Consider the following 288,358-nt stretch of genomic DNA (forward strand, 5'->3'; position numbering starts at 1 on the left):
CCATTTATATTTAAGCAAGAAAGAAGTAAAGCAGCCCCAGTAAAATGCACAGCAAACACTTTTTCCCCCGCATTCTGAACTCAAGACCCAGTTCATGTGTATAGTGGTGTAGTGTTAGCCAGCTGCTATGTAGCCTCTTACACTGTCACTTAGTGCCTTAGCTAGCACTGAGAGAAGCTCCCATTGACTGGCACAGCCTGCAGGTTAGACTGATTAAGGCAGCCAGTATCAGAAATCAAGGCTGGTTCTATGATTACTGTAGCCCAGGGCAGAAAGGGAAAGCCACTTTTGGGTGGTTCTTGGGTGCATCTCAGGAAGCAAGAAGGGTGTAGTGAGAAGAAACAAATTCAGCTCTCCCTGTGAGTAACCTAAAGCACTTCCTTGGAAGATAGGAAACACCTTTTTGCGTAGTTTGGTGTGAAATTCACTGCTGGTTTGTGTAGAGATCCAGTGATTCTCGGCCATGCTTAAAGAGCCAGAAGCTGAATAACAGAACTCACATAGGAGACTGGAGTGTGAAAGAGATTGAGGCTGGATTCTTCATACTCAACGAGTGTGCAGGGTGCAAAAACGCATGGCAGACAGGTTGTTAGGGGCTTATAGGGAATCGGTGGACTTATGGTAGAGGGCATTTAGAAAACAACAAGGTTTCCATACTAACATGCCAGCATAAGTCCTGTGTGTGTTCTTGTTGTCCAATGCAATCGTATTCCCTATCCATGGTAACATCTTACCTCAATAGGGTGAGAACAATGTCATCTTATGAGGCAATTCAGGTAGAATGAGTATATAAGATATAGGAATACTTTTACAGTGAAACAATGCCTGGCAACATCATGTGTTGGTGGGTTTTTTCAGTTCCTGTGAGTTAGTTACCCAGGCCCTCCCCTCAGTGTACCTTCCATGTTTTCATTGAATTCCCAACCATTAATACTTGCAGACTTTTTTATTGCTTTTGCATTTGTGCCTTACTGGCATTCATTATACCTTCCTTTGGAACCAGACTTCAGCTTCTCATCCTCTCAGTCAGCCGACCCCCAAGCCTCCTAGAGAGTGAGTGTAATTTGATATTTCAATATTGACAGACACATCTGCTTTTTCTTCATACTATATTACCTGATGCTTCTTAAGCTAGAGTGTTCCCTGATGACTAGAGTTTGTGCTTGATCCTCTTCCACCCCTTCTCCTGTTTGCGTGGTTTCTCCAGAGCCTAGGCCACTGGGTTTTCTATTTATTTGCAGAAAGCTGTGGATTAAACGCTAAACCAGGAGGTTGGTGGTCAGCCTTCGTTATCCTGGATTCCTTGCATTTACGACACTGGCAAAGCAGAAAACATAAGCTAAGGTGTCAAGTGTAAACCTCTTTAGTGTAAAACAGAATACACAGTGATAAATTTCACGTTGTTTGTCCTGTATTTTGAATCCATAAATAAACACCAATTAAAACCGGTGCTGATCTGTCTTGGGTCTCCCTCACATGGCTCATCTAGTCTCAAAATCCCACATCGGCCTGCTGAATCTTGTCTCTTGTCAAAGTGAATTACTGCAGGCAGCTTTTCTTCACCTCCTTTACAGTCCACTATCCTCGCCTCACTCCTCTCTACTGCTTTGCATTTGTCATAACCTGAGATGCCCGGCATCACAAGTTCACACCTCTCAGCTGCGTGAATGTGAGTTTAAAAAAACAACCTCATGACAAGGATCTGTCATCCTTTGCATCCTGGCTGTAGTATATTTTAATATTGAATAGTTTATTTGCTTGGTGTAGAGAAGAGTGGCACCCAAACCTCATCATGTGAGGCTCTTTTATCATCCTAAACAGAAAAGGTGGCTTCATACAGAAAGCAGCAGTCTTACAAAACTGTTGTTGTAAGAAGAGCTATCAATAGCCACCCCAGTCAAAATTGTATTTAGGTAGGCATTTCTGTATAGAATTTGCTGTTGGGCCTATGAAGCAATATAGTATATTGAGTGTCACTAAGGATAGACGCAAACTAATAAGCATATCTGTTAGAAATGGGTTCTCTAGTTGACAGTCGGTTTGCACCCTGTCCAAGTAGGGATCCTCACTCTAGTAAGGATAAGGGAGATACCCAGCTCAGATAACCCCTGCTCACCCCCATGGTAGGTTGGCACGAGCAGTCAGGCTTATCTCAGAAGCATTGGAACATAACACACAGTATAATACAGTGAAAACGCTACAAAAGGACACCACACCAGTTTTAGAAAAATAACCTTTATTTATATGCGTAAAACAAGACCAAAACGAGAAAAATCCAACATACAATAATAAAGATATGAATGTTGAAAGAATTACTTAAAACAGTTCAGGCCGGCTGTGGTGTCGCGGGCCAGTTACGGTGTCGGGAAGACTCTCAAACAGGACCTTGGAATTGCAGGGCATCGTGATCCTCCCAATGAGATCAGAAGTGTGGCATCGCTGGCGTCGCTGACGTCATTTCCAGAGGTCAGTGTGCGGGTCGTCCGGCCCTTGAAGTCACACGCGTTAGAGATCGAACTCCGGGCTGATGACGAAGTCAGGAGCGCTGGCGGGGATGGCGTTGGTGCTGTGGTGCAAAGCAGGATGGTGCGACGTGCTTTGCTTACAGGTCACAGTGCAGGCAGCGGCTTGGTGACGGCATCCTGTGGCTTCAGTGAGATCAGGGCTGCGGTGTGAAGCTGGGCTGTGCGACGCATGGTGTCTCCAGGTGACGTTGCAGGCACTTGCTGAAGTGCTGTTGTCAGTAGGCCAAAGGCGGCGGTGAGGCGCGAGCCTGGCTCAATGTAGCACCCACGGCTCGTGGTGCAGACAGGAGTGATGGTGGACTCGGGCTGCGGTGTGGGATGAGACAGTGCATTGTCTACCTCACAAGCGTTGTCCTCAGGGCACGGTGCAGGGAGCAGGTTTGCGGTGCAATGTGGAGTGCGACTCCGTGTGGTGTCATCAGGTCACAGTGCAGTCAGCTGCGTCATACGCGGCATCACAAAAAACTCAGATTCCAGTGCTGTAGGCAGATGAAACCGAAGTCTTTGATACCCCTGAGACCTTCCAACAGAAGGCAAGTTTTACTCCAAGCTCTTGGAGGAACTTTGCCAGCAGGATATGCAACAAAGTCCACTCTTTGCCCTCTTTAAGGCAGAAGCAGCAACTGCAGGCCAACCCAACAAAGCACACACAGCAAAGGGGCAGTACTCCTCCTCCAGCTCTTCAGTTCTTCTCCTTTGCAGAGGTTCCTCTTGATCCTGAAGTGTTCTACTAATCTGGGGTTTTGGTCCCACTACTTATACCCCTTTCTGCCTATGAAGTTGGCAAACTTCAAAGGAAAGTCTCTGCTGTTCACCAGATCCTGACTCCAGACTCACACCAGGGGGTTGGAAACTGCATTGTGTGAGGGCAGGCACAGTCCATTCAGGTGTAAGTGACCACTCCTCCCTGCTCTCTAGCCTAGATCACCCATCAGGTTATGCAGGCTACACCCCATCTGCCTTTCTGTCACTGTCTACAGGGAATTCACAACAGCCCAACTGTCAGTCTGACTCAAACGTGGAATACACAAGTAGGCAAAGGCACAGAATGGTTAAGCAAGAAAATGCCCACTCTCTAAAAGTGGCATTTTCAAACTGACAATCTAAAAACATTACCAAAAGATGTATTTTAAAATCATGAGTTCAGAGACCCCAAACTCCACATCTCTATCTGCTCTCAAAGGGAAACTACACTTTAAGGATATTTAAAGGCAGCCCCCATGTTAACTTATGAGAGAGATAGGCCTTGCAATATTGAAAAACGAATTTGGCAGTATTTCACTGTTAGGGCATATAAAACACATCTGAACATATCCCACTTTTAACATACACTGCACCATGCCTATGGGGCTGCCTAGAGCCTAAATTAGGGGTGTCTTACATGTATAAAAAGGGAAGGCAAGTGGGTGCAATTGCCAGGTCAAATTGGCAGGTCACAACTGCACACACAGACACTGCAGTGGCAGGTCTGAGCCATGTTTACAGGGCTACTCATGTGGGTGGCACAATCAGTGCTACATGCCTTCTAGTAGCATTTGATTTACATACCCTGGGCACTTATAGTGCACTTTACTAGGGACTTACTAGTAAATCAAATATAAACCAAACACCAATACAATGTACACAGAGAGCATATGCACTTGAGCACTGGTTAGCAGTGGTATAGTGCCAGGAGTCCTAAAGCCAACAACAACTGGTCAGAAAAAGTAGGAGGAAGGAGGCACAAAGTTTGGGGGTGACCTTGCCAAAAGAGCCAGGTCCAGCAGGGCACTTGCACTTGAGCACTGATCAGCAGTGTTAAAGGCGCAGAGACAATAAACCAGCAAAAACAGGAGGTCAGAAGGGAAAAAGACAGTGGAAATGTGCCAGAAGATGCCTGGTCTAACAATATCTATTTTGTATTCTGGGACTAGAAGCACTCCTTTACCTACATGAAGGGATCTGATCTTATATAGACAGACTACCTCATGTTTGGACTCCCCATATGTAGGTCATTTGCAAGCATCCTTAAGAAGGAGACTATGAAAGCACCGCTGTGGGACTGTGACTGAGAGCAATATTGTTCTGCCACCAATGCAAATCATACTTGTATATCACCGTAGGACACCACCAAGGGTCACAACTGCTCAACACTGCTGACCTCAACTACATGTAAAAAATCTCTAATGCAGTCAGCACATGCAGTGCTCCTCATACATCTCCACTTACTCTTGATTGTATTCAAACATCCCCCTTTCCTCTCCACATCTGTTATCCCTTCCACATCTCCTCCTTTAATTCTCCCTCCAGAGAAAACTCACAAAGACTCCACTGTCTTGTCCGTCATGTCTCTATATCCTAATTACGTTTCTGTCATATACTCTTTAATCAGACATACTAACGCTGATCAACCTCTCACAATTCCAACGGAAGAAATGTATCCCCGCCTTTATGTTACACTCACCTTGAGCCCAAGAATTAAGACTCTCTTAAAAAGACTCATCTACCACATCCCTTTCTCTTAGATTTAACTCTCAAGACTTAGCCCAAAATGATTTGCCCTCCTATTGATGAAGTGGAATCCTCTTCTATTTCACTTTCCAATCCTAGCTGGTCTTCCCAAATCAGTAATGCACGGCCTTGCCATTCTGACTCACCTTGCTAAGGAAACACTCTTTTGAATACCTATAAACAGACCTTCCTTGTTGACAAGATAGACTAATAGTTAATTTTCTCTTAAATGAACTATTTTTCTCATCCATTCTGCTTTAACCCAATGTATGAAGTCCATTGTTTTTAAGCTATCCTCTCACATGTGCTCTCATCTCTCTCCATTTCTCACAGATCTCAAGTATTCCTTTCTCAATCCAGAAAAATAAATGACTCAAAATGCCTCAAAACACTATTGAGAATGGTGGCATCAACTCCCTGAAACAGTCAGGCACCTCCCAGCCCCACCCATTTATCATCTTTCCCAGGGTCCAATTGACTAAGTGAATAATCACAATCTTTCCTTGAAAGTTTCTCTCTCTTGATGCTACTAGACACACTACCCCTTTCAGGTAATAACAGCAATCATCAGTCTTCCATATCTCCCACTCCCTGTGATGAAACAACTGCCCACTTTTTTACTCCAGTCATCAAGATGGACGATATACTATTCACTCTGACAGAACCAAAGTGAGCTCCCAAAATCTTTTTTCAGCACCCTATCATCATCACTCTTATCTATAAATATTGTCACAAATGTAAATAAGCAGCTAGTCAAGTCATTACATTGGAATTGCAGACTTGATCAAGTCCCAAAACCTCAACCTTCTATTCCTGGTAGAACTCCACATGTGATTGGCTTTCTTATTCCACAGGTACTTAATCATCCTTCAAGACTGAACTGGAATGCAAGGCAGAGGGGCTGGATTATCCACAGTTCTTCCCTATAGTGTTAACACTTGAAGACAACTCAGGTCCATAGTTTCAAATGCATCTCTATTGGGTGGAATACATTCAAGGAAAATCCCACAATATTCCACATCACCTAAGTTGTTCCTGGGGATAATATAGTCTGAGTTAAACATCTTACTGAGGTAATTATAAGAAGACCAATGAACAGCTCTGATAACATATTCTTGCAGGACTTCAACTTTTACTGGAAAGATGTGTCCGTTTTGGAGGTATCTGAACTAACACATTTTCTACTTAGTAATGACCTCAAACAATTTTGTTGGACCACTACCCAAGACAAGTAATCAATCCTCAATGTAGGAAGCTGGCCTGGTGTGTGGTGGGTACCCGAGGTATTTACACCTTATACCAGGTCCAGGTATCCCCTCTTAGTGAAGTGTAGGCAGTGTCAAGAAGCCACGCTCTCTAGAGGTAGCTGTGGATGAGCAGCCAAGACTTATCTAGGAGACATGCAAAGCTCATGCAATACTACTGTAGTCACACAGCACTTACACACATGAAAGAAACCACACAGTTACAAAATAAAGGTGCTTTATTTTAGTGACACAATAGCACAATTACTAAAGAGGCAATACTGCATTAGGAGGTAAATATGTACACTAGTCTAGTAATCAGAAACAGGCATAGAAAGGTTAAAAAACAGAGCAAATAGCAAAAAGCAACAGTGACCTTGGGGGGAGCCCAAACCATAAACTAAAAAATGGAATGGGAAAACAGGACCCCCATCTAGGTAAATGGAATGTGTAGAGGGGAGCTAGGGTTACTAGGAAACCACAGGTGGTAGGTAGCACAATACTCCCCAGCAACCAGGAAAACAGGAGTCAATCACTGGAATTTCCCCAAGCCATCAAAAAGGAAGAACATTGAGGAAAAGAAGACACCCATACAAACGACAAAATAAAACAGTGGTGGATTCCCGAAGAGGAAGACCTGTGGAGAGAGGGGACCAAGTCCAAAGTCACAGTGTTGTCCAGAATGAGTAGGAGCTGTAAGTCAGTACTTCAGCCCTGGAGCCAGAAAAGAGTTCCTGATGGGTGCAGAAGATGTCCCATGCTGTAGTAAAGATTGCAGATGGGTGTGGGTGCAGGAATTCTACCAGCAAGCCATGGGAAAGGCAAACTTGCGGTTAGTGGAAAAGTGGTGCTGCAGGGGACCTGAGAGGACTAAACTGAGGAGTGAGAGTCACAAGGGACCCTCAGCGTTGCGCAGGAGCAGAGGCAGCACATACAGGAGTGCCACAGGACAGGGACACAGAAGTTGCAGTAGGAGCCCATCCAGCACTACAGAAAGGGATCCCACGCCGAAGGAGAGCCACACAGAGGGCTGAGCATCGCAGGAGAGGGTGCTGGGGACCGGAGCTACACGTCCCCTAAAGATCCGTTGGAGAAGATACAAACAAGCCTTGGCAGCTGCAAGAGATGCGGTGCACGGGGTACTCTTCTGTGTGGGAAGGCAAATGCTTACCGCCACCAAAGTTGGACTGCTGGCAGAGAGAACCAAGAGGACTAATCCAGACTACCACCTGTGATGCAGGATATATGCGGCTCATGATGAGAGGGGATCCACGCAGCCGTTCGTTGTTGCAGCAGGTGCCTGCAGATGCAGGGGAGGACTCCTTCACTCCAAGGGAGATTCCTTCTTCTTGTGCAGGCTGAAGAGCTGCTGTCTTCTGAGGATGCACAGCCGGGGACATGTTGTAAAGCTGGCAGGAGTCATGGAAACAGAGCTGCAGAACAGTCTTCTTCATTGATTGTAGCATTCTCAGTTCTTGGGGGGTCCATTTGCATTTCCAGTGGCTAGAAGTCAAAGTGGAGGTTGCAGAGGAATCCTACTGCAGTATTGCAAGCTGAATCTGAGGACCCATCCAAGAGAGAAACCCTAAATAGCCCTGAAAAGGGGGATTGGTCACCTAGCCAGGTAAGCACCTATCAGGAGGCGGCTCTGACGTCACCTGCCTGGCCACTCAGATGCTCCCAAAGTTCCTTGCCAACCTTGGAAACAAGATGGCATAATCCAGGGACCCTCTGGAGGAGCTCTGAGCATCACCCCTGGGATGGTGATGGACATGGGAGTGGCTACCCCTCCCAAGCCAGTCACACCTATTTCCAAAGGGAGAGGATGGTACCTCCCTCTCCCAAAGGAAATCCTTTGTTCTGCCTTCCTGGGATTGATCAGATTAAGCAGCAGGAGGGCAGAAACCTGTCTGAGGGATGGCAGCAGCTTGGGCTACCCGGAGAACCCTGTAAGACTGGTGCTAGCAATGCTGGGGTCCTCTAAGGAGCACCCAGAGTGCATGGAATCATACTTCCCAAACTTGCAACTGTATTGAGGTATGATTCTAACATGTTTTGCCCTCACACCCAGATACCTGCACCCTGCCCTCTGGGCTGAGAGGGCCTACCATAGGGGTGAGTTATAGTGACCTGGTGCAGTGACCTGTAGTGAAAACGGGTGCATGCTCCTGTTTCATGCACACTGCAATGGCAGGCCTGTAGAACACTTTGCATTGGCTCCCTATGGGTGGCAGAATAACTGCTGCAGCCCATAGGGTTCCCCCTGGTATCCCAATGCCCAGGGTACCTAGTGACCATATAAAATGGCCTTTTATGGGGGGACCAGTATGCTAATTGTGGGAAGAAAAAGGTACAGTTACCAAGTTAGAAGGGAGAGAGCATAATCACTGGGGTCCTGGTTAGCAGGATCCCAGTGAACAGAGTCAAACCCACTGACAACAGGCAGAAAACTGGGGTAACCAGGCCATAAAAGAGGGTTATTCCTACGCTCACCCTCATGAGTAGTAAAACAAGACCTCTTTGAGTGCAACCCCTGATAACAGTAGATTGGTCTGACCACTTTCTCAGTCCTTTCTCCCTGCTCTGTACCAGAACATCAATATATGGTCAAATTCTGAAACATAGAACATGGTTCAAGGAGTACAACAGTATCATCAATTTCCTACTAAGTTCTAAACTAACCTTAAAGCTTATGTCCTCTGTTGGACATGGCCCTATCCCCCAAATATCTTGCCTTATTCCCTCCTTTTTTTGCCGAATTTGTTTTTGTTTGCCTTAACACTCAACCAGTGCTAAAGTGCTTGAGCTCCATTTCTTCAACATGGTTTCATTGGCATAATCCTAATTGACATATTTAATTTACTCAAAAATCCCTTGTAGAGTGGCCTGCCAATTAAATGCGACCAGTGGACCTGTAGCATTTATTATGCCACCCACTTAAGTGGCACTTTGAAACATGCCCAAGACCTGCCCCTGCAGCCTGAATTCAGTTTCAAACTGTCATGTTGACTTGGCATTTGAACTCCCTTCCCAAGCCTTAAGCTCCCCTTATATTACATATAGGTCACTCCTAAGGTATATTCTTGGTAGCCCATTGGGCAGGGTGCTGTATATTTAAAAGGTTGAACATGTGCTTTTAGGTTGTGCATGTCCTAATAGTGAAAAACTCCTAAATTAATTTTCACTGTTGTGAAGCCTACCCCTGCTATAGGATATGTTGGGTATCCTCTATTACATTTAATAAGCTGCAATTCCTTATTGGAAGCAGGTAGTTCTGTCACATTTGGCATCTATGAAATTGTAATGATAAACCCTCTTTATTGGTGAAGTCGGATGTTTCATAACAGTATTGAAAATTTCACTTTTTTATAAAGTTGTCATTTTCCTACCTTTAGCCCCTTGTGCCTGCGGCCTGTCTTGGGTCACATGACTGGGTTTAGGAGACAGGGGGACTTTGTGAGTTACTCGCAGCCCAACACACAATAAAGGGTTTAGGTGTGTCTCAATGTACAAGCTGCTGGCAGGATAAGGGGGCACACACAAAGGGCCTATCAACCCTGCATTGTCACTGTAGCCAGCTTGGAGCCAGGGCAGTGAAGTTAGGAAATTCCATGCACTTCAAAGAACCTTTCCAGAAGCGTCTCCCTTAGCCCAAAATGATTTGCCCTCCTATTGATGAAGTGGACTCCTCTTCTATTTCACTTTCCAATCCCAGCTGGTCTTCCCAAATCAGTAATGCACGGCCTTGCCATTCTGACTCACCTTGCTAAGGAAACACTCTTTTGAATACCTATAAACAGACCTTCCTTGTTGACAAGATAGACTAATAGTTAATTTTCTCTTAAATGAACTATTTTTCTCATCCATTCTGCTTTAACCCAATGTATGAAGTCCATTGTTTTTAAGCTATCCTCTCACATGTGCTCTCATCTCTCTCCATTTCTCACAGATCTCAAGTATTCCTTTCCCAATCCAGAAAAATAAATGACTCAAAATGCCTCAAAACACTATTGAGAATGGTGGCATCAACTCCCTGAAACAGTCAGGCACCTCCCAGCCCCACCCATTTATCATCTTTCCCAGGGTCCAATTGACTAAGTGAATAATCACAATCTGTCCTTGAAAGTTTCTCTCTCTTGATGCTACTAGACACACTACCCCTTTCAGGTAATAACAGCAATCATCAGTCTTCCATATCTCCCACTCCCTGTGATGAAACAACTGCCCACTTTTTTACTCCAGTCATCAAGATGGACGATATACTATTCACTCTGACAGAACCAAAGTGAGCTCCCAAAATCTTTTTTCAGCACCCTATCATCATCACTCTTATCTATAAATATTGTCACAAATGTAAATAAGCAGCTAGTCAAGTCATTACATTGGAATTGCAGACTTGATCAAGTCCCAAAACCTCAACCTTCTATTCCTGGTAGAACTCCACATGTGATTGGCTTTCTTATTCCACAGGTACCTTAATCATCCTTCAAGACCGAACTGGAATGCAAGGCAGAGGGGCTGGATTATCCACAGTTCTTCCCTATAGTGTTAACACTTGAAGACAACTCAGGTCCATAGTTTCAAATGCATCTCTATTGGGTGGAATACATTCAAGGAAAATCCCACAATATTCCACATCTCCTAAGTTGTTCCTGGGGTTAATATAGTCTGAGTTAAACATCTTACTGAGGTAATTATAAGAAGACCAATGAACAGCTCTGATAACATATTCTTGCAGGACTTCAACTTTTACTGGAAAGATGTGTCCGTTTTGGAGGTATCTGAACTAACACATTTTCTACTTAGTAATGACCTCAAACAATTTTGTTGGACCACTACCCAAGACAAGTAATCAATCCTCAATGTAGGAAGCTGGCCTGGTGTGTGGTGGGTACCCGAGGTATTTACACCTTATACCAGGTCCAGGTATCCCCTCTTAGTGAAGTGTAGGCAGTGTTTAGAAGCCACGCTCTCTAGAGGTAGCTGTGGATGAGCAGCCAAGACTTATCTAGGAGACATGCAAAGCTCATGCAATACTACTGTAGTCACACAGCACTTACACACATGAAAGAAACCACACAGTTACAAAATAAAGGTGCTTTATTTTAGTGACACAATAGCACAATTACTAAAGAGGCAATACTGCGTTAGGAGGTAAATATGTATACTAGTCTAGTAATCAGAAACAGGCATAGAAAGGTTAAAAAACAGAGCAAATAGCAAAAAGCAACAGTGACCTTGGGGGGAGCCCAAACCATAAACTAAAAAATGGAATGGGAAAACAGGACCCCCATCTAGGTAAATGGAATGTGTAGAGGGGAGCTAGGGTTACTAGGAAACCACAGGAGGTAGGTAGCACAATACTCCCCAGCAACCAGGAAAACAGGAGTCAATCACTGGAATTTCCCCAAGACATCAAAAAGGAAGAACATTGAGGAAAAGAAGACACCCATACAGACGACAAAATAAAACAGTGGTGGATTCCCGAAGAGGAAGACCTGTGGAGAGAGGGGACCAAGTCCAAAGTCACAGTGTTGTCCAGAATGAGTAGGAGCTGTAAGTCAGCACTTCAGCCCTGGAGCCAGAAAAGAGTTCCTGATGGGTGCAGAAGATGTCCCATGCTGTAGTAAAGATTGCAGATGGGTGTGGGTGCAGGAATTCTACCAGCAAGCCTTGGGAAAGGCAAACTTGCGGTTAGTGGAAAAGTGGTGCTGCAGGGGACCTGAGAGGACTAAACTGAGGAGTGAGAGTCACAAGGGACCCTCAGCGTTGCGCAGGAGCAGAGGCAGCACATACAGGAGTGCCACAGGACAGGGACACAGAAGTTGCAGTAGGAGCCCATCCAGCACTACAGAAAGGGATCCCACGCCGAAGGAGAGCCACACAGAGGGCTGAGCATCGCAGGAGAGGGTGCTGGGGACCGGAGCTACACGTCCCCTAAAGATCCGTTGGAGAAGATACAAACAAGCCTTGGCAGCTGCAAGAGATGCAGTGCACGGGGTACTGTTCTGTGTGGGAAGGCAAATGCTTACCGCCACCAAAGTTGGACTGCTGGCAGAGAGAACCAAGAGGACTAATCCAGACTACCACCTGTGATGCAGGAACTATGCGGCTCATGATGAGAGGGGATCCACGCAGCCGTTCGTTGTTGCAGCAGGTGCCTGCAGATGCAGGGGAGGACTCCTTCACTCCAAGGGAGATTCCTTCTTCTTGTGCAGGCTGAAGAGCTGCTGTCTTCTGAGGATGCACAGCCGGGGACATGTTGTAAAGCTGGCAGGAGTCATGGAAACAGAGCTGCAGAACAGTCTTCTTCATTGATTGTAGCATTCTCAGTTCTTGGGGGGGTCCATTTGCATTTCCAGTGGCTAGAAGTCAAAGTGGAGGTTGCAGAGGAATCCTACTGCAGTATTGCAAGCTGAATCTGAGGACCCATCCAAGAGAGAAACCCTAAATAGCCCTGAAAAGGGGGATTGGTCACCTAGCCAGGTAAGCACCTATCAGGAGGCGGCTCTGACGTCACCTGCCTGGCCTGGCCACTCAGATGCTCCCAGAGTTCCTTGCCAACCTTTGAAACAAGATGGCATAATCCAGGGACCCTCTGGAGGAGCTCTGAGCATCACCCCTGGGGTGGTGATGGACATGGGAGTGGCTACCCCTCCCAAGCCAGTCACAACTATTTCCAAAGGGAGAGGATGGTACCTCCCTCTCCCAAAGGAAATCCTTTGTTCTGCCTTCCTGGGATTGATCAGATTAAGCAGCAGGAGGGCAGAAACCTGTCTGAGGGATGGCAGCAGCTTGGGCTGCCCGGAGAACCCTGTAAGACTGGTGGTAGCAATGCTGGGGTCCTCTAAGGAGCACCCAGAGTGCATGGAATCATACTTCCCAAACTTGCAACTGTATTGAGGTATGATTCTAACATGTTTTGCCCTCACACCCAGATACCTGCACCCTGCCCTCTGGGCTGAGAGGGCCTACCATAGGGGTGAGTTATAGTGACCTGGTGCAGTGACCTGTAGTGAAAACGGGTGCATGCTCCTGTTTCATGCACGCTGCAATGGCAGGCCTGTAGAACACTTTGCATTGGCTCCCTATGGGTGGCAGAATAACTGCTGCAGCCCATAGGGTTCCCCCTGGTATCCCAATGCCCAGGGTACCTAGTGACCATATAAAATGGCCTTTTATGGGGGGACCAGTATGCTAATTGTGGGAAGAAAAAGGTACAGTTACCAAGTTAGAAGGGAGAGAGCATAATCACTTGGGTCCTGGTTAGCAGGATCCCAGTGAACAGAGTCAAACCCACTGACAACAGGCAGAAAACTGGGGTAACCAGGCCACAAAAGAGGGTTATTCCTACGCTCACCCTCATGAGTAGTAAAACAAGACCTCTTTGAGTGCAACCCCTGATAACAGTAGATTGGTCTGACCACTTTCTCAGTCCTTTCTCCCTGCTCTGTACCAGAACATCAATATATGGTGAAATTCTGAAACATAGAACATGGTTCAAGGAGTACAACAGTATCAACAATTTCCTACTAAGTTCTAAACTAACCTTAAAGCTTATGTCCTCTGTTGGACATGGCCCTATCCCCCAAATATCTTGCCTTTTTCCCTCCTTTTTTTGCCGAATTTGTTTTTGTTTGCCTTAACACTCTACCAGTGCTAAAGTGCTTGAGCTCCATTCCTTAAACATGGTTTCATTGGCATAATCCTAATTGACATATTTAATTTACTCAAAAATCCCTTGTAGAGTGGCCTGCCAATTAAATGCGACCAGTGGACCTGTAGCATTTATTATGCCACCCACTTAAGTGGCACTTTGAAACATGCCAAAGACCTGCCCCTGCAGCCTGAATTCAGTTTCAAACTGTCATGTTGACTTGGCATTTGAACTCCCTTCCCAAGCCTTAAGCTCCCCTTATATTACATATAGGTCACTCCTAAGGTAAATTCTTGGTAGCCCATTGGGCAGGGTGCTGTATATTTAAAAGGTTGAACATGTGCTTTTAGGTTGTGCATGTCCTAATTGTGAAAAACTCCTAAATTAATTTTCACTGTTGTGAAGCCTACCCCTGCTGTAGGATATGTTGGGTATCCTCTATTACATTTAATAAGCTGCAATTCCTTATTGGAAGCAGGTAGTTCTGTCACATTTGGCATCTATGAAATTGTAATGATAAACCCTCTTTATTGGTGAAGTTGGATGTTTCATTACAGTATTGAAAATTTCACTTTTTTATAAAGTTGTCATTTTCCTACCTTTAGCCCCTTGTGCCTGCGGCCTGTCTTGGGTCACATGACTGGGTTTAGGAGACAGGGGGACTTTGTGAGTTACTCGCAGCCCAACACACAATAAAGGGTTTAGGTGTGTCTCAATGTACAAGCTGCTGGCAGGATAAGGGGGCACACACAAAGGGTCTATCAACCCTGCATTGTCACTGTAGCCAGCTTGGAGCCAGGGCAGTGAAGTTAGGAAATTCCATGCACTTCAAAGAACCTTTCCAGAAGCGTCTCCCGCCTTCCAGGAGAAGGGTACTAGTGTATAAATATATGAACTTCAAACCCACTCTTCAGTTCACTACTAGACCTGCATAAGGTCTCTCAGAAGGCTGCCTGCTGCTGTGACCTGCAGTCAACTCTCCTAGACTGCTGCTGCACCTGGAATGTCTACTTTGCTGCCTGGAACCTGCCTTCCACCCTCATAGGCTAACCCTTCCATTGACCCTACATCTTCACCTGCATCAACAACTACCAGAGTTACTTCAAGGGCTAGCTTTCTGACCTCCTGCTCATAGCTACATTGACATAAAAGGCTTCCACCATCTTTAACCCACACCTGGACCCAGCTTGTGTTAGTCCTGAACCCCATCAGGTGTCTTACCAGTCCTGGGCCCTTGGCTCTGGTGCTAAGTGTGCCCAGATGGCCACATCCAAAACTAAGGGCTTAGAAACATTTTGGACAAAAACTGCTCTGAGAACCAGGAGGAGACTGGGACCAAGATGCTTGCCAGTTCACAAAGGTGGATCGCCAGTCAGAATGACTTTGCAGCTTCTTCCTCTCTGTTCATTTCTGTCACAGCAAATCCTTTTTAGCAGTCCTTACCAAAGGGGTATCTGACCTTGTGGAACAGTCTTCGGCTACAGTCATCCGCTTTGTCCGAGGTGACGATTTTCTAACTTCCTTTTCGGCAACTAATTGTGAATGTAGGAATCTTTACTGCGGCTTTGAACCAAGGACATCCAAAGTTAATGCTCCCTTCTCAGACACCTCCTACAGATTTGCCCTGTTGGACTTTACCTTTTCAGACACTTTTTTTCAGAATTTCTTCCAAGTCTGAAGGTAAGTGCTGGCTGGGTCAAATCCACTTCTTGTACCTGAACCACTCTTCATTGCGGTCAGCCATATTTTTCCGACTTTCACTCTGTCCCGCCGGACTCAGCGTCCGCAGTTGGTGCTTTGATCTTTTAGCACTAGTTTTTGACAAGAAATTCATAACTCTGCTTCTACTGATTAAATGTTTGTCATTTTGGTGTAAAATAACTTTTTTATTAAAATGTACTCTCTTTTTCTAAAATGGTTTGGGAGTTTTCTTGTTTTGTATTTTTACTTTGCTACTATTTGTATGTTGCATAAATACTTTACACATTGACTCTAAGTCAAGCTTGACTGCTTTGGTTGCCAAGCTACTCAGGACAAAGCACAGGTTAATTTAGTGACTTTTTGTGGTTCACCATGAAAGATTGTAGTTGTTGCTGGACCAGGACTAACACCCCAGTCAACCACCAACTTAATTATTCTTCTAACAGCTTCTAGAGGTAAAGAAAGTCCTATGAGCCATAGAATAGAACTGAAGCAAACCCACCAAAAGAAATTCTAAACAAAAGGTGACGCTTTTTTAAAGAAATTTAAGTTCAAAGAGAAATTAGTATGGTTAAAAATAAACCCAAGATGTTCATTGACATTGTCAAGAAGCCCACCAAACATCTACACTCACCCAATCTCCCAAACAGCAAAATAAGAATGTAATCTCAGCAGATACTTCTCGGACAACAAAAATTAAAAAAGCTACATATCTCAAGCTATATTTCCATTCTTCCACTGGAGCCAAGGTGTTGTGTACAAATGCTTTGAAAATGACCAGGTCATCTCTCTTAATAAACCTAAATGCAGATCCCATCAACCTCAACATTGTCTGCCCAGTCTCCCAAAAAATACAAGAAACCTGTGTCTAGTCAGTCTAACAAATACATAAAACAAACAACCTCCTTGATGACTACCAGTCAGGGTTTACATCTGACTGCAGAAATGAGACCATAATTCTACAAATAGTTAGTGAAACTCTACATATCATGCAGAAAGGAGATTCCTTTTGTCTCCTGGACCTCTCTGTGGCATATAACACAGACAGTCACTCTTTCTTTATCAAAATCTTTGAAAATCAGATTTAGCTATTTAATACCCTATCCAGAAACCCCTTCTGTGCATCAAAGTAGCACAAAGCCCATACAATTCCCTGCACCATTCAAACTTTATATGAAACCACTCTGTTATCTCCTTCAATTCAAAAATGTATTTTCATCTCTATACGTATGACCCTCCACTGTACATAAAAGTCATCTTCTTGAAAGATATACCTTTGATCCTAGAAGTCACCCCAGCACTTTAATATGACCATACAGAAAACAAAGATCCTTCTCCTCTGTCTTCTGCACTGCAACTCACCTGAAAAAAAGCTGCTTAGACTTCTCAATCCTACTTGACTGCAACTAATCAATTGTAAATAATGTAAAATAGTTGGATTTAAACTTGATAAAAACCTCAGTCTACATGCCAGTATTAATGTAGTAACTAAGCGTGCCCAATACCAATTCAGGTCCAAAGAAGGATTAAGCCTATGACTCTTGCAGATGAATTACAACCGTAGCACCATATATGGTCCTCTCCATATTAGACTCTGGCAATTTGCTACTATCTAGCATTCCCAGACCACCTAGTCCCTCAGAAAATAACAGTCAACCCTGCAGCCAGCTCATTCGCAGGTGCAATAATATCTAATCAAGCATTTCTCCTAAGAAAGGGCTTTGGATTAAATATGCGTGTTGCACAAAATTATTGTTTGAATCCATATTGGGGTTCCTAAACACCCCGGCAGTGTGGCCCATTGCAGCAGACCTGTTTGCTCCATCAAGTTCCTATCTATATTTTCAGCCCACATAGCTATATAGACTCGCCTTGATCTTGTCATTTATCATTAAATAAACCAAGCAAATCCGTCCCACTGGTTCCCTCGGCGTCGGTGGACTCCACCTCCAGGGTCCGGTAGGATACAGCTCCCTCTGTCACCAGTGCCCCTGCTCCTCTGCCAGATAATGCTAATGCACACAAGTACAGGATGGCAAAACAAAAAAGGGAGGAGAGAGACAAAGGATGCACTGGGTCAATGACTGCATCAACACCACCATTGGTGTACACAGCACCCTCACATACAGGGAACAGGCCTACACAATATACATTGCACTACCAGTGATATGGCTAGTCACCAAGGCATGATAAGGAGCACATACCGCCAACTGCAGCACACCAGGGTCCCACGCAGCCCTGCCTAAAAGTGACTACTAACAAGCTAGGTTGACTGTATTTGCCATGCAACTATTATCCTTCAAAGCACCCACGCTGCAATGTCTGACCTGGCCTTAGGAACACCCACTAACACACAACTACCACCCGGATACCACCCCACCAGAAAACATTTGTAATGATACCCACTGTGCTCACCCCCCTGTGGCTGTTGTGATTCCCTCAAGTGCCTATACAGCTCAGGTTGCACCACTGCCAGTATGCGGAACATCAGGAGGGTCAGGGTCCGACGGGCACCTCTTCCTCATTAGGAGGCCATCCCCAGTTGGGCCTCCACAGACTTCCATGCCCAGCATCTCAGGTCCTCCCCTATGTTTCCAACAGTGGGTGCTCTGCCTGCCATACACCCAGGGTCCGAACCTCCTTGGCGATGGCACGCCATAATCCCTTCTTTTGATGGTTTCTGCTTCTTTTGATGGGCACTGACCTGCAGGGGCATAAAGACAGGAGTATACCATTAAACTAACAGTCCAGGCTGTCACACACATGGCCCACAATACCTGTTTCCATCACCATTGGCACACACACATTGCCCAGCGCACAACATGTACACCACCAACAGATAATCCCCCCTTACACAATGCCTTCCCACACATCTCCATGCATCCATGCCACATGCATCGTGTCCACAGTGTACTCACCTGTTGGTCTGGAGGCCCATACAGTTGTCTGTACTGGGGTAGGACCCCATCGACCAGTCACTGCAACTCCTGTGAAGTGGAGGCTGGGGCCCTTTCCCTTGTCACACGGGCCATGGTAGGTTCCAGACATAGGTCACAGCAGCAAATGCAGTGTAAGTTTTTTTCTGTTGAAGGTCAGGAATGATTTGAAAAATGGCGGTCACGTCCACAGCGGGGTACACCGTCACCACCGGCGTATATCCCCATTGACCACTGTACTCCATAGGGCCCAATATTATCAAATGAGGAATCGCACGGCAGTTCACAGCCGTCTACCGTCATGACGCCCAACGTCGGTGGAAGTACCTCACTTCCACCTGTCCCCCACACAGGGCAGGCGGTCGCCATTTTGAGAGGGGAGGACAGGCCTATCGATAATTGCTGTGTCACAGGATAAATAGGCACATACTTTCAAATTTACATTGTCCCAATACATAATTGCACGATGTGGACTACTGTTGTGGTTTAGTTGTTCAAATTGTGACAGCCTACTCACTCTTGTGTCCCTTAGATACCCACCGCTGTGGATGAATAGGAGATGGCCCCCCGTGTACAGACCCCCGGTGAACTTAGCTACACTGGAGGACAGGAATATAATACTCACCTATAGACTGGACAGGGCCACAATCACAGAGCTGTGTGCCCAGTTGTAGCAATGGCTAATGGCATTCTGAAGTATTATGATTTTACCCATTGTTCTTGTTCTATGATTCAGAGAAGGGTCACGCCCTATTCCATAAGGGTCATCGGGGATGAAGAGGCAGAGGACGATGATGTGGACAACAGAACATCAGTTGTCCATCAGTACTTCCAATGAGCTAAAGGTGAGACAGTGCAACTTCACATTTCTATGACTATTGGTGTTTTCTGTGTGGCAGTGGCATGCTGGCATTACCCACTTGGTACCTCTACCTACTGTCACTTATGGATTATCATTTTACATCAGTTGGTGATATGAAAACAATGACCTGATGTGATCACTACAGCCAGATACAGGTCATTCTTTCTATGTACAGTTAATTTGAAATGGATGTAGCTGTTTCCATCAGTACAAATTTTCAATACATGAAAGACTAGTAGTCAAGTTTTTTCCAAGGGTGTTTATTGTACTACTAAGAAATAAAGGGGAAAGTGCAATGGAATGGGGGTGATGATGAAGGAAAGTCCAGGGTATTGTTCCAGTCTGTTTGTAGCACAGGAGCAGTGTCCAAGAGGCCATAGGAAGGGGAGCAGTAGCAGTTCAAGGTGGACAAGGTGACTGAGTGGGACGCAAAGGGGGAAAATCATGAGAGTCCCATTTCCTGGCGGTGGTCTTGGCAAGTGTCTCTGACTTTTGTCTGGGTTGCAGGGAACGTTTGCAGGGTGGTTCACCTTCTGCAGGGGGAAGGATGCTGGTGGCATGTGGGTCCTGTGGTGGGGCCTCCTGATCACTAGCGGCAGCGGAAGTGGAGGGCTGTTCAGTTGACTGGCTAGTGGAAGGGGCCCGCTGGTGTGCTGTTGCCTCCCTCATGATGTTGGCCATGTCTGCCAGCACCCCTGCTATGGATATCAGGGTATTGTTAATGGCCTGCAAGTCCTCCCTGATCCCCTGGTAGTGTCCCTCTTGCAGCCGCCTGTTCTCCTGAACATTGTCTAGGATCTGGAGCCACCGTAACCTGGAAATGTTGGTAGGCTCCCAGGATCTCAGAGACTGTCTCCTGGTGAGTCGGTTCCCTGGTCCTGTCCTCCCCCTGGCACACAGCAGTCCTCCCAGTTTCCCTTTTGGCCTGTGCCCCATCCCCTGAATGGTGTGCCCACTGGTGTGCTCAGGGACCCCAGGTCCCTGATTGTTTTGGATATGAGGTGTGGCCTGGGGTCCCTGTACAGGTGTGCATACTGCTGATTGACGTGTCCTGTTGACAGAGGTTTGGGTACGCTGGGAGGGTGCTGTGGTGTTGGTTCCTGATAGGGGAGGCTCTGTGATGGTCTGTGAATGGGTTTGGGTGACCGGCTGTCCGGTGGTCCCTGATGAGCCAAGTAGGTCATCTAGATCCAGAAGTCCACAGTTACTGTCATTACTGGGGACCTCTTCTATTGGGGAAACAGGATGGTGGTGGCACCTCCTTTCCACTGACATTGGCTGGGGTACCTGTGGGGATGTACATGATGTGTTATGCTTCAAGTGTATGACATTTGTACTTCCCTAGCTTCCCCTCTATGGTTGGTGTTGCCCTGCTAGCTTTTGCTTGTGTGTGGTGATGTATTGTGGGATTGTTAGTTTCCCTAAGCTGTGCATGCTTTAGTGATGGGTGTCCATGCAGGGCTGGGAGGGGTGTCCATGCATTGGTATGGCATGCAGGGCTTGGCATTGGGGTTAGTAAGATGTGTAGGTGCAATGTGTGGGATGGAATGGAGTGATGGGAGTGAGGGTGTGGGTGTGAGATGGCATGCAGGTATTGGGAGGGTGATAGGTAGTAAATATTGACTTACCAGTGTCCAGTCCTCTGGCTACTCCAGCGAGTCCCTCAGGATGCAGTGTTGCCAGTACTTGCTCCTCCCATGCTCTGAGCTGTGGGGTATAAAATGGGGGTCCAATACCAGTCCTGTGTATGGCTAGCTGGTATCGTGCTGCTATGGAACGTTCCTTCCCCTGTAGGTCGTTCCACCTCTTCCTGATGTTGTCCCTTGTTCTTGGCTGCTGTCCCATGGCGTTGACTCTGTCCACGATTCTCTGCCATAGCTCCATTTTCCTTGTTCTAGATATTCTCTGTACCTGTGCTCCAAAGAGCTGTGGCTCAACCCTGACAATTTCCTCCACCATGACCCTTAACTCCTCCTCAGTGAAATAGGGTTCCTTTGTGGTGACATGGGTGTTGTGTGATGTGTGTTGGTGAAGGTGTGTTGGATAGTGTGATGGGTGTGTGATGCAGAGTGGGTGAGGGTTGTATGGGTGTAAGTGGTGTGTGTTACCTAGTTGTCTCCATGCTCTTCTTCTCAGTCTCATGGTGGCAATTGTTGTTCATAATGGGTTGTGGGTAATGTGGAAGTGTGTTTTATAGAGGTGTGGGTGTGTGGGTGGGGTGTATGTTTGAGTGTCAGGTGTGTTTATTTGGTATAGGCCAATGTTGTGTTGTTTTGTATGTGGGTTTCTATTCTGTGCGCGGCTGTATGTTCCGCCAATGGTTTACCGCCGTTAAACATCCGCCATGGTGATTCGTGGATCATAATGTGGTGGGCGTTGTTTTGCTTGTGTAACAGTATGGGTTTTTTTTGGACCGCCACTTTATCACTGACCTTTGGGCTGGTGGATTTGTGTATGTGACTGTATTCTGTCAGATTTGTGTGTGTGTGTGTCATAATATGGTGAATGGATATCAACAACCGCGGCAGTATGTCGGTGGCCGTCTGCGTGGCGGTAAGCGGGATTTACCGGCAATGTCATAATGAGGGCCATAGGCTAGGAGCAGTACTTTTACAATTACATCAGGGTAAAGAAAGAGTCATTGCATTTGCCTCCAGAACCTTGAGGGGAACTGAGGAGAATTACTCTGTCATCGAAAAAGGGGCTTTAGCCTGTTGGTGGGCGGTTCAACATTATAGAACATATTTATGGGGAACCAAATTTGAGATCAGAACAGATCACAAACCTCTAGTGAATGCTTTCACAACAAAAGGAGAAGGGAGAGCCACTCCTCGAATAGCAAAATGGCTATTTAGACTTCAAGAGTTTTCCTTTAAGATGAACTATGTCCCTGGTTCAAGAAATATTAAGGCAGATTGCCTATCACGGTTACCAATTGAACCTAGTAAAGATGATCACATGGAGCAACAGGAGGTAGATGATTGGATGGTGGCCACTGTAGGAGTATTAATGGAATGGGCTGTTACCGAAAATAAATGGAAGTATGCTCTTGTTAATGACACGGAATTGGATAAAGTAAGGAACAATTTATCCAGTGTTTGGAGAAAGAAGTGGAAGAATTATGAATTACTTAGAAAATAGAAACTGGTGTGGACAGAATTGTCTGTGATGGACAATACTTGCGTAGAGGTGAGAAACTGGTGGCGCCTGATTCAAATTGAGGAAAATGGATTGCATTACTGCATGAAGGTCATGGGGTATAACCTCAGTGAAGCGCAAAGTGTGCATGGATTTCTGGTGGCCTGGTATGAACAGGGACATATTAAGGTATGTGAGAGAGTGCGATGCGTGTATGAATAGTGATACATCATTTGTGCTCAGAGAGTCACCAATTGTGACAAAAAAAAAGAACTGATGATGCATGGAGAAAACTTGGCTTGGATGTCTGTGGCCCTTTTGGTCAGCGTAAACTGAGAGGCAAATTCGCTATAGTCATGGTTGACTATTACTCGAAGTGGCCAGTAGTGCAGATTGTCAATAAAGTATAATCTGATGTGGTATTTGGATTTTGGTGTGAGGTATTTTCTAGAGAGGGAATCCCTCAGGAAATTGTCACAGAAAATGGTCCACAATATGTTTCGGAGAAAATGTCTGAATTTCTGAAATCCCACAACATTCTTCATCATAAAACTGCCCAGAACCATCCTAGAGAATATGGTTTAATTGAGAGTTTTAGTAGAGTATTGGGAGAGTGCTAGCATTTGGCCCCTAAGAATGGATTGCAGTGGAAGGATGAATTGAGGAGCATGTTGTGGAATTATATATCCACAGCACATTCGGCAACAGGAGAATCTCCTTTCATGTTCCTAAGAGGGAGGAAACAGGCAACTACTGCTTGTGCTGCATGGAGAAGGGATACGATGCAGGAGAAATTGCAAGAAGAATGAGAGAAAAACAGTATGAGTATTGTTACAGACATAATAGAAATCGAAAGCAAGCCTTCATACATTTATGAAGGGGCAATATGTGTGTGTGAAGTTGGGAACCATGGTAAGGAAGGGAGAATCAAAGTTTCCAGATGCTAAGAAAATAGAAGAAGGTTTCAGCAACACTGTGATTCTTGAGGGTGGTGAGTGATGGAATGTTAGGAGACTAGTCTCTTGTGGTACAGAACATAAACATAGAAGGAATGATAATAATACAAGTTCTTCTTCATGGAAGACAACTGTCAGACTTTACCCAGAAAGGAAAAGAGGAATCCATACATGGCTTACTGATTATGTAAGGTAGTCATTTATCTGCCTTATGATGTATAATTATAATAATGTTCAAATGTGCTATTGATCTGCTTTTGTGTTATATGTATTTTACATAGTCACATTAGGAAATTTTAGAGGCAGCAAACAAAAAAGGAAGGAAATGGAGGACACACAGTTTATGTGGATCTGAACATTATGTTTTTTCTATTGTGTTGTTAAGGTTCTAATGGATACGTTTAATGGTTTAGCTGCTCAGAGGAAGTACATAAAAGGATAATGCATAATGCTAGCCTCCTGTCTTGACCTAAAACCAGTTGCTGATGTCACACTATAGGGCTCAGTTGTAGATGGCTTATCTGGAAATAATAAATCTCAATATATGTACAATACCCAATTGTGGATGGATTCTTTCACATTTCAGTAGGCAAAGGAGTCTGTTCATGCTTATTATGAGAGACTGCTGAAAGCATTCAGACAATACAGTGGCACAGAAATTATTGAGCTAAGAGACATGATTAATTTTTAGTTTAGATTTGTTCAAGGATTAAAGCCCTGAAGTCAGCAATATGATTAAGAATCATTTGATTTGCTGGTAAGGAAACATGACTGATGAAGTGCTGCAATACACAAAATACTGTAATCATGAGACTGAAATGAACAAAAAAAGGTTGAAAGAAAAAGGCAATAGTGATGCAGATAAACTCTGCTCAGGTAGGATGAATGCGAGGAATGCAACAGCAGGGCAATATGGTGCATCGGTTCAGAGGCAGAGGTTGAGGAATTCGAGTAGATTCAAATTCAAATCTGGCTGATGTTGAGAACATGAAGAAAATGTTTCCTTGTCATGCGTGCGGCAATGTCGGACATTGGAAACTGGAGTGTCCCTTTAATAGCATAAATAATTTGGTGCAAGGTGGTGGTGTTGCGCAGATGGTTGACAGCAGTCAATTTCAAAATGCAAAGGTCCCGAAATCAAAGCATGAATGTCCCTAACAGAGCAGTCCAAATGCAGGTTCCCCAGCAACAAGTACAATTTCCCCAACAGCAAATTCATGTCCCACAGCAGATACCACAAGCTCCAATGGCACAGCAACAGGTGATTGTTCCTCAGCAGAATGTGAACCAAAGAGTAAGTGCATATGCAAATCAGTTAATCACACAATACTCATTGATTGAGGTCAGTGATTATGAAATGGGTGAGAGTTCAGAAGAGAAAGAATGTGTGTTGGCTACCTCAGTGGAGGTAGATCAGCATGGTCCTTATGTGAATGCAAGTGTCATGGGTCATGATATTTCATTTCTGGTTGACACTGGAGCAACTTGTTCCACTGTCAGATCTGCAGAAGTCCCAAATGTGCCCCTTTCAGGAAGCACAGTTTAGATTATAGGAGTAGCAAACCAGCAATTGGTAAATCCCCTTACAGAGACGATTCCTGTTAAAATTGGAACGTTTGAGGGTCTGCACCAATTGGTAGTTTGCCATTTGAGTCCTGTGAGTCTGTTAGGAAGAGACTTGCTATGCCAATTAAAATGTGCCATTACTTGTACACAAGAAGGAATAGAAATTCAGACTAATAGTGATGATGAACCTTTCAGTCAAACTGATCAGATGTATCCTCATTATATTGTTTCCCACCACATCAGTTAAAGATTTGCCTGATGAATTGCAAGAGACAGTAACAATGAGAATTTGGGATCTCTCTGCAAAAGATATTGGATTTGAGATGTTGATCCAGACTACTTATGTAGGTGGCACACTCAGTGCTGCAGGCCCACCAGTAGCATTTAACTTACAGACCCTGGGCACATGTAGTACACTTTACTAGGGACATTACATATGCCAATTGGTTATGAGCCAATGTTAGCTTGTTTTTAAGGAGAGAGAACATGCATTTTAGCACTGGTTAACAGTGATAAAGTGCACAGAGTCCTAAAACCAGCAAAAATGAGGTCAGAAAAAGAAGAGGAGAAAGACAAGCAGTAAGGGGGTGACCCTGCAGAGAGGTCATCTCCAACAGTGCAGAGCACTAGCTTTAGGAATGCCTGATTATAAGAAAGGTTTTGTACTGTCTTGTCATGAAGGTGATGGTTGTGCTCTTCCTGTTTTGATGCAGTCACACGGAGTAATGAACAGCCCAGTGGCATATGTTTCTGTCACATTGGTCCTATCGCTGCTGCTTTGCCCGGCCGTTTGAAGGCTGTGGCCAGTGCTGGTGTTAGCATTAGTCAATGAGAAGGCATTGTGATGAGACATCCTTCAACTGCTCTTGTCCCACACTGGGTCAAAGTACTTTTGACTAAGTCGAAGACCCAGTATTTGACCAATGCCAGTCTTACCCGTCATGAGTTATTAATTCTCGGATCCCCAAATGTTGTGATCAAGAGATGTTCCATTTTGAATCTCACCACATTAATGCCTGTAAATGTTGATGACTCAATTGATGTTAATGAAATGGAACATGCCTGTCTCAATGTCACTGAACTGTGCACTAAACCCAGACCTAATATTTAGGAAACTCCTTCAGAGGAAAATTACCAAGTTGTTTTTGGTGATGGCTCCTGTTTAAGAAACAGTGAAGGTACCCTGGGAGCAGGTTTTGCAGTTTGCACCCTCTCAGGAGTTGTTGAAGCCTGAGGGCTTCAGGGAGTCATTTCTGCCCAAGTAGCCAAATTGGTTGGTCTTAAAAGAGCATGCTACATATCAGAGCAGCTCAAATTGAGAATATTCACTGATAGTCAATACGGATTTGGTATTATCCATGATTTCAGGCAGTTATGGCACCAGAGAGGTTTCATGACCTCATCTAGGTCACCCATTCAAAATGGTGAAAGAATTCATGATTTGTTAAATGCTTTACAGTTACCCAAGAAGATTGCGGATGCAAAATGTGCTGCACATGTAAGATCAAATGACTATGTAAAATTGGGTAATGCCTATGGTGACCAAATTGCCAGGCAGTGTGCACTCCATTACGTTACCTTCTATGAAGAGTGGAGTAATGAAAGTGACACCAGTGAGATCAAATCAAAATTTCTTGACGTCAGTGGTTGATACCTGGGATGAAATTAAGAGGTTGCAGGAAGAGGCAACAGATGAAGAACACAGAGGTTGGATAAAAGCAGGTTGTGCGCAAAGAGAGAGTGATGATGTCTGGATTTCAAATCAAGGAAAAGTTGTGTTGGCAGATTGTTTGCTAAACTCAATGGCTAGGTATTATCATGGTAAGGTTCATCTCGGCAGAGATGCAATGATTCGCACTTTCAAACAGACATGGTACAATCCCATTGGTTGCAGAACAGGTTTGTCACATATGTATTACAAATGAAGGTAGGGAAATGCACACTGGTTAATTTGAGCCACATAAACAGATCAGGAGGTCCATTTAAAAGATTGCAACTTGATTTTATTTAAATGCCTTCCTGTAATGGATTGAGGTATGTACTGATCATCGTCTGTGTGTCTTCTAAGTGGATTGAAGCTTATCTAACACGTAGGAATGATAGTTTCACTGTAGCTAAGCTGCTGCTCCAGGAACTAATACCTAGGTGTGGATTCCCAAGTTCTTTGGCATCAGATCGAGGAACTCACTTTAGCAATGAGATCATAATGTTGTTGTGTACAGCACTGAACCTTGAGCAGAAATTGAACTGCAGTTACAGACCGGAGGCACCTGGATTGATGGAGCAAATGAATGGAACACTGAGGGCCTCATTTTGAGTTTGGCAGGCGGCAAAGGCCACCAGCGAAACACTTTTGAATGGAAAACTGCCACTCCGGTTTTCCACCCGCTGGCCCAATTCTGAGTTTTCCACTGGGACAGCGGGAGGAAACATCTCACCACAACACTGACGCCGGCTCGATTACGAGCCGGCTGCCTTGTTGTGGTGCATCAGGTACAACATGCACCCATCGTGCTTTTCACTGCCCGTAATTCGGGAAGTGAAAATCACAACTGGGCTGTTCATGGGGGCCCCTGCACAGCCCATGCCAAGCTCATGGGCACTGCAGGAGCCCTCATGGAGCCACAAGCACCCTGTCTCCACCAGCCTTTGCATGGTGGTGGGACCGCCATGCAAAATCCGGTGGAGAAGGGACTCGTAATCCCCAGGGAAGCTCTGCTTGCAGCGCTGCCCTGGTAAGTTAAGACCACCAGCACCGCCAGGCTGTCGACTGGCGGCAACCAGCCAGTGCCAGCAGTCGTACCATGGCGGCTCCACCATGGTCATAATGTAGAGGCCAGCGGTCTCCCCTCCACCGCGAGTCTGGCGGTCCCAGGACCGCCAGACTCGTAATGAGGGCCTGAATGTTTGATTGACAAAGGTTTGCGCCTCTACAGTGTTGAAATGACCTGATGCATTGCCACTTGTCCTGATGAGCATGTGTAGCACCCTTGACTGGAAGACAGTACTGTTTCCCGAAGAAATCTTGATGGGTCCTCCAATGAGACTACCAGCAGTACCTGCAAATGCACTTGTGAACATAATGGCTGACTTAGTGCTGGATTATTGCGAAGGTCTAGCTGAGGTGGTTCGCTCTTTGTCTCATAAGGTTGAAGCAGCATGAGTTCAACCAGCTCAAGAACAGTGCCACAGCCTGAAGGCTGGGAAGTGGGTTCTGGTTAAGAAAAATGTACAGAAGATTTGTCTGGAGTCAAGATGAAAAGCTGCAGTCCAAGTCAACTTGTGGACAACAGCTTTGAAGTGTGCTGGTCTTCCAACATGGATACATGCACGCTACATGCAAAAGCTCTGTGTCCTCTTGAAAACACAGAGTCTGATCCTGCAAGAACAAATGCAGATGAAGCAGGAGTTTGACTTGACGAAGCTGTGAACACATAACCAGTGGTTGAAGCAGAAAATGTGCAAAGTGGTGAAGGCACAAGTGGTCTGCATGGAGATAAAGGTGCAGATAAAGGTGCAGACAAAGGTACAATCAGCCTGCAAACCAACAATAGTGCAGGAGAGCAAAGTCAAAGTCAAAGTCAAAATCAACTGATTCCTGCCAGTGCAGCAAATGTTGTGAAATCATTTGCACCCAGAAAGAAAACTGTGAAAGGAGACAAATGGCCTGCAACTGCACATGAACTAGTCGCTAATAAACTCCCATCAGTAACCAAAGCACTCAAAGAGTCAAATCAGAGTGAAGATGAAAATGGTGTTGTAAGGAGAAGGAAAAGAAAAGAGTGCCAAGTCGCAGATACTCTTCATCTGAATGGATCTATTTTGCACATATGAATGGGAGAACAAGCTGATGACCTTTTGTTTTGCCAGTGAGAATTCAGCTGACCATTCTGGAACTTGAAATTGCAGTTGAACCGAGCTTTGAAATAACCTTATCAATTAATCAACAGAGATATTACACTCTAGAAATAACAATAAGTGATCAACAGACTTTGTTCCATTGAAAGTGCACATTTGAACTGATTTTTGATGACTTTTTGCTGAGCTCCAGAAGTTTCTTGAAGATCGAGAAATGCTGTAAATAGTGCAATGAAACGTTAAAAAGAAAATTATATTTGTGCTCACTCTTGTCTTTTTTATTTCTATTTTTCTCGTTTCTCCTCTGATTCTACAGAAGCCATGAATCCTAGACAGGGCAAACAGTAGGTGTAAAAATGTGTGCATTGGTTTGATAATAGTATGTATGATTGCGAGCATTTTATTAATTGCAGGAATGAGTGTTTCAATGAAAGGAGAGGTGCAAAGTACTGCAACTCCATTGCTGAGAATGACAACATCCGAGCAGGATAAGTTCTATAAAGGTGAGGGATTGTTTCACTTAGATGACACAAAGTGAGGTTTGCCTTCCAATGTATATTATAGCTTGCTGTATGAGTATGTGGAAACAATGAATCTGCATGATTGTTATGTGTGTACACAAATTCCTTTATCAGTGCAGGAAAGAATTACTTATCACAGTTTAGCACTAAATGATGGGATTAGTTCCAGTCTATTATTAACACATTTGTACAACCAAGAATACATTCAGTATAGTAGATTTAGTTTTCTCTTTTGTTCCCATTAATCAGCCTTTGAGCAGCATTGTAAAGGCTAGAAACATAGACATAGTGGGAGGATTCTTTGAGCCTACACTGACATTTGGCACAGCACATGAACACAGGAATAACCTGACAGGTATTCCCACACAGGTAGAAAAGCAGTTCATTAATCAGGTAGATGATGGAAGAAAAGCAATGAAAGAAAGGATAGACAAGGGAATAGTTTCTAGAAAGAAATAATTTCACAACACACCTGATACACAAGGACGCTTAGCTTGGACTGGCAAATTTACCAAGTGGACAACACTGACAACCCTGAAGGGATTGATAGACCTAAAATTAGATTTAGAAGAGGGGCAAGTGGTTCATAGATTACAGGAGATATTTATGGAGCTATTACTCCATCAGCGGGTGTGATCTTGAATGACATAATGATACGGAAGTTATCAATGATTGAAGATAAGACGCCAACTGATTTTACAGATGCAATGGTCCTAATGGGCACATAAATGGTTGCAGCAAGGTCTATGATTCATCAGAATTGCCTTGTGGTAGACATTCTCTTATCAAAAGAGGGCAGAGTCTGCAGAGTTTTGAAATCGCAACACTGATGCTAGTACATACCGAATAACAGCTAAGACATAAGGAGATACTTATCCAATCTAACAAGTTTGAAAAAAGACTTATGTGACCTAGATAAATGTTTGGGAAACAATAGGTGAAGGACTCTTGAAGGTAGGATCCTGGTTTGGTAGTTTTAGAAATGGTTTTGTGAAGATGATCCTGAATCCTTTACTGATTGTGACAGTGCATAGTATATGCACTTGGATTTTACAAATTCTGGAGAAAACAAAGAGCAAAGAATAAACAGAGGAGGGAAGAAATGGAAAAGGAAAATATGAAAGACAAATTTTATCAGACAATGAAGAGAAGTGACAATTATCGCACACCTAGACCAATGAGTTATCAAACAGCAAGGTTTTGACTTGTCTCATTTTAAATGAGAATAGTTCTTTTGTGATGGCGTTGATTGCCATCAGAGGAGAGATTGAGAGAGATCAAGTTTTATTAATAAATTAGTGGCATAGAAGTAGCATATGGCAGCTACTAAATCTCTAGTTCTAAAGGCCTAAAAGAAAAAATAATGCAGAAATGAAAATGTGCAAGTTTAAATAGTGGTGGACATTTGTGCCTACCAATCGTATTTTGACACCATGTTCAACATAAAATCATTTTGAATTTGTAAATGAATGAATTATTAATACATATTACCCTGAAAGTATTATTTCCAAGTAAAAACAGTAGAAATAAAATATAATATGAGTATTTACTGAATATGAATATAACACACTTATATTGAAATGAATGGATTTCATAATGAATGATGTGCTTAGAAATAATACATCCACATTTAAAATGGTTTGACATAATATGAATGATGTTTAAGACAAATAATTTGCTTTCCATATTTGATTTGAATTTTAAGGTGTGCAATAGGTTTTATTTAATGTATTAAATGTTTCAATGTGCATTTATGTTTCTCAACTTGACTAGGCCTTAAGATTCATTGTGCAAGCAGTCACTGAAAATCACATGTTTATTCTGCCCCCTCTGACCTGAATTCTTTTCATAGGCTGCTAATGTAATGTTGAATGTCTTATTGTATTGTAGTCAGGAGACATGTTTCAGATGTAATGTAACAATATTTGTTCTAGCTGTTGAATGGAACAGGAAATCATAGTGTTCCTGTGAAAGAATATTAGTTTCATTTATTGTGGATCGTGTGAAAAGAACTTCAAGTAGCAAATTATTAGAACATGTAATATTTCTGTGGAACTGTATTGAATCACACAGCAAATAACATACTTTTGCTGAGAAGATTTCTAAAAGTATCAGAACTTGGTGGTGCCATCGCTTTCCATTGGATGCTGAAATCAACACCCAGAGGGTGCCCACCTGAAGAACCAATGAATGAATTGTGCATATTTTAATTAGTGAAGAATTTTGGAATTGAAGTCAGATTCCTTCAGAACCTTCTTGAAGTTACTTTGTCTGGAGACTCTCTCACAGTTAGTCACCCTCCTGCCTAGAAGCTATCCTGAACACTGTTTAAATCTGCTGTCACACTTTGTTTCTTTAAGTTTCCTGATGAGTGTTCTCATCATTGTGCTAACTGCCCTATTCTCTCATGATGTTCAGTACTAATAAGGCCAACCAATTCTGAACTGCTGATCTGTCCTATGTGCCGCCTATGTTCTGCACCATCCTAATGCTGCTATCAACTGACCCTGAAAGAAGGTGACCATTCCTGTGAATCATCATGTATGCTGTCCCATGAGGAGAGGTATAACTAAATGTGGCTTCTTGCTTCATTTTAGTTTTGTCACTTACAGCAGCATATTTTTATAGTTAGTCGTCCTAGTTAAATATTTTCTAAATTATCTTTGTCTTCCTTTATTTTTGCTTTTGCCCGCGTGCATTAGCCTGTTCCCACACAAGCCTGTCCCAATTCTCGTTAGTGTTAGGAATGACCCAGTTCTGAAATTAATTGCTAAAATTGTATTTTGATGATTTACTTATATCACCATCGTCTGTTTTGAAATCTTTTAATAATGTGCATATTGTGCTTTTTAGTGTCTAACAGTGTTGATGTTTAGTTGGTTAAATGTTTTCAGACATTTTGGTCAGCCTATGATTTTCATGTATGTTTATAATTTAGCCTTGTGCACCATTTATGTGACATTGATTTTGGGATTGTAATAAAGCTTTGAAACTTTATTCAGTTTGAAGTCTGATTTGGAGTTACATTGTTTATGGTGTCCAGAATTGTTATGGTATAATGGTATTGATTTGTGATTCTGACTACTACACTCTTCACCAAGTCCAAAGATCCAGGTGACTTCAGGGGATTAGATTGGTCTAGATGGCGTCTCACTACCCCTGAGGGCTGGGTTGAGTTGAGCCCGGAACTGAAGAGTAGAAATGTTCTAAGGCCTCAGCGCTCCACCAAAGACCAAAATGAAAACTGGTCTGAGAAATCATAAACAGGGAAATGCTTGCTAGATAACCCCTGGAGTATCTAATTCGGGTTGACACACAAACCATGACCTTCACACAACTCTCCTATTAATGAAAGTGTGTTCGGTCACACTTTTTTCATAACTCCCCGCTACAATGATCTCATTTTCACATTTGTAGAGGTATTGTCGCCACATTAAATGGCCATGTTTGTTAAAATGTGTTAAGAGGTTTGAGATGTAATATGCAAAAGAAGTAAAAAGGATGACACTCAATAAACATGTTTAAAAAATGTGAGTTACTTTCTACAGCTCTAGCTACATTGGGCTATGAGAGGGATTGTGAAAACAACACACCTGAAAATAGTACCTCAGCCACCAAATATGAACTTGCCCCATAAGTCTGACACTATCAACAAATCAGGATATGGATTTAAGAGGGTATGGTGTCCTGATCAGCTGAAACTACAATGGCCACCACATAAAGGAAACTTCCCAGAAAGACTCCCATCAATGACAACCGCAACTAACAAATGAAAAGACCGGCAACAAGGGGGTGTCAAAACTTCCATCCAGTGGGTGTGCTAGGGATGATATTTCTGCAGATCTTTGCACGCTGCCTATCAAACGTGACATTTAGCTGCTGCTGCAACAGTTTAAAAGGGATATTCAAGATCTGAGCACTGATTGTTTAAATGCCTTGTCTGACTTTGACCATTTATTCCAAAGGAAGAAACATAATTACATCAGATAAAACCAATCTGGTGCAGCAGGGTTATGAACATGATAAGCTAGCAAACAGAGTGTCCCTACTCGAGACACAAAATAACAATAAGTCAGCAAGCAAAATAACATAATAAACAATTAAGGTGGAGGACGACAACAACCGCTCATGTCACAATACTGTAAGGATCAGGGTCATAAGTACTAGAGAGAGTTATTCTCCCTAAGTAAAACATGTCCAGCCCCTGTTGCAACATGGTATCAGGGCTTCAGAAATCATTTTGGATTGCACCCACTGAGTTTTTCTACCTTTCAGCTATGCAAATAGCTCACAATAGATGTCTTGGCTAGGATGCATTTTTATTCTGGTGCCATAAAAGCTGAATCAATTGATTTTAGGGGGAGAGGGTGGCACTGTCACTCTCTTTCAGGACGTCACCTATTTCTTTAGCTAAACGGAGGGAGTATAAGACAAGAAAATGTACCATATGACTGGGGGATTCTAGTTTGCCTGATATTCATGTTGGCTAATGTAAACTTTTTTTGATTAATCAGCAATCTGAAAAATTGTTTTAAATAATTAGCAATTAATGCTTAATTCAGATCTGTTTAAATTAGCATAAATAGGCCACAGCTGACATGACAAAGCCATAGCCAGCTACATTTGCACCCATTCAGAAAGAAATGTGCACTTTCATTTTACATGAACGAGCCTTTCCATGTTCATGTCTCTCTGTGTTTCTTTCATTTTAGAAAAATAAGCAAAAAAGAAGGTGTCTTCATGCTGTCTGTGTGGTGATAAACTACATTTGTATAAATTTGCCTTTTTACGGAAGCTGTGCCCAGGATGTTCCTGTATGTTGCAATATTCAAAGTCCTTTGCCTAGGCTCAAACAAGAGAACCATTCATGCTCTGAATGTGTTATTGCTTGTTAAGCTACTTATGCACACTCACATTTTTCTTCATATCCTATGCAGGTAAAACATGTTAAAATGAACTATAGTAGGTGTTTCCTTGGTGTAACCCTTTTGATGTTTGTTTGAGAGACTGACCTTTATTAGTCCTCTAGCATATTTTGGCTTTGACCATTCTGATTTGAGCTAATTTGACTAATGATCTTTTTGCTTTCTGTAATGATCCTAATTTTTAATAAACCTTTATTGTTTTGATTTGAATTCTTGTCTCGCAATGGTTTTAATATTTGCTACAAGGCCTCAGTCTTAAAAAGAGGTGCTAGGTCTTAGAGAGACTCAGAGAGTCCTTATCCTACACATCAACCCAATAATCCTTTAATAAGAGTATTGACAGATTTTTGGTGGAGAATGGCGGGCAAATAAAGGACAGATTTTTGTGAATGCTTGGCAAAACAGAAGATGACAATTATCACAATTAACAGAAATTAATGAACCTAATTGGTGAAAAAAATTGTGTCAGAAAGTAGAGAATCTTGCTATGGTGTGGACATTTATTGCTGGATTACACGTGTTGCATGAATTCCATGAACTGGCGAAGGTATAAAATCTGCAATCTGAAGAAGGATTTCATTTTGATGAAGAGATGTTGTGCTTTCAAATTGTTTTGTAGGTTTTTGGATTTATATTTAAATGTTTTTGGATGTACGATTTTAATGAAAACATGAGTGTTAGACTTTTCATCCTTGGCGTGGTCTCCCTTAACTTTTTGTCTCTGTTCCCCAGGTTGTTGATGTGTGCTGGACTCTGATTTTACTGTTTTTGTTACTCTGGGCACTTTACTGCTGCTAACCAGTGCTAAAGTGCAAGTGCTCCTGTTTAAAATATGTACGTAATTGGTTCTCCATGATTGGCATATTTGTTTTACTATTAAGTCCCTAGTAAAGTGCACTAGAGGTGCCCAGGGCCTGTAAATCAAATGTTACTAGTGGGCCTGCAGCACTGGTTGTGCCACCCACACAAGTAACCCTGTAATCATGTCTCAGACCTGCCACTGCAGTGTCTGTGTGTGTATTTTTACTCTGTAAATTCGACTTGGCAAGTGTACCCACTTGCCAGGCCTAAACCTTCCCTTTTCTTGCATGTAAGGCACCCCTAAGGTAGGCAATAGGTAGCCCCAAGGGCGGGGTGCAGTGTATGGTTAAGGTAGGACATATAGTAATGTGGTTTATATGTCCTGACAGTGAAATATTGTTAAATTATTTTTTTACTGTTGGAAGGACTGTCTCTCTCATAGGATAATATGGGGGCTACCTTTAAATATGATTAAAGCGTAGATTCCCCTAGAGAGTAGATGGACATGTGGAGTTTGGGGTCCCTGAACTCACAATTTAAAAATACATCTTTTAGTAAAGTTGATTTTGAGATTGTGCGTTTGAAAATGCCACTTTTAGAAAGGGAGCATTTTCTTGCTTAAACCATTTTGTGACTCTGCCTTGTTTGTGGATTCCCTGTCTGGGTCAGTTTGACAGTTGAGTTGTTTTTCACCTCGCACTAGACAGTGACACAAAGGGGGCTGGGGTGTAACCTGCATTTCCTGATTAGCCATCTCTGCTAGGAGGGAGGGGTGGAGTGGTCCCTCTCATCTGAAAGGACTGTGCCTGCCTCTGACAATGCCGGCTCTAACCCCCTGCTTTGTGTCTGATGCCTTGCCTGGGCAAGGCAGGATATCACAAGTAGGTGTGAGTCCCCTTTGAAGAAAGGTGACTTCAAAGACTAAAATGGGTATAAGAAGGGCACCCAAATCTACAGACTTTAGAAACACTTCTGGAACCAAGAGGAACCTCTGCCTGGAGAAGAGCTGATTGCTGATGAAGGAGTGCTGCCCTGCCTGTGACTGTGCTTTGTGGAGCTTTCCTGCAGTGCTGCTTCTGCCAGAGTAAGAGGGCAAAGACTGGACTTTGTGTGCCTTCCATCTTGTGAATAAATATCCAAGGGCTTGAGTTAGAGCTTGCCTCCTGTTGTTTGAAGTCTCAGGGACAGCAAAGACTTCTCTCTGCCAGCACCTGGAGTCTCTGGAGAGACTCCTGCTCTGACAAGTAGTGCCCTATCCAGTCCCTGGGCCCTTGAAAGGAAAGCTGGTGGAATCCAAGGAAATCGACTTCGGACGACTTCGGACCGACGCCGCTGCTGAATCCGGTAACGCTGCCTGCACCTGACGCCGTGACCTTTGCTGGAACGCGACGCTCTTCGCAGGCCCGACACTGCAGCAGCCCCGCTGAAGTCAGCGACTCCGTGGAAGTCGCCGCACCACGTCGTGACCGACGCCGCTCGAAGTGCACGGATTCAATGTTTCGCACAGACGCCGCGATTCTCGACTTCGCGCATCAGCTTGTTTTCACCCTTCACCAAAGGTACTGTACTTGGGGGTCTACACGACTCCGTGTCCGGCGCCGCTGGTGTTGGCTTGTTGGGAACGACTCCATCACGACGCCGTGTTAATATCTCATCGAAGCATTTTTGTTTCTAAGCGCTATTTTTGAGTTTAAATCTCAAAAAATTTATAACTTGACTTGTGTATGTCGGATTTTTGTCGTTTTGGTCTTGTTTTGTTTAGATAAATATTTCCTATTTCTCTAAACCGGTGTTGTGTCATTTTGTAGTGTTTTCATTAAGTTACTGTGTGTGTTGGTACAAATACTTTACACCTAGCTCTCTGAAGTTAAGCCTACTGCTCTGCCAAGCTACCAAGGGGGTAAGCAGGAGTTAGCTGAGGGTGATTCTCTTTTACCCTGACTAGAGTGAGGGTCCTTGCTTGAACGGGGGTAACCTGACTGTCAACCAAAGACCCCATTTCTAACATTGGTGATCAGCGGTTGGGATTTGGACTTGTATTTGTACTTGACATACAGTAATTAAGTGTACACTACTGTTTGAGTTCAGACCGCTACGTGACCACATACTACTAGTCTGGTGATTTTTGATTTTTTCTATTTGGACTGTTTTTGCTCTGCATTCAGTTTCTTTTTTCGCTGATCCTGTGATTGACTTTTCTGAAACTTCATTTGGGAACTTGTTTCTGCATTTGGAACTTTGCACTCTTTTTACCTTTCATCATGTCTCTACTTGGAGATGCATCAGTTGGAGCTGACTTTGAACTTGAGAAATTGGAGAGTTATACCAAAGCTCAGTTGAAGCAGTTCTGTAAAAGTTTTGACTGTCCCATTAAGAGCTCATCCAGGAAGGAGGAGCTGCAAAAAGCGCTGAGGGCCTGGGTGACAGCCAAGAGCACTGAAGGGCACACAGAGGATGAGGGAGATGAGGAGGATGAGGAAGAGAGTTCAGTACACAATGGTATTGTGGGTGGGCCTGTTATGTCCAGGGAGAAGGTCTCCAGTTCAGGTAGCAGTGTCTCATCCAAGGGTCTGACACCTGAGGAGTTACAGGACAGACAGGCAGAAAGGGAGTACCAATTGGAGCAGAGGAGGCTAGCCCTTGAGGAGAGGAAGTTAGCAATGGCTCATGAGCTTAGCTTGAGAGAGATGGATCATAGAAGCCAGTCCAGTAGAGATGGTGGCAGCAATCCTACAGTGCAGCCTGAGAGAAGGGTACACATTCCAAAAGACCTTGTGAGGGATTATAAGAGGGAGGATGATATCTACTTGTGGTTCAAGGGTTATGAGTCAGCTCTCCACATGAACCTGGTCCCTGAAGCTCATTGGGGGGCAGCCCTGTGGAAGCATTTTGAGGCAGAGGGGAGGGACACACTGACAGCCTTAGGGGATGCTCAGGATCTCACCTACCCTGTCATGAAGGAGGCCTTACTCACCCGATATGGTTTCACCCCTGAGCAGTACAAGGAGAAGTTTAGATCCTACAAGAGAAAGGAATCCCAAACATGGTTGGAATGTGTTGATTCGTTTTGCAGGTCACTGGATGGTTGGGTGAAGGGCAGTAAGGTAAACACGTATGAGGGGCTTTACAATTTAATTGCTTGGGAGCACTTGTACAGTTTATGTTTTCCAGAGCTGCGCCAGCACCTCATTGACAGCAAGCTGACTGACCCCAGGAAGCTTGCACAGGAAGCGGACCGCTGGGAGAGCACCAGGGTCCAAAAGAGGTATGGGGGAGACCACGCCAAGGGTGGGCAGGTTCCCTCTCAGAAGAAAGGGGGGAGTAAGGGCAAACAGGGGGAGTTCTCTAAAGGGCCCCAAACTGATTCCCAGGGTAAGGATTCCCAACCCCCCAGTGAAAAGAAGCCATGGTTGTCCAAAGGGAAGCCAGTGGCAGGTGGTCCCCCACATAAGTGCTATGCATGTGCCCAGGTGGGTCATGTGAGGGGGGACCCCAAATGCCCCAAAAGTACACCGGCACCCACTGGTGCACCGTCCCAGGGTTTGGCCAGTGTAGCGCTTGGGGAGGAGTTGGTTTCAGGTGGGTGGGAACCAGCAGAAATGACCCTTGTCTCACTAGGGGACAGTGAGATGGTCCAGAGAAACCTAGTGCCTGATAACACTAAGAAGTACAGGCAATGGTTGACCATCAATGGACAGAAGGTGGAGGCTCTGAGAGACACAGGAGCCAGAGTGACTACAGTGAGGAGTCACCTGGTGTCTGAAGAGCAGATTGATCCCCGGGTACTTCACCAAGTAGTTGCGGTAGACAACTCTGAGCGCCTCTGCAGAGTGGCGCAGGTTCCCTTAGAATGGGAGGGGGTCTCAGGTTCCTGGAAAGTAGCTGTGAGTCCAACCATGCCTGTTGATTGTTTGCTAGGTAACGACCTGGAGGATTCCCCTTGGAAGGAGGTGGAACACAGGTCTCACTTGGAGATGTTGGGTAGCCTGGGTGGGTATGCGTATCCACCCGGTCTATGGCAGCCAATCAGGGTAGTCAAGAGCCCCTGGAGCCTGAAACAGTGGCCCAGGGGACCGCCAAGAAGAGGAAGGGCAGGGGGCGCGGGAAACTGGCCCGAGGTTCCCACGGTCCGGGAGGAGGCAGAGCCTGAGGGTGACGTCCAGGAACCTACAGGGGAGCAGGTGGCTGAACTGGGGGAGGTCCCTGAGCTGTCACAATGGCAGCAGGAAGGGGGACCCACCAGGGAAGCATTCTGCACAGCGCAGAAGGAGTGCCCTACTCTTGAGGGGCTGCGGCAGCAGGCTGCAGCCCAGGCGGCTGGCGAGGCGCCAGGTACTCACCTGATATATTGGGAGGATGGCCTCCTGTATAGTGAGTCTAAGGTTCCTGAGCCTGGGTCAGCTCGTATGCAGGTGGTACCCCAGTGCTTCAGGGCCTTCCTACTGGGTTTGGCTCATGATGTGCCTTTGGCAGGACATCTAGGGCAGGACAAGACCTATAAGAGGCTTGTCTCCCACTTTTACTGGCCCTTGATGCACAAGCACTCAGCTGCTTATTGTAGGTCTTGTCAGACTTGTCAGGCAAGTGGCAAGAGTGGGGGGAAATGCAAAGCTCCCCTCCAACCTTTACCTGTAGTCAGTACTCCCTTTGAAAGGGTAGGAATTGACATTGCGGGGCCTCTGGATCCCAAGACAGCCATGGGCAACAGGTTCATCCTGGTCTTGGTGGACCATGCCACTAGGTACCCAGAAGCCATTCCTCTAAGGACGGTCACTGCCCCCGTGGTGGGACGTGCCTTGATGGGAGTTTTTACCCGCATGGGGTTCCCCAAGGAAGTGGTATCGAATAGAGGTACAAACTTCATATCCACTTATATGAAGTCTCTGTGGAAGGTGTGTGGGGTAACGTACAAGTTCACCACACCTTACCACCCCCAAAGTAATGGTCTGGTTGAGAGATTCAACCGCACCTTGAAAGGCATGATTCAGGGCCTGTCAGAGCCCTTGAGGCGTAAATGGGACGTCCTCTTGCCATGCCTTCTGTTCGCTTACAGGGAGGTGCCTCAAAAGGGACTTGGCTTTAGCCCATTTGAGCTCATCTATGGCTACCCTGTGAGGGGACCGCTCAGTCTGGTGAAGGAGGCTTTGGAGAAAGCTCCTAGTAAACCACCCCAGGATGTATTTAGCTACATGCTGGCACTAAGAAACCAGACTGCCCGCTTCAGGAGTCTTGCTCAGGAGAACCTGGAAGCAAGCCAGGAGGATATGAAACGGTGGTACGACCAGAATGCCACTCTGGTTGAGTTTCAGCCTGGACAAAAAGTGTGGGTCATGGAACCAGTGGAGCCTAGGGCTCTCCAAGATAAGTGGACTGGGCCTTTTGAGGTGGTGGAAAGAAAGAGCGAGGTCACCTATCTGGTAGATTTGCAATCCCCCAGGAACCCTTTGCGGGTCCTACATGTCAACCGCCTCAAACCACACTTTGAGCGAACTGAGCTCTCCATGCTCCTAGCGACAGATGACGGGGTGGAGGAAGAGAGTGAGCCTCTTCCTGACCTCCTGTCTGCAGGAGAGAAAGATGGGTCTGTGGAGGGAGTGATCCTCTCCCCCTCCCTGACTGAGGAACAGCAGAGGGACTGTCGCCACGTGTTGGGACAGTTCGCCTCGCTGTTTTCCCTGATCCCAGGAGTCACACACCTGTGCACACATGATGTGGACACTGGGGACAGTACACCTGTTAAACATAAGGTTTACAGAGTGACTGACAGGGTCAGGGCTTGCATTAAGGAGGAAGTCTCCAAAATGTTAACCCTAGGGGTTATTGAGCACTCCAGCAGTCCTTGGGCCAGCCCAGTGGTATTGGTCACAAAGGCTGCTGCTCCTGGTGCCACTCCAGAACTTAGGTTCTGTGTGGACTACTGGGGTCTCAATGCGGTCAGCAAGACTGACGCACACCCCATCCCCCGAGCTGATGAGCTCATTGATCGGTTAGGAGCTGCCAAGTACCTCAGTACGTTTGATTTAACATCTGGGTACTGGCAGATTGCCTTAACTGAGGGGGCAAAGGAGAGGTCAGCATTCTCTACCCCAGATGGGCACTTCCACTTCAACGTGATGCCCTTTGGGATGAAGAATGCCCCTGCCACCTTTCAGTGGTTGGTCAACCAGGTGTTGGCAGGACTGGATGAGTTCAGTGCCGCCTACCTGGATGACATTGCTGTGTTTAGTTCCACATGGGAGGAACACCTGCAACACCTCTGGAAAGTGTTAGAGGCCCTGCAGAAGGCAGGCCTCACTATTAAGGCAAGCAAGTGCCAAATAGGGCAAGGTTCTGTGGTGTACTTAGGACACCAGGTGGGGAGTGGCCAGGTGGCACCCCTACAGCCTAAGATTGACACGATTCTGGCTTGGGAGCCTCCCAAGACCCAGACTGAAGTGAGAGCCTTTTTAGGTCTCACAGGATATTACAGGAGGTTTGTTAAGGGATATGGTACCATTGTTACTCCCTTAACTGAGTTGACTTCTAAGAAGCAACCCAAGAAAGTGATCTGGACAGAGGCTTGCCAGAGCGCTTTTGATGCCCTGAAGGCTGCCATGTGAACAGCACCTGTGCTGAAGGCACCTGACTACTCCAAGGAGTTTGTTGTGGAAACAGACGCCTCAGAGCATGGTATTGGAGCAGTACTCTCACAGCTTAATGAAGAGGGCCTAGATCAACCCGTAGCCTTCATTAGCAGGAGGTTACTACCCAGGGAACGTAGGTGGAGTGCCATAGAACGTGAAGCGTTTGCTGTGGTCTGGGCACTGAAGAAGCTAAGACCCTACTTGTTTGGGACTCACTTCCGAGTTCAGACCGACCACAGGCCCCTCAGATGGTTAATGCAGATGAGGGGTGAGAATCCAAAACTGTTGAGGTGGTCCATTTCCCTACAGGGGATGGACTTTACGGTGGAACACCGTCCTGGTACAGAGCACGCCCATGCTGATGGTCTGTCCAGGTTCTTCCGCCTTAGTGATGAGATCTCCCATGAGGTTGGGTAGTTGCTCCCCACTTTTAGCTGGGGGGGACACATGTTAGACTTTTCATCCTTGGCGTGGTCTCCCTTAACTTTTTGCCTCTGTTCCCCAGGTTGTTGATGTGTGCTGGACTCTGATTTTACTGTTTTTGTTACTCTGGGCACTTTACTGCTGATAACCAGTGCTAAAGTGCAAGGGCTCCTGTTTAAAATATGTACGTAATTGGTTCTCCATGATTGGCATATTTGTTTTACTGTTAAGTCCCTAGTAAAGTGCACTAGAGGTGCCCAGGGCCTGTAAATCAAATGTTACTAGTGGGCCTGCAGCACTGGTTGTGCCACCCACACAAGTAACCCTGTAATCATGTCTCAGACCTGCCACTGCAGTGTCTGTGTGTGTATTTTTACTCTGTAAATTCGACTTGGCAAGTGTACCCACTTGCCAGGCCTAAACCTTCCCTTTTCTTACATGTAAGGCACCCCTAAGGTAGGCCCTAGGTAGCCCCAAGGGCAGGGTGCAATGTATGGTTAAGGTAGGACATATAGTAATGTGGTTTATATGTCCTGACAGTGAAATATTGTTAAATTAATTTTTCACTGTTGCAAGGACTGTCTCTCTCATAGGATAATATGGGGGCTACCTTTAAATATGATTAAAGCGCAGATTCCCCTAGAGAGTAGATGGACATGTGGAGTTTGGGGTCCCTGAACTCACAATTTAAAAATACATCTTTTAGTAAAGTTGATTTTGAGATTGTGCGTTTGAAAATGCCACTTTTAGAAAGAGAGCATTTTCTTGCTTAAACCATTTTGTGACTCTGCCTTGTTTGTAGATTCCCTGTCTGGGTCAGTTTGACAGTTGGGTTGTTTTTCACCTCGCACTAGACAGTGACACAAAGGGGGCTGGGGTGTAACCTGCATTTCCTGATTAGCCATCTCTGCTAGGAGGGAGGGGTGGAGTGGTCACTCTCATCTGAAAGGACTGTGCCTGCCTCTGACAATGCCGGCTCCAACCCCCTGCTGTGTGTCTGATGCCTTGCCTTGGCAAGGCAGGATTTCACAAGTAGGTGTGAGTCCCCTTTGAAGAAAGATCCCTTCAAAGACTAAAATGGGTATAAGAAGGGCACCCAAATCTACAGACTTTAGAAACACTTCTGGAACCAAGAGGAACCTCTGCCTGGAGAAGAGCTGATAGCTGATGAAGAAGTGCTGCCCTGCCTGTGACTGTGCTTTGTGGAGCTTTCCTGCAGTGCTGCTTCTGCCAGAGTAAGAGGGCAAAGACTGGACTTTGTGTGCCTTCCATCTTGTGAGTAAATCTCCAAGGGCTTGAGTTAGAGCTTGCCTCCTGTTGTTTGAAGTCTCAGGGACAGCAAATACTTCTCTCTGCCAGCACCTGGAGTCTCTGGAGAGAATCCTGCTCTGACAAGTAGTGCTCTATCCAGTCCCTGGGCCCTTGAAAGGAAAGCTGGTGGAATCCAAGGAAATCGACTTCGGACGACTTCGAACCAATGCCGCTGCTGAATCCGGTAACGCCGCCTGCACCTGACGCCGTGACCTTCGCTGGAACACGACGCTCTTCGCAGGCCCGACGCCGCAGAAGCCCTGCTGAAGTCCGCGACTCCGTGGAAGTCGCCGCACCACGTCGTGACCGACGCCGCTCGAAGTGCACGGATTCAACGTTTCGCACAGACGCCGCGATTCCCGACTTCGCGCATCGGCTTGTTTTCACCCTTCACCAAAGGTACTGTACTTGGGGGTCTACACGACTCCGTGTCCGGCGCCGCTGGTGTCGGCTTGTTGGGAACGACTCCATCACGACGCCGTGTTAACATCTCATCGAAGCATTTTTGTTTCTAAGCGCTATTTTTTAGTTTAAATCTCTAAAAATGTGTAACTTGACTTGTGTATGTCGGATTTTTGTCGTTTTGGTCTTGTTTTGTTTAGATAAATATTTCCTATTTTTCTAAACCGGTGTTGTGTCATTTTGTAGTGTTTTCATTAAGTTACTGTGTGTGTTGGTACAAATCCTTTACACCTAGCGCTCTGAAGTTAAGCCTACTGCTCTGCCAAGCTACCAAGGGGGTAAGCAGGGGTTAGCTGAGGGTGATTCTCTTTTACCCTGACTAGAGTGAGGGTCCTTGCCTGAACGGGGGTAACCTGACTGTCAACCAAAGACCCCATTTCTAACAATGAGCTAAATATAAAGTTGGCTACTGAATAAGGGCATGTGGCATCACGGCTGGTCATAAGATGAATTTTATACGATCTCTAATATTCTAGTTGAATATGAGAATAATCCTGTTTGTGCTGCTTCTTTTGTGCATGAGTACAGTTACTCCGACTCTAAGGATAGGTTGCCACTGGTTAAAAGCCTGTCTTGGTGTGATGGGTAATGCAAAAGGTACTTTTCAATTCAATTCAATTATCTTTATTCGGTCAAAATTTGGACCATTAGGGTACAATCAACCATACATCAGTACATAGAAAGACAAAAAAAAATATGTAAAAATGAATGATAAAAACTCTAAATATATACTAAAAGCAGGGACAACCATTGACTTCTTTATGATCTGCGAAAGATAACAAAAAACCTTCTTTCCTGCTTAAAAACCAATCAACTGCAGATTATAGCGAACTCCTACTCGAGGCTATTGAATTCCCACTCACAGCTATTAAAATGGGATGTACTTTGAACCATTAATACATATATAAAAACATAATAGAATCAGGGCTTCAATATAAGAATAATTTCGGGTCTACTAATCTAGGATTCAATATACAATTATCCTAAAGAGAGACACATTTTTTAACCAAAACCATTCATATTAATAAATTCTAGTACTAACAGTCTATGGTACAGTGTGCTATCATACAATAAATACATTTATAGATAAATACTATATCTTAGCCATGAATCATAGGAACTAATCTAGTTATAACAGTCCAAAGTGCAATGTGCTGTTATACAGTAAATAGATTGATAAATAAGTGCTTTATCTCAACCACTGACCAGAAAAGCTAAAAATAATAAGAACAGGTACTTTTGTTATCATAATATTATCACTGTCAATTATAATACAATTAGATAAAAGAGTTTCATCTCTAAAACCATTGAATAAAAACAGGAAAAAGGGGAAGAACCATTTGAAAGTCATAACCAACTATTGTTCCCCACTATTCCTGCTATGTGGCTCAACATTAAAAATCAGGCACTAAGAGTGGCCCTGTAACAAATGGACCAAGCTGTTGTCAAAAATTTAGTGACCGCACTTACAACCAATGTAGATGAATCATATTTACAAATTCTATAGGCGTTAGCTTGATCATATAATAGCAAAACTTTGCACAGTGAGATGATCAATTTTTCCTTGAACTCTTATATGGAGGGCAAACAAACAAAACATGTTCAATTGATTCCTCCAATGTATTGCATTTTAAACACTTATTTGCCTCAGAACTATTCTTCGACTATCGAGCAATAAAACTGTTGACTGGTAAAGTTCCATATCTGAACTGAAGGAATAAAACACGGGCATAAGCAGGTATTGGGAGATCAAAAAATTGCTCAGGTCATGGTTCTTGTTTTACAAGCAGGAACTCAGAAGGTAATCAACCCACCCCATTACTATGGAGGATCTCCGCATTGGCCTTCTCCCAGTATCTTTGTTTAACTAATGAAATAGCATTAGAGGGAATTGATTCAGGTCTCTCCCAAAAGTGGGAGAAAGACAATTCGTCCCAGGCCAGTTTCATCTCCCTCAACCAGCTGATCTTATTCCAGCTGTACTGGGTCTTTATATTGCCTCTCAAAAAGGTTCCAGTTCTTCCATTTTCCAAAAGCGGATCCAATATAAGAGGGATCTCAGACCCACTCCATCTTTAATGCTGTTTGTTCCAAGATCAAGTCTTAGAGGGATCATCGGTGTAGCCTTCCCCAATCTAGTTATATACCTAAAATAGTGATTCTCTTTAATTTGGAGGACATCCAACTGCCTTTGAGAACACCATAACTCTGCTCCATACAGTGCAGCACCTCGAATTTGAACTTTATATATTTCAAGAATAGGATTTAAAGGTGGACTAGCTACAGTCCTAGCTTTGCGTCCTAGGGCCCCCCTCTTTGGCAAATGATATGGGCCCTTTTCTGATTGCTGCAACCCAGCTACCCGAATCCGTTAATCTGATCCTCAAGTAATCATACTCGGTGACCCTTTCCAAAGGAATGGAATTCATTAAAATGGTCGTTTTTGCTTTTATTTTCCAAGAACTACATATCATAAGCTTGGTTTTCTTAACGTTAACTTCCAAACCGAAGTCTTTGCAGAACAAGCAGAATTGATCAGCCAAATTGTGCAATCTCATGGGAGTTTTGGTTAATAGGATGGTATCATCTGCATAAAGTAGACCTGGGATTTTCTTGCCTGCCAACATGGGTGAATCATTATTGCAATTGGTTAGATATTTGATACAGTTGTTTATGTAGAGAAGAAATAGGGTAGGTGCTAAGACACAGCCTTGCCTAACTCCTCTTTCAATAGCAACTGGGTCAGATCATTCGCCATCCTTGCCACTCCTGATTTGGGCAAAAGTTTCATGAAGTTGGACTATAAGGTTTAGAAGACCTTGAGGGACACCCATATTAGTTAGTGTCAACCAAAGTTTATTCCTGGGTACCAGGTCAAAAGCCGCTCTAAGATCGACAAAGGCCACATATAGGTTCCCACCTCCAACATCCTGTGTCTTCCATTTGATTACTATAAACCTCAGGACCTGGTCTTTGTGCTGACCGCAGGTCTGAACCCTGCCTGTAAATCAGAGAGGGCTCCATTCACTATTATCCACTCATCTAGGTGAAACAAAATCTGCTTTGCAAAGAGTTTCTGGCGATTATCGAGTAGGCATATTGGGCGATAATTAGAAGGAACGCTAGGGCTGCCTTTTTTTAAAAGGGGAACTATCTTGGCTCCCCTCCATGTCCAAGTAATGGATGCTCCTGCGGCAACTGCATCGCAAACCAGGTTCAGATAGGGAGCCCAGATTTCGGGGTTCGATTTATGAAGATCACCGGGGATTTTGTCGAGACCAGGAGCCTTCCCCCACTTCAAAGAGGTTATGGCTGCCTTGGTTTTTGCCAAGGTAAATTTAATTGGGGGTACATCAGATTTCCTGGTTTTGACCACTTCCCTGAGATTTGGTGCATCTGCCTCTGTGTAAAGAGACCCAAAATGTTTTATTAAAATGTTTTACCCATGTTACAGTGAGGATTGAAGTACCAGGCAGAGGCCGGGAGTCACCACTGTCGCTTGAAATCAACTTCCAGAACTTGGAGGTGTCATTAGCTCTTGCGGAATCCAGAAGGACAGCCCACCTTGCTTCCTCCCAGCTCCTACGTGCCTTGATAAGTTCCAGATTGTCTTATGGGCTCTCTAACCCCCCTTCTCAAATCCCTCAATAACTTGAGCTTTGCTTCCCTACATGAATGGTTGCACCACCTCTCACTGCACTTATTCCTTGTTTTGGCAGCCGTCTCTTTGAAAAATATTTTTTCAGAGAGTTAAATAATTCTAAATGTGCTGCCATGAGCCTATCCCCATCCTCAGGTAGACAGAGCATATAGGCTATATATCAATGTAAGGGAACCCAATGAGGAACTAACAGCATTCCACTTAATATTATGTTTGTTATTGGTCATGGCAAGCTGCTGTACATAATCCTTTGGGTCAGAGGCTTCCAATATAAACAACAGACCCCTAGTGCATAAAACTAGTTGTTTGTGGTCACTTTTGTCGTCTTCCGTTACCACCATATCGACCATATGTCCCCACAAACAAATGTCCAATAAAAAATAGTCGACATGGCTCCTATAAGCTCCTCGCCTAAAAGTGGGGCGGGGTTTAGCGTCTGAACAGGAACAGCTGTTACAGGCACAAAGACCGTATGCAAGTGTGATGTCGACAATTTGGTAGGCTGTTCTGCTCTTTCTGATACTTTTATTCGATGTTAAGTGAGGAATACCCCAGTGAATGTCCTCTTCTTCGTAGAGTTCTTGGGCAACTGAATAGGGTTCGAAAGTCGCATTAATATCCCCTTCAATTATAATATGGTGAGTGGTTGATTTACTGGCTAAAATATTGTCTAGTATAATCAAAGCATCAGACTCGCAATTGTTGCCCACACTCCTGTTATATATGTTTACTAATAGTAGGGTTTTTTCCTTATGGGTCGATAATAAACCTTGCAGGTCAACGCTGCCCATATCCATTTCTTCAACCCGGCACTTAAGGGAACAACTAACCCATATAAGTAAACCACCCAAAGGTCTCCCAGAAGTCACCTTGCAGGCTGGGACCCAATACATTTTGAAACCACATCTGTACTTGGCCTCCAAAGCCCATGTCTCTTGGAATAGGCATATCTTGGGCTTGTCTATGAAATGACACCAATCAGGGATTCGCATTGTATGCTCAAGCCTGGCTATATTCCAGCAAATAATTTTTGCTGAAGTATCATCTTGAACTTTTAGTATGTCAGTCAAAGTTTGAGAAGTAATACAGTTACTCGTAGGAGTCGTGGTACATATTGCGACTATCGATGGACTACTCTCAATAAGTCCCCCAGCTTCTTTGTCTCCAATAGTATCGCTCACCCCAGTAAGTTCAAGATCGATTGTATTCCGTCTAGTTACTGGAGACCTTATGTTGTTCTGGGTTACCATTATGGTTTGGGTGGGGCCCCTAGAATCCGCATTTAGGATCGGAGTTCTGTCTAGGCTGCCTACAAAAGGTACTATTCCTTTTTGGTGGTGTGTTTGATTTCCTTCCTGTGTCCCGGAAGGCAAACAAAGGTTTATGTGTTTTGGTAAGTAGTATTATGGATATTACAAATGTAATTTGTTTTGAGGTCTGTAAAAAACAGGCTTTTTGCTGGTTTCTGCCAACCCTTTGCCCCATTTTGGACTACTAGCTGCTGGCTTTCAACTTTGAAAGAGCACTGAGGCCTGCTGCCCAGACCTCAGTGACAGTGTTCTTTTTCCTTTCACAGTGGTATATTTAATTGGGTAACCCCAGTTGGCATGTGCTGACTTCCTTATAAGTTCATTGTATATGGTACCCAGGTACCAAGGGCATGAAGGGCTGGCTGTCCACACAAGAGCGGCAGCACTGATTGTGCCACTCTGTGTGTGCTAAAGTGAAAACAAGACTTTCAGCCTCTATTGTAGACTGAAGAGGCTGTGCATGCACTGCACACATGACTTTGCTATTACCACTAAAGTCAAAGTCAACTTGTCCCTGAACTATATATATATATATATATATATATATATATATATATATATATATATATATATATATATATATATATATATATGTCTCCTCTAAGGCAGTCCTATGAAGCCCTATGGCATAGAGATGTGTATTGTTAAGATAGACATGCTATTGATATGTCTATACAGCAAAGCCCTAAAGTGTTGGTGTGTGCTGAGGAAAGTTTATTAGCCTTATAAGGTCATTGCGGAGTTAACTGTTGACACTCCAATGTGTCTAACGTCTGACAGAGGCTACCTAAGTATGCCAATGAAGGTATCGAATTATAGGGGGCATCAAATGCGACCCAATGGTGCAATTGATATTTATGTCCAATTTAATGCTGGCCACTTTTGCAGGAGTTGCCACTCTTTCACCCAGCTAGTCACAGGGACAGAGATAGGGTTCTGCCTACTTGGGGAGACTTGTGAATGACTCCCAGGCTGGGGACAAAGGTAGCTGTCATACTGTAGGTGTGACCCACACCCACAGGATGTGCTGCAAAGAGTGTTAGTCCAAAAGGCAAGCATCAAATGGTGATGCCGCCTTTGAAGGGCCGCTGTGGCAATACTCTCATGGAGGAAGCCTTTTGTTTGCTCTAGAAAGGGTAGAGCCAGGGCCAAGAAAGGGAAAACCAGTTTCAGAACCAGTTTTCTGTGGGCATGCTGCCCATGGTAGCCACACCCCCAGGAGTGGATTACTAAGGTCCTCACACTCAAGAAAGATTTCAGCCATGTTGGTTGTGGCATGCAAGATACACTCTGGAATAGCTAGATGCCACACATCACTGGAACTGTGTCACCAGATAGGAGGGGACCAGCTAATCCATTGGCTAGTGACTGTGTTGTCCCTTTGGCGCACTTTACTGGGATATAATGGGCACCCCTGGCACCCAAGACTTCAGTAGTCACTGGATTTGGACAAAGGGCAAGAGGAAGACCACATTGCACTCATTGGAAGCACACAAAGAGAGGCTGCAACATTGGAGTGACTGTACATGCTGCGCTTTGTGCTAACAGAGTGTGCACCGTGTTCTGGATGCCTTAATCAGGGGAAAGTTGATTGCCAGCTCAAAACCAAATCAGAGTCTCCAAAGGTGACTTGGCTGTCCCTCAGAATTGCTCTAGGGACATTCAAGCTGGAAAAGCCTAAACCACATTTCTGGTAGGCACTGCAGCTATTTTGCTGCTAGCTGGCATCAGGCACTTCCACTGGCAAACTAGAAATAGCCACAAGGTGCTCCAAAGTCTGCTGGATCCATGGGTGTTAGTTGTGACTGGATTCATCCACTTCAAGGGACAGTAGCCCCCATCAAATGTCTGCACCGGAACTGCTGTGTTGCAAGAACGAAAGGTCTGCATCAACTGCCTTTTAACCCCTGCATAGAGGACTTCATGGGGCTCCGTGATTCATGGCTGGAGTCACACCCACTCACCTGCGGACCTAGGACTAGACCAGAGTTCACCCCCATGGACCGCACAGCATTTGGAGCATCCATTGAGTATCCTTAAGCCCACATCCCTCAGCATCAGGACCACTCGTAGTAGTCAATTGTGGTTGTTCTGTAAAGTCTGGAACTCACTTTAAAAATGCTCTGGTGGCCAGGTAACTGTCCAACGTTTACTTTTAAGACTCCTAGACCCTTATCCTATCAGCTTTGATTGCCCAGCCCGGTCAGAGTCTCTGAATTCAGTTTTTCAAACTTTTACAAGTTTCAAAAGTTTGCAAAATTCTGACTGCTCAATGCTTGTTTGCACTTGATGTTAAAAGGTTTTAAATGCTTCAAAAATTAATATCTCAGGAACCCTCTGGTGAATTTTAGTCATCAAGGACTCTAAAAATTAATTAAAAAATGCTTTATATCTATAAATTGTTGTTGTATGTCTTTCTTGTTTGGTAACTTTCTTATTTCACTGTTTGGTGCTGTTAAATGCTTCACACATTGTTCATTTGCTAAACCTTGATGCTCTGTGCCATTTCTACCAAAGGATTGAGCTCAAGAGTAAGTAAATAACTCTGACTGGACCCAAGAAGACAAATGTGAGTGTATTGCACAATAAGGCCCCAACATTACCACATTATACAGCCATTTTCTTACAAAGGTATATTGTGATTGTGTGTATTACATTGTTGTGAAGCTTGGCTGAGTTTTGATGGATGCACTCCTCGATGAATCAAAGATTCCTGCTAATGTAGGAGAGGCTCCGTCCCCAGTTGGTACATCCAGATATGAGGTGTTGCTTAATCATGATTTACATATGTGTCTGCGGCTTAAAGAATGGCGTAATGCTACAAAAGGCAACAAAAAGCTGCAATTCCTAGGAATTAAGGACAACCGAGACCTGCACAGATTTAGACTATGAATGAACAGGATATTGTGGCTAATGAAAAGAGGCATCAGAAAATGCTAAAGTGTCAGATCAGAAAATCTGGTAACCATTGGCTGCATGCAAGATTGCATGAAAGGAAAAGGACTAGCTGAGTGCATACTGGAAACTGTTGTATGTTTTCTGCAGTTGCTACTGACTGAGACAAAAATGAAATAAGAGTGTAAAACTGAAAGTAAAATAGAGAAAAGGGAATGGAAAAGAAAGCAAAGGGAAGTAATTCTGAGGGAGATGAAGAATTCACTAATAATGTGTTTATTGAGAAAAGACCATCCCATTATAATGAGGATCATGCACAATAGTGAGAATTAGGAGTAGGGAATCCGAGTGCAGGAAAATATGTTTTGGAAGCAATACCGTTATCCTGGAGTAGGACGAAGGCTGTAGAAATTGACATAATAAACCTTAAAAGGATTTAAATCAAATTGAAGATTAAAATGTTCACAGAGATAAAATTGTCTTGTGGAATTGGCTGAACAAATTGAGGTAAATTTATCAAAAAGAGAATTTGTACACCATATAGACGATTGGAATGGACAGAACATGATATAAAGAACAAGAATATTGTACTGTTGAGAATGAATCTCAGAGAATTAATTGACTTGATTAGCTAATGGGAAAGCATGAAAAAATATAATGACGACTGGTCTCAAAGGTTTGAGAAATCACAAAAGAAGAAATTGGAAAAGGATGGAATGTGAGTAATAGTGAATGCAATGTAATGGCTGAAAAAGAGTTTCGATTGAGGAACGTTCCTGCAGGAGCTTATGTGCATGTACTTTAGTGAAGGAGTGATGTGGACTTTTACAAATAGTTTTCCATAGCTCAGAAGTGAGGTGCCAGAAAAGTGGTATACTGGGATTGTAACTACTTAAAAGGTACTCTGAGAAGATCTATTTGTGGTGTTTGCAATTGTGGTACCTAAGGAATAGTAGGAGAAATTAGCCTTCTCCAACTGTTAGGAATAAATATAAACAGGTAATTGAGCATTTTAAATGAAAGGTTCCTCAGAAACATCAGTTAGGTCAAAATCATCAAAGCAACACAAAATTCAGATTAATCAGTACATACATATTATGAGAGACTGATGCAGATTTACAAGCAACATAGTGGAGTTGATGATCCAGCAAAAGAAGGCATGTTGGGATTTGCTTCTGCTTTTGTTTCAGGACTGCAGCTGAGTGAATTGTGCTGGCAAGCAAAGTTGTTAGACGAGATCCTTACCTATGCAAAGTATTGTCGTGATTGCTGCACTACGAAAAATAAATTGACTCAGACCATGTTCTATCAAAAAGGTGGTCAAGAAACTTTCCAAGTGCTGATGTTGAGGGGGAACGAGGTGCTGGTGCACATGGTCATGGCATGCAATTTGTGCAAGAATGAAATGGTGGTCCTCACGGGAGAGATAGAGAATTTCCGAACAATTTTATCATGAATAATGCAAATACTAAACAAATTAGAAATGGTCCATGCCACATTTATTGTAAGAATAGCCATTGGAAATGAGAATGCAGATTTAATCCAAATAGATTTCAATATGAGTCTCAAATGGTTCCTCAAATACAGCAAAATATGAGTCAGGTGGCAAGGAATGGGATGAGGCAGTTATTGGTCCCAGTCATACAGGTGTTTGTGCAGAACATGCAGAATGTAAGCCAGTTCAATGGAATATGCCCTCAGCCCCATTCATACAACAATCTAACTAGAAAAATATGAAAGGATTTCAGGCAAATCTTGGATTTTAGCAGAAGAATCCAGTAATAAACGTAAATTGTCCACAATCTGCAGCCACTCTTAGAGTTCCTACAGGACAGAATTTGGCACAATAAAAGTGCTTGAGAGGAAAAAAGAATTGCATACAATATGTAGCACTAATGGTATACCAGGATGTCCCCTTCATGGAAAGGAAAGTAAATGGCCATCCAGTATAATTTTTGGTCAATACAGGTGATACTAAATCCATGGTTGACTTGTGGAGGTTCCCAACCTACCCCGCTCGGTAAAAGAAATCCAAGTTGTAGGCATTTCAAATGAGCAAGTTACCAGCAAAAGTGTCCGTTAAATTTGGTTGGTGTTAATAATCATACGTTTCTAATTACGTAGACATGTCCATTGAATTTGGTGGGTCAAGATCTTTTGTGCAAGTTAAATTTAGTGATTTGCTGCAGACTGGATGCGGTTGGTATTCAAACTAAATTATTGAATTTAAATTAAAATCATAAAATGCAAAGATTAAATTAGTGCCAGTTCTCACCAAAGAGAACCTACCTCCAGATTTAAGATGTACTGCGAAATAGGAGGTCTGGGAGTTTACAGAAATACAAATTCGACAGATCAAAAGTGCACATTCTTTGTAGATCATTGTAAATCCAAAGGCAGTGTATCCCCACAGTCCTCAATCTAGGTTTGTTCATGAAGCTGAGAAAGAAATCACTCCTGTCATCGATAAAACAATTAGGTGGGGCAGTCTAAAGGATTTCCTTGGAAGTCACCCATAAAGGGCTTGAAGAAATAAAGTGGTAAATGGGGAAAAGTACAGGACCTTTGTCTGTACAAGAACCTGAAAAATGAGAAGTCAAAGAGATCAACAAGAGTAAGAGTGCCAAACAAGAAATAAGCAGCTCCTAAATGGGCATATCTGGCAAACATTATGCCACAAGAAAGAGACATAGGGCCTGATTACAACTTTGGCGGAGGGGGTTAATCCGTCCAAAGTGTGATGGATATCCCGCCCACCGTATTATGAGTTCCATAGGATATAATGGACTCGTAATACGGTGGGCGGGATATGTGTCACATTTGGGATGGTTTAACCACCTCCGCCAAAGTTTTAATCAGGCCCATAATCCTCAGATATTATCCAGTTCTGTTTGAAGAACCTCCATGATTTGCCATATGAGCTGAAGATGAGAGTCAACAACATTGAATTATTTTGGAGAAATGGAACTGAACTTTTGAGGAATTTTGGTGTGCCAGTATAATTCTCTTAGAATAGAAGTTGAAATTTTGCCTTTATTTTAGAATATACCCACGTCCGAAGTAAACTGATTTTGTACCTATTTAGATTTTTAGATGAAGATAACATTTTTAAGCCTGCCTCGCTTGTCTTGAACATTTGAAATGAACTATATGAACTGTGTTTCTGTCAGCCCTCATAATTTTGGCAAACATCTGAACTGACAGATGTATTTGCCTGCATCTATAATTTTAGGTCGGCATCAATGTCTTTGAAGAATATTTTTGCCTACATTTTTCTTGAGTTGACATATTATTTTACTAAAGTCAGTAAGATGTGTGCAAATTCATTGCTTTAAGGACTATTTTCTTAAATGCCTGCATTATTTTGATTTTAATATTTTTGGAGAATATTTGAGTTTTGCATATTATTGTTTTCAAGATTGTTTTTATTGAAAGAAAATGCCGTCATGTAATAAGGATTTTGTTTGGCTCTAATAATAGTTTTTATAATCTTTATTTTAATAGTACTAATTTCAGTCTTGGCGGTTTTATACTTCCCTGTTGGGCATGTTTTAATCCTTATAAATATTACACAACAAATAACATTATTAGATATAGTAAGTGATGTTATAGTAATAGTTTTATTGAAATGTGCTAGACTTGACATCCTTGGCGTAGTCTCCCGTGTCTTTTTTGCCTCTGCTTCCTATGTTTTGACTGTGTACTGGACTTTGTTTTTGATGGTTTTGGTACTCTGGGCACTTTCCAACTGCTGACCAGTGCTAAAGTGCAAGTACGCCCTAGGTAAATTGCATGTGTAATTGGCTTTTCCATGATTGGCCTATTTGATTTACTAGTAAGTCCCTAGTAAAGTGCACTAAAGGTGCTTAAGGCCTGTAAATCAAATGCTGCTAGAAGGCCTACAGCACTGATTGTGCTACCCACCTGAATAGCCCTGTAAACGTGGCTCAAACCTGTCACTGCAGTGTCTTTGTGTGCAGTTTTAAACCGCCAATTCGACCTGGCAAGTATAGCAACTTGCCAGGCCCAAACCTTCCCTTTTTATAAATGTAAGGCACCCCTAAGGTAGGCCCTAAGGATCCCCATGGTTTTTTACATGTCCTGACAGTGAAATACTGCCAAATTTGGTTTTCACTGTTGCAAGACCTATCTCTCTAATAGGTTAACATGGGCGCTGCCTTTAAATAACTTTTAAGTGCAGTTTCCCTTTGGAAGCAGATCGAGATGTGGAGTTTGGAGTCTCTGAACTCACAATTTAAAAATACAACTTTTGGTAAAGTTGTTTTTTAAATTGTCAGTTTGAAAATGCCACTTTTAGAAATTGGGCTTTCTATTGCTTAAACCATTCTGTGACTCTGCCTGCTTGTATATTCCCTGTCTGGGTCAGACTGAGAGTTGGGCTGTTTGTGAATCTCCACTAGACAATGACACAAAGGGAGCTGGGGTGTAGCCTGCATATTCTGAGGGGTAATCTGGGCTAGAAGGAGAAGCTGGAACTTACACCTAAATCGGCTGTGCCTGCCCTCACACAATGCAGTCTCCAACCCCCTGCTCTGCATATGGGGCCAGGCTTGGGCAATACAGAATCTTGTGAACAACAGAGACTTTCCTTTGAAGTTGAGCAACTTCAAAGACAGAAAGGATATAAGTATTGGACCTGAAACCCCAGATTTGTAGATTACTTCTGGATTCAATAGGAACCTGTTCCAAGCAGAAGAGCTGAAGAGCTGAAGAGCTGGAGGAGGAGTACTGCCCCTTTGCCTGTGCTTTGCTGGGTTGGCCTGCAGTTTCTGCTTCTGCCTGAAAGAGGACAAAGACTGGACTTTATCGTATATTTCTGCTTGTGAAGTGTCTCCAAGTGCTTGAACTGAGCTTGCCTCCTGTTTTGAAGTCTCAGGGCCATCAAAGACTTCCTCTGCCAGAAACTGGATTCTCTACTGAGAATACTACCCTGAAAAGCGGTGCCCTATCCAGTCCCTGGGCCCTTGAAAGGTTAAGCTGGTGGAACCAAGGTGGAAATCTACGCACAGGAGCCATGTGGGGAAAATTTTGACTCACCACCTGCAACATGGCTGTAAAAACGACGTGCCACCTGCATAGTGGCTGAAATCGATGCACCACCTGCATCCCAGCTGGGAAATTGATGCATCACCTGCATCACAGCTAGAGAAATGATGCAATACCCACTTGCATTACTGAAAGCACACAAACCCCACACAGCGTGGATTCTTGTCCTTGTGCAGCCGAATGTCGCAAGAAACATTGCTGGGCATCAAAATCGACGTGAACCTGCCCAGACCCGAGGTCCCTGTCCAGAAATCGATGCATCGCTGCCTTGCAAGCCAGAAAAATGATGCATCGCCTACCCGAACGGAGAAGAAACAACGCATGGCCTCACTTGCGAGTAAGGAATTGACACATCGCTGACTTTTCTGATGCACGCTCACCAGTGCCGCTTTATTTTTAACACAAACCAGGTACTTTGTGTAACATCAAAGCATTCATCGTTATTTATGGCGTAAGAGTCTTTTTATTATAAAAATTCATAACTTTACTTGTGAATGTTGGATTTTTGTTGTTTGGGTCTCGTTTGATTTAGATAAATATTGGGTATTTTTTCAAAACTGGTGTGGTGTCCATTTTGTAGTGTTTTCACTGTATTACTTTGTGTGTTGGTACAAATGCTTTACACATTGCTTTTGAGATAAGTCTGACTGCTTGTGGCAAGCTACCAAGGGGGGTGAGCAGAGGTTATCTTAAGTGAGTATTTCCCTTGGCCTGGGTCCCTGGTTGTTGCATACTGACTGCAAATCAGAAACTCAATTTCTAACAATATGTTTGGTGATATTACTTATACATGTCTTTATAATGAGTATCCTAAAAGTAATTTTGAAACTTTTGAAAGTTATTTGTTTTAGGGAGGAGTGTAATGTGGAGGTGAACAGAAGATGACTTGAAAAAGAAAGAACGAGGAATTCGACCTCAAAGCCGTGATGTATGAAGAAATGAAGGCCTTACAGAAGACAAAATTGAAGGAGCAGATAATGGCTAATGAAGATCTGTAGTGTTGTCTAATGTAGTATCAGTCAAGCAATATTTTTTTCAATGTTAAATAAAAATCATAAAGGTACAAACTAAAATAAAAACATAGGCAAAAATGAAAAGTAAAAGCATAAGCAATAGAATGGTTTTGTAAACGAGTCTTAAAATACTTATTGCAAAGAAGAGGGTAGCAGCACAGTGTGATTCGCAACATTGCTCGCTGGTTACAAAAACACAACCATTAACAGAAACCTCAATAAGCCCGCTGTGATGCAGAATGTGATTATGAGCAATCGAACATTAAAAGAAAACATCATAATGTATGGGTGAAAAAGTATTGTTGTTTCTAAAAACCCTAGTTAACATCCTCAAATTATTTCATTTCCAATGAGCCATTAGCTATAACAATAAAATACAATGATAGCACACAAGTATGAACCGATCGTTAACATCCATTATCATATAAAATCAGAAGGGGTTTGAAACAGGAGCGTGGGACGCAAGCAGAAAGTGTGCAATTTCATGGGGCAAGTGTTCAGCGTTAACGTATGGCCTGCTGTACAAAACCTGCAATCGAGTGACATTGCCTCACAGTAGGCAACTTCTGCAAAAACTCCATGGCATCCTTGTTCTGCCTTAGGTTTGCCAGCTTCAGGAGTGGTAGAGAGTGTAGAATAGTGTTTACAGAAGAGGATAAACTGCAGGGTGCTCTGTGTGGGCAATCCGTCACAAGGACAGACAGGGAGATTTTTGGAGAAGGTGCCTTATCTAGGGTATTTAACAAGAAAATGGACATTTAAGGTGTAATCTCACTAACAAAAACCTATGATGTAAATTGTTAACCCATGAGAAGTACAGCTCAAGGGTGGGGTAGGTACTGATTTGGGCATAGGCAACAAATGTGGGCAGTCCTGAGCTTTTTAACATTCTTTCATCTGCACATTTTGATAGGAAGAGTTTCTTCAGAGATTAATGGAAGCAGGCCCTGAAGTTAGTAGGGCTCGAAAACAGGTTGCCTAATCCAATCAATTACAGGTCTCAGATATATCTGACAGCCAAGCTATTTTGAAGCTATTTTCCAGTTTCAAACAGCTGGCCAAATGTGTGTGGTTTAATGTGGTCTCCTCCTTCGTCCATATTCTCAGCCATAGCAGGAGGGGCTGCAGTCTCACAAAATCACTGACATATCCTAGTCCTATTTCTGAGTGACATACAGAGATACTAATGGTCTTTGGTACGACAAGCAGTCTTTTTATGAACCCATCTTCTACCTTCTCCATCCCTGGTTGGTTGCAGAAGACCCATACTCTGGCTCCATATGTTGCATCTGAGCAGCACTTGGCCCTGTAAATTTCTAGCATCTCTTTAGTTGGTTTGCTGCTTAACCCAGGATGACTTCTATGCTCCTACAGCAGCTTTCCTGCCAGCCTTAAGGGCGCTCCAGGTCAACCTGTCATTAAATAGTATTCCCAAATAGGGACACAAGGGGACCTTACTGATTTTTATTCCATTAACCAAAAATGTTCTACTATCCCTGTCATGGCATCCAAAGACCATGGCATGAGTTTATGACTGGTTAACCAGCAAGTCTAAACTGGGCATAAAGGTGCAGAATTGGTCTAGTAGTTGTTGCAGTCCATTAGCGGTCCAAGCCATTAAGAAAATGTCACAGGCATAGACCAGGGCTGGAATGCTGCGCATGCCTACCATGGAACAATCAGTTATGGAATTTAATAAATGACACTCTAGATCATTAATATACAAGGAGATAAGAAACAGGCCTAGTATGTACCCCTGAAGTAAAGTAGTAATTTATTGACAATTTCAGAAATCTTCTGAGGCAGGAATTGTAAAAGTGATTTTAATAATTAGAAATTAATGTTTAATTTAGTTGGGTTTAAGCTACCGTAACTAGGCTGCAATCCACATGACAAGGCTGCTGCCAGCTTGCATTGTCAGACAACAATGTTCAATTTTATTTTACATGAATGAACCGTTCCATTATGTTGCAATATTCAAGGTTGTTTGCCGAGGCTCGAACGAGATAGCCACTCCTTGTTCTCAACTAATTATTGTTTGTAAGATACATAAATACACAAGGATTTCCTTAATTTCCTATTCATGCAAAACATAATAAGTAGGTGTTTACTAGATGTGACTTATTTGTTGTATCTTGTGTACTTTAGCAGTCACTGGTTAATTCACCTGTCCTTGTTACTCTAACCCTGTATTGTCATTTTACACAATGTTGTGTGTGGTTTTTCTATCCAAAATGCTAGTTTAGTTTAGTTTAGTGTACGGGATTTATAGAGCGCATGGCTACCAGGAAGCTTCCCAGCACTGATGGAGGACCACACAGAGATAAGACCAGAACTAAACTGAGAACAGTGAAGTTTTAAATTTTCTACAAGAAGAGAGTTTGTAAGTATCTTGACGAAGCTCTAAGGGGAAGGAGTTCCAAAGGTTAGCGGCTCTGCAAGCAAAAGATCTGCCTCCCCATCTGGTTTTTATTAGCTCAGAAAGAGTTCATTAGAAAAGCTGATGACGATCTAAGTGTTTTCCAAGGGGTGTAAGGTGTATCAATTCATCTAAGAAAGACTGGACCTTTACTTTGAAGGGCTCGGTGCACAAAACATATGGCTTTAAGGATGGTACGTTGTTCGATAGGAAGCCAGTTAAGAGAAACTAAGGCTGGCTTGGCAGACGGATGTCTGGGAGTGTCTGTAAGTAGGCGTGCAGCAGCATTCTGCACCACCTTTAGTCTCTTTAGGACCTAAGAGGGAGAGCTCAGGAACAAAAAATTCCTGTAGTCGAGATGTGACAATATAAGGGCCTAGATGAGGAGTCTTTTGGCAGGGAAACGGAAGAATTCTGAAAAAGCTAAAGCAGGTGGCTGCAAGTGTATTGGAATGGCTTTCTATCGTGAGAAGTGGGACTAGCCAGACACCTAGACTCTTTATAGTTTCTTTTGGCGGGGGAAGGTCTTTAAACCATTCCATAGCTGGAAGAGGGGACTTGAGTAAGGAAGGATTTCCAACCATCATTACCTTTGTTTCTCGTAATTAAGCTTGAGTTTGCTATCTGCCATCCATCTAGCAACATCTAGAAGACAGGAAGATAAGGTGGCCTGTTCTGAGTTAACTCAGAAAAAAAACAGCTGAGTGTCATCAGCACAAGACACCAGGAATAGACCGTGGGGTTCAAAGATTTTTGCCAAAGGGGACATATAGATGTTAAAAAGAGTGGAGCTCAGAAAGGAGCACAGTGGCACCCCACAACTGAGGGGCAGAGAATTGGAGAAAGAAGACTGATCCAAGACTTGAAAGGTCCTTTCCTTCAGGAAGGAGAAAGCCACTTAAAGGAGGTCCCTACAAATCCCATCTAAGATGTTCTATGTAGTAATATCTTGTGATCCACAGTATGATTATTGCGTATCTGCCTAAATCCAGGCATTGATGAGTATTTTCTGTGATGGCCAAAAGGGCGGTTTCAGTACTGTGTAAAGTTCGAAAACCCACTTAGGTATGATGAAGAAGATTATGGCCCTCATTCTGACCCTGGCGGTTCTCTACCGCCAGGGCCAACGGGGGCGGGAGCACCGCCGACAGGCCAGCGGTGCTCCCTTGGTCATTCTGACCGCGGCGCTTTGGCCGCGGTCAGAACGGGAAAACCGGCGGTCTCCCGCCGGTTTTCCACTGCCCCTTAGAATCCTCCAAGGCGGCGCAGCTCGCTGCGCCGCCGAGGGGATTCTGACCCCCCCTACCGCCATCCTGTTCATGGCGGGAAAGCCACCATGAACAGGATGGCGGTAGGGGGGGGTCGCGGGCCCCTGGGGGCCCCTGCCGTGCCCATGCCAATGGCATGGGCACGGCAGGGGCCCCCGTAAGAGGGCCCCGCAAAGTATTTCAGTGTCTGCCTTGCAGACACTGAAATACGCGACGGGTGCCACTGCACCCGTCGCACCTTCCCACTCCGCCGGCTCGATTACGAGCCGGCATCCTCGTGGGAAGGGAGTTTTTCCCTGGGCTGGCGGGCGGTCTTTTGGAGACCGCCCGCCAGCCCAGGGAAAAACTCATAATACCCTACCTTCTGACCGCGGAGCGGTATAATGGAGGGCGGGATCCTGGCGGGCGGCCTCCGCCGCCCGCCAGGGTCATAATGAGGCCCTATATTTCTTACGGAAGCCTGTAACTTGAATGATGACATGTTTTTCAATGATTTTGGATTCTATCTAAAGAAGAGTGATTGGTCTATAATTACTCAATAGAGTTGGATCAAGCCTAGGTTTCTTTAGTAGAGGTTTAATAACAGCATGTTTCCAATGTTGCGGGAGCTGACCAGATGTAAGAGAGTTATTAAGAACCTTGGTTAGGACAGGCACTATGGTGTCCGAACCAAAGGCTAATATATGCGGGGGGCAGGGTCCAGGAGAGAGCCTGATTTTATAGAACACAGATAGTTCCCTGCTAGATCTTCCGTCAGAGGCTGAAAGATTGGAAAAGTGGCTCTCGGAGGCTGAAATTCATCTTCAGGTGCCTATTTGGCCTCTTGGGCAAGGTTATGAGGGAACGTTCCTTGGATATTGAGAATTTTCTCTTGGAAGAAACCTGCTAGGTTGTTGCTGTGCTCTGTAGAGGCAGGAATTTAACTTCTAGGAGAGGGATCTTGAGTTAGTTTTTAAAATTTAAAAAGATCTCTTTAGGGGAGTTGTAAGATTGTTCTACTCTAGAGGAATAGAAAGTTCCCTGTGCAGCTTTAATTTCCGCACAGTAAGATCCTATTGCTCATGTTTGGAGGCATCATTATAGGTTTTCCTCCATTTCTTTTCTAGCTGCTTACATTCCTTTTTTAGCTGCCGCAACCGGGGAGAGAACCAGGGAGATTTCTTAGTGCGGTTGATTTTATGGACAGTCTTAGTCTGTAGTATGGTGTTGAGGGAGTTAGAAAACCATTTGTTAAATATATCTGCTGACCAAAGCTCATTGGTAGAAAGAGAAAGGCGATAGTGTTCTAAAGTGTTGGTCCAGTCTTTACGACTGAACTTGGGCCAGTGGCACAGAGTTGAATTGCTAGATGATGGTTGTGTAGGTGCAGAGATTGTGGAAGCGTGAGCGAAATTACAAAATGATCAGACCAGAGCAAGGGGAGCTGGGCCAGGGCTGATAGATTTAAAAGGTTACTGAACACCAAATCAATAGTGTGGCCTTTAATGAGAGTGGGGCCACAAATCAACTGTGTCAAGTCTAAGGCTGCTAGATCCATGAGCAGGGTTTCGCAGAATTCTTGTATTCATCGTCTACATGAATATTAAAGTCACCCAGAATGGTGAAATTAGAATTCCTACAAGCAAAATCTGCTATCACTTCTTGTAAATCCTGAAGGAACTTCTTATCAGGACCAGGAGGGGGAGAAATCAATATTTCAAAGAAGGTAAAGGTAGCATTAATTGCTAAAGAGAAGGACAGACTTTCACAGTCGGGAATAGACAGAGTTTGAGTGAGACAGTTGATGGATTTTTTATGAATGATTGCAATTCCCCCTTTCTTGGAATGGGGTCTATCTAGTTGATGGATAATCTAAAATGCTATAAACAATGTCAACCTTGTGCTTCATCGATAGACTGACATTATCTATTTTTTTTTTTATTTGATCAGATGCAGCAACTTCAAACAATATATAAATAGCAGTTCATTAGTGTTATAAATTAGGTCTCTAGTTGGCAGAGGTACACACCCTTCTCAGAGTAGGGAACCACAATCCTACTCAGGGTAAGTCACTACACAACCTAAATTATCCTTTGCTCACCCCCTGGTAGCTTGGCACAGAGCAGGCAGACTTAACTTAGAAGGCAATGTGTAAAGTGTTTGTGCAATTACTCATGCAGTAACACAGTGAAAACACCACAAACAGTACTCTCCACCAGCTGAGGAAAATAGACAAACAAACATCCAATAAGCACATGTCAAGATAATGCTTTTTAAAGGTTTGAATGAGTCTCAATCTTTAAGATTGTATCCTTATAACACACAGTACCTGGGATGCATCAAAAATAACGATGCATGGGTGCTGCAGGGGAGGAGATGCATTGAAAAATAAAGTACTGCATCAGATTTTCCAGCATGGCACGGTTGATACATCATTTCTTTCCACGCTGCAAGGTAATGCGTTGATTTCCAGGAGTGCAGCCTTGGTTCCTCACTGTGCTGTGGTGATATTTTGACACTCAAGGATGATGCATTGAAAATCCATGATGTGCTGGTGAGAAGGAGCCGGCGCTGCATCGATCCAGAAGCAATGCGATGATTTTTCAGCCGCGAGGCAAGCGCTGAATCAATTTCTGCAGGCGTTGCATCAATTTTCTGATGCAGGGAGATTTTCTTCTCTTTGGTGAAGTCTTTGTGGCCCTGAGACTTCAGAATAGGAGGCAAGCTCAAACCAAGCCCTTGGAGGCCACTTGTGGGGAAGACAGAGTCCTTCCAGCAGAGTCAGGGGCCAGCAGGCTGCAGGGCAACAAGTAGGGCAGCAGTCCTTCCAGCAAAGCAGTCCAGACGAGTCCTCTGGGCAGCCAGGCAGCCCCTCTGACAGAGTCCAATTGTAGATCCAGACGTGTTTGATTTGGTGGGGTAAGGGACCCAGTATATATACCCAAAAGTGCCTTTGAAGTGGAGGAATCTTCAAAGAGTGGTTTTGAAGTGCACATGTTCTCATTTCAACCCAGCCCTGTCTGCCAGGAGCCCTTTGGGGGTTATCAGTCCTTAGTGTGAGAGCCCCTCCACCCTTCCTGCCCAGGGAAACCCATCTGTATGCAGATGAATGCAGATGCAGCTGAGTGTCCTATGTTTATGGCTGTCTGGGTGGAATGCATAAGGGAAGCATGGATTGGAGACAGACTGTAAAGTACAGATGGCAGTAAGTGCAGGGAAATGCCTACTTTCTAAAAGTGGCATTTCTGAAATAACAATTTGAAATCCAACTTCACTAGTGAGTAGGATTTCTTGATTCCATTCCAACCATACCAGATATGACAAGTCCACTCCACTCAGATCAGAATTTACCACTTGAAAGTATATAAGGGAATTTCCAATGCTAGCCTATGAGAGGAGCAGACTTCACAGAAGGAAAACCAACTTTCAGAGTTTTCACTACCACGACGTATAAGTACATACCCTGGCTTTTACCTATATAGCACCCTGCCCAATGAGTTACCTAAGGCCTACCTTAGGGTGGACATATGTAAGAAAAGGGGAATTTAATGTTTGTCAAGTAGTTTTAAATGACAAGTTGAAGTGGCCGTAAAACTGCACACACAGGCCTTGCAATGGCAAGCCTGAGACCCACTAGTAGCATTTAAGTTACATGCCCTGGGCACATCTAATGCACTTTATTAGGGACTTATAGGTAAATTAAATATGCCAATTGGGTATGAGTCAATGTTACCATGTTTAGGGGAGAGAGCACAAGCAATTTAGCAGTGGTCAGAAGTGTTAAAGTGTGCAGAGTTCTACAAACCAGCAAAATTGAGATCAGAAAAATGGAGGAGGCAGGCAAAATGTTGGGGGAAGGCTACCTTAAGGCTGTCTGGTCTAGCAATAAGATACAACACATTTCTCAATTTGTGAAGAGACGAATTGTGTTACCATGACCACAATTCACATAAAACAAAATGAAATTTGTAAAATCATAATAGATACATAAAAAACCCACACTTAATTCAATACAGTTAATCCTCATTTTGTCCAGATATTAGACACTTTGCATTTGGATCATGTGTGTGTTGCATACATTATTTCACCCATATGGACTGTTTGCATCTTAATAAACCACTGAGATAATGATGGGACTGGATAGGATTTCCAGTTTACAAAAATCAATGACCTAGCAACCAGCATGGAAATGAATTCTAGCTTCTGCTGTCTAACTGAAACTTCACCCAAATATACTAAAATTCTGAACAGCGCCCCATAATCATCTGGATGAATGGTAAGCTTGAGTCTTGAGCTAATTGCCGCAAAAATGTTGTGCCAAAACTCTGTTAAATTAGCGCAGTGAAACAAAATATGAAGCCAATTCCCATTTGCGTTATTGCATCTAAAGCAATTGGATTTAGCCCATTGGTAGAATGTATTCATTTTAGCTGGAGTGAGGTACATCTCTTGCTAAAAAAAGAGATTCTTTATAAGTTAGCTGCTGGCACTGCCTTAAAGCTGGTTCTGTTGAAAATGTTTCACTGAGCTAAATCAGTTTACACCCTCTTGAGGATTCGATACGCTGCAGAATGTTAGATACCACTGCCTCACTTTGTTTAGAGTGCAGGAGTCTGTATCAGTTCCCGGTGCTCTGTAGTTTGAAGGCAAAATAAGCTTAACTTAGGAAGACTGGCAAAGTTCCATTCTTGGGTGCAAACTCTGCCCTAAAATGCCTAATTTGGATGCAGCTCAAAAAAGTGAGGAGTTGAAATTAAGGTATATATTAGCCAAACACTGTCAAAACACATTGTTATAATAAAATATCCTGTAGCCTCCAAAACCCCAAATGACCCCAACTAATCCATGTGGGAGAGGACAAGCATAAACCCAATGGTGTACAGTCTATTAGTTTCATTCAGGGATGGAGTTGTGGGATCTCCCATTCTGCCCATATTCTAGCAAAATGATCCATGATAATACAAGGTGTCTTGTATCTGGATTTCTTGGGAAGTCGTGGGATTTTTAAGAAGGGGAAATACCAATGTCTGATGGTTTCTTCGCCACTTGGGACAAATGAAAATTTGCGCCACTGGAAGAGTTGTAAGAAGACCTTACCAACCAGTCTAAAAAAGACACCTGATAGTAATGATTCGCATTAGCCAACAACAGCACTCCTTCCTATGGATCTAACTGAAAGGCATCAAGTTTTAATCTGAGTTTCTTCTCTTGCCAAATAAAATGATGGATTGCTGAATCTCCTGACTTAAAGAAAGACTGAGGAATTTTAATCAAAATGTTCAAAAACACAAAGAGCAGTAGTTGCAGGATGCATATTTTTACCAAAGCAACCCACCCCATAATTGTCATTGAAAAGTCCTGCCATTGAATTAATATCGTAAGGATTGTAACTAAAGTAGTTTTAAAATTTAGCTGATACAAATGCACTAGATCGGAAGTTACCATAATCCCTAAATACATTATGGGTGAAGATGGGGAATAGTGAGCTTCCATTGCTATGGGTAAAACATCTGGAGCATAGGTAAACAGAAGAGCCTCTGACTTGGCACGGTTAATCTTATACCCTCCCATATTTGGAGAATTTGCCTATTTTCTTAAAAGCATTTAATAGGTTGATTTTATCTGCCGCTAAATAAAGGACTATATTGTTGTTGAACAATTTTAACTTAGCAGCCCTTCTTATCAGGTCTTTGATATTAGTATCTTGGTGAATAGTGCACGCTAGTGGTCCAATAAAAAGCTAAAACAGATTAGGGGAAAGCGGGCAGCCCTGGAGAGCCCCCCAGCTTATAGTAATATCACCTGCCATACTGCTATTGATATTTATGCGGGCCTTGGCTTTGAGGTACGCATTTTTTAGCACTTGAACCAATCGAGCCAAGAAATCGAATATAGCTGAAAATAGTAAACAAAACATTCCAATGAACACAGTCAAATGCCTTCTCCGCATCTGGAATTATGATGGCTGCCTTTGTACTCTGAACTGAAAAACAAATAGATTGCTTGAATTAGGTAATGTGTATTATCAGCCATCTGCTGGCCCAAAAGAAACCCATTTTGAACCCCATGAATAATCGATGGGACCACCATGGCAAGACGGTTTGCTAAAAGTTTAGAAAATAATTTATAATCACAATTAAGGAGACTAATCGGGCGATAAGAGTTCACATCCCCCTCTGGTTTGCCTTTTTTCAAGAAGCTGATGGAGACAGATTCTGTAACTGAAGTCGGAATTTCGGATCCCGCCAGAATGTGGTTAAATAATCTAACTAGAAATCTGTTTAACTGGGGAACTAAGAGTTTATATACTTCAGCCACAATCCCATTGTTACCGCAGGCTTTTGCGTTCTGGGCCAATCAGTCCATCAAGCCACTCACTCACTACTGCCGGGCGTGTATTATAAGTGTCAGATAAAGTGTGGTATAATGACACAAAAAGACATCTGCTATATCTTGTGAGTGGGTCATTATTCAATCTGAATTAACACAGTCACAAAGATTTGGGTATAATCCATCGTTTTTTTGCCCATCATTCCACCCCAATTTGGACCCAGCCATATGAAAATCAGTCTTGAACCTGTTCCTGAACAGTCCAACCCGAACTGCCAAGCCAGGTCCTCCCTGGACCGAAAAGAAGCATCCTGGGACAAGTTTCAGGGTATCACCCCTGATCAGCCAGGCTAGCCTGAATCCAGTGGTGCAGTGAGCATGGGACCTATGTCTGGGCATACCCTTCCCTCTTAGGAAGACAAAAGCAAAAAGAATAGATGATAGACAGAATTCTGAGCAATGCGAACATTCACACCAAGTCACAAATATCTGGGTTTAATCCATCTTTTTTTGCCCACCACACCATCCCGGTTTGGACCCAGCCATATGGAAATCAGTCTTGACCCTGTTCCTCATGGGAACAGTCCAGCCTGAACTGCCAAGCCAGGTCCTCATTCGGCTGAAAACAAGCATCCTGGGACGAGTTTCAAGGTATCACCCCTCATCAGCCAGGGTAGCTTAAATCCAGTGGCGCAGTGGGCACTGGACCCACATCTGGGCACACCCTTTCCACTTAAGGCAACACAAAGATCTGGGTTTAATCCTTAATGCCCATCACCATGGGTCCAAATTGTGGGACTTTCCAATGATCTAATAAGCTTCTGGACCTTCCCCTGCATGCATATCCTGACTTCCAGCCAGTTGGACACTATTTGTGAATTACCATCCATTCCCAATCCATGCCAGGTTTTATGGAACTCCAATACCTAGAATTCCCTCTCACTGCTTTATCTACGCCCCTGCAGGCAAAGGATGGGTGGAGGAATTCAGCACACCTGTGGTTGGATGCTGCTAGCCTGCTCACACCTGATGTATGTGATTACTGTGAACCCATTAAAGCATTAGCTTCCTTCAGCTTAGAGTTGGTCATTGTAGCTATTTTTCCAGTAAGACTGATCCTTGTTTCCTGAGTTCCTGAACCATAGTTACTTCTTGTTCTTGGGCTGTAGTTGTTCCTTGTTCTTGAGCTGTAGTTATTGCTTGCTCCTGAGATATAGTTATCCTTTGTTCCTGACCTGTGTTTCTTCCTTGTTTCTATTCCTGAGCTGTAGCTATCCTTGTTACTGAGCTGTAGCTAATCCTTTTTTTCTGAACTAACATTCCCTTCAGTGTTAACTTGTCTTTTGAACCTTAGCAGATCCTTGTCCTTGAACTAGCACTCCCTGCAGTGCTACTTGACTCCTCAGCCACAGCTATTCCTTGAACTATTTCTGCCTGCTGTGTTTCATTGTTTCCTTCATTCCTGCTCCAGCACTTCTTGTGCTCCCTTGAGGACTCTTCTTCTGTGTTTCCCTTTTTCAAGTCATTGCCTTTCTTTCCATTTCTTTGATCCAGTTCCTAGTTTGCTATTTTCATGCTGTCTTGCTTCTAGATTATTTGTATTGTTTGTTTCTTGCTTCCTATCACCCTAAATTGACTGAATCAAGGAATGCAGGTTTGTTGAACCGAGACAAATATCTCTAAGAACTATCCAAAAATTACATTATTTTACTTGATGCCGAAGGTCCATACAAATCCCCTCAAGCCACCAGGGAGACCTATAATATCAGCTTGAGACAGCATATTTGAAAACACTTCTAAATATATAGATTTTTTTTCTTCAAGATCATGTCAGTAACTTGCCTTCCCATATCAAAGATACAAGAGACTTTTCAGATGCATGATATTCTTTTCACTGATGACATCTCAAATGATATCACCCAAGCTTAGTTTTCCTGCATATTGCTGTATAAATAGATAGAGGACTATTTGTTGATGACTCTTGATGTCACTCCCTTGTAAATGCATATTTGTCATGATAACGGTTTACATGCAGTCAAACATTTCCTGAGGGGAGGAACATGGAATTGTATAAGCATACCCTAATGCTGTTATCAATGATTAAGTGGTGCTTGTAAAATAACTTCTTTATATTCAATAAGCGAATATTTATTTTGAGAAGAGGCACGTCAATGGGCACCTGTTTTGCTCCCAGCTATGCATGTTTGTACATGGGCTGGTGGGAGGAACTGATGATGCTCGATAAACAGATGTTTGCATGGAGTGCTCATATGGTATTATGGGAAAAGTTTATCCATGATCTGACTATCATTTGGAAAAGCTCACTAGATAGTGTGCCTTTGTAGAAGAGATCAATAATAACAATTTAAACTTGCATTTTACAAGTTCAATAAGTTCAATAAGCATATCTAAAGTAAATTTCTTAGATTTGGAAGTATTCATCAAGGATGGCATAAGTGAAACAAGATTATTCAGGAAAGCAATCGGTGGCAACACAACATTGCATGCTACCTATTTCCACCCCAAACATTCAAATGTTAGTGTCCCTTATGGAGAAATGTTGCAGATAAGAAGAAAGTGTTGCAATATGGAAGGCATGAAAGTTTGTCACTGAGAGACAATAGTCAGATTTAGAGAGTGGGGATATTCAAGAGAGAAAATCAGCCATGAAAGCTGGTCAGAGAGCCAGATAATCCTTGTTATTCTGCAAGAGTACTACCAAATCTGTGAAGAAAACTGATTCAGCCTTCAGACTAATTACAACAAATAACAATCAAGATGAGACCCTGAGAAGTATCATTTGCATGCATTAGCATTTAGTGAAAGGATATCACGTCATAGGCACATTAATACCGAAGAACTCTTCTATTACTGACAGAAGAGTTTACTCCATGTGAGATGCTTTAGTAAAATGTAACCTTGAAATGACAATGCAGTACATGTGGCACCAACAAACTAAAGGGCTCCTAAAGAGCATCAAATGTAAAGCTTGCCAATTTGGAACAAACACCACCAAGAATGTGATTCCTTTGCATGATAGACCCTTCAAAATTTGGGGGGTATATCATTGCAAAACAAACTACGTAGTATATGTGTTAACCTACAAATGTAATTTTGGATATGTGGAGAGTATGACCCTCCAGGTACATAAAAGAATGCTGCAGCACATAAGCACCATTAAGAATACCAATCACTTTAACTCAGTGGCCAGGCGCTTTGATGAGTAGCATAGCAATGATGCAACACACTTGCAGAATTTTATGATTGATGCAGTGAGTAAGCAGCATAGGGGTGGCAACAGGGAGTGAGCCCTAAAACAACTTGAATCAAACTACATCATTAATCTTGACAGTAAATTTCCCCGGCCATGCACTATTCATGACCTCACATATGGCATCACTCATGACATGTTCTATGACATACTTTAATGACATCACTGATGACATCTAAAATGACATCCTTGATGACACCTCGACCACTTTGTCACTTTCTAGCTCAGCCTGAATGGCACTGTGCCAATTCTATGCTTAAAAATTTGCTAGAAAAACAGACATTTGAGGTGAGCAAATCTAGAGTGTCACTGATGTTGCGGGTGCTCCTTACTGGAGCTGCTCTCCACCTAAATTTGGGAACTACCCAGAGTTCTCTCTTCTGTTTTGCATAATGTATGTGTCACTCTAAACCTGAAAGGGTTTTATTTTGATAATTATTTATGATGGTCACCAGTAGGTATTTATTGTCAGGACCTAGTTTCCAGAGGAAAAATGTATTTTTTATTTGCCTGTATCTTTGGCGACATTTGAGAAATATGCCTGAAAGTTTCCAAAAACGGGCACAGCTGATTCTAGTTGTGCATGGAAACTTTCAGTGTGATCCATCAAGCGGGGGCTGAGAAAAGGGGGGGTCAAAAGAAATTATTTTCCCATGTTAATTCCCATTGGAATTTTTAGACACAACTTCAGCCCAACTTCAGCCCAAACCGCTGGATGGAATTACACCAAATTTGGTAGAAAGATGGCCCTTGGTCCAGAAAGCGCATTTGTTATTGGTTTAAATCGGTTAAGTCGTTTTTTGAGAAGATGAAGGAAAAACAAGTTTGTGTATCTAAGTGCTCAAATAATTTGCCAATTCTCCTAATCTCATGCAGAGATCTGATTTGCAACCAGAAAGTGTAGGCAGCCATATTGGGATTCAAATGCAGCCAAATCCCCCCCAAAAAAGATAAAAAATAAAGAAAAGGGGGCAGGGTATAAATACTCTTACCCCCTAGCCTTGGTGCTGGGGTCACGGCACATTCATGAATTTGTGGAAATTTGTTTTTTTAAAAGCACTGTCTCATATGCTTGTGTTAAAAGAGGCCATGCTGTATATAAAAAAAAAAAATAGGAGCACACTGGGCCCCCCTCCTGAGGCTCTTATGAGCCCCAGTGACCGCCACCTCTCCGGGGCTAAACGTTGAAGCGGGGGGCCACGCAGACTCCCCGGAACCCTGGTACCACTACCTCCACAGGGCCAGTTGAATTATTTAAAGAGTTAGAAGGGCCACACAGCTCCCCAACTGGGCCATATTCAGCCCCGGAAACCACCGCCTCCCCGGACCAGCCTGTGCCCCCCCTCCTGCAGCCATTAATGGCCCTTGGGGCTGCCACCCCCCAGGACTGGCTCCTGCTATTTACTGAAGTGCCCACCCTCGGGAGATAGCTGTTTGCTTTGACTTGGCAGGAGCTGTGCTCCCACCAAGCAAGAGCAAACATTAACTGTGCTTGCAGCAAGTGAGAGCTGTCAAAACTGAGGTGGGATGAGACAGGGCACCCAGGCACTAGAAGCTGGGCCCTGGGGGGTGAGGGCCGAATTCCCCAAAGAAACACATACTTCTGTAAGGTACACTTCTTGCGCATGGCCAAGACAAAGCAAGTGTGTTTTCCCTGCTGTTCCACCTTGAAAAGTGAAATGAAATTCTTGATGGAGGTGCTTACATCATTGCTCCTTCAAGCACAATATCTTATATAGTGGTCCTACGAGCGTGCAAAGTGATCTAGAAACCCTGCTTCATATACATTAATGGTATGCAATATCTTCCAGCTCTTTTCCCAGGGTGATGGACAGCTAACTAAAAGGTCCCTCAAGGGCATTTCCCACCACTTTTGGAGACACGTTCTTGATGCTCAGGAATATATTCACATCTCTACTAAACACAGAAGTACTTAATTTGTGGTGTGAGGCTGGGTGGTTAAGGAGGGTAGCTGCAGGGCCTGGCCTCAGGCCAGGCCCTGCGGCCATCCCCTCCATGCACGGCTGAAGGCTGTGCATGGTGCGGGGTTTGGTGCTTATAGGGGTTGGCTGCAGGGCTGGCTGCATTCCAGGCCCTGTGGCCAACCCCTTGCGATGCACAGCCAAAGGCTGTGCTTGGTGCAGGGTTTGGGGTTTGGTACACATGCCAGGCCCTGCTTCCAACCCCAGCTGTGCACAACCAAAGGCCACACGTGGCGGTGGTTGGATTAACGTAAAGTAATTAAAATTACTTAATGTTAAAAAAAACATAGAAATTAACTGATAAAAACAAAGGTTACAGTGACGTTCTAGTTAGGAAATAGTATTAAAAAACGAACATCGAAATTCACTGAAAAAATAAAGGTTACATGGACGTTATAGTTAGGCTCAGATTTCACTCCTACAAAACCAAAGAAACTCAGCAATTATAGTTACCTAAACTAACTATAATTAGCATCCACTGATCATGACCTAACATATTACATCACTCATGACATGGTCTGTTACATCACTGATGATATAACTAATGACATCTCAAATGACACCACTGATGACTTCATCCACATAACCACTCACAAACCTACTCAAACCCTCATGTGAAAACACTACACAAGGAAACTCTCACACCAATTAAGAAAAATAGAGTCAAATGTAATAATTTATTTGACACCAACACAGTAAAAATCTAATCTGTAGAACCAGAGATATGCAACTTCAAGGATGTAGGGTAAGTATAGCGCCTAAAAACAGAGAGCATCCCTCGCAGTTATTTGTTCACGTGAGACCGGGTGAAAGTCACCAGTTAAGGCCGAGCACGATTGAGCACTGGCTGGATACAGGGACCAGGTTAGTCCAGCTGTAAAAGTTACCTTCTAAATTACAGAGCAAAGAGGTCAGTTCACGGTGGAGTATGCAGCCAGAAGTGATGAAGTGTGAGCGTGTGTACATGTTAATCCTGCTCTGCGACTGAATAAGATCTGCCATTTGGGTGTTTATGAGGCAAGCTTGAACTGCCACCGCTGAACCCACCAAAGCCTGCCTGAAGTTCCCTTGTCACTACTATTTGTCAACCAGGCCAGCAACATGGATCAGACTTTGGAGTTAGGTTCAGCTGCGGAAGCAGGTGACCAGACTTCCGGTGTGGAAGAGCCCCAGCACTGTCCACCACATTAAAAGTTACCTGACCCTCCGGTGTGGCATGTTCTCTGAGAACTTTTTGTTATTCGTGAATGGCAGTGGTTTAAAGCAAAATTATAGGAAACTCATTAGAATGTGGTCAGTTTCCTGGCAGATCTCACAACTATTCTTAGGCTAGGGCTGAATCGAAGGTTTACATGCCATATAATTTATCATCTGCAGATTTTAACAAAAAAAGTTTCTAGCTCAAATGAATCATCAGTTTTAAGAAAATAAGCACCTGTTGCTGAAAAGTGAAAGTCCCTTCGTAAAAGTTGACTGGTCACCTTTCTGTTGCTTATTGCTCTATTTTGGTACCAATAAGGCGAAAATTTCTCCCAGACGGTGTTAGTATGTGTAAACATTACGACATTATAAAATAATTCTTTCATTAAAAAAACTGCCGCATAATTTGCCTTTTCTTGTCACTTAATTTAGCCAGTTCTACCTAATAATCTAGTCCTCACCTGCCGCATAATTCCAGTGGACATACATATAAGGTGGATATTATCCACGTTACGTGACAAACCTTCACTATGAAGCACACAGTGAATTATTTTACCACGTTTGTTTGTCTTCTGTTCATTTGGTAGAGCTCGAGCACCTGTTCTTGCATATTCAGACCTCGAGCGGTGCTGACTCACATGCTCGGAGATGGCTTTGGGAATGAAGACATAAGGACAATAAATAGGGCCTTCTCTCGCTTTGACCGTCAGAGCACCTCTGGGAGTTCAAGTGTGTGCGGCCTCTTGCGTCACCAGGTGTTCTACAGGCTGCGCGGGGTCTACAGGGTGTCGCTGGAGGTAAGTGTGTGATCGGCGGAGCAAGGGAGTGTCTCGTGATTTCTTTACCAATTCGAGTTTTATCTTAAAATTTAAAAACAAGTGACATTCGTTATTAATTTGGCTCTGCCATACCTTCCATCTATCTGCACCTCAGTAGGAGGCGCGTGCTCAATTCTGAGATCAAGAAACCTCTATATTCTCTGCATTTTATTTGCTCTTTATCTTGTTACCTAAAACCCACCATGGGTCCCACTAAATTCAGCAGTCAGTCTCGTGTGCTTTTATATCGCTTGTACTCAAAGTGAAGCTACTTATGTGTTACATGTTTTATAGCGCCCACGTTTAACTGAACTGCCTTCAGTGAGGTATGGTCCAGTGAAATCGCGTTGAAGTATAAACTGGGTAAACATACCTTCTAAAACTACAAAATTGAATCTCAAAATTGTTGCTTGGTTCGTACTATTTAAAATTGATGTGACGAATTTGATTGAAAAAAAAGTCGCCGAATCCTACAAAACAGAGCACTTCAAGCAGGTGGCTTACGATGTGCCTAAAATTCCACGCCCCTCGATAATAACCCCGTTTACCTGCGAAACGCTGGACTACCAGGAAGTGTGCGTGTTGTGAGGAACCTGTACCTTCTCTCAAGCATAATAAAATAGCACAAGATGTTTAGAAGATGAATGCAGTTTATCTGATGGTAAACATCAGCAGGTCCCTGTAAGAACTATCTATCCTGAGTGCACGTTGCAGATTCTAGTCGGCCTCCTTCTCACCATGAGCAGACTGTGCACAGAAGAGCGGCACGCGGCCAGAGCCCGAGGAAGCTAAGTCCCAGATTTGTAGTGGCTTGGCGCCGTTCCAATGCCACATCAGCATTATTTATTTGAGCTAATGTGGCTTTGGAAGGGCAAAAACGCTGCGCCATTTTTACAAAGTGGCGCAATGCTTGTATTGCGCCACTTTCTAACCCCTTGCACCTCATTATGCCTGCGCCAGACATGATATATATGCAAGGGGGGCATTCCGGCACTTGGGAGAGCCATAAGATGGCGCAAACTAATCTATGAGATTCCTTTGAGACATTTTTATCAGCATTTTTTAACGCCTGCTAAGTGCAGGCATTTAAAAGAGGCTCACATTGTGTTCAATGGGCCTCTAGGTGCTTTGCATGATTAGCGTCATCATTTTTTACGCTAGTCCTGCAAAGCGCCGGACTAGAGTAAAAAAGTATGACGGTAGTCCACCTGACTACCGCCATGGTGTGCTGTCTTTTAAATACGGCACACTCATGGTGACGTTAGGGGAGTGCTCTTTTCATAAATCTGGGCCTAAGGCTGGTGTTTTATGTGAGAAATTTGCGTCATTTAGTTTACTGTGTCCACAAAATGCCCACAAAAATAAACAAAAATTCACAGTATTACTTGAAATGCCAGCTTCAGCATTTTGCATGATTGTTTGACATGAAATCTGCCCTCATGTAGACAGGGTTGGACTGGGAACCTAAAGAAGCCCTGGGAAATGTTGTCAGACCTGCACCCATAGGGTGCACAGAAAGCGATCCTGGCCTCCTCACTGGGGTTTATGGGGGTTTTCCCCCGCAAGAAAAATTGGGAGAAAATGGCAAATACGATGCATTCTACAACACGTTTTACATTAAATATTCAAGTGTATTCGTTTTTAAAACATAGTAAACAAAGAGGTTACACTGCACCAGGAGACAGCAAGCTTTATTGGAGTTCTTCAGTGATTCCCTCACTGTCACCCTCTGTGTCTCTTATCTCTCCATAGCCCCTCTCTCACTTGTATTTTATGTGTTTTATAGCGCCTCGCTTACCAATGCAGTGTTGGAGCACTTTACATTGCACACATCATATCATTATACATGTGTAAATTAGTGTATAAAAAATGGTGACAAAGGGGACTGGGAGGGGTTGGATTCACCTGTCTTCCATACTGTTAGGCATTTTTAAGAGTGCTTGGGTTGGGGCAGCATAAACTCAGGATTCAGAAAATAACACAGTACTTAGGGTTGACTTTACTCATAACGCACAATATTCTAACCTGTATCATGCAGTTTGCCTGCAGTTCTTTGATGGCAGTTCATAGCTCAATGTGTTAGATTATGACTATAATTGATGAACCACACAGTAACAAAAGGAGCTCTGTGACAAAAGCAGTATCCCAGTGAGCTATGCACATTAAGTATTGTTCTGTGATCTGCATAGTACATGTTCTTTGCAGCAGGCATATTCACGCTCTGTGCTACCTAAAATGAGTCAAAACTGTAGTACATGAATCATCAGAGTTATCTTGGCACTTTTTTGTTGTCTGAAAACTGTTAGATATACTAGGAACTCTGCAGGACTTTTAAAACTGCTGCAGTGCTGTAAAACCGGCCTCAGTAACAAAAGCAGTCCCCACCCTTCCAGCCTCCCAGAAAAAAACTCCTGATACCCAGCCTTGAACCTGGCCCTTAGTTACTTTCCATTCCTACTCATCTGCCCTGAGATACCCTCTACCACAGGTTACAATTGGTGCCCGTATTTTAGGTGCAGTCCTTGTCCCGACTGAGCTGTGTCTCACCGGAATTCTGGAATCGCTTATCAGGCTGCAGGACAGTCCATCGTCTGACACATTTCTTTGCAGAGGTAAATAAGGATTGTTTTTTTGTATTTATTTCTGTTTCAAACCAACATTTTATCCATTTCAAAATACCAAATTAAAACATCATGGCACATTTTGCCAGTAGTTGACATTGATCTCTGAATTATGGCGAATAGTAACAGAAAATAGACAATACCTTTGTTATATGATACCTGGGCAGGATATAGTAAATTATTTTGTAAACAGACAAAAAATATTTGAGATAAATAGTCATGGTAATATTATCAATCTGGAAACCAAGCAGCTGCTCAATAGTAATATTCATATTACTTTATGATTGTACCATCATTCATCGGCTACTTTGAAAAATAGTTTATTTTATACAGAAAAATAAAGAGAGATCAACAAAAGTAGAAAAAAGGGAGATAGGAAAATGTAGCATGTCTACAATGTATTAAACATGGTTGCAGCGATGTCCAATTAAAAAAGCTTCTTAGGTTTATTGGGATTGTCAACAAATAAAATGGTGTTATAGTGGTTTATTTATCCAGAGGTAACTGTCCAGAGCATCCTATAACTTTCTAGTTGAAGGCAAACAATGTGACTTCCTAAAATAAATATTGTCTGCACTTCTAATAAAACAGATCCAAACCCACCAGTATAAAATGAGACATTAGTAGAACTCTTCCATTCAGAGAGGATCAGTTTGGTGCCTACTGCACTAAATTAGTTAGTTGAATATTTTCATTAGCGAGATTATCAAATTATTGGGAGGCATATGTACATGGTATTGCTCTGGATGTATTAATTGTGAAATGTATTTTGAAAATCTTCTGGATTGTTTCCTGTATTTGGTGCCACAGCAGCCGGTATATACTTACAGTCGAAAAGCATATGTGTGATGTCTCCTAGATCCGGACTAGCTCCAGCACAGATTTAAGTCTGAGATCTCCAATCTGTGGATTTTCATGGGGTTAGAGGAAACATTGTGTATAATCCACAATCTCATTTGTGAAAAAGCTGAAGTAATTTTCCCTGTAAAAGGGAAATCCCAGATCTTTGGCCAAGCTAGTGGCAAGAATTATTCTCCACATTGTGATTTAATAACTGTGGTCTGTGAATTAATATTCTTCTTTGCCACTTGTGTATTATGAGCCAAGAGAAGGTTATATATTTTTAGAAAAGACATCTTCAACGAGAAGCTTGTGAGCTACTGGTGAAAATGTGTGTATTCCTGTAACTCATTACATGATGTTTGGAGAAAAATTATTGAAATTCAATATATTTAAAGCTGATATCTTAGTGATAAATAATAAGGCATTGGGACAATGTATTTGGGAATGTTATTACCTTAATGTCAGGGGCATTGCAACTATGGCTGTCATGTATTAACCATGTAGCCGGATACCAAATTGCTGAAGCCGTTAGCATTACTTCTGTTAAACCTGCCTTTCTTTTTTTGCAAAACTTTGTCCTCATGATGACTCTGGTCAAGCTTACCTCTGGGCTAAAACGTTGACCTGTACTTATTTACAATGGACTGCCGAATTGATTGATTCATTGTTTGATTTTTGTAATCAAATTCAATTTGTTGCCAGATGTAATCATTGGTTGTCTTTTTCTGAATTAATAGCAACCTATTACTCTGTATAACTTATATCAGTCCTTTTGTGTTGCTCTTCAACTGTGTTTGATTAAATTCGTTCCTTGAACAACAATGAACAATTTTTAATATTTATTCAGTTTTTTGGTGGTCATTGGAGTCATATTAGGGACTTATTAGTTATTTCGTTTGGGTGTATATATGTTTCTATGGGGTGAGTTTGGGTGTTAGGCTTACTGCAATACTGTACATCATTCAGCTATATAGCATCAGTCCTTGTGGTAGATGTTATTCCAAGTAAGCCACAGTCATTTGAATAAATATTCTTATTTAAGGGCTTTTCAGTTTAGGTAGAGCTAAGGAACCTTTACTAGATCTTTAATTCTTTAAAGCTGAATGGTCCTTTATGTTTTGGCAATCATATGATTAATCATACAGCTCTTAATTATGCCTTTTAGGCTCTAACTCTGTGTGCAGTTGACAGTTTTTAACTTGTGACCAGTTATGTTCCACACAAGTTTTTTTGGTTCCGCAGAAAACATTTCTAACCGGGCAAAAATTCTATGCAGTAGATACTAAGGGGCATATTGACAACACCCCTGCTGCACAATAATGCTGCAGGAGCATCAATTTTCGGACACTCCTGCAAAGCAGTGTGCCCACACATACTTCCAAGGCCACGTGAAGCCAACATGCGTGGTTTTTCATGGCATTGTAAATAAGGCCATCTTTCACGCATAACTGTGTGAAAGGGGCATTCCATGGGTGTTGCTGTGGGTGTTCTCACGCAACACCCATGGCATCTGACGCATTTCCAGATTTGTTAGGTTTCATAAACCTGGGAATGCGTCAGATTCCTACACCACCCCAGGGGTGGCATTAAAGTGGCACAACAAGGAGAAATACCTTTATTTCTCCTCATTTTTTGCTCTTTGTATGTGTGCACAAAACAACCATCCCTGCAATGTAGGGACCCTTGTACCATGGTAAGGGTGCCTGCGTAGGTTATAGGCCGCCAATTGTGCCCCAGCACAGGGGAAAATACAGGAATGCATCATATTGCTGCAAATATGGTGCATAAATGCACTTTCCTAATGGTGCAGTGCAGCAAGCTGGCTTGTGGTGCCAAACTGCATCATTTTCTTGCAAATATGGGCCTAAGTATTGCAAGGCTGGGAACAGAGTTTTGCCAAAGACCAAGTGTGAGAAAACAGGGCTGATTGCAGAGGCCCCCTAACTTTTTGCCCCCATTTTCCACTTTATGCTGGTTTTTTCCTGACTCTGATGGTGCCCTGGGTACTGCTAAGCAGTCCCAGGGCCAGTGCTCTGTGTAAAATGGATTTGCAAATTAGGCTAATTATAATTGGCTAAGTTAACCTACCTATAAGTCCCTAGTATATGGTAGGGCATGTAGGTTTAGGGACCACAGCATAGGTGGTGCACACCTAGGTGCACTGCTGAGGTGCCCAGTGTCATTTTAAAGGCAGGCCTGCCTTGCTGGCTGCTTTTAAATTAAAGTTATATGCAAATTCGACTTTGCTATTAAAAGTAGTTCCAAAGTCTTAAACTACCTTATTTTTACATATAAGTCACCCCTAAAGTGTGCCCTATGTGCCCCTAGGGCTGGTTGCCATGTAACTATAAGCAGGGACTTTATAAAAATAGTTTTATAAGCCCTGGTGAGGTAAAAACAGCCAAATTCGTTTTTCCATCATTGTAGTAAATGGCCTTCATAGGCTGTATTTGGGAATGTTATTACCTTAATGTCAGGGGCATTGCAACTATGGCTATCATGTATTAACCATGTAGCCGGATACCAAATTGCTGAAGCCTTTAGCATTACTTCTGTTAAACCTGCCTTTCTTGTTTTGCAAAACTTTGTCCTCATGATGACTCTGGTGAAGCTTACCTCTGGGCTAAAACGTTGACCTGTACTTATTTACAATGGACTGCCGAATTGATTGATTCATTGTTTGATTTTTGTAATCAAATTCAATTTGTTGCCAGATGTAATCATTGGTTGTCTTTTTCTGAATTAATAGCAACCTATTACTCTGTATAACTTATATCAGTCCTTTTGTGTTGCTCTTCAACTGTGTTTGATTAAATTCGTTCCTTGAACAACAATGAACAATTTTTAATATTTATTCAGTTTTTTGGTGGTCATTGGAGTCATATTAGGGACTTATTAGTTATTTCGTTTGGGTGTATATATGTTTCTATGGGGTGAGTTTGGGTGTTAGGTTTACTGCAATACTGTACATCATTCAGCTATATAGCATCAGTCCTTGTGGTAGATGTTATTCCAAGTAAGCCACAGTCATTTGAATAAATATTCTTATTTAAGGGCTTTTCAGTTTAGGTAGAGCTAAGGAACCTTTACTAGATCTTTAATTCTTTAAAGCTGAATGGTCCTTTATGTTTTGGCAATCATATGATTAATCATACAGCTCTTAATTATGCCTTTTAGGCTCTAACTCTGTGTGCAGTTGACAGTTTTTAACTTGTGACCAGTTATGTTCCACACAAGTTTTTTTTGTTCTGCAGAAAACATTTCTAACCGGGCAAAAATTCTATGCAGTAGATACTAAGGGGCATATTGACAACACCCCTGCTGCACAATAATGCTGCAGGAGCATCAATTTTCGGACACTCCTGCAAAGCAGTGTGCCCACACATACTTCCAAGGCCACGTGAAGCCACCATGCGTGGTTTTTCATGGCATTGTAAATAAGGCCATCTTTCACGCATAACTGTGTGAAAGGGGCATTCCATGGGTGTTGCTGTGGGTGTTCTCACGCAACACCCATGGCATCTGACGCATTTCCAGATTTGTTAGGTTTCATCAACCTGGGAATGCGTCAGATTCCTACACCACCCCAGGGGTGGCATTAAAGTGGCACAACAAGGAGAAATACCTTTATTTCTCCTCATATTTTGCTCTTTGTATGTGTGCACAAAACAACCATCCCTGCAATGTAGGGACCCTTGTACCATGGTAAGGGTGCCTGCGTAGGTTATAGGCCGCCAATTGTGCCCCAGCACAGGGGAAAATACAGGAATGCATCATATTGCTGCAAATATGGTGCATAAATGCACTTTCCTAATGGTGCAGTGCAGCAAGCTGGCTTGTGGTGCCAAACTGCATCATTTTCTTGTAAATATGGGCCTAAGTATTGCAAGGCTGGGAACAGAGTTTTGCCAAAGACCAAGTGTGAGAAAACAGGGCTGATTGCAGAGGCCCCCTAACTTTTTGCCCCCATTTTCCAATTTATGCTGTTTTTTTCCTGACTCTGATGGTGCCCTGGGTACTGCTAAGCAGTCCCAGGGCCAGTGCTCTGTGTAAAATGGATATGCAAATTAGGCTAATTATAATTGGCTAAGTTAACCTACCTATAAGTCCCTAGTATATGGTAGGGCATGTAGGTTTAGGGACCACAGCATAGGTGGTGCACACCTAGGTGCACTGCTGAGGTGCCCAGTGTCATTTTAAAGGCAGGCCTGCCTTGCTGGCTGCTTTTAAATTAAAGTTATATGCAAATTCGACTTTGGAATTAAAAGTAGTTCCAAAGTCTTAAACTACCTTATTTGTACATATAAGTCACCCCTAAAGTGTGCCCTATGTGCCCCTAGGGCTGGGTGCCATGTAACTATAAGCAGGGACTTTATACAAATAGTTTTATAAGCCATGGTGAGGTAAAAACAGCCAAATTCGTTTTTCCATCATTGTAGTAAATGGCCTTCATAGGCTGTATTTGGGAATGTTATTACCTTAATGTCAGGGGCATTGCAACTATGGCTATCATGTATTAACCATGTAGCCGGATACCAAATTGCTGAAGCCTTTAGCATTACTTCTGTTAAACCTGCCTTTCTTGTTTTGCAAAACTTTGTCCTCATGATGACTCTGGTCAAGCTTACCTCTGGGCTAAAACGTTGACCTGTACTTATTTACAATGGACTGCCGAATTGATTGATTCATTGTTTGATTTTTGTAATCAAATTCAATTTGTTGCCAGATGTAATCATTGGTTGTCTTTTTCTGAATTAATAGCAACCTATTACTCTGTATAACTTATATCAGTCCTTTTGTGTTGCTCTTCAACTGTGTTTGATTAAATTAGTTCCTTGAACAACAATGAACAATTTTTAATATTTATTCAGTTTTTTGGTGGTCATTGGAGTCATATTAGGGACTTATTAGTTATTTCGTTTGGGTGTATATATGTTTCTATGGGGTGAGTTTGGGTGTTAGGCTTACTGCAATACTGTACATCATTCAGCTATATAGCATCAGTCCTTGTGGTAGATGTTATTCCAAGTAAGCCACAGTCATTTGAATAAATATTCTTATTTAAGGGCTTTTCAGTTTAGGTAGAGCTAAGGAACCTTTACTAGATCTTTAATTCTTTAAAGCTGAATGGTCCTTTATGTTTTGGCAATCATATGATTAATCATACAGCTCTTAATTATGCCTTTTAGGCTCTAACTCTGTGTGCAGTTGACAGTTTTTAACTTGTGACCAGTTATGTTCCACACAAGTTTTTTTGGTTCTGCAGAAAACATTTCTAACCGGGCAAAAATTCTATGCAGTAGATACTAATGGGCATATTGACAACACCCCTGCTGCACAATAATGCTGTAGGAGCATCAATTTTCGGACACTCCTGCAAAGCAGTGTGCCCACACATACTTCCAAGGCCACGTGAAGCCACCATGCGTGGTTTTTCATGGCATTGTAAATAAGGCCATCTTTCACGCATAACTGTGTGAAAGGGGCATTCCATGGGTGTTGCTGTGGGTGTTCTCACGCAACACCCATGGCATCTGACGCATTTCCAGATTTGTTAGGTTTCATCAACCTGGGAATGCGTCAGATTCCTACACCACCCCAGGGGTGGCATTAAAGTGGCACAACAAGGAGAAATACCTTTATTTCTCCTCATTTTTTGCTCTTTGTATGTGTGCACAAAACAACCATCCCTGCAATGTAGGGACCCTTGTACCATGGTAAGGGTGCCTGCGTAGGTTATAGGCCGCCAATTGTGCCCCAGCACAGGGGAAAATACAGGAATGCATCATATTGCTGCAAATATGGTGCATAAATGCACTTTCCTAATGGTGCAGTGCAGCAAGCTGGCTTGTGGTGCCAAACTGCATCATTTTCTTGCAAATATGGGCCTAAGTATTGCAAGGCTGGGAACAGAGTTTTGCCAAAGACCAAGTGTGAGAAAACAGGGCTGATTGCAGAGGCCCCCTAACTTTTTGCCCCCATTTTCCACTTTATGCTGTTTTTTTCCTGACTCTGATGGTGCCCTGGGTACTGCTAAGCAGTCCCAGGGCCAGTGCTCTGTGTAAAATGGATATGCAAATTAGGCTAATTATAATTGGCTAAGTTAACCTACCTATAAGTCCCTAGTATATGGTAGGGCATGTAGGTTTAGGGACCACAGCATAGGTGGTGCACACCTAGGTGCACTGCTGAGGTGCCCAGTGTCATTTTAAAGGCAGGCCTGCCTTGCTGGCTGCTTTTAAATTAAAGTTATATGCAAATTCGACTTTGGAATTAAAAGTAGTTCCAAAGTCTTAAACTACCTTATTTTTACATATAAGTCACCCCTAAAGTGTGCCCTATGTGCCCCTAGGGCTGGGTGCCATGTAACTATAAGCAGGGACTTTATAAAAATAGTTTTATAAGCCCTGGTGAGGTAAAAACAGCCAAATTCGTTTTTCCCTCATTGTAGTAAATGGCCTTCATAGGCTGTATTTGGGAATGTTATTACCTTAATGTCAGGGGCATTGCAACTATGGCTATCATGTATTAACCATGTAGCCGGATACCAAATTGCTGAAGCCTTTAGCATTACTTCTGTTAAACCTGCCTTTCTTGTTTTGCAAAACTTTGTCCTCATGATGACTCTGGTCAAGCTTACCTCTGGGCTAAAACGTTGACCTGTACTTATTTACAATGGACTGCCGAAATGATTGATTCATTGTTTGATTTTTGTAATCAAATGTAATTTGTTGCCAGATGTAATCATTGGTTGTCTTTTTCTGAATTAATAGCAACCTATTACTCTGTATAACTTATATCAGTCCTTTTGTGTTGCTCTTCAACTGTGTTTGATTAAATTCGTTCCTTGAACAACAATGAACAATTTTTAATATTTATTCAGTTTTTTGGTGGTCATTGGAGTCATATTAGGGACTTATTAGTTATTTCGTTTGGGTGTATATATGTTTCTATGGGGTGAGTTTGGGTGTTAGGTTTACTGCAATACTGTACATCATTCAGCTATATAGCATCAGTCCTTGTGGTAGATGTTATTCCAAGTAAGCCACAGTCATTTGAATAAATATTCTTATTTAAGGGCTTTTCAGTTTAGGTAGAGCTAAGGAACCTTTACTAGATCTTTAATTCTTTAAAGCTGAATGGTCCTTTATGTTTTGGCAATCATATGATTAATCATACAGCTCTTAATTATGCCTTTTAGGCTCTAACTCTGTGTGCAGTTGACAGTTTTTAACTTGTGACCAGTTATGTTCCACACAAGTTTTTTTGGTTCTGCAGAAAACATTTCTAACCGGGCAAAAATTCTATGCAGTAGATACTAAGGGGCATATTGACAACACCCCTGCTGCACAATAATGCTGCAGGAGCATCAATTTTCGGACACTCCTGCAAAGCAGTGTGCCCACACATACTTCCAAGGCCACGTGAAGCCACCATGCGTGGTTTTTCATGGCATTGTAAATAAGGCCATCTTTCACGCATAACTGTGTGAAAGGGGCATTCCATGGGTGTTGCTGTGGGTGTTCTCACGCAACACCCATGGCATCTGACGCATTTCCAGATTTGTTAGGTTTCATCAACCTGGGAATGCGTCAGATTCCTACACCACCCCAGGGGTGGCATTAAAGTGGCACAACAAGGAGAAATACCTTTATTTCTCCTCATTTTTTGCTCTTTGTATGTGTGCACAAAACAACCATCCCTGCAATGTAGGGACCCTTGTACCATGGTAAGGGTGCCTGCGTAGGTTATAGGCCGCCAATTGTGCCCCAGCACAGGGGAAAATACAGGAATGCATCATATTGCTGCAAATATGGTGCATAAATGCACTTTCCTAATGGTGCAGTGCAGCAAGCTGGCTTGTGGTGCCAAACTGCATCATTTTCTTGCAAATATGGGCCTAAGTATTGCAAGGCTGGGAACAGAGTTTTGCCAAAGACCAAGTGTGAGAAAACAGGGCTGATTGCAGAGGCCCCCTAACTTTTTGCCCCCATTTTCCAATTTATGCTGTTTTTTTCCTGACTCTGATGGTGCCCTGGGTACTGCTAAGCAGTCCCAGGGCCAGTGCTCTGTGTAAAATGGATATGCAAATTAGGCTAATTATAATTGGCTAAGTTAACCTACCTATAAGTCCCTAGTATATGGTAGGGCATGTAGGTTTAGGGACCACAGCATAGGTGGTGCACACCTAGGTGCACTGCTGAGGTGCCCAGTGTCATTTTAAAGGCAGGCCTGCCTTGCTGGCTGCTTTTAAATTAAAGTTATATGCAAATTCGACTTTGGAATTAAAAGTAGTTCCAAAGTCTTAAACTACCTTATTTTTACATATAAGTCACCCCTAAAGTGTGCCCTATGTGCCCCTAGGGCTGGGTGCCATGTAACTATAAGCAGGGACTTTATAAAAATAGTTTTATAAGCCCTGGTGAGGTAAAAACAGCCAAATTCGTTTTTCCCTCATTGTAGTAAATGGCCTTCATAGGCTAGAATGGGGAGACTTTATTTTAAATTTTAAAGTCTCCTTAAATGTTGCATACCAAAAATTTGGTATCAAATTAATTGTTGTAATAAATCCCACAACTTCCAGTTGTGGGATTTAATATAACTTGTTCAGGTAAAAAGTTTTAGACTTTACCTAAAAAGTTGCCAATTTCAGCCCTGCATTGTTTTTGCTGCTGTGCTCTGATTGGCCAGCCTGCAGCAGCTTAGCCAAGCTGCCTTGATGAGGTGTGAAGTGGCCTGGCTTCACACAAAGGAATGTGCTTGTGGGAGAGAATCTCCCCTCAGCAGATGGTGAGGCAGGAAGGGGGAGGGCTGCCAAACTGGTCTTCAAAGGCAGAGAAGGACATTTGGAGCAACCAGCAACACCCCCACATCCTGCAACCCCAGACAACTAGGTGCCCCCTTGATTAGATTAGGAGAGGGCAGGAGAGGGATGTGTTTATGATTTTTAGCCACACCAGTGGGTGGGCTCAGCCAGATGTAACCTCCAAAAATCAGATTCAGCCATGTTGGATTTTTAGAGAATGTTGCCTTCTGGGATGGATTTTTGCCACACTTCCCAGGAAGTGGTCATCACAGGGGGACGACCCTGTACCTGATTGGAGAACCAGGACCCCCCTGCTTTTCACCCAGGAGCAAGGATAAAACTGGCAGACCTGCACCCACACCTCAGATCCCCACCAGATTTCAACAAGAAAAGAACTAAAGGAGAAGAAGGACTGCCCTGCTGGACCCCTGGCCTGCACCTGGAACCTGCACTCAGAAGGACTGCACCAGCTGCACACTTGGGCTTCACCACAAGAAGGACTTTGCCTGGCTTCAACTGGTTCAAGGAGGGACTCCCTGTTTGCTACAGGTGAAAAATTGCTATCCAGATTCCCCTGCACCAACTCCTGAAGAAAGTGACCAGCTGACCACTGTCCAGTGGCCAAAAAGGAGTTTGCGCCAGGTGCATTCTGGGAGTGGTAGTCCGCACCCCCCAAGGACCATCTCAGAACTTCTGGACCCTTGGGGTGAGCTGTGGACCCCAAAAGAACCTTAAAAGAACATCTGGGTGAAGCCCCAGAAGTTTGGAGAAGATTTGAGAATTTTTGTAAAAAAGCTCCATAGAGGTACCGACCCGCCGCGGAAATTCTAGCCGGCTTGCCTCAACCGCGACCCGGCCTGATTTGGTGGTTCGTCCCAGTAAAGAAAAATCGCCGAAAAAGAGACTAAGTCCGAAGGTAAAAAGTTGACCGGGACCTCCCAGCCATCGTATCCGAGAAGGGCTCCATGGACGTCGGATCAAGATCCAGGTTTACCCCGGTCGAAGGATTTTCACCTCGAAAAAAACAACTAAGTCCGAAGGTAAAAATCTCCACCGAGGAATCCAGCATCGCGTATCCGGAGAAGGGCTCCAGGAGGTCGGATAGGACTGGCAGGTTCGTCCCGCTGAAGAAAATCTTCAAAATAAAGACTAAGTCAGAAGGTAACTTTTTAACCGAGGCCTCTCGCGACCTGTAGCCGAGCAGGGCTCCATCGCGGTCGGCCTGAAAGTTTGACTTTGCCCCGGTCGAAGTGCAACCAGATGACCCGATTGGCGCTAGAAAAATAATAATTCTTTAAAAATTCAGATCTCCGGTTCCCTTTATCCGATTTTATTCGTTTTGGTGTCATTTTAAAGATAAAAATATAAACTATGTTTATAAATTGGTTTTGGATTTTTAAACTGTTTCCTGTGTTTTATTTAATTACTGTTTTGTGATATTTGAATGCTTTACACACTGTCTCCTAAGTTAAGCCATGACGCTCGTTGCCAAGCTACCAAGGGTTGAGCTGGGGTTAATTTACTGAGACCTAACTGGACCTAAGTGGAGGTTAGTGGCTTGTTGCTAGCTGTAGGTACCTACCTGCCCTTACCAATAACCCATTTTCCAACACCAAGTCCTGCATTAAAGTCCTGCAATCAACCCAGCTGCACATGCTCAAAGAGTGTGCACTGTGGAGGTTTTGATGTCTGTGTGGGGTTGTGTGCAGGGGCTGGCTAAAGGCCAGTACCCTGAGCCAACTGCCTACTATCAGAGGCCGAAGGCTGTGCTCAGCTTGGAGTTGTGTGGCCGCAGGGTTTTGGGCCCAGTGTCTGGGTGAGGGTCAAGCCTTACTGGTAACCCCTATGCTGCGCTCTACCAGAGAATGTGCAAAGTGGTAGTGTTGGCCAATTATCGCCCAGTGGGTTTGGTTTTGCTAAAATTTGTGTGTGATAAAAAGCACTGAAAACAACTAAGGTTAAAAGTGACCTGTAGTTTTAGATGTTAAATTGAGATAAAAGTTGATGTTTACATACAACAAAAATGAATATGTTATAGTTTACTGAGCTAACTATAATTGAGCCCCGGTCATGTGTTGCTTATGACCTCAGATATGACCTCACTAATGCCATGTTAAATAATATAATTGATGACATCCTTGATTACATCTCAAATGACATCATTGATGTCATCACTCATGAGGTCAGTGATAACATTATGGTCATACTGAGTGTACATGTGAGGACTGATGGCATAGAAATAGAGCACACCCTGGAGTGTAATTGTTCATTTCAAAAGTTATTTAATGCACTGTTTAGAAATCACAAATGTTTGGGGTGGAAGAAGTAAGTTCCACCCAAGAACTCCATGTTTAAAAAGGTAAAGGAAGATTGCACCTGATGGGGTTGCACATGTATGTTTTAACTACCTAACTATACTGTCACTTTAAGCTCTGTTTGTTTAAGTGAACAGATGTTAACAGCCTGCTCATAGTCCAAAATGTCATGTGTTTAATTAGAAATTGTATATATCGATGTAAAGACAATGTATTTTAGCTGAACGATCAGCCTTGCCCACAGTGGTCCACATGTTTTTTTACCAGCATCTTATGCAGGATGTTCTCTTGTCAAGACCAGCAGGAACGCTCCACTCATTGACAAGTCATAGGTTTTACAATTAAATTCAAGTAGCCATGTTGGATTTGTGTGTATCGTCGGAGCACTTCAACTAATTTCATGCAAACATATACTTAATGTTAGATGCTATTGTTCACAGTAGATCCTAGTATTCATATTTAAGCAATATAGCAGCATCATCCATCATAAATATGCATAAAATATTCACAAATTCTATTTCCATTTTCTTTTTGAAAATCAAACATTTCACAACTCATTATGGTAGCCATCTTTGGTCATTGTATATATCATAGGAACATCTACATGTCCACGTTGTTTTCTGCCATTACATGATAATTTTTAAAAATCAAATGAAAAGAATGCCCCAGAATGAGGTGGTACAATAAGTCATGAAGATATAATGATCAAACACTAAAAGGCAAAAGAAATAGATGAACAATAAGGGCATTCTTTTTGTTTGCTTTCACATCCACCCACCCACCCCCATTTGTGGTTCGTGCCGGTCCTAATGATTGCTTGCATCTTCATTCAAGTGAAGTGCACTTTCATGATAATCTTAGGATAGAAGTCGACTGCAGATGTGGCTTTTTGATCTCTTACTAAATTTGTGTCCATTAATACAGACTCCTCAGAGTTTAAGAACTTTGGTCTTTGATCATTCATAATCTTTCATCCGTACAGGATAAGCTATCTGCAGCAGGGGGGTAGGTTATGCCACATCAAACCTCAGGAGATGAAAATCATGTATTGGCCTGGTGAGATAGCATACATCAAAAGAAAAGATCTCTTCATTTTAGATGAACCATTAACAAGCAGTAGCCATATGAAACTCACTGATCAGCATTCAGTAAAATTCAGTGTGGGGTGGATCAATTCTCTGTATTAGGCCTACTGTTTAACATATGCCCTGCTGTCAACCTAGCTCTACTTTAATACTTTTTAATTTTATTTGTAATCCATCTTTAAGGTGGGCAGAATGCTCCCTTAGGAAAGCCTGAGTAACTTCATATACAGAGTACATTTCATTTTCTATAAAGTTTACTATTGAAGTATTGCAGTCTCCACACACTGTATGTAGGAGATGATGATAGGAGCGAAGTATCTTTCCTCAACATGCTATCAGATATCAACTGTTTAAGGCAAATATTGCAAAATTAATATTTCATTTTGGTATGCATAATTATAGAATGACAGTACTGCAATAAAATAGAAGCATAACATGTTCAAGAATGGAAGTCAGACATCATAAAGTGTATAAGGTCCATCCCTGATCCTTTGTATAATTCATATTGGAAATGTAAAAAAATATATAAATGTTTTCTTTTTAGCTATTAGCAGGTTGATAAACCCCCCTGTCCAGGTGTTCCCCGCACAGTTATTTACCTCCAGCTGCAAGTTGCTTTCCTAACACTCCTGATCCCTCCATACTCTGACATAAAAAAGAAGGATTAGCAACGCCAAAGATTATCATCTCTAAAATGCTGAGCTATGGAGTTTCCAATGCTTTTCACTGAGATGATGTGAATGCTTGTGTGAAGACACATGCGCACACATGGCTGCCAATATTGTAGTGGTTTGAAAATCCATTTTGAGTTGGTCTCCTTGCATCGTAAGCCATGCACACATTTGCGTAATGACTCGTGTCATGACTAGTGCATCATAATGCATGGAGGCAATTTTTAGTTTACTGTTCTAACATAGTAGCCAGCCATGTTGGAACAGTAAGCTAAAATTCAAACAAGGTGACTCAGAAGTGAGCATTAAGCACACAAAAGTATCTGTGTGTCCTGGGAGCACTTTGCAGCTGCTGGGCCTCTTTTAAAAAAAAAAAAAAAAATGAACAAATAACTTGGGGAGCGGGGAAGGCAAAGATCACATGGGGTGGAGAAAAACCAGAGAGAGTGAGGAAGGAAACACATACACTCCCATGGAAAGCTCCATAGAAAATAAAAGAGCCCCATAAAGTATGCTGCAGAATGATACTACTCATCCAGTTAGAGCACTGCAAGATTGAAACACTTCTCAGTGGAACAGACACAAAATTAGGGAGGAAAGCCATCGAATGAGGAGCGGGGAAGTGAGGTAGACAACAAAATCATACAATCATGAATGAAGGGCTGGTCCAACGCCTACAATTTGTGATGCAGTGCTCTTCAAACTGTGGGGTGCAGCCCCCTGGTATTCCATGGATGTGTTCTCAGGGGATCAGAAATGACTGTGCAAATACCTTTAAATGGAGATGGCCTGGAAGCTTGACCTTAAAAAAAGCATGGGAACTGTGATCCTGAGTGCCGTGGGGGCAGGGTCGGTGTGGTGGCACAGTCAAAGACATTCTGTGACTATTTCATTGTTTTTAAGGTAAGTACACATAACTTAATGCTCACATCCTTAAAGGAAGCCTAAAGGCAAACTTAAACTAATCAGTGGAAAATGTACTCTTTTAAGTCATGAAATCTCATTAGGCAAATGTGATCACGCCGATGTGTGTGTGAGTGTGACAAGAGAGTCACAGAGTTGAATCCTCCTTGGTGCAATGAGGAATAGTGACTGTGTATTTATAGCACAATTAATTTATTTATATTTATAGTGCTACACGATCCCAGCCTGTGACAGAAGACACTAGAGACATGTCATTGTATTAAAAGTGTATAGCCTGCAGCAAAAGTATTGTTTAAATGAACCACTTTTAAACAATATATTTCAGTAATATATAATCAGATTATATCTAGTGCCAACATGTTTATAAGTGTCTATTAAAAGGAGGACTAGCAGACCTCCGCTGATAAGACCCTTACATTACCTCTCAAAAATAATAAATCTTTGTCACTGAGAAACTTGGAGTGATTCCTTCAATTAAAATATATACTGGCTCCTAAGCAGCCTCTATATTTGAGGATTAACTAATTGCACCCATTTACCTTTCTTTCAGGAGCAGGTACTCTGGTGAGAAGGGCTGTTCCGCCTTTAGCTTTCTTTCCCTCCCTTGGCTTCACTGCACAGATGGCCTTCCCTTGACTTTCAGCCAGAGATGTCACTACCTCCCCCATTTTAACAAAACATTTGGGGACTGTTTTAGTAAAATGAATAAGCATGGGCATGTCATTCTCATACATTCTGCCTACTTTGCCCTCTGGTTACATGTGGATTTTTCTTGTTAGCATTACGGACCACATCTCCCATGCTGTGAAGGGCTAAAGGTCTGTGCAATAGGAGAGAAAAAGGGGGGGCAGAGAGACATGGGTCTTTTTTCTTTTTTTTATACCACAGAGGGTCAGGCAGCCTGCCTTGGGCCTCAGACCTAGGTTTGATGAACCAGTGGAGTGGGCAGAGTGGTAAATGTGCTTTGCAGGGCTGTATGTCTTCTTGGTGCAGCAGGTGCTGTGGCACCAGAGTCCACCAATGTGAGGGGCCAACTAAACCCCAATTATGGCTATTTTTCTACCTTTCCTTGTTTGCATTAGGTTACATTGTACTCTTAGAGTACCAGTGTTGTTTTGGGCCGTGGCGCAATGGCCTAAGAGAGGGGAAAATAAAGCAGAGGAGACAGACACCTTTGTTTGGGCTGAAGAGATATGGGGGGATGGGATAATTTGGGCGTGTTTTTAACAAAGGGCAGAGTAGATGGCCTACTTGCAAGTCGGTAGCTGTTGTTAGTGAGGCAGGTACATTGACACTGGGAACTGGGATGTGAAGGGCCCACTGCACCACAGTTTACAAAAAGGCCTGGGGCACATTTTAATTCTAGGCATTACAGCTGAGGGCACTCTTGATGGAAAGAGGGAACACCACCTTGAAGCTATTTTTATTCTGAAAGGAAGCCTCAGGTCCTCTTAAGCCCGCCACAGTCGCGATTGCAGTCAGACCACAGCAGACAGGGCGATACGACTGCCCTATTATGACCGTGGCAGATGGGCCACAGTCCGACTGCCTTCACTGCCAGGTAGGTAGTATTTGTGGGACAGGCAGCAGGTTATAGGTATAAAAAATTGAAGCTGCACCTTTGTTCAAGTCTTTTTCACCCCACCTGCACTCCAGTATGATTTCTATTACTAGCAGCATTGAGTCCTCGTGCTCCCTGGGGAAGTCACTCTGTATGGCTTTGCTCTCCCCCCTCCCCCAAATGCAGCAGCACCAGGGCTTGCAGCTTCTTGGATGACTGGTCAAAAATGGGTCTCCACCTAGGGATCCAGTTTCTGGGTGCCTCCAGCAGATGGGGCTGCCAGGGAGCAATGCCTCTATAGGTGGGTACCGGCATAAAGAGCGGGTGGATGCTGAACTAAAGAATCGCAGAAATTGCTTTATATACTTGAAGATGGCTGCCCACGTTGCATTACCCAACATGGCATTATGTTGTTACATTTACGGCCATCTTCAAAAGCAAAGTAAACAGTATTTAGAAACAGTGGGCCAGATTTATTAAGGTTTTTCATCGCCCTTGCACCACTCAAGGGGGCGCAAAGGTGACACAAAACCTAAGTGAGATTTATCAAGCCACTTTGCATGGCCCTGTGTGGCTTGATAAATCTGGAGTAACGCTAGGCTCTGCAAATCACTGCCTTGCGTTACTCTGCTCCAGGAAGACATTCCATGGATAGAGTGTGGATGTTCCCACTCATCCACCCATGGATTTTAGAGTATTCCCAGATCTACGATCACCTCCCCATGTGAGGCATCAACAAGGAGAAATATCTTTATTTCTCCTCTTTTTTCCAATTTCTATGAGCACTGCATTCTGCATCACACATAGATGAAAATGCGTCTGAGGATTGTTGTTGTGCACAAAAATAATCCTTCCTACAACACAGGCACACTTGAACCATGGTGAAAGGGTGTCTGAGCTGGTGCTAGGCAGCCAAAAGTGTGCTCGTACTAGGAAAGGACATGAATACACTGTATATTGTTAAATATGGGCATTGATGCCCTTTTCCTTTCAGGCAGGGCAAAATAGCAAGGTATGGGCCAGTATTTGGAAAGCTGCCTCATTGTGTCTGCAAGTTTCATGGTGCAAAATGAAAGCTATCGGAATGGTACAGAGAACAATGTTTTCTATACTTTTGAGATGGCTGCCATGTTATGACATGGCCCTGCATCTGCACTCAATTTTCTATATTTTCAGCTTGGCTAATCGATGCCTTTGTCTTTGCCAGTGCCAGCATATTGTAAAAACATCAGCATTGCAAAACCAATAGTGACAGCAACAGTAGGTTAGGAGAGGAGGAGGAGAAGGGTTAGAAGGCAAGGATGTGCTCCATTTGACACACAGCAGTCTTTAGATTTCAAAAACATGCTGCAAATCTGTAAAACTACTGTTGACTGATACCTAATAACACAGTGATCTATTCCTTTACATAGTGTTGCAACCTATGTTTCTTAACAAACACATATATGTGCTTTCCCCAGTGCTTCAGAAACGTAATGACATTTCTAGCAGCAACTTCACTAGCCTTTTTACTCAACAACCACTGAAAACAGTAGTCCTCTGACACCAACAAAAGCATGCCAATGATTTCCAGTTTTTTTACAATGTTCCATTGTAGGTAACAAAGTCACCAAAAGCTTTGTAACACTGTCCCCCCAACAGCCATTGTGAACAATCATTACTATCTAATTAAGTATTCCAGCGTGTTTAACAATTTCATAGCCGTCAAATATTTTCCACTGTCAGCTTCATCCTCACCAAAACTTTTTCTGGCAGAACATCCATGAGCGGCTCCTTCCTCATATGGCTTTATCAAAACAAACTTCATAACTTCCTGCATACCCTGATCTTTCTTGAAAATGTCCTATAATACTTCCTCTCATAAGGCACCCTAATGCATATTGAATAAATGAGCCATACTCATAAACATAAACCTTCTCTCTAGTTTTTTTGCCTAGCAACATACCAGCTCTTTCTTTGACCACTGACTCTTGCACATTTGTGTACCCTTCACATAAAGACAATGATCACCTGATGACCATATTTCAATTCCGAGAAACTGGTACCCAAATCCTATGCACTCAGCATCCTCGCTTAATTGATAATTCACCCACATGGCTTTAAGATACTCATCGTCAGCCTTAGCATTCTTTGAAGACACTGAAGGTTTCTTTTAAAAAAAAACTCCACACAGGTCACAGGATATCAAGTGCGTATAAACCCTTGGGTAATGGCTACTACATATGCATAGTAGTAGAAGTAGAAAAAGAACTTTAGGGTAAGCAGCGGTCACTACTACCACCCTACAATCTGCTTATCATCTAGGCTGCTAAGAATCCAGTATGTGTGCCACCAGACCCTCGTTGGCCACCATAGATGCAGCCACCACTAGAACAATCAATTGGGTGGTGGGAGGGATGTAGTGGTGGAACATGTGGAGAAGTACTGTATTCCAGTATTTCCATCCCAAGGTCTCTGCTGGGATAGTTCTGCTGCTGAGAATAGTTAATGAAGGGAATGTGAAAGTAACATGTTTTTCCATTTTTCCAGGTGGAGAAGTGCTTCAAAAATGGAAACTCGGCTATTCGAAAAAGAGGAACATGCTGCTCTTTACCAGAAATGTCGGATCTTGATACCTCCAGAGATAAAGAATCTGGTCCTATCCTACCTGGAAGAAAAAGTAAGAAAGGAGCTCACTGTCTAGAATTGACCATGGGTACCTTGCAATATTTCCCCTGCAAATAAGTCTACTCATACTATTCACATCTAAAAATTAAACCAATGTGGTAGTAAATGTGTGTGTCAGATTAGCAATTAGCACTGTTTTGTAATGCCTATTTCTTTTTTTGAAATCTTTCTTTATTGTTTTTTAATATAACAGGACAGACTTAACTGTCTGATCTAATAAGTCTAGGTGTAAATTTGGCAGGTTCAAATATACAAATCATGTCAAGTGTTATCACTGTACTAAAAAATAAAGCAATAAATTAACACATACATTAACACATTAACAGAGAGGAGCAGTGACAAAAGTTCACTACAAAAAATATTCCCCCACCACAATTTACAAGAGCCTTTCTCATCCGCCAATTTAGACCTACTTCAAGTATGCATAAAATGTGATCAGGGCTAACAATTTATTATTGTCTGATTGAGACTATGTCACACTACACCTTTCTGGTTTGTCCCTCCCAGTGGGCATTCCTTACGAGTGAGTGGTCTATGAACAGTATCATATTAGGCAGCTACTTAGTGATATCAGTTATAAGAGAAGGCTTTTAGGAGTCAACCAATCATATGAATGGACCCAGCACATCATCAAACTGAGAGAGTTTCTCCTGAACGTTATAAATCTCCTCTCATGCGTAGTCAGTCAAAAGAGTTTTGTCGACCATTCTTGTTGTTTAGGTGCATTCAATGAATGTCAACACCTTAATATACAGATTTCTCTCAACATCCATTGTCTTCAATGAACGGTAGTGTTATCTATCTCTGAAATGTAATATAAAATTACTAATTTGGCCGATTCAGAAAAAACATAAAGGCATGGTGTTGTGTAGTGTGAGCCAAAGCACCTCCAGTACTGAGTCAAACTCGTGCAGCACAATAGGATATGAATCAAGTCTCACTCAGGTTCCACATATCTCCAACACCTGGCATGTGACAGAAAACAGACTTTTCTCATTTTGTATGAGGTCGAATATCAATTAAGCGAAACCTTAAAATAAGAGAACTTCAACCGGGACTCCCTTAAATTTTGATCAGGTCAGTCTTTGTCCTCACAGTCAACCATCAATCGGACCTGCCTGTGTATCCTGATCTCCTGTCTAGTGTTATTCAAGTATAGTGAATCGATGAGCATCTGGTAGAGGTTGGGGATCACACACCTAAAAGTCCCCCGCAAGTGTGTGTATTTGTGCAAGGGCAACTCAGAGAGGAGAGGGAGGTCCAGACCTAGTTTGCTCACCATGCAGTGTGTCAGTTGATGATAATGGCGATATGGCAGAATTGTCAAAGGCAATTTTGCAAACAAAGTTTCAAAGGACTTGAGCACAGTACAATTATATAGGTCACCTATCACATTGATTCCATCTTCTGCTCTGGTACTCCCCATTCAACCATATTGGGGCTGTAGGATGACTGAATCCGTTCAAACCTAGAAGTTTATGAGCATCCCTTCAAACCGAACACATTGCTGTCAGTGTGGGAGAATACTTGGCAGAGGAGAAAGCTTCAGCACTATATAGTGTGCCTAGGCCAGGTGGGACTTGTGCTTCAGCTAGCTCTACCAACACCTATTCAGGTCTTTCACCACCAGAGGTCGGGAAATATCACAACTGTGGTATTAGATGAGCGAGGTACTCTGTGTACATGTCTCGCAATTGCAGTCCACCTGGTCTTGTGTCTGAATAATGTTTCATAGGCTTAATCCTGGTCTTCCTACCTGTATAGATAATGTTTTTGATGTGTTTGTTTCGTGTTTGAAGAGGATTTTTGGGGATCACAAGCAGTACCATGGCGAAGATATAATTAATCCTTGGAGCTGTTGCCATTTTCACAAACTGGACTTTACCCCATAGGGAGAGATGTAACGAGTACCAACGGAGGAAGTCTCTGTCCATTTGAACTATTAGTGGATTCAGATTAGCTGATACCATACCCTTTAGCTCTTTGTTAACCAGGATGCCCAGGTATTTGAGCTGAGAGGATTTCCAACAGAAGCCATGATTGTAAGGTGGATGTCGAGTAGGACACCTTGTGATAGGGAGAGCTGCGCTTTTCGAGCAGTTGATGCATCAGGAGAAAAATGAAAAGGCATTGATAAGGGGCATTAAATATGGAACTGAATTGCCTGATCACTAAGAAAGAGAAGAGTATCATCCCCATAGAGGAGGAGCTTGATTTGACCAGCCGCCATCCCTATGCCTTTTCTCTGCTCACATTGGCAAATGGCAGTCTGGCAAATTGCAGCTGTAAGCCTTTCCAAGGCTTACAGAAAAAGGAGGGGGAGAGAGAGGGTATCCTTGTCTTGTCCCTCTTCATATGGCAAAGGTCTGGGACTTGTGTCCCCCTGGGACTTGTGTCTCCCTCAGTCAGTCTGTAGGGTGGGGCTGGAGTAAAGCCATTTGAACTTAACAGGAAAATCCGTGCCTATGCCATCTCATTGCAGGGTTCAAAACAAATACCCCCTTCAACCTGGTTGAAAGCCTTTTCGTCATCTAGGGCTAACAGTATTTTCTTGTCCATGTCATCCTTCACCTTTCAAAGCAGCCTCATGTAGTTTCTGGTTGAACATCCAGAGATAAAGCCAACCTGAGAGTCATGAATGAGGCTATTTCCAGAAATTCTTATATTTGAGGTACACAAGTAGTGCAATTAGCTTTAATGCCAAATTCTAAATCAGGCCATCAAATAACAGAGTGGTGGATTGAATGATTGAATTAATCTCAGCCACAGGTGATCGCTTGGTCTGCTTCCTAATCCACCGTTTTTCAACGCCATGCCACCTCATTGACTGGAACACAAGCAACCCAGGACCTGTAGGGCGAAATCAGTCCTAGGTGTCTTGTGTTCCAGTTCAGAGAGGAAGTGACCTTACAGTACAGACTGGACTGCTCCCATTGGAGCAGGGTCAAGAGTGAATTTTAAAACAGGTGGCATGGTGTGCAAAATAGCGATGGCCTGTGATGTGGACCAAGTAGCTATCAGTGGCTGAGATTATTTCAAGCATTCCATCCATCATTTTTTTTATACTTCAAGTGGGACGGGTATGCCCAGACCTGGGTCCTGTGCACATTGTATACCTGGAACCAAGCTACACCTAGATGATGAGCCGAAACATGGGTATAACTGGTTCTTGTTTGCCTTTGTTCCTGTTCATGGAGGACCTGGTCTGGCACTTCAGACTTGACTGATCCCATTGGAGCAGGGTCAAGATTGATTTGCATATGGCTGGGTCCAAACTAAATTGTGCAAAATAAGTATGGACTGCGGCCCTTTGTAATTACCAGTGGCTGACATTGATTCAAGCATTCCATCCATCACTTTTTGTATACTTCAGCATATCCCAAATCTGAGTTTACAGTGGAAACCACATCTGGAGAAAAATCATAGGAGCTGAAAAACAGCCATGTAACACAGCTGGGCAGGCCCGGGTGTTGAAAACGAAAACTACATTTTTAGGTCTGGAATTAGTGAAATCTTTTTGAATTTCCTACCATTGTATGTATAATATGCTTACTTAACAGGTTATCAGCCAGCTTTCTTTATCCTTTGTTCTGTCATTCACATCTTAGTTCTGTCATTCACATTTTGCTTCCAATCACTGCTGCATACAGCATAGGACAGTGTGTCAGCCTACTTCAGCCACTAGCTACCTTCACTTTGAGTGACTGCATTTTGCACTTTCACAAGCGCTTTGTTACATCATTATTACTTAAGTATTGCCTTTGTGTTTAGAGCCTGATGTGACAGCAGGCCACTTTTTTTTCTACAAGCTTTTCATTTTGCTTTTGATGTCATCACAGGGCACGTTCTAGCTTTATCAGTTCCTGTCTCCTGCTAATGCTGTTATAAATTACTTTTGGAATGGCCTTTGTTTATCATGCTGAATTTCACAGCATACTCAATTATGTCCATGTGAATCTGTTCTTTAGAAAGGTACCCTCTTTTTAGTATGCACAAAATGAGGTCCATTTGTAATTGCACTCCTGTAAGTCCTTCTGAATTGAGAGCTACAGTTATAAAGTCATAATTGTGTCTATATCCTGCTGGCGTGGCTTCATAGTTTGTTTTTAGTGTTCTTGTATGCCATGCTCATGTAGACACATAGGGCCCGGTTCACACAGGTAAACTTAGACCAAAAGTCTAAGTTTAGACCAGAAGTCTAAGTTTAGACCAAAATTCTCACTTTACTCGTAGTAAAGTTACACTTTTGGTATAAACTTACACCAGAAGTCTAACTTTACTACGTGTAAAGTTACACTTTAGGTCTAAACTTAGACTTTTGGTGTAAATTTAGACTTTTGGACTAAGATTACCTTTGTGAATCAAGCCCACATATTATACTACTACTTAAACCTGTGCTGTTTATTCCAATAAAGTAATCTAATCTATTTAAAAGGCTTATAGCCAACAACAGACCTATTTTTCAATTCTTGTTTTCTACATCTTACTTTAATTGTTTTGTGTAACTTTATGATCATTAAGTTGTATTAATTGAAGACATTTGTTTAGGAATTTTAACTTGCTAGAATGTTGTTTTGGTGTTGCGCTTTTTCTCAGATGCCATTGCTATCAGGGACAAGGTTGGGATTCCATACAGCAACCTGCTTTCCTTTTAGGTAGGTAGTACATTGGTTTGATTTGGTGGGAATTCAGACACAGCTCGTACGAAGAATCAAGCCTCGCACCCACAGTCTAATAATCTAGCCACCTAGTCTATAAATAATCAGAACAATTTCAGCAAAATTAAAACTGGATGTTGTTACATTGCAAGAGCAAGGACACAAGTACTGAGACTGACAATTGTTTTAGCTAATGAATATTGACATTACATCTTCTGTATCACACAGGAGAGGATCTCAAGGGCAGCAGTAGCAGATATTTACTCAACACACACAACTAATACTCCACTGATTGTGCACATATTTAAAATGTTCAGTGTTTGTTTGTGTAAGCATACACACATGAAACATGTTCTTTGTGTAAGGAAAATTTTAACTAAGGCTGTCCATATGTCAATGTCTTATCCAGGTGACTGATTGACACCTGCTCTGTTCAACATAAGTCAATAAGGATGCTCAATGATTAATACAATTTAGCTTTACTAGAATTTCAGGGAAATTTATGCATTTGGCACATCAACGGAGTAGAATAAAAATAGCGATAAAGAGCATCTATTTATATATGAGCACACTACAAAGAGCATCAATATATATATAAATATATATATATATATATAAAAGCAAAGAGTTCATTGACAGATATAAGCTTTGATTGACTGTATACGAAAATGCGTCACACTACGATGTTCAGGAAGCAAAATATAAACAAGTTGAATACTTCAGATAAGCTTTGATTACCTGCATACCAAAATGCATGTTTCAATTACTGCAGCAAGCTCACACTATGATGTTCAGGAAGCAAAATATAAACAAGCTGAATACTTCAGATTATAAACACAGTGCAAGCATAATAATCAACCGCCCGCTTGGATCTCTCTTCCCCTCAAGGGTCATGGTCTCTGAACAGCCAACATGGAGGCAGCGCTGTGGGCTTGGCGATGGCAGTTTTCACCACCCCATCTGCGAGCTTCAAATCCCTCACCCGCACTTCAGTGCTTAAATAACTTGAAGCTTGGATTCTATCCCTTTCTGACATTTTCTAGCTATGTTATGAGCACTTGTCTCTTGGCTGCTCTGCCATTCCCTAGCCATTGTTTTCATTCCATCTTCTCCCTGTACTCTCGTTCTCAAGGTTGAGACGGAGTCTCCTACACAAACAAACTTGAAAATAACATAGTGAACTTTTCCACGTTGTTCGGGTTTCAGCAGGCATCACGCTCAGCTACACTGCTCAAGCTAATTAACCCTTAGCGTCACAATGTCTTCCGCACCTTTCCCTATACTGGTCAGTCACAAATTTTGTATGATTTATAACTACAGAAGATGTAGCGGTCAAACAATCACAAATCCTCCAGAACATTTTACAAAACCGCAAAGATGCAATGGTGCATATAATAATGTGATGGCCCAGCAAAAATCTGGTCACATAAGTTATGTAGTTTATACTGTATATGCTGGATGAGGAAGCCTCAACCACATTTTTATGGCATACTTTATCATAGGCAACCCCATACCACCCTTAAAGGAAGGCACTTTGATGGTGGACTTGTCCTCAGTGCAAAGAATGTCTTTATATGTGATTCTGGATTCTGACAGGATTCCAAATATTATATAAGCAAGGCGCTTTAACGATTATTTTATAAATACACCTGGAGGAAAATCCACAGTAAATCCAATTAGTAGCGAGTGCCTTCGGTGTGACTGAAAGAAGAAAATGGAGAATGAAACTGGGTAAAATGGCCCATTCATCCTCAGTGATGCCAACATGTTCAAGTGCCAGTACTTGGTCAAGTTTCTTCATAAAGGCAAGGTGGATCCCTTCTCCCAGTTCTACTTAGAACCTTCACTCAGGGGAAAAGGGATTTCCTTCCTCTACAAAGAATATTATTGAATTCAATAAAGCATCCTGATCTGGGCAGAGGGGGCACCCTCTGTAGTCACATATTGTTCAAGAGGTGTCCAAAGTAATTTCACCCAATTTGCCTTATATTAGCCATTATGGTGACACCAGCATGTCAGTAACGCTTCCTAAATTCCTCTTCACTATTCAAAAGCATATTGAGGGGTAATTGTACAAATGGGAGAGTGAATTTCCTCTATTATTTTTTAACTTGGCCCAGTCTGCATGGTCATTCCCAAAGGTTTTACCTTCACCCTCCTGTTTCTGAACCCAAGACAGCGCACTTTACCACTGCTAATCAGTGCTGAAGTGCTTGTGCTCGGTCCTAAAACATTGGCCTACACCCAACTGGCACATTCAATTTATTCCCTAATAAAGTGGTGCTTCATGTACACATTGCCTACATTTTAAATGCTACTAGTTGGCCTGCAGCACTAATTCTCCCACCCCCATCAGTAGCCATTTAAACATGTCCCAGACCTGCCATTGCAGCCTGTGTGTGCAGTCTGAACTGCCATTTCAACCTGATAAAATACACCTTTAGCTAGGCCTAAACCTTCCTTTTTAATACAAATAAGTCTCCCCTAGGGTAGGCACTAAACAGCCCATAGGGCAGGGTGCAATGTATTTGAAAAGGTGGCCATGTACTTTTAACTTATACATGTCCTGGCAGAGGGAAACTCTTTCACTACTGCAAAAACCTGCCTCCACAAAGGATAACATTAGGTTAACTTAGTACCCTTAATTAGTGATTGGGAGTGAGTTGGAATGTCAATCTCAGTGTCTAAAGAATTCTAATTTTAAAGCCATTTTAAAAGGTGAAGTTGGATTTTAAGTCACAGTTCTGACAATTCCACTTTTAGAAAGTTCATGGTGCCATCTGCCAAATGCTTGGAACACTACACCTTCCTGAACGCCTCTCAATTTGGATTTCAGAGCCAACCACAGCACAGAGACAGCCTTGATCACTGCCACCGACGACATCTGGGCCCTCCTATACCATGGCAAAACAGCAGCCCTCATCCTCCTAGACCTGTCAGCCACCTTCAGCACCGTCTCCCCCCACATCTTGACCGATAGACTCCACCAAATCGGAATCAAGGGAGATGCCCTCAAATGGATCACCTTCTACCTCACCAGAAAAACCCAGAGAATCTGTCTTCCACCATTCAACTCAGAACCCAAGGAGATCATCTGTACTGTTCCACAAGGATCATCCCTCATCCCACCCTCTTCAAAATGTACATGACCCCACCCGCCAATGTTGTCAGATCGCATGGACTTAACATCATTTCCTATGCCAATGACACCCAGCTCATCCTCTCACTGTCAGAAGACACTTCCTCCACCAGAACTAATTTCCACAGATGTATGGTGAACATCACTGACTAGATGAAGGACAACTGTCTCAAGCTCAGTGTGGTCAAGACGGAAGTCCTCATCTTTGGGAACAACACCTCACCATGGAACAACACTTGGCAGACTGCTGAACTCAGCCATTCTCTAGCTCTTATAGACCACACCTACAACCTTGGCATCATCTTGGAAAGCAAGATTTCTATGCAGAAACAGGTAAACAAAGTCTTGTCATCTCCTTCCACACCCTACGCATGCTCTCTAAGATCAGCAGGTGGCTCCCAATCAACACCAGAAGGACTGTCACTCAAGTCCCAAGTCCTCTTCACCAGCAGGCTGGACTACGGTAACACTCCTTACGTGGGAATCACTTCATGCCTCCTGAAGAGACTACACACAATACAAAGCTCAGCAACAAGACTTATCCTTGACCTCCGCAGACGGACTCACATCACCCTGCAGTGTACTAGTCATTATCGGTCTTTTGATACTAAAATCGTACTGCTGTGGCAAAGTAAATTACATGGGTCCAGAAGTTTTAGAACCACAAACCCTCCTTTTGCCCTTACATAGGCAATAAACCTATTCTCATGCTAATCTGAGTCCAGGTCTATGTTTATAAGGCCATGGAGATGTTGCTGGAGCAAAATTCTAGTACTTGGTAACTCTCTCTGGACAGGTCTCCTCGAACATGAAGTAGCACAAAAGGCCACATATGGCAGGACAAAATAAGGAATACCTCTATCTGCAGTAGGTGGCATAAGATCACACACCCAACAATTAGTGATGTTCACTACTAACTAGTGTTGATGCAGAAGCTGTACAATAGAATTGCTTACAAATTCTGATCTTCTAACCTGCTCATGTTCAGGAAAAGGGTGAAAAGAGTGCAAAGAAACAATAGTAGGAAAAGACATAGGTTGGGAAGTGGGTGCAGAAGTCAATTGAGTAGAGAAAAACAATCCCACCCATAAATGACAACGTCATGTTTAAAAGACACTAGAAAACACGTTATTAAGAACATATAGACAACGGGAGAAAGTAGTGACCACTATTTACAAATGAAATAATAATTTTTCACAACCCTAACCAAAAAGCAAATCCTAAAATTATCTAGTAACATTTTTAGGGCTCCTCTGCATTTCAGTAATTTTTGTATGTTCAGGTGGAACAGTGGTGACTCTCATCAATGCTCTAAGGTGAAAAGGGGGTACTCTTTCCACAGAAAATTGACTTTATTCTGCTTTTACTAAACAGAATAGTACTTTAAAACAATGCCAGCAAAACAATCAGTCTCCTAACACCTAGTCTATACAATCACACGGAAACCTCTTGTGAAACCAACTATGCCCAGAGTCCGTTCAAAAAGCCTCTCTGGCAGGCTTCTATTGTCCATCAAATTTTCTTTTGTTGTTTTCTTTCGCATGGGCCTCTCAATTCAGGCCTCTTCGTGAGAAAAGTACTGCTTAGTTGGAGTGCCCTCCTGGCAAACACCCACAGCTCACTCGAAAGTCTCAATGTCTTAAAGCAATGCACCAGTGTCTCTCCTCTGTGGCAGATACTACAAACAATGTGCTCTTCATTGATCAAGGGCACAAATCATCTTGTGCAGACCCATGCACCATTAATTGGGAAATAGCTCAAGCTCAGCAGCACTTTCAGACTCCAACACTCATTATTTAGTGTCAGAGGACGCTCAAGCTGCTCTTTCATGGGCACCAAAATATAGTGCCTTTTTCCAAACTTGAAATCTCCGGTGCACTGCCCTTCTTCCGTTGGAGCAAAGAAAAGGGGGTGTGTGGCCAAAACTCAGGCCAAGGGGCTCAAGGGATTGCACACTGTCAGAGGTTACCAGCACATGACAGGTAGAGAAATGAAACCTCAAAACAGCTCTGCCATCAACAACAGGAATCCTTCTCTTTAGCTCTTTTACACTGAAACTTTGGTTTTGTGATGTCCAACGCCGTCTGATGGAGCAAGTACGATACCATGCGCTGGCGATCGCTGTCCAGCTTTGCTACTTCCTGGGTGCTGAGACTGTAGGGCCAAGACGTCCGTCTTTCATCTGTAGCTGTCACTGATGGGAATTAGGCTTAAATCAATGTCCTGCAGGTTATTATGACTTGATACCCGCAGAATCTAGTGACGTAGGAAGTGTGCCACAGCTGTTAGTTTCCTTCAATTTAGTACAAAAACAGTTCATGGTTTTTACAAGGGGACTGCAAGCAGGTGGTCTGCAATCTTCAAAGGAGTAGCCATACACCATGGGCATAAAATACAAAGAAAAAGGCAGAAGGGCAAAACAGGGTCTGTAGCATCTTTAATTCAGTTCTCTCCATTATTCTCTGCCATCTATAGCTACATGAGAATTCTATCTGAATGGATTTCCTCACACAGTGGCATTGTCTAATGGGGTAAACACATATTTGCCTCAATGATTAACTCCTTACCTTAGAACATCTCAATAGAGAAATCACATGATACCGATTATCAGGGACATGTAGAAACCTTCCTTTAAAAACTGTGCATCAGGTGCACTATGCAATACACAGGCTAATAGTCAAATGTGCAAACAAAAAGACAAGAACTAGAGGGTCCTGATATTTGCATGATTAGGACACATCTGATCCCACAAAAAATTAAAGTAGCAGGAACAGAAGGGAACCGAAAACCAAATTAAAATAGACATTGAAAATTCGTCATGTTCAAAAAGGTAAACATAAGATATCTCCTATTGAGATGGAAAACTTGTCTTACTATAATATTGAGTCAGTTAACCAGTCTATCGCTACCCTGACAGTCAGGCTGGAAAACATTGAAGCAGGCAAATTCTTGAAAACCAGTCTGGTTATACCAAAGGGAATTATACATAACATGGGGGTCCCTGGTACATCACTGCAGTCTGGAAATGTGAACCTGAACAATACATCAATAATAATAAAAGGGCTGACTGGTGAAAGGAATTCGAAAAAGAGAAACGGGACTAGGACATAGCTAAAATCTCAATAACTAAGCATGGTGCGACATTGGTCAGGGGAAGTAACCAAAGAAAAAATCTATAGAAAGAACAAAAAAAAATATTTGGGTGATAGTCAGGCATGTGACACAACACCAAGAGTACGGGTGATACACAAAGGCCAAAGTTACACAAATTTTAACTCTACCGTTGGCGACTACACCATATACGGTACTCCTAGCTAATGTTTCAGTTCCTTCTTCAGGAAAAAATGAAAACCTGGTTTTCTTTTAAGGAACGAAAGCCATATGCTACTTAGGAAACAGAACATCATTAACTAATGTAATATAGAAATTAGGCCACCTTGAGTCACAGATCTATAATTTCATCCTTAGGTCCAATCAAGGATACATAAATGTAGGGCTGCCTGTTCCTTTAAGGGAAGGGGCAGTAACGTGACTAACTGCAGGTGACACACTTTGATCCTGTATATCTCTTTTTATTTTCCTTCAATACCATTATAGCCAAATAGACATTCACTGGTGAAGTGTTGTCTTTTATGTTCACAGCATGAAATATCATTATCTGTGGAATTTAGTAACCAGAACAAGTTCAACCAACTGTTGCGTAGCGATGGGCATCGTCATGACCATCCCCTCACAACACAGGGGAGCTTGTAATAGTACCAAAAGCAGCAACAAACATGCAAAAAACAAATTAAAAAAATAATAAAAACGCACAAAACGTCAAGCCATCAGATATACTTGCTGTGTATCAAGCACAAAAAGCATAGACAAAACAATAGCATGTGTGAATAAGCAGTGACACACAACACCATGTCATGTACTTTATGCACTGTAAACCTGCAGCCCAAAACCCAATATTTGGGACTGTTTAATTTGTCAGGTTTAAAATCCTTACCCTCCTTTTGACAGTAGATCACCAGGCAATGGAAATCTGCTGTCAAATATAACTTTACTGTTTCTCTTCTAACATACAGGACCAGCAAGAACAATTCATGATAGGACCAAATACATGAAAATAAATTTCCATTACTTAACTGTTACCCTCTTGTCAGTTACTTCGCAACATCAAGCCACCTTAGTTTTACCTTTCTAAAAGTAAAAATTGTTACACTGACACTCCATATTAATTTGGCACCTACAATTTCCACTGTGAAAAATAAGTCTTAATTGGCAAATCATTCTCATTAAGGCATGTAGCCTTCAAAATTTTAGAAAAGGGCTGCATCTTATTTTCTGTCTAAGACTTAATGCAACACTTCGTTTTCTGTCAAATAAAAGCAACTAGCAGGCATAATTTTATTTTTTTAGAGCGGAGACGCAAATGTATCAGTTCTGCAGAGCATTTAATCATGATGTTGGGACTTTCGAAGAAACCCCTTTTTTTATATTTTCCCTTTGGAATTAAGTTCTTTAATTGTATTGATGTTCTTCTGGAGAAACCAGAAATCCCACTTTTAGAGGCCCGGTAGGGTCATTCTGCATTTCACAGAGACAAGGCCCTAATTTAAAAGGTCACAAGTGTCAACATGACAGCCTCCTCCATTGTTTATGGGAAAACTAAAGATAGCATCTCAGCAGCATGACTTGAGCCAGCCTCTATAGCTCTCCTAGCTTCTGCCACTCTGAATCTGTCAAAGACAGTAGGCCTTTCTATTTTCCTTCTAACCTGCAATAATTCACTCTATTTAAAAAAAAAAAAATTCCTTTTTAGGCGCTAAAAAAATGTATCTCTATTTCCAGATTATTAAACTACATTTACTGTGAATAATTCACAAACCTTAATAACACACATACCAGTTGTTAGAATAAATGCTTGTTGCAATCCCATGCAATGGTACATATTTCATCAACCTCGAATGAATGAACGTCTCAGTAGGCCCAGCTGAAGTTAGAACCTTCAACCTTGATATTAAAACAAGCCTTTGTACTGGCACATTGACTCATTGAATCATAAGAAGGCACAACCTGCAAATATATATCAAACCTAAATGTATGCATTTACTGAAGCCTGAGACACTTTAAAAAGTACTCTGAATGAAAGAAAATGCAGTTTAAACAGTGCTTTTGCCCAAAATCGACTTTGATATTTTAGGCATTAAAAAATCAATATCCTACAATTTTCTTGCATAATATGCATTACCAGAATGTCTATTACACAATCCATGAGTCAGCCATTGAAAATATTAACTTATACTTTATAGAAATGAGCTTGTTTGCTCCTGCGCCAAGGGAAAATTGCACATACAAATGTCATTTTAGCGGTGCAACATAACTTAAATTAAATTTTAATGTTAGGAGGTCATAGTATAGGTATTAAGCTTTATAAATATTAAAAAACGATGAGGCACTTATTTTTTAAATAATTTTTCCATAATTAATAATTTTCTTTAAAAAAAAAAAAACAAAAAAAAAATTATTCTTTTTTTTGTGATAATTCCACATATAAAAGCAAGCTGCATCCCTTGCCTATTATTTGGGATACATTAACTCACAAGCCTAAGCGCAGCATAAGCCTAACTTGAAATGCGTCACATTTTTGCGCCACTTTCATTTAAAAGGAAGGTTATGCAAAATTCCACCCATGTTTAACTGGGAAAGTGCTGGCTGAATTGAAAATAGATAATTTTTTTTTTTTTTGGGGGGGCCCTATTTATATCTATTGAATGTGTTTTCTAATTTATTAAGCATTTAACGGCAGTTTTGTATATGTGCACAATTGCTCATTCTATAAATTAAAGAGCAACATATAGCTATGTTAGCACATCACATGGTTCATTTCTGGATGTTTTCTAAGTTTCTACTTAATATTAATTAACCAACATTTTACTTAACAAACTGTAAACATCAAGAAGACCCACAAACACACATTGAGCTCATTTCAGATATAAACAGAAAACACTCAGTACACACAATACAGCGCGCTTTAGCCATTTTTCATAAATAGCGCCGTCGCAATTTACTTACAGAACCGTTTGCAGATCCTAGTTGTAAGTCATATTTACAAGAAAAAAAAAAAAAACTTTTCTCAATTATTTCCAAGAATAGCGGACCCATACTTTATTAAACGTGATGGGGCCCACTCCGTGCTTCACATATAGTTCATAGGTTGGAGTTCCAATCGGAGGAACCGGACATGAGTCCTCCAACCGGGAGTCCCTTTTACAACCAAGACAAAACAAATTTCCAAGTCTGCTAAGACCAGGCATCTTCGCTCACTAGTCTAGCTTCAAACTTCAAAGGATTATCGTTTACGATAGTCTCGTGAATACACAAGTCCTTCGGCTTTGGTACTTGCAAGTTCCAAATCAAAGTGATCCCAAAGGGATACCAAACCAAATGTCCAATTAAGGACCAAACCAAGTGTCCAACTAAGGACCAAACCAAGTGTCCAACTAAGGACTGGGAGACGCTCCACTTATACTTAACTGAAAATATCAATGACGTCACCAGAAGACTCGTCTTATCGTTTCGCTCTACCAAAAATCAAGGGTCCAAATCAGGGCGATAGCCAGGGCAGCAGTCCTTCATAGCCGTCGGGAAGCGGGGAACCTCGCAACAAAGACTTTCGGACCACGTCGACATGCAGGGGTCGATGAAGTGGCGGCCTTCCTCCAGAATTTTCACACGAAGCTCCCCACGGACCTCAGGCTTGGACCGGTACCGCTGGTATCGCCCCACGTTTGGGCGCCAACTGCAGGTACTGGGTTTTTCAGAACCGGTACTGATCCGGTAACCCAGCGGTGCCAGGGTACACCCAAAGACCTCGGGTACTTTCCTGATTCAGACTACAGAAACTCAGAGTCTTCTAGGTGAAGTCAAAGATCGAATTTATTGGCTGCAACCAATTGACAAGTGTCCTAGAAGTACAACAGCACGATTTGTATGTTCTCAGGAGACTGTGTGTCAATGCAAAGTCAGGTTTCCTTATATACAGTTTTTTAAGCTTCAGGCAAACATTCTTGACATTTTGGTTGGTCATTCACATGTTTTCACTACAAAGGAAAAAACAGTGTCATGATGAAACCTCATATTTCATGTCATCCAACCCATAATAAATTACCCGGCAAGGCCTAGTATTTTACATCAGATAAGTGTGGACCCCCAATAAAAACGGGCACCTCCCCCTCGTAAAGTAAGAAGAAGAAAAGAGCAGGTGCAGGTGTGAGCAAGATTAGGCAGGGTGTGTGAGCGATAATAAGGGTTTTATGGCATGGTGTGCCTTGATGCTATCTGATTCGGCCACTGGGAGAGGGACTGACCAAACAGGTTTGGCCTGAGGCAATGGTTCCAGCTTGCCCAGGTCAGAGAAAAGTCAATCAAGGTGTACGTGTCCTTGGAATCAAATCTGACTGTATTATAAGCCTATGTGAGGGCAACTTTTAAAATGGCTGCCGTGTATAAAATGGGAGCCACGAGTGCAGGACGAAAATGGCGATTTCGAGGTGAAAACGCTGCTGGAATTGAGCGAAAATGCTCATGCTTAGTGTACTAGTCATTATCGGTCTTTTGATACTAAAATCGTACTGCTGTGGCAAAGTAAATTACATGGGTCCAGAATTTTTAGAACCACACTGCACCTCAAGAACTTACACTGGCTCCTGATCCAGAAGAGATGCCAGTTCAAGATGCTGACCCATGCATACAAAGCCCTGCATAACAAAGGGCTAGCATACATCAACAAACAAATGACCTTCTACCCAACTGACTAGACACATGTGATCCGCCTCCCTTTTCCTCGCAGACAACCCTCGAATCCGCCGATCCAACAGGACGCTCCTCTCACCTGGCAGCCAAAGCTGAGATCAACCTTCTCTTGCACCTCAGGAAAGACCACATCGCTCCAGGAAATCAGGAAAGGCCTCAAGACATGGCTGTTCGAATGAACAGAGCACCGCGAAGCAGCTAGCAAATCCAGCACCTTGAGACCCTCACAGGTGATTTGCTGTGTTTTATAAATCCTGACTGATTGATTGATTTGGTGCCTGCAGCCTGTATCCTGGGTCCATGACTAGGTGTAGCTGGCATTTGGTCTTTATGTATTGCTACCAGACAGCCCCACCCATTTGGTGCCTGCAGCGTGTGTCCTGGGTCACATGATTAGGTGTAGCTGGCAGTTGCTCTTTGTGTATTGCAGTGAGAAAAAGGGGAATAGGTGTTGGCAGGATGGGCTATCTCAGACTTGAGGAGAGGGAGGAGCTTCACCTACAGTTCTTGCACATCACAAAGCCTCTTCCTGAGAACACTCACAAAGGGTTTGACACTAGTCAACTGTGACCCCAGCAAGCTGAGGTCAGGGCAGGGAGACAGGAAATTCCAAATTTCCATAGGGGTGGAAGCCTCCAGAACCTTCTACTACTTCAAAGTGGGCATCAGGTATCAAATAATGGATCATCAGACCCAGTTCTTCAGTACACCTTTGGACGTGTGGAAGACTCAACAGGACTGCTGTACTGCTCTGCAAGAAGAACTGATACTCTGTTGCCCTGCTACCCTGCTGCCCTGCTGCCTGAGTGAAAGGACTGGACCTGCATCTTGATCACAGGGCCACCAGAGTGACTCAAAGGGCCAGTTGCCTAGCCTCCTGATTAGAGCCTCTGACAGAGAAAGCTCCAGCAACCTTGAACCCAACACCTTAAATCTGTCTGCTGTGGGTCCTACCCCCAAAGTGATGCAACCCTAGTCCTGGACCCCTGAAAGTGGGCCTCAAAGGGATCAGCTAGTCCAACTGGTGTCCGCTTCAAAACTGCAGCAGTATGATGTATCTCAGTCGGCATGCCTCACATTGTAGCCTGCAGCCTCCCTAGAACTGTTGCTGCAGACTCATCCTCGATGCAGATCTTCGCATCGCAAGCCCTTTGTCAATGGCATCCTCAATGACGATGCTGGACCTTGGGATAATCCTCAGGATTATCTTTGACTGCAAACTAGACAAGTCAACATTAACTCTTCTTCATGCTTCCACACCTTGAAAATACTACAGAAGATTTTCCAGTGGCTCGCAGCCCTCACCTGGGAAACCATTACCCATGCCCTCGGTCCCAGCAAGCTGGTCTATGAGAACACCCTCAATGCCGGAATCAACAACGACTCACCAGGATGCTGCAGACCTTTCAGACATTAAACTCCAGAATCTCTCCCATCTTCCCACACAGCACACACATATCTCACCTCACCTCAAGGAGCTGCACAGGCTACCCATACACAAGTGAGCACAATTTAAACTTCTTACACACACTTTCAAAATGCTACATAACTCTGGTCTAGCTTCAACAATCCTATCTGCTTTCACAAATCCTTCAGACACCTCCACTCAGCCAGACTTCAGACACCTCGGCTCAGCAGACTTACACACATCCCACACATTTGGAAAACCAGATCTCCATTCAAGCTTTCTCCCACAAATTTGGAAAACCAGATCTCCATTCAAGCTTTCTCCCACATCACTCCTAAAGTCTTGTATAACCTGTCCCTACACAGCTTAGCCTTCCTCTCACTTCTAGAATTCCATATGAAGCTTAAACCTGGCTTTTCAAGTAATCACTTTAGTCCCTAGGTTTGGCTAGATTCACACCTGGTAAGCACCAGGATACCCTCCTTTGTGAGAATGCACTTTACAAATCTACATACCATAACTTGGCAAAACATAACATAACATAAAATAACAAAGTTTGACAAAGCATTTGGATTTGATATTAATATTGATAAAACACAGATCATGCCTCATAATTTTAATTGCTCACTTTTAAATGGTGATTGGGTGAAATACCTAACTGATGGATTGCATCACCTAATTGATGTACTTGCCAGATTTCTGACTGAACCAACATTGTGATTACCGAGTGCTCATAAAAATGAATGACAATTCTGTTCTAGTTCCAAGTGTCTTCAGGGTAATAATCGGCTGCATCAAAATTAACATTCTTCCATTATTGCTTTTTAAATTTGTTCACACCCTAACACTAAAGCCACTTGAAATTTAAAACTGCCTAATACTGCAACTAATAAATTTGAAAGGCAAAATTCACCAAATGCACGTAAATGGATATTCTTATTCTGCCTCTTAAACTATAGGGACCTCTGGCTACTCAATATTGAGAAATACTGGGTGCTGTCGCAGACTGCAAACATCGTTCTTTTACATTAATGAATTTTCCCTTACACCAGTAATATCTTTGGCATCATTTTATATGACTCAAGTCATAATGGCATCATAAATTAAATCAATTATTACAGAGAGAACATTGCTACACTAAAACCTGGTGGATTTTAGTGGGTAGTATAGAACAACTGCAAATAGAGATTATTGCATTATCTCATCTGCCACATGAATTTGTGGGATGGGAAGAAAAATATTAGCCTCAGACTTGGTTCTGAAATGATGACTTTTATTACAAATGCACAAAATAGTCTTAAATGAATGCATTTCAGTTCAACTAATTTTATATAGTTTTTTTCAATGTTCCTAATAATTGCCAACTACAATATTGTTAGATTATGAATCTCACTTTGTTATTTCTAAGAATTATAGAAAGACAATTTGCTAGCACTTAACAACTATGAATCCTCACAGGTAACTCCAGAATTAGAAGTTATGTAGACACAATGGCTCCTGGACATTGCTAAAGAATAATCAGAAAAATTTAGACTGTCATTTGACTTATAGGCCTCCAAATTATTTTATGTAGTATGATAAACTTTAATTACAAATAAAATATAACATTAGTATATGTTCTCATCAATGTAACTTAAAGGGATTACTACAACCTGATTAGCTCTTTGCTCTTAATGCCAGCAGGTTTTGTAGGACCTTGCACATCTTTTAAGCATTACACAAAGACATCTAAATTGGTTACGCAAGTGTGCATGCTAAACACATTTGAACCCTTATTCATACCTGCCTCTGCCAATATATGAAAGCACCTATGTCTGAAGCTCTCCCACATCCCTTTCACATCTGCACTTATTATTAAATGCATTCAGTTTCACAAGCTTTAATCTCTTCCCTCTATAGGCATTCATGACAACTATCCCAGATGCTTCATGACCCACATTCAAAGCTCATGACTTTGCAGTCTTCTTGTCAACAATATCCAAGTAATGTTCAAGACTCTGACTTTCTCACCCACTCTCCTCATTGTGCATTTACAACTTTACTGAACCATCATCCATTAGGCACCCACTGTCTTTCTTTCCCTCTCCTGTAGCCTATCCTAACTTCTTGCACCCCGTGATACTAGGGAAATCCTTGCTGCCTCACTCATTTAAATCGCCACCTCATCTTCCTATCAAGTCCATCTGCCTTTAGCAGCAATTCACCTTTCAAACTTGCAATTTCCTAAATATAACCATATGTTTAAGAATCCCTCAGAGAACTCATTCAACACATTCATCCACAGCCTGTGGAGCATCATCTTCATTAAGCATCACCACCAGCCATTAACACTATGCCTCCATGAGTACATAATATCGGCCCTGAGTCTCATGTCGTTCTTAAACTGTGCAACCACTGATCACCAAAACAACCTTTCTCCACTCATCATACCACTGGATCTATCATTCTTGTTACTATGATGGCTTTTTCCTATCCACTATGCCTGAATTGGTATCACAGATCTTCTTACTCCTCTTGGATTCCAACTCTATATGATGGTTGTCCTTGACCTCTACTAATCTGTCAATATCATCAAAGGTTCTATACCTCCTATTAACACTATTCACCATATTCCTCATTGACAACTCACTTTAATTATTACATTGCTTCCATGCCAATGATATTCATATTGTATCCTTCCATATCTTCCAAATTATTTCTTCACCAATCAGCAGGGGATGATACTGCATGGTGCTCAATCCAATCAAACTGAAATGTTCTTGCTTTTCAGCAGCCAATCCCCTATCATCTGTCATCACCCTTGTTAGAAATTGGTTCTCTAGTTGGCAGAGCTATATGCCCTATCCAGTTAGGGACCACAATCCTAGTCAGGTACACGACCGAAAGGAACTTGCGCTCGCTTTCTGGTAGCTTGGCACCGAACAGGGAGGCTTCATTTAAAAGGCAATGTGTAAAGTATTTGTGCAACATATGCAGCAATCACATTGGAAACACCACAAAAAGACTCCAGGTTTATGAAAATAGAGATTATTTATCTGTGTAAATCAAGGCCAAATCAACAAAAATCCAATCAATAGATCAGGAGTTATGTAATTCAGAAGGACTTATGTCAAGAAACAGTACTATACCAAAATACTGGGAATCCAATTATTAACTAAGAAATAGTGTCTGTACAATCCTCAAGATAACTGAGGAGTGATTAGTTTTGTGATATCCCATCTAGCAGCACTATTGCATGAGAGAGCGTCTTTGATGAGTTTTACGTTGTCTAGAGATATGGAAATATATTGCGATAGAATGGACATCTGTAGAAAAACAGTGTGGGCGCTCCATTTACAGGAATTACAGTAATCCCCCTAGCTACCATGCCAGCCGCCTCCCAAGTAAAAGTGGGGAGGCCAGAATGATGGAGAACTTTCATCAGGCAGTGCTCAGGATCCGGGGAGTGACCGCGGTGTTGGAAGTGTATGCAGAGTTTTATGGTGGGCGGGCTCCCTTACTGAGCTTGCGTCTCAGGATTGAATCACCTTGCTGCACGGCTCCCTGGGCTGGGGGCGAGGCTGACGGCTGGAGTCCTGGATGCCAGCGGACATAGGCGGGCCGCATGGCACAGCGATGTTGGGCCGGTCCGACAGTCCCTCAACTCTTGGGGCGAGGACCTGGCAAGTGCGTGCTTGGCACGCTGTTAGAGTGAAAGCAGTTGAGAGATGCCCTCGCGCTGCCTTAACCCACAGCGAAGTGGTACAGCGTCAGTGCAGAATGCCTGACCCCGGTAATAGACACTCAGTTGCAGGGGGCCACAGTAGGAGCACCACGCTCAGCCTCTCATCAGTGTGAGAACCAGAGGATGACTTACTGGGCAATAGGGCAGTTGATTTCCCGGAGACTCTCAGTACAACCGGAGGCAAGTCAACAAGCCCTTAGAGTCACTGGGGGGATATTTCTTGGTTCCTTGTTGCAGGGCAGAGGTCAGCAGGCAACTGGGCAGTGCAGCAAAGCAAGATAGTAGATCCTTGAAAGCGTCAGGCACAGCAAAGTGGCAATCCTCCAGCACAGCAGCCTTTACTCCAGTAGGGTTCTGTTTCAGGTCCAGAATTGTGCTGATTGTAGGGGGTCAGAGACCCAGTATCTATACCAAAAAGTACCTTTGATGTGAGGGGATGACTTCAAAAGGTTTCTCTGAAGTGCACAGGTCCCCCATCTATCCCATCTCCAGCTCCAAACTATCAGTGGAAGGTAATCAGCCCCTTTATGTGGGCTCAAGCCACACCCCTTTGAAGTGTAAATGGGAACCCTTCCCAACCTAAACCCCAGGAATACCCATCAGTATGCAGATGAATGCAGATGCAGTTTAGTATCCTGTGTTATGGGTGTCTGAAGTGACAAGTGTAGCTGTCACCTAGCCCAGGCCAGATGTGTATTGGAGACAGGCTGTAGTTACACAGGGCAGTGAGGGCAGAGAAAAGCCCACTTTCTAAAAGTGCCATTTCTAAAATAGTAATAATAAATCCGACTTTTACCATTAAAGATGATTTATCATTACCATTCCAATTATACTAAACATAATGCAGCTACTCCTCTTTGATCAGGAATTACAGCTTTGAATTATTTTAAGGAATTCCCCATGCCGGCCTATAAGAGGGGCAGGCCTCACAGTAATGAAAAACAACTTTGGGATTTTTTAATTACTAGGACATGTTAAAACTAAAAAAGTGTGTGTCATGCCTTTTACTTACATGGCACCCTGTCCTATGGGCTTCCCAGGGCCTACCTTAGGGGTGACTTATATGCAAGAAAAGGGGAGTTTAAGGCTTGGCAATGGGTTTTAAACGCCAAGTCTAAGTTATAGTGAAACTGCACATACAGGCTCTGCAATGGCAGGCCTGAGATATGTTTACAAGGGCTACTTAAGCGGATGGCACAACCAGTGCTGCAGGCTCTCTAGAAGCATTTAATTTACAGGCCTTGGGAATATGGTATACTACAATGGATTTACAGGTCAAATAAAAATGCCAATTGTGGCTACACCAATGTTACAATGTGTAAATGAGAAGCACATACACTTTAGCACTGGTTAGCAGTGGTAAAGTTCTCAGAGTCATAAGGCCAACAAAAAGATAGAGCAACAAAACAGGAGGTAAAAGGCCAAATGTTTGGTGTAAGTAAGACAACCCTAAGTATGCCAGGTCTAACAACCCTACAAATAGCACAGGATCTAAACTCTTTTATTGAGTGTTGTTGTCTCACACATGTTATTTAATTAGTGAGGGATTTACAGTATATTCTCACCGGAGATGGAGCTTCCCACTTGAACCTGGATTTAGTGGGCTCCCGTTTTTCTGTTAGTTGCCCACGTTTCAAAGGCAGCATTGTAGCCTCATTTTGGCCACATCCTGCTAGCATAGTGGACTGTTTACTCAACACTGCTTTGCATCTATTTTGGATGTGATTGTTAAAAGGTGACTCAGGTGCAAGTCTTCTGCCTTGCCACGTTTTTCTCTTTTTTCACTAAAGCATCCTAAAGTACTTGCCTCACATTTGTAGGTCTAGCGTTAGCCAAGACCTTTTGATTTTACTAAACCTATATGTATAATATGCTTACTTATAGGGGCTTTCAGACACTTCTCCACATCCATTGGTCTTTTGATATGTGAGTCATATTTTGCTTTCACCCACTACAGCATAAAACAGGGGACAATGGTTCAGCCAACGTCAGCCACTAGTAAATGCACTTTGAGTGATTGCATTTTGCTGTTTCACAAGGAGCAAATCCACACACAAGGGAGTTCCATTCAGTGGCATTGTTTCTGTTTTTACTTTATAATTATTTTAGTGTTGCCTTTGTGTTCAGAAAATGAGGTGAAAGCAGGACCTACCAGTGAGCATAGGCCACATTCCACGCTTTATCAGTTCCTGTCTCCTGCCAGTGCTGTGGTAAATGTCTTTGGAATTGTCCTCTGTTTATCTGACTGCTGGTATTTCAGAGCATTGTGTTCATTTGAAACTGTTCAGTATTATGTTATTCTCTATTTACAATGCATGCAGTACACAAATCGAAAGCTTTAATTTTATACATATGAAATCATAAGCAGACAATTATTCAGAATATGTCTATTTTGGCTCAATATCACCAATGATTTTTAATAAACTGAAATATTAGCCTTTATCGTTTTTAACTTGCAGCACCTGTAACACTTTTGTTTTAATGTATTTCCTTTGTTTTCTTCTTCCTTCTTTTGTTTTATCTTTCTTTCCTTATTTCTTGCTATCTCTTGCCTTCGTTCTGTCTTTCGTTGCTTTCTTTTTCTTTTTTCTTTTTTACTTTTTTCTTTCTTTCTTTCCTTCCTTCTTTCTAATTTTTTTCTTTTCTTCCTTCCTTCCTTCGCTCTCACTTTAGTTCTTTCTTTCATTATTTCCTGTGTTTTTCCTGCATTTTCTTTTGTATTTCTTTTTCTTTCTTGTTTCCCTTCCTTTGTTCATTATTTCTCGCATTTTTCTTCCTCTCTTCCTTTCTTTCTTTCTTTCTTTCTTTCTTTCTTTCTTTCTTTCTTTCTTTCTTTCTTTCTTTCTTTCTTTCTTTCTTTCTTTCTTTCTTTCTTTCCTTCCTTCCTTCCTTCCTTCCTTTTACAGCATTACAAAACATGAGTTCTACTGTGATTTCATACATTGGACAGCATCATATTAGCAACTCAGCAAACAACACTTATGCATCATGTTACAAACTCAGAATTCAAGGACTCCATAACAGTTTAAAAACACAGTAACAAAGAAACAACAACATTGAGCCTATGTCCCTGGTGTGGTTTAATGCAGCGTGGGAGTTTAGTGTGGCTTGTGGCAACCCGGGTGGGCTCACTACATCATCAAAAAAGTTGTTGAATTAAAGCCTAGAGGAAACATCTGACTTGCACTATGCTCTAGTATAGACCATGCAAGTGGCCTCATCAGCAGTTATGGTGGTCGGGTATCATTGTTCGGGTCAGCCTGTAGAGCAGAAATGAGTTTACCCCAAGAGGGCACTATGGGACGTCTGAGTAAATCCCGCATTTCCTCTTCTCTCAATGCCACAAATTCTACCTCTGCACATTTAGTAAAGACAGCCTGCCATTGCAAAGCTACAGGAAGAATCCTCATTGCAATGACATGCAGTGGCGTAACAAAACGTGAGTGAGCCCCCACGCAGAGTACCTTGAGGGCATCCCCCCGCCAGCACAATTAGGGACCTGCTGCCAATGCACAGTGTACTGTGCTGAGTGGGCTCTGGGGGCTGTGGGGCCCTTTGTTACACCTCTGATGACGTGCCGAGCGAACAACAGCACTAAATTGATTAATCGAGTGGTGGCTCTTCCTGCTCACCGCTGCTTGTGAAGAGCTCGTACAGAACGGTCTATATTGTAGAGGTCCTGATAACCCGTCTCTCGTAGGAGTTTCAACGAATCAGCATCCCAAAATGCTCTTGCAAGGGGTCAAACCCAAATCATGTGCAAAATGCCAGCGTGAGGAGTTGGGCAATGAGGGCAACGGAGGCAGGTGGGCGATACCGCAGGGTAAATCCAGTGGAGTCTGGACAGGGTCAAATACGGTTTATGGAGGATGTTATGTTGGATATATTAAAAGCGGGCATTCCGAGAGAACTTTCGTGGATGTATAAGTGGGTTTTTGCGACTACTTAGGAGTCAGCAGATGCACTAGGCCCTGACCCTTTTTGTGCCGCAAGTCAACCAGGGGATCAGTGGTCCAGTATGAAATGTCTCCTACTAACCAGGATATATCACTTTCCGGTGCATAGAGACAATAGTGTTTGTGTTAGCAGGTGTACTGAAGTGATCACTTGCTGTGATTCCCCAAATTCATTCTTGCCCTTGAGCTAGCTTTTACAGTAGTCTGTGACCTGAATATCCATCTAGACAATTGCTTACTTATCAACTAAGCACTCCTTTGGGAAACTCTGTTTGCCTTGGATTTCTTTCAATAAGTCAGTACTGTCATCCTCCTAGGTGGTTATACCCTTCATACCATATTTACTAACTTGAATGTGCCTATTTCTGTAGATCCACGTCCATCACCTGGGTGGGTAACTCTACAGTGACATTCTCCTTTTTAATTGGACCCCGTCAAATTGGCTCATCCCTCCCAGCAGAGCCCCAAATACTGCTGGTTGCGGAAAAATTACCACATGTAACTTTGATAAAACTCTTCGCTTCTCCACTTTTCCTAATACATCAGACATTATTACTGCTGCTGCCATTTTTAATATATGGCTTAATGAAGAAGCTGTCAGTTTTACCCCTCACCCCCACAGAGTTGACAGACGTAATGTCCTCTCTGCAGCTTGCTATATGTTGAAACTCTGATACCAAGAACAAATGTAAGACTCTAGAAAGAACTTGGTGGAAATTATACAATCTTGATTACAAAAGCCCCCACAAAATCTGTATCCTGTGCACAGCTTACTTTGTCAAAAAAAGGAATCTTCAAATGACACTTCCAGAGAATTTATTTCCATTGTTCAGGGTTTCCTTAATCCTTAATACCAAACTTCTCTGTGTCTCTCTGTCTCACCATCGCAGAAGGTCCCCCATGACACTCTTTGTTCCTCTTATACCAATGATCTGATCAACATGCTTCAAGCCTGTTAGAAATGGGGTCTTTGGTTGACAGTCAGGTTACCCACTGAAAGATTAAACTCAAAAATAGCGCTTAGAAACACAAAATGCTTTGATGAGGTGTTAACACGGTGTAGTGAGGGAGTCGTTCCCAACAAGCCGACACCAGCGGCGCCAGACACGAAGTCGCGTAGACCCCCAAGTACAGTACCTTTGGTGAAAAGTCGTGGATCGCGGCGTCTGTGCGAAACGGGGAATCCGCGCACTTTGAGTGGCGTCGGTCACGACATGGTACAGCGACTTCCCCGGAATCTGGGACTTCGGCGGGGCTGCGGCGGCGTCAGGCCTGCGAAGGTCGGCGCATTCCAGCGAAGATCAGGGAGTCGGTTGCAGGCGGTGTCACCGGATTCAGCAGCAGCGTCGGTTCGAAGTCGTCCAAAGTTGTTTTTTCTTGGATTTCCACTAGCTTTTCTTTCTAGGGCCCAGGGACTGGATAGGGCACCACTTGTCAGAGCAGGAGTCTCTCCGGAGACTGCAGGTGCTGGCAGAGAGAAGTCTTTGCTGTCCCTGAGACTTCAAACAACAGGAGGCAAGCTCTAAATCAAGCCCTTGGAGATTTCCTCACAAGATGGAAGGCACACAAAGTCCAGTCTTTGCCCTCTTACTCTGGCAGAAGCAGTAACTGCAGGATAGCTCCACAAAGCATAGTCACAGGCAGGGCAGCACTTCTCCTCAGCTCTTCTCCAGGCAGAGGTTCCTCTTGTTTCCAGAAGTGTTCTAAAGTCTGTGGTTTTGGGTGCCCTACTTATACCCAATTTCTCCTTTGAAGTATGCCTACTTCAAAGTAAAGTCTCTTTTGAATGCGACATCCTGCCTTGCCCAGGCCAGGCCCCAGACACTCACCAGGGGGTCAGAGACTGCATTGTGTGAGGACAGGCACAGCCCTTTCATGTGTAAGTGACCCTCCTAGAACAGATGGCTCATCAGGAAATGCAGACTACACCCCAGCTCCTTTTGTGTCACTGTCTAGTGTGAGGTGCAACCAGCCCAACTGTCAAACTGACCCAGACAGGGAATCCACAAACAGGCAGAGTCACAAATATGGTATAAGCAAGAAAATGCCCTAAAAGTGCCATTTTTATAGCAGAATCTTAAAATCAGCTTTACTAAAAGATGTATTTTTAAATTGTGAGCTCAGAGACCACAAACTCTACATGTCCATCCGCTCCCAAAGGGAATCTACACTTTAATCAGATTTAAAGGCAGCCCACATGTTAACCTATGAGAGGGACAGGCCTTGCAACAGTGAAAAACTAATTTAGCAATATTTCACTGTCAGGACATATAAAACACATTACTATATGTCCTACCTTAACCATACACTGCACCCTGCCCTTGGGGCTACCTAGGGCCTACCTTAGGGGTGCCTTACATGTAAGAAAAGGGAAGGTTTGGGCCTGGCAAGTGAGTACACTTGCCAGCTCGAATTTACAGTTAAAACTGCACATACAGACACTGCAGTGGCAGGTCTGCGACATGATTACAGAGCTACTTGTGTGGGTGGCACAACCAGTGCTGCAGGCCCACTAGTAGCATTTGATTTACAGGCCCTGGCACCTCTAGTGCACCTTACTAGGGACTTACTTGTAAATCAAAGATGCCAATCATGGATAAACCAATCAACATTACAATTTACACAGAGAGCATATGCACTTTAGCACTGGTTAGCAGTGGTAAAGTGCTCAGAATTCAAAAGCCAACAGCAACAGGTCAGACAAAAATAGGAGGCAGGAGGCAAAATGATTGGGGATGACCGTGCATAAGCAAAAAAGTCCAACAAAGCCCTTAAATCAAACTTATTTAATGATTTTACTCAATGTGTCCATCATTAAATATCTCATCACACTGGAATCTAACCATTCACCCTGAAATTGGTCAGATGATGCTGCTCCTGCTGAAATTCAATATTGATCGCCATTGTCATACAAGCTAATGCCCCATCACCAACCTTCCTTTCCTGGGTAAGGGTCATGTAAAGCATTTGAGTTGTAACTTTTGAACCATACAGGCCAATGCACACTACATTATGGTTATTGATTGTATTATGTCCCTGCTCCACCCTGTAAGTCATCAACAATGCCCTCTGAGGGTGACTCCTACCATCAATACCATCTTGCTCTCTTGCTTTGCAACAATCTTTCCACTTTCAGCACAAAATAAAAACAATACAAGCTGGCTTTGATGAATAACCATTACTGGACCAGTTAACCTTTTTTAATTTGCCTTCCCGCTCCCCTAACAGTGCTTCTCTCATGAACTTTCTTCCGTGCTCATTGGAAAAAATTCCTTCCACGGCTTCCTACACGAGAAACAGCACCCCCTGGATGCTTACTCTGTGTTTATTTACTCTTGTGTATTGGATACCATCTATCTGATGCTTCCTACTCTACTCAAACTGTTACTCGTTTTTGCCATTGTTCCAGATATTTGAAAACGAGGTGCTGGTGATTCATTTCCTTAGAAAACTTTCAGCAGATCATGCTGTCCTCTGCAATAGTTGTTCCATCTCTTTCTATATGATGGACTATCTCAAGCAAAATATATTGCTAGACCCAATTATTGTGGGTTTCTTCCCTGCCTGTAGCACAGAAACCACCCTTCCCTCTGTGGTGGATGATCTCAGACAAATTTCTGACTAAGGAGGATCCACCACACTGGTCCTTCTAGATATGTCAGCAGTGTTCAACACTTTCTCCTGTTCTCTTCTTCTTTTCAATTACCACCAAATTGGCATCTGCAACTCTGGGGTGCCACCAGATTAGTTCTGCAGTCCTACACTATTTAATTGCTGCATTGCTGGAAGCTCTAACTCATGGCGTCTCCAGTCAGAAAAATGTTGTCGACACTCAATGCTTGCATGTCCCAAATAGTTATTTGGGTGCAAAAAAAAAAATACCTTATACTAAATTGGGAAAAATAGGAAGTCCTAATTTGTGACAAAGACACTTCTGTTTGCCCATCTGTCTGGTCTGGTGGCCAGCAGCAAACAAGTTCATGTCAGGTAAACCAAGCTGTTAATATTTGTTTCACTACGCTGAACATGCTTCGGAAAGTCATTCCCTTCTTCTCTGAGACCTTTCAGTACAGGCTGTCATAAAAACACACCTCACCTATTGAAACTCCCAATGACTTAACATCTTGGGCTGTGTGCTCCAAAGGTTAGAGGTTGTCTAAAACTTTGCCAATCAACTAATACTCAAGCTCCCCCACCATTCCTCTGTGAATCCTGCTATTATTGTCCTACCATGTCCCGCCACTCCTCTTCTTCAAACTTGAACTTGGTTCCTTTTATAACCCAAAGACACTCTGGCAGTTGCACATCCTATCTTCTGGTATCCAAGCTGTGGAAATTCATCTAAGCTCATCTTAGGCTCACTCCTTTCCACTCCCGGTTCCGGGAGATCCTGAAAGCATGACTCTTAAGCACCAACTACACTCCCCAGCTTCCAGAAACTTCCTTTCAGCACCAGGGTGCACTTTCAAGAGTAACAGTGTGCTTCAGAATTCTCTGTCAGTTCATCCACTACAGAGGTCCTAATGCTGGTTTTCAAATGTCTCCTCAGAGATGGCTGTACGCATCTTGTGGTGCCAAGACATGTGGTTAGGTGGTGCACTTTACATAGATGCTGTGAATCAATCAATCACTAATCTTGTTCCTACACACCTCTCTCCATTCCTCGTATTACTGCCAAGGAACGAAGGTAGGGCCAAGTGATTCCAGAGGTAACACTTAGCAAGGAGACAAGGCAAGGTAATACCAGGCTACTCAAAGTATAACTGAGGCTACTAAACAACTAAGGACAGGAGATAGACAAGAACAAAGTATGATCAAAGTAAGGGGTGTACTGGTTTCTGAACAAAAGGTCTCTTGGTGGCTTAGAGAAAGCCCTTTGGACTGACACCAGAAGATTACTCTTAACAACAGGCATACAGCAAAGTCATAGAGGGTGTGCTGTATAGAGACTGTCGCACTCAGTGCAAGTAGGACCGCTGACTGAGAAAAACACAGAACAACACTCAGACAGGTAAGACTCCCTTACCTATTGGAACGTAGATCAAACCAAAGGTCACACTTTAAATAGAAAAGCACTGCAGCATACAGTGACAAATTTTGCAGAGTGGAAAAATAACCAGAATACAGGACAGGCAAGACAGCAATCAGACAAGGAGAGAAACAGGACAAGGATTTATGAACAGGGCTTCAGAAATAAAGAACAGGAATCAAGGGCAGGCTGTACCCTGCAGACACAGGAACAAAAAATGCCTTGTTGGTACAGGGGAACTGGAAGTAGGATTCAGAGCAAGGAATGTGAGGCTGTACCCAACAGGCACTGGAATAAAAATGCTCTGTTGGTACAGGAAAACTGGAACTAGGATTCAGAGCAAGGAACTCAAGGCTGTACCCAACAGGCAATGGAAAGGAATGCCCCATTTTATCATGGGAAAAGCACAGAAATTCAGAACATGGACAGAACAGATATTCAGAACAAGAAAACAAAGGGGACCACTGCCAAATCAATGAATACGAGGTTAGAAGATCATCAGAGAAAACAGAGAAATCAGAATATCAGGCTAGAAATGAAGGTGGGACTGAGATACAGGGAAACACAATGCTGCTCAGAACCGAAACAGGAAAACAGGATGCTGGAAAAAGCAGCAGCTGTAATCAGTAATGCCTCTCAGGGTTTCAGGAGTGCAGGTAACTTGAGAGGTAAGTGAGAGCATCCAACAACAGCAGTAGAAGCACAAGTTCTGAGTCTTAAATCTCTCCACTTTGCACATAGCCACACAGGGTTATTGGAATTCAAAACAGGTATGAGCATGCTGCAGCACAGTGCAGGTGAGAGCAGTCAAAGTCTCTCCTTCAGCTCTCTGTCTAAAGGAGTACACAGGGGTTCCAGGAAGCAACCAGTGGACAGAACAAAAAACTGGAGTGGAACATGGGTTGAATTTTTTTTCAAAATATGACAGGGATTCGTGCAAGTGGTGAGCTATGTTTCCAAGTATAATGAGATTCACCCAGAGCCTCCTCGCCAGCACTCATGATCGGGAATACAGGTACCATAATGCATTAGAGACTGAAAAGTAAACCTTGGAATGGAATCTGGAGTGGATCTGATTTTCATGAGGTTTTCAATACTGAGGTTCAGCACACGTTCCAAACTAGTGTTCATAAAGGCAGCAGGCATGCAGAAGGTCCTCATGTAGTGTCACCTGATGGCATAATCGCAGGATTACTCATATCCACTAATTTCAGAGCATCAACATGTTCTCATGGGTAGCAACACCGTCATAACTACCCTATACTGAGAAACAATCTTCATCATCAAAATCAAACCAGTGAATGGTAACATATTTCGCCCAAAGCTACCCCTAGCTTCAGACCTTGGAAACATCTATATACATTATACTATACCATCTCACACTCACTCATCATCATGCTGTTTCAGCTTGGAGCTATTAGTTGCATTGTATCATTTTGAAGTACAAAGTCCTGTATCCTATGTGCAGAAATATGCAGGCACAAATACCTACTCTGCTGCAGCCAACACTCTGAAATTTCTGTTAAGATTTCTTACCAAACGTCTCTGCATGTTTTTCTGCTTCCACTTAAAAGACTAGCCAACATTTTTTAACACTGTATCTTTTGTTTATCAGAAGGGAAAGCCATTTATGCTGGCAGTGGATGTTGGCTGTGGGACTGGACAGAGCACACGTGTATTGGCACCTCACTTCCAGAAAGTGGTTGGTGTAGACATTAGCGAAGCTCAGATCAAAGAGGCTAAGAAGGTTGTTGGTCCCACAAATATTTCCTACTGGTAAGCCATGTGTAATATATGTAATATGATAAGAGTTGCAATGATAATATAAAACTTCAGTCAAGCCAGAAATGGCCTAAGGAGGCTTTGACGATGTGTATCATAAGAGGGTCAAAAAGAGAGATGCTTTCTGAGGTGGATAACAAACATCTCTGTGTCACTCTCTCACCTTCGTAGAATATCCCCCATAACACTTTCTTCCTCTTGTACCACTGATCTGATCAACATCCTTCAATCCCTTAAAGCAAACTCATATAATGATTGTACTCAAAATTCAGTCTTGATCCCCATTGTCATACAAGCTAATGCCCATCACCTATCTTCCTTTCCTGGGTAAGGGCCATGTAAAGCATTTGAATTGTAACTTTTGACCCATATAGGCCAATGCACGCTATCTCATGGTTATTGATTGTACCCTGCAAGTCATTAACAATGCCCTCTGGATTACAGATGCAGGCAACTCATGCTTCATAGTGCTTCTCTAGCAGTGGCCTTTAAATCGTAAACCATGATCTTCACAGGTGATAAGCTGAGCTACATAAATCTACATTTCATTTTATAAGTCACCATGATTGGGGACCTCTGGCACCGTCCTCAAATGCAGAGTTCTAAATGCCTCTAAATTGGCATACTATACAAACATATTGTGTCTCCTTATTGTGACATATTTGATAAGAATGTTAGTTTTATGCTTCTGAAAGTTGTATAGTTACATGGACAAGAGAGGAGACCCCTATCTTTACATTTTGAAACACTAATTTGTGGTGATTGTGTGTTTTCCATTTCTGAATTACGAAATTCAATGCTATATACACTTTTGCAATAAATGAATAATGTTTGCTAATTCCATGTCTCGATAAAAAGCCTTAGCAGTGTTATCTATGGTTCTTTACTTCTTTAAATATTGTCTTCTTCCCATCCTAATTAATGTTAGGTAGCATTGTGAATCAAAGAAGCTAAATCATTCTAAAATGCCAGTTTCTTGAATGTGGCGTAACTCAATCAATCAAACATTTATAAGCTGATTCTAGAAATACTGCAGCACTCCCAAGAAGTCCATAGTGACAAATCCAGGCAACTGAGTTTGGTTGTAGTAAGATCTATTTGTTGTTTGTATGGACGTCAATGTGGCAAGATGAACATGGTTCCACATTCACAGGCAACACGTGTTTTGTCACGTTTGTGCCTTTTTCAAGGCTATCTAAGTAAGAGAAGTAAATATCACGAAAGCAGCATTGAGCCCATAGGTAAGAGCATTCCAATGACTCACTGGTAATTAAAATGTCTATAGGTTAGTATGAAACTGGTCACAACTTAATGTAGCAAGAGCAAGTAACAGTCCATAGTAAAGTAGCGACCATGATAAGTCTGAGCCTGATGTTTCCGTAAGGCGACACACTCGTATTGGCTGTGATTGTGGAACCATGTTAATCTTGCCACATTGACGTGCCACATACTCAGTTGCCTGACTTTGTCACTATGGACTTCTTGGGAGTGCTGCAATATTTCTAGAATCAGATGTTTGGTGTCACCTTGTGGACACCTATGTATGTTTCTGGGCAGTAAAGCATAAACTACTCTTCAGCACCGCGCTTCAACCCATTTGGACTGTTCCTGACTGTAATTGCAAGTGTTAAGTAGCTTGGATTTGCTTTAGGAAGTGCACCCATTGGACCATTACTACCAGTTTTCTTTTGTGTAAACATTTATAGAGAGAAGAAAATCTTGAGGCGCTGACTACTTAAGTTATGATAGTATAGTGTTTATTTCTCGAACCATCCAGATATCTCATTCATATTCATCTGAGGAGTTCTGTCTTATCTTTCATTTAAACATAAGTCTTTCACTGATGACAGCTCTCCCATTTTACAGGACTGTTCTTCAGGGGCAGCTGCCGCAAATCTAAAGCGGAGGAGCAGGGCGAGGGGATGGGGGAAACAATAATAAAATTTAAAAAACGTACCTTGTGGACGTTGCCTGCCCCATTGCTCCTAATCTCTCTGGTGTTCCAGAAGTCCTTGGGACACCAGCACAAGATCCCCATTCAATTCTGGCGCTGCTATCATGCTAGATGTAACACAGCCAGGTTGAAGAAACACACCAGCCACACATGGGCACTTAAGTGCACAGATTCCACTCCCTCTCATGGCCCAGCCCTGCCCACCAGCTGAAAAAAAGAAAACAATAGTGAAATATTATTTTATTTTTTCAGCTGCTGCCTTTGCCAGGAGGGCGACACTGTGAAGGAGCCGCCCCTGCTGTTCTCTAGTTTTAAGTTGGGTGGCACTTTCCAGTTTTATTTACATGGTAGCCTGTGCAAGCTCCTCCAGTTTCCCAAGTCTCCTGATTCTCAATATGACTCACTGGACTCAGTGCTCATCTCTGACTTCAGGCATGACCTCCAGTTCACTAGGCTGAATTCTGGCAGGGCAAATTTACCATTTTACGCTATGGAGGTTAACAAATGGTGTACAGTTAAGATGCAAAAAAGTAATACCCATTATCTGAAGTTCTTTAAAACCGTAGTTCTAAAGACTCTATGAAAACACATTTTTTAACAGCAAAATATTTTGTTTCTTAGTGTATTTCGGTAAAAGGCAAACCACTGTAATTTCAGTTTTTCAAAGGTTTTTCTAGTGTTACGTCAATGTTGTCAAAGCTTTTCCACCATGACGTTACAACATGTTGGCCACAAGTACTTGTATCATTTCTTCTCATCTGCAGCTCCATCATCTATCATTTTCCATTTGCGTTCCCTTACCTTGTAGATTGATAATGTACATGAAAAACCTCAGGCATATATTTTGAAGCCACAATATATCCTTCATGTTGAGGTTTATTTATAGAAAAGACTGTTCAGCATCATGGTATGTTCTAGGGTCCAGTTCCTGTCAGCTGGACATCTGTCTGAAACCTCTACGTGCTCTGGTTGAATGCCCTTATGTATACTTTCATTGCTTCTTTGCCTTTGTTTTCATGATATAAATAACTCTTGTACTTTCCTGTTGTCAAATTCTCTGTTATTACTTAGCTAAGTAATATAGAGATGCTTTCACAATTAATGTGTTTCTTGAATGATTTCTCTGACAGCCAAATAATGATCAGAATATAATTTGAACATTACATTACACTAAAGTAACAGGCAGGATCTAAAAAAAATCATTCTTTATTTGTCCTCAGCTGTTCCATTATCACTTTTCTTGTTATAATTATACTGACTGACTGTAATGTACAGCTGGATTTTACTGCAGCGGCTGCACTGCTTCCATCCTCCAAAGTTTGGCATTGTTCAGGATGTGCCTTGGCATCCTGACATGTTGTATATGTACAAAAAACTAAATAAACATATATACATTTTTAAAAACAATGCACAATATTTCACACATTGGACCCAAGGACAGGAAACATTGGAAATCTCTGCTAGGGATCCCACAATCCCGTCCATCAGTCATCATCCAGCAGCCTATCCAGTCGAGCTACAATGCCGGAAACAGGTGATGAGCTTTGCGGCCAGGTACAGCAAAGCATACACAGTCCATCTAATTGATAAATGGTGGAAAGAACTTGTCAACATGCACAATTAAACCTCTAAGAAAGAGCATGTGGAACAAGGAGCAAGGAAAGTGAATCTCCCCTTTCATATGTTCCCCTGTCACTTCCTTCATCAGTGGTACCAGTCGTATCAAACAAAACTAAAAAGGCATTACTTTGAACTCAATAAATGAGACTGGCAAAAAGAAACAAATGAAACAAATGAGTTCATGTGCATCCCATGTAGGGAGGCTTTCGACTGTGCCCATAACCACCATAACTCATCACCCTACAAGGCAGGTTAGTTTGCAAAAGCTTCGCCTAATCTGCTGGACCCGCATGAGAGAAACCAAAACTGGAAAAAAGCTTGTAGCTAGCATATCATTGCAATATAGATTCAATTGAAAACAATGCCCACATTTTGTTCCAATGCATATGATATTGAAAATGCAGAAAGTCATGTCTAGAAGCCCTGATAAGACAAAAATATGTGGAAGACCAACAAAGTGCATTGGTATTGCAGTGGGGGTATTATAACCTCAAACATTACCCAGAAGCATGGTGTTTTTTTCAAGGTAGCTGGGAAAATCAGAAAGAACAAAGTCTGGCTGGCAGCGCATTTAACAAAGGAAAAATCAGAGGGTACAAAATCCATACTTTTATAAGTATATAGGCAGGGGGGGCTCCTCTGCAATGGTGGATTAGCGTCGCCCGACTGGCTAAGAGCCAGCAGCAGAAAAATAAAACAATACTTCGATATTGTGTCATAATTCTACTGCTGGCTCAGCCAGCATGTGAAGGGAGGGGCAGGGCTGGGCCTCAGGAGGTGGGTGGGGGGATGAGGAATTGAGTGCACTAAGTGCACATGTGTGTTTGGACAGCCTAAGACGGCCGGCATGTGTACACCACCGGGCTGGAGAAACTGCACAGGCCCCAGTGTTGTGTCTGAGCATCAGTCTGAGCCACTCAGACCAATCCTGACACTGCTTTCATGCTAGCTTTATCATGAAAGCAGCACCAGGATTGCTGGGGAGCCTGTTCTCGTGTCCCAGTGAATGCTGGGACACCAAAACAGGAAAGGAGGACGAGCGAGGCGGAAGGAGAGGACAGCAGCAAACTATAAGTCTTTTTTTTTACATTTATTGGTCCCCCCCATCCCCGTCGTCCCCCCGTCCCTCCCCTTGATATTTGCAGCAGCCACCGCTGTATATAGGCCATGAACACTGCTGCAATCATTACCCTACAGCATGGTCAAGATATCAAGCCAACAATTTTGTTGCATTCAAGTATTGCCAGTTCCTTTTGCTGAACCATCCCTAACGCCTAAAGTCAATACTATGAAAAGCGATTTTTTTTCTCGATTACAGGGTAATAATATTTTATAGTTGGTGGACATCCTAGTGTCCCTTGAGAACTCACATGGATCTCGTCTGACTTTTGGATTCCATTTTTCATGATATCACTAAGGGGCCAGACTTTGTTCATTAGGTGAGCATTCTTCCTAACGGAATAGGTACGGTGGTGTCTCTCACATTACAGTGAGTCTCTTCTCTTTCTTAACCTTGGTTTAACAAACTCCTTTAAAGGGACATTGAAGCTGCTTTTCTCTAAATTCCTGTTCTAAACTCAGAGTATAAATGGCACTTTTTGATCAACATATTTACAGAATTCTTCTGAACATCTACTGACCTACGGCCCATATGTATATGAAATTTCTATTTTGCAATTCCCAAATAGCGAATCTATAGAAATCGCTGTTTGTGAATCGCAAAACAGAATGTATGAAATTTGTGCTTTCCTAGCAGTTCCTATTGAATCGCAATCGCTAATAGGAAATTGCATTTTAAGAATCGCTAAATTGTGATTTTCTCATAGGAAATTGTACATATTACACATATGGGCCCGTCTTTCCACATTACATAAAGGTGCACAGAAAACCATTGCATGCAGCCATACATCCAGACACATGCATACACTGAGGCCAAGGTCACATGTACACAGATGCACAATTTCACAGTTTTCACTCATATAAATGCACAAACGGATTCACACTTACATAGAGTAAAAAAACGTACATTTCCAGAGATACACACCGCACAAATACACGTGTGAATGTATATACATGCACACATATGCACAGATGAAGCAAAGCACACCTAATTTCTGTTTTTATAGCATCAGAATGTCACTTTTATCCACGTCAGATTACTTGAGGCACTACACAATTACAAATACAGAAGGTACTGGCAAGATTGAGAAAAAGGGTGGCAGCAAACACAATGTATGCACGCACTCCTGATATGTGGGTGGGAAGGTTGATATTCCATAACCTGGTTACATACAGGGAAAATACTTATTTCATGTGAGTTTCTAATCTTTGCTGGTTATAGGTCATCTGTTGATTCCTGACTTCTCGTGATGAACTGACCTGAGGATGTGTTGTTTTTTTCTGCCTTATTTGTGGAGGGGTCTGTCCATAAAGGCTCTGTACAAGAGTCAGCAGGTCTTGAAGACCAGGCTTACTGAAGTGGCTGCCAGTGTAGGTCCTTCAGAGTGGGTAATTGGTGGTTGACTGGTGACTAGGTGCTGGTAGGAGCTGCACAGTGCAGGGTTTCTGAAGTACGCTCTCAGTAACCTTACGCAGGAGAGATGGTGCCCCTCTCCTGCATTCTTTGTGTAGGTACATGCACATGCACACACACACACACACACACACACACACACACATGCAACCACAAATATACGTAATATGCAGCTGTACTTTCATATCAACACAAAGTACAGAGATAGAAATCACATAAGCACACACAGATCACATGTGTGACTCAGTAAGAAATACATGTACACACACGAAGAGACAGATAAACAAGCAGTCGCAAGGCAATCGGTCTTGCATTTGCTCCAGTTAGAGCAATGGGAGATGTAAATTCCAAACTGGACTTTTCATGCCAAATGAATTGAAAATGAAAAGTAAAACATTAGTTGACAAAAGCGAACCGATTCAAAGTGCCATAGCCACCATGAGCGTGAAGGAGAGACACAAAAGGAAAAAGAAGTTCAGTCACAGTCAAACATATTGGCAATCATGCAATTATCCATGTAACAGGGGAAGTCTGCAAGGCGGTAACAAAACCTCCCCAAGGAGGTATAAACGTAAAGCATTTACCTGTGATGACAAAGTATTTTTGAAAGGCAAGCCCACAAACGAGTGAAAGTGATGGGCGTGAGGTGGGCGTCATTAAAAGCCCATAATACAACAGGTCAAAGTGCTTGAGCGCTCAACCTAAAAATGGAGAAAGACTTCAGCAACAAGGTTGTAGGGGTCAGAAAATGACCGACGGAGAAAGGAGCAGAGAGAAGTGGACAGAGACACAGAAAGAAAAGGCTGATTGTAGGGAGAGAGGAAAAGAGCTACAAAATAGACACACTGGGGAAAAAGATGAGGTGCAGCAGAGAAATAAAAGTAACTGTTTAAGCAGGGAGAGGGGTGGAGAAAGACTGGAGTTGCTATCCAGAAGGGAAAGGCATAGGAGAAGAAGATGGAGAACTATTGGTAGTGGAAATTCAGTATGAGAAAGGAGAATGATAGAGCAGAGGGAGGCGAGTGAGAGTGGTGGGGAGGGTAAGAAAACAGAGTTGGTTGAGTCTAGGGTCTCCAAACAGGTACTCCATGTACCCAGGATCTAAAACCATGTTACAAGTTTCTTCTTGATACATAACATTCAGTACTTCTCAGTGAGAGATGCGTGTCACATGCAGTGCATGAGTGTCTGCCCACATGTTACAAACAGACCAATCTCTCCTGTCTGCCTACACTATGCACAAGGTAAAACATTAGTCTCATATAAATGCAGTCAAAAGCACTCAGCACAGTGCACTATTTTCTTCTAGTGTGCCTGTCTGACTAAGCCCAGGGTGCAACCTATGCACTGCCTTCTTCAGTCCATTATATCTGCAGATAAAAGCTATGTGCACACAGTGCAGTGTCTCCTCCCTGTGTGCCTGTCTGACTAAGCCCATGGTGTAACCTGTGCACTGCCTCCTTTGGTTCATTTTACCTGTCAATAATAACATAGTGCACTTAGTACAGTGTTTCCTCCTGATGTGCCTGTCCACACTAAGCAAATTGGTGCAAGCTGTTCAGCCTATGCTGCTTTTCACTGCTCCGGTCCACTTTAAGGACATTGTGCAAAAAGTGCAGTGCCTCATCCATTTCTGCATGTCTGCCTTTACTAAGCACACAATGCAAGCAGTGAAGAGCTTGTGGTCAGTACTTTTCCCTCTCTGTCTTCCCAGGGTTTACAATCTCTGTCTGCCTACACTAAGCACCATACAATAGACCAGTGTCTCTGCCTGTGATGTGGCTTCCCACACTAAACACACTGTACAAACAGGCAGCATTTCCCCTCGTGCTGTCTTGCATCACTAACCATGAGACAGACAGAGCACTATGTACAACATGCTTGACTACACTATGCACATGAAACATATGCAGTGTTCACTGTTTTAGCGAGGCAATCAAATGTGAATAACTTAATGAAAAATACACAAAAAGCACAATGTTTACAGTCTGCCAACTCTAAAAGGCACACAAAAGGAAAAATTAAAAATAAAACAGTTGACATAAGCGAGCCGATTCAAAGCGCCATGGTCGCCATGAGCATGTTCGTGAAGGAGACACAGAAAAGGAAAAAGAAGTTTGATTGCAGTCAGACGTATCAGCAAACTTGCAATTATCCTTGGAACAGGGTCTTTCTCCAAGGCGGTAACAAAACCGCCCCAAAGAGGGACAAACATAAAGCATTTACAAACAATAACAAAGGTTTTTTGAAAGGCAAGCCCATGAATGAGTGATATGGATGGATGTGAGGTGGGCGTGGTTGAAACGTACCAAGTTGTCGGAAAAGGGGCGCTTGGGCGCTACTATGTTCAACCTAAAAATTAATTAGTGTGCCACTGATATATACACAAATAGCACAGTTACACGCTTGTGCCACTGAACAATCACCACCCGGCAGACCCCGAGAACTGAGGTTAATTCTACACAGTAACATTGCCTCTTTCTCAGCACTTATACTCCCAAAATACCACATGTGTAATATTTTGTCCACACTGCAGAGTGGTAATTGGAAGGTGTCGTAATTGTTACTACACATTTCTGCAAATAAATAAAAATAAAAACAAATTGAAGTCCATATTGCGACTTAATTACAAGTAAGTATAAACAGTTTGTATTATGTGTGTGTATATCCACGGAAGAGAAGTGTGTAATATATATATATATATATATATATATATATATATATATATATATATATATTTGTATATACTTTTTTCGTGGTAATGGCATGCGTTAGTGTGCCTTTGGAAATGATCCTGATGCATTTTGGGTGCCTTTTTTTTTTTAACCCCTTCGCTACCAGGCCTTTTCCCCCTTAGGTGAGAGGCCTTTTTTTGCCTATTTGGGGCAGGGCACGCTTAGGCCTTCATAACCTTTTGTCCACATAAGCTACCCACGCCAAATTTGCGTCCTTTTTTTCCAACATCCTAGGGAGTCTAGAGGTACCTAGACTTTGTGGGTTCCCCTGAAGGAGACCAAGAAATTAGCCAAAATACAGTGTTTTTTTTGTTGTTTTTTTTAAATTGGAATAAAGGGCTGCAGAAGAAGGCTTGTGTTTTTTTTTCCCCTGTAATTGGCATCAACAAAGGGTTTGCAGTGCTAAAATCACCAGCTTCCCAGCTTTCAGGAACAGGCAGACTTGAATCAGAAAACCCAATTTTTCAACACACTTTTGGCATTTTACTGGGACATACCCCATTTTTTCGTTTTTTTGTGCTTTCAGCCTCGTTCCAACTGAAATAAAAAAATATTGAAATTGAGGTGAAAAAAAACAGCCATTTTTGTCTACGTTTTACTCTGTAACTTTTTCCTGCAATGTCAGTTTTTTAAACGCAATATACAGTTATGTCTGCTGGACTCTTCTGGTTGTGGGGATATATAGGGCTTGTAGGTTTTTCAAGAACCCTAGGTACCCAGAGCCAATAAATGAGCTGCACCTTGCAGTGGGTTTTCATTCTATACTGGGTATATAACAATTCATTTGCTGAAATATAAAGAGTGAAAAATAGGTATCAAGAAAACCTTTGTATTTCCAAAATGGGCACAAGATAAGTTGTTGAGGAGCAGTAGTTATTTGCACATCTCTGAATTCTGTGGTGCCCATACTAGCATGTGAATTACAGGGCAGTTCTCAAATATACGTCTTTTTTACACACTGTCTTATATTTGGAAGGAAAAAATGTAGAGAAAGACAAGGGGCAATAACACTTGTTTTGCTATTCTATGGTCCCCCATGTCTCCCAAAAAAATTGTACCTCACTTGTCTGGGTAGGCCTAGCGCCCACAACAGGATATGCCCCAAAACACAACGTGGACACATCAAATTTTTCCACAGAAAACAGAGGTGTTTTTTGCATAGTGACTACCTGTGGATTTTGGCCTGTAGCTCAGCCGGCACCTAGGGAAACCTACCAAACCTGTGCATTTTTTAAAACTAGAGACCTAGGGGAGCCGCAGATGGGGTGACTTGTGGGGCTCTCACCAGGTTCTGTTACCCAGAATCCTTTGCAAACCTCAAAATGTGGCTAAAAAAACACCTTTTCCTCACATTTTGGTGACAGAAAGTTCTGGAATCTGGGAGGAGCCACAAATGTACTTCCGCCCAGCGTTCCCCCAAGTCTCCCGATAAAAATGATACCTCACTTGTGTGGTTAGGCCTAGTGCCTGCAACAGGAAATGCCTCAAAACACAACGTGGACACATCACATTTTTCCACAGAAAACAGAGGTGTTTTTTGCAAAGTGCATACCTGTGGATTTTGGCCTCTAGCTCAGCCGGCACCTAGGGAAACCTACCAAACCTATGTATTTTTTAAAACTAGAGACCTAGGGGAATCCAAGATGGGGTGACTTGTGGGGCTCACAGCAGGTTCTGTTACCCAGAATTCTTTGCAAACCTTACAATTTGGCTAAAAAAACACTTTTTCCTCACATTTCGGTGACAGAAAGTTCTGGAATCTGAGAGGTGCCACAAATTTCCTTCCACCCAGCATTCCTCCAAGTCTCCCAATAAAAATGGTACCTCACTTGTGTGGGTAAGCCTAGTGCCCACGGCAGGAAATGCCCCAAAACACAAAGTGGACACATCTCATTTTCTCAAAGAAAACAGAGGTGTTTTTTGCAAAGTGCATACCTGTGGATTTTGGCCTCTAGCTCAGCCGGCACCTAGGGAAACCTACCCAACCTGTGCATTTTTTAAAACTAGAGACCTAGGGGAATCCAAGATGGGGTGACTTGTGGGGCTCTCACCAGGTTCTGTTACCCAGAATCCTTTGCAAACCTCAACATTTGGCTAAAAAAAACACCTTTTCCTCACATTTCGGTGACAGAAAGTTCTGGAATCTGAGAGGAGGCACAAATTTCCTTCCACCCAGCGTTCCTCGAAGTCTCCTGATAAAAATGGTACCTCAGTTTTGTGGGTAAGCCTAGTGCCCACGACAGGAAATGCCCCAAAACACAAAGTGGACACAACACATTTTCTCACAGAAAACAGAGGTTTTTTTTGCAGAGTGCATACCTGTGGATTTTGGCCACTAGCTCAGCCGGCACCTAGGGAAACCTACCAAACCTGTGCATTTTTTAAAACTAGAGACCTAGAGGAATCCAGGATGGGGTGACTTGTGGGGCTCTCACCAGGTTCTGTTACCCAGAAACCTTTGCAAACCTCAAAATATGGCCAAAAAAACACTTTTTCTTCACATTTCGGTGACAGAAAGTTCTGGAATCTGAGAGGAGCCACAAATTTCCACCCAGCGTTTCCCCAAATCTTCCGATAAAAATGATACCTCACTTGTATGGGTAAGCCTAGTGCCCACGGCAGGAAATGCCCCAAAACACAATGTAGACACATCACATTTTATCAAAGAAAACAGGTGTTTTTTGCAAAGTGCATACCTGTGGATTTTGGCCTCTAGCTCAGCCGGGACCTAGGGAAACCTACCAAACCTATGTATTTTTGAAAACTAGAGACCTAAGGGAATCCAAGATGGGGTAATGTGTGGGGCTCTCACCAGGTTCTGTTACCCAGAATCCTTTGCAAACCTTAAAATTTGGCTAAAAAAAAACACTTTGTCCTCTTATTTCTGTGACAGAAAGTTCAGGAATCTGAGAGGAGCCTCAAATTTCCACCCAGCGTTCCCCCAAATCTCCCGATAAAAATGGTACCTCACTTGTGTGGGTAGGCCTTGTGCTCGCAACAGCAAATGCCCCAAAACACTATCTGGACACATCAAAATGATCAAATAGAAAACTACCTGTTTTTGCGGGGGCATCTGCGTTTTTGGTCCTGGGCTCAGCAGCCATCTAGGGAAACCTACCAACCCCAGACATTTCTGAAAACTAGACATCCGAGGGAGTCTAGGGAGGTGTGACTTGCATGGATTCCCCAATGTTTTCTTACCCTGAAATCTCAGCAAACCTCAAATTTAGCTAAAAAATCAAATTTTTCCCACATTTCTATGTGGGATCACCACAACGGGACATATTTCCTACCACCCAATGTGACCCTCAGTCTCCTGGTAAAAATGATACCTCACTTGTGTAGATGGGCCAAGTGTTTGTGACAGGGAAGAGCTAAAAACAAGTCAAAATTGAGGGGAACCAAAGTGAGTCCAAAGGGGCCATTTGAAAAAATCATTTTTAGGCTGACAAGTGCAGCAGATACTTTATCGGTATAGATGAGACAATGCTGGGTGGTAGGGATTTTGTGGATTCCTGCAGATTCTGGAAGGTTCCATCACAAAAATGTGGGACAAATGTGTGCTTTCCAGCAAAGTTACAGGTTTGCAGGGCATTGTGAGTAAGGAAATGGTGCGGGTGCATGTGAAGCACACCACCCTGGAATCAACTAGATTTTTAGTTTTCAAATGTGTCTAAGTCTTGTGGATTTTTCTACATGGCAGCGTCCCAAAGCAAAAAAAATGTGCAGCCCTCACCATTCCAAGTGGGACGATTTTGAGAGTTACCAAGCTCTCATGGCCCAAATGTAAAACAAAAAACAAAAATAATCAAGTGTCCTCTTGCTTGCCATGGGATAAGATGTTTTAGTGTGCGGGGGAAAGCTGAAAGACTGTTACCCCCTTCAGTTCGGGTGGGGGCATAACCAGGCCTATACTGGTTGGTAACCACCACCCCACTATTTTCTTTTATTTTTTTTATTCTCTGGCATCTAGTAGACTTTCTGTGCCCCCCAGAGTGTGGATCGGGGGTAATTGCCCAATCTGCCCACTGGTGGGCAGAACAACTTTGACCCCATTTATTTGGGGTGGGGGTATGGCCATAACCCCAACCTCTTATTTTGAAAAACAAATCTTCCCTGGTATCTGGTGGCCTTTCTGCCCCCCTTGGGGGCCGATAGGCCTTAAAAAAATAGGCCAATCTGCCCCCAAGGGGGGCAGTTATGGCCAACAGTAATGTGCCCCCATGGGAAGCGACCCTTGCCCAAGGGGCTGCCCCCCCCCAAACAAAACACAAACATACACACACACACCAATCCATTGTGTCTAGAGGTTTCTGCCCCCTTTGGGGGCAAATTGACCTAACAAAAATAGGCCAATCTGCCCCCAAGGGGGGCAGAAATGGCCTAAATACAATTTGCCCCCCAGGGGAGCGACCCTTGTCTAAGGGGTCGCTCCCCATACATAAAAAACATAAATGAAATATATATATATATATATATCCCTGGTGTCTAGAGGTTTCGGCCCCCTTGGGGGCAGATCCGCCTAATTATATTAGGCCGATCTGCCTCGGGGGGGCAGAAAAGGCCTAAAAATATTTCCCCCCCCCGGGGGATTGGCCCTTGCCGCTCCCCTTATGCTCAAATATGAATAAAATAAATAATCCCTGGTGTACAGTGGTTTCTGCACCCAGGGGAGGCAGAAATGGCCTAAAAATATTTTGCCCCCCTGGGAGCGACCCTTGCCTAAGGGTTCGCTCCCCAAACATGAAAAAAAAAAAATTATCCCTGGTGTCTAGTGGTTTTCTGCTCCCAGGCCTAAAAATAATTTGACCCCCCTGGGGAGCGGCCTTTGCCCAAGGGCCTGCTCCCCTTATGAGCAAGTATGAAAAACAAAATAATCCCTGGTGTCTAGTGGTTTCTGCCCCCCTTGTAGGCAGATCGCAAGACCGATCTGCCCCAGCGGGGGCAGAAATGGCCTAATAATAATTTGCCCCCCGGGAGTGACCCTTGCCTAAGGGGTCAGTCCCCAAACATAAAAAAAAAAAAAAAAAATTATCCATGGTGTCTAATAATTTTAGGCCGATCTGCCCCGGGGGGGGGGGAGGCGTTGTCAGAAATGGCCTAGAAATAATTTGCCCCCCTAGGGAGCAGCACTTGCCTAAGGGGCCGCTTCCCTTATTTGAAATACAAAAAATAAATAATTCCTTTGCATTGCGATCGGGCAGCAGAAATGCTCAGAGAGACATGAAAGGAGAGGAAAGGCCTTTCCTCTCCTTTCATACCTCTCTGCCCCCTCCACGTGATCGGAGGAGAAATGCTTTTTGGCAGCGTGGGAGGGGGCGGGGTGGAAGGGGAAGCGATTCACCTTCCATCTCTGCCCAGGGGAGGTGGGTGCTCGGCCATCTGGGGGAGCACTAGTGCTCCTCCCGGGGGCCCATAGCAGGACGAGCTGGTCTCGTCTAAGGCGAGACCAGCTCGTCCGCGACACCCTAGGGGTTAAGTTTGCACCTGGTTACCATCAGATCCAAGTCGATGGTAATAGCATTTCCTACTTGCACTTTAAAAAAAATGCTATGTACATGTGGTTAGATAATCGCAAACAGGATTTTCGATTTCCTATTTTGATAATAGCAAAATGCAATGTCTACTCGGTAGAAATTGCATTTTGTGACGCTGCATAGGCCTTTGGAAATTAGAAAAGACAGTTTTTTATTTCTTAACTTCCTGAAATTGCGATTTGGTCCGTTAAGAAATGCAAAATCCTTTCCTACATATAAGTGCAAGGGCCAGATTTACAGGGCCCTGGCGCCTCCTTGCACCATATTAGCATCATTATTTTTTACACTAATGTGGCTCAACGAGGCAAAAATCACCGCACCACATTTACAAAGTAACACAACGGATGCATTGCACCACTTTGTGACACATTGCGCTACATTATGCCTGCACCAGGCATAATGTATGCAAGGGGGGCTTCTGGCGTTAGGAGGCCCGCAATCTACAAGATTTCATTGCACCATTTTAGGTGTCATTTTTAACTCCTGCTCAAAGCAGGCATTGAAAGGACCCACCCATTTAAATCAATGGGCCTACTTGCACTTTTTCTACACTAGCATCAAAATTTGTGATGCTAGTGGAGCAAAGCGCCACAATAGCGTCAATAAGTTTGACACTATTGGCCTAACATGCGCCATGGTGCGCTGTATTATAAATACTGCACACCAGTGGTGTCATAAGGTGGCAGAGTAGTGATGCACCAGACTCTTGTAAATCTGGGCCTAAGTATCTATATATAGCACTGGTAGCTCTAAATTGCTTAGAAAATCTGTTATCTGTTTTGTGTCCCCCATCAGCTGTTTCTGCAGTTTGGCATAATGATCGTTAAGTTGCCTATATGCCATTTCTTCTATTTCGTTTTGTACCAAATTCATCTCTGAGAAAGATTATCTATTTTTTTGTTGCTTTTGTTATAAGAAAAGGTAACAGCCTGCAATTTTCTCACTAGTGTTCCAAAATGTTTGCTTCACTTTAAACTTCTCTTATTCTATCCTTGCTGTCCTTTGTCTATTTTCATCCTATTTCACTCTACATTCATGTGGTATTGTTGTGTTTTAATTTGCCATATTTATTTAATCAGGTATCGAATCTCCCATTGTACATGCTCATTTTTTCCTCTGGCTCTAAGCATAAGTATATTGAATTATTAGCTCTTCAAATAGGCTTTCAGCAGTTTATTATTGGTTTTACAGCTTTACTACAAAAAATTACTTTACTAAAGCTCCTGAGCTTACAAAAGGTTTCTCAGAGTACAACAAGTTTGGCATGTCATGGTGTTGTGCCATGTTCTAATCTCCACATGTTCCACCTCATAGTGTCTGCCCTGCAGAGGAACTCCCCTTTGAAGATGGCTCTGTGGATCTGGTCTTATCTTCAGCGGCTGTGCACTATTTCAATATTGATAAGTTCATTACAGAAGTTAACCGAGTCCTTAAACCTTGCGGTTGTATGGCCTTCCTGACCTACACCCAGTATTTGGAAGTCCATGCAAAGGATTGTTCTGACCAGCTGACTGCCATCTATAATGAGGTGAGAAGTCAACACACACAAAAGGAGGAAGTCTTGATGTATTTCAAGTTGTCCAAGCATTGAGAAAGTGTGCCATTATCACTTCTGCAAACTCCATGTAGTGGATTGCTAATATGAAAGAGTGTATAGATAAAGACAATGGAAGGAATTAACTGGGCATAAAGCAAAACAAAAAAAAATACTTTCTATTGTTAACGTCAATAATTCCTTCAAACAATAGCTAACTATTTTATCTGCCCTCAATCTTTCCATTTCATTTTTTTGCTATTTTTGACAGTTCATGTGCCGTCCCATTCTCATTGCTTCCTAACCAACAATCACTAAGTATAACCTTTGTAAGAAAGTGCTTTCTGTGCAATCTCCTCATTTATTGCGTACTGGTGTTGCTGCCTTTTTAAAGCTGCACACAATAGCACTGCTGTCGAGGCCTCAGTCTCTGTTGTCTGGCCACTAAATCATGGTATATTTGGCTAATTCTCAACTGACTTTATATTAATGTCATGGTATATGGTGCAGGAAAATACATCCATAGCATGGGAAGCATGTTCCCTGTGGACATGCAGTTCCTATTCTGCCATCCCCTAAAGTGACAAAAAAAAAACATAGCGGCAGGCATACTTCTGCAGCTCACTAAACCTGCGGGAAAACCTTTTAAAATAACCTCTTTTTAGAAAAAGTCCTAGTCAATGGTGAACTGTAATTCCTGATTAAGGGTTTATATTTTCTTGGCTCTTGTTCCCTTAAATTGTTTATGATATATATCTGTACTTCCCTTTTCTGAATCTTTGTCATTTGGTGTCATTTTGCTGATTAATTTTTTTTCTACCTTTACAAATTGGTTGTAGGATGTGTATTGTGTCCTGACATTTCAATTTTTTTGTTACTGATAAATACATGCTAGCTTCTGTCTGTCATAGCTACCATGGGGTGAGCCTAACTTTAAAATATTGAAACTGATTTTTACCTCACCTCATTTGTGGTCCTATTTTTTGTGGTCGACTCCTATCCACCCAAATCAATAATTCACTTGCTTACAACCACTCATTTGTTCTGCATAATGTCACAATACAGGGGATGGCTTCTCTGCACTCTTCTTATGTGGATGGTGTCAATGTTTTTCCTCATCTCTCCTTCTATGAAGGGACATTTATTGCGAATATTTTATGTTCCTATTATGCAAAAAAACAAATTGTTGTCTCTTGCTTCTACTTCATGCCGTTTATGAAGTGTTTCAAACAATGTATCAAGCGTGGCAGGCAATTCTTTATGGATGACCATCACAATGTACGTATTCCATTCTGAAAAGCTGCAGTTGGGTGATGTCTGTCACTTTCTAGGCTGCAGTTTAAAAATTAATTAGAAGGCACTGAAACAGAAGTGTTACGGAAGGTGGCCTGTCTCTTCATTGTAAGGTGGAAACTAGTGGACATTATTGGGAAGGGTTTGAGACTGGGAGCACCCTTTAATTTCACATTCACATACCCCTATGATTCCTATGTGAGGGCTGCCATCCCCATTCTGGAGTCCTCAACTTCCGGTTCAGTAGATATACACTCATGCATTCCTAATTTGAAATAATCTTTTTTGGGTAAGAATACATTTGTCAGGTCACAAAACTGGGCCTCTGTAAGAAATTGGGTTGTTAGTTGAGGGGTTGACTATGAACTGGGAACAATCATAATATTTTCTAGAGTGAACAACTAAATTTACTGAATTAAACTCGACCTCTAACCATTGGTAGCGCAGGCACAGAGCAGACAGGCTTAATTTAGAGGCAATGTGCAAAATATTTATTCAGTACCAAATCACTAATAATGAAAGAACACATCATAATAACAATCTGAAACCAATTTAGAAAGATAGAGTAAAATGTATTTAATAAAATGACACTAAAATGAGAAAAATCCAATAGGGGAACCAGAGATATGAATTTTTAAAGTCTAAATAAAAGTAATGCTAAAAAGTGTGAAGGGCCAGCTGTGGTCAACTGGCTGTTGTAGTCTGGGACTCAGAGATGATTTCAGGCTGACCAGCATGGAGTGTGGCTTAGATGCAGGGCCCACATTTGACTCGGTCGAAGGACATGCCGTAAGCCTTAGTCTCAAAAATGGAAGTACAAAATCTTCAGTGGGGCAAGGCAGCAGGCTATAACTAATGAGGGCTCCACTAAGTCAGATGGCTGTTGGGCAAGGTCCCAGTGAAGTTACTGGTCTGTGGAGGTAAAGTTCAGAGCAGGAAAAAATTTAGTTTTGCACCCTGGTAAGGTGCCTCACTGGTCAGATACTTTTGGGGTCTTTGCCTAGGCAACATTTCTTAGCTTGCATTAGTGGCCTTTTGGAGCATGGATCTTTCCAGCAGTCAAGGCTGTAGACTGTAGCCAAAGATGGCTCCACAAAGACTGATACCCTCTCCACAAGATCCAGCGGCAAAGGATTTGTGGTTGCAAAAAAGTTCCTGTGAGAAATTGGGTTGTTGGTTGAATAGAGTAGTCAGGCATAACTTAGAGGTATGTGTAAAGTATTTATGCAGCACACAAACAGTAATAAGGTAAAAACACCACACAAGAGAAACATCACACCAATTTAGAAAAATGTAGTACATTTTAATAAATGATTTCACACAAAATCAACAAAAATCCAAATAGTACAATTGGAGTTCTGCATTTTAAATGTTTAAGGAAAAAATAGCACATATCAATCAAAGTGCCAACCATGGCCAGCTATTTTCATGAGATCAGGTTAATGTAAAAAAAATACAGCCAACTATGATGGAGCATGAGTCGGATACAGAAAGTGAATTAGGCCCAGTCAGTGCTTACTTTCAGACATAGAAGAAATTTTGTGGAAACATGTTGTAAGGCGCTAAAGTTCTGAGGGACAAAGCTGCAGGCAGTGTCCAAAGAGGAGACGTCATCGCCGAAGAGCCACTGGATGAAGTTTTGGTAAAGATTTCTACGTTCAAAGGTAATGTCTTTTCTGGAAGGAAAAAATATTCAGAGTGAGGGGGCAGAAAGCAGTAGCCGGCAAGAGTTCAAAGACCCCGGATGTGCCCTTGGTGAAGGTTTTGCTACTGCTGAGAAGAATGTAGTGGGAGCTGCTGTGTCTGGTCACCTTGAGCAAATAGACAAGCAGGTTGTTCCTGATCTTCCCTCAGATCTCAGAACAGTTTTTAGCTAAACAATTTAAAAGAAGTCCCAAGATATAGGAATGGAGGGGCAGCACTTGGGGGTTCAGGACTCATTCAGGGTGGGCCTAGGTATGGGTTCAAGATGGCTGGAGACTTTTCTGTCCCTATGGCTCTGATCAAGAGGCTGGACAACTAGCCCTTAGAGTCACTCTGGTGGTCCAAGATTCAAGCGATGAAACAGGGCTCAATCAGCATAACAGACCTCTTAGAGATCAAGGCAGGCTCTAGGCAGCCAAGCAGTCCAGAACGTGAACTAAAGAGTGGGTCTGAGGGTCCTATTTTTATATCTGGGGCCTTCTTTAAAGTAGAGAATTCCCTTTGATGTGCTTGAAGATTCCTGGCTCCCCTGCATGGCTCCAGGCTGGCTACAGAAACAATGCAAGAGTGACAAGTCCTTTATGTGAAGGCAGAGAACAAACAATTCATTTGCACCTGTCCAGCTCTCCGTCTCATACTGACAGTTGTTGGCTCATCCAGGCACACATAATCCCTTGATTGAGTAGCTAGACTCAGTCATGTGGCCTAAGGCAGGCAACAGGTACCAAATAGTTAGTACAGGAAAATGCCAACTTTCTAAAACCAGAATTTTAAAAATTGAAACTTAATATCTGACTTTACCATTAAAAATGATTTTTTATTACAATTTCTCAGACACCAAACATTAAATGTTGTTAGCACATAGTTAATGTAATAACGAAATCCTATTGTTATCCTAAGGGAGTGTTCAGCATTTAAAGCCAAGGGTCTCATGACCTCAGGAACAGCACTTAGAGGTCAGGACTCACTCTATCAGAGGCCACCAGCATGGACCAACTCAGGTCCAGTTGGAGGTGGTCAGCTGAGAATCTTCAGGAAAGAACTCTTCTATGACATTGTGTCCAAATGGCTTGAACAGGAGGTTAGTGGTATGACCCTTGGAGTACATTTCTTTGTCCTGGGTACAAGAGGGAGCAGGCGCAGTCCTTCAGAACTACTCTCAATTCTCAGACAGCAGGTTCAGTCCCCTTCTGATGTTCCTCACATCCAGTGGTGTTTTGAGTAGGGTACTGCGGATGACACATTTACATCTGGCACCAACTTGTAGGTTGAGGTAAATCCTGGCTCCTCCCTAACCAAACGCAGAAATATTCCCAGACCCTACCCACTTTGCAGCAATTCCTGTGTGCCCTACTGGAAAAATCCCTCAGTGGCACACTTAACTTTAATGCAAGAGGGGGCAACCCTTCTCTCCTTTGCACCGCCTGTGTGCCTACACCAATGGTGTGGCTTGAAGAAAGAGTAGCTCCTCCTCTTCAGTTTTCTTCAAACCATTCATGGGGGAAGCTCCATCCTCACTGGGATTGGTGCCTGGCACACTGTAGGAACAAAAGATTGGGCCTCTGCAGGTGTCACCTGACATCGCCCTGTAACAGGGGAAGTCTCTTTGAATTAAAATAGGTCCCAGGGCACTGCACAAATGGGCATACAGTCAGAGGTACAGAAAACATCTCTTCACACACGTCTTTGCCTCTGCTCTGGGTGCAGTCTTCACACCTCACTCAGGCCTTGAGCACTCTGAGGGCTGCAGTAGGAGGGTAATACAAATTAACCTCCAGACACTGTAAGCAGGAAATAGTTAACTTTCTAAAAGTACCTCTTCCTTAGTATTTATTTATTTATTCAATATCTGGTTTCACTAGCGAATTTGGGCTTTTGATATTATTCTAAACATTTCTTTCATGATGTTTATCTCTGCTTCCTAGACGAAGATAGCAGCATTATTCAATTCAATATTGCACCGCAATGTATCTCTGTGGAACAGCCAGTCTTTCTGGAGTGAAAATAGCTTTTGGTTGATAGTCATTGTAAGGACATGTTTACCATTACATTTCTACATGTCCTACTTTTTAATTACCACGCACCCTGCATTATGTGCTTCAAGGTCTACTTTGGGGTGACTTAATATTAATTAAAAGAAATGTTTAGATCTATCAAAAGGGTTTATATTCAGAGGCTGAATTGTGGCTTTTAAACTGTACAGCCAGGCTATATTGGAAGGCCCGAAGCCATGTTTGCACTGCCACTGTAGTGGATGGAACGATAGTTGCTGCAACCCACTAGTGGCGTTTAACTTACAAGGCCTTCAACACGGTGTACCATATACTAGAGACTTATTTGTCAGTTAAATATGGTAGTTAGGGTTGTGCTAAGTCAACCATGTTTAAAGGGGTAGCACAGTCACCTTATATCGTTTAGCAAGGAGACAGTGCACAGAGTTCTAAAAACCGGCATACACAAATAGGGAAAAGATCTGGGGGTACACCATACAAACAATGACTGTTTACTAGAGCTTTCTACATACTTTTGAAGTCATTGAACACCAAGAAGGTTGTCAATGTATCATAAAGGGTACGATTAGGAACAGGCTTAAAGTACTTTGAGATTAATCATGCTTTCAAATCCAGATACATCGGGATTGTTGATAGGCATGGTATCAAATCGTTGGTGCCAGTGTTTCCTAGATGCTGGATCTGCTGTGACATGATTCAAACTCTTTATCCACACTTTCAAGGCACTATATAACACTGACCCAGCATACCACAACAATCACATCTGCTTTCACAAATCTTGCAGACACCTCGGCTCATCCGGACTGCTAGTTGCACACATCCCACGCATATGGAAAACCAGATTCGACAGTCAAGACTTCTCCTACATAATTCCTAAAGCATGGAATCACCTGCTGCCATGCATAATGACCTGGTGCTGCACATGAGCCTTGTTTGACCTGAAATGCCTTAGGGTGGTCAACCCTAACTTTTTGCCTGCCTCCCTCCACTTTTTGGACCCTGTTTTGCTGGCTTTTGGACTCTGCGCACTTTACCACTGCTAACCAGTGCTAAAGTGCATATGCTCTCTCCCTTTTTAAACATGGTAACTTTGGATTATACCTGATTGGACTATTTAATTTACTTATAAGTCCCTAGTAATGTGCACTATATGTGCCTAGGGCCTGTACATTAAATGCTACTAGTGGGCCGGCAGCACTGGTTGTGCCACCCACTTAAGTAGCCCCCTTAACCTTGTCTCAGGCTTGCCATTGCAAGGCCTGTGTGTGTAGTTTCACTGCCACTTCGACTTGGCATTTAAAAGTACTTGCCAAGCCTAGAACTCCCCTTTTTCTACATATAAGTCACCCCTAATGTGTGCCCTAGGTAACTCCACGAGCAGGGTGCTGTGTAGGTAAAAGGCAGGACATGTACCTGTGTAGTTATATGTCCTGGTAGTGTAAAACTCCTAAATTTGTTTTTACACTACTGTGAGGCCTGCTCCCTTCATAGGCTAACATTGGGGCTGCCCTCATACATTGTTGAAGTGGCAGCTGCTGATCTGAAATGAGCAGGAAGGTCATTTTTAGTATGGCAAGAATGGTAATACAAAATCCTGCTGACTGGTGAAGTCAGATTTAATATTACTATTCTAGAAATGCCACTTTTAGAAAGTGAGCATTTCTTTGCACTTAAATCTTTCTTTGCCTTACAATCCACGCCTGGCTGGGCTTGGTTGACAGCTCCTTGTGCATTCACTCACACACACCCCAAACACAGGGTACTCAGCCTCACTTGCATACATCTGCATTTTGAACGGGTCTTCCTGGGATGGGAGGGTGGAGGGCCTGCTCTCACACAAAGGACTGCCACACCCCCTACTGGGAGCCTGGCAGGCAGGATTGAACTGAAAGGGGACCTGGTGCACTTCTTAGCCACTCTTTGAAGTCTCCCCCACTTCAAAGGCACAGTTGGAAATAAAACAGGGCCTCTGCCCTACCTCATCAGACACTTGCTGGAGAAGAAACCTGAACCAGAAACTAAATCCTGCCAAGAAGAACTGCCTGGCTGCTCAAAGGACTCACCTGTCTGCTTTCTACAAAGGACTGCTGCCTTGCTGTTGGCCTGCTGCCTTGCTGAGCTCTTGTCTGGCTGTGAAAGTGCTCTCCAAGGGCTTGGATAGAGCTTGCCTCCTGTTCCCTGAAGTCTCAGGACCAAAAAGACTTCTCTTTTTCACTTGGACGCTCCGTGCGCCGAACTTTTAGACGCACAGCTTGTTCCACGGCGAGAATACGCCGCACACCGACGCTGATCGACGCAACGCCTTCGGGACGACCGGAACTTCAACGCACGGCCTCGCAAGGACAACGCCGCCCGACCTCCAGAGGAGAAATCGACGCAACACCTGCCGTGAGAGCGAAACTTCGCCGCGCAGCCCCGCAGAACGACGCGCAGCCGGAAAACAAGCAGGAGCATCCACGCACAGACCAGGGACATCTGGTAATCCCCGCGATCCACAGAAAGAGAATGTCAGCGCGCCGGAAAACGACGCACAACTTCCCCGCGTGAAAAATAACAACGCAAGTCCGTGTGTGCTGGGGAGAAATCGACGCACACACCATTTTTCCACGTATCTCTTCTTCTGTGGCCCTCTGAGGAGATTTTCCACTCTAAACCAGGTACTTTGTGCTTGAAAGAGACTTTGTTTGCTTTTTACAGACTTAAGACACTTTATATCACTTTTCAGTGATAGCTCTACAAATTCACATTGCAACTTTATTCGTTTTGACCTACAATTATCCTGATAAATATTATATATTTTTCTAAACACTGTGTGGTGTATTTTTGTGGTGCTATATGGTGGTATTGTATGATTCATTGCACAAATACTTTACACATTGCCTTCTAAGTTAATCCTGACTGCTCGTGCCAAGCTACCAGAGGGTGGACACAGGCTAATTTTGGATTGTGTGTGACTTACCCTGACTAGAGTGAGGGTTCTTGCTTGGGCAGAGGGTAACCTGACTGCCAACCAAAAACCCCATTTCTAACAAGCCTCCTCTTCAGTTCTTGAATTCTGCAAGAAGCTGAAGACCTGGCTTTTGGAGGAGCCCCACTAGGTTTTAGGTGTGCTTAGCCTCACAACTGCTCAGCACCAGGACACCTTTGCAGGTCATACTAGGCTCTACAAGCATAACATAACATTTTGGTTAAAGGCCCTATCAGTTTAGCACCAACATTCACATGCACAGATTAGTTAAACTCAATGCAAACTACAACACTGTACATGTATCACTTTCTCTTGTCACCTTTCCTAAAATCCTATTCCCTATCACAAGGGTTCAGCTACTTCACCAGTGTCAATAGTGGGAGGCATTAGACTGGATCCTGTGGTTCTCTCAGATACAGAAACACAGATGCCCCACTATCTGAGGCCGTTGAGAAGTATTAGTAAACCAAAACATATAAATATAAATATGTTTTCTAAGATTTTTTTCTAAGATTAATTAATTGTTTAACATGCATGGGTTGTTAACCGTATGCACATTGTTAATTAATGTTGGCCTTTATAAATGAGGCTACTTTCTTGGGTGAGATTGCAACCACTTTTTTGTCTATAACACAAGCAGTTTCAGTACTATAATGACAATGTCTTAACTAACCTAATTCACTTCTCTATTTAGTTCTACATTCACTTAGTTTTTAGACCAGCCCCAAGGTATAAAAACACACCATAGTTTAAAATATTTACAAAAATTGAATCCACAGTTTAAATTATTTATTGAAAATGTAAGACAAACTTGCTAGTTAACCAACTATAAACATCATATGATTATTATATACTCCAATGGCTAACTTTTCAAAGTTTAGAAAACACAATACACCCATTAAACAATTTACTCTCACAAAGTTGATACCACTTCCTATAAAAACCTTAATCCAAAAATTCTTTTGATTTAGCAAATCAATTCTATGTTGCTGCACATCACCATTAATCCCCTCTAAAACAACGCCAGGTGGAGACACGTGTGCTACTGTCTTTGATATAGAAAGAAGGCTTTTTTCTTCCCTGTAACTAAGCATTATCAGTTGCCCTTGACTTCAAGCTCAGTAACACATTTAGTAACTTTTCTCATGAATCTCGTTACTAATCAATAAAATCGTTTTTGAATCCTTGCACATCTTTGGAATTAAAAGGTAAAATAGGTTCATTCATTTATAAAACAGATGGCCGAATTCAAGAAAAGTGGTGCGACATCCAATGCAGTGCCACATTTGTTGTGCCCCATAACACCACCATGTATGTACCATATTTAAGATACAGCGCACCGTGGCTGTGTTAGGAACAACAGAGTCAACATTTTTTACGTAATTGTGGTGCTTTGCTCCACTAGCGTCCAAAATTCTGACGCCAGTGGAGCAAAGTGCAAGGAGGCCCATTGATTCCAATGAGTGCGTCCTTTTAACTTGTAGATTTCATTGCACCATTTTTGCGGGCCTCCTTGCGCTGGAACACCCCCTTCACATACATTATGCATGGAGCATGCATAATGTGGTGAAAATGGTTACAAACTGGCGCGGCACAGCATTTTTGGCAATCCAATGCCACATAAGAGTCAGAAAAATTACACTAATTTGGTGTTAGATGGCGCAAGGCCATCCTTGAATTTGGGCCAGAGTGAGTAATGTGTTCTTTAAAACAGTGTAGGCAGTTTAGTTTTTATATGTGGGCAATGAAAGAAACAACTTAATGGTATTTGATTATTTGCCAGGCCTCTATAAAACATGTGTGACTAACAGTAAGGGGAGTTTTACCTGGGCATTTGAATTGCTCTGGCTTTAGACATTAAGGCCCATATTTATGGAGAACTGACGTAGGGCAGTGCCGCAAGACTTCTTGCACTATGATAATGTGAAACAGCAAGAATGCACTGTAATTATGAAATATGGTAATTCCTGACCTCTACCCCTCCAGTGGGCACGATTGGCTGCTTAGCACCAATGCAGGCAGCCTTGCTCCATGGTGCAAGGGTGTCTGCATTGCATGCAGGATTGTTTTTGTGCAGGAAGGTGTCATAGGTGGATTCTTGCTCTAGGCAAGACTGCTGGTTTAACGGTGACAGAACTTATGTTTGTAGGCGACTATGCCAATCCTACAACAAGTCACAACTGTCGTCCCAACCCTTCCGGCTCACAAGCAGCACCTTACCAAAAACTCAAACAGTAAAAGGTGATTTACGCATGGACTCTAGAGTGTGACATCTCAGGGAGTGTCGTGGTTAAACAGAAATTACCCCTTTCTCATAATAACAACATTTCTCAATCAAACACAGGCAACGAAGAAGATGCAGTAAAGTTTCAATAGGTTTTATTTAGCAAAACTGCATTCTGCGATAAGTTGCATGGGCTGCAATGATTAGGATAATGAACAGTGCAAGAAACAGAATGGTAAAGACAAGAGTCATTAATGCAAAGACCCCCACCATCTTGCAATAACATGAAAAGACATGAAGTGTGAAATATGTCCTAATGCCCTAGCATGATAGGCCTAACTTCTAATCTAAAAGAGAGCTAGGTATGTTAAACGTAATCTGCCAATGCCATGTCCATGAGAAGAGCCCCCAACCCTCGTTACCTAGGAATAAGGTCTCTTGCTCAGACTCCGTAGGGACTCTAAGACTGGGTCAGCGTCAAGGCGACATGCTGCATCGATAGCAGCAATGGCACCTGGTCAGAATCCCTCTGGCTATCTGTTTAAGTGAGGAGTATTTATACAGCTCTGCTAGGACCCCTGACGTAGGTCTGTTCCTCAACAATAGATAACAAGACACGCTTGGGTCAGTAATTTATATAAACAATTCCCTCGAAAACGTGAAAGGGAAAGTACCTAAAGTGAACACCTACAGTTTGTTTATCTTTGTTGCTTGATATTGACGCCTTAGCGCAGTGGCACCGATAACACAAACTAAAATATGGGCCTAACTAAAAACAAGGAAGCCATCTTAAAAGATTTAATTAAATAAATGCGCTAAAACAGAGCACGCTAAGTAGGGTAAAAGTGACTAGGTGACTGGGGCACGAGTCTGCAAGCCAAAGGCAGAGCTAACTCCTGTAACCCATTAAAACAAACTAGGATTCACTACAAAGGGACACCTTCCTGCACAAAGCAATCCTGAGAGGCATTTTCCTCTTTCCATGTGTGCTGCTAATGCAGCGCACATTGAAAGATGAAAAAACAAGGAGAAATGTGAAGATTTCTTCTTGTTACGCCTGCTCTGGGGAGGCGTAAGGTTTTGGTGCTGCTGCAGGTTTACCTGATTAAATAAATTTGGGGCAGTGTCAAAATCCATGGGTGTTGCATGGGGAAACCCACTGCAACACCCATGTAACTCCTCCTTGGCACAGGGTAAGGCAATTTGGCGACTTGTGCTGGTTTGTCATACTCATTATGTATGAGGCCATGCAAAGGTATGCAAAGTGGCTTTGCGTGGCCTCATGGATGTGGCTGAAAGACTTGCCCCATCGGAGTGTTAAAAAAATTGAAGTTCCTGCGGCGCAAGCCTCTCATAAAAATATCCCTAAATTTTTACATAGTTCTGACATGGAAATAAGGAAAACTGGGACACTGTTCCTTTTTGATTAATTTGTGGCCTCTCCTCCCTTGCATTACTCATATGCAATCTGTTTTCAACACAGCAGAGCTCTTAAAGAATCTCTCCCTAAGGATGATTTGTTTTTTTTGGATTAGAGTTTCATACCAAAGTAGATAGTGTGGGAAACTACATTAGGCTGTTTCTTTCATGAAAATTAATTCTAACAAAGATTTGCTATGCTAACCTTAAGGCTTCTATGCAATGTATGGATAATCAACATGCAAGATCTGCACAAAAACAAACCTCAGGGTATTTTCAAGTAATTACTTGGGCTCTTTTGATGTTTCAGAGAACAAAGGCAAATCCAGTTAACTATGGCTCACCTAGCAGCTGAGCTAATGAGGGGTCAGGGGGATTACTGCAACCTCTGATTTGTAGTGCTGTTCCCAGGTGCCCCTTATCCAGTGTCCAATAAAATCAAGCTAATTGCATACATACGCTTATACTTTTATGTAATTTTATGATTGTTTGCTATCCATAAGGATATTTGACTAGTAGTGTCTTTACGGATGCCGAGTCTCAGAATATAAAAAAGATAGGCTAGGACTGTCCTTTCTTTTTATGTGCAGAGATTCTGCAGTCGTCAAGATTTTGCTGGTAAAATATATTTTTGAATAGCAAACAATCAAAAACTTACAAAAAGGTTTACGTTTACCTTTGTGAGTCAGGCCGTTAGTATTTTATTCCATCTCATTTTGTGGCATCTCGTGGATGGCATGATAGATAATCAGCTGGGTTTCCTCGTGTTGGTGTGTATGTGATGTCAAAAAGATGTTAATGTAGTTGGAGAATTCATTTTTCAATTCATGGGGGTCGTTACATAAGGCACTTTTGAAAAGCTGAATGAGAGGTTTGTGGTCAGCCATACTCAGGAGTGGCCTCAGTGGAAATACATATGGTCTGTTGTAGCTTCACAGCACTGCAATGACTGTTTTCTCTGTATGAGAACATCTCTGCTGTAATTTGGTTGCATATGTCACCTGAACCCCCTGTTGATTGTTTTGTTGCTAAAGCAAGACTACTTTCAGTTCCGTGGGGCTATCATCAATAGGCAGAAGTTTATCGTAATTATAAAATGTCATGGTTGTCTCAGATGATAAGGCATTCTTGGCTCTCTTGAAAGTCACCACTTGTTCATCTAGCCATGCCCATGGAGTGTCTGCTTTCAAGAGATTCCACAGAGATTTTGTGAGTGTTGTCACATTCTAAATAAATCTTCAACAGTACCTTCCCCCGAAAACTCCTAAAATATTCTGAGGTGGCACAGGTATTTTGATGTCTCATACCTTTAATCTGGATATGAGCACTACTGCTCCCAAGAATAATCAAATAAGAGCAAATTCATATTTCTGCCTGTTGCTTGTTGACAATGACATTCTTCAATGTTAGCCTTGTGTACCAGGATGTCATCACTAATATCTAGCACTTCAAGTCCTGACAGTACATTTTGAATGTTTTGCTGAAAATCCCCCTGCCATACTAAGATGCCAAAACTGAGCCATTTATATCTTCTCAAAGTGACATGGATTGAAAATGTTGTGATATACTTACAATCCTTATGCAGCCTCAGCTAATGATACCCTGCATCCACATCAATATTTGAAAACCATTAAACTGCATTGACTTCTGTGACAATGTCATGGTTGGTGTAAGATGATCCTTTCTTTTTATCGCTTTGTTTGATATGTACATATTTATGTATATCCTCACCTTGCCAGGTTGTTTTAGTTTTCTTTCTACGACTGGGTGAATCCCATGGTGTGGATCCTTCCACCTTCTCAATAATGCCCACATTTTCATGTACTTTTAGTGTTTTTGACTAGTTCTATTACTGTTATTTTACGTTAGGACTTCCTTTCCTCTTGAACACATCAGTATACTCAGCACGCGTTCCACGTCAACTCTGTGTACATCAAGCCAAAGGGGATTAGATAGAGGGACAGATATGAGATAAATATTCTCATCTCTCACCAATATCTAAATGAGACACAGAGACTTTTCCATGTCATCTACCTGGAACATTTTTTGGACTGGACACTATGCATTGACCTCTTTCTTAAAGATCCTTTTTACTGCTGGGCAAATGGCACACTGTAGGAGGCTAGTCTGGTTTCTAGTAGGCACCTAAGTTACTTACACCTTATACCAGGTCCAGTTATCCCTTATTAGTGAAATGTGGACAGCGTCTAGAAGGCAGGCTCTCTAGGGTAGTGTGGAGGAGCAGCTAAGGCCTAACTAGGAGACATGCAAAGCTCTTGCAACCCCAGTGTAGTCACACAGTACTCACACACATGAAAGAAAATACTCAGTGTTACAAATATAAAAATACTTTATTTTGGTGACACAAATGCCAAAAGTACCATAGAGACTATACTCCCTTAGGAGGTTAGTTATTCACAAATTATGTACACTAGTATTCAGAAATAGCTGTGAAAACAGCTAGAAAACAGTGCAAATCGTGAAAATCACAATAGTTAAAAATGGGCCTAGGGGCACACAAACCATTTACTAAGAAAGTGGAATGTGAAAGCGGTTTCCCACCTAGGCAAGTGTAGTGTGTATAGGGGTGCTGGGAGTATTAGAAAGTATTAGAAAGCACCAAAGGTAAGTAATAGAACCCACTCCAGAGCCCAGGAAAGCAAGAGTAAATCACAGTAGCTTTCCTAGAACACACAAGAACACGAGAAAGAAGATTATGCAAGAACCAGAAGAGACTGTAAGACACCAACAATAGATTCTTGGACCTGAAGACCTGTGGAAGAAGGGGACCAAGTCCAAGAAGCACAGAAGAGTACAGGAGCCCCTGCTAACCCGGATGAAGGTGCAAAAGAAGACCCACCGTTGAAGAATAGTCAGTACTGCACCCAAGAAGACAGATGCAGGTTCCTGGTTAGTGCAGATGATGTCCCACGCCGGATGGATGATTGTATTCTGGTTTGTGTCGCTGTATTTCACTAACAATCCTTAGCACATGCAAAGCTCGTGGTGAGCAGAAAATGGTGCTGCCCGGGACCAGGAGGGACCTGGTAGACTCTACCCAGGAGGGGGAGTCAGAGGGGACTCTCAGCAGCTCAGAGAGCCCTCAGAAGACTAGCAGCACACACAGGAGTCCCACAGCATAGGGACAAAGAAGGTGCAAAAAGAGGCCCATGCAGCACTACAACAAAGGGTCCACACTGCCAAAGAACCACACAGGAAGCTGTGCATTGCAGCACAGAGTGCTGGGGCTGGAGCTGCATGGTGCATGAAGAACTTTGTGGAAGGATGCCAACAAGCCTTGGCAACTGCATAACACAGTGCATGGGGGTACTATCTTGCTTAGGGAGGCAAGCTCTTACCTCCACCAAAGTTGGACAGTAGGACATCAGGACCATCGGGACCACTTCAATCCACCACCTGTGATGCTGGACCCATGCACCTTGTCAGGAGAGGGGACTGACGCCACTGGGTGTCACTGCAGAGAGTTGACTGCTGAAGCAGGGGAGTGACTCCTTCACTCCAAAGGAGATTTCTTCGTTCTTCTTGTGCAGGCTGAAGACAGGCTGTCCTCTGAGGATGCACAACCGGGAAACAATTGTAGGTGCAGGCAGGAGCTGAAGATACAATGTTGCAAAAGTTGGCTTTGCTTCTTTGTTGCAGTTTGTTGAGTTCCTGGAGGGTCCAGATGCAGTTTCTTTGGTAAGAAGGTGAAGTAAAGGATGCAGAGGATTCCTGCTGGAGTCTTGCAATCCCAATTTGAAGAACCACCCAAGAGAGAGACCATGAATAGCCTTGAAAGGGGGATTGGTCAGCTAAACAGGTAAGCACCTATCATGGGAGGGCCCTGACGTCACCTGCTGGCATTGGCCACTCAGATGCTCCCAGAGTTCCTTGCCAACTTGAAATCCAAGATGGCAAAACCCAGGTACCCTCTGGAGGAGCTCTGAGCACCATCCCTCGGGTGGTGATGGACAGGGGACTGGTCACTCCCCTTTTCCTTGTCTAGTTTTGTGCCAGAGCAGGGACAAGCGGTCCCTTAACCGCTGTAGACTGGATTCTGCAAGGAGGGCACCAAATGTGCCCTTCAAAGCATTTACAGTGGTTTGGGGAGGCTCCCAAGCCTGTAACACCTATTTCCAAAGGGAGAGGGTGTAAATCCTATGTTCTGCCTTCCTGGTCTTGAGCTCCTCGAGCAACAGGAGGGCAGAAACCTCCCTGAGAGGAGGCAGCAGCTAGAGCTGCCTGGAAAACCTCAGAAGCTTTCCAGAAGGCTGGAATGGCAGGCAGTATTGGGGGTCCTCTAAGGAGCCACTAGAGTACATGGAATCATACAAGAAATGTTGGCAAAAGCTTTGGGGTATGATTCCAACATGTTTGATACCAAACATGCCTATGTTCAGAGTTACCATGATGTAGCTGGACAAGTGACCTATGTCCAGTACACGCGTAAAATGGCATTCAAGCAGTCACGAAGTTGGGGAAAATGGTCCTGGAGGCTGTGGGGGCACCTCTGCTAGTTCAGAAGTGCCCGTATACACAGGTACTATGCACCCTGCCCTCAGGGCTGGAGGGCCTGCTATAGGGGTGAGTTATAAGTGATCTGGTGCAGTGCAAATGGCAGTGAAAGGGTGCATGCACCTTTTCACGCAGGGTGCAATGGCAGTCCTGCAGAAGCCTTTGCAGGGGTTCCCTATGGGTGGCAAAAGAAATGCTGCAGCCCATAGGGATCCCCTGGGACCCCAATGCCCTGAGTATCCAGGTACCATAAACTAGGGACTTCTAAAGGGGCACCAGTATGCCACTTTTGGGTGAAATAATGGGTTACCAGTATGCAGTGACAACATTTAGAGGAGAGAGCATAATCAATGGGGTCCTGGTTAGCAGGATCCCAGTGAACCCAGTCAAACACACTGACATCAGGCAGAAAATGGGGGTAACCAAGGCAAAAAGAGGGTACGTTCCTACACACACCATAGCCAATCGGGTCTTTCTTTCTGTTGGGCTGGTGTTGGCTGTATTGGGTGGGTACTTTCTGCCTGGGGGGCATGTCTTGCTTGCATATTTTCTTTCTGGATGTTAATCTCATTTTACCTTGTCACCGTATAGTAGGATTTCTCTTTTCAGTTGCAGTGAATGTTATTTTGCCTAACTCACAGGCTTTTCAGGCAGCTCTTAGGGGTCCCTGTTGTGCTGGGCATATAATACGTTTTTCGTAAACAGGGTTTGATTGAGCACTAAAATCTCCATTCAATGCAGTCACAGAAGCCTTATAATACTTTTCTTGGCCTGTGTTGAGCAGCGTGAGAATCATTTGTGAACTTCTTCCACTGACAGAATTAATAGTTGAGACCTTTTTGTGGTGGGGCCTATCTCTGTAGTAGTCTCAAGTAATTTGCAATCTAGAATTTCAGCATGAGGCCACTGAATACAGGACTGACAACATCTTCAGTGTTGGAATGGTCATGGTGGAATTTAGAAGCATGCCTGCAGGGCTGTGTTATGCCTGGCTGAGGAAAAATTGCAAAACAATCCATCATGGTGCTTACATGTCTGGTTTCTTGATGTGCAATGTCCCAAAAATACAGCAAATAATTATTGCACTTTCCATACTTTTTATTTTTCACATATATGCAGTTTTTCCTATTTGCTTTGATATTTTTTGTTTACATATAGATGTTCAATGAAAGAAAATAAAGGTTACAGGGATGCTACAGTTAAGAAATAGAATTAAAAGAGCCATAGAACTTGACTTAAAAAAACAAACGTTACATGGATGTTATAGTTAGGCTCACATTTTAAACGTACCAAACCATAGAAATTCACCAGTTATAGTTAGAGTTATCTCAAGTAACTTGAACTCTTGCACTGTTTCTCCCTCAAAAATGTAGTGCAAATATTAGATTGATATTATCAAGGATGTTATCAAAGGTATAATGAGTACTGCAATTTGTGGTGTAGTTAGCAGTGCAATGCGGAGCACAAGTTATAGTTACCTTTTTAATTTTCACCAGATCCACTGCGAATCGCAGCAACATTTTTTTGTAATTCTTTTTTTGTGGAACTTGGCTGAAGCCAAGTCCCAACATGGCTGCCAAAACTTCCTTGTTGAAGTGTTGGCAGCCAATCATATCTCAGCACGAGATTGGGAGGGGTTGCAAATCCTTTGCGTCCCTATATATACAAAATATGCAAAATTGGATTTCCCAAAAATTACTGAACAGATTTACACCAAATAACATAAAGGACTCTTTCTGGACCAAAAGCTACCTTTCTGCCAAATTTGGTGTATTTCCGTCCAGTGGTTTGGGCACTATCTCTGATCAAAATCCTCATGGATAAATGAATGGGGAAAATGCGTTTTGGGGACCCCCCCTTTTTCCTTTTTCTCAACCCATGCTTAATGGATTACCCTGAAACTTTACAGACAGCAGTTGAAGTGAAGTGAATGTCATATTTTCTTAGAAAATTTAGTGAGGATTATTATATTTCTATATATATCTATGTATATATACATATCTATATATATCTATATATATACACATATATATATAGATATATATAGATATATAAATAAGTAAATAAAGACTCTGGTCCAGGTTCACCACACCAGATTGCCAGGGTCATATATACATTTTTATTTGTAATAGTTTAAAATGAGCCTTGTTTCAATATTTCCCCATGTACACTACGTACAAGAAGCATTTTACTACTTTTTTTCCTGCCCAGTGCAAAGTAATGGAAAGCATCCACAGTCGTAGTACTAAACAGCTCCTCCTGCTGGTACCATTGTCTTACTGCACCCAGACTACAGCAGACTTGTTACTCTGTGTCTAGGCAGGTGCTGGCCAGCTGATCAGAACTCCCCACATTCAACACATGGGGTGATATCGTCTGGCAACTGTGTCGAACTACTAATCACATGCCGGGCCCATTTATTTACAGATAGTCCTGATATAGACAGGCTTGACCTATTAGAAAGATGAAAACATTTGATACATGCACAACTCCAAGATCACATTAATGCTCCTGTACAACTGTCATTCTGGATTCAGATCATGCTGCAGCAGAGATATAGCTATCTTACACATCATAAATAATGCCTTTGTGCCCACAGGTGAAGCTAACCCTGCATTCTGATATTGCTGGACATTTTATCTGCCTCTGACACAGGCAACCATACCACTCCCACCCACCTATTTGATACATGTGCGAGGCTACATGGATCTCCCCCCGCTTTTACCCTCCACCCCTGTGTCTCTTTAGACTTAATACTGCTGCAGTGTTAATTAAATGATATATTTTATGAAATATATTGCTTCCAAATATTCTATGGGAAGCATTGTCTCCTGCAGGCAACATCATCACTACACCAGCATGCAGGAGGAGTCGCCCCACAATACTGTGAATGAGGCTGAGTGAGCCGACATGTGCTAGCGGGGAGGAAAACAAGATGGTTACCAAGAGCACTTTGGTATGCTGAAAAAGAATACAAAGACGTGGGTAGGAGCTTGTGGGAAAGAAATGCCGTGTACGAAGCCACACTCAGTCACAGAAAAAAGGTAAGGGAAGAACCCTTACACTATGACACACACATCATATTCTCACAATACATAGATCCAACCTCATACATAGCCAGGGCCACTTAAATTATGTGAATGTGCAACTACAGTGTTTTTGCATAATTATATATTTGCTGCATTTGCCATATATAATCCATCATCTGCTGTATCAGCTGAAGATTTTAACACAAAAATGGTTTCTAGCTGTAAATGCTCAAAGGTTTCTAAAAACAAAGCAACATGTTCATGCACAGTAGGAGTTCCTTTGCAAGGGTTAACTGGTCACATTTCTATTGCTTAGTCCTATATTTGGGTGTTAAACTGTTACTAATGAGGTGCACCCAATGCTCGGTATTAACCAAACAATGTTGACAAAACAATGAACTCATATTATCACAAATTGTGCATGCCAAATAATTTGTCTTCTCATAATGCATAATTTACTCAATCCTGCCTTATAATTTGGCCCGCCTCTGCTGCGTAATTCCAATGGCCCTGTACATAGCCCACCAACAACCACACAACCTCAAGAACATATGTTCAACATCATGCTTATTAAATCTCGCTCTGGGGTGCTCCATACCAATCATCAAAGACGACATTACCTATCACAAGCTTCACGTTCTCTTCACTGCAGAAATATGATTCACCCTGACTCCTCCCACATCCTACACCTTCTTCCAACAGACGCAGCATCCATCATACAGACTGTGCACATAAGAAAGGAGGAGACCTACACCCTACGAAAGCAAGTAGCACTCAACTCTATAGACCTGCTAGCATGCCATTCCCCTCTCTCTGCAAATCATATGTTACATCACACCTACAGGCCTCAGGAGCACAACAAGGACTTCATTGATGAATTTTCAAATCTCTTCTACAACTCATCCATCCAATACACCCACACCAACTACTTGGGTGACTTCAACCTTCCAGATAACATAATTTTCAAAACAAATAAGAACCTCATCAACACATTCAATGTTTTACTGCATGTCAGCAATCCAAACACTTCAAAGGCCACATCCTTTACCTTAAATTCTCAAAATCATGAATTATCCAATGCAAGCTACCCATAACCTTAGACTGAAACAACCTCTTTGTCATCATTGTCTCACTGCTCAGCATCCAACCAACAAACTGAGATCAACTCAAAAGAGAACAACAAACCTTTACATTCTTCAAAGACTCCATAGACAACTTTGTGTTCAAACTCGTCTCTCACCAATACCAACTCTACATCTAACACCAACACCCTTATAAAAAAGTTTAATACCTAATTACAACCCATATTTGAACATCCTTACTCCAACTAAAACAACTAAGTGCAAGCCAAAACCTTCAGAAGCCTGTTACTCAAAGACAATGGTGAAACAAAATGCTCCATCCACAGACAGGAAACAAAATGGTATAGAACCAGAACATTAATGCTGAAGTCCCTCCATGCAACATGCAGATAGCTCATCACACCAGTCAAAGCAGAGTACTATACTAACACTGTAAATGAAGCCACCAACAGGAGCATTACACTATTCAAGAGCATCAAGCACGGGATCAAACCCTTGCTAGACCAATCTATACCACACTCCACAGACAAGTGCAATGTCATCAACCTTTTCTTCAGTAAAAGAATACAGAACATCCAACAGAACATCAACAATTTCTGCTTCTCCTCGTAAGCCTACCCCTTCTTGTAAAAGACTTGCTCACAACTTTCAGCAAAGCTCCCTCCAGGTAAGATCTGCCACCCCTACTCACCATTGTCAATGTCTCCCTCACTCAAGGTATATTCCCAGAAGCTCTCAACGCACGCCAGAACCCAAAACGTTTAAAGAAACCTACATTATACCATGACAACCTTCCCCACTACTGGTGCAATCACTCACCTACCAGTCATCAGTAAGATCATTGAAAAAGCATTACACTCTCAACTCCAAGATCACATTAATGCTCCTGTACAACTGCCATTCTGGATTCAGATTATGCTGCAGCAGAGATATAGCTATATTACACATCATAAATAATGCCTTTGTGACCACAGGTGAAGCTAACCCTGCATTCTGATATTGCTGGACATTTTATCTGCCTCTGGCACAGGCAACCATACCACTCCCACCCACCTATGCAGCCTGGAGTCTTGAATATGATTAATCAGTAATGCAATTCATTGGTCTCTTCCTATATTTGCAACCAATGCCAGTTTGTGCACACGGCCATCTCCAGATTACAGAAAATCCCTATACCCTGTGGAGTCCCCTTCTCCTTCCACCCTGGCTTTCACACTCTTACCTCCTATCTTCAAACTCTATTTGGAGCCCCTCTGGGATCTACTCACATAACAGAATCAAGATAAGTTAATATGCCAATGATACACACCTCTACTTGAAAGTCTCCTCTTCCATTCACTGAGAGCTAAGTCACTTGTTTTTCCCTGGCACCGACCTCACACTGTAGGAACATATTGCTGTAAAGACAGTCTGGTACTAGCTCTCTTCTAAAGAAAGTGAAACTATTTCTTCAGGGAAGTGAATTCTGAACTACTGTTCAAGCCTTTATGCTCTCACCACTGGATGGTGGTAACATTCTGCTCCATGGCTTAATTGACTCCACACTCGCATCCCTAAAGGGCATCTACACATTGCAACATGTCTCATCCCTGACCTGAAGAAACATCCACCCCTATGCTGATTGACACTTCTTTCTAGCCTGCACTGTCCTCAAAAACTAGCTTCATAATTTATGAAGCCATTATGACCAATAAGCCTCAGCCAGCACCCCGGCTTATCTTGCAAAGATACTCACCATCTCTGGTCGCTCTCAGCACACCCACATCCAGGATACCATCAGATTGCACGCTTAGTATAGGAAAGAAAACATAAGACAGCAGGCCTTTTTCATTTAAGCATCCAGGATCTCGAACAACATCTCCATATCCATCAGGACTGGCTTACCTCTGCTCAACCTCTTTAAAGAACACCACATCACAACACACTGACAATCCACAAACCAGCTACCTCTCCTTTCACTTAAAAACTATGTACTTGCCTTTGACTGTACAGAGCTCTGCTGTGTTTCAGCTATGTTTAGGAAATTCTCCATACCTACTTACATAGCTCTCTTTCTAAGAATGTCCATGCAGCAATTTGATGGGCAAATGTATGACTGGATGTACTAACACTTTTGTGGCACAGCCACAACACAAAATGATATCACAAAGCCACACAAGGCAATGTGTGCCACCCTCTGTGGATTTGTAGAGAAATATAACGCAAAGCAGCAACTCGGGCTGCCTTGCTTGACATTATGTTCTAGGAGGTAATGCATGGGTGGAGCATGGGCATTCCAGTGCAATCACCCATGGATTTCACGCAATCCCAGATTTACAGAGGATGGGATAACAAGGAGAAAAGAAAAGTATTTTTGGCTTCTTGTTATTTCTTCTTTCTATGTGTGCTTCTTTCTGCAGCATACATTGTTGCTTTCTACACATTGAGGAAAATGCTGTGAGAGCTTGTTTTTGGGTAGGAAGGTGTCTCTTTATGCAGTTAAACAGTTTTTTCTTGTAATGCAGGCACCATGCACCATGATACAATGGTGCCTGCACTGGTGATAGGCTGCCTGAAATGCTCCAGTACTATTGGAGAGCAGACTTGCTCCATATCTTAGTAGTAATGGCACTCTTCCTTTGCTGCACTGCATTGTGTGAAAGATTAGAAAATCTGGTTCTTAGTTTGAGATTGATGACATGCCCCAAGCAATCAAACTAAAGTTTGCACAGTCACTCCGACTAATATTTACAACATGGTACTCAGTTCCTGTTTCTTTTTTAGGTCTTTGCTCTAGACGGCGTGCATGCGCGTCTCAAAAAAAAACTGCTGTTATCTACATTGTGGGCTTCAGTAGGCCCACATGCTCACCATTTGCTGGCACCATCATTGTTGTATTTTGCATGGTTCGCTATTCGCGAAGGGAATGCTTATGTCATGCTTTTCCCGGTGTTTAGCCCTCGGCAAGAGCACCGGCCAAGTACAGTGAAGGTCCGCAGCGTCCATGATTTTATCCATTGTTTTGGACTACTTTTTCAATTTGTTTTCAATGGTTGACTGGTCTGCTACACTTTAGGAGAATTAGGAGCACTTTGGGAGCATAGCATGACATAGCAATGCATAACAATTAAAGGTACAGATTTTCCACGCAGGTGTTTTCATTGGGGTATTACAGAGAGTGTTGCTCAGTGCAAATAAGGACCACAGCTCTGTCAGACATCGTAGATATTCCTTAGTGTGTACGCCAGAAGATTAAAGTGATGCACAGGTGGTAAAACTTGCTTAATCTCTTAGCTGTTCACCCATTGGCTCCCTAGAATCCTCGTCAAAGTTGAATCAGGATCAGTGACATCTCTAGAAAAGTTTATTTTTGGTTGGAGGGCACCTATGCGGTGCATTCAAGAAAAGCGTGCGCACATGCATGTGCAAAGTTGAATAAGTACATGAATTTGATATAACACTGTATTTACTCTTATGTCGCTTGTCCTTTCATTTGCTACATCGCAGGAGAGTCACCTTCTTTCTGCCCATAATGGACTTGTTCTGTATGAAGATAGCGCTGAGTTACCGAATGTGTGAGATAAGTGAGTGACCAGGGCACACCTCACTCTGAATCACTTTAAGGTGCTCAGCGTTTTAGCTAAATGCTCACATTTTTTCAGATGAGTGGAATGAAGCATCAACCAAATTATAAAGCGGTGTATTTCGCCAAGATCACACATCTTTGTTAAACGAGCATGCTATGATTAGAACTTTTGGCTTCTGTTTTACAGTCACCGTTACTTTGGTACTAGGACAAACACCTTCCGGGAACACTCAAGGCCATTGCAGTCACCCAGATGTCGCCAGTCTGCCTCATATGACACAATATAGCCAGTGTTATGGCCCTGCAATAATGTCCAGGGCTTGCAGGGTTCCAGTTGCCATTGTCATCAAATGAAAACATCATCAGGTTGGCTACCTCCTACCCAGTAAACCATAATAGTTTCTGAATTGCACATTCTATATACTCCCTTCCTAGGTCTGTACGCTACACGAAGGACTCCACAAATAAAGGCATATTGACTCTTTCATGTTCGACAGTAACATCAGCAAATTTGCCTTTACCTCCATCCTGATCACACCTTTATTATGTTTGCATCACATGTGTAGCACTTTGAGTCTCTCACAAACACACGTGCAATGTTGCACTGAATGTAACAATTGTGCATCAAGTTAGGAGAATTAGATGATTTTCCCCAAATAGAAATTGTGACTCACAAAAACATGTTTTATCTCTTATTCGCTTTTTTCTCCATTCTTACTACAATTTATTTTCTCTTTTTTGAGCTTTCTGTTTTTTGTTTTTAATTATTGTTAAATAGCTGCTTAATTATGATATGCTCTCCAATAATACTTTGATTTCTTAAACAAATATAGTAGTGCCTTAAAAAAGTCCCAGGCCTAGGTGTCATGGTATCGGGCAAAACATATGTTAGCTGGCATTTGGAACAAGAAATAATAATCAACAATGAAGACATTCACAACACTACTAGAAACTTCCAATAATAACTATTTTGATATATCTATACATTAATAACGCAGAAAGGAGTTAGCTTTCGGTATAAGCATCCACCAAAGGATCAGCTATTGAGCGAACTAGGTTTAGGGCTCATACCTAGATTGGATGCACAATCGAACACAGATTACTGGATATCTACTCTGGTCTCCTGGTTTTAATGATGACATAGATGTAACCACATTACTACCTGTCCTGGTGATGCTTGTACTAGGTGCTCTCACGTATGCTTGAAATAACCCTGCAGTGGTATCTAGTGACGACTGTCCCCCATCGCCTACTGGTATGATGGAGCAACTACCTAAAACTACCTACAGGATCCAGGGAATCCCCCAGAACATGTCATGCCTGTGTCACAGGCCACACTAAGGCCACAGAACAAACTGAATTACCTGTAGGTATTCAGACTTCTTCTGAATATTGTCAATGCAGATGAAGTACGGCCAGAAGAGTCAGTAATTTGCCCAAAATTACCCAGTTGCATTGTGTTAGGACGTCACCAGGACTGGATCTCTGGTCTCCAGGTTCCATGATCTGGAAGTAGAAAACCACTCAACCCAATTTCTCTTTAAAACACTGTGAGAAAACAGGGCTGACTGCAGAGGCCGCCTTACTTTTTGCCCCCATTTTTCACTTTTTGCTGGTGTTTTCCTGACTCTGATGGTGCCCTGGGTACTGCTAACCAGTCCCAGTGCCTGTGCTCTGTGTAAAATCAGTATGCAAATTAGGCTAATTAAATTTGGCTAACTCAACCTACCTATAAGTCCCTAGTATATGGTAGGGCATGTAGGTTTAGGGACCCCAGCATAGGTGGTGCACCCATAGGTGCATCTCTGAGGTGTCCAGTGTCATTTTCAAGGCAGGCCTGCCTTGCTGGCTTCTTTTAAATTACAGATACATGCAAATTCGACTTTGGAATTAAAAGTAGTTCCAATGTCTTAAACTACCTTATTTTTACATAAGTCACCCCTAAGGTGTGCCCGATGCGCCCCTGGGGCTGGGTGCCATGTAACTACAAGCAGGGACCTTATAAAAATAGTTGTATAAGCCCTGGTGAGGTAAAACAGCCAAATTTGGTTTTCCCTCATTGTGATGAATGGCCTCCATAGGCTAGAATAGGGAGACTTTATTTTCATTCATAAAGTCCCCTTAAGTAAAAGATTTCTCAAGTTTTTTATCAAATTAATTGTTATAATAAACCCCACAACTTCCAATTGTTGGATTTCATATAACTTGTTCAGGTAAATAGTTTTAAACTTTATCTAAAAAGTTGCCAACTTCAGCCCTGTAGTGTTCTGCTGCTTTGCTCTGATTGGCACCTGGGCACTGCACTCTGAAGGACTGCACCAGTTGCACACTTGGGCTTCACCACTAGAGGTCTTTGCCTGTCTTCTACTGCTTCAAAAAGGGAGTCCCTGTTTGCTACAGGTACAAAGGAGCTGCCCAGAGTCCCCTGCATCACTTTCTGCAAGCAGAGCCCAGCTGACCAGTGTCCAATGGCCATTTGAAGATTCTGACCAGGTGCATTTTTGGAATTGGAGTCCCAACACCAACAAAGCAACTCAGAGCTTCTGGAACCTTGGATCAAGTTGTGGACAATTTAAGGACCCAAAAGGGACCTCTGGAAGAAGATCCAGAAGTTTGGAGATGTTTGGAGCAGCTCCATAAGTTGAAGAGGTGCATTGTGGGAGTTGTAGTCCCAGACCCCAAGAGGTAAACCAGAGCCTTTGAACCCTTGGCTGGTGCTGTGGACCACTTTCCTGAATCAAAAAACACTTCTGAAAGTAAGTGTGACAGGGTTACCTTGGGGGTGGCCTGAACTCTGGACACTGTTCCTTTCCAGAGTGAACTTTTTTTTAACCCTTTGAGTGCTAGTTGCTTCCATGCGCTAGAAAGCATTAATTCATAAAACATTCATATGTTCCCCGTATCCAATTTGAATCATTTTAGTGTCATTTTAAAGATAAAAATATAATTGTTAGACCTGACAGCCTTAGGGTAGTCACCCCTAACTTTTTGCCTGCCTCCCTCCACTTTGTGGATACTGTTTTTGCTGGTTTTTAGACTCTGCGCACTTTACCACTGCTAACCAGTGCTAAAGTGCATATGCTCTCTCTCTGTAAACATGGTAACTTTGGATCATACCTGATTGAACTATTTAATCTACTTATAAGTCCCCAGTAATGTGCACTCCAGCTGCCTAGGGCCTATAGATTAAATGCTACTAGTGGACCTGCAGCACGGATTGTGCCACCCACTTAAGTAGCCCCTTTTCCTTGTCTCAGGCCTACCATTGCTAGGCCTGTGTGGGCAGTTTCACTGCCACCTCGACTTGGCATTTAAAAGTACCTGCCAAGCATAGAGCTCCCCTTTTTCTACATATAAGTCACCCTTAATGTGTGCCCTGGGTATCCCCTAGAGCAGGGTGCTGTGTAGGTAAAAGGCAGGACATGTACCTGTGTAATTATATGTCCTGGTAGTGTAAAAAACCCTCAATTCGTTTTTGCACTGCTGTGAGACCTGCTCCCTTCATAGGCTAACATTGGGGCTGCCCTCATACACTATTGAAGTGGCAGCTGCTGATCTGAAAGGAGCAGGGAGGTCATATTTAGTATGGCCAGAATGGTAATACAAAATCCTACTGACTGGTGAAGTCGGATTTAATATTACTATTCTAGAAATGCCACTTTTAGAAAGTGAGCATTTCTTTGCACTTAAATCCTTCTGTGCCTTACAATCCACGTCTGACTAGGTTTAGTTGACAGCTCCTTGTGCATTCACTCAGACACACCCCAAACACAGGGTACTCAGCCTCACTTGCATACATCTGCATTTTGAATGGGTCTTCCTGGGCTGGGAGGGTGGAGGGCCTACCCTCACACAAAGGACTGCCACACCCCCTACTGGGACCCTGGCAGACAGGATTGAACTGAAAGGGGACCTGGTGCACTTCTTAGCCACTCTTTGAAGTCTCCCCCACTTTAAAGGCACATTTGGGTATAAAACAGGGCCTCTGCCCTACCTCATCAGACACTTGCTGGAGAAGAAACCGGAACCAGAAACTACATCCTGCCAAGAAGAACTGCCTGGCTGCTCAAAGGACTCACCTGTCTGCTTTCTACAAAGGACTGCTGTCTTGCTGTTGCCCTGCTGCCTTGCTGAACTCTTGTCTGGCTGTGAAAGTGCTCTCCAAGGGCTTGGATAGAGCTTGCCTCCTGTTCCTTGAAGTCTCAGGACCAAAAAGACTTCTTCCTTTCACTTGGACGCTCCGTGCGCCGAAAATTTCGACGCACAGCTTGTTTCGCGGCTAGAAAAACGCCGCACACCGACGCTGATCGACGCGACGCCCTCGGGACGATCGAGACTTCGACGCACAACCTCGCAAGGACAAAGCCGCCCGACTTTCCCGGAGAAATCGACGCGACGCCTACCGTGAGTGCGAAACTTTGACGCACGGCCTCGCAAGGACAACGCCGCCCGACTTCCAAGGAGAAATCGACGCGACGCCTGCCGTGAGACCAAACTTTCGACGCACGGCCTCGCAAGGACAACGCCGCCCGACTTCCAAGGAGAAATCGACGCGACGACTACCGTGAGATCGAAACTTCGACGCGCAGCCCCGCAGAACGACGCGCAGCCGGAAAACAAGCAGGAGAATCCACGCACAGACCCGGGACATCTGGTAATCCCCGCGATCCACAAAAAAGAGACTGTCTGCGCGCCGGAAAACGACGCCCGACTTCCCCGCGTGGAAAAGAACGACGCAAGTCTTTGTGTGCTGAGGAGAAATCGACGCACACACCCTTTTTCCACGCATCCCTTTTCCTGTGGCCCTCTGAGGAGATTTCCACCAGAAACCAGGTACTTTGTGCTTGAAAGACACTGTATTGCATTCTAAAGACTTAAGACACTTTATATCACTTTCCTGTGATAGTTCTACAATTTTCCATTGCATCTTTATTCTTTTTGACCTACAATTATCCTGATAAATATTATATATTTTTCTAAACACTGTGTGGTGTATTTTTGTGGTGTTATATGGTGGTATTGTATGACTTATTGCACAAATACTTTACACATTGCCTTCTAAGTTAAGCCTGACTGCTCGTGCCAAGCTACCAGAGGGTGGGCACAGGATAATCTTGGATAGTGTGTGACTTACCCTGACTAGAGTGAGGGCTTTTGCTTGGACAGAGGGTAACCTGACTGCCAACCAAAAACCCCATTTCTAACATTGGTGATCAGCGGTGAGGATAGGACTTGTATTTGTGCAGTGACATACAGTAGCTAAGTATTTCACTACCTACCCACAGTTGAAGGTCAACTTGGTTTTTATCTCTTTTTGAAAATCCGTTTTTTCCTGACAATTTTCAAAAACTAAATCCTCACTCAACATGTCTCTGACTGGGTCTCAGACAGGGGACTTTGACCTAGTCCAGTTGGATACATACACGGTCAAACAACTAAGAGGATTCTGCAGGGCATTAAGGGTACCCACCCAAGGGGCCTCCAGAAAGGAGGACTTTCAAGTGGCGCTGAGGGCCTGGGCAGAAGCCCATTTAGAGGATGATGAGGAAGAGGAGCCAGAAAATGGCCCCTCAGAAGGATTTTCACTATCTATGGATGGTGTTACCACTGCAATTGTGCACCCTTCCAGACCAGGGAGCAGTGTCTCCATGCAAAGCCTGACCGCAGAGGAAAGGAGAGAGGAAAGGGAGTTCCAATTGCAAATGGCAAAACTGAAAATTGAGGCACAACAGGAGGAGAGGAGGGCAGAAAGAGAAGCCAACCAAGCTGAGGCTGAAAGAGCAGCCAAACAGATTGAAGCTGAAAGGACAGCCAAACAGATTCAAGCAGAAGCTGAAAGGGCAGCCAAACAAGCAGAAGCTGAAAGAGCAGCCAAACAAGTGGAAGCTGAAAGAGCTTTGGCTGAAAAGAAACTATTGTTAGCTCATGAACTGAGTCTCAAGGAGCTGGAGATCAAGGCAAGACAGTCTGAATCCAGCAATAATGGTGGCAGCATACAGACAGGACCTGCTGGAGAAAAGAAGGTTCGTATACCCAAAAATGTGGTGCCCAGTTTTGTGGTGGGAGATGACATAGATAAATGGTTAGCTGCTTATGAAGTTGCACTAAGGGCTCATGAGGTTCCTGAAGGGCAATGGGGGGTAGCTATGTGGGGTTATGTGCCGCCATTGGGGAGGGACACACTTCTCACATTGGATCCACCGGATCAAAACACATACCCACTCCAGAAAGCCACTTTACTTGCCAAGTTTGGGCTGACCCCTGAGGGATACCGTCAGAGGTTCAGGGACAGCACCAAACAAACCACACAAACATGGGTAGATTTCTTTGATTTCTCTAGTAAGGCACTGAATGGATGGGTGCGGGGCAACAAAGTAGCAGATTATAAAGGTTTATATGACTTGATCCTGAGAGAGCATATGCTTAATGTTACTTATACAGATTTGCGCCAGCACCTAGTGGATAGTAAGCTGACTGATCCCAGGAAGCTTGCTGAGGAGGCGGACCTCTGGGTTAGCACCAGAGTGTCTAAAAAGGTACCTGGGGGGGACTCCCACAAGGGTGGTCAGGGTTCCCAACAGAAGAAAGAGGGGGGAGATAAACTTACAGATAAGGAACTCTCTAAAGGCCCCCAAAAGAATTCCCAGGGAGGGGGTGGCAACCCTTCCTTTTCCAAATTTGGGAAAAAGCCAGGGACATTTGACAGGTCAGGAAAATCTAGCCCCAAATGCATGGAGTGTTACCAATATGGTCACTACAAAGGCGATCCACAGTGCCCCAAGAGGGCACCGTCCACTACCGGACAGGCACCTGGGTTGACTAGTGTAGCACTCGGGGGGGAGATGGACCCAACTAGCTTTGGGGAGCAGGTAGAGATTTCCCTAGTGTCCCTGGGAGAAGGAGAGATGGTGCCCAAGGCCCACATGCCCAGAAATACTTCCAAGTACCGGCAGTGGGTCACCATTGATGGGCAGAGGGTGGAGGCTCTGCGTGACACAGGAGCCAGTATGACTACTATCAAGAGTCAGCTGGTGTCAGCAGAGCAGATAGTACCTAATGCATTCCACCAGGTCAGAGTCGCTGACAATCGCGAGAGTCACCTACCGGTGGCTCTGGTTCCCTTTGAGTGGGGGGGGGTCTCTGGTACTCTGAAAGTAGCTGTGAGTCCTGCCATGCCTGTAGATTGTCTGTTAGGCAATGACCTTGAGCACACTGCCTGGAAAGAAGTAGAGCTCAGGTCTCACCTGGAGATGTTAGGATTACCTGAGTGGGTCTGCATGACCACACGGTCCATGGCTGACCGAGAGGGCAGTCAAGGGCATCTGGAGCCTGGAACGATGGCCCAGAGAGCTGCCAGGAGGAGGGACCAGGGGTGCGGGAAACCGGCCCCCGCTGTTCCCACAGTGGCTGACGGGGCTCCTGAGGAGGAGGCTTCCGAGCCAACTGGGGAAGACATCGCCGCCCTAGGTGACTTACCTGAGCTTGCTGGCTGGCAAGTTGAGGGTGGACCCACCAGGGAGGAATTCTGCAAGGCGCAGAAAGAATGTCCCACTCTAGAAGGTTTGAGGAAACAAGCCTCAAACCAGGCAGCCGGCGACGCCTCTGGCGATCACCACCTATATTGGGAGAATGATCTCCTCTACAGTGAGCCTAAGGTTCCGGGCTTTGGGGCAGCACGTATGCTGGTGGTCCCCCAATGTTACCGAACCTTCCTACTGGGTCTGGCTCACGACATTCCCCTGGCAGGACATTTGGGGCAGGGCAAGACCTTTAACAGGCTTGTCACCCACTTTTATTGGCCCAAAATGAGGACACACTCAGACAAATTCTGCAGATCCTGTCCTACCTGCCAGGCCAGTGGTAAAGCAGGAAAAAGGATTAAAACCCCCCTGATTCCACTTCCTGTCGTTGGCACCCCCTTTGAAAGGGTGGGCATCGACATTGTTGGTCCCTTGGACCCCAAAACTGCCTTAGGCAACAGGTTCATCCTGGTTTTGGTGGACCATGCCACCCGTTACCCAGAGGCAATCCCTCTAAGGACAGTAACTGCACCGGTGGTGGCCAGAACCCTGATGGGGATATTTACCCGTGTGGGATTCCCCAAGGAAATAGTGTCTGATAGAGGCACTAACTTCATGTCTGCATACATGAAGTCTCTGTGGGATGCGTGTGGGGTAACTTACAAGTTCACCACACCCTATCACCCCCAGACGAACGGTCTTGTGGAGAGATTCAACAAGACCCTGAAAGGCATGATTGGTGGCCTTCCTGAGGCCATGAGGCGTAAGTGGGACGTCCTCTTACCATGCCTTCTCTTTGCTTACAGAGAGGTCCCCCAGAGAGGGGTAGGGTTCAGTCCCTTTGAACTTCTCTATGGGTACCCTGTCAGGGGACCCTTAAGCATTGTCCAGGAGGGATTGGAGAAAGCTCCAAAGACACCCCCTCAGGATGTGGTCAGCTATATGTTGGCCCTCCGCAACCAGATGACCCGCTTCTGGAAAGAAGCCCAAGATAACCTTGAGGCCAGTCAAGAGGTGATGAAACAATGGTATGACCAGAAGGCCACCCTGGTAGAGTTTCAACCTGGAGACAAAGTGTGGGTAATGGAGCCAGTAGAGCCCAGAGCTCTCCAGGACCGCTGGTCTGGCCCATTTGAAATAAAGGAGCGGAAAGGGGAGGCCACTTACCTAGTGGACCTCAAAACCCCTAGGAATCCCCTAAGGGTGCTCCATGTGAACCGACTAAAAGCTCATTGTGAGAGGTCGGAGATCAACATGCTTCTGGTCACAGATGAAGGAACGGAAGAGGAGAGTGAACCTCTCCCCGACCTCCTCTCTGCCCAAGAAGGTGATGGGTCAGTAAGCGGGGTCATTCTGTCTGACTCCCTGACTCTAAATCAGAAAGGAGACTGTTATGAGCTGTTGGAGCAGTTCTCCCCCCTGTTCTCCCTTACTCCTGGGCTGACCCACCTCTGTGTTCATGATATTGACACCGGTGACAGTCTCCCTGTGAAAAACAAAATTTACAGGTTGTCGGATAAGGTGAAGGCCAGCATCAAGGAGGAGGTCTCCAAGATGTTGACTCTAGGGGTCATTGAGAAATCCAGTAGTCCCTGGGCCAGCCCAGTGGTATTGGTCCCTAAGGCTACTACCCCAGGTGCGAAGCCAGAACTCCGGTTCTGTGTGGACTACCGGGGTCTCAACTCAGTCACACGGACTGATGCTCACCCCATCCCCCGAGCTGATGAGCTCGTGGACAGGCTAGGCGCTGCCAAGTTCCTGAGTACGTTTGATCTTACTTCAGGGTACTGGCAGATCGGCCTAACTGAGGGGGCCAAGGAAAGATCCGCATTTTCAACCCCGGATGGCCATTACCAGTTCCGGGTGATGCCGTTTGGGTTGAAAAATGCCCCCGCTACCTTCCAACGGTTGGTTAACGGGGTCCTAGCTGGCAAGGATGCCTTCTGTGCAGCCTACCTGGATGACATAGCTGTCTACAGTTCCAGCTGGGAGGAACACCTGCTTCACCTCAAGGAGGTGCTTCAGGCCCTGCAACAGGCAGGCCTGACCATCAAGGCCAGTAAGTGCCAGATTGGGCAGGGTTCCGTGGTGTACTTAGGACACCTAGTGGGTGGTGGCAAGGTGCAGCCACTCCAGGCCAAGATTGAAACTATCAAGGCCTGGCAACCACCCCGAACACAGACGGAGGTGAGAGCCTTTCTAGGCCTCACAGGATACTACCGCCGATTTGTCAAGGGCTATGGTACCATTGCAACACCCTTGACAGAACTCACTTCCAAGAAGCAACCTAGGTTGGTGAATTGGACAGAGGCTTGTCAGAAAGCCTTTGACGCCCTGAAGGAAGCCATGTGCACGGCCCCCGTGCTCAAGGCCCCTGACTACTCCCAGGAATTTATCATGCAGACAGACGCTTCAGAGCATGGCATAGGGGCAGTTCTAGCACAGCTAAATGAGGAGGGCAGAGATCAACCAGTAGTCTTTATTAGCAGAAGACTATTACCACGGGAACAGAGGTGGAGTGCTATTGAAAGAGAAGCTTTTGCTGTGGTCTGGGCACTGAAGAAGCTGAGACCCTACCTGTTTGGGACTCACTTCCTAGTTCAGACAGACCACAGGCCCCTCAGATGGCTCATGCAGATGAGGGGTGAGAATCCAAAACTCTTGAGGTGGTCCATTTCCCTACAGGGGATGGACTTTACGGTGGAACATCGCCCAGGGGTTGACCACGCCAATGCTGATGGTCTCTCCAGGTACTTCCGCCTTAGCGATGAGAGCTCCCAAGAGGTCGGGTAGCTCTCCCCACTTTCAGCTGGGGGGGACACATGTTAGACCTGACAGCCTTAGGGTAGTCACCCCTAACTTTTTGCCTGCCTCCCTCCACTTTGTGGATACTGTTTTTGCTGGTTTTTAGACTCTGCGCACTTTACCACTGCTAACCAGTGCTAAAGTGCATATGCTCTCTCTCTGTAAACATGGTAACTTTGGATCATACCTGATTGAACTATTTAATCTACTTATAAGTCCCCAGTAATGTGCACTCCAGGTGCCTAGGGCCTATAGATTAAATGCTACTAGTGGACCTGCAGCACGGATTGTGCCACCCACTTAAGTAGCCCCTTTTCCTTGTCTCAGGCCTACCATTGCTAGGCCTGTGTGGGCAGTTTCACTGCCACCTCGACTTGGCATTTAAAAGTACCTGCCAAGCATAGAGCTCCCCTTTTTCTACATATAAGTCACCCTTAATGTGTGCCCTGGGTATCCCCTAGAGCAGGGTGCTGTGTAGGTAAAAGGCAGGACATGTACCTGTGTAATTATATGTCCTGGTAGTGTAAAAAACCCTCAATTCGTTTTTGCACTGCTGTGAGACCTGCTCCCTTCATAGGCTAACATTGGGGCTGCCCTCATACACTATTGAAGTGGCAGCTGCTGATCTGAAAGGAGCAGGGAGGTCATATTTAGTATGGCCAGAATGGTAATACAAAATCCTACTGACTGGTGAAGTCGGATTTAATATTACTATTCTAGAAATGCCACTATTAGAAAGTGAGCATTTGTTTGCACTTAAATCCTTCTGTGCCTTACAATCCACGTCTGACTAGGTTTAGTTGACAGCTCCTTGTGCATTCACTCAGACACACCCCAAACACAGGGTACTCAGCCTCACTTGCATACATCTGCATTTTGAATGGGTCTTCCTGGGCTGGGAGGGTGGAGGGCCTACCCTCACACAAAGGACTGCCACACCCCCTACTGGGACCCTGGCAGACAGGATTGAACTGAAAGGGGACCTGGTGCACTTCTTAGCCACTCTTTGAAGTCTCCCCCACTTCAAAGGCACATTTGGGTATAAAACAGGGCCTCTGCCCTACCTCATCAGACACTTGCTGGAGAAGAAACCGGAACCAGAAACTACATCCTGCCAAGAAGAACTGCCTGGCTGCTCAAAGGACTCACCTGTCTGCTTTCTACAAAGGACTGCTGTCTTGCTGTTGCCCTGCTGCCTTGCTGAACTCTTGTCTGGCTGTGAAAGTGCTCTCCAAGGGCTTGGATAGAGCTTGCCTCCTGTTCCTTGAAGTCTCAGGACCAAAAAGACTTCTTCCTTTCACTTGGACGCTCCGTGCGCCGAAAATTTCAACGCACAGCTTGTTTCGCGGCTAGAAAAACGCCGCACACCGACGCTGATCGACGCGACGCCCTCGGGACGATCGAGACTTCGACGCACAACCTCGCAAGGACAAAGCCGCCCGACTTTCCCGGAGAAATCGACGCGACGCCTACCGTGAGTGCGAAACTTTGACGCACGGCCTCGCAAGGACAACGCCGCCCGACTTCCAAGTAGAAATCGACGCGACGCCTGCCGTGAGACCAAACTTTCGACGCACGGCCTCGCAAGGACAACGCCGCCCGACTTCCAAGGAGAAATCGACGCGACGCCTACCGTGAGATCGAAACTTCGACGCGCAGCCCCGCAGAACGACGCGCAGCCGGAAAACAAGCAGGAGAATCCACGCACAGACCCGGGACATCTGGTAATCCCCGCGATCCACAAAAAAGAGACTGTCTGCGCGCCGGAAAACGACGCCCGACTTCCCCGCGTGGAAAAGAACGACGCAAGTCTTTGTGTGCTGAGGAGAAATCGACGCACACACCCTTTTTCCACGCATCCCTTTTCCTGTGGCCCTCTGAGGAGATTTCCACCAGAAACCAGGTACTTTGTGCTTGAAAGACACTGTATTGCATTCTAAAGACTTAAGACACTTTATATCACTTTCCTGTGATAGTTCTACAATTTTCCATTGCATCTTTATTCTTTTTGACCTACAATTATCCTGATAAATATTATATATTTTTCTAAACACTGTGTGGTGTATTTTTGTGGTGTTATATGGTGGTATTGTATGACTTATTGCACAAATACTTTACACATTGCCTTCTAAGTTAAGCCTGTCTGCTCGTGCCAAGCTACCAGAGGGTGGGCACAGGATAATCTTGGATAGTGTGTGACTTACCCTGACTAGAGTGAGGGCTTTTGCTTGGACAGAGGGTAACCTGACTGCCAACCAAAAACCCCATTTCTAACAATAATCAATTTTTATAAATTGGTGTTGGATTTTTATTGTGTTTTGTGTTTTATTTATTTACTGTTTTGTGATTTGTAAATGCTTTACACATTTGTCTCCTAAGTTAAGCCTTGTCACTCATTGCGAAGCTACCAAGGGCTGAACTGGGATGAATTTATTGGGACCTAACTAGACCTAAGTCGAGATTAGTGGCCTTTTGCTAAGTGTAGGTACTTACCTGCCCTTATCAATAACTCATTTTCCAACAAACACCCAACAACATCCAATCTCAGTTCTCACAAGAGTACACATTCAAGAAGATTTGACAGCCAGAGAATTCAAAAGAAGTCAGTGAGACTGACATACGAGCAGTGGAAGTAGCATCACAGATCTCCACACTGCCCCCTAGTTTGACAGCTAATCATTTTCAAGTCTCTCTGCATGAGCCCTTGGGTCTGAATGAAAACTGTACCTGGAATGACCTGGAGGGTGGCAGCCATTGTGTGCTGCATCACTCCTGTGTCTTTCTGAAAAACAACCAGACCTGGAACCGAGAGACAAGAAGCAATTCAATTTCATCAGACATAAAGTCCAGCTATCGCACTAACCCAGGAACAGACAGATCTAGGCAACAGCTTCCTGCCTGTTCAGCATTGGCTCAGTCACTAAAACAAGAGTTAATCGTTCCCAAAGCCTTGCAAATCAAGTCCACAGCTGGAAACTGAAAGGAAAGGTGCCATAGTTCCATTCTAGCCTCATCAAGATGCCTCAATAAGTGAGGCCTAAAAAACCCCACAACAAATATAGACCACAAGAAACAATGCAAGTCTTTTCATTTTCATTTTTCCTATAAAGTCCTATATAACTATTTATTTATAAATGTGGTAGCAGGCTTGCTTTATTTTTTGCCTTTGTTTTAGACTACTTTTAAGGTCAAGCGTAAGCGTCCGACCTCTTGTATACTTTTAGTATACTTAAGTGGGCTTAAAGCCATTTCATTTGAGCGCTACAATGTTATTTAAAAATACTTGATTACTAGTGGTCAGTACCGCCTCTTTGTCCCTCCTTTCTCTCCAAAAGAGCAGTGCACTAGTACTTGTACCATTTACTTGTTCCGTTGTAGCATCTGTTTGGGACTACTTTTACATTTCTATCAGAACATTTGACCAGAGCACTAGATGTTTTAATTCCCTCTGAGGTCTGTTTCTGTAAGCAGGGCTGTAAATCATGTTCTTATCTGATTACATTTGCTGTGGTAGTCATGGCTGACGCTGGCTGGGGTGATGAGGAAGCATATCTATGGAACTATTTCAGGTGATGCAGCTGCTACAGGGGCAGAGATGAGGGACCAGAAGCTGCAGTAAGTATGAGCAGGTTGCAGGGTTGAGGCTCAAGGAGTAGAATGCCAGCATTTCATTTTAAACAGGACACATAGCTTGTTTTGTTTACTGGTTGTTTTCAGCCCTGCCTATTTGCTCCCCCTTTCAATGTTTCCCCTTACTCCCCCTCGCCTCCTCAGCCTCTTCTTCTGCAGTCTCGGATTGACCCATCATCCCTTGGCATTAGAATACACTGCACCCTCTTCCCCGTCCATCCTCCTCAACGCCTCTGTGCCTCCCTGCAATGACATCTCACATCCTGATGCCCTCTGCTACTTTTTACAAATTAGAGCTGTTACCTCTTTGAGTTATAGGTTGGGCATATGTGCGTGTCAGTTCTTTATCCCGCGGTTACTGCAAATCTGAGCCATCCATTTCGGACCCTGGATTTCCGCCTTTCCGATCACAAGTGTTCTGCAGCCCCTCTTGTTGTGCAGATTGACCTCGAAGGCCAAACACTGCTTCATTAGCAAAGGTGGGTGAGAGACGGACACTGTGTGTGGAGAGAGAAGGTAGTTGCTTGAGACTGACTCACTTGGAGTTACCAGTGCGATAAATTTTTTAAATTCTACACCCTTTGATATTTTTTTCAAAGAGCCTCTTGAGGAGAGAAGCTGCACACTTACGCTGAAATGAGAATACCAGAGGAATGTCTTAACTGACAGAAAGGGCATAGGATATGATAATACTGATAATGTAAAACCTGTGGAACTTGAGTGACAGCCTTGCTGTTTTATATCTGAATGTGAACTATAGCGAACTAAGTCATAATCTGAGACATGTGTGTAATTTTACGGATGGCTTTTCTGTTTTAGACCTAAATTTGTAATCTGTCTAATCTGGCAGACGGGTCTGTTTTCTGGTACCTCGACATATGAAACTCAAAAGGGTAGGCGACAGCTCTGCTGCCTGAGGCCTGGATCCTAAATGAATAGCTGCGCTGCCAGAGACATGAACTGTGTTGGCCTGCATATCCTAGGGATTCCCGTGCTATCCAATGCATAAGCAACATGTCCCAGTAATATGGGGGCATAGCTCATGTTGCACTTGTATCTCAGCATGTTCATTTTTGTCCCTTGCTGGTACTTTCATTCCTTGTGCAAAGGCAGTGTGGCCACTTTTATGAGGGGATTGGGCTTGGTGAAAAAGGGTGGTCAGGCAATTCCTGCTAGTTTGCATGGGGTGTTGGCTTTGCCTTTTTGTGGCTATATGAATGCCACTTGCTACGGATCACCATGAACCCTGCTGGGCCTCCCCCTTCCCCTAAACCTTTTCCTGCTCCAGCAGAGACACTAAGAGCAGGACCAGAGGACCAGTACCAGCTGAAAGCTACAGCTTCTGACCACCCCCTTCATTTTTCCAGCAGGGACTCAGTAAACCTGATGACTTTGAAGTGGATGCATGTCTGTGTAATTCAGTAAAGGCAAAATGGAGAGTTTTCAACAACAAGTGTTTTTATTGCACTCGGACCACTGAATGGGGCACACCTGTAGTTTAAAAAATATGTGCCAGCTCTAGTATACAACCATTGAAGCAACCCCCCACCATTGAAAGGCATATTTTCCAAATGTTTCATTTTTTGCTACAGATAGAGGAAGAAGGTAATTGGAGGTGCTTTAGTTATATCCAGGGCCACTGGAATTATATGGCAGGGAGGACCAAATGATGTGGCAGGGTTGATCAATTTATGTGGCAAGAAACGTCCAGTTATGCATTTACAACGCCAATTGCTCTAACTCTCGTTCGTCTTGTTTTCAATGTCGGCCGCACATTAGGAGCACTATAGTTCCTGTTGCTCATTTTTTTGTATGCCTGCTTTCTTATTTGTGTCTCCCTGCCCGTCTTTGGTTAGTTTGTGATCGATTATTGATCTCTGATTCTGACTTTATTCTTGTTTATTCCTTTGTTTGTGCCTCTCTATTTGTGCAATTCTGCTAGTTTCTTGTTTCGGTGGGGATCCATCTGAAGATCTTGCGGAGCATGCAGTGTTGAAGCAGGAAGATGAGACGGCGTTGACTTGCTGGGCCATGGTGAGGAATGAGTCTAGGATGAAACCTAGATTGCGCGCGTGGTTGGTGGGCATTGGTGCGGTACCTAGGGTAGGTGGCCACCAGGATTTGTCCCATGCGGAGCGGTTGGACCCGAGGATGAGGATTTCTGTCTTGTCTGAGTTCAGTTTAAGGCGGCTCTTCTCCATCCAGTTGGCGATGGCATGTAGTCTGTCGTGGAGGTTGGTTTTGGCGGTGGCGGGGTCCTTGGTGAGTGAGATGATCAGCTGGTTGTTGTCGGCGTAGGAGACGATGTTGCAGTTGTGGTATCGGGCGATGTTGGTGAGCGGTGCCATGTAGATGTTAAAAAGGGTTGGGCTGAGAGAGGATCCTTGGGGAACGCCGCAGATGGTCTTGGTGGCTTCAGAAAGGAAGGGAGGGAGGCGGACTCTCTGGGTTCTGCCGGAGAGGAAGGATGTGATCCAGTCCAGGGCCTTGTGTTGGATCCCTGCATCATAGAGGTGAGTGCGGAGGATGTGGTGACAGACGGTGTCGAAGGCAGCCCAGAGGTCCAGGAGGATGAGGGCAACGGTTTCGCCTTTGTCGAGCATGGTCCTGATGTCGTCGGTTGCGACAATGAGGGCGGTCTCAGTGCTGTGGTTCCTACGGAATCCAGATTTGGAGATGTCCAGCCTGTTGTTATCCTCCAGGAAGCGGGTCAGTTGGCCGTTGATGATCTTCTCGATGACCTTCAGGAAGGGAAGGAGGGAGATGGGCCGGTAGTTCTTGAGATCTCCGGGTTCTGCTTTGGGTTTCTTTAGCAGGGCGTTGACTTCGGCGTGCTTCCAACTCGCCGGGAAGGTGGTGGTCTCGAAGGAACTGTTGATGGTCATACAGAGTTGGGGGGCTTGCTTTGTTGAAGACATGGTGGGGGCAGGGGTCGAACGGTGATCCGGAGTGAATAGTGCTCATGGTTATGATGGTTTCCACGTCGTTGATGTGGGTCCAGGGGAGCAGGAGGTTGGTGTGGTTGGGTGCGTTGGAGTTGGTGGTGGCCGTGGAGGTTGTGGGGGTCGAAGAGTTGAAGCTGTCGTGGATGTCTGTGATATTGCAGTGGAAAAAGGTGGCGAGGGAGTCGCAGAGGTCTTGTGAAGGAGGCGGATCTTTGGAGCAGGACCTGGGGTTAGTGAGTTTCTTAACCCCTGTTTATGCCTGTCTGCTTGTTTTCTGCTCATTTCTTGACCTCTGTTTCTGCCTTCTGCTTGTTTCTTGCAATCTGTTTGTGCCTTTCTGCTTGTTTTATGCTTGTTTCTTGCCCTCTGTTTCTGTCCTTCTGCTTGTTTCTTGACCTCTGTTTCTGCCTTTCTGCTAATTTCTTGACCTCTGCCTGTGCCTTTCTGCTTGTTAGAAATGGGGTCTTTGGTTGGCAGTCAGTTTACCTCCTGTCCAAGCAAGGACCCTCACTCTAGTCAGGCTAAAAGAGAAACAGCCTCAGTTAACCACCCCGCTCACCCACTTGGTAGCTTGGCACGAGCAAGCATGCTTAACTTCAGAAACAATGTGTAAAGTATTTGTACCACCACACCCACAGTAATACAGTGAAAACACTACAACATGACACAACACAGGTTTAAAATAATAGGTAATATTTACCTAAACAAAACAAGACCAAAATGACAAAAATGCAACATACACAAGTCAAGATATGAATTTTAAAAAGAATGATAGTCTTAATCCTTAAAAAACAGTGAGAATGTGGTTATTGCACAAAAGTACCTGGATAGAGTCAAAATAAAGCTGCACGGGTGAGAGTGCATTGAAAAAGGCCAGTGATGCGTCGATTTCTCACTCGCAAGCGAGACTGTGTGTCATTCCTTCTCAGGTCAGGTCGGCGTGCATCGTTTCTCCTCTCCCGCAAGAAAGTGATGCGTCGATCCCAGATGGGCACTTGGAGTCCGGGCAGGCTTTGCGTTAGTTTTCCATGCCCAGGAATGTTGTGTTGAAATCCGGTAGCACGGTGTCAAGAAACCGTGCTGTGTGGGGACTTGCGTCGTTAACAGCAGCCATTGCAGGGGTTGCACGTCATTTCTCCAGCTGCGTTGTGTCAATCTCCCAGCCGTGATGCAGGTGGAGCATTGATTTTAGCAGCGAGGCCGGTGGTGTGTCGTGGTGTGTCCAAAGCATCCCCGTGCAGCAGTCTTTGCATGGATTTTTGTCCTTTTACACCAGCTTCACCTTTCAAGGGCCCAGAGACTTGTTAAGACACCACTTGGGCAGGACTCTCAGCAGAAAGCCCGGGTGCTGTCAGAGAAAAGTCTTTGATGTCCATGAGACTTCAACAACAGGAGGCAAACTCAGTTCAAGCCCTTGGAGATTCTTCACCAGTGGAAAGTCACACAAAAGTCAGTCTTTGTCCTCTCAGGGACAAGCAGCTACTGCAGGCCAACCCAGTAAAGCACGGTCACAGGCACCTTCTCTAGCTCTTCTCCCGGGCAGAGGTTCCTCTTGGTTCCATAAGTAATCTGATTTTTCGGGCTTTTGGGCCCTCTTTTTATACCCCTTTCTGCCTTTTGAGTAGGCCTACTTCAAAGAGAAGTCTCTGTTGCTCACAAGATCCTGCCTTGCCCAGGCCAGGCCCAGACACACCAGGGAGTTGGAGACTGCATTATTTGAGGGCAAAAGCAGCCCTTTCAGGTGTAAGTCACCACTCCTCCCATCCCCGCCAGCCCAGTTGGCCCATCAAGATATACAGGCTACACTCCAGCTCCCTGTGTGTCACTGTCTAGAGGAGAGTCCAACTGTCAAACTGACCCAGACAGGGAATCCACAAACAGGCAGAGTCACAGAATGGTTTAAGCAAGAAAATTCCTACTTTCTAAAAGTGGCATTTTCAATCACACAATCTAAAAACCATCTTTACCAAAATACGTATTTTTAAATTGTGAGTCCAGAGACCCCAAACTTCACATTTCAATCTGCTCCCAAAGGGAATCCGCGCTTTAATAATATTTAAAGGCAGCTTCATTTTAACCTATGAGAGAGATAGGCCTTGCAACAGTGAAAATCGAATTTGACAGTATTTCACTGCTAGGACAGGTAAAACACATCAGTACATGTCACTCCTTTAACATACACTACACCCTGCCCATGGGGATACCTAGGGTGTCTAACTTAGGGATGCCTTCCATGTATAAATGAGAAGGTTTAGGCCTGGCAAGTGGGTAAATTTGCCAGGTCGAATAGGCAGTTTACAACTGCACACACAGACACTGCAGTGGCTGGTCTGAGCCATGTTTGCAGGGCTACTAGTGTGGGTGGCACTACCAGTGCTGCAGGCCCAATAGTAGCATTTGACTTAGAAGGCCCTGGGCACCTCTAGTGCATTTTACTAGAGACTTACTAGTAAATCAAATATGCTAATCAGGGAGAAGCCAGTTTACACATCGAACTTATACAGGGAACATTTACACTTTAGCACTGTTACATTTTCCAGGTGTAAGTGAAGGAACCATCCTCTTTATGTCTAGATCCCAGATGTGGACCTTATTAACCTGTGTGAAGCATTGGCTGACTTATTGAAGGTTTCCAGTTATGTTAAGCACATGCCTGCAGCCTGTTACACCAGCATTTACGTCGGGAGCAGGTTATACCTTTTCATAATTATAGCTAATTTACAAAAATGTCAAACATGGTTTATTCCACACAATAGCATTTTTATTTTTGAGACAGAGCAGATGGAACTGGGGCTTGATTAGCAAGCCCCAGCCATACCACAGGGCAAACATCAGATGTGGAGAGAATAAAACAAAATGTGGGTAAGCGAAACTCATGGCTTTCTGAGGAGCAGTGTCAACCAGCAACACACCTTTTGTTTTGTATGTTATGTAATTCATAAAGTGGATGTAGGTGCCACCATAGAAACCCTCACACCTTGCAATTTCGATATTGTAGGGTTGACACTGTCTCGTTTCATATTGAAAATAAAGTTGTGTACCTGTTGTTTGCAATCAGTGGAAATGTGTACAGATTGTGACAGTTCGGTTTGCTATAGCCAATGGACATCCATTTTATCTTATGAGATGGGAACATGAATGCTGCTTGGTTTATGTTTTTTTTGCATACATGGTTTACTACTGTGAATCAGAACCTATGTGTTCTTTATGTAGATAGAGACACTCAATTAAAATTAAAATTACATCCATAGATGTAGTGTATTCGAAATGTCATTTCTGACGTCACAAAAAGTAGATCACATCTTTCTTCCCTGTCTAAAATTACCTGTTGTTCCTCATCTATTAAAAAAAAGATGTGCCTTATCTGAAAACTGAAAGCACTCATTTTGTAGATTTTAAATACTGGACATTGATAATAAAAATAAGAACACACATTAAAACTTTGTTGAGAGAAGCACCAATATGTTCTACATGACTCCCGAAAGATATTTTGCTCTGGTTCACATTGCAGGTCGAAAAATCTCTTGTACCATTTCACAGCATCAAAATGAGACATGTGATTTCTGGCTACAAAGAGATATTTGATGCTATTCCATTTCCAGATAAAAAGAGGTGAGGAAATATTTTTCTGTAATGTTTTGCATTGAAACTGTCTTCATTGTTAGTTTGGTAGGTAGGTGCTTAATGGTAAATTACTGCTTCTGCTGCTAAAACAGCTGAATGAAGCCGACTTCAGCAGGCAACTGATTTCCTGATTGAGTTAATTTAGACTTGTTTTCCGTGCTTCGGTAAGTATTCATGCCTTTCATTGCGTTTATTGCACAATGAAGCACCCTTTGTCTTTGATCCTAAGGCTGTCAGGTCTATCACAGTTGTTATGTAATACAGGTAAGTCACACACACATACTGTACAGTAGCCATATGTGTCCACCTGCACAACATATGACACAACGTACCACATACACACTATTATCCATTGACATACCAACACCATACAACACACACATGCCAAAAACACACATTGACATACATCCATGACACAACATATACACAACATTAATACTACACCCACACACAAAACAACCACAATATCCAACACAACTGCACACTGTTCTCCACAAACATACTCACATAAAGGGATAACTACATATATTCTAACGATGACCGTCACACAACACTCACCTGAAGGTTGCATACAGCAACACAACACACAGCATACACAACATCAGACACGTATGCAAGTGGAACCCATAGTGACATAACCACACCACCCACTCCAGCTCCATCCACCTTAACCAGCCAATCCAATCTCACACACAGATACATGTACTGATCCACATACACAACTGGAAGCATAACATGACAGGTCCCTTTGCAATGTGCACACATGTACATAGTTGACAAATGTGATTGTAACATCATTGTGGTGCCAGCATTCCTTTGGCAATGAATACTGACACCATAATGACAGATATGTATGTGTGCAATGTGTGTCTCATTCTAGTGTGTCCCCATCCATATCAGACAACATAGTGTGCCTGACATATACAGTACATGTCACAGTAATTGAAAATAAAAACGTACTGATACATGCATATGACTGCAGTGGTCTCGAGGTCATGTGCGGTGGCCACACAACAAACACAGGCAATACGTATTCTCTACCTTCGAGTCTGGCAATGGGGGGGTGTTGTTTTCTTATGGTGCAGTGGCAGTAGCGACACAAGGTGTTGTCCAGTTGTGTTCATTTGAAAACAGAAGTGGAATTGGGGTAAAAGGTATGTTTTTACCTCTTTTCCCTCCCAGTCCACCAACTCAGATTTTTATTGTTGTTTGGCATTATTCAAGACCTTTTTTGTTTCCAAACACATGGTGTATTTTAATGAAATTAAAGACAGCCTATAAGATGTGTTTATTGTCAAAATCTTGTGTTACAGGGTTAATCGGATAATGCTTCCCTTAATTTCAACATTCTTGAATTTTATCACTCCTTTTATTTGAGACCCTTGTTAACTCTCCAGTCTTCTATCTATGTTAACCAGTGGTCACTTGCTCAAAAAGTAACTGATTCCTTTCTAGAAAAGACCATTCTTGTGTGTTAGGAAATGGCTAAATTGCTGTGTGATCTCAACCACAACCCATTCCAAGTTGGAATTACTTTGTTAGAAATGGGGTCTCTAGTTGGCAGAGGTATTCACTTTTGTCCAAATAGGGACCACAATCTTACTCCGGGTAACTCACACACAATCCAAATTGTCCTGTGCCCACCCTCTGGTAGCTTGGCACTGAGCAGTCAGACTTAACTTAGAAGGCAATGTGTAAAGTATTTGTGCAATATATGATGAAATAACACAGTGAAAACACCACAAAAATACACCACACAGGTTTAGAAAAAAATATATTTATCCAGTTATATTAAGGTCAAAACAATAAAGATTCAATAAGCACAAGTTTAAATATCACCTTTGCAAGATTAAAAGAGTCTTAAATCTTAAAAATCAACAGTCGTCTCTTGTTTGCACAAAGTACCTGGTTTGCATCAAAATTATCACACACGGATACCGCAGAGGAGGAGATGCGTGAAAAAAAAGTTGCGCGTTGGATTTTCCGACGTGGCACAGACGATGCGTCATTTCTTACCACGCTACAAGGGGCTTTGTGTCGATTTCCGGCGCACAGTCATGGGTCTTTACTATGATGCAGGGTTCTTTTGATGCCCTGGGACGATGCGTGGAAATCCTAGGCATGCAGGACAAAGTCACAGGTGTTGCGTCGATCTGGTAGGCAATGCATCAAATTTTTAATTCTTTACTCAGGAAGTTGGGCTGGGTCATTCCGGCTTACTGTGCATCGATCTGGTATGGCTGTGCGTTGAATTCCCAGTCGTAACGCATCTGCTGCGTCAATCTTTACTCAGGAAGGCAGTCTGCATCGTTCTGGTTCGGCTGTGCAGCGATTTTCTTGTTGCAAGGCAGGCTGTGCATAGCTTCTGGCAGGCTGTGCGTCGATTCTCCACGCACAAGGAATTTCCTTGAAGAGATGAAGACTGTTTTTGGCCCTAAGACTTCAGAAAACAGGAGGCAAGCTCAATACTAACCCTTGGAGAGCACTTCTCAGCAAAGTCAGAGGCCAGAAAGGAAGCAGGGCAACAGCAAGGCAGCAGTCCTTCACAGCAAAGCAGTTCAGGTGGGCAGCCAGACAGTTCCTCCTGACAGGTTGCAGGTTCAGGTCCAGAACTGTCTGAGTTGGTGGGGTCAAGGTCCCAGTTTATATACCCAAAAATGCCTTTGAAGTGGTGGAGACTTCAAAGAGTGATTTTGAAGTGCACAAGGTCCCCATTCAGTACAAGTCTGTCTGCCAGGGTCCCAGTAGGGGGTTTGGCAGTCCATTGTGTGAAGGCAAGCCACTAGCTTTTGAAATGTAGGTGTCAGGCCCTCCACCCTTCCAGCCCAGGAAGACCTATTCAGTATGCAGATGAGTGCAGGTGTGACTGAGTATCCTGTGTTTGTGGTTGTCTGGGTGGAATGTACAAGGGAGCTGTCAATCAGCCCTGACCAGGCGTTGACTGGAGACAGGCTGTAAGGCACGGATAGATTTTAAGTGCAGAGAAATGCTCACTTTCTCAAAGTGGCATTTCTCAAATAGTAATATAAAATCCAACCTCACCAATGAGCAGGACTTTCTATTACCATTCTGGCCATAAGAAACATGACCTGTTTACCCCTTTCTGATCAGAATCTACCACTTAAACAGTATGTGAGGGCAGACCTAACAAAAGCTAATGAAAGGAGCAGGCCTCACAGTAGTGGAAAACAAATGTAGGCGTTTTCCACTACCAGGACATATAAAACACATAGGTATATATACTGTCTTTTTACCTACATAGCACCCTGCCCTATGGGTTACCTAGACCTACCTTAGGGGTAACGTATATGTAGAAAAGGGGTGTTTAGGGCTTGGCAAGTACTTTTAAATGCCAAGTCGAAGTGGCAGTAAAACTGCACACACAGGCCTTGCATTGGCAGGCCTGAGACATGGTTAAGGGGCTGCTTATGTGGGTGGCACATTCAGTGCTACAGGCCCATTAGTAGCATTTAATTTACAGGCCCTGGGCACATGAAGTACACTTTACTGGTAAGCAGTCCTAAAACCAGCAAAAACAGTGGCTGAAAAGTAGAGGGAGGCAGGCAAAAAGTTGGGGAATGACCACACTAAGGTTGTCAGGTCTAACAGATGTGCTGACCTGACCTCTGCAGAGTCTGTGAATATAGTAAACTAGCATGGTATCCAGATGTGTTATTTGCTGCTATCAATTGTATTACACTATATCAAGGCCAGCAATACCAGCCTACAATAACATCACACCCACTACTTTCACCTACCATTACATTCTTAGATGGTATGTAGTTATATAGTTACTGTTCTTAATTCCACCTATACTTGCCTTGGAAGGTGAGTATAAGAAATTATTAACAGTAATGATATACTTTCCTTACAATGTAAGGATAGGTTGACGTTCTGGATGTTATAATATTGTCACCCTATATAACTCATGACAGGAGGATCAACAGGGCTGTGTCCAGGAACTATAACTTAAAAGAGGCCAACCCTGTTCAGGCAGATGCGGCTAACACCTGGGCCCTGCTTCGTCCCTCTAGTTATCCAGGCACCAGTCCCAATTGGAGAGAAGCTGGTACCAGAACCAGTTTTGAATGCCATCAGAGCAGAGGTTGTTCATTTCTTTGGTTATCTACCCGGCATTGGACCTTCTCTAGGAGTGAAATTGCCCTGTTATGGGCCTGATAATGACCTTGACGGATGCCGTCACAAATGTGACAGTGATCCCGCCCGCAGTTTAACAAGTTCCATAGGATATAATTAAACTTTTACTATGATGGACAGGGTATCTGTCACTTTTGTGATATAGTATCCCATCCTCCAATGTCGTGATCAGGCCCTAAGCCCGAAAATAAAACTTCTGACCGGTTTGAACTTGCTTTCTGTATCTGACTCGCGTTCCACCCCAGTTAGCCCTTACCTGACCTAGGAACCAGTCAAGCTCAACCAGATAACCAAGTTTGGTGCTTAATTCTTCTTGGAGCTATTTTAATATTTAAACATTAAAAATTCCTTACTCTGGTTTTCTTTATTTTATTTTTGCCATTTTTTGTGTTTTTTTGTTTATTGAAACTTCCACGTTTTGGTAAATTGGTTAGGCATGTTTTTCTTGCATTGTGTTTTGACTTTATTATTTTTTTGGTAATGCATAAATACCTTACACATTGTCTCTAAGTTAGGCCTGTATGCTCCGGGCCATAGCTACCAGGGGATTGAGCTCAGGTTAATTTTCAAACTTTAAAGTTTTGCCTTGACAAAGATTGTGATTATTATTTGAGAAGGGTTTTCGCCCTCCTCAACAAATACTCCGAATTTCTTACATGCAACATTTAACAAGTGCCATATTTCATTACCATTTAGAGTAGTAAGCCTCAAAATATGATGATGGGGTGGTCATTTTTTGTTTTCTTCTCTTCCAAAACTTTTAAATGTGACTCAAATTTTGCTAAAGGTTGCCTGTCGATCTTTGTGCAGCGTTTCAGCACAAACATCAATTTGTGCCCAAATTAGGATTGGCACAGGACTCACAATCAGGGGTTAAATCTGTGGGTCAGTCTTGAATTTTGCTTTAACAAAAGGGGGAATTAATATTGAGTCATGTGTTATTTTGGGCACAAACAGATAGATAGAGTTCATTCCTTCTCACATCTCGTGTTATGCAGTTTGATAAAAATTCTTTGAAGGTTAACCTAGTAGATTGCATAAATGCCGACCCCAAGAAGTTGATTTGATCACTTCTGTCTTGAGATATCTACATTGGTTACTCCTGGAATTTTGGGCCACATTTAAAGTAAGTTGCTTAGTATAAACTGTCCTGGTGCTGAGGCAACGTTCTAATTTGGTGACCCATGGCCGACTTTTTATGTGGCAGCAACATACCTATGGGATAGTTTGACTATATAATTGCTGATATCTCTGTCATTCATTTATTTGTAGAAGAGAATGAAAACCTTCCCTTTTAAAGCTTCTTTTGGCTCAATTTAGTTTTCACAGCAGGGGTTATATTTTAGTACTGGTAATGTATTCCTTGTGATTGTAATTTTGTGAATGTTTTATTCTGCCAAGGTACAGTGTTCTGGCAGTCATTAGGTGATGGCTACCATTACAAAAAAACAAATAAAATAAATCATACATTAATAATCATCCCATGCATATTTTTAAGCATTACTAAGCTGTTTGAAACTATACTTAGAGGCATATTTATACCACATTTGCGCCGAATTTGCATCATATTTTGACACAAATTTGGCACAAAACTAACTCCATATTTATATTTTGGCATTAGGCACGTCTAACCTCAAAATATTGGAGTTTGCATCATTTTTTAGCTGCATGAACCTACCCTGTGCCAATGAGATGCAAGGTAGGTGTTCCCATCTAAAGAATGGTGCTATCCCCATGGCCCCATATTAATCCCCCAGTGCTAAAATGACGCACGGGTGGGTGGAGGGGCTAAATAATGGTACAAAGCTTGCTTTGCACCATTATTTAATGCCTGGGTCAGACCAGGCGTTAGGGGACCTGTGGACCCATTGACATGGTTAAACACCCTGGAATGGGTCCACAGGTACCCTCCTCAAGCCCCAGGAACACCCCCACCCACATCAGAGGGACACCAGAGGATGGGGGACCCCATCCCAGGTAAGTAGGGTAAGTATAAGTAAGCATTTTCTTTTTTAATGAAAGTACCATTGGGGACCTAACTTGGGCCCCTCTGCATGGCACAGGGTGCAATGGCCATGCCCATGGGACACTGGTCTTCTGGTCTTGCCATTGGGGTAGTGGGTATGACTCCTGTCTTTTCTAAGACAAGAGTCATGTGGTTGGATGGTTTTCTGTCACAAAATGATACTAGGTTGGTTAGAGGCATTTTTGTTGCCTCTAATCAGCCTAACGTCATCTTCTGGTTCAAAACCCCATTCTCCCATACCGCCACCCCCACCCTGCTAGCGTCATTTTTTTTTACGCTAGCCCACCCTTTGTACCGGTTTGCGCCATTCTATAAATCTGGCGCCCGGCTGGATCTCATGAATGGCGCAAGCCAGTGCAAAACATTTTGATGCAAAACTGCTTTAGTGCGGTTTTGCCTCAAAGCGTATAAATATGCCCCTTATTCTTCGAAGAACAGGGATGGTCTTTAGAAAGATACATTGTTGCTGATGTTTGCCCAACACTCACCAGACACCTGAAGAATGTGCTACAAACAAAACACAGCAGGCTATGGAAGTAGCTCAATTGGTTGATGTTTAGTAAAGGTAAAAAGTAAGGGTAAAAAAGAAGTTGTGACTGGTGATCAAGGAATCACCAAACCACAAATGTAATAGTGAATCTTAGTTGACCTGTCATTCACTTAATGATTCATTAAGCCCAAGCTCTGTCAAGATGCTGTGGCCTCTTCAGAGATTTAGATGTTTCTTGCTCTTTCCCTACTGAGTAACACTAATTTAGGGGAAAGTGACATGAGTCGTACAAAACCTGTCAGAGAATCTGTAATATGCAGGCAGTGCACAGAGGCCCATCCTTACTCAGAAATTCACATGCATGTACAGTTGTTTGTGTTTTACACTATATGATTATAGTTTATGTATTATGCATCTGCAGATGATGCTTTAGAATGATTTTCAAATATAAATATCTCAGCCACTATTATACAAATTAGGATGAAGGTCATAAATGCCAAAATCATATTTCATCACACATCCCTAGGTAAAAAGTGTAAACCCTACCTAGTATATAACTAGATGCTTAGCAGCTTAGTTGTATTATTCAACAGTACTTTTTGTTCAAAATGCAGGTAGTATACAGAAGACCTATGCTTCTTTATTATCTTCCTTGGAGCGTGCAATTTGCAAGGTTATCTCAGGTCTTTTTCAGCTTCTGTATTTATGAAAGAGCTTTAGTCAATGGCCATTTTCTTTCTCTGGCCTGTGAATATGAGGGTCGGGCAATTAAGCAATCAAGCACACATTTTATTAGTTGCACAATATAAACAAGTCTCTGTTAGAAAATGTGCAAGCCTGTTTTTTGGATTCTATGCCCCCAACCCAGTAATTCTGTGAGGATATAAGCAAGTCTGTTTTGTAGGTAATCTTAAAAATACATGCATAACCTCGTCATATACATCATTGAGACTCAGATTTAGTACTCAAAAACTCCTGTACCTACTGTCTCAAGTTCCCCCTCTGATGACCTCATGTAATTCCCACCCATGTTCCCTCACTCAGATTCCTCTTGCTCTTCATCTGCCCACCAACACAAATATGTCCATATTCCACAAATCTGACGCTGCTAGACTATCACCAACCTGTGTGTTGTTAGAGAGCAGAGTTATTCCTGTGATATGGCGGTAGTATACAATTACAACATTTGAAAGTGATATTGTGTGGCTCTAAAGCCTTTTTCGCACCGGCATCATTATGCATGTGGAATTAATGATACATGAGAAATATGGTCAGTAGCTTCAAGAGCATATATCTCTTTGATATCAATACCCTACTCTTAGTACAGCAATTAGGCTTGGTTTGTAATCCCTCAATCAATCAGTAGATTTGTAGAGCACTTCTTGTCACCTATGAGGTATCCAGGCACTGACAGGGTCCAGTTGATTAGCTGAATAGCCAGTTCTTCAGGGACTTTTGGAACTCTGTATGAGATCTGGAGGTCTGGAGATTAAAGGGTAGCTAATTCATGTCCGTTCGACCTGTTCCTTTTTCCAGGGTCATCCCTAAACTTTTTGCCTTCTTCCTCCTATTTTTTTCTGGCCAGTTTTTGTTGGCTTTATCACTTTTTATAGATGTAAGATACCCCTAAGGTAGGCCATAGGTAGCCCCATGGCCAGAGTGCAGTGTATGTTAAAGATGGGATATGTACTGGTGTGTTTTACTTGTCCTAACAGTGAAATACTGCCAAATTTGTTTTTCACTGTTGCAAGGCCTATGTCTCTCATAGGTTGACATTTGGGCTGCCTTTAAATAACGTTTAAGGGAAGTTTCCCTTTGGGAGCAGATAGAAATTTGGAGTTTGGTGTCCCTGAACTCAAAATTTTGAAATACATCATTTGGTAAAGTTGGTTTTTAAATTGTCAGTTTGTCCATAGTCCACAAAAAAAGTGGGCATTTTCCTGCTTAAACCATTCTGTGAGTCTGCCTGTTTGTGGATTCCCTGTCTGGGTCAGACTAACACTTGGGCTGTTTGTGAATCTCCTTTAGACTGTGACACAAAGGGAGTTGGGGTGTAGCCTGCATATCCTGATGGGCCCTCCGAGCTAGAGTGGAGTGAGGAGTGGTCACTTACACCTGAATAGGCTGTGCCTGCTCTCACACAATGCAGTCTCCAACCCCCTGGTGTGAGTCTGGAGCCTGGCCCGGGCAAGGCAGGATCTTGTGAACAACAGAGACTTTCCTTTGAAGTAGGCCTACTTCAAAGGCAGAAAGGGGTATACGTATTGGACTCAAAACCCCTGGAAATCAGATTTTTTCAAGGGGAACCTCTGCCAAGGAGAAAAGCTGAAGAGCTGAGGAGAAGTGCTGCCCCTGCCTGTGACTGTGCTTTGTTGGGCTATCCTGCAGGTGCTGCTTCTGCCTGTGAAAGGGGAAGACTTTGTTGTGCATTCCTGCTTGAGATGAATCACCAAGGGCTTAAACTGAGCTTGCCTCCTGTTTTGAAGTCTCAGGGCCATCAAAGACTTTCCCTGCCAGCACTGAACTCTCTGGTGAGACTCCTGTCCTGCCAAGTGGTGCCCTTAAAAGGTGACGCATATGGAAAAGGACAGAAATCCACGCACTTACTGCATAACAGTGACATTTTCGATGCACCATCTGCCACGAGGCTGATAAACGATGCGCCGCCAGCCTCGCAGCTGAGATTAATGCCCTGCTTGCATCGCGACTGAAAGATTGACGCATTGTGGCTGGAGAAACAACACGCAACCCCCTTGCAGCTGCTGATAATGCGGTTTTCCGACAACATGCGACCGGTTTTTTAATGCAGCATCGCTGGGCATGAAAAATCTACGCAAAGCCTGCCCAGATCCAAGGTGCCCATCAGGAAATCAACGCATCTCTCACTTGCAAGGGAGAAAAACGATGCATCGCCGACCCGACCAAAGGAGAAATGACGCATAGCCCCACTTGCAAGTAAGGAATAGGTGCATCGCTGACTTTTCGAATGCACGCTCACCCGTGCGGCTTTCCTTTTTACGCAAACCAGGTATTTTTGTGTAACAATAGCATTCTCACTGTTTTCTATGGATTAAGACTGTTATTCTTTTAAAAATTCATATCTTGACTTGTGTATTTTGGATTTTGTCATTTTGGTCTTGTTTGATTTAGATAAATATAACCTATTTTTCTAAACTGATGTGGTGTCTATTTTGTAGTGTTTTCACGTTATTACTGTGTGTGTTGGAACAAATACTTTACACATTTCTTCTGGGGTTTAGCCTTTCTGCTCGTGCCAAGCTACCAAGGGGGTGAGCGGGCCTTAACCAAGTGTGTTTTTCCTTTACCCTGACTAGAGTGAGAGTCTCTGCTTGGACAGATTGCAACCTGACTGCCAACCAGAGGCCCCATTTCTAACATTGGTGATCAGCAGTTTGGATTGGACTTGTATTTGTTCATGGCATACAGTGATTAAGTATACATTACTGTTTTTAGGGCAGACCATTAAATGACCACATAGTACTTGTCTTTGTTGTTTTTGCTTTTTCTCTCTATGGACTTTTTTCCTGCTTCCATATTTTTGGTGATCTATTTTGAACTTCTCTTGGGAGCTCCCTGTTCTTCTTGGAACTTTGCATCCGTGAGTGAACCTTGCCATCATGTCTTAATCTGGGGCTGCATCAGTTGTGTCTGCAAAAGCTGTTTTTGAGTTGGAGAAACTAGAGGAGTATACAGTGGCTCAACTAAAGTAGTTTTGTAAGGATCTTGCCTGTCCCATTATGAGCTCCACCAGGAAGGAGGAGTTGTAAAAGTCAATGAGGTCCTTGGTGACATCCAAAGAGTCTGACAGGGACACAGAGGAGAAGGATGAGGGTGAGGAGGTGCAGAATGTTCACAATGGTGTAAAGGATGTGTCTGTTATGCCTGAGGGGAGGGTCTCAAGGGCAGGTAGCAGTGTGTCATCCAAGCATCTGACTCCTGAAGAGTTGCAGGACAGACAGGCAGAGAGGGCTCACCAGTTGGAGTCAGAGAAGCTGAGGATGGAAATGAAGATGGAAATGAAAGAGAGGAGGATGGTCTTAGAGGAGAAAAGGGTACTCTTGGCTAATGAGCTAAGATTTAGGAAGATGGAAGTCATGAGTCTGACTTAAATGGTGGCAGCAAAAATCTTATGTTCAGTGCTGATGAAGAAGTGCACATGCCCAGAGACTTGGTGCACTACTTGAAGGAGGAGGTTAACATACACCAGGAGGTTCAGGGGTATGAGGTAGCTTCAGTGGTACACAGGGTCCCTGCGGTGGATTGGGGAACTGGCATGGGGAGTCATATTTCTAGTGGTGGGAGTGACACTCTACTGGCTGTACGTGAGAGTGACAGGGAGAGTTGTTCCCTCCAGGTTGAGGTCCTGGTTGTGGAGTATGGAGAAACCCCAGAAGAGTAAGGGGTTGAGTGTCAGGGACAGTCAGGTGCTGTCTCACCAGTCTCAGGAGGGTGACGTGGGGTACTTTTTCAAGGCTGAGTCACTAGATAGTTGGGTGAAGGTTAGTTTGGTTAACTCATTTGAGGGGCTGTGTGATGTGACTGCTGGAGAGCAGATGTCCAGTCCTTGTTTTCCAAAGCTATTCCAACAGCAGGTGTGGTATGAGTTCTCTGACCCCAGGGAACTTGCGCTGGAGGCAAGCCTCTGGGTGAGTACCAGAGGGTCTGAAGGGGCATTTGGGGATGCTAATGAAAGTGAGTGGTCTAGGTATTTCCCAACCAGGTGAGGTTGGAAAGGATTACAGAGTCCCAGGTAGGTTGCGGTGTAGTGGGATGGGTGAGGGATCCCACGTCCAGTCTCAGAGGAGAGGGAATGGGGTGGGCTGAGTCCCAGAGTGGCCAAGATCCAGTCCCAGATCCTGGAGGGTTCCATGAGTGAACGCCGGGAGGGGAGCCTAGCCTGTACCATAGGGCCATCTGCCAATGTTGTTCAGTTCTTTGCTGTTACTGTAGCTTGATTCCATGCATGAGGCTAAGGCCATTTTCTTCGATTCTCTCAGTTGTCTATGATAGCGGTTGAGGACTGTCTTGAAGGTGGTCATGTCAGTCTTATCCTTGCTGGTGTTCCATTTCCTTTTCAGTTGTTTATAGTTTAGTGGTTCTGAGGTCTTCAGTGTACCAGCTAGCCTGCCTGATGGATCTTCTGTGGGTGTTGTTTCCAATGAGACGGACACTGTTGGTGCAGTTGTTGATCCAAAATTTGAAGTTTCTGACATTCTGGTCTAGGTTGATTGAGCAGGTGGAGTGGGTGGTGTTGAAGTTGCTGATTCATGTGTCCTTTGAGACTTTGCTCCAGCTGTGGTAGAAGGCATTGGGCTGACTGCAGTTGGAGGTCTGTGAGCTGGTAATGGGCGATGGAGTGGTGTGTCCAGGTGGGTTCCATGGTGTGGCTTGACCTGATGCGGTCGCTGGAGGTGTAGTTGGGGTTCAGCAAGTGGCCTGCGATGTGCGTGAGGTCTTTGATGAGTTGGTTGAGTCTGATGTTGTTCCTGCTCTCAAGGAGGTTGGTAGTGTTGATGTCATTGCGGTCATCGAGATGGAAGTTGAGGTCAAAGAAGAAATTGTTGTGGAATGGTGAGAGGGGCGATGAAATTGAGTGGAGATGTGGTCCCAATCGTTGGTGATGTGGTTGCATAGTGAGCGTGTTTTGAAAAGGGAGCTTGCAAGTTGGTGTTTTTGTTCAGGTGATGTCTGTGATGTATTCAGGGTGGGGGTGATGATTGGTGGGCTGGGTTGTGTGTTGTGGTAGTTGATCTGCAGGGAATGCAGGTGAAAAGCACCTGTTGTGGAGCATTGGTCGGCACAGAGGCAGGATTTATTGTAGCATTCAGGTTTGGGGTTTTAGAGCTCAGCAATAGTGTATCTGTGTTGGGGGGTCAGGTGTCATGGTGCTGGGCTCAGTCCAGGAGCAGAAGGGAGCAGACAGGCTTGCCTTTGGCACGCCTTCAGCTGTGCATTCACCCTGCAGCACGCATTAAGTAAGCCCTGGGGTGGGCGGGGCCTCTGTTGCCAGGAAGAACGGTGAGAGGGAAAACTCAGGCAGCAGCAGTGTTGCTTGTCACACAGTGGCAACTGCATCAGGCTAGAACAAGCAGGAACTGGAGGCCACAAGTGGCAAGCCAGGTGCCCAGGTGCCTACAGATGCACGGGCTGCAGCCTGCATTAAGTAGGCCCTAGGGAGGCTGGGACTTCTGTTGGAGGGAAGGACGGTGAGCGGGAAAACCAGGGCAGGAAAACCTGGACAGTGGTGGTATCACTTGGTCAAACAATGGCAACTGGAATAGGCTGGAACAAGCAGAAACTGGAGGCCAAATGCAAGTCGCAGGCTAAGTGCTCAGGTGCCTACTAATGCAGCCGTGCGGCAGCCAGCATTAGAGAGGTCCTGGGGTGGGTGGGGCTTGTGTTGGCAGGAAGAGCAGTGAGTGGGAAAACCCAGGTGGGAAAACCAGGGCAGCGACGGTGTCATTTAATCAGTGGACAATGGATCTGGCTGGAACAAGCAGGAACAGGAGGCCACAGACAATTGGCAGACTAGGTGCCCAGGTGCATACATAATTCATTTTACCATTGTTGGACTCGGGCATTACCATCCTGTCTAGGTTTGGTAAAAGGCATATAGCATTTTTTACAATTACAGGTACATATTTGAACAAACATTGGCAAAACTAATATGTCTCGTCTTTGGTACTAGGCATCAATGTTTCTTTTTTTTTGTCCTCACAAAGGCCACTTGGCATGTGCAAGCAAGGTCGGCAGCCATCTTATAAAGAATCCTTTAAAGCTTATAAAAAGCCATTACAATACGGCCACGGGCCTATGTGTGCTTGATTAACAGTCACCTTTAATTTTTTTTCCCAATATAGATGGTTGGACAACCTGTTCGCAATGCTTGGGATGTAATTCAACAAGCATTTGGAAACAAGTATTTGCAAAAACAAATGTATGAGCACTGCAGGGAGTGACAGTGAGGGCCGGTAGGTAGAAGAGGTGGTCCTCTATCCTGGAAGTGGGTACAGAGGCAGCAAGGAGGTGTCAGAGGGGAGGTCATCACAGATAATTACTGCCATGTAAATTTATCCGAAGTGCCAAATTTGAAGGAAAGCCCACTCAACAAATAGTAACTCTTAAAGTATACTCCAACAGTCAGTGGCTGAAAGAAGCTGACCGAAAGCCCGCTTTCTCTTTAATGTACGTTTACAGTCTGTGTTTGTAGAAGTGTATTTATTGCTAACGAGAGGTATCCGACAGCTGTACCTGTAGAAGAGACCTTAAAATAACAAATGCTTTTGAAAGGCATTTACTTCACAGGGAAACTTTAGACGAGACGGTAAAGGAAAAGCCACCAAAAGTTTGATTACCCTGCTAATTCTACTGCAGGTGGTAAAACCAAGGTGAAGAGCTGTGTTAACTGGTGGAACTTTAGCAATGATAACCCTTACAGCCAATAAGAACAGACAAACAGAATGTTTAGTAAAAACAAATTAACACAAAGCTGATCTTGGATGAGAATGCCCACAGCATGTCCATGTGATAGGGAATTTGGGCCCTAAATCTGTAAGCCATAAATAAATAAACCGTTCCAGTGTCTGTACTTAAAGGTGGAAGCTATACTACAATGTTGCATGTTGGTGGAAACTCCACAAGCTGATTCACACATTCACTACTATCTGCTTGTGCAAGCAATCATTTTCCCTGAGCAACCCCCTACTGGTTTACTTCTGCTACACAGAATTGACAGATAACTTGAAATAATTAAGATTTTTTCCATTGTTTTGTCAGAGGTGAAAATCCACAGCCACAGGTAGAGCTTCATTTAGGACTATAAATATAAACTACTTGTATGCTGTGCATTAGCATGTTTTAATGGAATGTAATGTGGAAACATGTTTAATACACATGCAAGTATGTTGCTAACTTATTTTTTCTTGTAGAGTGGGAGACATCGTGTGCTCCATGCAACTGTCTATCGCAGACCTCCTTGGTTTTATTGAATCCTTCGGCATGTTCCAAGTTTTCTTGAAAAAGGACCCTGAGGCTGCGAAAGAGCTTTTGCGGAAAACAGAGCACAGGTAAAAACAAGCATTTGAAATGCAATGGATCGCGCATTTGTTTGTGTTCGAGCTATTGTCGTTGTAAATTCACAACTGGACTTTTCTTGCCTCATTAATTGTCAACCATGCCTCATAATTTGTTCTTTTCCTGTCACATAATTTCAGTGGTGTGAAGACGGATACCGGCAGTAGTGGGTAAATTACTTTTATTTCACATCATGCGGGTACATTACAGGAGCAATGTTGGGACCGCTCCGTTCGCCAACCGCCACCACCCAAACCCCCGTCTCGTGTCGTAGATCGAATGTCGATCACACTCCACATTCGATCTATGCACCACACATCTTCCCCTCTTATCAAACAACAACAAAACAAATAACATACTTAAGATCGGAAAAATACATATATATATATATATATATATATATATATAGATATATATAGATATATATATCTATATATATATATATATATATATATAGGAAAATACATAATACATGTACCTATAAAATTTTTTTTACATTGCATTGGAAACATCTCCACTCTTAATTAACTTCCCATCACGAATTCATTGAAATGCCTTGGTAATTTTCTTTCTCTCTTACTTTTACGAACGGGTATCATGTAATTCTCCCGATTCCTGGATTCACAACCTCCTTCACCTCTGTATGACCACACATCCTCGTATCCCCACAAATATCCACTCTCTTCATCAAGATCATCACGCACCGATTCCTGGGGAAGGTTACTTGCTTTAAACAAACTCACATGCCGCAAATTACGTACTCTTCCATCCTCAAGCTGAACTGCACCATTCAATACCTTCACAACTTTCATAGGGCGTGACCATCTCGCATTCCCTTTATTTATTAACCCAAGATTTTTCACAAGTACGTACTGTCCAACCACTAAGTTTGGCATCGTTTTTCCACTGTTGATTTTATTTAACACTTTGTTTTGATACTCTTGCACCCGTTCTCTCACAGAGCTAAAGTCTAAACCACTAGAACTTCCTCGTCTTCTGTTCATCAACCACCAAGGAATTAATTTAGAAGATGGTTTCCGACCCCTCAATAACTCAAAAGGTGCTTTGCCAGTGACTGAATGTGGAGTAATTCTGTAAGATAACAACATATTTTGGATGGCCTCCTTCCAGGACAAATTAGATCCCAAAGCTAATTGTATAGTGTCCTTGATAACATTGTTAAATATTTCAACCTGACCATTACCTTCAGGATGGTATAATGATACCCTCACATGATTTACCCCACAACTCTTCAAAAAGGAACTAATCTTATCAGAGGTAAGTTGTACTCCATTATCCAAAACAATAGTTTCAGGAATACCTTCCCTCGCAAATATATCCTTTGAGAATTCGATCACAGTATCAGTAGTTATATTGCCAACCATACGAACCTCTGGCCATTTGGAAAAATAATCAACTAGAACGATCGCATACCCTTCCTTAGCAGGTAAGTTAACAAACCAACCCATAAAATCGATTGCAACTTTGCGCCACGGGCCATCTGGCAAATCAACCAACCGTAAACTGTAGTGGTACCACTAACGGTTTCACAGACTTGTCACTCAATACACATTTACCACACTCTCTTACCCAACGATCCACCATACCATCTATCCCCGGCCACCAAAAAACTTCCTTGATCTTCCTCCTGGTACTCGCTATGCCACCATGACCTTCATGTCCCAACATGACAATGGTATCACGCATACCATAGGGAGGCACAATTTTATCACCTCTTAATATAATGTCATTCGACACAGACAATTCCTCGTTAATCTTCCAGAATGTACTACACTCGCCTCGTAAACTCCGTTCCAATGGACATCCTGTCAAAATAAACTTCTTCACCTTCAACAAAACCTCACCCTTCTGCAATTCTCTCATCCAAACACATTCATATAAATTGTCATGCACATTCCCATTTTGCAGGAACATAACATCATTATAAGTGAACGCAACATCGCACTCTCCATCATCAATTTCTTCAGCACTACTATGCGATAATGGTAACCGAGACAACCTATCTGCCACACAATTACTTTTCCCTGGAAGATGCAAAATTTCAAAGTGATACATTTGTAATGTCGAAGCCAACCTTGCCAACCTAGGAGTAAGGTTCCTTCCCCCTCTCATTCTCAAAATATTAATCAGAGGTTTGTGATACGTACAAATTTAAAATGTGCGCCCCCATATGTACATCCTAAATCGTTGCACAGCCCAAGTAGCGGCCAATAACTCCTTCTCAATTACAGAATAGTTCCTCTCTGCTTGAGACAGAGTACGAGAGGCATGTGCAACCACCCATGTGTCTCCTTTCTTCCTCTGAGATAAAACTGCGCCAATACCATATGCGGAAGCATCTACTGCTATAGTACATTCAGCAGTTTCATCAAACGATTTGAGGCAAGATGCATTAACAATTTCTTCCTTTATGGTCGAAAGCTCCTTGGAATGTATCTCCTTCCAGCAGAACGTCGCATTTTTCCTCAGCAAGGCACGGAGGTTCTCCACTTTGGATGCAAAGTTTTCCACAAAACGAGAATAAAACTCTGCTAGGCCTAAAAATGATAACAATTGTTCCTTGCACCTTCGTTCTGGAGCCTCACTAATAGCTTTGATGTTACTAACCTTAGGTCGAATACCATCCTTAGAAATAATATGACCTAAATATTCTACGTGGCTCTCTCCAAATTTGCACTTTTGATCCTTAGCAGTTAATCCATAGTCACTCAATGCTTGCAATACTGCCTTTAAGTTTTGGTCATGCTCAATTCTGTCATGACCATATACTAAAATATCATCCTGGAATACCTTTGCCCTCTTCACATTCGAAAGTATTTTGGACAATTCCCTCTGGGAAACTGCAGATGCACTAGCCAATCCAAATGGCCTCCTTTTATATTGGAACATCCCTTCCGGTGTAATAAATGCTGTACAATGTTTAGACTCAGGACTTAAATGTATCTGTTGATACGCACTCATCAAGTCGATGGTTGAAGATACTGTAGCATCTCCAATAGACAACATAAATTCCTGCAAATTTGGCAAAGGAAATGCATCTATCCAAATTGCATCATTTAGTGCCCGCAGGCCAACACACAACCTGAAGTCCCCACAGGATTTTACCGAAATTACAATCGGAGAAACCCAATTGGAGCACTCAATTGGTTCAATATTATCTTTATCACACAAGTCCTTTAACATTTCCTTCAATTTTTCTCTATAATTCAAGGGAACAATCCTCAACTTCTGCCTTACGTGAATAGCATTCTCCTTTAATACAATTGTATGTTGGAAGTTTTTCATACTCCCCAAACGACCACTAAACACAGTAGAAATATTCCCTTTATATCACGATACAAGTCATTCTGCAATGTATCCATACTCACAGTGTACTCACAGTGTACTCACAGTGTACACTGGCGGAGTAGCACTAGGGTCCACCGTCAACCCAAATTGACATATATGTGGCCAATCCAGAATAGTTGCCCCACTCCCCACCACAATAATTTCACCTGAACACTTCTTTTCGGCATATTCGATTTCTGCTTGCATTTTTCCAACAATTGCAATTTTATGACCAGAATAGCTACAAGGACTGTTTTTTGTCTTTTGTAAACTCCTCCCGGGCCACAACCGATTAAATAGAGATCTGCCTATTATAGTGTACCACGCACACAAGTCCACCATAACTTCCACTCGTGCACCATCAATATTTACATAACACTTAGGAAATTGAAACTCTCTCCCCTTAATGTTACACCCTTGAATGCTTAATACCAAATTCTGCATTCCTTCCTCAACCTCATCATCATCCACATTCTCCACAACACAACTCACTTTTTTTCGAAACTTCTGCACACGTGCAAAATGTCCCTTTTTTTTTACATGCACTGCAATTTTTCCCAATCGCCGGACAACCATTAAAATTTGCAAAATGCGAATGGGCGCCGCATCTAAAGCACACTCTAGTATTGTTGTTCATGCCAGACTTGTTATCCCCAGATTTGTTATCCCCACTACCAGACAGGGAAACAATTTTTTTCTTTTTGTCCTTACATTCCCTGTCTTTGCTTATGGTACAAATGGTGTCATAATCTTTGACTTCCCTCCTCATAGTTTGTATGCAATCTTCATTAATCTCAATGCTCCTCGCTACTTCAACAGTCGTTTTTAAAGATATTTCCCCAGAAGACCAAAGTTTCTCCTGTATTTTTTTGATTTATTCTTCATTAATAATTGGTCCCTTAAAACTTGGTCATATGTCATATTGTCAAAAGCACACATAACCGCTAAGCCTCTTAACACTGCCATATACTGGTCAATGGATTCATCAGCCTTCCGTTCCCTGGAATAAAATGTATATCTTTCCATGACTAAATTTATTTTTTGGCCGTACCTATCCTGTAACTGTTGCACATTTATACACATCTACCCCATGCACATTATCTACAGGTGGTACATTTTTAAATTCCCTTAACCCTACAGGTGAACATTCGCCATCTTCCAACACATCTACATATGCCTCAAATAAATCCAACCACAATGCCCACCGAATGGGTGGATCTCCTGGTTCATTAAAAAAAATGGTGGAGGCTGAATACTAGACATTCTGCAATTAACAATGTCCTATATCATTAAGTACTGAATGCAGTTGAACAATATTTGGCGTAAAATGCATAACATTTTTTTTTTTAGAACGGAGTCCAGTCACAATAAATTCCGGCACTTCCAACAAGTCAAATGTGTAGATAAATGGTTCTTTTGTAATTGTAAGCACAAGGTGTGTCTATCACCGTATTCCACGTTAAACGTTCCTAGTTCCTTTGTAATTGTATTTGTTGCACACTAAACGTGCCTAGTTCCTTGTAATTCTAGGCAATATTTGTAGGCACAAGGTGTGCCTATCACCGTGTTTCACAATAAGGATTAAAAAGGTCTTCAAACCACTTCAAAATGGCTGCCACAAACTACGTTGTTCGATCTCTAGAGGAATTTTGGCACACTCGAACCCATAATTCCTGGCGTAGTTGCAGTTTTTTTTTCAATAATAACGAAGCAGGAACCTTGCCAATTTTACTCCCTCAGGACCAGCAAAAGCATACTTCATGCGCCACAAGTACCGCCCCTCAAGTTAAGGAAGCACCGGCATTTCATGGTCCCAGCCACGCGATCGCCGAAAGTGAAAGCGCAATCAATTCCTCACCTCTGACATCGCTCCTGCCCGCCTCGTCGCCACTGTGAAGACAGAGACCGGAAGTAGTGGGTAAAATACTTTTATTTCACATCATGCAGGTACATTACAGGAGCAATGTCGGGACCGCTCCATTCACCAACCGCCACCACCCGAACCCCCGTCTCGTGTCGTAGATCGAATGTCGATCACACTCCACATTCGATATACACACCACAAGTGGCCCTGTATATAACTGAAGCACATCAATCTACCTTCTTCCTCTATCTGCAGCCAAAAAAAAGAAAATATTGCCATTTAGCATCCTGATTTAAATAAGCCCTGCTAACTCAATTGAACAGTGCAAAGATATAACGAGAGTGAAAGCTTTCAACACAGAAAACGCTGGTCCATGTTCACAGCAGAGGATGCTGCTATCCATCATTCAAACAAATGGCTCCTGTAATTGTCTTGTTAGAAGAACAACTTGCTGTACAGCTTAAATTCGGTCCCACACATGAAATATCAGCGACCCCTTGCCCTACCTTGTGATTTGTTAGTGTCAAACATGAGTGATTAGCAAGGGTGACATTTGTCTAAGGTGCAGCCATGGCACACTCCAGAACTATATGGAACAAAATTCTGAAAAAAATAAAATTGAATAGGTTAGAAAACAGAAACGTCTTTACGAAAACTGTTATCAAAAAGTTCTGTGTTTTTAATTTTAGCATTCTTTCACATAGAACATGTGGTACGATGTATATGTATGTACACTGATCAACTAAAGGGGAAAGAATGGTAAACGTATGCGTGTGTAACTTATTCAAAAGCCAAATAGAAAGAAAAACTCTCAACTGAACACATATTGGAAGTGTTCTTTGAAAAACCCACGATGCAGATGGACATCTCATTAGAATTAACAAAAAATTAATTCACCTGAGGATTACATCAGCATCAAGTAGCATTAGAAAATCTATGCTTCTGATGTGTTGTATTGTTTTTTTAGGATATTGTGCATTCCATTCAAAGCAAATGTCAGAGCCTGAGTGGAAACACTGCAATAGCGAGCATAGTGCTTCAGTTAACACTGTTTCTGAAAAGCAGATTAAAAAAATAGCACTAGCTAAAATCTACAAAATTATACTCACATTATGTATGCTGTACAGGAACATTACACCAACTTTCTGAATGTTTAAAGTATAAAATGTATAATTTGCTTATCTTCTTGTGCTGAGAATTGCTTGATCATACTGAGGGGTAATAAATGCAATTTTTGACTGTTTTACGCCTTTCTTCTTCAAAAATTCTTACAACCTACAAACTATAGGACTATCAATAAACTAGGGAAATAAGTAACTCAAGCTGATGCATGATGACACCCACATAAAAAAATTCATGTTATGTGTGGAGAACCACCACAAAAATAGGCAATCTGTACTGCTGACATTCTGACAATGTATACATTTGGAACTGACAACATTGAAGATGATCCTCACTCACACCAAACTCGGGGAGGATGAATGTGACAGGCCCCTACTTGAAAGATGCAGCGGCTGATGAATGGCTTGTCCAAGGGCCATTGTAGCTTTCATTTCCTGACCACAACACACTTCATTTGCAACAGCGTACCTTACGAGGTGTGACTGAGCCAGTCCCATTTTTCAGCCACCCTGCGGGGGTCTTTCCGGCCGCATTCTCAAACGCAACAAAATTAACTGCGGAATATAAGAAGCGCGCTTAGTAACGCTAGGGAGCAGATTTAGCAGTTTTGTTAACTTACTTGCACCTCAGAAAAGTGCGCCAACATTAAAAATACCGGTATGCATTTCTTTGCCTTTTCATTTGTCGTCAAAAATACTCGGAGGGTTCAGGGTGTCAGTATATTTTAAGAATGAATGAGCAGGCTATACTTTTGTTATGAATGTAACATTTTACACTCTAGTCATACATGTATGGTGTTATTAGTTCTTAAGAACCTCCATCACTGCTTGCTAGAGTTACAATTCCACTGCGTTAGCTCCAAATGCATGGTGGCATCCCATCTCACTTCCATATAATGGGAAAGCCCTCATTTTCACATCAAGCAACTCAATCTACCCCGAATATATATTACAGCTTTAATATCTCAGAGGTAAAGCTCCCATCTGGTAAACACTCTCAGACTAACACCTCCAGGAAAGGCAGCATCTGCCCTTACAACGCTTTCTAGGACGTGGTGCATCTAAGTTTTAAAAAAAAGTCACAATAGGCATCGCTTGCAGCCAACCGTTTCCAGAGGCAGGAGGCAAAGACACATCTATAGTGCATTTAGTGCTTCGAACAATTCGCATGGAGCACAGACTGTGTGCGCCTCGCCTTTGCTTTCTGCAGGACAGAGCAGCACCTCCCACCTTCTATTTACTCCTCACAAACTATAGTTCCCTTTCCACAGTGGCTAGCTTGTACGCAAGACAGAGTCCTTGGCTGGTCTAAGAGAAACAGCACATCATGTAACTGTACTGTACACTCCAAGAAAAGCTGCAGAAATACCTCAATCTCTGTTTTATCTGACCTTTTGTGCACAGGATAGAAGGGAAGGGCCAGGAGAAAGATGTTAAAAAATATAACAGTAGCCTCAACGCCTGATTGCTTCATCCCGTCACTCAGGGAAAACTTAGTGAAAAAGAATCGATGCGGGCTGTTTAAGCAGCACACCAAAAACTAATTAATTGTCATTTTTTGACAACAGTGCCCACGAGCAAAAACAAAAAGCAAAATAATAGGAAACTGAGAAAAGACTAATTAACAAAACAAAATTAAGTTAGCTTTAAAAAATAAAACTTTGCAATTTTGTTTGTCCTGCTGGCCACTTTTTTGCCAGCCACAAGTCTTCTGTTTGCCAGGCACTGGCAGTGAAAACATAATAGTACCTCGATCACGTCCGGAGCAGCGGAGGGGCACTAATGAAATTAAATCAATTAGTGCTTGATCCCTGCTCCATACCGAGGAACGGAAATGATACCAGACATGCCTTGACGAATTACGAGGCTCTAAAGAAGAGTGCCACGCAAACCAGCAAATGGTGGGCTACAGGCGGGCTCCAAGCCCTTTACTGATTACAAAAGCATCTTCCATATGAGACACATGCTCAAGCGCATGCACTCGCAAGCTCGACCCTAAAAATGTCAATATGATCCCCGGATTGACAGAGATGCCACAAAAGTGTCCCGGCTGCCTTCAGCTAAAGATTACAAACAATTGAATTAATATGGAGGGATTTTAAATTGTAATATGGACCATAGGTTGATCTATTATTCTGCATTTCTGAACCCACTGTTGAAGCTTGTCCAAAAGTACATTCTTTCCAAAAATATAAACTCATGATGGACTTCAAGCCTTTATATAAAGCGGACTGCCTTTTGTCGACTCATTTTATGTTTAGCAAGCCAAAGACTAAACACAATGTTCATTATAGTTATTCAATTAATCGACTATCTCTTATAGATGTAATTTGGCCAACAAACAGAGAGAGAATGTGATTATCTAAAAGTAAATGGCATAACATAAATGGGTTTCAGTTTTCCAGAATTTCAGTTTACCATTTATATTATGGCATGGAAATGTTTTTCAATCTATGCCATAACGTAATGGCTGAACAATAACTTTACTTTTGATGAGAATTTACCTTCACATATCAACATCTAAACTTAAATTACATATTAGCAACTATGCATAGTATTTGCCCTTATTTTTATAACAGCTATAGCCATGCAATATTACTTATGTAAAATATACTTCCGTGTCTCATGTTCTCTCCTATTCAAACAAATGGAATGATATTATTATTTCTTTCTGGATGTTATAATCTGTTACAATTATTACAATTCCATTGTGTAACATAATTTTAATCACAGAATACTGAAAAAATAATGAATAAATAAATAAATAAATAAATAAAGTCAGCGAGAATTATAAGGAAGAAGGAAAAACTAAAGCAACGCTGCAAAAACAGAGATATATCTAAACTGCTCTATTCAAATATAGCACATATAATAGATGAAACTATATCATCATCATCATCATTATAACTTTATTATGGCTCAAAGCCAAAAAAGTACATCAGTAAATAACACCAATCCATCTAAATAAACAAGTTTGTTACAACAATAAATTATATCAATTACATCAAACTTGGAAAACTAATTAAAAAATATAGGTATAAAATACGAGATAAAAAGAATGAAACGGATTCCCCCCCTACCAACGACCCATAAATGCAACTATACACATCTCTCACGGATGCTCCAAGCCATGAAAAAATACCTAGACACGGAAAAAAATAATTGGCTGGTGTACATTGGTTTTCAAAATTCTTAGAGCTACTAGGTGCCGAGCAGTACCTAGATTTCTGCATCAAGGAACCAACCAATTCGATCTAACGCATTTGTAGGCTTTACAAAAAACCTAAAAGTGCACCTCTGTTTCTTTGGCCCCACCACACGCTGGACATGTCACACTCAGTTAGTCACATCCTGCCCCACTTACAGGTCAACGTACAGAGAGGAAGGGCCCCAAGCCTAAACTGCAAATACAACTCCCTCGCTAACACTGGCTGCACCTCATCTACAGTCAAATTAACATGCCTATAGGGCCTAACCAAGTCACTCTTAGATATCGATAGGCAGGCCTCCTTAGACTTCTCCCACAAGCTGGCCCTTCCTATTTGTCTTATGGTATCCTAGATATATTGAAACCACAGCAATTTGCAAGCACCTGGCAAACCCATGACCTCAACCCCTTTCTATTGGAGATTAGCTCGGGATGCTCATACTCTGCTCCAAAAGAGAAGTGGCCTCAGTCCCAGTTCTTCAGCAATGGGGCGCACTCCCAGATCAAACCTCAAAGGCAAAAGTGGAGTACCTGAAGGGAGGTTTAATAAATGTCTTAAAAATGTTTTCTCCACTTTCGAGATACCGCTAGCCCACTTATGCCCCCGCAGCTCCACCCCATACATCACTACTCACAAAGCCTGCCACCTGTGTAGCTCACACACTGGAATGACTGGTTTAAAGAACAAGGCTTTAAAGGCTCTACCTAGCCCACTTGTAAATTGAGCCAATCTTAGCTTTTGTTTATTCATATGCAGTAGCCAGTCCATTTGCTCTTATAGCATGATTCCCAGGTAGTCAAACACCTTGACCTGCTCCAAGGGTACCCCATTGAGTTTGGGGCCTGGTCTGGTGGATGTGGAAGGATGGAATACCATGAACTACGTTTTCTCCACGTTGATTTCCAGCCCCCTTACCCTACAGAAATCAACAACAAACCTAAAATCCTTTGTAGGCCCATTGACAATAAAAGGGTATCTTCTGTAAACATCAACATAGGAACCTTAAGATGACCTAATCTAGGGGCATTGTTTGAAACGTTCTTCAAATCATCAATCAAACCATTGATGAATAATGAAAATAGAATTGGGGCCAGCACACAATCCAGCCTAACTCATTTCCGGACCGGAAAGGGTTTGGTAAGATCTCCTAATTTACCGAACTGAACCTGAGCGCAATTCCCTTCATGGAGTCTCTGTAGGATCTTACACAAATATGTAGGGACCCCCATTTCTAGCAGGACCTGCTACAGGGTGTCTCTTGGGACTAGGTCAAATGCAGCCCAAAGGTCCACAAAGATTACATAAATTATTGCGCGTTTCAGCTCCGTGGATTACCAATATATAGGCTGGAGGTGAAAGACCAGGTCCATGGTGGAATTGCATTTCCTAAACCCAGCCTCAAGGGGGCTGAGGACACTATTTTCCTTAGGCCAGACCTGGAGTCACATGCGCAAACAATTTTTGCATTTATTCTATTAAGCTAATTGATTCGTAGTTGGCTGGTAGGAGAGGAGAATCCTTTTTGTGAATGGGTATAAGTTGGGCTCCAGCCCGTGATGCAAGCATAGGCATCCCCTCCAGGATGGCATTAAATAGAATGCCAAGATATGGAGCCCAGACTTCAGGTACAAAACTATATACGTCCCCTGGAATTCTATTTAAGGCAGGTGCCTTGCCGAAGCCACTTTAAAGATTACATAAAGCACCTCCTTGATTGTAAGCATAGAGTATGCTCCAGGCTTTTCAAGAATCAACCCCCCATGCTCTAACACCTGGTGGTCCACCAGTGACAGGCTGGAAATCGTAAAGAGACCGAAAATGAGCTGACTATAGATCAGCAGAGATATTGCTTTCAATTGAGCAGTTGGTCTCCTGTTTCCCCAAGGCAACAAGTCTCCAAAAGATATGGAAGTCCTTGTTCCTCACAGCTAGGCGCAAGTATTTCCATCTTTGGGTCTCTCATTCTCTCTTGGCGGCAGACAGAGTGCTATTATACTTGCTTCTGGACGTTTGTACCAGCCCAGCATCTTTCAGTTTAATGGCCTTACAGAGGTCCAATTTGGCCTGCCGGCACTGCTTGTTAAACCAAGTGGATGGCTTTTTTTTGCCACTACCAGCCTGATGCTCCACAAACAACATGTTTTTGAGCTCACCCATTAGCTCCATATGCACACTCTCCACGTAATCCCACAGATTAGGGGGCACCCCGGCCTCTAAAATTTCACTCACCTTGCCCAAGGCTAGGCAAATGGCAATAAAAAGCTGGTTAAGAGATTCAGTTGACTGTACAACTTCATCCCACTTGATCCTCCGCCTATTGGAGGACAACATAAGCCTATCATTCAACCTGGAATTTCATTTGTTCTGCCTCCTTAAGCACGAGGTCCCCAGGTGAAGGAATAGTGTGTTGTAATCACTGTCATGCCTTGCAATGATTTCCATGTCCACAACATAAGCCCCGATCATGACATTAATACAAATATATTCAATCAATGAGGTCCTGCCTGGCTGATTGAATGTATGGGACCCTTTTCGGTCGGACACAGTACGGCCGTTGCAGGCATGGATGGGGTGATTTAATACAAGGGCATTCATCTGAAGGACCAACAGGTGCATTTCCTCATCGGTAGAGAACCGGACATTGGAATATGCCACAGGCTGCCCTCCACTGTCACAAGATCATCTACCACGATACTAATGGGTTCAAAGTGACAATTGAAGTTTCCTCCAATTATTTTGGATGCACTGCTAGGACACTGAATCAGAAAATTAGACAAACACTCCACCACCAAGGATTCTCAGCCAGAAACTACAGTGTAAACATTGATCACATATAATTCGATATTTCTCGTGGATTAAAGTGAGAGGCATAAGATATCAGTGTTAAATGTCTCCATAATCGTAACCGAGTAAGACAAGCAAGAAGCTACCCAAGTGGACAACCCCCTGAGGGCCTCCCCAACTCCCCTCGGTTGCTGCCTTGGAATAAATGGTGTATACTGGGTGTTGGACATCCCCACTAATCCATGAATCTTGGAATAGGCATATATCATGCTGTGTTATAAAAGATACCCAATCAGGGTTATCCAGTTTGCCTCGCAAGCCAGCCACATTCCAAGAGAGCATTTTGGCAGAACTTTGAGGTCTTGGTTGCTGGTTGGGAAGCTCAACAGCTTCAATCCCCTTAACCACAATTATCTCACTCTGGAAGGTATTCCCTATTGCACCCCTTCCCTTACCAACCTCCCTCAATCGACCAACAGAAGTGAAATTGTCAGGCCTAAGAGCATTCCCAGTCATCACCTGCTGAAATAAATCCCCATTCAAACCCAACCCTTTGCCACCCTCCCCAAATGGGCCAGTAAAAGAAGGGGAATTTATGGATTTCACAGACCTCAGGGCGTTGGCCATATATACTGCTGGCGGTTCTGTATAATCCTTTTTTGCTGTGCCTAACGGAACAGTGTCACTAGAGTAGGAGAAAAGAGCTCCCCTTACTAACCATTTCATCAAGGCTCAATATTTGTCTAGTGATGCCATAAGTACATGGAGGCCAAAAGACTCCTTTGTCTGGAAATAGACTGTTGGCCCTGCATCAACCCACCTCTTCCAGGGACAGTGGGGTGCTGAAAAACCTAGGGCACATGGCCCTATGTACATAAGATCCATGTAGGAAACACTATGACTGTGAGCTGTAAAATATGGGAGATGAGAAGCCTGTCTTCCAGGCGGTGTAAGGTGAGGGGGATTATAGAAGTAGCCCAGAGGAAATATAGTTACACCAGCACCCACTCTGTGGCCTAGGCGCACACATTGCAAAAGTCTTTGGGCCGTAGGGGATTCCTAAAATGTACAATCACACAGTCCCCAGGGCAATCTTTTAAGCATGCACCAATCCAACGTGCTCCTCTGATGAGAATAATATTATCCACCAATGAACGGGGAGAATTCCTGTTATGCATTAAGCAATGCATATATATTTTTTTAGTTCTTCGTGAGACTCCCTTTGGTCCGCCTTCAGCTTGGGGACCCCACAAAGAAACACCACTGAAGGGCACGAAGCGGGGGGGGAGCAAATTAAGGACTGGGAAACTCACACTATCCACCCCAGCAACATCGTCAGTCATCTCTACCCCTGCTCATCCTCCCTAGTCACAGGAATCAGACCCCCCCCATGGCCCAGAAGACCGACGATTACTATTTCTCAAATTTCTCGAGACTAACTCATTCCCACTGCAAGGGGGGCTGCAAGAGAGTCTGTATTAGTGTACCTTAACTGAATCCACTGACTGGCTTCCGTTTGTGTTCCCACTGATAAGACCATCTTGATTGCCACATGGGCCTGGCTTGAAATTTCCTTACAGGCCAATTCCAGTCTTTCCAGATGTGCTGCCAGGGGTGAGAGCTCCACCGCCAGCACAGTCTTCAACATGTTCTGTATACCGACCCCAGGAATTGCCCTCATTGGCGATGGCCCAGTGGTAGTTTCCGTACTAGAGGGCTCCTCTGCCCCCAAGCCTTTTTGAGCTTGCACTAGATTGACTTCTAATTGCTTTAATTTACTAGAGACCCCGTTTTTGGTTGCCAGTCTAGAGGAGTTGCAGGATAGCCCCAACACATAGTTGTTGTCCCCAACAATATCTGAATAGTGAAGCCCCATCCCAGGACTACAGCTGGACCGCTCACGGCCTCTGGGAGATGGCGGTTGGGCTACCACAAAAGAACTAAGATGGTCATGGGATAAGGATAAGAGCCTTTCAGTAAGTTACATTTTGGTTGCTATAACTCCAATCGCCTTTTGCAGTTTCTTGTAAATTGTAGTAGGCTTCAGAGAGGCAGCAGATGAATTTCCCTTCGGCAGACATTTGCATTTGCCCATGATGTAACAAGTTTCAAGGAATAAACTGCATCTTTAGTAAATAGAGATTCACAGCGATAAGCCAATTATCCAGAAGCCACCCGGCGGTCTGAGAAAGCGTAAACAAACTCATCCAATGATTGCAAATGAACAGGGCTAGAACTTCTCATCCATTAATTTGAAGATAAGGGGCCCAGCCTCTTCGGGCTGATGGCAGGTGACGATGGGTACAGAAACTATATAAATCCTCATTGGCATGAACAATTCACAAACACTTTTCATTATATATTATAAATTAATTTTGCTCTCAAGCTTAGAGCCTGAACAATATAAATAGACTACTGGAAAACTGATGATAGTCATATTGTAGTAGGAAAATATCATTTATACATATACTCAAATTTACTATGTTATACTATATGATACCATTAACTAAATTAAGATGCACTGTTCGAAAAGAGCAGACTTCGTTCCACCAATTAGGGAAGGGGGCCTTTTCTAGGGAGACAGGACTATGGAACCCCTCAACCTTTACTCCAGATTCAAGCACAGTACCTATTGAGGTTCTCATGTTTGAGAAGGCAGTCAAGAATGACATCCAGAATCTCCAACCAAAACTTCCATTCCAGCATCTATCTAACACATAGAAGAGGGCCCTGACCGTAGTGGCAGATGATAACACAATTATTATCAAACCAGCTGACAAAAGGGGATCTATAATGGTCTAACACACAGAGACATACAGACAAGAATGTCTAAGTATTTTGAGTGATACATCTTACTAGTAACCGATTTTTCTAAAAATTACCTGCTCCAAAAGTAAAATCCTGTGTTTTCACGGTAAAAAAAGGCTCAAATACGGTAACTTCTGTTGGTCACTGGGTGCTCAGAAGCTTGAGTGGGTAAATTCTTATACATTTTTGGATAAATTTGTCTGTGGGAACCTCTGTGACAGGGCACACATAGAACTAAACCAACTGAAAACTCTATCACAAGCTAATGGCTTGAATACCCTTGTAGGGCTACTGGAAAGAGAAATTTCAAACACCTCTTAGAGGTGTACCAGGCAAACATCCCTCTTTACTTTATGACCTAGAGCACATCGAAGTTTTGAAATGTTTTTTTTTAGATAAACTAGAGGGTCACGTTTTGAGGAAACTCTCTTCCACAAACTCTGCCCTCTCCGCAGCAACCTTAAGGCTTGAGATGGGCCTGCGAAACGCTTTTGTTCAAGGTCTCGCTGGGGTTGTACGTTGGGGGTTTAGTATGATGAACTGTGGTGACGACTCTTTGAGATCATTGTTAAAAAAAGAAGTCTTGGCAGGCAGCAGGTCAAAATACACTAATGGCAGGAATTGTATCCATGCCATAGATTTCCTACAGTTAGACCCTGCCTCCATTCCAACACTTCCTCAGTTGCAGTTAAAAGCCATCCTCAGGCAATTAATCTGGCTTACTAGCCTCCGCCTGGATAAAAAGGCCTGCGCACACATGCAGGGTTTTCAATTTGTAACAACACTATTCTGTTAAGAAAAATGCTGCCCTACCTTAGCTGGAAACTGCCTCACAAGATCAGGTGATTCTGGCTCCTATGGCGTCAGGGGCTGCTTCCCCTCAACTCATTGCGGGCCAGATGGTATGGTTCTTCAGCCACTTGTAATCTTTGTCATAATGGGAATCAAGACCTGAACCATGTAATTTTCATAAGTCCGGCCTTGCTGTCTTTCCGCCGTAAGTGGATACACCCTATCTGTCTCAAACTTTCATTACGCACAGCTACTGAGCTACTGTTGCCCTTTTCTGACCCCCCCCAATGCGATGCTTTGCTATAGAGTTTTTAACTTCTTTAAAAGTTTTTTATTGTTGTATTAAATTTAATTTTCATATTTTGTTTAAAGTTTGTTCAGGAATAATGTTTGATTTATGCTATCAGATGCTTTGGGGTGAGGTGGGTAGTTGTCGTGTATATATAATATTGAGTTATTTATCCATTTTATATATTTATTCTTTTATGTGGACCTCTATAGAGTTCTATATCATAATAAAGTTAAACTTGAAACTCAAACTTACTATTAACCGATCCAAAAGGATCCTGCCCAGTGTCTCCAATGGGCTATCCGGGTGTTGACAGAGGAAGCAGAATTGGCAGGGTGGATTTCACATCAAGAGGCTGAATTCCTCAATAGTTAGGAACCCCGAACACCATATTTCTACTGCTTACCTAAGATCCAGAAAGGCAAGATACCTCCACCGGGCCAGCCTATAGTGAAAGGGATTGTATCTGTCTTGGCACCTCTCTCTAAATTTTGAGATCACTTTCTGAAATAAATTGTAAGTCACAATCCAACCTTCTTGAAAGACACGGAGGATGTGTTAATCCTTTTGGACCAGATTAATTCACAGGGATTGACTGATGTATTGATTTGTCTAGATGTTGAAGTTATATACACCAGTATACCCCAGGATGCTACGCTATCTGTGGTGGACAATCTGCTTCTCTTAGACACATGGAATTATAACACCCCCACACATTTTATGGTGGAGTGTGTGACACTAGCCCTCAAAGACAACTTCTTTGAATTTAAGAACCAATTATACCACCAAATATGAGAGACATCAATGAGAGGTACTTTTACCCCAAGTTTTGCCTGTTTGTACATGTATGCCTTTGAGAAATGCCACATAATAGACCCTGGTAATCCATTTGCCACTAACATCAAGTTGTGTTGTAGATATATTGATGATATATTGATATTCTGGAGAGGCAATTGAGAAAAGTACCTGACTTCAATGCTGGAATTAATGGTCTTGATCAACATCTTCACTTTACTGTCACAGTGTCCGACAGAGAGGTCTCCTTTTTTTACTTCAGGATCAACTTATGAGAAAGAACTCTCTTTTCATCTGTCTTTCAGAAGACTACAGGAATAGTTTACTCCTGTTTGATAGTCACCATCCTTGTGCCCTCCAGATTAATCTATTTTATGGGCAGTTTTTGAGGCTCAGACGCAATTACAGTGAGACCACTGATTATAACACACATGCAGAAAACCCGAGTCTGAACATTAAAGCCTTGTTGGTCTACACAGGTCCAAAGAACACGACATCCAACAATAACCCTAGCTAGCAAGAATTTACCTTTGGTGCAAGGTCACCCTCCTCATGGGCATTGCAATATATGCCACTTATCCTTGAACACAACATCAGTTAAATTAGGAGACACAGGGACCCGGCATCTCTATTTACACACAAACTGCAGCACAAAAAATTGTGTATATTTAATCAAATGTCTTTGCAATCTTCTGTATGTAGGAATCTCCACAAGAATGATCAAAACACTCAACAATGAGCATCACAGCACAATCAGATGTCACCTCACTACCACCAAACTCTGTGCCCACTTTGTAAAACAGCAGCACTTTCCTAATGATCTCAGATGGGTGATCCTAGAAATGGTGAAGGACTCCCATATCGCATCAAAAAAACTGTTTGAGAAAGGACAGATGTGGGCCTTTAGGTTACAGACCCATATCCATGGGTTGAATGATGAAATACTGTGGTCAGAATTCTAGAACATGGAGTATGAATGATGACCTCCTGCACTGAAGTTTAGCACATTATGGAGAATGAACTGAATTACCTGAATTAGATACTATGACCATAATTGCATCCTACGAATGGAAAAGGAAGCAGGCGATTGAGTTCACTGCACCCCGGTTATTAATATTTGTATTTTTATTTTCATTTTCCTTGTGTGTGTTAAGGCACAATTTACAACAATTATATCAAGAGATATGTAGATGCATTCCCTTATCCTCGATACAGATTTTGCCATACCAATAGGCTGAGGAAAGATATATTCTAAGATGGCTGCCACTTTCCTCTCGATAATCTACCTATTGCACTGTCCTCCTGGTCAGCGTCTGCTGCCCTCCCCAGCCCCTCTGGCTGCTGCTGCTTCTGCCTTCTGACTGGGATGAACTGAGAGCCTCCTGACTCTCAGTTTGAGGCCTTCCTCCACTCGCAGGTTTGTCCCTGCGCCTCATCCTTGGTGATCTAGTGGCCACCACAAGTAAGAATTTCTCTCTGTCTCTCTTTCACTCTTGCTTTTTCTGCCTTTTTTCACTTGTTTTTCTCTTATATTTCACTTGTTTCTTCTTTTTCTTTTCCTTTCTCCCCTCCATTCCTCTGCCCCCGCAAATCTCCTTTTCCTGCCTCCTACCTCCCAGCTGACCACTCCCCCACCCCCTCTTTTTAATGGTGGCCACAGCACAGCTGCGCTGCTGGCGTGCCAAAGGCAAGCCCGTCTGCGCCTGTCTACATCCAGAACGCGCCCAGCACCAGGAACCCTAGATCTCCGTTAAACCACTCCCTGACCTACATCCATTACGACGCCGAAACCCTCCTCTGTCTCAGCAAATGCTGCATCATCTCCCCCAAGGACACCCACGGACCTTTCACCTTCAGGAACTGCAACTTCAGCGCCAGCCTCAACAAGCTGAAGGTACACTCCGCACACAGAAATACCAACAACCTCCACAACCCCATCAACTACTTGCTCCTGAACATCTGCTCCCTCCACAAGTATGCCACCAAACTCTAGAATTTGATCAACACCACCCGACCAGACATCGCCTTCCTTACCGAGACATGGACCAACCCCACCTTGAGACTAGATATCGCCATTCATACACAAGTTCTCACTACGTGTCAAGGCTGTCCCAGAAGAACAATGCACCACCAAGGAACACCTTCACTTCCTGGTCCACTCCAACCACATCTCCTCCATCCATGACACCCTGGGGTACAGGCCACCCGGCCCCCGCCCAGCTTTCATAGACGACGTTGTAGACATCGCTATCCCCCAGGCCCTGGCATCAGACCACGCCTATCCAAACACCACCGTTCTACTCAACAACCTTGTCACCCTCGGCCTCAAACAGCTGGTCTCTGCACCCACACACATCGCAGGAGACACACTGGGCCTCATCATCACCTCAAGCAACCGGATCACCATCAAGACCATCTCCACCCCAGACTAGACCGACCACCACTGCATACACTTTACAATCACTGCACCCAGCAGCTACACCCGCACCCTCGGGGCCCCCCACAGGAAATGGAATCACCAATGAGCAACTAACCTCATCGCTTGCCAAATCCCTCCATCCAATGACACCAACACAGCAGCGCGCAATCTAAACACATGCACCAACACTCTAGCCCCCCTCCGGCTGACATCGGCCAAACGCGTACCTAAGAAAGCCAGTTGGTTCACCACCGAACTCCAAGAATCAAAGCGTACCCGCAAACATTTATAGAAAAAATGGAGGAACAGCCAAACCAGTGAAAACCTCGCCTCATTCAGAGGTGCTACCGCCTCCCACTGCTGAAAAATCAAGAAAGCTAGGAAAGACGCACTCCGGGAGTGCATCCAGTCCTCTGCATACAACTAGAAGGAACTCTTCTCAGTCATCAACAAGTTCACAGATACCTCCTCCGAAGCCACCAGCATTCCTCCATCACAGAACCTCCGCGACAAACGTGCAACCTTTTTCCACTGCAAGATCCAGGACATCTACGACAGCTTCCACCCGGAAAATCCCGGCACCGGAACTTGTGACCGAGCTTCCCCCCCAGAACCCACCCAAACTATCCACAGCTAGTCCATGCTCTCTACATAGGAAACAGTCAGCATCATGAACAGCACCCACTCCGGAGCCCCTACAAACCCCTGCCCGCACCGCACCACATATACATCAGAGCCAGCGCATCCATCGCCCCCGAGCTCCGGAACACAAACAGCTGTTCCATCAACACTGGCACCTTTCCCGAGGACTGGAAACACTCTGCAATATGCCCTCTCCTGAAGAAACCTTCAGCCTACCAATCAGAACTAAAGAATTTCTGGCCCTTCTCGCTGCTACCCACCCTGCCACTGTATTTGAGAAAGCAAATAATGCATAACTACAGAATTTCATCGAGGCCAACAACTCCCTGGACAGCTCACAGTCCAGCTTCTGCAGCAATCACTGCACGGAGACAGCCCTCCTGGCAGCCACCAATGACATCTGATTACTCCTAGGCCGCGGCCACACCGCAGCGCTAATACTCCCCGACCTCTCAGCAGCTTTCGTCATGATATCCCTCAGGACCATGCGCACCAGACTCCACAACATAGGAATCTGCAGAAGAGCCCTGGAATGGATCCACTCCTTCCACTCCAAGAGGATGTGGTGGATCAGACTCCTGCCCTACACATCCAGACCCACAGGAGTCAACTGCGGAGTCCCCCAAGGATCCTCACTGAGTCCCACACTGTTCAACGTATACATGGCCCCTCTCGCTGCCATCGTCAGAAACCACAGTATGAACATCGTGTCATATGCCGATGGCAGACAACTCATCATTTCCCTCACCAAAGAGACGGACACTGCTAAGAAGAACTTCCACTCAGGAATGGAAGCCATCGCCACCTAGATGAGAGAAAGCTGCCTCAACTTCAACAAGACTGAGCTCATCATCTTCAGAAATGCCACCTCAGTTTGGGATGACTCCTGGTGGGCCACATCCCTCAGCCCCCCTCCTGCACTGACTGAGCACTCCTGCAACCTAGGCATCGTCCTCCACTCCTCCCTATCCATGACCCACCAGGTAAACTCAGTTACCTCCTACTGCTGGTACACACTCCGCAAACTTCGGAAGATCTTCAGATGGATACCAGCAGACTGTCGCAGGACAGTCATCCATGCCTTAGTCACAAGCAAGCTCAACTACGGCAACGCCTTCTACACCGTCACCTCAACTAGAAGCATAAAAAACGACAACTCATCCAGAATGCCGCTGCCAGACTCATTCTGGACCTCCGACACTGAGAACACATTTTCCAACAACTGAGGACCCTCCACTGGCCACCCTCCCTCGCATCCGCAAAATCACCGCCGAAGGACAATCCTTCACCTACATTGCAGCAAAGAACTGGAACAACCTCCCCTTGCACCTCAGACAAAGCCCGTCGCTCATCATCTTCAGGAGGAACCTCATGGCTCTTCGGATGAGGCCTCTCCACTCCCCCCAGTGCCTTGAGACCCTCACGGGTGAGTACCCGTGCTTTACAAAAACTGATTGATTGACCTATTCCAAGTCCTTTCTCAGTTTCCCTCCCCGACGGGAATGCACTCTAAGATGGCCACCACCTTTTAGTTCATCTTTCTTTTTTATGTCTTTTTTATGGGTCCCAGCCTACATGGGTGCTAAATGCCAGCCTCCCCAGCTCCTAATCATTCAGGAAAGCTTGGACGATGGCATAGGTCAGATTGACCATGGCGCTCTTCAGTTAAGCGCGTACCATATTTGGTCTTCTTGCATAACGACTCGGAGCACTGTGAGTTTTATGAGTGACCAGATGGGCTACTTTGAAGTGATATTGCGACCCGCAGGGAAATGGGATGCTTGGTGTGGGCTGTCAATAGTTATTTTATTGCATACGGAGGTCAATTTGTGATCTGATAGACTTTTTTAAAGAGTCACTGTGACTCGCTATGTGATGGGAAAAAGTGCAGGGGCTGTCAAATCTTTTAGCGCACTAGCACGCTTCATAACTCCTTCTTAGGGAATGCATCATTTTGGAGCACACTGAGATATGTATGTCCTGAGAGGGGGGTCCGGTCTCCTAACCATCTAGTACGCTTTATAACACATTCTTAGAGAACACGTTGCACCGAGCACACCAGGATGTTAATGATCAGAGATAACATTGGATCCCTCCTTACTGACAAAAATAATATTTTGGTTGGCGCTGTCACAATTTGGGTACATGTTAGCAGTGATTTAATCACAATTGTCAATCTGCGTGCTTCCTTTTGGGATGTGATTATCAATCTTAAAATTGACCTGAATCTTTTGATGAATGGTACTTGATTTGACGATCAATGTCCAATTTGAGGGAGCTGTCACAGGGGGCAGCATCCAACCGACCTAGTCATAACACATATACCTTTTCTTAGAGTCACTTATGTATCCCACATATTCTGTCAATTTCTGTATTATGGAAGTATAGTGCTGCACAGGGCAGCAACCAACCAATATCATTTATAATTAGGTACTGTGTTGTAAATGTACACTTTAGGATTTCATGTAAGGTATACATTTTTACATGATGTAAATTCAGTACAACTTAAGCATACCTATCAGAGGACACCTAAATAATTACTTCTCATGTATTTCACAACCATGGTTATCAGACTGTCTTAATAGAAAAGCGGCCAGCATCCATGCAATCCCCAAGGGTTCCTGTACCTGACCTAGGATGCCCCTCCTCTGCTTCAGCATGAACACATGGTCACTTTACCCCATGTCATGCATGAGTTTGGCTTGTCATTTTCACATACGCCTGAAACACATGTTTTTTGAGGGTAGAAAATGTGGTCAGTAGTATGTGGCCATTGATAGTTGTTTTTAACTTATCTCATTTTATGTTGTTTGATTAGGCCTCCACATTCAGAAGTTTATCATTCCAACGTAAGATTTCAGTGATTTCCTACATAGGCAATAGGAGGAGAGTTTTTGACTCTATCAGTGAGGGTTAGGCACAACAACAGGTCATGAAGAATCGCTACCTGATCCATGTGTCTGTATTAGGCGAGAAACACGTTGACCATGACTAGCAGTTCTGTAGTGTAGGGGACTCCCACACATAGTTCCATAATATCTAAATCCCTATTTACAGTGGTATACATACATTTAGTTGTTCGTAGGGAACCAGATAATTTTTTTCTGTAATTCACTTTTTTTTTGCTTTTAACCTTGTCAGAGAGTGCCAGGTTGTATTAAAGATAGTTTCCTTGGCCACTGTTAGCCAATTTTAGCAGTTTTCCCAGCCCCTCTCACATCCACTCACTATTGGCATTCTTTTCTAAAAAGATCTCCGGCAAAGAGCCCTCTAGTAGGTCCCGTCAGGCATTGCAGTGCTGGCCTGATGAGAAGCAGGCCTGATGATGAATGGTGAGTGAGGGCTACTGTTTCTGTAAGACTAATGGATGTGGTGACTGAAAAGACCTCTACCCTAAATGGTGGAATGGATTCTGTTCTTTTCGAACAGCGCATCTTATAGGTTCATGTAGGTAGATTGATGCACTGGACCGCATAATTCTCCCTAGGTTTATATCCCTAATTTTTGCTGGTATACTATATGATACTACTACACTAAGGGGGTCATTCCGACCCTGGCGGTCCAAGACCGCCAGGGCCGGGGCCCACGGAAGCACTGCCAACAGGCTGGCGGTGCTTCAATGCCCTAACGCCGCGGTCAGAAAAGGGAATCCGGCGGTTTCCCGCCGGATTTCCCCTGCTTGGGTTGAATCTCCATGGCGGCGCTGCAAGCAGCGCCGCCATGGAGATTCCGACCCCCTTCCCGCCATCCTGTTTCTGGCGGTTTTTACCGCCAGGAACAGGATGGCGGGAACAGGTGTCGTGGGGCCCCCTAACCGGGCCCCATTAAGATTTTCACTGTCTGCATTGCAGACAGTGAAAATCGCGACGGGTGCAACTGCACCCGTCGCACCCCTGCAACTCCGCCGGCTCCATTCGGAGCCGGCTTCATTGTTGCAGGGCCTTTCCCGCTGGGCCGGCGGGCGCTCTTTTGGCGGGCGCCCGCCGGCCCAGCGGGAAAGCCAGAATAGCCTCTGCGGTCTTTTGACCGCGGAGCGGCCAAATGGCGGTTTCCGCTTGGCGGGCGGTGCCCGCCGCCCGCCAATGTCGGAATGAGGGCCTAAATGTACAGGTATAAACCTGTGAAATCCTTTTGTGAAATAACACAAATGAAGTCAATTATATTTTTTATATAGGCTCATGTTTCTTCCGATCATGCATTCCTGTAGCTGGCCATGCAACACCGCAAGCCATTACATTGTGAGCAAAAAAAAATGCTTAATTTATTAAATGCTATGTGTTGTCTGCAATAAACAACTTAAGAGCTACATAACAGATACTGGTGTGGTGATCTAATGTTTTTAGGTAGTGATAATTAGGTATAACTTTGCCTTATACCCCAGTCTATCTCAAAATATAACAGTTCAATGTTTTAAAAAAGCAAACTGTTCCTAAATCACCATGTCTATCATTTTCCAGCTCAGCACTGTGCTAATCCTATGCTTAAAACCTGTGCTGTAAAAATGGCAAAAGGCTTTGCTTGAAAACTGCTCTGCTTCTTTGTTTGCATAACTTATGTCAGACTCTAAACTTCCCTGGTTGCAGAAGTCATCACGTTCAGTTGTTGTCCTTTTGCCTCAAGCTAGGAAATCTCAGATGCATGTTTTAAAGAAATAAGACTCTCAACAATCTTCTATATTCACTTATGGTGGTTAATACAACTTGCTGTTGTTTTTTCATTTTAGGTGGTTGGAGGCCATGAAGGTTTCTTCTAAAAGTGCCATGGTGGAGATTTGTTTGCAGTATCATTGTGTTTTAGCCTGCAAGCCTGATTGAAAAAGCATTTGGTGACTGGAAGACCGTTTTTTCAGAAGACTTATTTTCATTATAGTAGCGGATGCCAATGTTCTTTGCAATTAGCATTTAAAACAAATAATAAATATTGTGGAATTATCTATTTTCGAGTAATGTTAATTTCGCTCCTCATTCTTCTGTCCCTTCTTTCTATCATTCATTGTATACCTTCTGTGCCCTAGCAGTTATTTTTACTTCCCCATCTTAGATAATTTCCTGGTTTGACTTAATCATTGTTTTCTCTCTCTCAGTGTCTCCTCTTCCTTTCTCTTTACATCTCTCCAGCTCAATGCTTTTCTTTCTATCTTCATTCCTTTCTCTCTCTCTTTTTTATATGATCCCTCTCTTCACTTGCAGTTACTACTCCGATCACCACTTTCTTCTTACTCATTTTTATATTTTATCATTTGATACTCCCTGTTTACATAATATTGTTCCCAGTTCCCCCTTTCTTTCTCTCACTTTCTCTTGCTCTTGTGTTTTCTCTCCCTCTTTCCTATTCTCTCATTGTCACCATTTCTCTTTTTCTCTTTTGCCCTCTTTCTCATTCTGCATTTAAATCAGGCAGACAGACCTCCATTTTGGTAGTATGTTTACCACCAACATATGAGTCACACCATAAGTGATCTTGATTGGCCACAGAACCTCCATTACCCCATGCACTTGTAAGTTCACCAGTTATACTCTAAATTAGGACTTATTCCAAGAAAACAGTCTTTTATTAGGGAGTAACGCAGAAGTATAAAATACCTCCCAAGGCACATCTGATGCTTCCTCTATAGCCTTGTTAGGACCTAAGATCTGATTAGTACAACATTGGAGTAAATGTGTGTTCCTCACTGCCAAGCAGTTTTTATTGCTGAATCACAAGAAAATGTTTTTCTTACTCATATTTGGACCAGTGGAATTTAAATGTTAACTAATGACTTAGCTGTGTTAAACAAAGGGGTTTCCTCAGAGTGAACTAGTATGAGAAAATATTAAAACATAGCAATAAGGGGAATGGTAGGGAAAAGGAGACAGAAGGAGAAGCAGTGTCAAATATAAAGGGTTTATGTATAATAATATATACACATATATGTAAAAAATAATACAAAGACAGTTTGTAGGAAATAGTTCATGAAAGATAAAAAAACCTCATCTGAAGAACAAAAGGGCTGAATTCAAATAGCATTTCTTAATAAGAAAATTGTTTTGGTTAACAGTTTTGGTTAATGGTAACCTAAAGATATCTCTTTTAATGAGGGTCTGGGTGGAAGACACATTCTTAATGCTCTATTAGTTCGGTGATATGCACAAATACTGTTTCACCAAGAAGAAAATGAGAGCTTTAGAAAAGTATTTCTAACATGAAAAGCATTGGCATAAAAAGATCTAATACTGTGTTACTGTCACAAAGAGATCCCAAAATACATTTGGGACAGTGAGAGCAAATTCAGTTTATGAATGCGGTAGACTTTACACCATTTCAGATTACAGAAATTAAACACTTTACCACAAGAACACAACATGTGACATAAATCCCATTTCTTTTGAAGGCATGAACAATAGAAACCCTCAGCAGCATTAGAAACCTTGTGTAAATTAATTTCTGTACACAGTAATCTACAATTAATTAAAAGTGATTGTGGCAGTTTTAGAAGTTTTATGAATAATGAACCAATTTTTTTCACGCAGATCATAGACCAATGTCCAGATAAATCTCACGCTCACTGCTTTCCAGTCAGAGGTTTAGGGCCTCATTATGAGTTTGGCAGTCAGAGGACCAACAGGCTGATGGAGTAGTCTGCCAAAATATGACTTTATCGGTCATGCCAACGGAATACATTCGAAGCACCGCCAGCACCGCCAGTGCAGTCAGACCGCGGTGGGTGATTGAAGACACCAGCCGGCCAGAGAAGAAGAAGTTTCCATCAGACCTATTATGAGGTTGCACATTGGCAAGATTTCTGGTGTAGTCAGACCACCACGGAAATCCAGACGGAAACAAACTGTATAAAAGGAGACACTCACCTCCAGGAAGCCACACTTGTTAGGAGCCGCCATGGAACCAGAACTAGACCTCATCCCACTGCCCCTGCTCGCAGAAAGACAACAGAATCTTCACCGATGACGACAGCAACCGTAAGTACACACACTCACCTGTAACTGTTGTATATTTTTAAAAGTTGTATAGTCACGTAACATACCATAGAGATGGGCTGTGAGGGCAACACTCACACGTAACAGTACACTGACATGCACACTCACATACAACAACAAAAACACCCACACATACACAGCACACACACTGTAGCCAGCATACACACCACACATCAAGAGCACACACTTACGCACGGCATCACAGCACAGGCCCAGTCTCACACAATACCATACAATGTAATGACACATCACACCAGCACCACAACTGCACAATCATAAACAAATTGTCAAGCACTCACAACCGAACCTGGCCAGGGACACATCACACATTCAACACAATGTACAAACAACTGGGAACAAACATGCACAATTACACAATCAGACAACTTAGAAATTAACACACACATCACACTCACAGAACATCGTACCTATCATACCATGCACAAAACATGCACACTCACAAAGTACACAAAGCCCCACACCATGACAACAAACACATGTCAACACCAACAGCACACAATACCATGACAGCAACATGTCTGCTACATACACATGCCCATCACATAACACACACCCTATTCCTGGGGGACAAAAGTACTGCTCACACACTCACATACTGCTAGAACAACACAGGAAGCACAAGCACCACACATACACAAGTACTGGCACACAACCAATGTCAGCCAGGAACAACTCAAACCTAGAAAAGCAAATGTAGGACAAACATGTAACCAAAAAAAACAGCAACTGGTTGGCTTTAACCCCTTCGCTGCCAGGCCTTTTCCCCCTCCTGTGCCAGGCCTTTTTTTGCCTATTTGGGGCAGTTCGCGCTTAGGCCCTCATAACTTTTTGTCCACATAAGCTAACCAAGCCAAATTTGCGTCCTTTTTTTCCAACATCCTAGGGATTCTAGAGGTACCCAGACTTTTCCCTGCAATGTCAGATTATCAAAAGCAATATACCGTTACGTCTGCTGGACTCCTCTGGTTGCGGGGATATATAGGGCTTGTAGGTTCATCAAGAACCCAAGGAACCCAGAGCCAATAAATGAGCTGCACCCTGACGTGCGTTTTCATTCTATACCGGGTATACAGCAATTCATTTGCTGAAATATAAAGAGTAAAAAATTGCTATCAAGAAAACCTTTGTATTTCCAAAAAGGGCACAAGATAAGGTGTTGAGGAGCAGTGGTTATTTGCACATATCTGAATTCCGGGGTGACCAAACTAGCATGTGAATTACAGGGCATTTCTCAAATAGATATCTTTTTTACACACTCTCCTATATTTGGAAGGAAAAAATGTAGAGAAAGACAAGGGGCAATAACACTTGTTTTGCTAATCTATGTTCCCCCAAGTCTCCCGATAAAAAACATACCTCACTTGTGTGGGTAGGCCTAGCGCCCACGACAGGAAACGCCCCAAAGCGCAATGTGGACACATCCAAATTTTTGGAAGAAAACAGAGGTGTTTTTTGTGAAGTGCCTACCTGTAGATTTTGGCCTCTAGCTCAGCCGGCACCTAGGGAAACCTACCAAACCTGTGCATTTCTGAAAACTAGAGACCTAGGGGAATCCAAGGAGGGATGACTTGCGGGGCTCGGACCAGGTTCTGTTACCCAGAATCCTTTGCAAACCTCAAAATTTGGCTAAAAAAACACATGTTCCTAACATTTCTTTGGCAGAAAGTTCTGGAATCTGAGAGGAGCCACAAATTTCCTTCCACCCAGCGTTCCCCCAAGTCTCCCAATAAAAATGATACCTCACTTGTGTGGGTAGGCCTAGGGCCCGCGACAGGAAACACCCCAAAGCGCAACGTGGACACATCCAAATTTTTGGAAAAAAACAGAGGTGTTTTTTGCAAAGTGCCTACCTGAGGATTTTGGCCTCTAGCTCAGCCAGCACCTAGGGAAACCTACCAAACCTGTGCATTTCTGAAAACTAGAGACCTAGGGGAATCCAAGATTGGGTGACTTGCGGGGCTCGGACCAGGTTCTGTTACACAGAATCCTTTGCAAACCTCAAAATTTGGCTAAAAAAACACATGTTCCTCACATTTCTGTGGCAGAAAGTTCTGGAATCTGAGAGGAGCCACAAACTTCCTTCCACCCAGCGTTCCCCAAAGTCTCCCGATAAAAATGATACCTCACTTGTTTGGGTAGGCAAAGCGCCCGCGACAGGAAACACCCCAAAGCGCAACGTGGACACATCCAAATTTTTGGAAGAAAACAGAGGTGTTTTTTGCGAAGTGACTACCTGTAGATTTTGGCCTCTAGCTCAGCCGGCACCTAGGGAAACCTACCAAACCTGTGCATTTCTGAAAACTAGAGACCTAGGGGAATCTAAGGAGGGGTGACTTGCGGGGCTCGGACCAGGTTCTGTTACCCAGAATCCTTTGCAAACCTCAAAATGTGGCTAAAAAAACAAATGTTCCTCATATTTCTTTGGCAGAAAGTTCTGGAATCTGAGAGGAGCCACAAATTTCCTTCCACCCAGCGTTCCCCCAAGTCTCCCGATAAAAATGATACCTCACTTGTGTGGGTAGGCCTAGCGCCCGCGACAGGAAACACCCCAAAGCGCAACGTGGACACATCCAAATTTTTGGAAAAAAACAGAGGTGTTTTTTGCGAAGTGCCTACCTGTAGATTTTGGCCTCTAGCTCAGCCGGCACCTAGGGAAACCTACCAAACCTGTGCATTTCTGAAAACTAGAGACCTAGGGGAATCCAAGGAGGGGTGACTTGCGGGGCTCGGACCAGGTTCTGTTACCCAGAATCCTTTGCAAACCTCAAAATTTGGCTAAAAAACACATGTTCCTAACATTTCTTTGGCAGAAAGTTCTGGAATCTGAGAGGAGCCACAAATTTCCTTCCACCCAGCGTTCCCCCAAGTCTCCCAATAAAAATGATACCTCACTTGTGTGGGTAGGCCTAGCGCCCGCGACACGAAACACCCCAAAGCGCAACGTGGACACATCCAAATTTTTGGAAAAAAACAGAGGTGTTTTTTGCAAAGTGCCTACCTGAGGATTTTGGCCTCTAGCTCAGCCAGCACCTAGGGAAACCTACCAAACCTGTGCATTTCTGAAAACTAGAGACCTAGGGGAATCCAAGATTGGGTGACTTGCGGGGCTCGGACCAGGTTCTGTTACACAGAATCCTTTGCAAACCTCAAAATTTGGCTAAAAAAACACATGTTCCTCACATTTCTGTGGCAGAAAGTTCTGGAATCTGAGAGGAGCCACAAATTTCCTTCCACCCAGCGTTCCCCCAAGTCTCCCGATAAAAATGATACCTCACTTGTGTGGGTAGGCCTAGCGCCCGCGACAGGAAACACCCCAAAGCGCAACGTGGACACATCCAAATTTTTGGAAAAAAACAGAGGTGTTTTTTGCGAAGTGCCTACCTGTAGATTTTGGCCTCTGGCTCAGCCGGCACCTAGGGAAACCTACCAAACCTGTGCATTTCTGAAAACTAGAGACCTAGGGGAATCTAAGGAGGGGTGACTTGCGGGGCTCGGACCAGGTTCTGTTACCCAGAATCCTTTGCAAACCTCAAAATGTGGCTAAAAAAACACATGTTCCTCACATTTCTATGGCAGAAAGTTCTGGAATCTGAGAGGAGCCACAAATTTCCTTCCACCCAGCGTTCCCCCAAGTCTCCCGATAAAAATTATACCTCACTTGTGTGGTTAGGCCTAGCGCCCGCGATAGGAAACACCCCAAAGCGCAACGTGGACACATCCAAATTTTTGGAAAAAAACAGAGGTGTTTTTTGCGAAGTGCCTACCTGTAGATTTTGGCCTCTAGCTCAGCCGGCACCTAGGGAAACCTACCAAACCTGTGCATTTCTGAAAACTAGAGACCTAGGGGAATCTAAGGAGGGGTGACTTGCGGGGCTCGGACCAGGTTCTGTTACCCAGAATCCTTTGCAAACCTCAAAATGTGGCTAAAAAAACACATGTTCCTCACATTTCTGTGGCAGAAAGTTCTGGAATCTGAGAGGAGCCACAAATTTCCTTCCACCCAGCGTTCCCCCAAGTCTCCCGATAAAAATGATACCTCACTTGTGTGGGTAGGCCTAGCGCCGCGACAGGAAACGCCCCAAAGCGCAACGTGGACACATCCACATTTTTGGAAAAAAACAGAGGTGTTTTTTGCGAAGTGCCTACCTGTAGATTTTGGCCTCTAGCTCAGCCGGCACCTAGGGAAACCTACCAAACCTGTGCATTTCTGAAAACTAGAGACCTAGGGGAATCTAAGGAGGGGTGACTTGCGGGGCTCGGACCAGGTTCTGTTACCCAGAATCCTTTGCAAACCTCAAAATGTGGCTAAAAAAACACATGTTCCTCACATTTCTGTGGCAGAAAGTTCTGGAATCTGAGAGGAGCCACAAATTTCCTTCCACCCAGCGTTCCCCCAAGTCTCCCGATAAAAATGATACCTCACTTGTGTGGGTAGGCCTAGCGCCGCGACAGGAAACGCCCCAAAGCGCAACGTGGACACATCCACATTTTTGGAAAAAAACAGAGGTGTTTTTTGCGAAGTGCCTACCTGTAGATTTTGGCCTCTAGCTCAGCCGGCACCTAGGGAAACCTACCAAACCTGTGCATTTCTGAAAACTAGAGACCTAGGGGAATCTAAGGAGGGGTGACTTGCGGGGCTCGGACCAGGTTCTGTTACCCAGAATCCTTTGCAAACCTCAAAATGTGGCTAAAAAAACACATGTTCCTCACATTTCTGTGGCAAAAAGATCTGGAATCTGAGAGGAGCCACAAATTTCCTTCCACCCAGCGTTCCCCCAAGTCTCCCGATAAAAATGATACCTCACTTGTGTGGGTAGGCCTAGCGCCCGTGACAGGAAACGCCCCAAAGCGCAACGTGGACACATCCACATTTTTGGAAGAAAACAGAGCTGTTTTTTGCGAAGTGCCTACCTGTAGATTTTGGCCTCTAGCTCAGCCGGCACCTAGGGAAACCTACCAAACCTGTGCATTTCTGAAAACTAGAGACCTAGGGGAATCCAAGATGGGGTGACTTGCGGGGCTCGGACCAGGTTCTGTTACCCAGAATCCTTTGCAAACCTCAAAATTTGGCTAAAAAAACACATGTTCCTCACATTTCTGTGGCAGAAAGTTCTGGAATCTGAGAGGAGTCACAAATTTCCTTCCACCCAGCGTTCCCCCAAGTCTCCCGATAAAAATGATACCTCACTTGTGTGGGTAGGCCTAGCGCCCCCGACAGGAAACGCCCCAAAGCGCAACGTGGACACATCCAAATTTTTGGAAGAAAACAGTGCCTACCTCTGGATTTTGGCCTGTAGCTCAGCCGGCACCTAGGGAAACCTACCAAACCTGTGCATTTCTGAAAACTAGAGACCTAGTGGAATCCAAGGAGGGGTGACTTGTGGGGCTCGGACCAGGTTCTGTTACCCAGAATCCTTTGCAAACCTCAAAATTTGGCTAAAAAAACACATGTTCCTCACATTTCTGTGGCAGAAAGTTCGGGAATCTGAGAGGAGCCACAAATTTCCTTCCACCCAGCATTCCCCTAAGTCTCTCGATAAAAATGGTACCTAACTTCTGTGGGTAGGCCTAGTGCCCACGAAAGGAAATGGCCCAAAACACAACGTGGACAGAACATATTTTTTCACAGAAAACAGAGGTGTTTTTTGCAAAGTGCCTACCTGTGGAGTTTGGCCTCTAGCTCAGCCAGCCCTGGAAGAGGGGGGGGGGGGGGGCAGAAATAGCCTAAAATAAATTTGCCCCCCCACCCCCCCCGGGAGCGACCCTTGCCTACGGGGCCGCTCCCCCTGTGTGACATTGGCGCCAAAAAACAAATCCCAGGTGCTTAGTGGTTTCTGCCCCCTTGGGGGCAGATTGACCTAAAATCGGCCAATCTGCCCCCAGGGGGGCAGAAATGGTCTAAATACAATTTGCCCCCCAGGGGAGCGACCCTTGCCTGATGGGTCGCTCCCCATCTCGAAAAAAACAAACAAACAAAAAAAAAAAACACAACAAAAAAATTTGCCCTGGTGCCCTGAGTGTTCTGCCCCCCCCCCCCCCGGGGGCAGTTCGGCCTAATAATAGGCCGATCTGCCCCCAGGGGGGGCAGAAATGGCCTAAAATAAATTTGCCCCCCCCACCGCCCCCACCCCCCCGGAGCGACCCTTGCCTACGGGGTTGCTCCCCCTGCGTGAAATTGGCGCCAAAAAACAAATCCCAGGTGCTTAGTGGTTTCTGCCCCCTTGGGGGCAGATTGACCTAAAATCGGCCAATCTGCCCCCAAGGGGGGCAGAAATGGCCTAAATACAATTTGCCCCCCAGGGAAGCGACCCTTGCCTGATGGGTCGCTCCCCATCTCGAAAAAAACAAACAAACAAAAAAAAAAAACACAACAAAAAAATTTGCCCTGGTGCCCTGAGGGTTCTGCCCCCCCTGGGGGCAGTTCGGCCTAATAATAGGCCGATCTGCCCCCAGGGGGGGCAGAAATGGCCTAAAATAAATTTGACCCCCCCCATCCCCCACCCTCCCCGGGAGCGACCCTTGCCTACGGGGTCGCTCCCCCTGCGTGACATTGGCGCAAAAAAACAAATCCCCGGTGCCTGGTGGTTTCTGCCCCCTTGGGGGCAGATTGACCTAAAATCGGCCAATCTGCCCCCAGGGGGGCAGAAATGGCCTAAATACAATTAGCCCCCCAAGGGGAGCGACTCTTGCCTGATGGGTCGCTCCCCATCTCTAATAATAGGCCGATCTGCCCCCATGGGGGGCAGAAAAGGCCTTCCTGAAAAAATGCCCCCCATGGGAGCGACCCTTGCCCAAGGGGTCGCTCCCTTTGTGAAGATTAGTAAAAAAAAAAAAAATCCATGGTGTCTAGTGGGGTTTCAAAAGCCGGATTGCAAGCAATCCGGCTTTTGAAACCCTCGGAGAGACTTCAAAGGGAAGGAAATACTTTTCCTTCCCTTTGAAGCCCCTCCGGGCCTCCCAAGTGATTGAAAAAGAAATGCTTTTGCATTTCTTTTTCAATCGCGCTGGAAGCAGAGAGGCCCCTGTGACTAATCAGCGCGCGCGCTGATGTCACAGGGGGGGGTGGGGGGTGTCGGGGGTGGAAGGGAAAGGTCTTCCCCTTCCATCCCGACTTGGGGGGGGAGGGGGGGTGCACGGGGGCGCGCTAGCGCGCCCCCAAGTTCCCCTGTGCCATGGACGAGATGATCTCGTCCAAGGCACAGGGGAACTGTAGCCTTGGACGAGATCATCTCGTCCAAGGCACAGAAGGAGTTAATATGCTAAAAGTGTAAAAAATATGAACGTCCAAGGCCATTGACCAGTACAAACGTATTGTTTTTGCACCAAGGGCACAACATGGTGCCCCAACTTGACTCCTGACTGCCATGTAACGTACGCAGGTAGGGGCATGAAGGGGACAAGCATGCACCTCATGGATGATAAGGGGCTGTGGGGGGTGTTTGGGCTTAGGCTTGGGAAGGGGGATTTAGGATTTGGCTTGGGAGGGGTGGGCGGGGTGAGTTGGTTTAGGCTTGGGGCACTGTAGGTGGCTGGCCTGGTGTGTTTGTTACCTATGGTATTTACATGTTATTCCAGGTCCAGGTATCACTATTACACTATTAGTGTAGTGTAGTGTAGTCAGTGTCTAGAATCCAGGCTCCCTAGAGGTAGCTGTGGATGAGCAGCCAAGGCATATCCAGGAGACATGCAAAGATCATGTATTACCTCTGTAGTCACACTTAGGCCCTCATTATGACATTGGTGGTAAATACCGCTTACCGCCATGCTGACTGCTGCCAACATACCGCCAACACAGCGGATTACCGCTATCAATATTATAACACACATAGCAATCCGACGCTATACAGCCACACACACAAGTCCGCCAGCCCAAAGGTCAGTGATAAACTGGCGGTATCAAAAAACCCACACCGTTACGCCAACAGAACTACGACCACAGCACTATGACCCACGAATCACCGCAGTGGACATTCAATGGCGCTTAACCATTGGCGGTACATACCGCTGCGCTCAAAATACACACACACATACAAAACAACACAACATTGGACAATTTGAATAACACACACCTGACACCCATACACACACCACACCTACACACCGACACCACTATAAAACACACACCCACATTACCCACAACCCTTTACGACTACAAACAAGTGCCACCAGAGACAAGATCACTGACACACACCACCATCACCTACATACCATCTACACACCTTACATCACACACACTAACACATCACCCCACACACCCTCACCCACACCACTCACACTACACCCATGGCACCACAATGACACCCCAGGTTCTCAGAGGAGGAGCTAAGGGTCATGGTGGAGGAAATCATCTGGGTGGAGCCACAGCTATTTGGATCACAGGTGCAGCAGACATCCATTGCTAGGAAGATGGAGCTATGGTGGAGAATCGTGGACAGGGTCAACGCCGTGGGACAGCACCCCAGAACAAGGGACAACATCAGGAAGTGGTGGAACGACCTACAGGGAAAGGTGCATTCCACAGCAGCAAGACACCAAATAGCTGTACAGAGGACTGGCGGTGGATCCCCACCTCCTCCCCCACAATTGACAACTTGGGAGGAGCAGGTCTTGGCAATCATGCATCCTGAGGGCCTGGCTGGAGTAGGAGGGGGTCTGGACTCTGGTAAGTCAAATCTCCATTACTATCACCCCCCCCACCTGCATGCCATCACAAACCCCAACCCTTACCCTCACTCCCATCTCTCCACCACCTCACACACACCCCACCATCACAACCCACCCCTCCCAATACCAAGCCCTGCATGTAATACCAATGCACGGACACCCATCACTAAAGCATGCACGCTAGAGAGAATCACCTAGCCCACCAAATAACTGCTCACACAAGGCAAAGCTGCTACGGCAATAACAACCATAGAGGGCAACACACCCATGCACAAGATGTCACAAACAGAAACAATAACACCGCATTTACATCCCCACAGGTCCCCCACCCAACATCACCGGAGAGGAGGTGCCAGCCAGCAACACCCAGCCCCCCCCCCCCCCCCCCCCAAGAAGAGGATGCAGTGATGACAGCAGCTCTGGACACCTGGATCTGGATGACCAACCTGGCCCATCAGGGACCTCCGGACAGTCGGTTACCCAGGTACAGTCCCATACCATCACAGAGCCTCCTCCCTCAGGAAACACCAGCATATTACCCACCCGGCAGGCCCATACCTCTGTCCCCAGGACACATCAATCAGCAGTGTGTCCACCACTACAGGAACCCCATGCCACCCCACAAACACAGGATGATCAGTGAGCTGGGGTCAGTGGCAGTGGGCACACGGTTCAGGGGACAGAGGCACAGGACAACAGGGAAGCTGGGAGGACTGCTGTCCGACCGGGGGAGGACAGGCCCAGGGAACCAACTCTCCTGGAGGCACTCACCAACATCCTGGGAGCATACCACCATTCTCAGGAGACGATGGGCCAGATACTGGACAACTTGCAGGAGACCCAGCGGCTGCAGGAGGGACAGTATCTGGGGATCAGGGAGGACTTGTAGGACATCAACACCACCCTGGTCACCATTGCGGAGGTGCTGGCAGACATGGCCAACACCATGAGGGAGGCAGTGGCACACCAGCAGCCCCTGACACTAGCCAAACCAATGAACAGCCTTCCACCTCCGCTGCCGCTAGTGGACAGGAGGCCCCGCCAAAGGACCAACAGGCCACCGGCACCCTACCCCCTGCAGAAGAACCACCCCACAAACGGTCCCTGCGATCCAGCTATAATCCAGAGACTATTGCCAGGACCGCCACCAGGAAATAAGACTCTCCTGATTGTCACCCTTGTGTTCCACTCTGTCACCCTGTCCTCCTTGAATTGACATTGCTCCCCTTCATATGCCCCCTTGGCTTCACCCGTGATACAAATAGACTGGACTCTACCCTGGACTTTCCTCTATCCTCACCTCAGCCCATTGCACATCCCCGTCTCCTTATTAGCACTTCAATAAACACCATTTGAATAAATAAAAGTATGGAGTCTGTTAAATGATTGAACTATGTATTTGTTTTAACACTGCAATACAACTGTACAGTAATGTATACATAGGAATGACCTGTAGTTGGCTGCAGTCAACACACCAGGAGCGATAGTGGGGCACAAATATCTGAAAATAGAGATGCCAAAGGGTACAGTAAGTGGCCATTGAAGTGGGAAAATCAGCCTGCCAGTAACAATGTCCAATACAAAACTGTCAATTAAAAGTGACATTCCAGTGTCTTACTTGTGTATCATTGGAAGTATTGTCGTATTATTGCACTTCTGTTGTCCTCATCCTCATCCTCTGCCTCCTCATCTTCACTGTCCACAAGGTCCACTGCTGCCACATGCCCATCTCCAGCCTCATCCTCCTGCAAGAAAGGCACCTGGCGATGTAAGGCAAGGTTGTGCAGCATACAGCATGTCACGATGATCCGGCACACCTTTTGGGTGAGAAGTACAGAGATCCACCTGTTAGATGGAGGCAATGAAACCTGGCCTTCAGGAAGCTGAATGTCCTTTCTATCATTCTTCTTGTTTGCCCATGTGCCTCATTGTAACGTTTCTCTGCCCTTGTCCTGGGATTCCTCACAGGGGTCAGTAGCCATGAGAGGTTGGGCTAACCAGAGTCACCTGCAAATATCGAGGGAGAACTGTTAGCCACACACTGACCCTTAGGGCCCACACAATACCCATACACCAACACCTACTGGGTGGGAACCAGGGCTCACCTATTAGCCACACCGGTGCCTCTGGAGTTGAGCCATCACATATGGGATACTGCTATTCCTCAGGATAAAGGCATCATGCACAGCCCCAGGATACTTTGCATTGACATGGGAGATGTTCTGGTCCACCAGGCACACTATCTGCACATTCATGGAGTGAAACCTTTTTAATTTCAGAAACACCTGTTCATTTCTCAGGGGGGGGGACAAAAGCAATGTGTGTACCATCAATAGCCCCAATAATGTTGGGGATATGTCCCATTGCACAGAAATCAGCTTTCACTGTGGCCAAATCATCCACCTGGGGGAAAACAATATAGCAGCACATGTGTTTAATCAGGGCAGACAACACTCTGGTCAGCACTATTGAGAACATTGGCTGAGACATTCCTGCTGCCAAGCCCACTTGCACTTGGAAGGAGCCAGTTGCCATAAAATGGAGCACAGATAGGACTTGCACAAGAGGGGGGGTCCCGGTTGGCTGACAAATAGCAGATATCAGGTCAGGTTTCAACTGAGCACACAGCTCTATGATTGTGGCCCTGTCCAGTCAATAGGTGAGGATAATGTGCCTGTCCTCCATTGTTGTCAAGTCCACCAGGGGCCTGTACACGGGGGATGTCCCCATCTCCTATTCATCCACAACGGTTGCAATCTAGGGGGCAAACGGTGAGCAGCTGGTCAGTATTCCATATTTCCAAACACTACACTGCTTTGCATGTCGTGACTGTAACAGTATATTGTAGGATAGGCCCAAATGGAGCCTATGTGTAATGTGATGCAGTTAGGTGCCATGGCCTGCCCTCCCCTGAAATGGAGGCCACCTGTCCTGTATGGAGGGACATGTGTAAATGAGTAGTTCCACTGACGTTGTGTGCCGTTGCGGGAGGCGGTCGGGAACTGCTGTGCAACTTCTCATTGGATACCATTGGGCCCTATGGGTTACAGTGTCCAATTGTGATGTACGCCGGCCGTGATGGTACGCACCACCGCGGACGTGATCTCCATTTTCTATCTGTTCATTCACTTGCTACCTGACCTTCAATAGGAGAGGACCTACAGTGCAAGTGCAGCTGTGACCTGTGTCTGGAAGCGACCACGACTCGTGTCACTGGGGAAAGGGCCCCTCCCTTCATCGCTGTGGAGTTGGCAAGACTGGTGGATGGGGTTCTACCCCAGTACTGAATGCTTTATTGGCCTCCCGACCAACAGGTGAGTACACTTTGAGCATGATGCATGGGGCATGAATGCATGGAGTGCTGTGTGAGGGCCCCGTGTAGGGGGGGTTGGTGAAAGGGCCCTGGGCAGCGTGCTGCATGTATGGTGAGCAATGTCTGTGCATAAGGGGATGTGAGGGCTATGGTGGGCCATGAGTGTAACAGGCAGGATGGTCTGACTGATACCTTTTCCTATGTGTATTTCTCTGCAGGTCAGCGCCCATCAACAAAAGGGTATATGGCGTGCTATCACCAAGGACGTGCGGACCCTGGGGGTCTACGGCAGGCGGAGCACCTACTGTCGCAAACTATGGGAGGAACTGAGATGCTGGGCAAGGAAGATGGCGGAGGCCCAGCTGGGGATGGCCTCCCAACGAGGAAGGGTTGCCCGTCGAACCCTGACCCCCTTAATGGCCCGCATACTGGTGGCGGCCTATGCGGAGCTGGATGGGCGCTTGGAGTCATCACAGCAGCCACAAGGAAATGAGTACAGTGCCCCAATATACTACTTGCGCCTAGTGGGGTTGCATCCGAGTGGGGAATGTGGGCCTGTGTGTGCCCCTAGGCCAGGCCTGACATTGCAGGGTAGAGTCCATGCTGGGCAGGGTCTGATGTAAACCTCCTCCAACCAAGCTAGCAGGCATCCACTACTGGGCAGGGGTCTTTGGGTCTCAGATATGCTGCAATTGGCGTTAGGTATCCCTGTCCATGGGCTGGTGACTAGCATTGTGACTTTTAGTGCAATGCCTAGTGCGTAGGGCTGTTCCCTGTGTGTGTGTGTGTCGTTTACGCCAACGGTGGCGTTGTTGTCGCCATTGACCAAGGGTATCCTTTGTCTCTCCCTCCCCTTTTTGTTTTGTCACCCTGTCCTTATGTACATTAGCATCAACAGGCGGAGGAGCAGAGGCACCGGTGACGGAGAGAGCTGCATCCCACTGGGCCCATGAGGCTGAATCCACCGACGGTGAGGGCACCAGTGGGACGGAGGGCGAGGGGAGCACCACGGCAGAGACTCGAGGGGACAGTTCTGACAGTGATACCTCCTCCGATGGAAGCTCCCTGGTGGTGGCGGACACCTCTGTGCCCACCCCAACTAGAGGTACAACCGCCACCCTCATACCAGCATCGCCCCCCCAGCATCCCCTCAGCGTGTTTCCTGTGCCCGCACTGTGAGAAAACAGGGCTGATTGCAGAGGCCCCCTAACTTTTTGCCCCCATTTTCCACTTTTTGCTGGTATTTTCCTGACTCTGATGGTGCCCTGGGTACTGCTAACCAGTCCCAGGGCCTGTGCTCTGTGTAAAATGGATATGCAAATTAGGCTAATTATAATTCGCTAAGTTGACCTACCGATAAGTCCCTAGTATATGGTAGGGCATGTAGGTTTAGGGACCACAGCATAGGTGGTGCACCCATAGGTGCACTGCTGAGGTGCCCAGAGTCATTTTAAAGGCAGGCCTGCCTTGCTGGCTGCTTTTAAATTAAAGTTATATGCAAATTCGACATTGGAATTAAAAGTAGTTCCAAAGTCTTAAACTACCTTATCTTTACATATAAGTCACCCCTAAGGTGTGCCCTATGTGCCCCTAGGGCTGGGTGCCATGTAAGTATAAGCAGGGACTTTATAAAAATAGTTTTATAAGCCCTGGTGAGGTAAAAACAGCCAAATTCGTTTTTCCCTCATTGTAGTAAATGGCCTTCATAGGCTAGAATGGGGAGACTTTATTTTAATTTTTAAAGTCTCCTTAAATGATGCATACCAAGAGTTTGGTATCAAAATAATTTTTGTAATAAATCCCACAACTTCCAGTTGTTGGATTTAATATAACTTGTTCAGGTAAAGAGTTTTAAACATTACCTGCAAAGTTGCCAATTTCAGCCCTGCATTGTTTTTGCTGCTGTGATCTGACTTGCCAGCCTCAGCAGCTTGGCCAAGCTGCCTTGATGAGGTGTGAAGTGGCCTCGCTTCACACAAAGGAATGTGCCTGTGGGAAGGAATCTCCCCTCAGCAGATGGTTTGGCAGGAAGGGGGAGGGCTGCCAAACTGGTCTTCAAAGGCAGAGAAGGACATTTGGAGCACCCCCACATCCTGCAACCCCAGACAACTAGGTGCCCCCCCTGATTAGATTAGGAGAGGGCAGGAGAGGGGTGTGTTTATGATTTTTAGCCACACCAGTGGGTGGGCTCAGCCAGATGTAACCTCCAAAAATCAGATTCAGCCATGATGGATTTTTAGAGAATGTTGCCTCCTGGGATTGATTTTTGCCACACTTCCCAGGAAGTGGTCATCACAGGGGGAAGGACCCTCCACCTGATTGGAGAACCAGGACCCCCCTGCTTTTCACCCAGGAGCAAGGATAAAACTGGCAGACCTGCACCCACACCTCCGTTCCCTACCACATCCAACAAGGAAGAACAACAGAAGAAGAAGGACTGCCCTGCTGGACCCCTGGCCTGCACCTGGAACCTGCACTCAGAAGGACTGCACCAGCTGCACACTTGGGCTTCACCACAAGAAGGACTTTGCCTGGCTTCAACTGGTTCAAGGAGGGACTCCCTGTTTGCTACAGTTGAAAAATTGCTAACCAGAGTCCCCTGCACCAACTCCTGAAGAAAGCGACCAGCTGACCACTGTCCAGTGGCCAAAAAGGAGTTTGCCCCAGGTGCATTCTGGGAGTTGCAGTCCGCACCCCCCCCCCAAGGACCATCTCAGAACTTCTGGACCCTTGGGGTGAGCTGTGGACCTTAAAAGAACCTTAAAATGACATCTGGGAGAAGCCCCAGAGGTTTGGAGAAGTTTGGACAACTTTTGAAAAAAAGCTCCATAGAGGGACCGACCTGCCGAGGCAACTCTAGCCGGCTTGCCTCAACCGCGACCCGGCCTGATTTGCTGGTTCGTCCTGGTAAAGAAAAATCTCAGAAAAAGAGACTAAAGGGGTCATTCTGACCCCCGCGGGTGGCGGTCGCCGCCCGCGTGGAGGGAGCCGCCATATGGCCGCTCCGCGGTCGAAAGACCGCGGAGGCCATTCTGGCTTTCCCGCTGGGCTGGCGGGCGACCGCCAGAAGGCCGCCCGCCAGCCCAGCGGGAAACCCCTCCCCACGAGGAAGCCGGCTCCGAATGGAGCCGGCAGAGTGGGAATGTGCGACGGGTGCAGTGGCACCCGTCGCGTATTTCAGTGTCTGCATAGCAGACACTGAAATACAAAGTGGGGCCCTCTTACGGGGGCCCCTGCAGTGCCCATGCCATTGGCATGGGCACTGCAGGGGCCCCCAGGGGCCCCGCGGCACCCCATACCGCCATTCTGTTCCTGGCGGGAGACCCGCCAGGAACAGGATGGCGGTATGGGGTGTCAGAATCCCCATGGCGGCTGAGCGCGCTCCGCCGCCATGGAGGATTCACATGGGCAGCGGAAAACCGGCGGGAGACCGCCGGTTTTCCTCATCTGAGAATGCCCTGCTCCCACCGACCCTGGCCAGAATGACCCCCTAAGTCCGAAGGTAAAAAGTTGACCGGGACCTCCCAGCCAGCGTATCCGAGGAGGGCTCCATGGACGTCGGATCAAGATCCAGGTTTACCCCGGTCGAAGAATTTTCACCTCGAAAAAACGACTAAGTCCGAAGGTAAAAATCTCCACCGAGGATTCCAGCATTGCGTATCCAGAGAAGGGCTCCAGGAGGTCGGATTGGACTGGCAGGTTCGTCCCGCTGAAGAAAATCTTCTAAAAAAAGACTAAGGGGGCAAAAGATCGCCCGCCGGCCCAGCGGGAAAGCCCCAGCAATGGAGCCGCGGATTTGCTCCGGTGTGACGGGTGCAGTGGCACCCGTCGCGATTTTCAGTGTCTGCAAAGCAGACACTGAAAATCTTTATGGGGCCCTGTTAGGGGGCCTTTATGGGGCCCTGTTAGGGGGCCCCTGCACTGCCCATGCCAGTGGCATGGGCAGTGCAGGGGCCCCTAGGAGCCCCACGACTCCCGTTCCCGCCAGCCTCCAGGAACAGGCTGGCGGGAAGGGGGCAGCGCCGCCATGGAGGATTCCTTTGGCCAGGGGAAAACCGGCGGGAAACCGCCGGTTTCTCTTTTCTGACCGCGGCTTTACCGCCGCGGTCAGAATTGGCCAGGAAGCACCGCCAGCCTGTTGGCGGTACTTCCGTGGTCAGAATGATCCCCTAAGTGTGAAGGTAAACTTTTAACCGAGGCCTCCCGCAGCCTGTAGCCGAGCAGGCTCCATCGCGGTCGGCCTTAAACTTTGACTTTGCCCCGGTCGAGGTGCAACCAGATGACCCGATTGGCGCTTTTTGTTTCTAGGCGCTAAAAAATAATAATTCTTTAAAAATTCATATCTCCGGTTCCCCTTATCCGATTTTATTCGTTTTGGTGATATTTTAAAGATAAAAATATAATCTATTTTTATAAATTGGTTTTGGATTTTTAAACAGTTTCCTGTGTTTTATTTGAATACTGTTTTGTGATATTTGAATGCTTTACACTCTGTCTCCTAAGTTAAGCCTTGACGCTCGTTGCCAAGCTACCAAGGGTTGAGCTGGGTTTAATTTACTGAGACCTAACTGGACCTTAGTGGATGTTAGTGGCCTATTGCTAAGTGTAGGTACCTACCTGCCCTTACCAATAACCCTTTTTCCAACACGCACACCCAGGAGGGTGGGCATCTCCTTCGCCCCAGGCACCTCAGGCCCTGCCCCACTTAGCCCTGCTGCCCTCAGTGAGGAGGCTATTGACCTCCTGCAATCCATCTCTGTTAGGCAGTCAACCATTGTGAATGCCATCCAGGGGCTAGCAGCCCATTTGCACCAAACAAATGCATTCCTGGAGAGCATTCCCTCTGGCATGGCGGCCCAACAGAGATCAATCCAGGCTCTGGCCTCCTCCCTGATGTCAATCATTGTCGCTGTTTCTAGCCTCCCCCCTCCAACTTCCTCTACCCAATCCCATTCCCCTCAACCCCAACCTATCCCAAGCACACAGGCAGACTAGCATGCACACAAGACAACACACAGGAGTGGTTCAGGCAAACACAAGCACCACACATCATCCCACAGGAACTCACACAAACACCATCCAGATGCAGACATACTAACATCCACTGTCTCCACTATGTCCACCTCCTCTTCCTCGTCCACCTGCCTCCCAGTAGTGTCTACACTCACATCTGCATGCACTACATCCTCATGCATTACCACCATCAAGCCTATCACTACACACCCCTCACTGGCAGTCACCACCCCCACATCCATGCACACGTCCACTGTGTCCTCTCCCACTGTGTCTGTGCCCACTTCTCCCAAGGTACACAAACGCAAGCACTCAGACACTCAAAAGCCATCCTCCTCACAACAGCATCCAGCCCATGGACCTGCACACAAACACAGCAGACAGACACCTCCTGCAACCAATTCCTCTTCCTCCACTCCCAAACCTTCACCCTCTTCTTGCCCCAATTCCCCTAAGAAGCTTTTTCTCTCCACTGTTGACCTCTTCCCTACCACTCCCCCCGTCCTTCACATCGGGCCCGGGTGGTCAGAACCCAGGCGAGCACCTCAGCCACCCAGTCCACGCCCACAGTAGTGTCGACAGCTACTGTAGGTGGGAGAGGAACCCGGCTACACTGAAAGGGTGCCTGCACCAGGTGCATCAAGGAAGGGCAAGGAGGCACCACCAGCTGCGAAAGGGAAGGGCAAGGAGGCACCACCAGCTGCAGGAGGGAAGGGCAAGGGGCTTGCACCAGCAAGCAGGAAGGACAGGAGACCTGGTGCTGGGACTCATCCGGAGCCCACACCACCAACCATGGTGGTTCAGCCGTCCGAGGATGCAAGGGAAGGGCTGGAGCCTCCCCCCACCACTGCCAACACTGCCACTGGCATGCCACCAGCACAGCCACCAGCACCACTGCCAGCAGCAGCAGCCCCAGTGGGCAGCCATCCAAGGCTGCAGGGGATGGGCTGGAGCCTTCCCCCCACCACTGCCAGCACTGCGACCAGCACCTCCCTCCAGCAGCAGCAGCCCCAGTGGCCAGCTGTCCGAGGCTGCAGGGGATGGGCTGGGGCCTCCCCCCACCACTGCCAGCACTGCCACCAGCCCCGCCACTGCCACCACTGAGCAGCCGTCAACGCCGGCGGACAGTGTGTAGTCCTGCCTCCATGGGCTGTTTTGCATCCTGGCCCCTGCAAATCCTGTGGGTCTGACACCCAGGTGAGAGACTGTGACCTTGCTCTCCCCAAGATCTGCATCACAGGGCACAATGCCCCCTCCAGAACCAGTGGAAGAAGCCATCCACTCACCACATCTTTCCCAGGATGAAGCACACTGGGCACAATTTCCTCTCCAGAGCAAGTGGAAGAAGCCATCCACTTACCCCATCCTTCCCAGGATGAAGCACACTGTGCACAATTCCTCCTCCGGAACCAGTGGAGAAGCCATTCACTAGAGAGACTGTGGCCTTGAACTCCCCAGGACCAAGCAGTGTGCAAACCACCCACTAGAGAGACTATGGCCTGCACTCCCCAGGACCAAGCAGTAGGCAAACCACCCACTTGAGAGACTGGCCTTGTACTTCCCAGGACCAAGCAGTGGGCAAACCACCCACTAGAGAGACTGTGTCCTTGCACTCCCCAGGACCAAGCAGTGGGCAACCCACCCACTTGAGAGACTGTGGCCTTGCACTCCCCAGGAGCAAGCAGTGGGCAAACCACCCACTTGAGAGACTGTGGTCTTGCACTCCCCAGGACATCACACAGTGCATGTTGCCCTCTCTAGAGCATTTGGGCAAACCACCCACTTGAGAGACTGTGGCCTTGCACTCCCTAGGACAATGTACAGGGCATGTTGCCCCCTCCAGGACCAGTGGTGTTGTACCATCTTCCGGCTGAGGTGCCCCCCATTCCCCATCCCCCTGAGGTGCCTATGTATTTTCGACCTGATGCCCCTGCAGTGTTCTCTCCGTGTTGTTGCAGGAGTGAGGTGGGGCCTTCGCCTATGTGTTGTGGCCTGTGGCCCACGGACATTGAGGACTGGGCAGTGTCCCTACATTTGTAAATATGTATATATACGTTTGTATTTTGATGCACTTATTCATGTTATTTTATCGTATAACACTCACTGTGTTCAAATCATTTTGTCCTTGCATTATTCCTGAGTGGTATGGGGTGAATATGTGATGTTTGTGCATCTGGTTGTGTGTATGGCGTCACTCTCTTTTTCCTCCCCCTTCCCTTGTGTGCTAGGCGGCAGTACTCACCGTGGTCGTCTTTGCCGGCGTTGATGTTCATAATGCAGGTAGATGAGCATCAGAAATATGTGCAGCTTGGGCTCCATGGCGTCGTGATTGTTCCCTGAGTCTCCACAGGTGAGTCCTTTGACCTCCGTGTTCTGTTTCCGCCATGCTTTTGATGTCGTTGGTACCACCCCGGAAAAGGTGGCAGATAGGCCTGTCCTAATAGTGTGGGCAGTACATTGTCTTCCGCCTGGCTGTTGGTAGTTACCCCTGTGGTGCTTGTTGATACAGCCGTGGTGGTTGAAGTGTTAAAGTGGCTGTCTGTCTGAGCAGTTTCTGCTGTGGTCATAATTCCATTTTGGTTACCGCCGGCCTGCTGGCGATATTACCGCAGCTTTATCCCTGACCACCAGGGCTGTAATGAGGGCCTTAGTACTTACACACGTGAAAGAAAAACACTCTGACCCTCATTATGACCCTGGAGGACAGCAGTATTTAGGAGAAAAGTACTGCCAACAGGCTGGCGGTAACTCCCCAAAATATGACATTGGCGGTTTGGCTCAAGCTAAACCACCAATGTACCACTCCGTCTGCCAGGGCGGTAACAGCCGCCGGGCTAGAAACTACAGTCTCCAGCTAGGCGGCCGTCACTGTCCTGCTCCCGGGATTATGACCCCACCTACAGCCATGGTTCTCGTGACTTCCTTATTGCCACGAAAACCATGGCGGTAGGCACTATCAGTGACAGGAAATCCCTTCCGTGTCACTGATAGGGGTCTTCCCTGCCCCCTCCCCCCTCCCGACCCACCTCCACCACATACATGCACCTTCACGCACCATCATACACACTCATACCCACATTCACCCACTCATGCATACATCCTTTCACACACACACCCACACACACTGGCATACATACAAGCAGACACGCATTCACACAACACACAATACACGCACTCACACATCCACACATGCACACACATACCACACGCAATGCACGCCCACATTCAAGTACACATAGACATACACATGCACTCCCCCCACACACACAATGCCCCCAGCCCCCTCCCCTGTCAGAGCACCCCACTTACCTGTTGTCAGGGGGTCCTCCGGCAGGAGACGGGGCAGCAGCATCCGCCAAGAGAACACTGCCAGTCCGTATCATGGGTCATGATACGGTCTGCAGGGGCCTACTGGTGTGGCGCTGCTGCTGGCAGCAGCGCCAGCTTACCGCCACGACCGTAGCCGGAATTCCGCCATCCTTCTGGCAGAATTCCAGCTACGGTCATAATATGGCAGTCGGCTGGTAGCCACGGCGATGGTCTTTTGGTGGCTGTCGGCGGGCGGTAGGTGGTTTTTACCGCCAATGTCATAATGAGGGCTTCAGTGTTTGTAGTGAAATATGTGTTTTTGACAACTGTCTTTATGATTTGCTTATAATGTTTTCTTTATTTTTAAATAAGAGAAAAGTACACAAAGTCCATCAAAGGTTGGAAATGTAGTGAAATATGTGTTTTTGACCACTGACTTTGCGTTGCACCACTTTGCACCTGGATTAGTTGTTCAGTGTTCACCAATTGCAGATTACATTTTGTATTCGGTATAGCTGCCTATTGACTTTATCGTAGCGTTAGACACTGCCATGTTAAAGGCTGACCATATTTTTTTTTTCCAACTTGGTAAACTGTGCTCGTTTTGGTATTCTTTCTCACCGAAGAGCTGGGACATATTAGGGAGGAGGTAGGCGTCAGCATGATAAGAATGTAGAAGACTTCTGTTTTTTAGTGCACGCAGGGAACGGTTTGGCCTTGAGAGAGACAATTTGTGAAACTGACCAGTTCCAACCTGTTTCTTTCATCTCTGACCTACATTAGCCAGCATGTTTGAATATTTCTTTTTATGGGAGGAGTTTTTCCAGAAATCCCTTCTTGGGTTCTTTAAGATATGCAAAGGTGGCCCTGCTCAGTAGCGGTTGAATTTCCAAGACCTTGGTCAGGATTAGACGTTGAATCCCTGACATATCTGTCCTGTGAGGGTGGAGATCTCTTTCTCACAGTTAAACAGGGTCATCTTCTTGCTGGCATGAGAAAGATGAAAAGCTTGGCAGGCCCTACGGTGATGAATTTTTACTTTATTGTTTGCTTTGCAAAATCATAACTACATATATTTGGTGTGTACATTGCAGTTAAGAATCATTTTTGTATATTTTCCTTTCATTGCAGTGACTATTGTTAAACGTGTGCTTTCAACCTACTAATCTCCTTTTTTAGGAACCTCGTGGTGAAGTAATAATAAATGTCTTCTTTGAACTGAGAAGTGCAATCCAGAGATTTTTGTCAGCTCGTTTATTAGTGAAAGCAAAACAGTGTTACAAAAATAAAGGAGTTTATTTTGGTGACACAAATACCAAGAATACAATGGAGGCTATACTCCCTTAGGAGGTGAGTAATACACAAATTATATACACTAGTATGCAGAAATGGCTATACAAACAGTTACAAAACAGTGCAAATAGTGAAAATTACAATAGAAATAGCCCTGGGGGAGCACAAACCATATACTAAGAAACTGGAATGCGAATGTCGGTCCTCCATCTAGGTAAGTGTAGTGTGTAGAGGGGAGCTGGGGGTACTAGGAAAGCCCAAAGGTAAGAAAAACACCCCACCCCAGCGACCAGGAAAACAGTAAATCTCAGTAGGTTTACCAGAACACACACAGAGAAGTAAAAAGAAATAATGCAAAACCCAGAAAAGACTGCAAGACACCAACAGTGTATTTCTGGACAAGAAGACCTGTGGAAGAAGGGGACCAAGTCCAAGAAGCACAGCAGAGTCCAGGAAGGGCAGGAGCCTCTACCCACCAGGAGGAAGGTGGAAAAGGTGAACCACTGGTGAGGAAGAAGAGTCAGCCCTGCAGCCAAGAAGACAAAGGCCCTCATTACAACATTGGCGGTAAAAGGCGCTTACCGCCGTGCAGAAGACCGCCAATACACCGCCGCGGCAGAGGAACACCGCCACAGCTATTATGACCCACATCTCGGAATCCGCCGAAATTCACACACCCACACAAGTCCGCAACACCAAAGGTCAATGATAAACTGGCGAAAACAAAACCTCCACCGTCACGCCAACAGAAACACGCCCATGCTATCACGACACACGAATCCACGCGGCGGTCTCTCAACCGCGGTATTCCATTGGCGGAACACACCGCCGCGCTCAAAATACACACACATCTCCAAAACACCGCCACATTCGACAATTCAAAATACACACACCTGACACACATACAAACACCACTCCCACACACCCAACACAATATAAAACACACACCCACATCACCCACAAACCCCTACGACCAAAAAAAACGAAAGAAGGCCAGAGAGAGACTACCCCACCACACAGAGGCACACAACACCATCACTCATACAACATCCACGCTCAAAACACCCCACACCACGACACATCACCACACTCATCAACACATACACCACCCCACACATCACCTACACCACCCCTTGTCACGCCAAAGACACCCCAGATTTTCCGAGGAGGAGCTCAGGGTCATGGTGGAGGAAATCCTACGGGTAGAGCCACTGCTATTTGGAGCACAGGTGCAGCACACCTCCATAGCCAGGAAGATGGAGCTATGGCGCAGAATCGACGACAGGGTCAATGCTGTGGGACAGCATCCAAGAAATTGGGAGGACATCCGGAAGAGGTGGAACAACCTACGGGGGAAGGTGCGTTCAGTGGTCTCCAGGCACAACATCGCTATTCAGCGGACTGGCGGCGGACCCCCGCCTCCTCCCCCACAACTAACAACATGGGAGGAGCAGGTCTTGACCATCATGCATCCTGAGGGCCGCAGGAGTCGGTGGAGGAATGGACATTGGTAAGTCAAATCTTAACTATCATATCCCCCACCCTACCTGCATGCTATCACACACCCCCACTCTCTCCACCTCCCCTATCACTCCAACTCATCACTAATGTACTAATAACACAAACCACACATCCCAACACCAAGCCCTGCATGACACAACTAAGCATGGACACCCAGCACTAACGCATGCTCACTGCACATACCCATAACAACCCCCCAACCATCATCATACAAGCCCCCACACATGAATGCTAGCACTGGGGTACACGCTTACCCACCCATTGCCCACCATGACACACACAGATGCAATAATCATGCTCTTATACCCCTGCAGAACCACTACGTAACGTCACCACACAGGAGGGTCCAGACATCTCCACTCCACCCACAGAAGAGGCCCACAGTGACGACAGCAGCTCTGGCCAACTGGATCCAGATGACCAGCCCGGACCATCGTGGGCCTCGGGACAGTCGGTTCCCCTTCCACAGGCACAGCCCAACACTGACATTCCACCCTCTGGTAACACCAGCACAGCACCCACCCAGCGGGCCCATACCTCCGTACCAGGACACGTCAATCAGCTGTGTGTCCACCACTACAGGGAACCCAGGGTAACCCACCACCCCAACAACTACAGGGACCTGGGGGCAGTGGTAGTGGGCACACGGTCCGGGGGACGGAGGCACAGGAACACAGGGGAACTGGGAGGGCTGCAGTGCGACAGGGGGAGGACAGGCCAAGGGAACCCACTCTCCACGAGGCCCTCTCCTCCATCATGGGAGCATACCACCACTCCCAGGAGACGATGGTGACTGTCCTGGCCAAGTTTCAGGACACCCAGCGCCTGTAGGACGAACAGTATTTGGGGTTCAGGGAGGAGCTCAGAACCATCAGCTCCACCCTGGGCACCATCGTAGGGGTGCTGAAAGGCATACAAAAGACCATGAGGGACACCGTGGCACTCCAAGGGACCCCTGACACTAGCATGGACAATGAACTGCCCACCACCTCCGCCGGCGCTAGTGGACAGGACGCCCTGCCACAGGACCACCACACCAGCACCCCACCCCCTGCAGACGGACAACCACCCCGCAAGCGGTCCCTGAGATCCAGGAACAGGACAGAGCAAGATGGCAAGACCCCCGCCAGGAATGAGACCACCCTGATTGTCCTCCCACTGTCTCACTATGTAACCCTGTCCAGATTGGAACTGCCCCAGCTCCTCTTTCTATGCCCATATGGGCAGTGCACCTGTGAGACTTATAGACTGGACTCTGCCATGGACATACCTCCACCATCACCCATCACCATTTTGCTACCCGCTCCAATAATTAGCACTTCAATAAACACCCTTGAACCACAAAACAATCTGGAGTCAGTCTGTGATTTGGAAAATGTATATTAGCAATGACAGTGACAAAATGCCTTTTCAAATGAAATGCCAACATACCTATGTCATACATCACAAGTCCATGAAGGATGCAAGCAGATGACACACGTTGGTAACCACACCTGTGAAACCGTAAGGGAAATGTACAACTCAGTTACCAAATATTGCTACTAATTGACAGACAGGATGAAGGTAGATGTGTGAAAGTTAATGTAATAGTAAAACAATTGTCCTCACCTGTGTGTCACTGGAAATATTGCTGTATGACTGACTCCCTGTTGTCTATGTCTTCTTGCTCAGCTTCCTCCTCATCACTGTCCACAGGCTCCACAGGCTCCACAGCTGCCACAACTCCGTCATCTGGACCATCCTCCTGCAGAAAAGGCACCTGGCGTCGCAAAGCAAGATTGTGAAGCATCGAGCAGGCGATGATGATCTGGCACACCTTCCTTGGTGAGTAGAATAGGGATCCACCTGTCATATGGAGGCACCTGAGCCTGGCCTTCAGGAGGCCGAAGGTGCGTTCGATCACCCTCCTAATCCGCCTATGGGCCTCATTGTAGCGTTCCTCTGCCCTGGTCCTGGGATTCCTCACTGAGGTCAATAGCCAGGACAGGTTTGGGTAACCAGAGTCCCCTAATAACCACGCCCGGTGCCTCTGGAGTTGACTCATCACATAAGGGATGCTGCTATTCCGCAGGATGTAGGCGTCATGCACTGAGCCAGGGTACATAGCATTTACCTGCGAGATGTACTGGTCTGCCAAACATACCATCTGTACATTCATGGAATGATAACTCTTCCGGTTCCTGTACACCTGTTCACTCCTGCGTGGGGGGACCAGAGCTACATGGGTGCCATCAATAGCACCTATGATGTTGGGGATATGTCCCAGGGCATAGAAGTCACCTTTCACTATAGCCAAATCCTCCACCTGAGGGAAAACGATGTAGCTCCTTACGTGTTTCAGCAGGGCAGACAACACTCTGGACAACACGTTTGAAAACATAGGCTGGGACATCCCTGATGCCATGGCCACTGTTGTCTGAAATGACCCACTTGCAAGGAAATGGAGCACTGATAGCACCTGCACTTCAGTGGGTATTCCTGTGGGATGGCGGATTGGTGAGGTCTGGCTCCAACTGGGTACACAGTTCCAGGATTGTGGCACGGTCAAACCTGTAGGTGATGATCAAATGTCGCTCCTCCATTGTTAACAGGTCCACCAGCAGTCGGTACACCGGAGGATTCCGCCATCTCCTCAAATGTCCCAGCTGACGGTGCCTAAGAAGGACAACAGCGACCACAGATTCAACAAATTCCCAGGTATGTACCCACAGCTACACAGAACATGACACCAAATACAAAACTCTTCCTGTATGTGTGTTGAGTGTAGGCCTAGGTATGTGTGACGCAGTAGTAAATGAAGCCATGTGGGCCCCTGAAATGACGGCTGCCTGACCTCTGAACTGGGACAATGGGATGTGAGGTATTTGCGCTGGCGTTGTACACCTTCGCAGTAGGCGGTCGTAGACCGCGGCGCAATGTTGCATTGGTTAACATTGGACCCTATGGGTCTCAGGAGCCAATGATGAAGTGCGCTGGCGGGGATGATACGCACCGCCGCGGACGTCACCGCCGCAGACGTGACCGCCATTTTCTATCTGTTCAATCACTCGATACCTGATCTTCGACAGGAGAGGACCTACACTGCAAGTGCTGCTGTGACCTCGGTCTGGAAGAGACAATGGCTGCTGCGTCTGGGGAAAGGGCCCCTGCCTTCACTGCTCAGGAGTTGGAGAAGCTAGTCGACGGGGTCCTCCCCCAGTACACGCTACTCTATGGTCCTCCAGACCAACAGGTAAGTACACAGGGAGCACCTTGTATGGGCTATGCCTGTGTGGAGAGGGCTGGTTGTGAGAAGGAAGGGAGCAGAGTTCAGCAAGCATGAAGGAGTGTGAATGCATGTGCCACATGGCAAGGGTAGGGATGGGGGCCACTCACTTCGATGGTGCAGTTGGTAATGACTTCTCTTCTTCCCCTGTACATGTCATGTAGGTCAGCGCCCACCAGAAGAAGGACATTTGGCGTGCCATCGCCAAGGACGTCCGGACCCTGGGGGTCCACCAGAGACGGGGCACCCACTGCCGTAAAAGATGGGAGGACATTCGCCGCTGGAGCAAAAAGACGGTGGAGGCTCAGCTGGGGATGGCCTCCCAACGTGGGAGGGGTGCCCGTCGCACCATGACCCCCCTGATGTTCCGGATGCTAGCGGTGGCCTACCCGGAGTTGGATGGGAGCTTGAGGGCATCAAAGCAGACACAAGGGGGTGAGTACAACATCATTCAGCGGGCTTTGCGCGCAGTGGAGGGGTCTGGGTGGGGGAGGAGGGCTGTGGGTTTCCCTAGGCCAGGGCGAGTTACGTAGGCTAGGCCCCTCCGGAATGCAGGCCATGTGGCACTCCACCCCACCTCTGTAGAGTGCCAAGTATAGATATACATGCCCCTGTGTCATCTAGGTGTGCAAATGTCCACCATAGCCATGTAGGCCAGATCCCAGGAATTGCACCTGTGGAGGCCAAGAGCACGGCGTAGTGCAGGGGGCTGCTGTGTCTGTATTGTACGCCAACAGTAGCGGTAAGCCATGCACTCAACCTGTCTTTCTTCTGTCTCCCCCCCCCCTTTTTGTGCTCTCCCTGTTCGTTTGTGCATTAGCATCATCAGGCGGAGGTACAGTGGCACGGGAGCACGAGGGAGCTGCATCCCACATGGCCGTGGAGGGCCACACCATGGACTCTAAATACACCAGTGGGACGGAGGGCGAGGGGAGCTTCTCGTCGGTCACCGGATCACCAAACAGCGACATGGACTCGTCCGCCGATGGGAGCTCCCTTGTGGTGGCCGCACCATCTGTGCCCCCCACTTCTACAGGTACAGCCGCCACCCCCCCTACCAGCACCGCCCTCCCAGCAGCCCCTCAGCCTTCGCCCCGTGTCCGCTCACCCAGGAGGGTGGGCATCACCTTCGCCCCAGGCACCTCAGCCCCTGCCCCTGTCACCCTTGCTGCCCTCAGTGAGGAGGCCATTGACCTCCTCAGGTCACTCACTGTTGGGCAGTCTACCATTGTGAATGCCATCCAGGCTGTAGAAAGGGAGTTGCAACACAGTAAAGCATTCCTGGAGGGCATTCTTTCTGGTCAGGCTGCCCTTCATCGAACCCTGCAATTTCTGGCCTCAGCACTGATGGCAGCCATTGTCCCTGTGTCTAGCCTCCCCCCTCCAACTTCCTCCACCCAGACCCAGTCCCCTGTACCCCAACCTATTCCAAGCACACCATCAGACATGCATGCACACACCTCAAAACACAAAAGTAACTCAGGCAAACAGAAGCACCACACAACCCACAGGCACACACACAAGCATCACCCACATACAGACACACCAACATCCACTGCTTCCACTGTGTCCCCCTCCTCATCATCTCCCTCCTCCCTCCCAGTGTCGTCTACACTCACACCTGCATGCACTACATCTACTGGCACTAGGTCTTGCACCAGAACACCCAGCACCACACCCCGCTCACCTGCACTCACCACCCCCACTACCATTTACACGTCCCCTGTGTCCACTCCCAGTGTGTCTGTGACGCCCCCTCCCAAAGTACACAAACGCGGGCACACACACACCCAACATCCATCCACCTCACGACAGCCTCCAGTACCTGCACGTGCACCCACATCACCTAAAGTTACACCTCCTACAACCACCTCCTCTTCCTCCACTCCCAGACCCCCTCCAGCTACCCGTCCCAGTGTTCCTAAGAAACTCTTCCTGAGCAATGTTGATCTCTTTCCCACCACCCCCACCCCTCCAATTCATAGGTCCCGTAGTAGCACCTCAGAGAAAAAAAGTCTGGTACCAGTGGTGCGTGCTAAAGGTGTGTGGAGTGCACCGGCCACCAGGGCAGCCAGTGTGACACGGAGCCAAAGCACTGCCAGTCCACCCCCTCTAAAGCACCTTAAGTTGAAAAGTGGCCGACGGGAGAGGGTGAAGACTCCTGCCGGCAAAACAGCTCACAAGGGTCCCGGGGGGAGTGCCGAGTCAGCTGTGACTCCTCCCAAGGTGGTGAACGGGCTGAAGAAGTCTCCAAAGTCTGGGAAGAGCAGCACAGCGGAGAAGGCCGCCATCCTCCCCGCCGGCCGGGATGCCACCGCCAGCAGTACTGTCACTGGTCCGGAGACCACTGCCAGAGTCAGTGCCCTGGAGGGCACCACTATCGTCACTGGTCAGGAGACCACCGCAGAGTCAGTGCCCTGGAGGGCAGCAGTATCGTCACTGGTCCGGAGACCACCGCCAGAGTCAGTGCCCTGGAAGACAGCAGTATCGTCACTGGTCCGGAGACCACCGCCAGAGTCAGTGCCCTGGAGGGTAGCAGTATCGTCACTGGTCAGGAGACCACCGCCAGAGTCAGTGCCCTGGAGGGCAGCAGTATCGTCACTGGTCCGGAGACCACCGCCAGAGTCAGTGCCCTGGAGGGCCCCGGCAGCCACAGCCCCGCTGGGCACTGAGGGACCGTAATGCCACACACCGCTGAACAGGGCTCCTTCGTCGTGGAGTGTGTTAAGGTGAGAGTTTTCCCATTGCAAAAGCTGTTTCCGCTGTGTTTTTATCCACGGTGAATCCGCCCTGGAAAAGGTGGCGGATTGGCGGGTTGGGATACTGTGGGCGGTACATTGTCTTCCACCTGTCTGTTGGCGGTGCCCGTCGCGCTGCTTGTCTATACCGCTGTGGCGGTCGGAGTGTTAATGTGGCTGTCTTTGTTGGCGGTTTCCGCCACGGTCATAATTCCTTTTTTTTGTCCGCCGGCCTGTTTGCGGTATTACCGCAGCTTTAACACCGTGCACCAGGGTTGCAATGACCACCAAAGTCTGGTTCCTGGAGGATGCAGGTGACGTCTCACTCCAAAAGGAGGATTGCAGTTGGGTTTGCATCTTCAGATTCCACCAACAAGCCTTGGCACATGTAAAACTCATGGTTAGAGGAAAGTGGAGCTGCAGGAGACCAGGAAGGATCAGGTGAACTTTACCCAGGAGACGGAGTCGGAGGAGGCCCTCAGGAACACATAGAGCCCACAGAAGCCCAGGCAGTGCCCACAGGAGTCCCACAGGGCAGGGATAGGAGAGTCACAGAACAGGCCCATGCAGCACTACGAGGAAGGCTCACACGTTGCCGGAGAACCACTCAGGGAGCTATGCATCACAGGAATGAGTGCTCCGGCTGGAGCTTCAGGATGCTTGAAGTACTTGGAGGAAGGATGCCAACAAGCGTTGGCAGCTGCAAAGGACATGGTGTATGGGGGTACTGTCCTGTGTGGGCAGGCAAGGGCTTACCGCCACCCAAGTTGGACAGTTGGAAGATAGGACCATCGGGACCACTTCAGTCCACCACCTGTGGTGCAGGATCCATGCAGCTCAGCAGGAGAGGGGTTCCAAGCAGCTGGTCGTCGTCACAGTTGGTGCCTGCTTCACCCCAAGGGAGATTCCTTTTTCTGTCTGATGCGGGCTGAAGATGTGCTGTCCTCCGAGGATGCACGACTTGGAAAATGTTGCAGTTGCTGGACGGAGCCAGAGTTACAATGTTGCAGAAGGCGTTTTGCTTCTTTGTTGCAGCATGTAGGGTCCTGATGAGTCCAGATGCAGCTTTTTCAGTCAGAAGTCAAAGTGGAGGGTGCAGAGGATTCCTGCTAAAGTCTTGCAATCCGAATCTGAGGACCCACCCCAGGGGAAGACCCTATATAGCACAAAGAGGGGACTTGGTCACCTAACCAGGTAACTACCTATCAGAGGGTGCCTCTGACGTCACCTACCTGGCCTGGCCACTCAGATGCTCCCAGAGTTCCCTGTCAATCTTGGAATAAAGATGGCAGAAGCCAGGGACCCTCTGGAGGAGCTCTGGGAACCACCCCTGGAGTGGGGATGGACAGGGGAATGGTCACTCCCCTTTCCATTGTCCAGTTTCACACAATAGCAGGGACTGGGGGTGCCTGAACTGGTGCGGACTGGTTTATGCACAGAGGGCACCAAATGTGCCCTTCAAAGCAAACCAATGGCTTGGGGAGGCCACTCCTCCCACACCTGTCACACCTATTTCCAAAGGGAGAGGGTGTTACCTCCCTCTCCTAAAGGAAATCCTTTGTTCTGTCTTCCTGGGCTTGATCAGATCAAGTAGCAGGAGGGCAGTCTGAGAGGTGGCAGCAGCTGGGCTGCCCGGAAAACCCTGTAAAAGACTGGTGGTAGCAATGATGGGGGTCCTGCAAGGAGCCCCCAGAGTGCATGGAATCATACTTCCAATACTTGCAACAGTATTGGGGTATGATTCTGACATGTTTGAAACCATTATGTAGTTGGACATAACTAGTGACCTATGTCCAGTACACATATTAAATGGTGTCCCTGCACTCACGAAGTCCAGTAAAATGGGGCTGGAGTTTGTGGGGGCACCTCTGCTAGTGCAGGTGTGTCCTCACACACAGGTACCTGCACTCTGCTCTCTGGGCTGAGAAGGCCTACCATAGGGGTGACTTACAGTGACCTGGTGCAGTGACCTGTAGTGAAACCAGGTGTATGCACCCGGTTCATGCAGACTGCAAAGGCAGGCCTGCAGAACTCTTTGCATGGGCTCCCTGTGGGTGGCAGAATAACTGGAACCCCAAAGCCCTTGGTACCTAGGTACCATATACTAGGGACTTACATGGGGGCACAGTATGCCAATTGTGGGGATAAAAAGTTACCAGCAACTAAATTTAGAGGAGAGGGCACAGTCACTGGGACCGTGGTTAGCAGGATCCCAGTAAACACAGTCAAACACACTGACAACCAGGCCAAAAGTGAGTGTAACCAAGCTAGAAAGAGGCTACTTTCCTATAGTTATGGTTGGCTCTTTTTGGGATGGAGGGGTTGACTTGTTGGTAGGGGGAGGGGCATGGTTACTTGCAGAGGGGGAGGGGAGGCCTTGGAGCTGGAAGGGATGGCCTTGGGGAGGGAAACCATTTGTTTAGGGGTGTCATGGGGTGGAGAAGTAGGGACACGGGCAAACTCCGAGAGGAAGGCTTTTTTGCACACACAGGGATGGTCATAACATTAGGGGAGAGGGAGTGGTTTAAGAGGTGTTGGTGTGGATGTCTCGGGTGCGTGTTCATGGAAGGTATGCTTGTGGGTGGTGGGTGTCTGTTGGGTGGGTGAGTGAAGGCATTTATGTGTTTCGGGCTGAGGGGGGTTGGAGGGTGCTGGGGGATGCCGTGGTGGATGAATGGCTGTCGATTGGGGTGGTGACTGCAAGTATTATGGATGTGCTGCATGTAGGTGTGTCAGTGGTTGTGGTGTCTGCAGGTGTGGTGACTGGGGTGGATGTCTGAGGGTCTGCTGTCTGCAGGTAGGATGGGTGTGGTGGCTGGATCTGTGAATGTTGGTGTGGTGTCTGCAGGTATGTCAGGTCTGATGTCTGTGATGTTGGGGCTAATGGGGGTGTCAGGGCAGGTTGTGACTGTTGCTGTCGGTGCAGGTGTTTGTGGCTTGTGTGTATGCTGGTGGTGTGTCCTATGGTGCTTTGGTTTGTCTGAGCTATCTTGGATGTTGAGGTGGATGCATGCCTGTCTGTTTGTGTGCTTTGGCTGGGTCAGGGAAGGGGGGATTGGGAAGAGGAAGGTGAAGGGGGGACGGGAGACAAAGGGTGACTGGCTGCCATCAGTGTGGAGGCCAGAGCCTGAAATTATCTCTATATGCCAGCCAGTGCACCGTGAATGCACTCCGGGAACACATTACTCCGTTGTATCTGAGTTGCTAGTCCCTGGATGGCATTCACAATGGCTGATTGACCCACAGAGATAGACCTCAGGAGGTCAATAGCCTCCTCACTGAGGGCAGCAGGGCTAACAGGGCTGGGGCAGAGGTGCCTGCTACAAAGGAAACACCCACCCTCTTGGGTGAGCGGGCACGGCTAACTGGGTGCGGACCTACAAGGAGGGCGGTGATAGAAAGGGGGTGGAGGACAGAGATGGTGCTGGGGTGGTCCCAAATGGGCCTGCCAGGGAGTGTCCACTGGAGGAAGATTCCAAAAGATGATGAACTGTATCCAGTCTCCCCTATGGCACTCACCTTGCCCTCCAGGCCACTGGGTCCCTCAGTGTCTGTTCTCATGACTGGAGGTCCCGTGGCCAGCAGTTTCCCCACTCAGCTGTGCCCCGTCTCCTTCACCTGCCGATGCTGAAGCTGGAAAACAGAAAGTGAGGTAGGGTCATCACATTCTTTACATACCACTTACATCACACTATACAAATCAGTAACATCACATCTAGGTGTACTACACACCCAGGTAGTACCGGTTTAGTGTCAGTATAATGTCACAACAGATACAATGTACACCCCTCGATAAAAACCTTGTCACACACCAGCTAAGCCACCTATATCACACCTATAATAATATGATATCAGTGAAGCTATCACATCAACCAGTCCATGACAAGGTGACTTGGCCACATAATACTATGTCCCTATCCACAACAACAGAGACAAACAGCAACCAAGCTATGGGAAATATTGGTAACATTGATTTCCACATATCACATACACAGCCTCAACACCCTACTAGTATTTTGACCTGGTGTCATGTACCAGGCAAGGGACCTTATTGTATAGTAAACACAAGACAGCATATTGCATATAAGCCATACCCACTTCATGTCACTGAGTTCACAACCTTCACAATGGAAATTTGCAAACATGCAACTACACTAATAGGCGTACCCAAATTTGGATAATGAAAGAGTCAGAACACATGTCACCTACACGTGTACCAATAGTGACTTACTAGGGACTTACTAGGGACTTACTAGTAAATTGTAAATCACTAGTAAATTGATTAGGCCTGGATAGGCATACAATCATGGATCTCTTTCGTCAGATGAAGCCAGATCTGATGCCTGCCATTCATAATCCCCATAGCGTACCTCCTATTGTACAAGTCATGTCAGTGCTGCACTTACTCACCACAGGCTTCTTTCATAATATTGTTGCCCTTACTGCAGGAAAGTCTCAGCCTATGTTCAGTCTAGTCTTGAAGGCTGTACTGTCTGCATTGTTGAAACACTTGGACAGCTACATCCGATTTCCACAACATGAAGATTTGGCATATGTAAAGGCTGATTTTTATACTTTGGGACACATTCCACATGTGATTGGAACCACTGATGGCACCCATGTAGCCTTGGTTTCCACAGAGTTCAAAGAAAAGATGTATAGAAACCAAAAAAACGGCCAACCCATTAATGTCCAAGTGATCTTTTTGTCTGACCTCCAAATTTCCCACTGCTGCTGACACAACAATAAACAGAGAGGGCCTCTCTTGTTGGTAAGTCACATATATCATGTGTGTCTGTAACTTACATCTGCTACCAGATATGTGGATGTCCAGATTTATGTTTGGCTTGTTGTAACTATTCCTTACAGGGGACTCTGGTTACCCAAACCGTCCTTGGTTGTTGACACCTGTGAGGTACTCAACCACGCCAGGGAAAGTCCTCTTCAATGAGGCCCACGGAAGGACAAGGCGTGCCGTGGAGCGGACTTGTGGGCTCCTGAAAGCAAGATTCTGCTGCATCGATGAGTCTCGAGGAACCCATCTCTACTCAGCCAGCAAAGTATGTCAAATTATTGTTGCCTGCTGCATGCTCCACAACCTTGCCCTGAGACGTCAAATGCCATTCATACCAAATGAGGGGAGGCATGCAGTTCCTACGGGTGAGAATGCAGATTTGTCAAGTGAGGATGAGACTGATGAGGATGAAGCTGGTGACAACAGGGCTGATCTCATCAATCAGTATTTCACCTGACTTTAGGTATGTGATGTGATGTAATTAAAGTGATTCAGTGGGGAATTGGTGAGGTTAGGGATGCTTGATAAGGGTATTAGTATGACCATCAGAGAGGTCATAAGTAGCTCCAAAGCCCATGACTCAGATATGCATGCAGATTGTGTCATGCAATAGTGTCCAGCCATTTGATCAACATAGTCTAGGTTTGTGACAATGCACAGTCAGAGTTACAATTGTGTATATGAATTGGCTGTGTAATGTTTATGTAACAATGTGGCCTATACCTTCTGTTTGTCATTTACAATTTGCAGATTAATCAACAAGCTCATCCTCATTTGGCAATATGAGACAGTGTCACAGGCAGATGGGATTTGTAGACCGACAGTTGAGATGGCCGTTGAATAACCCAGGTACTGACAGGCTTGCGATTTGTGATGTGTGCATTCTATGCCCAGACTGTCAAGACAGTGGAATGGTATTGTCCTATTCCACAATAAAGACCTGTTTGGCATTGGAGGTTGGGGCAGTAGTGTCATGTGTGTGTTCATTTGTCTCTGACACATGTCATAATGTGCTATCCATACCCTCTAACATCACAATGCTTTGTGTTGGTAATAACTAACTTGTATGTAGTTGTCAGCATGTTTCCTCATTGCAGGTGACTGTACATGTGTTTCAAGACTGAAATTGGTGAGTGGAAAGCCTAGAAATTTCTGACCATAGTAAGTGGAAGGTTCCCTGACTGGGGCATTTGTATCTGTTTCATTGGGTGTTAGAAATGGGGTCTTTGGTTGGCAGTCAGGTTACCCCCGTCCAAGCAAGGATCCTCACTCTAGTCAGGGTAATAGAGAATCACCCTCAGCTAAACCCCTGCTTACCCCCTTGGTTGCTTGGCAAGAGCAGTAGGCTTAACTTCAGAATGCCAGGTGTAAATTATTTGTACCAACACACACAGTAACTTAATGAAAACACTACAAAATGACACAACACAGGTTTAGAAAAATAGAGAATATTTATTTAAACAAAACAAAACCAAAACGACAAAAATCTACAATACACAAGTGAAGTTATCAATTAAAAAGCAAAAAGAGTCTTCATGTAGTTTTAAACACACACTAACACTGTTAGCGTGAAAATGTACCTTGGGTGTGTCAAAAATAACCCCACGCGGGCGAGTGTGCGTCAAAAAGGGCTTGCGATGAGTCGATTAACCTCATGAGCGAGACCTTGCATCATTTCTCCTTTCATCGGGTCGAGCGTGTCATTTCTTCTCTCTGCAGGAGAGCGATGCATCGATCCGGGCAGCACTCTCGGGTCCAGGCAGGCCGTGCGTTGTTTTTACACACCCAGCGGTGTTTGCGATGGAAATCCAGTCGCACGATGATCCGAAAACCACGGAGAGCAGGTTGCGATCTCACCAGCCTCCATCAGCTATGCTGTGCATCGTTTCTCCAGCTCTGTGCGTTGATTCTCCGGTCGCATTACAGGCGAGCATTGATTTTCAGCTGCGAACCTGGCGGCGCGTCAATTTCCCAGCCGCAGATCGGAGTTGCGTCGATCTTTTCCCCGCACGGCGTTCTGTGCATGGATTTCTTCCTCTTGGGCTGCCAGCTTCTCCTTTAAGGGACCCAGGAACTGGATGGGCACCACTTGGCAGGGTAGGAGTCTCTCCAGAGACTCCAGGTGCTGGCAGAGAGACGTCTTTGCTGTCCCTGAGACTTCAACAACAGGAGGCAAGCTCTAAATCAAGCCCTTGGAGATCTTCACTTTGGCAGAAGCAGCAACTGCAGGATAGTTCCACAAAGCACAGTCACAAGCAGGGCGGCTCTTGTTCCTCAGTTCTTCAGCTCTTCTCCAGGCTGGGGTTTCTCTTGGTTTCCAGAAGTGTTCTAAAGTCTGTAGTTGTGGGTGCCCTTCATATACCCATTTTCTCCTTTGAAGTAGGCCTACTTCAAAGCAAAGTCTGTCTTGAAAGTGAAATCCTGCCTTGCCCAGGCCAGGCCCCAGACATTCGCCAGGGGGTTGGAGACTGCATTGTGTGAGGGCAGGCATAGCCCTTTCAGGTGTGAGTGACCACTCCTCCCATCCCTCCTAGCATCCGGAAATGCAGACTACACCCCAGCTCCCTTTGAGTTACTGTCTAGTGTGAGGTGCAACCAGCCCAACTGGCAAACTGACCCAAACAGGGAATCCACAAACAGGCAGAGTCACAGAAATGGTATAAGCAAGAATATGCTCACTTTCTAAAAGCGGCATTTTCAAACACACAGGCCCTCATTACAACCCTGGCGGTCAAAGACCGCAAGGGTTATTTTGGTGATTGTACCGCCAACGGGCTGCCAGTACAAATCGCCATAATATGACCACGGCGGTAGCGCTGCTGTCGCACCGCCGGGACCGGCGGTTTCCCACCATCTTTGTCCCGGCGTTTATAATCCGCCAGGCCAGCGCTGCCCTGGGGATTATGACTCCCCTTCCCGCTAGCCTGTCCAGGCCGGCAGGGGCCCCCAGGCACAGCCCCACCCTGCTTTTCACTGTCTGCACAGCAGACAGTGAAAAGCGCAACGGGTGCAGCTGCACCCGTCGCACGGCCACAACACCGCCGGCTCCATTAGGAGCCGGTTACAATGTTATGGCCGACATCCCCGCTGGGCTGGCATGTGGAAACTCTATTTCAGCCCGTCGGCCCAGCGGGGATGTTGTAATGCGGCCTGCGGGTTTGCGCATAGGTGGCAGCTCAACGGTCTAACGAGGCCGCCTGCCAAGGTTGTAATGAGGGCCACAATCTTAAAATCAACTTTATTAAAAGATGTATTTTTAAATGGTGAGCTCTGAGATCCCAAACTCCACATGTCCATCCACTCCCAAAGGGAATCTACACTTTCATCAGATTTGAAGGTACCCCCCGTGTTAACCTATGAGAGGGACAGGTCTTGCAACAGTGAAAAACAAATTTAGCAATAGTTCACTGTCAGGACATATAAAACACATTACTATATGTCCTACCTTAAGCGTACACTGCACCCTGACCTTGGGGCTACTTAGGGTCTACCTTAGGGGTGTCTTACACATGAGAAAAGGGAAGGTTTAGGCCTGGCAAGTGCGTACACTTACCAAGTCGAATTTACAGTTAAAACTGCACACAGACACTGCAGTGGCAGGTCTGAGACATGATCACAGAGCTACTTATGTGGGTGGCACAACCAGTGCTGCAGGCCGACTAGTAGCATTTGATTTACAGGCCCTGGGCACCTCTAGTGCACTGTACTAGGGAATTGCTAATACATCAAACATGCCAATCATGGATAAGCTAATTACATACACATTTTGTAAAGGAGCACCAGCACACATCAACAACCTGGGAAACAGAGGCAAAAAGTTGAGGGAGGCCACGCCAAGGATGAAAAGTCTAACACAACCTCATGGGAGCTCTCATCACTAAGGCGGAAGAACCTGGACAGACCATCAACATTGGCATGTTCTGTACCAGTGTGGTGTTCCACCATAAAGTCCACCCCCTGTAGCGAAATAGACCACCTCAACAGTTTTTGATTCTCACCCCTCATCTGCATTAACCATCTGAGGGGCCTGTGGTCGGTCTGAACTCGGAAGTGAGTAAGGGTCTTAGCTTCTTCATTGCCCAGACCACTGCAAACACTTCACGTTCTATGGCATTCCACCTATGTTCCCTGGGTAGTAACCTCCTGCTAATGAAGGTTACTAGTTGATCAAGGCCCTCTTTATTAAGCTGTAAGAGTACTTTTCCAATTCCATGCTCTGAGGCGTCTGTTTGCGCAACAAACTCCTTGGAATAGTCAGGCTCTGATAACCAGAACCTCAGTGCTTATGCTCTCTCTACCTTTAAAATTGATACTATAGGCTAATGACCATTTTTACAAATTCTAATTGGCACACTAGAACACCCTTATAATTTCCTAGTAGATGGTACCTAGGTACCCAGGGTATTTGGGTTCCAGGGGATCCCTATGGGCTGCAGCATTTCTTTTGCCACCCATATGAAGCTCTGACAAATCTTACACAGGACTGCCACTGCAGCCTGAGTGAAATAACGCACATGTTATTTCACAGCCATTTTTCACTGCACTTAAGTAACTTATAAGACACCTATATGTCTAACCTTCACTTACTGAAGGTTAGGTGCAAAATTACTAAGTGTTAGGGCACCCTTGCACTAGCCAAGGTGCCCCCACATAGTTCAGGGCAATTTCCCCGGACTTTGTGAGTGCTGGTACACCATTACATGCGAGCACTACATATAGGTCAATACCTATATGTAGTTTCACAATGGTAACTCCGAATATGGCCATGTAACATGTCTGTGATCATGGAATTGTCCCCCCCATGCCTAATTTGATAATGGGGTGCCAATCCCATGCATCACCGGGGCTCCACTATTGACCCCGGGTACTACCAAACCAGCTCTCCAGTGTGTTCCAGACCTCTGACATCTTGAATCCAGAGGTGTGAGGGCACTCTGGAGGCCTCTGAGTGGCCGGTACCAGCAGGTGATGTCAGAGACCCCTCCTGATAGGTGCTTACCTCAGTAGGTGGCCAATTCTCCTCTGAGGGCTATGTAGGGTCTCTCCCGTGGGCTATTGCTCAGGTAACGACTTGCAAGAATTCAACAGAGCTCTGCACCTCTCTCTTCGACTTCTGCCAAGGATCGACCACTGACTGCTCCAGGACACCTCCAAAACTGCAACAAAGTAGCAAGAAGACTACCAGCACATTGTAGTGCCTAATCCTGCCGGCTTTCTCGACTGTTTCCTGGTGGTGCATGCTTTGGGGGCTGCCTGCCTTCATCCTGCACTGAAAGCCACGAAGAAATCTCCTGAGGGTTGACAGAGTCTTCCCCCTGCTCCAGCAGGCACCAAACAGTGCCTCACCGGTGCTCTGGGATCCCTCTCATCCTGACGAGCGTGGCCCCTGGAACACAGGTGGTGGACCAAAATGACCCAGATTGTCCAGTGGTCCAACTGTCCAAATTTGGAGGAGGTAGGTCCTTACCTCCCCTCTCCAGATAGTAATCCTGTGCACCGCGTGAACTACTGCTGCTAGGGCTTCTGTGCACATTTGCAAGGAATCCTTTGTGCACAGCCAAGCCCAGGTCCCCAGCACTCTGTCCTGTACTGCTCAACTCCCTGAGTTGAACTCCGGCTTTGTGGGACCCTCTTTTGTAGTGTTGAGATGACCGCCATGTTCAGTCTTCTTGAATCCGTGTTCAAGGACTTCTGTGGATGTTACCTTCTTGTGCATGACCTCTCTATGTTGCTGAGGGCCCCCTATGTCTACTCTCCTAAGTGGCGACATCCTGGTCCTTCCTGGGCCTGGGCAGCACCCTTTTTCTTCAACCGCCACTGTTGATGATAGCAAGGCTTGTTTGTGGTCTTTTGCCAAAGAAACAACTCTGCATCCTCCAGCCCTCCGTGGGACATAATCTGCATTAAGGAGAAGTTCCTAGCACCTTTCATTGCTGCAGAATCTTCAGCTTCTTCCATCCAGAGGTAGCCATTTTGCACCTTCATCTGGGGTTTAGTGGGCTCCTGCCCCCCCCTGGACACTTTCACGACTCTTGGACTTGGTTCCCTTCCTTTGCAGGTCCTCAGGTCTGGGAATCCGTCTACAGTGCTTTGCAGTCTGTTGTGGTCTTTGCAAAATCCTCTATCACGAGTTTAGTGTGTTTCTGGGGAAATAGTAGTACTTTACTCCTACTTTCCAAAGGGCTTGGAGTGGGGTATCTTGGACAACCTTAGTGTTTCCTTACACTCCTAGCAACCCTCTACACACTACACTAGCCTAGGGGTCCATTCGTGGTTCGCATTCCACTTTCTTAGTATATGGTTTGTGTTGCCCATAGGCCTATTTCATCCTATTGTATTATACAGTGTTTGAACTACTTTCTGACTTTTTAACTTACCTGATTTTGGTTTGTGGGTATATTTTGTGTATTTTACTTACCTCCTAAGGGACTATGGCCCTCATTACAACTTTGGCGGTCTTTTGAAAAGACTGCCGAGGCTGCGGGAGCCAGTATACCGCCAGTGGCGGTGGTATATTCTGGCTCCTATTATGACTTTTCCGGTGGGCCAGCGGCCGGTAACAGTGTTACCGTCCGCTGGCCCAGCGCAAAAGTCACATCAACATTGCTCCCTGCTCATAATTGAGCCGGCGGCAATGCTGATATGCAGTGGGTGCAGTGAAATGCGTGACGGGGCTATGTCTGGGGGGCCCTGAACTGCCCATGCCAAGTGCATGGGCAGTGCAGGTGCCCCCAGGGGCACCCCAAGTCCCCCTTACCGCCAACCTTTCCATGGCGGTGTTCACCGCCGTGGCCAGGCTGGCGGTCGGGGACTCATAATCCCTAGGGCAGCGGTGCTTGCACCGCTGCCCTAGGGATTATGACCACAGGCGAAAGCCTGGCGGTATAGTGGAGGGGCTGGCTGTATGGACGTGGCTATTGCGCCACCGTCATAATAGCTGGCGGAACACCGCCAGCCTGTTGGCGGTGTTACCGCCATCTTACCGCCGGCCGCCAGGGTCATAATGAGGCCCTATATCCTCTGAGATATTTTTGGCACATTGTCACTAAAATAAAGTACCTTTATTTTTAGTAACTCTGAGTATTGTCTTTCTTATGATATAATACCTATATGATATAAGTGGTATAGGAGAAGCTTTGCATTTCTCCTAGTTCAGCCTAAGCTGCTCTGGTATAGCTACCTCTATCAGTCTAAGCTGCTAGAACAGTACTAGTCTACTAATAAGGGATGACTGGACCTGGCACAAGGTGTAAGTACCCTCAGGTACCCACTATAAGCCAGGCCAGCCTCCTACACAGGCACATGATGATGCCTTTCAAGGTGCAGTTGAATCTCTCAACCAGACCATTACTTTGGGGGTGGTAAGGTGTTGTGAACTTGTAGGTTACCCCACACACTTTCCACAGAGACTTCATAAACGTGGATATGAAGTTGGTACCCCTATCAGATACCAGTTCCTTGGGGAACCCCGTGAGGGTAAAAACCCCCATCAGTGCACGACCCACCACAGGGGAAGTGACTGACCTCAGAGGAATGGCTTCTGGGTACCGGGTGACATGGTCCACCAAGAGCAGGATGAACCTGTTGCCCAAGGCTGTCTTGGGGTCCAGAGGCACCACAATGTTAATACCTACCCTCTCAAAGGGAGTACTAACCACAGATAAAGGTTGGAGGGGAGCCTTACATTTCCCCCTACTCTTGCCACTTGACTGGCAAGTTGGGCAAGACCTACAGTGTGCAGCAGAATGCTTGCTCATTTGGGGCCAATAGAAGTGGGAGACAAGCCTCTTATATGTCTTGTCCTGCCCCAGATGTCCTGCCAAAGGTACATCATGAGTCAACCCTGAAGCACTGGGGTATCACAAGAATATGAGCTGACACAGGCCCAGGAACCTTACGCTCACTATACAGGAGGCCATCCTCCCAATAGATCAAGTGAGTGCGGGGCTCCTCGCCAGCCACCTGGGCTGCAGTCTGCTGCCATAGTCCCTCAAGTGTAGGGCAAGTTTTTTGTGCTTCACAGAATGCCTCCCTGGTGGGTGCCCTTTCCTGCTGCCACTGTGACAGCTAAGGGATGTCACCTTTAGGCTCCGCCTCCTCCCGGACCATGGGAGCTTCTGGGCCGGTTTCCCACGCCCCCTGCCCTTTCTGGCTCCAGGGGCTCTTTACTACCCTGACGGGCTGCCACAGACCGGGTGGACACGCATACCCACCCAGGCAGACCCAACATCTCCAAGTGAGGCCTGTGTTCCACCTCCTTCCAAGGGGAATCCTCCAGGTCATGGCCTAGCAAACACTCAACAGGCATGATTGGACTCACAGCTACCTTCAAGGAACCTGAGACCCACCCCCATTCAAAGGGAACCTGCGCCACTCTGCACTGGCGCTCTGAGTTGTCCACTGCAACTACTTGGTGAAGTACCCAGGGATCTATCTGCTCTTCAGACACCAGGTGACTCCTTACTGTAGTCACACTGGCTCCTGTGTCTCTCAGAGCCTCCACCCTCCGTCACCAACTGCCTGTATTTCTTAGTGTTCTCAGGCACAAGGGTTCTCTGGACAATCTCACTGTCCCCTAGTGAGACAAGGGTCATCCCAGTTGGCTCCTGCCCACCTGGAACCAACTCCTCCCCAAGCACTACACTGGCCAAACCCTGGTATGTCGCACCAGTGGGTGCTGGTGTACTTTTGGGGCATTTGGCGTCCCCCCTCACATGACCCACCTGGTCACACGCATAGCATTTACGTGGGAGACCACCTGCCACTGGCTTCCCTTTGGAGAACCATGGCTTCTTCTCAATGGGGGGGTTGGGAATCCTTATCCTGGGAATCAGTTTGGGGCCTTTTAGAGAACTCCCCCTGTTTACCCTTACCCCCTTCTTCTGAGAGGGACCCTGCCCACCCTTGGCGTGGTCTCCCCATCCCTTTATTGGACCCTGATGCTCTCCCAGCAGTCCGCTTCCTGTGCAAGCTTCCTGGAATCAGTCAGCTTGCTGTCAATCAGGTTCTGGCACAGCTCTGACAAACATAAATTGTACAAGTTATTATAAAGCCCCTCATACGTAGTTACCTTACTGCCTTTCACCAAACCATCCAGTGACCTGCAATAAGAATTAACACATTCCAACCATGTGTGGGATTCCTTCTTCTTGTAGGATCTAAACTTATCCTTGTACTGCTCAGGAGTGAGACCATACCTTGTGAGTAGGGCATCCTTCATGCTAGAGTAGGTGAGATTCTAAGCATCCCCTAGGGTTGTCAGTGTATCCCTCCCCTCTACCACAAAGTGCTTCCACAGACCCGCCCCCTAATGAGCTTCAGGACCAGATTCATATGGAGAGCAGACTCATACCCCTTAAACTACAAGTATATGTCGTCCTCTCTTTTATAATCATTCACAAGATCTTTAGGAATGTGCACCCTCCTTTCAGGCTGCACTGTAATGTGGCTGCCACCATCCCTACTAGACAGGCTCCTCTGATCCAGCTCCCTCAAGCTGAGCTCATGAGCCAACAACAACTTTTTCTCTTCAATGGCCATCCTCATTTTCTCCAAATCCCTCTGGTGCTCCCTTTCTGCCTGTCTGTCCTTCAGTTCTTCAGGGGTCAGACCCTTAGATGAGACACTGCTACCTGCCCTAGAGACCCTCTCCCTGGACATAAAAGACCCACCCACAATACCATTGTGCATGGAATGCCCTTCCTCCTCCTTATCTTCCTCATCCTCCTCATCCTCTGTGTGCCCTTCAGTGCTCTTGGCTGTCACCCAGGCCCTCAGCGCCTTTTGCAGCTCCTCCTTCTTGGTTGATCTCTTAATGGGACAGTCAAAACTTTTACAGAACTACTTTAACTGAGCCTTGGTACAGCTATCCAATTTTGCCAGGTCAAAAGCAGCTCCAATTGATGAATCTCCAGACTGGGACACAATGAAAAGTTAACAAAAGTGCAAAGTTTCAAAAAGGAGAAAACAAGTTCCCAAATGAAGTTCAGAAGTCAATTAAAGATTACCACAAAAATGGATGTGCGGAAAAATCCAAGCAAAAGAGAAAAATTAAAAGATCACCAAACAAGTAGTATGTGGTCATGTAGTGGTCTGCACTCAAAACAGTAGTGTACACCTAATTACTGTATGTCAAGTACAAATACAAGTCCAAATCCCATCCGCTGATCACCAATGTTAGAAATCGGGTCTTTGGTTGGCAGTCAGGTTACCCCCTGTCCAAGCAATGACCCTCACTCTAGTCAGGGTAATAGAGAATCACCCTCAGCTAACCCCTGCTTCCCTGTTGGTAGCTTGGCACGAGCAGTAGGCTTAACTTCAGAGTGCTAGGTGTAAAGTATTTGTACCAACACACACAGTAGCTCAATGAAAACACTACAAAATGACACAACACAGGTTTAGAGAAATAGAGAATATTTATCTAAACAAAACAAGACCAAAACAACAAAAATCCACAATACACAAGTCAAGTTATCAATTAAAAAGCAAAAAGAGTCTTCATGTAGTTTTAAACACACACTAACACTGTGTGTTAGCACTCTCGGGTCCGAGCAGGTCGCGCATTGTTTTTTCACGCCCACCGGTGTTTACGTCGGAAATCCAGCCGCATGATTATCCGAAAACCACACAGCGCGGGTTGCGATCTCACCAGCCTCCATCAGCGATGCTTTGCGTCGTTTCTCCAGCTCTGTGCGTCACTTCTTTGGTCGCATTACAGAGCTCTTCAGCTCTTCTCCAGGCAGAGGTTCCTCTTGGTTTCCAGAAGTGTTCTAAAGTCTGTGGGTTTCCGGTGCCCTTCATATACCCATTTTGTCCTTTGAAGTAGGCCTACTTCAAAGCAAAGTCTCTCTTCAATGTGAAATCCTGCCTTGCCCAGGCCAGGCCCCAGACATTCACCAGGGGGTTGGAGACTGCATTGTGTGAGGGCAGGCACAGCCCTTTCAGCTGTGAGTGACGACTTCTCCCTTCCCTCCTAGCACAGATGGCTCATCAGGAAACACAGACTACACCCCAGCTCCCTTTGTGTTACTGTCTAGTGTGAGGTGCAACCAGCCCAACTGTCAAACTGACCCAGACAGGGAATCCACAAGCAGGCAGAGTCACAGAAATGGTATAAGCAAGAAAATGCCCTCTTTCTAAAAGTGGCATTTTCAAACACACAATCTTTAAATCAACTTTACTAAAAGATGTTTTGTTAAATTGTGAGCTCAGAGACCCCAACCTCCACATGTCCATCCTCTCCCAAGGGGAATCTACACTTTAATCAGATTTAAAGGTAGCCCCCATGTTAACCTATGAGAGGGACAGGTCTTGCAATAGTGAAAAACAAATTTAGCAATATTTCACTGTCAGGACATATAAAACACATTACTATATGTCCTACCTTAACCATACACTGCACCCTGCCCTTAGAGATACCTAGGGCCTACCTTAGGGGTGTCTTACATGTAAGAAAAGGGAAGGTTTAGGCCTGGCAAGTGGGTACACTTGCCAAGTCGAATTTACAGTTAAAACTGCACACAGACACTGCAGTGGCAGGTCTGGGACATGATTACAGAGCTGTGGGTGGCACAACCAGTGCTGCAGACCCACTAGTTGCATTTGATTCACAGGCCCTGGGCACCTCTAGAGAACTGTACTAGGGACTTACTAATAAATCAAATATGCCAATCATGGATAAGCCAATTACATACACATTTCGTAAAGGAGCACTTGCACTTTAGCACTGGTTAGCAGTGGTAAAGTGCCCCGAGCAACAAAAACAGCAAAATCAGTCCAGCACACATCAACAACCTGGGAAACAGAGGCAAAAGGTTAAGGGAGACCTCTCCAAGGATGAAAAGTCTAACATGGGGTATGGTAATTTGAGGGCTATGGTATGGGTATGTGATAAGGCTTTAGCTGATGATACATTGAACCAATATGTTTGCCTCCTGTGTTAGTGAAAGACTGACATGCCTCTAACTTCAGATGTCTGTGGGTTGGTAGCATATGACACCTATGACGAAACTCTGAAGTTAGCACCAGTACTTCACTGTGCGATCATTGGCATTCTCCCAACGTATATGTAGGAAAGATCAAAGTAAGTGATTTGACTTATGCCTATCATTATTAGGCAATGCAAATTCTAGCCTGGTTATACAGTACATGTGTGATGGAACATAACAAGGATTTTACATTTAAGAGAAACATTTTTGTGCAAGATGTGTTATAGATGACAGTTGAATAAGGTTGATAAATGACTCTCGCACATGACCTGTGGGTAAGTGGCATTTATTTGGGAGTGCACAGCAAAATGAGTGAATTGATCAAAAATAACACAAATTAAACAGTGAAGGGTTCAGTCATGGTTGATGAAATCATCAGGGTAGCTGCTACAACATTTGGAAACACAAGTCCAGTGTCCCTGTAGGAAAATGGAGATAGGTTCAGAACAGTCAACAAGGTGTATCTGTGCCACATAAGGGAAACCAATCAGTAGAGGTTCACTCCCTGGCTGTGGTTTTGGTCTTGTCATTTGCTCCTCCTGGATGTTTGGGGGGATGTGTTGTTTGCGGGGGGTTCTTCAGCTATGGAGCCTGGGGTGTCTGAGACATACCCTTCCTATGGCGGGGCCTACATTCCACTAGCAGCTACAGATGTAGAAGAGCCTGAAGTTTCATAGCTAGTGGAAGAGGCCAGATGTTGGGTACAAAACCTACTCAGCGTGGTATTCATGTCTCTCAACACCCTGCAATGGAAGCCAAGTGGTTACTTTGAGCCTCCCACTGCTGCATGACTTCCTGGTGGTTGTCCCTCTGCAGCTGTCTGATCTCACCCATCATGGTTAGTACCTGGCCCATCAGGCCTTGGGGTTGTTGGTATGCTCCCAAGACTTGGGAGATGGTGTCCTTGCCAGTTGTGTCCCTAGGACCCTCCATCCTCTGGTCCACACCATTCCTTCACGCACCCTACCGCCACAAACCCATGTCCCTGACACAGTTTGCCCCCTCCTACCGGAGGTAGGTCCATCATTGTCTGGGTTTACAACAGGAGACTCAGGTACCTGTACTGGGGTGCACAAGATGGAAGACACTGTCCCTGGGACACAGGTTTGGGAGTGAATGGTTGCCTGTGATGTTGATGCAACAGGGCTGGAAGGAGTTGATGTAGGAAGGGTGGGGCTCACAGTTGTTGACTGACCAGGTCTTCCAGATGGGCCAGCTTCATCCTCAATGTCCACATATACAGTGGTGCTTTCCTCACTGGGGCCTTTATCCAGAGGGGAAGTGGCAGTCTCTGGTGTCCTCTCCATTGTGACAATGGCAAGGTTACCTGTAAGAGAAGTAGAACACACATTTGCTGAAAGTAATGTAACTAGTGATCTCAAAGTTTTATTGCTATTTGTGCTATATACACGATCCCTTGATATGACAATGACACATTCTACCAAATATGGGCTAGAGCTATGTGAGACACAGAGATTTCAAATTGAATACATCATGCTCCAAAACCAAGGAGAATCTTGGTTGTTAGATGACTGTTCATTCACTCATTTCTTGCCTGAGTAAAGACATGACATTGTAAAGTTATCTCCTAGTAAGGTGTATAGCATTATTGGATCACTCACAGCTGCACAATGTACTATAGTAACGGAGCTGGCCAACAGTATAGGAGTTACCATTTTACCTGGGCCTCTGTATAGGTGTACTGCAAGGGCATCCAGCTTCCTATATAGTTGTCCCCCTCACGTGAGTACATGACATTGTGTGGATGGTGATTAAAGGGTCGGGTTAGTAGGGAACACTACTGTAGCTGTGTGTTGCTTACAATAGTACTGGTAGATGGCCATAGCATTGATGTCATTGCCATAGACTGTACAATAGTGGAGCATTCAGGTGGGCTAAATTGATTGTTAGTTTTACATGCAAGGCTATTTCACTTATAGTACACTGTTCTGGGTTTTTAAAGGTTGACCAGTGCATGCTGGGAGTTGTAGTGCTTTCAGGCCCTGTTCCATCCATGCCATACACAGAGAATGTGCCCCAGGTGAGTTTAGCTGACAGGTGGCAAGCCGGAGAGGGGTATTTAGACATTTGGACGCATGGGTGGTAAGTGGGTTGGCTGTTGAGGTGGCATAAGGCGATCAGTAGGCTTGCAAGACAAAACATTTTGGTGACATTAATGGTGTAGTCACTTACCAGACTCCACTCCCACAGGTATTCCTGTCAGGCCCTCAGGATGTCCAAGACCTTCTCCCATGATGTGAATGTAAGGGGAGAAGATGGGGGGGGCAACTGCCAGTCTTGAGGACTGCCAGCTGGTGCCTGGCAGCCATTGAATGGACCTTCTCCCTGAGGTCATTCCACCTCTTCCTGATGTCCTCCCTTGCGCGTAGATAGCTGCCTACAGAATTCACCCAGTCGACTATCCTTTGCCACAACTCAATTTTTCCGGTGATTGATATTTGCTGGACTTGTGCTCCAAATAGGTGTGGCTCGACTCTGATGATTTTGTCCACCATGGCCCTCAACTTATCATCAGCGAAACAGGGATGTTTTTGTGGGGACCTGGCAGTGGTGGACAAGACGGCGGGGTGGAAAAAATGAAAAGAAAATTAAATTGGTGATGATATGTGGGTACTGTGATGTGAGTGGGTGATGGTCGCTGTCTAATGTGTGGGATATTAATTTATGTGATGTGTGTGTTTTGCAGGTGTGGGATGAGTGCTTTTTTAAATGTGTAAGGATGCCTATTGTATGCTTTGTGAGGTTTTTTTTAGTGGCTTCAATCTGGCTGTGTTTGGCGTTTTTTTGCAAAGGACTGTGGGGTGTGAAGGGGTGTGTTTTATAGTTCAGTGTGTAGGTTTATCAGGTGTGTGATTGTATGTCAGTTGTGGGGTTTTCAAACAATCCAATGTGGTGTGGTGTATTACTGATGTGACCACCGACCGTCCACGGTTCACACCGCCATTGGTTTTCCACCAGGGAAGAACCGCTATAGTGATTTGTGGATCGTGATATGATCTGAGTTTTTTGGGGGGGCTGGCGTGCTGGTGGTAGGACCGCATCTTTCCTGCCCTCCAGTGTCCTGGCTGTTTCGAGATTGTGGCTGGATTTTGGCGGACTTTGCTGTGTGAGTCTAAATACAGCGGTCAGGTTACCGCCAACATGTTTGTATTTTGGCAGTCGCCACCGCAGTGGTCTTGCCAAAAGACCACCAAACTCATAATGAGAGCCTTAGTTCTTGGAGGGTGACATTGAGGAAGCAATGATTAAGGAAACTCTTTATAAATAAATTAAGCTGTGGGCAGCCCTGCTCACCATTGAACCTCCAAAAATGGAATATCATATTGTAGGAAAAACAGAAAAATGTGATGTAAAACATGGAAAGTAAGTATATTTATTGTAATACGTTTTTCATTTTAAATATTGTGTAAAAGCATTGTTGGTGGATTAAAAGACATTTGTTAATAGATAATTTTACTTTAGATGACAAGAAATAAGTTTCTCATTGGAATCTTTACCAAAAAAATAATTCAGCTAATATTTTACTAAGATTATTATACCTGGTCCAAAAGGTGCTACTATTGTCAAAATTAGACACAAAAATATGAATTCTGCAATAAGTCCTAAGTCTGTATAATTAGCAGAAATGTATTTATTTAAGGCAATTATTCATGTTCAGTATTTTATTGAAAGTTAAATAAATCAATAATGTATTTTACAAATTGACCCATGTTAGAGTGATAGAGTACGTGGAATTACTGAATAAAAAAGTCCAACCTTAATAAAAGCATTGTGATAGCTTAAAATATGGCACCTCCTGTTTCTGTTCATTTCAATTTAGTCACTGCTGCTCTAGGAGGTTTTTTATTACATGAAAGTTTGACAAAAACAAAATCCAAACTTTTAAAAACGTATACTGAAATTCTTAAAGGTAGCTTTGATACTAAAGATAACATTCAATGGAACAAGTATCATTTTTCAAGCCTTTTCCACCATGACAACTATAAAACTGACCACCAAAAATCACATGAATGCTTACTATTTTAGGGCCCTCGTGAAAGTTTGTATCTTTAAGCATAAAACAGAGTGTTAAAGGGTAACATCTATGATTTATCCCTCGACATATAAGGTAAATTCCGATACCAGCGTTTGTAAGGAGCATTCAGAATGTGACAGACATAGCAAAATAACATCAGTGTAGGCTGAAAGTATAACACGTACATCACTGAAACTGACCCCTCTAATATGAAAACTGTGTCCAATACAATTAATGAAAGGTTGAATACATGGAGTAAATAATAAAAGGGAAAATGGGCATCCTTGTTTAGCTCCACACTGTAAATCGATATGGAAGAAAAAGCATCACTTAACAAAAGTACACGCTTTCAGGTTTCTTTAAAGAATGAGTTTCATATCAATACATTTAGACCTGAATCCAAAAGAGGGCCGTGTTTTAAACACCAGGGCCCAATAAAACCTGCCAAATGCCTTTTCAGCATCATGTGGTATGGCACTCAAGGGTTGTTTGAATGAAGATGCTTTCACTATAACATTTGAGAAAGCTTTAGCATTGTCTGATGACATCTGGCCCTTAACAAAAGTAGAATGATCAGGATTAATAAGGGACTGAATAAAGTATTCTAGCCTTATAGCTAACAGTTTTGCCCAAATCTTACAGCCACCATTTATCAAGGATATTGGACTAAAACATTTACAATATTAGTGCTTTTTAAGTTGCTTGGGAATACGTATAATGACTGCTTCCTAAAAAGATCCTTTTGCACTTCCGTCAGATATAAGGGCCAGATGTAGGAAGCCGTTTGCATGGTGCAAACTGCAAAAATCGCAGTTTGCGCCATGCAAACAGCCTTCTGCGATGCACATTCACAATTTGCGAGTCGGTACCGACTCGCAAATTGTGAATGCGACTCGCAAATAGGAAGGGGTGTTCCCTTCCTATTTGCGACTCGCATCGCAATGCAGAATTGCTTTGTGACCGCGAATGCGGTCGCAAAGCAATTCGCAGTTACCACCAGTGTCACACTGGTGGTAACTCATTCGCAAAAGGGAAGAGGACCCCATGGGACCCCTTCCTCTTTGTGAATGTTGCCAAAGAGGTTTTTTCAGAGCAGGCAGTGGTCCAATGGACCACTGCCTACACTGAATAAACGAAACCAAATGGTTTTGTTATTTTTTTTATTTTGCAACTCGTTTTCCTTTCAGGAAAACGGGCTGCAAAATAAATAAAAAAACTGCTTTATTGAAAAAGCAGTCACAGACATGGAGGTCTGCTGACTTCAGCAGGCCACCATCCCTGTGAGCGCAGGGACTTGCTATGGGGTCGCAAAATGCGACCCACCTCATTAATATTTATGAGGTGGGTCTTTGCGACCCCATAGCGAGTCACAGACGGTATCTGAGACACCGTTCTGCATCAGGATTTGCGATTCTGAAATTGCGAGTCGCACCGACTCTCAATTTCAGAATCGCAAATTTTGATCTTGCTACATCTGGCCCTAAAAGTGTTAAAATATTCAAACAAATTGGGACGTAATACATAGGAAACTTAAGAGATGACATCTATTGAAAGTCTAACAGGGCCAGTAGATTTATTTTTCCTGAGGCAGTAGATGACATTTTTGACTTCCTCCAAAGTAATGTTGGTTCCTAGGGATTCTGTAATTAAGGTATTATTTGTTTATTTAGGAAAGTTCAAGAGCCATTGTCAAGTACACATTGAGAAAAAGTAGGCCCAAACTTAAGTATGGCCTTGCACCATCTAACGCCACATGAGTGTCGTTTTTTCTGCTGCTAATGTGGTGTTAGATTGCCAGAAACGGCATGCCATATCTACAAAGTGGTGCAATGCATGCATTGCGCCACTTTATTACCCTTTGTGGCATGTTATGCATGTGCTATTCATAATATAGCGAAGGGGGCGTTCTGCCACAAGGAGGCTGCAAAAGTGGCTCAACAAAGTCTACAAGATTTCATTGCGCCATTTGAAAGCAGCCATTGAAATCAATGGGGCTCCTTGCACTTTGCTCCACGAGCGTCCAAATTTTGGATGCTAGTAGAGCAAAGTGCCACAATAGCGTCAAAAATGTTGACTGTATTGTTCATTATACCGCCATGGTGCGCTGTATCTTAAATACGGCGCAAACACGGTGGCATTGGGGGGGCACAGGGGGCGCAAGAAAATTGGAGCTGCTCTGGATGCAGCACCATTTTTCTTAAATTCAGCCCTTAGTGTCTTCTGTAAACAATGATTAGAATATTTCTCAAATGTGCTAACAATGTCTTTGTTAGAAATCGTGTTATCAAAGTCAATTTCAATGACTTTATGCTCTTTATTATTTATCAAACTTGTTTCCAGCTTTATTTGGCCCCCAAACATATTTAGCTTGAACCTGCAAAATAATGCTGCTGATGCTTACCCCATCCATTTTGTTTAGTTCAGACTTTGCAGCAACAAGGTCAGATAGCATCTGATAAGATTTTGATATAAAATGCAACATTAAAATGAGATTTGATTTAACAAGGACATGTATGAGGCATTTGATGTAGAACATATTTTTGTAAAATATGAAATAACAAAAACTCCTCATGTAGGTTTTTATGCATCCCTGCTATTGGAAAAGGATGTATCTACAAGTTACAGCAAAATTATCGCATGAACATTAACATTTCCTTTCAAAATAATCAGATAAAAGATAATTATTAAAGTGTCATCTTTCCTTAAATTCCCTATCCAAATATGCTCAATAGATGTTATTAGATACTTGTGGTTGGAAATAAAGAAATTAATTTCTGATTTGATAAGTTATGCACTAATGGGTTGGGCCTAGTGCCAGCTAAAGGAAAAAAATGAACCAATGTCAATAGGAGGCCTCAAGGAAGGGCTTCCATTGTCCTTGGTTTGATAAACACAAGGCCTACCCACACAAGTGGCGCTGCATTTGCATCGGCACAAGTGGGGCAATGCTGGGTGAAAGGAATTTTGTGGCTTTCTGCGGATTCCGGACGTTTCCATCCAGAAATGTGAGCAAAATGTATTTTTAGTCAAATGTTTAGGTTTGCAAGGAATTCTGGGAAAAACAATTTGGTGAGAGCCACACAAGTCTCCCCATCCTGGATTTCCATAGGTGTCTAGTTTCCAGAAATGTACAAGTTTGCTAGGTTTCTCTTAGTACAAGCTGTGATAGGGCCCAAAAAACATAGCTACCCACAACAAACGGGTCAGTTTTCTGTGGAAATATTGAATGTATCCATGTTGCGTTTTGGGCCATTTGCTTTCACTGGCACTAGGCCTACCCACACAAGTGAGGTACCATTTTCATCAGAGGACTTAGGAAAATGCTGGGTGGAAGGAAGTTTGTAGCTCTGTGCAGATTCCAGAACTTCCCATCAAAGTAATAAGAGGAAAATGTGATTTTAGTCAAAGTTTGAGGTTTGCAAGGGATTCTGGGACCATATGAGAGCCATGGAAACCATGCGTGTCACTCCATCCTGGATTCCTCTAGGTGTCTAGTTTAAAAAAATGTACAGGTTTGTTAGGTTTCCGTAGATGCCATTGGACATAGGGCCCAAAAACCACAGCTGCCCACTTTGCAAATAACAGGCAGTTTTATGAGGAAAATTTGGATGTGTCCATGTTGCATTTTGGGCCATTTCCTGTCTTGGGTACTAGGCCTACCAACACAAGTGAGGTATAATTTATCTTTGGAGTCTTAGGTGACCAGAGAATAGTAGAACACGTGGTATATTGTATTTCTCTGCATTTACACCTTCCAAATCTAAGACAATATGTCAGAAAAAAGTTATTTTGAGAAATACACAGTAATTCTCATGCTTGTATGGGTACCAGTAGGAGGCTGGCTTTCTATGTAGTGTTCAAACTAGGCACACTGTGCACGGAGTCTAGGCAACCACACGGTTTGCAGGGGTAAACATTAGACCATCTAATGCTCTAATGTTTATGGTAGCTTGGTTAGGCTAATCTTGGAGAAGCAGTTAGGCTAATCTTGGAGAAGTGCTAAGCATTTGTGGTACTCACAGTATTAATAAATGTAGACACACACTTAAAAGAATAACTTGTGACCAATTTACAAAAATACATCCGATTTTTATACATTTTGTAAGGCCAAGATCATCAAAATTGGGTAAGTACTATTTAAGTTATGAATTTTCAAAGTTTAGAAAATGTCTCAATTCTGTGAGTAATTATGCACCTTAGGAATCAATGGAGAAATACTTTAAAAAGTCATATAAAATCAGGCAGTGTGTTTACCAATGTCTCCCCTCAGTTGTAGGTCGAGGTCATCAGTGGGCCCTGTGGAGCAGCTTGAAAAGTTTGGGTAGCTCCCTGTTTCGGCGGAGCAGCTGTAGAAAGTTTTTGTGAGGTGGTGCAAGGCCATTGCAGGGGACCACTTCGAAAAGCACTGCACAGGTGGGCTTCAAGGTGAGTCCAGTGGATCCCCTTGGAGTGCCGAAGTTCTAAGGGATGAGAGACCCTTGGAACACAGCTGGATCTTTGGTGCAGGGCACTGGGCGGCCGGGTGCACAGTGGATCAGTGACCCAGGAGCTGTGCACAAAGTCGCCCTTGGAAGAAGGAGGTAGGTCACTTTGAGGGTTGCTTACATGTCAGCAGGGTCACTCTGGTGGGAGGGCCAGCTGTTTTCTGAAGTGCCTCTATTGGGGCTTCCTTCTGGCTCTTTTTCAGTCTGGAGTGGACTGTCCTTCCAGGTCTCCGACGTGGAGTTACCAGTACCCCAGGCTATTGCACAGTTCAGCCACTGGAGGTCGCAGTGCCACCAAACTCCTTTGTGTGAAATTTGGTCTGGCTGTGGTGTCTTGTTCCTTGGTCAGCAGCCGGTCAGTGAACTGGACTTCACTGGACTTTGAGCCTTTGTTGCAGAAGAGTGATGCCTTCACTCTGGAGGGAAATATTTGGCAATTTTTAGAAGATTGGAGGTCCACTGGGGATATTTAGAGTCTGTCCTATGTCCGAGCAACCCCTCAGCAATGATTGTTGAGTTCTGGGTGCAGCAGGCAGGGTTTGATGCCTTTTCTTCATGCAGCAGGACATCAGTCCTCATGCCTTGGGCCTTCTTTGTTGCTGGTCTTCTTGTGTCCTTGAAATCTGAATCTCTGGTCTAGGGGTGCCCATTAAATACTGTATTTAGTGGGTGTTTAGGGAAGTAGCTAGTAGTGACCAATGGGTCATCTACCTTAGGGTGGCTACACCCACTATGTGACCACTTCCTGTGGGCAGTGGTCACTTCCCTATCCCCGATAGGCTATTTTCCTATAATGCAAGATGGAGAAAAAGTAAATGGAGGGGTCACCCCGCATGCAACATTTTAGGGGTGGTGCAAGCTGGTGGTGGCAACTCCTCCTGTCCTTTGTGTGCTTTCCCCCCATTGCCAAAAGTGGGCGTTTACAAAGGGGGCGGCCATCTGCTGCTTCTAAGTTCCATTTTGTGCCTGTTAGACCTGACAGCCTAAGGGTGGTCACCCCTAACTTTTTGCCTGCCTCCCTCCACTTTTTGGACACTGTTTTTGCTGGCTTTTAGACTCTGCACACTTTACGACTACTAACCAGTGCTAAAGTGCATATGCTCTCTCCCTTTAAACATGGTAACATTGGATCATACCCAAATGGACTATTTAATTTATTTATAAGTCCCTAGTACTGTGCACTATATGTGCCCAGGGACTGTAGATTAAATGCTACTAGTGAGCCTGCAGCACTGGTTGTGCCACCCACTTAAGTAGGCCCTTAACCTTGTCTCAGGCCTGCCCTTGCAAGGCCTGTGTATGCACTTTCACTGCCAATTCGACTTGGCATTTAAAAGTACTTACCAAGCCTAAACTCCCCTTTTTCTACATATAAGACACCCCTAAGGGATGCCCTAGGTAACCCATAGGGCAGGGTGCTGTGTAGGCAAAAGGCATGACATGTACCTAGGCAGTCTACATGTCCTGGTAGTGTAAAACTCCTGAATTCATTTTTGGTGTGAGGCCTGCTCCCTTCAAAGGCTAACATTGGGTCTGCACTCACATATTGTTTGAGTGGTAGCTGCTGATCTGAAAGGAGTAGGAAGGTCATATTTAGTATGGCCAGAATGGTGATATAAAATCCTGCTGACTGGTGAAGTTGGATTTAATATCACTATTTTAGAAATGTCACTTTTAGAAAGTGAGCATTTCTTTGCAATTCAATCTTTCTGTCCCTTAAAATCCACGTCTGGCTGGGTTTAGTTGACAGCTCCTTGTGCATTCACTCAGACACACCCTAAACACCGGATACTCAGCCTCACTACATTTTGTTTCGGTCTTCCTGGGCTGGGAGGGTGGAGGGCCTGCTCTCACACAAAGGACTTCCACACCCCCTATTGGGACCCTGGCAGACAGGATTGAACTGAAAGGGGACCTGGTGCACTTCTAAGCCACTGTTTGAAGTCTCCCCCACTTCAAAGGCACATTTCGGTATATAAACAGGGCCTGTGCCCTTTCCAACTCAGACACTTCCTGGAGAAGAAACTTGTAACCAGAACCTGCATCCTGCCAAGAAGAACTGCCTGGCTGCCCAAAGGACTCACCTGACTGCTTTCTGTGAAGGACTGCTGCCTTGCTGTTGCCATGCTGCCTTGCTGCTCCCTGGCTGGGGTGAAGAAGTGCTCTCCAAGGGCTTGGATAGAGCTTGCCTCCAGTTCCCTGAAGTCTCAGGACCAAAAAGACTTCTCTCTTGCAACTGGACTCCTTGTGCGGTGAAAATGTGATGCAGAGCTTGATAAAATGACGCACAGCATGCCCCGCTGTGCAAAATTCACTGCACGCTGAACCGGAACTACGAGGCGCTTGTGACTTCGCTCCACAAGCCCAGGATTCAACGCAGAGACCCCCAGGCATCAGAAAACCCTGCAACCCGAAGAGTCTCCAAGACCGAGCGCCGGAAATCGACGCACATCCGTCCCTTTGTGGAAACTAAACGACGCATCACCGTGTGCGGCCCAAGAAATCAACGCACACCTCCTTTGTTTCCACGCTTCTCCTTCTCTGCAGCCCATTGCGGAGATTTTTCATGCGAACCAGGTACTTTGTGCTAAAAAGAGACTTTGTTTGCTTTAAAAAGACTTAAGACGCTTTGGGGGTTATTACAATTTTGGAGGAGGTGTTAATCCGTCCCAAAAGTGACGGTAAAGTGACGGATATACCACCAGCCGTATTACAAGTCCATTATATCCTATGGAACTCGTAATATGGATGGTGGTATTTCCGTCACATTTGGGACGGATTAACACCTTCTCCAAAGTTGTAATAACCCCCTTTATATCACTTTTCAGTGATATATCTACACTTACTTAGTGCATCTTTGATCGTTTTGACCTGCAAATATCCAGATAAATGTAATATATTTTTTTCTTAACCCTGTGTGGTGTATTTTTGTGGTGCTATATTGTGTTATTGTATGATTTATTGCACAAATACTTTACACATTGCCCTCTAAGTTAAGCCTGACTGCTCAGTGCCAAGCTACCAGAGAGTGGGCACATGATAATTTGGATTGTGTGTGACTTACCCTGACTACAGTGAGGGTCCTTGCTTGGACAAGGGGTAACCTGATTGCCAACCAAAGTCCCCATTTCTAACAGTGCCCATTTCAGAAATAGCTACGTTTTGTTATTTATAATTTCCCATATGAATTGCTCTATACCTGGAACACAATGAAAAATCACTGCAAGGTGCACCTCTGTTATTGGCTCTGGGTACCTCTAGTTCTTCGAAAAACCCAATATCCCAATCCCCACGCCTAGAAGGGTCTAGCAAATATAATGGTATATAGCTTTTGTGAGTCGGTCTTCGTGATGAGAAGTTGCAAATGAAAATGTTCTGACAAATGTCTGTTTTTTCCAATTAATTTTCAATGTTTTTATTATTTCAATTCTTAATTTATTTGAGAAAACCTTGAAGAAGCTACATAAATGACCCCTTACTGAACTAAGTATTTTGTCTAGTTTTCAGAAATGTATAGCTCACCGGGATCCACCAGGGGTTTCAGACCCATTTCCACCACGAACTGGAAGGAGGTTGAAAGCACAAAAAAATAGGGAAAATGGGCTATTGCCCAGTGAGGTGTCAACACTGCATTAGAAAATTAGGTTTTCTGAA

The 288,358-nt window shown here is 44.5% G+C and overlaps 1 protein-coding gene across 1 annotated transcript; it reads left to right on the plus strand.

Moving 5' to 3' along the window:
- The first annotated feature begins 75,033 nt into the window (after window positions 1-75,033).
- On the plus strand, window positions 75,034-228,216 carry LOC138247431 (putative methyltransferase DDB_G0268948). Its single transcript, XM_069202062.1, has 7 exons — window positions 75,034-75,191; window positions 96,568-96,697; window positions 128,038-128,198; window positions 143,898-144,111; window positions 188,340-188,440; window positions 203,076-203,213; window positions 228,015-228,216. Exons 2-7 carry the CDS (start codon window positions 96,587-96,589, stop codon window positions 228,103-228,105), a joined length of 816 nt encoding a protein of 271 aa, XP_069058163.1. The 5' UTR covers window positions 75,034-75,191; window positions 96,568-96,586; the 3' UTR covers window positions 228,106-228,216.
- Window positions 228,217-288,358: the final 60,142 nt, after the last annotated feature.

This window comes from Pleurodeles waltl, chromosome 7 (assembly GCF_031143425.1).
Source record: "Pleurodeles waltl isolate 20211129_DDA chromosome 7, aPleWal1.hap1.20221129, whole genome shotgun sequence".
Lineage (NCBI taxonomy): Eukaryota > Metazoa > Chordata > Amphibia > Caudata > Salamandridae > Pleurodeles > Pleurodeles waltl.

Excerpts from the sequence above, each read along its gene's own strand:
- LOC138247431 (XM_069202062.1), top strand. The coding sequence starts at position 96,587 with ATGGAAACTCGGCTATTCGAAAAAGAGGAACATGCTGCTCTTTACCAG. Across the intron at positions 96,698-128,037 it reads TATCCTACCTGGAAGAAAAA|AAGGGAAAGCCATTTATGCT; the intron begins GTAAGAAAGGAG and ends TTTGTTTATCAG. Across the intron at positions 128,199-143,897 it reads CCCACAAATATTTCCTACTG|TGTCTGCCCTGCAGAGGAAC; the intron begins GTAAGCCATGTG and ends TCCACCTCATAG.